Raw genomic sequence first — 288,358 nt, forward strand, 5'->3', positions numbered from 1 at the left:
GAGGGTCATGAGGTATGAGACTAAAGACACAGGTGTCTATCTGCTAGACGCTTTACTCTGCTTTTGTCAATGTAAAAAAAAAAATGCGTAACCTTATAATCTCACTAGCACAGAAGGGATATTAATACTACTAAAAACAACTAAGTTTACATGTCCCCTCCCAGCAGACATAACCTACTTCTGGGGAACAGGAAGCAGGTGGTACTTATCTTTGAATCCCTGGGGCTAGCACAATTCTACCAAGGAACCTGCATTTTGGAGATTTTATCATGCACTCAGCCCACAAGAATGGCACTATACTCAGGGTCTTAAGTTAATCCACAAAACCTGTTGAATACCCCTATGTACTGTACAGCTCATAATTTATAAATGAAAACTCTGTAATCAGGGTTGCTTTATTCTTCATATTGAGGATCTGAAATGTTCTACAGTAATCCTAATTTTAAAAAGTCCTCTTTAGCCCTGGCTGGTGTAGCTCAATGGACTGAGCACGGGCCTGTGAAGCAAAGAACTGCCAATTTGATTCCCAGTCAGGGCACACGCCTGGGTTGCAGGCCAGGTCCCCAATAGGGGACACATGAGAGGCAACTACACATTGATGTTTCTCTCTTTCTCCCTCACTTCTTTTCTCTCTAAAATAAAATCTTTAAAAAAAGTCCTCTTTACACTTCTGTTCTAGGGATGCTCTAATACTCTAAAATATGAGACAAAGCAGCCTTAGAATTCTGCACAAAGAGCATTCTATTGACTTATCAGTCAGGGTCCTGGCCAAAAAATTCATTCACCCCCATATGGTTTACATGGGGAGACTTTAACAAAGGAACAATTACTAGACAGGATTAAAGGGGAGGTGGAGGGAACAATACTGAGGTAGTAATATTGACACACAGAAACAAGAGCAATACCAGCAGCTGCCATTACTCACACAGCTAAGAAGGGAACAGAAATATCACCCAAATCCAGTAAGAGCTGCGAGTACCCTGCGAAGCAATAGCAGTGATAGGTCTTGCAAGGATGCAGCCACTTTCAGAGACAAAGAGTAAAATCTGAAAGAAAACGATTCCTTCTCCCCACATCCTGCTGGTGCCTCCCGAGTTAAACCACAGGAAGCCAGTCCACAAGGAGCTGGGAAGCAGTCAAAGGGATGCCCCATGGCACCCAAGTAGGCAAAGAATGGATCCTGGCTTGAGGAGAGCTAAAAGGTGAGTAACCAACACACACATTCTCCTTCAAAAAACAACAAAAAACCCTAAGTTTACTAGAACAGATTTAAAATTCCTGAGCATGAGACAATTTTCTATGCCATAAATGTTATGTACATTGCAACTCTTATTTCCAAAAGTCTTGCGCAAATAACATTGCTTCCACATTTGCCATTCAGACCTTACAAAAAACTCCATCCCAAGACTGATAGGAATTAGAGGAACCTAGTTTAGAACTTCGAAAACTAAAGATTTTTAAATTTGTTAACTTGGAATATTCTACAACCATGACAATAAAATCTGTAAGTGCTTCAAAAGATATGAATTCAAAGACAAAAAGAGACATGGGTGTATTGTTGACTGTAACAACTGAACTCCCATGTTTCTACTGGTGTTCTTTTTAAGATCTTTAGAGGAAAAAATGTGCCCAAGAATGCTTTTAGATTAAAATGCTACTGTAGGCCATCTGGTCCCTCAGGAGAGATGTTTAAACACACCTCTCCCACTGAAACCTCTGCAGATTTTTTTGACACGCTCATCTGCTTCACCTGCCCTGTGGGGTGTAAACTAGCGTTATCATGTATGATAAAGTACTTAAAAAATCACGCAGCAAACAGTACCGCTATTAATATTCCTAAAAGTAAAAATATAAAGTATAAAATCAGTATTACTCTCTCTAATGATCTCAGCATACTTCTCTTTTATGTGAATGCTGGAAGACAAAAGCTAGCATCACAAGAAAACCAATTTTTTTCCAGTTTTAATAGCTTCTACAAAACAGTAATAAAATGTTGAAACAAACTTTTAGAAAGAAAAAAAAAAGGTTGGTTAATTCAGTGTTTCTTTGAAATCCTTTTGTTGTTCCTTGGGAATAAAATGTCTTTCCATGATACACAGAGATGGATACCCAGTAAAAACCTACTACCTACTTCTGGGCTTTCTCATTTTATTTCTTGTGCATTCTGCTATATACTGCTGTATAAACAACCTCCGAATCTAAAATGACCATTAAACTCAGTACACACTTACACCCATTATCATTCTCTCTCTAGAATCCATTTGCTTAAAACAAAAACCCTAGCAACAACAATGCTGAAGTCTTAAAAAAGCCCACCTTCTTTAAAAGAGCATTACCTTATAAAGCGTTAGAGGTAATTCATGCAGCTTGCAACAACCAGCATCAAACCTATAACTCTTTCAAACAAAGTAACAGAAACCATTTTTAAGTTTTTCCCATGTAAGCTTTTCCACGTAAAGAGGTAGTAAAGATTGCACAAAATTAAATGAGTACTAAAGACTATGGTACTTTCAGTAAATAAAAATAAATGGTTAGTTACTAAAGGTTATGTATAATTGAGAACCAAAACATTAGTGTATGTTTACCACATATGACTTGGACTTGTATTAACCAAGATAACTATTTCATAACTCAGTAGTTAAGCTGAAGCAACTCTAGTGAATGTACAATCATTCATATCCATTAAGTTATAAGAAGCAAGAAATCACTGAGAGAGGTAACAACTAAGTAACTGTTCAAATTTTTATTTTGGTGCACAGTATGAGAAATGGACTTTTAAATCAATGAAATTTTATGGGAAATGAACAGCAAATAAATTAGACCCATGTTAAAGTAAAAGGTCAGCTAAATGTCCAAACTTAACGACATAAGAATCACTGATAAACTTTGATTCCACAGTCATCTTTAAGAAGTCAAAGTCTTCTGAACAACTTTACTATGAACTGGTCCAGCGCATTTAACAGCATACAGGAATGCTTAACAAGGGTGGTGGTCAGGTACACGTTTCCTGCAAGGATTACACAACACAAACTTAAGAAAGAAGTCAATGGTGAAAATGAAAAGCATGATTGTAATCAAAAGTTTACATTAAATACAAACACAGCTGGAATCCTAATTTTAAGACCATTATAACCCAATTTTCTATCTATCCGTTTCTACCTCCTAACATCCCTCAATTACCATTTTATTAAGAGGACATTACAAAAATCTGTGGAATATGAAAGTCTGTATTAATCTAGCAAGTTCTCAACTTCTTGTCCAAATGACTTACTTAACAAATGTTATTTTTGAGAAAACGACAACGTATTTTTCAGGAAATGGTTAATTCATGGTTTCAACTACTATGTATTAAGGAATTTTACTAAATTAGTCAAGGACAGTTACTCTTAACCAGCAGTTGTACAAAGGCTTTGGGGCCTTTGAAAATGAAACTCTCTGTATGATCATTCTAACTGAAGAAAACAAATGTGAACAGGTAAGGTGCTTATGGGGTCCAGTAACTCGCCAATAGTACTTCTTGCATCTTAGCCATTAAACTTTTATTCTCTGCTAACCACATACTGAATGGCTCAGGAAGGTGGCATGGTGTGGGTACTAGTGCAATTTTTTTACTTAATGCCTTGTCAAGGAGCAAGGGCTTGAGAAACTCTGTTTCTAGTGGTAAGCACAATGGTTAAAAGAAGCAGAAAAGATTACAAACAGACCCAAGGAGTACAGCATACTGGAATCATATAGAGATAAACCCTTCCAACCATGGTGGCTAGTGGGAGTCTGACTAAAGGATGCTGAAAGGTGTCACTAGGAAAAGTTATCAAGCAGCTGTCAAAGGGTTCCCTGGGTGTTACTAATTAGCATGAAAAGTCCACACCCCATATATCAGAATTTGATATATTTAATAGACGCTTAAACCTCTAAAACAGTGTTACCAGATCAAGTTAGGTATTAAGTGTGTGTGTTTCAAAGGTGGTTGAGGGTGCTGAATTACTGTGAAAATTTATGAGAGTGAATGTGGTTATGTGACCTTGATCCCAACTCAGAAAAGTTAAATTATAGAATTGTTTCCTTTTGCTATCGCTCTGCTTAAAGACAAAAGAAAACATAACTGTCCTTAATCTTTAGTGGAACTACTTCCAAAAACCCTTTGTCAATTCCTCCTTCTCTAATTTTCCATTTCAAAACATGGAAAACCAGTAAGGAAGTCCTCTTCATTACCCTATCCTGCCAATACCAAAAGCAGAGAATCTCTAGATTTTTCAGCCGGCTCCTCTTTCCACTACATATCACAGTGGATTTAAATAGCATTTCATCAGTTCTCTCTACATCCAAATCACTATTTTCCACTATTTACTTCCCCTAATACAGTTATTAGGATAGCTACCACTCACAGAAACCAATGAAATGAGTACTGCAGGGTTCTGCACAAAAAAGGTCCTCTCTGACTCAGTGCATTTCAGGTGCCATTTCCTAGTAGCATTCCTATCTCCCTCCTGTTACTACAGATGAACTCCCTGTGCTCCTGTCTAAAACCAACTCCTGCTCTTGTTCTCTGATCAACCAATTTTTTTAAAAAGATTTTATTTATTTTTAGAGAAAGGGGAAGGGAGGGGAGAGAAAATGAAGGAGAGAAACATCAGCATGTAGTTGCCTGTCATGCAGCCCCTACTGGGGACCTGGCCTGCAACCCAGGCACACACACTGACTGGGAATCAAACCCTTTGGTTAGCAGGCCGGTGCTCAAGCCACTGAGCCACACCCTTTAAAGGGTCATTTAACCATTTTTATGCGAATGAGAATTCTTTTAAAAAGAATTTAGAATTTTAGAAAAACTACTGGTATAAGAACATGTAAAGAACTGTGCTAATTACATGCTTAAGAATGTCAGTAAGCCCTGGCTGGTGTAGCTCAGTGGATCAAGTGCAGGCTGCGAACCAAAGGGTGTACTAGGAAAGGTATGGAAAGGTATACCAGGACAGAAAACAACTGGAGCTGACCCATCATGGGAAAAAGACCTCAGTTTTGACTACGACACACCCCTGCCCAAAAGCTCTCTGGTTTGTGACCATTCCAAGCCTGGCTCTTTATGAGTCCTTTCAATCTTAAGAGCTAGTCCATGTCACCATACCCTGCTCCCCGGTAAGCTTTTCTGGCTTAAATCTAAGAGTTGTGATAACTTGTTTTAAAATAACTTGCATAATACTTTTATCTACACAAAAATGCCTACACTTTCTATCAATTACCATTATATACAGTTACCTATTTTTTTTTTGTTTTCATGTTAGTAGCTTATTCTTTCTAAGAAATGTTTTCCAGTGCTATAATATACCTTGGTGCTGCTTTAATAATGTTGTCCACACGAAGAATCACCTCCGCCGCTTCAGCCGCACTCAGAAGAACTTGTCGCTTTACTTGGAAACTTTCTGTTATACCCAATATTGCCATATTGCCAATAGTACCTTCCTTCATATCTGAAAAGAAAAAGTATTTACTAAATAAACTACAGCTTTAACAAATATCAAAATATCACTAATGACTTAAATGAAATTAATCCTCTCATGAAAAATAAAATTACAACACCAAATTACTCAATTCTATCACTTAAGAAAAATCTTTAAAAAATCAAAACACCAACTACTGATTATTTGTATTAATGGAGAACTATGTCAAATAATGAAAAATTTATACAAAACATAGATCACCTACCTTAATCTACTTACATATGTAAAATTACTACAAAAAACTGTTCATCATTAAGTACCATGAAATCTTAACTGGATGAGAAGATTTAAACATCACCTATTTTTCTTCCTGTGAGAATCCTACTTCATCTTCCTACAGATCTTATTCATCAACTCCCTCTTGTCCAGTGACAGGATTATCTATCCTCTAAGATGATTCCTATAAGGTCCTGGATTGTTTGTTGGGATATTTTTCAATCTGAACTAAGTTTGCCTTTTTGGCCACATTTTTGTCTATGTACCAGAGATCTGCATTCAAGAATGTCTCAGAAGTAGTTTATCATGAGACTGGCAGTTAATGCAGCTTATAAGAGATACAGTCAGGTTTGCCTTTATTTTGGAATATAAGTACTGCTTATGTACTTTAATTCTATAAACATAATATAACAAATTAGTTATAAATCTTCAAACTAGATGTATACCCTTTATGGAATAACTAAGTTTGGCAGTGTTGAGAATAAGAAGTAAAATATTTTCCTAGAATACTTACAAAAGAGCCAAAGGAGTCTTTTTATGGTTATCATGCAAACTCATTAACAAAAAAAGGTAAAGAACTTTGTAAGGCGTTACTCTTAACAATCACAAGGCCCCAGCTGACTCCTTACCGAGTCCAGCAGTCACGTCGCCTTCGCTGTGGGCAGCTCGGAGCTGTGCCACCAGATCGGCACTGTCATAGCCTGCGTTGTCAGCTATTATAGTTGGCAACTAGGAAGTGAAGAAGACAGTTACTATCTATGCTAGTAAAATTCAATGATGCCTAACTAGGACAGCGTTTAAAAATCACATATCTGAAAACATTGTAAAATCTTATTTTTAATTACAGCTCATAAAGAAGATAAACTCCAGAATCAAATTTAAAGGTGGTGTGATCCTTCTCTTTTTCTTAAGACCAAGAAAAAAAAATTTTTTCTGCCCAAGTTAGAAAAATATATCCACTTAAAAACCATCAACACCAACAAAATTTAAGTTCACACCTCTTCTTTTAACTTACCATTCTCAGTGCTTTAGCGTAAGACTCCATTGCAACAGCTTCTTTACCTGGTGTTTTACTGGCAAGCTGTGTCACAGCATGAGCCATCAGCATCTCAGAGCAGCCTGTGGATTAAAAATCCAATAAAATATCATTATGCTTAGCTGTCTCAAAGACAGTGACTTCCCTCAGATATGTCAAGTATTTTAAAATTAAGTGCAGAAGCAATAATGGTTTTTTTAATGGTTTCTATAAGAACCATTAACACCGCCTACAATTTATACTGTACTTTAAGAAAATAAACAAAATGTTTTACCTCCTCCATAAACTGTTCTAGAATCTTTCACAGTTTGGGCAAGAACACAAAGAGCATCATGCAAAGATCTTTCTGCTTCATCTAAAATTTGTTGAGTGGCACCACGAAGAACAATTGTGCAAGCTTCACCTAATGTTAAAAAATAATATTCTTATGTCACAGTGAGCATTTAATTATAGAACATAAAAATTTGCCTCCTATCATTTATATAGGTGTTAGTTATATCACTTTGTTTTGAAAGCTGACATGTCTTCCACTGTTATACATTCTCTTTGCTGACCATTCATATTCATAATTCTAAGTTATCTAAAAAACAACTATGTTGAAAATGCACTGTTCACAAAGGTAAGATTAACATAAGGGTGATCTCAAAACAGATCAAAATTAACATGTTATCATGCTCCACAAGAATTACGACATATTATATTCTAGTAACTATGTAACTGTTTCTTTCACTTCAACAGAGCCTAGCAAGGACTTAGGATCCTAAACCAAGATCTACATAATCACTCACCAAGGGCTACCCCAGAAAAGTGAATGAGCTTGTCCTCTCCAATCATTACTTCCTCAATAAGCTTGCAACTTCCAAGCTTCACTAGTTCTGGGTGGTCAAAGGTAGAGGCAATTTCACCACCTATGAACATAAATATAATTAAATGCATTAACAGGTTTAAAATTTGCTTTTGAACAAGCAGTAATTAACAGATAAAAAGTTTTTAAGTTGCCTTGGCTGGTGTGGCTCAGTGGATTGAGCACGGGCCTGTGAAGCAGAGGGTTGCCAGCTCGATTTCCAGTCGGGGCACATGCCTGGGTTGCAGGCCAGGTCCCCAGTAGGAGATACATGAGAGGCAACCACACATTGATGTTTCTCTCCCACTTTCTCCTTCCCTTCCCCTCTCTCTAAAAATGAATAAATAAAATATTTAAAATTTTTTTTCAGTTGATTATATGCGAAGCACTCTTTGAAACACCTCTTATGAAACTACATTATTATCCCACTTAGAAGTAACAAAATAGAGACAAAAGATGTTTAGTTTCTTATCCATGGTTACACAACTTGAACAAATAAGGTGAAGGTGAGATTCAAATCCAAGCAGTCTGGCTTCAGACCTGTGTAGACATTGTATACTACTACCCCCTAAAGGTTAAATGGAAACTTTTTTAAAAACATATTTTGTTGATTATGCTATTACAGTTATTCCATTTTTCCCTCTTCACTACCCACCACACCCCCGCTTTAGTTCATGTCCATGGGTCATATTGTCTTCTACTTTTCCTATACTATTCTTACCTTCCCCATATTTTTTATCTATCTATGCTACTTATTCTCTGTACCTTCCCCCCTCTCCCCCCTCCCACTCCCCCTGTGGATAACCCTCCATGTGATCTCCATTTCTGTGATTCTGTTCCTGTTCTAGTTGTTTGCTTAGCTTGCTTTTGTTTTTGGTACGATTACTAATGATTAAGTTTGCTGTCATTGTACTGTTCATATTTTTTATCTTCTTTTTCTGAGATAAATCCCTTTAACATTTCATACAATAAGCACTCAGTGATGATGAACTCCTTTTAACTTGACCTTATCTGAGAAGCACTTTATCTGTCCTTCCATTCTAAATGAAGGCTTTGTTGGAGAGAGAAATCTTGATGTAGGTCCTTGCCTTTCGTGACTTGGAATACTTCTTTCCAGCCCCTTCTTGCCTGTAAGGTCTTTTTTGAGAAATCAGCCGAGAGTCTCATGGGAACTCCTTTGTAGGTAACTGACTCCTTTTCTCTTGCTCCTTCTAGGATTCTCTCCTTCATTTTAATCTTGGCTAATATAATTATGATGTACCTTGCTGTGTTCCCCCTTGGATCCAGCCTCTATGGGACTCTGAGCTTCCTGGACTTCCTGGAAGTCTATTCCCTTTGCCAGATTGGGGAAGTTCTCCTTTATTTGTTCAAATAACTTTCCACTTGTTTCTCTTCCTCTTCTCCTTCTGGTACCCCTTTAATTCGGCCGTTGGAATGTTTAAAGATGTCCTGGAGGTTCCTAAGCCTTTCCTCATTTTTTTCAATTCGTTTCTTCATTCTTTTCTGTTTGGTTGTTTCTTTCTTCCTTCTGGTCCACACTGTCATTTGAATCCCAGTTTTCTTCCCATCACTATTGGTTCCCTGTGCACTTTCCTTTATTTCACTTAGCATAGCCTTCATTTTCTCATCTAATTTGCGACCAAATTCAACCAATTCTGTGTTTTGAACTGTGCATCTGACAGGCTAGCTATCTCTTCAACGCTTAGTTGTGTTTTTTCTGAAGCTTTGATCTGTACTTTCATTTGGGCCCCTCCTTTTCTTATCTTGATGTGCGTGTTACGTAGTGAGGGGCAAACCCCTAGGTGTTCACCAGAGTAGGGCAACCACATCACTGTGTTCTGACACTGTATGTTGGGGAGGATTCCAAGAAGGAACAACAGCATTTGCTCCACTCTCTGCCAGATTTCAGTCACTTCCCCTACTTCCCACAAGCAAATGGGGCCCTTCTGGCACTAATTTCCAGGTGGGTGGTTTGTGTATGTTCTAGGGCCCTGTAGATCTTTCCAACAAATTCTCCTGTGAGGCTTGGAGTTTCTCCCACTGCCTCACCCCCCACAGGTGTTTTCAATCAATGGTTTGAGGCTTTATTTCCCCACGCTGGGGCCCTGGACTGCACAGTACATCCAGCTCCCCAGTTGTTTCTCCCAGTTTATCTGCAAGTGAATATGGAACCCAGTCCTCAATCCACTGCCTTGCCGGTCTGCCAGCTGCAGCCTTGCAGGCAGTCCTCTCTGCCTGGATGCCTGTTTCTACCCCTCCTACCGGTCTGGATGAATGTCTTCTTTAACTCCTTGGTTGTCCGGCTTCCACAAAGTTTGATTTACTGTCAGTTCTGGTTGTTCTCTATTTAAATTGCTGTTGTCCTTCATTTGGTTGTGCGAGGAGGCACAGTGTGTCTACGTATGCCTCCATCTTTGCTGGAAGCTCCCTAAATGAAACTTTAACATTTACTTTCAAGTCTACATTTAAATACGGATTCTCTTCTGAATCCAGTCTAGAAAATCGGTACCCTTATGACCCAATTTCCCAGAGAAAAATGAAAATACTTAATTAGTCCTATTATGTCAACACATGTATGAACTTTTGGAACAGCTTAATGGGCACTGGTATCTGCTAATTATGACAATAACTGAAATGTCAGAAAGACCTAGACCCTTTTAAGACCTAGAAAGGGGAAATATATACTGAGAATTTCCCAGAGCAAACTTAGTTGAAGTGTCAAAAAAGTAAATTCATTTTATTCCTTATGTTGTATTTCTATCCCTATGTTCCCCTCTTCCATGCTATAAACTGAAAGGGCTAACCATTTCCCTTCCTGGATCCTAATTAAGCACATTAGATTTCCATTTTTAAATCCTTTTCTCTAGCTCATCAACCTCTCTTTTAATAAAGTAGAATACCTCTTCATCTTGTTGATGTATCTGCTGAATAACTGATGCTTTATACGTACGTCTACTTTACAATTTATAAAAAGAAGCCTGGTCTTCCCAACTCTACTAACTTAAATTGATAATCTAAATGGCTGTAATCCTTTTTGGTTGGCAAATTCCTGAGACTTTGTTTTCTAGATAAAAAGACCCTATTAGTGTTTGGGACATCATATCCCAAAAATGAGACTAATTTGGCCTTTGAGTATTTTCACTTATCCTACACTCACTCATCTCTATCTGCTTACAAGGTATTTCTTGATATCTGCAAAAACCCATTTCATATACTATGAATTCATATAAGCCACCATGAGGTCAACCTCAGTTGGTACACTTGGTACAGTAAATTTTCTTCTGAGTATATGTGGCAATTTCATGTATCACTAATTTATCCCATGAATGTGCTATCATTCACATTTCTTATGCCTAATTTTGTTGCATTAAAGGAGTTACATAAACATGAACATCTTAAGTTTTATCACCTTAAACATCAAGAGTGCAACGGCTTTTAAAGAACTTTAACTACACCAGGCAAACCCATTCAAAGTAATTAATGAAATGAAAATGTGTATTTTTAGGTGAGATTATGCTTCTCAGATTATTAAAAATGGCTTAAGAATTCTGAGATGAGACCTGGCTAGTGTAGCTCAGTGGATTGAGCGCGGCCCTGCAAACCACACAATTGCGGTTCAATTCCCAGTCAGGGCACATGCCTGGGTTGCTGGCCAGTTCCCAGCAGGGGACACAGGAGAGGCAACCATACATTGATATTTCTCTCCTTCCCTTCCTCTCCAAAGAAATAAATAAAATCTTTAAAAAAAAGAATTCTGAGATGTGACCAATTCTACTCTACATTAATTAGTATCCTTTTATTTCTTTGAACACTCAGGGCAGTTCCAAACCAAAGTCACCATACCCAGTGGCTTTCCACCCTAAACCCCACTCTCCTTCATTCTTATTGCCAGGTCCCCAACCAACTTTCCAACCTACTCCTTTATTTTCCGGGACCTAAAAGTTAAGAGAATAAAAGTTTTTAATGCTTAGTTCTTCCAGGGTTACTTAGAGGTTACTTTAAAAACCATTATCACAAACAGAAAGTTAACAAGTTGCACTCTGTATCACTTTGATTTAGATACACCTTACCTGTAAACACCATTTCTTTCTTTTTTAAAAAAAAATATGTTATTTACTTATTTTTAGAGAGAGGGGACAGGAAGGAGAAAGAGTGGGAGAGAAACATCAATGTGCGGTTGCCTCTCGTGTATCCCCTACTGGGGACCTGGCCTGCAACCCAGGCATGTGCCGACTGGGAATCGAACCAGCGACCCTTCGCTTCACAGGCCCATGCTCGATTCACTGAGCTACACCAGCCAGGGTTGTAAACATCATTTCTATTGCACACAACTGGAATTACATCACTCATAACTCTTCTAAAGGGTGGATGCTGGAGAATACCAATTTTTCATCATACATTGCCAAACTGTTTCACACTTATTTTAATACTTACTACTTTCAAAAAATTTCAAAACTTAATGAAAGCAATGTTTAAGTACTTGACCCACTCTCTGTCACATGGTGAAGTGTTTAGTAAAGATTTCTATCATAACTGTACTATTATATATGGCACAAAGCATTAAACTACTCAGCATTAGAAATAAGTAAGGCATTTACTAGATAAAGACATTAAGATTCTTTAAGCTCTGGTTCATACACTTTATGTTTAGGACTGTGGCCCTATGGGTTTTTGAAAAATAACATAGTACATATCTTTAAAATAACACAACAAAAAGCCATCTATACCAATAGTAAACCTAGCATATAATTTAGCATATTAAATATAATGTAACTGCCCTGGCTAGTGTGGCTCAGTAGATTGAGCACTGGCCTGCGAACCGAAGTTGCCAGTGCAATTCCCAGTGAGGGCTCATGCCTGGGTTGCAGGCCAGGTCCCAAGTTGGAGGTGTGTAAGAGGCAACTGAGAGATGCTTCTCTCCCTCTCTTTCTCCTTCCCTTCCCCTCTAAAAATATATAGTCTTCATAAAAAACAAAAATAATGTAACTAAACTAAAGAGGGCCAAAAAGTATATACCAGATTTCAGACTAACTCAAAGGGATTTCTTTGTACTCTCAGCAATGTGTTACATACAGTTAACCCTTGAACAACATGAATTTGAATTCCATGGTTCTACTTATAAGTGAGCGTGAAAAGCTGAACCCGTGCAGTTCAAACCTATGTTATTCAAGGGTCACCTTCTTCATTGCAATTGGGTGGGAAGGGCTGACTAAGTTTTTGCAAAGTCAAAAGTTACATACAGATTTTCAACTGCCTAAGGCTGGGAGATGGCATCTCTAACTCACCCCGCACCTTTCAAAGAGTCAACTGTACTAAAACTCAATAAATCCAAGAGTGATTTTTATGCTTGTTAGAAATTAATGACCTTTCCCCATACCTGTGACAAGAGCCAGGCGTTCCACACCTGCAAAATCTGCATGCTCAATGGCCATAACACCAGCAGCACCAAAGAGCTGTTCAGGATAATTATAAATTAATTGCCTATAAATAAAATACACAAATACACTGTTACATCACAAAATAAAATACCACAGACTAACAAAAATAAAACCATGGCATGGGGAGGGACAGAAAAAATTTTACCTCAACAGTTATCAATGAAATGTAAATCAGAACAAGATACAATTTCTTAAATATACAATAATTTATAAACTATAACACTAGTGCATCTACGTTAGTATTACAAACAGGTTTTGAAAAATATTGCTACTGGTATAAACCAGAAAGCAATTCAACAGCAATGTATCAAAACTGCAATACTCATATGCTTTAATTCTCCTACTGATAATCTACAGCAAGAAAATTAGATATTAAAACATATAATGAAGATATTTGTAAGAATTTTTATATAGAGTATAATTTTTGCCAGTGACCCCAATGTCCACTACAAGAGTAATATGTGTATAAATGACAATTTAAAATTTATTAAAAAGTTTGCAATTTTAAGTAACAGCAAGTACTGTTAGATTTAAAAAGTAAATTACAAGTTTACGGCATATGATCACAACTAAGTGAATAACAAACTAGACCACCACGCACAGAAGTCAACTTAAAGGAAAGAATTCCTGAGGTAAGTAACCTAGATTGCTTCTTCTTTATAGTTTTTCATGTTCCAAAATAAGCATGTTACTTTTACAACAGAAGTAAAAACATTTGTTTAAAAGTTTGTTAAGTTAAAAAGAAAACTGTAATTTTATAATACACTGCTAGGCAAAATGTGTGTTATCAGATTCACAGATCACACAGAAATTTACAAACTTACTTTTCAAAAGCCAACAAATATTTGGCCTAAACCAATTATTTTTCCTCAAACATCATCTCTCAAAGTTAACTAAGACTATTTCACTGAACTATGCTGTTCCCCTTGATGTTTTCCTCATTCAAAACAATCCATAAAAGCCTTAAATACTAGTAATTAAGAATATATGAGCCCTGGCTGGTGTGGCTCAGTGGGCTGAGTGCTGACTTGTCAACCAAAGGGCCCCTGGTTCAATTCCCAGTCAAGCAAGGCACATGCCTGGGTTGCGGGCTGGGACCCCAGTAGGGGGTGTGCAAAAGACATCCACTCACTGATGTTTCTATCCCTCTCCTTTCCCCTCTAAGAATATATAAATAAAATCAATCTTAAAAAGAATACATGAAAATGGTTTATGTATATTTTTCATACAAATTAAAAGCCTTAAAATTTTTTATTTTTATCTCTTTATTGTTTTATTTCTATGCTATTAGCTTCCTGCTACTCCAAACTCCCATTATTTAATACAAAATTAACTCTCCTCCAAATATACGTGTATATTACAGTCAAAACAAGAAACTGCCAAACCAAAAAACTATTACTGTTAACAGACAAAGGTTTAAGTGTGGTCACAAAATATAACTTAAATCATTATAATGCAAATGACTTACTATATAATTATATTTATATTTGAAAAAATAAAACAGCTCCTAAATAAATCACTAAATATAAGGTATTTCCGTAAGTCTTTTTAGAAAAAAATCCTTTCTTAGATCGTTACAAACAAGGTTAGCACAAGCACACAGACCTGTTAATAAAGCAATTTATCCCATGCTTAAGAATACGTTCAACTTTCTCTTTCATTTTTTCCTTTTCTGCATGTTCTATTTCTGCTACCTTTGCTGTAGAATCAACTCTTACACGAGAACCAAATATCTAAGAAAGGGGAAAGCAGAAAAACAGCATCATATTAATTACTCTTCAGAGTCCCATAGCATATGCAAACATTTTTATGTAAATACACCAAAAAATGTTTGCTTGTGTGTATATATTCATATATATATATATATATATATATATATGAATATATATATTCTAAGTTTTTTGGTGTAACTGATTCCCCACCCAAGTTTACAGCAGCTAGCAATAAAAGTTTCAAGAAATGTAAGCATACCTTTATTTTGTCTGTATCCATACCAGTATTTGCAATAAGAATTTTAGCATTTTCAATTCGCTTTGGTTGATTCACTCCAATTTTTTTATCCAACAGAAAGCCTACAATATGAGGAGAGTATTGTATTAAACATTTCAGAGTCAAGTTAGTAACTCTTACGAAGTTGTCTGCTTTATCAAATTATTGGGTTGGAGCCCTGGCTGGTGTAGCTCAGTGGATTGAGCACGGGCCTGCGAAGCAGACGATTGTGGTTCAATTCCCAGTCAGGGCACATGCCTGGGTTGCAGGCCAGTTCCCAGTGGGGGACACATGAGAGACAACCATACATTGATAATTCTTCTCCCTCCCTCCTTCCCTTCCCCTCTAAAAATAAATGAATAAAATCTTTAAAAAAATTATTGGGTTGGCCAATGAGTCTGTTTAGTCTTTTCCATAAAATAAGACACATTTTTCATTTTCACTAACAACTACTGATTTGCATATTTTGAGTATGTTGGCTATCTCCCATATAGCACAGTGTTGACTGTTCTCAATTAATGTCTTGATTTGATTGCTACCCACTTCTACTGGTCTACCCGACCAAGGAGCATCATCCAGTAAAACATCGCCAGCATGAAACTTTGAAAAGCACTTTTGACACATTCAATCAGTCATAGCACCTTCTCCATACACTGCATAAATCTTTTTTTGCACTTGTTACATTTTTACCTTTCTTAAATTCACTAATCTTGATTTTTTTAATGCACACTGATATGACAGCTGTCACAATGCAATCTAACAAAACTGTTTTGCATGAAGTTAAAGGCAACTGAGTGCTACTAGAACCATTTTACAGGAAAAAAAAAAACAACTTTTTGGCCAACCCAATACTCTCAAAGAATACACTTAAGTCTAATTTAAGACTTTAATGCTTAGACCTCGTCTAAGCTCCTAGAGAGACCCTATAAAGCATTCCACTAGAACAGTGATTATAAAAATCATTTTAGCAGGTCATTTTAAAATTATACGAAACAGAAAAACTTAAGAGCACAGCACAAATACCTAGAGTAAACACAGTATTTTGAAACTTTTATCTCAGATATACAGCATACTATATACATAGGAATGTGGGTTACAATGTAAAGGTATTAAGTCTGCTATCATTAGCTTAAAACCAATACAAGAGAAAACAAGCCGTGAAGATGTGAATACACAGGGAATTGACTGAAGTTACTGAACTATAAAGAACTGAGGCTGGTGATCAAATGAAAAAGCCATGGTCAACGGAGTAGGACAAACCTGGCCCCAATTATCCCTCTGCTGCACACAGGTGACACATGGTAGCAACCTGGGAAAACTTATTCAACCTTAGTTACTCATTTGTAAAACAGGAATACAACCAGTGACACAGATATTAGTCACCAGCCTACGGCCCTATTGATTTAGAACTATCATTTGAGCACCGTATTGCCTCTCCAGGATTCTTTTAGATGCATATGTAACTTTTATTAAGCCATTATCATCTTGGGTTTCCTACTCTAGTAAGCTGAACCTAACTCTCACTCACTGGGTCAGTATCATAAGGGATGAGATTTTAAGTAAAATTCCAATTACAATGCCTGGCACAGAGCAGATATTTAAAGAAAGACAGCTATCCTTGTTTTATCTTTTCCTACCAACAGACCCTACTGAAAATGCTATAGCATTTAATATAGCAGATAATTGAAAATGACAAAAAATGAATGCAATGTAAACTTTTGTCCTTAAAGATAGGTTTTTCTGGCTATGTAAAGTATTACTAGTCCTGACTAGTTAAAAATAGGATTCACACAGTATTTACCACCCCTCAACATCACATCAGAGCCTGTTTGCCCACATTCAACATATATACATGCCTTCATCTAAATAGGAATCCGCCAGGCTTCCTCCTAGTTTCTTGATGACATGAATTGCCTCCAGATTACCAGAGCCTTTCAATCTGAGAACAGCTTCCACAGCTAACTTAGTAAAATGATCTTTGTGATGAGTAAGAAGTTTTGAGGATAATGTTGTTCCCGCAATGTTCATTAAATCTTGGCGAAATTTAACTTCATCAGAACTAAAAAACAATCAAATAGGAAAACTCATGAGTTTCTTAAAATGAAATGCTTAAACTTACTTCTTTGTTGGTATCAACCCTATTTTACTCTTCAAAATTTATTCAGATATTCACATGTCAATAGATACTTTCACCCCATCCAGTGAAGACTCATGGGATAAGAATTAAACCTCACCATTAAATTTGCATTGTAAATAAGCAATGCAAATTTAAGGGGAATATTTTCCACACCACCAAACTGGCAAACTATAACGAAGAAACACAAGTGCACAAAAGCATACAAAACGCTGTCAAGAGCATGAGGAAAACTGGCACAGTTACACAAGTATTAGAAGTGTAAATTAGTAAATTTTTTTTCTGGAGGATGACAAATCTTTGAGCCCAGCAACACTTCTTGAAACACTTTTGGGGGGTAACAAGTTTGTCACAACATAAAGCTAAACACTGTCAAAATACAAACTCCAACTCTAGATAGGTAAATTATACTACATACCTCAACAATTGACACCATACCTCAATTAAAAATACTGTAGAGAATAAGCCCTGGTTATTCTCAGTGGACTATAAGCCCTCAGTGGACTGATTGCAGGCTGCGAACCAAGGGGTCACGGGTTCAATTTCCAGTTACGGCACATGCCTGGGTTGCGGGCCAGGCCCCCAGTGGGGGCCACGTGAGCAACAAACATGCACTATTTCTCTCCCTGTCTTTTTCCCTCCCTTCCCCTCTTTCTAAAAATAAAATAAAATCTAAAAAAAATGTATTGTAGAGAATAAAAAAATACCAGAGAATATTAACACCCAGAAATGTGGCTATTATTAAATTACATTAAAGAGGCTAATAACCCGCTACATAATGCTATTTGTTTTACTTATTGTGAATATCTAGGCAAAAGATGAAAACCCAAACTTTAACTTAGTGGCTATCTCTGGGGGGTAACATGGGGTTTTATGTTGGGGCAAGATGAGGTAGGAGTACATTTTTGTATGTTTTCGTATTCTCTAGGCTTTGTAGTTGAGCATACTTAACAAAGAATGTCAAATGTCTATAATACCATTTTGGCATACTGACCCGTGATCGACTGCAGAATTCAACAGAGCCTGTCTTGCTGCCTTTGTGGCTTCTCTCCAACCTGCAATGATGGTCTGTGGATGAATCTTTTTTGCAATTAAAGATTCTGCTTCCTATAAATAAAGAGTGGAAAATATGTGTCAATAGTAAAAATGTAGGAAGAAATAGGTTATTTCTGACATTCAAAACCACAGTAGTAAAAAACAATTAATAAAATAAAGCCCAACTTGTTCAGATAGTCTTACCCTTAGTAATTCCGCTGCTAAAACAGTAACAGAAGTAGTGCCATCACCAACCTCATCATCCTGAACCCTTGACATATCTAAAAAAAACAAGGTGATTATTAACTCACATATTTGATTCTGCCTTTTAAGTTACTTCTCTGTAGCTTACCTAATCCTCCAAATATACCCACCACCAATCCAAATCTCACCTATCTGGTTTCCTCACATGACAAATTCTTTTGAATTTTTTGGTACAAAATGCAATGCTTTTACCATAAATAATTAATTACACAGCATTCCAGAATCCTGTATTTTAATAATGACAATAATTTGAAACAGTTAATCAAAAGTACAGTTAGTCAACATAACCTATTTAAAATGTGTTTCAAAGTTAACAAAACAGTATAATCTTCAGACTCACCAACTAAAACTTTAGCTGCTGGATTGTCAACACCAATGTTTTTCAGAATAGTTGCACCATCGTTGGTCACCATAAGAGAGGCATCTCGACCACTGCTTAACAGAATTTTGTCCTAAAAGGAATGTATTTGGCTGAAGACATAAGTATATCTTTAACACATGGTCAATCAATACCCTCACATACTGCTAATGGGTACATATTCTGGATGGCTATTTGGCAGAATCCATTACAATTTTTTCAATGTGTACACCCACAAGCAAGCCTTGATATCTACCGTGGTGAAAACACTAGAAAATCAAGGGATACACAAACAAGGTTATTTCGGCTCTGTAATAGCCAAAACAATAGAAACAAATTAAGTGTCACCCAATATAGTTACAAATACAAACTATAAAATAATCGAGATGCTGAATACTATTTGACACTTAAAGAGGGAAGATTTCAACAAAGTACACTACAGAAAAACCACATAAGTAGTATCTATGATAAAAAAAAGCATATCTTACGAGTATAGAAGAAAACACATAATACTAATATGAATAAACATTCACATAAGTGAACAAAGATGCTGGGAAGATTTACATCCTTAATGGTAACAGCAGTTGTCCCTGGGGAGGTAAGTGGCATGGAATGAGACTTCAGCCATAGGGGTATTGCTTTGATTTTTAGTAAAATTCAGTTAAGTTTCGAAAGATTTAAGAGCATCAAAAAAAAAAAAACCCTATCATTTACTATGTCAATTTCAACTAAAGACTCTAAAACAGTATCAAAACGTTAAGAATTCCGTTTTTCTTACCATGCCCTTGGGTCCCAAAGTGCTCTTCACCAAGTCTCCAATAGCAATGGCACCAACAAAGGAAGACTGGAGTAAAAACCAAAGGGATTTTCAAAATCAATTCTAGTCTTAAAACTGTAAAAGTATAACTGGATCTTTAAAAGAAAGAGAACAAGGTTTACCAGACGAGCTGTCTCTGCCCTCTCTTCATCAGCTCCAGCCTTGAAGATGTTGACAGGTGCAAGGGAAAGGGAGGCCTAAAAAGGAAAATCAAGTAGTTTGAATGCCGATATTCTTTTTAAGATGTTTTAAATTTCATTTTTATTTTTCGATTAGCATTCACATTCCATATTATTTTATATTAGTTTCAGGTGTCCAGCATAGTTGCTGGACATTTCTTTAATTTAGAAAATGATCCCCAGGATAAGCCTAGTAACCACCTGAATGCCAATGTTCCTCAATACAAGTACTTAGATGCCTTCCATTAGACTTGCAAGTAGGTAGGTAAAAAACTGATTTACAAAACAGTGTACTTTTTCAAACAAAGCTCTCCATCATCCGGGCATTCATTTGAGGAGGAGGGAGAGACTTCTAAAGCTGTATAAGGAAGGAGACCTTGCGTTTTGGATCTATAGGTGCTCCAGAAATAAAAATCATACACTGAAGAGGCTGACTGTTAGAAATAGCAAGACTGAAGTTGATTTTTATCTAAGGATAAGGCAGACAAGGTTTGCAGGTCACTGCGGGACAAACGCCAAGCACACGAGCGAACGGAGCGGCCTAGCTGCCACCCGACCGCGCCTTCCCCGCCGCCCCAAACTCCGCCCCGAGGAAGGCGGGGCCTGCCTCGCCGACCCGCCCGGGGCACTAGAAATTTCTCCGCTTGGGGTGAGTCCCGGGCCTTGGAGTTCTGGGACTGTGGAGAGGCCATGTCAGAGCCAGACGGTGGCCTGGAGGCCCACCCTTCCCCCTGCCCCTCCCGGAGGGCTTCACCGGCGGGCAGGGCGCAGGCCGCACGCGCAGCCGGCACCATGTGCGGCGGCCGTGGGGAATAGACACAAGGAGCCAGCTGCGCTGGAAGCACAAAAGGGGGCAGCGGAGCAGCAGGACACAGCGGGGTATGGCGGGGCAGGGCTAGTGGGGCCGGGCTAGTGGGACCAGGCTCACCATGATTCCGACGAGTTGGCCACTCACACTACTCTCTCACGCTCGCGGCCGGAAATCAGAGGAAAGAGAAGCCGGATGTGACGCCACAGCTCTACTTCAGGGGGCGGGGCCTCGGCTGGAGCGCTGGTCCAGCCTAGCGCCGCCCGCAGGGCGAGAGGTGGTATCCACTAGGGTAGTAAACGCAGATTTTCTGTCTGGAGGGATGGGGTCTCGGTTCACGCCCCGCCCCCTGTGGCACCAAAGGCTCGGGACCGAAAAGGGGAGGGTTTTGCGTGGGGCTGGGCGGATTGGGAGTAGGAGCCCCGAAGAATAAAAGACGCTGCGCCGAGAGCGGGGACGGCTTGCGCTAATAACGGAGTTGCTGCTGGCACATTTTTTCTAAAATTTACTACTAAAAAACTTATCCCTGGCTTGTGTGGCCCCACGGTTTCAGCGCAGGGTCTGCGAGCCCGAGGTTCGCAGGTTTGACTCCCGGTCAGGGCACATTCGGCGAGGTCCCTAGTTGATCGTGTGTGAAAAGCAACTGATTCGACGTTTCCCTTTTTCCCTCCATTCCCCTCTCAAAAGAAGTAAGTAAAACCTTTTAAAAATTTGTCTTAAAGTGCCACATACACTCAGATTAAAGAGTTATATACTAATAATGAAGGATATAATTCACCGACCTCATCACTTATTTCCCAAGAATCTACCACCCTCAACTTTTTCAACTATGTTTTGTGGTCATTATTCATCATGTTTCTAAATAATATTTTTATTGCTATTTTGATTTTAAAATTATCTGAGTATTAGAGAAAGACTTTCATTCCTTTTGTTGAATTTTAAAATGCTTCTTATAATTGTATGTTGACTGTCCGGGACAGCATCCAATGATGGAAAGAAACATCTACTTTTATCTTTGCCCTGCTTGCTCCTTCAGGAGGTTTGCATTTCACGCATCCCTCTCCTCCCCCATTAATAGAGTGAGTGACTAATGTACTCTCACTCAATGTCTTGGTAGAGGTCGAGATCAATTCCGAAACGCTTCAGTTTATCAAAAGCAGTTGTCTGCTTTCTCTAAACTGACCCCTGTGGGCCGTTAGGTGCTTAAAAAAAATCTAGCCCTCACTGTGTAACTAAGTTGGTTAGAGCTTCATCCCACACACCAAGCAAGGTTGTAGGTTCCATCCCCATTCCAGTACCTACAGGAATCAACCAATAAGCACATAAATTAAGTGGAACAACAAATCTCTGTGTCTCAATCTCCCTCTCCCTTCCTTTTCCTCTCTACGATCAATTAAAAATATAAAATAAAGCCCCGGGTGATGTGGTTCAGTGGATGTAGTCCTGGTCTTCGAACCAAAAGCTCACTGGTTCATTCTCAGCCAGGGCAGATGAGTTGCTGCTGGCCAGGTCCCCAGCTTGGGGGGCTCCTGAGAGGCAACTTATACCAATGTGTGTATCTCTCACACATCAATGTTTCTCTTCTCTCCCTTCCCCTCTCTCTAAAAATAAACAAAATCTTTAAATATATATATATATATATATATATATATATATATATATAGTAAAAATCTATTTGTTTTCTACCATCTACCAGTAAGCATCCTTTTCTCCTTTTGACAAACATCAGTTAGCAAGCTTGTGGATTTTTGGCATTTGTTAACATCGTTGGATGTTTTCCATTTTTGTTTCTGCCCTTTAGGTACACTCTAAAAGGGTTAGTTTACACCAGGGATTGACAAACTATGGGGAGCCAAATCCCACCTGCCTATTTAATAATACATTAAAATTATATGGAACATATTTTGGTGTCCATAGCTTGGCTGGAACATAAGCATACCCATTCATTTTTGATACTGGGCAATACAGTACCGTTATAGAATGGCAGAGTTGAGTAGTTGTGACAGACTGTATAACCCATAAAGCCTAACATATTTATAATCTGAACCTTTATAGAAAACATTTGCTGACCCTGGTTTACACTATTCCCAAGGCCCATCAGGATAAGGGATGTTCAGACTGGGCAAATTATTATTTTAAATGTACCCAAAATTGTGTGTTCATGGAAAAATTTGCTCTTCTTTCAAGAAATGCCCTTTGACAGGTATATGCCAAATCACACACTAACAAGGCATCAAATCTTTTGGTGTTGACTAAGTCACACTGGAAGAAGGAGAGTTTTCTTGGGCCACACATAAAATACACAAACACAATGAAAACAAAAAACTCATAATGTTGTAAGTAAATTTATAGTTTTGTGTTGGGCCGCATTCAGAGCTATCCTGGGCTGCAGGTTGGACACCCGAGACTACAATGAGAAGTCACAATAACAAGAAGCTAAGATACCTCACAAAACAAGTTTTTATTGTGGTCAAATCACGTACCTAGAAATATGTCCTCTCACAGGCAAGCCTGAGACAGGGTGATGGAGAAACCAACCCTGCTTCCCCGCCGCGCTTTGAAGTGGAAAGAACAACCAGAAGCTTTTGGATGGGCTTTGGGAGGCAGGCCCTGCCACCTGTGGAGCTGAGGCCTGACCCAGCCAGGAGGAGACAGCGGAGAGGACTCTAAGCTTTCGTTGCAATTTTTGATTGTTCTCACTTTCCTTCCTCCTTTGGTGTCACCCTCATATTTCAGGTTATTTTTTAAACCTGAGGCTATGGTTTTTTTGTTTTTCAAAGAGAGCGCAAATGAGGGATGGAGGAACAGAGAAAAACATCCATGTGAGAGAGAAACATCAATTGGTTGCCTCCCATTCAGGCCCTGACCAGAGCAAACCCACAAACCAGGTACGTGTCCTGAGTGGAAATCAAACCTGCAAACTTTTGGGGGTACTGGACAATGCACCAACCAACCGAGCCACCTGGCCAGGGCTGTGTCCCAGGGTTAAATTGCTCAGAGTCTGGAACCAGGCTGGGTGTGTTTGGATTTCAACTCTTCCATTTACTAGTTTTGTCATTTGGAATGGGTTCCATAGGCCCAACCACCTTGATCTACAGCAAAGAGAGAAATAACAAAATTTGACTTAAGCCACAAAGTTTTAGGGTGGTTTGGTGGACAGCAACAAATAAACTAAATACGAAACCATGCCTTTGAATAGGCATTTATACAGTTTTGCTTCCATTTCTTTAAGAGCCTTTTCATCAGTCTATTTATTTTTTAAAATATATTTTATTGATTATGCCATTACAGTTGTCCCATTCCCCCCTTCACTCCCCTCCACCTGGGACACCCCTCCCCCACCATTCTCCCCTTTCGTTCGTGTCCACGTGTCACAAGTTCTTTAGATTCTACATTTCCCATACTACTCTTGCCCTCCCCCCTATTTTCTACCTACAATCTATGCTACTTATTCTCTGTACCTTCTCCCCTGTTGCTAACCCTCCATGTGATCTCCATTTCTATGGTTCCGTTCCCAATCTAGCTGTCCTCTTAGTTTGCTTTTGTTTTAGGTGTGGTTGTTAATAACTTCATCAGTCTATTTAAATGTCGTGTTATCACTGATGTTGCTGTCAGTTCTTTCTAAACTATTGTTTCTCCATTGTTTAAAATCCTTCAAATTCTCTAACCTCATTTAAACAAAAATGCTTTAGCATTCTATAGGACCTGATGTCTGTCATTTTCCCCTTCTTCCCACCCTGCTTTTGCATCCCATGCTCTTCTCATGGAACCCCTTCCCACCTTTGAACATTACATCTTTCCATACCTCTGTACCTTTGCATATGCTACTCCTCCCCCTCAAGACATCCTCTCCCTTCCTCTAGTCACCAAACACCTCAGGGATTACCTCCTCCAAGCTTTTCTCAAAACCCCTGTTCTCAGGCCAAGATAGATGCCCTTTCTTTTTTTTGTACCTTTATCACACTGCTTCTACGAAGAACTGACAAATGTCAGTTCTCCTAAGCTATATAGCTATCATTCATTCTAGAGATATCAGAGAGAAGTTAATTCATCATTTCCACTTTATTTGTGAGGGCTCAGTCCTCTGGGGGGAGAAAGGGCGTTGCCCCATTAGAAGGCTATTCTAAACTACAGATATTTTTAGGACAAGGACTGGTATCTTTATTACTAGCATAGGGCCTAGCTCATGCGCATTCATTAAATAAGAACAAGTGAATAGCTACTGGTTTCTAAGGAATTCAAAGAAAAAATACAGAAATAATTTTAAAAGGTTCTTAATTTCTGAGAGCAAAGGCCTGTTTTCTAAGACTTGGTCTCCGCCACATCTTGGCCAATTATGTGTTCCACAGATGTCTGGCACATAGTAAGCTCCCATTTATTTATGGACTTGTCTTTCCCCTTTTTTCCCCTTTTTTAAGTGATTTGAAGGGTGGGGGGAAACAGAAAAGAAGGGCAAGGGAGAGAAAGAGAAACACTGACTCATTGTTCCACTTACTTATGCATTCATTGGATGATTCTTTTTTTTAAAAGACTTTATTTATTTATCTTTAGAGGGGAAGGGAAGGAGAGAGGGAAAGAAACATCAATGTATAGTTGCCTCCCGTGAGTCCCCCGCTGGGAACTGGCCTGCAACCCAGGCACGTGCCCTGACTGGGAATCAAACCACAATCCTTTGCTTCGTAGACCCGCAGTCAATCCACTGAGCTACACCAGCCAGGCTCATTGGATGATTCTTGTATGTGCCCTGACCAGGGATGGAACTTGCAACCTTGGCAAATCTGGACAAAGCTCCAATCAACTGAGCTACCTGGCCATGGCTCCCTTTCATGGCTCAAATGTTCTCCACCTTGAGCTGTATCCAAATAGGCTTTGCAATGTCACTCAGTGGCTAAAAACAGGTTTGGAGACCCAGAGCTGAGAACCACCAGTTTGAATGACCACAGAGATAAAACTGTGAGTCTGTCATATACTTAAAACTTCATTTTTACTTTGATGAAACATAGTCCTTAACCCATTATACATTCACTTGAAATGGAGGCAGTGATATGAGACTGAGAAATAAAACCTCCTATTGTAGCTTCAAGAAATGTATAAAATATAAATACAGTAAAACTATAAATAGGTATCCAACCGAACTTTTATTGGGGTTTTATTGCAATCTACTTTCAGCAATAAGGGGAAAGGAACCATAAAAAGTCCGACCAGATTTTATTCAACAAAGCAGTTTTTCATGAATGCTTAAGGTCAGTGTATATAGTCAGCTCAGCTTCCAGTATCAACTTGAGTACCTCATCATAGAAATTTAGGCCAGAATGACAACAGTAAGCCATCACAAAATCCCAAATCATCTAAGATTAAACCATATTGTACATATAAAGTATACTAAATACTTTGTAATAAATAAGGATTTAAAAAGTGTTGCTTAGCCCTTGTTGAACTAAATTCAATTATTAGCATATTCTTTAAGTACTCCAGTTAATAAAGGTTTGATTGTACTTCAAGAACTATGACTTTTCCAAAGATAAAAAAATTAGTTCTTGTTATGACAAAAATTAAGCTTAAAAGCACATTCACACTTGTTCTTAAAAGCATGTCTACATCATATGAGATAACTTCTCGTGCCTGGAGACATGGTTCATATGGCAAAAAGTCATATGCAAAGAACTAGAGGGCAATCCTCCCATGTCCACATCCTCCAAAAAGCCACACTTGGCCTCAGTGTAAAAGCTATACTTTATTGCCATGCTACAAAATGTATGAAGTTGGCACTGATAGAAAGAAACAGAGAACAAAGGGTGGGGAAGGAGAGTGGACAAAAGATGTTGTTACATATACAACAAGGTTTCCATCAACAGTGGTAAATTTTGCCAATATGAAAAATGCAAACCAAATTTAAAATGCTGATATGAAACAGCATTAAAATACATTTTATGCATAGTACAGTATCACGTCTTTTACTAGAGAAATGTGGAATGTTTATAAAAGAAATTAACCACAGGGGGTAAAATTCATATTTCATATACAATTTGGCAATGGTAGTCCCACTGTTAGACAATTTTTATAAAAGAAAAATTAAAAATCTAATAAGCTACCTTTATACAAAGTTGCTATATTTATGCCTTTATGTAGGAAAAAAACATTTATAATGCAAATTAGGACATACAATAATCTTACAATATTATACAATGTAATGAAAATAAAAACATTAACACAAAATCTGTCCTTTATAAAATGTGTATTTTGCATTTACTAATGCAAATGTGGCACACCGGTGACTACTGCACTATTAATACCAGTCCATCATAGAATTGCAGTTGTAATGATGTTACAAAAGAATTGTATTATACCCCCCCAAAATGAAGAAGTAGGAATGGGGAATAGGGATGTAAAGAACAGGAAAGAGAGATACGGTGCTGGTTTGGGCAGAGTATCATGTGGTATGTCATAAAATAGTTGTTAATTTTTCAAACCAAAAACATTTTCTATACATTTTGGAATTTCGTACCAATGCCTTTATTCAAATTTGGCAAACAATAGGGAAAAGGTAATTAGTACCATATACCTCACATATCAGAAATATGAATGAGATGCCAATACATCAGTTACTTCTGAATGTTGTCTCCGATGGTATGTCTATTTCAAGGAGATATATATATATGTATATATGTCCATATACATATATATTTACACATACACACTACACATTGCACAGAACACTTGGGCATTATGGGTTCGGAACAGCACAGGAGAAAGTGGGAAGTACTTTTTAGCTTGTTAAAACTTTTACCATGAGGCAAAACTATGGTGGCACATTATTGGGAAACTATGAAAACATAAGGCCCCTGTCCCATTTTTAATAGAACATTACTGAGGTACATTTTTATATGTTGTGCCACAGATTCCTCTGGGAGGGGTTGATAAACACTAGCTTGACTTACAACATTGAACTGTGGGGTCAACATCAATATCTATAAAAACAAAGATTGCTTGGCAAATCTTCGTACGTCCCAAATGTGATCTATTCTGTATATACTGAGAAGTGAAAAGCTTTTTGCTGAGTCTTCAAGAGTAAAGTGCATATCTCATCACTCCACAGCAGCAGTAAATAAAAGGAACTATTTGCCAATCTTCCTGGAAGGAGAAAAGGCACCATATTTTCAGTTTTAAAAGAAGATGAAACTGGGAAATAAAACACACTAAGAAAAACAGAGTCAATACCCATATCAGTTTCCAACCCTGGTCTGGGATAAAAGCTGTTTTGATCTATATGGATAAAAGGGGATTCTGTTTGGGAAAATATATGAACAATGACTAGAGTTCCAAAACTGAAAAGTGGGATCACATGGTCTATCAACAGAACAGAATATCTAAAATCAGGTCTGCCTCAGAAAATCTGAAACATATGGCCACAACTGTATCCCAATAAAATACCGCATTCTAAAATGCACCTGCTAATGGGTACATTCTTCCAGGATGGAGCTTAACGCCCACAACTAGACTACTGCAAAGGACAAGGCGTGCTCTACATTACTTTTTATTAAATAGGATCACAGGCGATTTCCGGAGACATCTAGAAATTAACACCAGTTGTATGTATACATCTTCCTAATATAGTACCTAAAATCAAATTCTTAGCAGACAAATTGGTCCCATTTCTGTTTTTAAAGCATACAGTATTTAAAGCATAAACTGCAGTGATTATATTGGAGTTACCTAAAAAATATAAAAACTAATTAGAATCTGGAAGGAAAAATACAAAGGATTAGAAAAAGAAAATAAAGTATCCAACCTCCAAAATGAATAAATAGGTGAGCCCTTCTATTTGGAGGTTAATGTTCTGTCTTGACTGCTTATTTCAGATAAAACCATGTGTACTAAATCCATCACAATTCATATTCCACATTACAAAAATCACATAAATTTGGCACGATTAGCAATCTACTCAGAAGAAAACATAAATGCAACAATATATTAAAAGTGGAAACTGCACACCTACACCACTGCTCTCTTTTTAGAGAACAGTGAACACTTTAGTAAGCACCAAGTTCACAAAAAAAAGAAGAAATTCTGCTATGCACATAAACCAATGGCACTGAAAATAATAGACACCTTTAATAATTTATTTTCTTTATAATGGTCCCATTCTATTATTTTGCTAACCCATCCACTGTCCTAGAATTGGTTATTTATTGAACAGGCTGGATGCTACATGACTGAAACTTTCATGCTAACTTAACCTTAGTTACATCTGGTAGATCCAGATCATAATCTCAAATTTCCTCAAATTTAGAGAAAACGGTAAAATATTTTGCAAGGTTACCTAACCTTCTTTTCACTCTACCTTCTCTTGTCTTCTCTAGTATTTAGGAAACTGGAACAGTCTTGATTTTCCAAAAGTTGGACATATGACCTCTTGTCAGTTTACACAAGCTTCAATTCATTTTAAATCCTAAATTAAAACATAATCTCATTGCTACAAGACTTCCACTGTACCTGCTATGCTGGCAATAATCTTAACATTCCACTGAAACCAGGGGTAATCAAAGATCCATCTGCGATCGGAAGGACAGCAGAGCGGAGGAGCACTGCAGGGGGCAGAGTGCAATCGCAGCCGTGCGACCTGCGGGAATCACTGCTAAAGTGCTGGGGAGGGCGCCCACAGAGAAGACACAGTACCTTTAGGGAACTCTGTATGTTAGAAATAGCTTCCTTTTTTTCCCCCTCAGCTGCTAAAGAGATCACCTATGGACACAAGTAAAATTTAAAACCAGGAGAATGTTTTTATCAACTTGAAAAGTAAACAGCATATAAATAAATACTGGACAAGGGCAACCCTGTTACAGAATAACAGTAAGTTCCAAATGAACCTTCAAAACCACAATTTGACAAAAATGCCACTACACAATAAACACATAATCCACTTTTAAAACTATATACACACTCAAACATTTTAAATTGGAAAAGACAGTAAGCAACAAAATGAGACATCCCAAACACCAAAGGAAAAAACTGAAGGTAAATGGCAATCTAATGGCACACACGCCTCCATAAATGATGTGACCATCAATAATCCATAGGTGAGACTCTTTCAAGAGATCATGGTTGAGATTTTCAAATGTTTTGGGGTAAAGTGACCTGAGACCAATTCTTGAGCCCATCGTAATTCTGACTCAGACATCTGGGCATGCCCTTCCAATAAAAACATGAGATGAATAAACAGAAAATCTTGTCTTTTTCCTGCCTTTCAACACACCAACAGCGACCATATTCAAACACAGGACTTTCTAGCAAGCTGAAGGCCAAGGAACTAACTGGTGTATAAGGAGTGTGGTACTTCTATTTCCTTTGCATATGGTTTGGCTCAAGTCAAAAAGCCTACAATTAATAAAGGATTCCTCATGTTACATGCTAGATGCCACATACCATGAACAGTGAATCTACAAATATTACTTTCAAAGCCTAGAGTTTATCTGTTAGCAACGTACATTATCAAGAGGCTTTATAAAACGTTTTAAATGCCAACCACGACTTAGGCATGAATGATATGCCAAAGTCCAGAATATTGATAGAAATCAACCAGCATGTCACTCACTTCAACTCTCATTTTAAATAGGCACTGTGAAAATGGGAGTGCTGCTGTACAGTAATGAGTAGTATATAATGAAATTAGTGTTTTTTAATGAGTACCTGCTCTACATTAATTCCCTTTAAAGAAGCACATGAAATATTTAAAAAAATGTTTTTATCAGTCTATAAAAGGAGTTAGTGTTTAGAAAAGAAAATGAAGTACTTGCATCTTCATTTTTAAAAAAATTCACAAAGGTGCAAACAATGTAATGCTTTCCAGGCTCACATGGGCAAATCAGTACTATTATGTCTAGTTTTCCTAGATGTACCATCATCTCGTGGTAGTGCTTTCTGCAAATTTGACATAGCAGCAGTTTTCTCAATGTCTATCACAGCATACAGCTCTGTGCGCCTGGTCGGGGTCTGCGGAAGAGGAGTTGTAGGCGTTTTTGGAGTCTGAGGGTTGTCGGAGTCACTGCCACCTTCCAAGTCAACCTGTATGTAATTGAGCTGCCTGTGTTCTAAACTTGGGCGTCTGATATCAAAGTTAAAGACTGTCGGTATACAGTCCCGACGCCTTGAATATTCTATTTTGTGAGCACTTGCTGGCACTGTTACATTCTCTGTATTTACATAGTTATGCATTGGATCTAGATTATTATGGTAGCCATTTAGAGATGGGGTCTTTGGTCCTAAATTGTCATCTTCATCCCTACTTAGCTTGCGGGCTTCCCAAACAGGAGGCAAAGATGGTAAATTTTCATAGTTTAATAATGCAGTTCTTCTCTGAGCTGAGTTGTTGATATTCTGGGTATCTGAGGTACTGGTGGATGTCAGACGACCTCTCCTGACCCCTGAGGCACTAGGGATAGATAACCCATTTATATTTTCATATACCAGTTTGTTAACAGAGGGTGCATCTCTTCGTTCGTCACTGTCATATCCAGTGTCCCATTCTGTGTTATTTGCACCACCTCCACTGACTTGATCTCTTCCAATTTTCTCTAGTTTCTCTTTTTCCATTAATTGTTTTTGAACAGGAGTTGGTCCTAAGACAAATCTGACTACTTCAGGTTCAAGAAGAACCTGAGGGTCCCTGTCCTCAATACTACTAGGTTCTTCTTTTGGAGTGTTGCTTTCAGCATTAGAAATCCTTGTCTCCAATGGGACATGCACACTTGCGCAATTTTTCCGCTCTTCTTGCACACCTGTAGTGTTGACATAGGTATGTACCTAAAACAAAAGAGTGAAGTGAATCAGTAATCTGCTTAAAAAATGAAAATAAAACCAAAGAAGCCTGACCACATCTGCTAATTTTATTGATTAGCTAGCTTTCTCCCTAAACATACTTTTGCTTTGAAGTGTTTGCACCTGTGTTTTTACTAATAAAAAGATGTTGAGGGAGGATGAGGGAAGGTATAGAAATGTAGCTTCCTAATTTGATAAAAGAATAACTACTCTGCCCTGACCAGTGTGGCTCAGTTGGTTGAGCGTCGTCCCACAAAACAAAAGGTCACTGGTTCGATTTCCAGTTAAGGCATATGCCTGGGTCAGGGAGCATATGAGAGGCAAAAGATGTTTCACTTTCACATCGATCTTTCTTTCCTTCCCTTCTCCTCTCTCTAAAAATAAATAAATAAAATCTTTAAAAAAAATTTTTAAAAAGAAAGCCTACTCTAATATGCAACATTATACTTGATAGTGAAACACAAAAAGCCTTCTGTTAAAAAAAAATCAGGGGCAAATAGGGATTATAATTTTGGTATTGTTCTAGAAATGCTCATGAATATATTAATCCATGACTCAGAAATAAATAAATATTAAAAAGGAAGATAAAATTTGTCATTATTTACAGATGATCTGACTGTGTAAAGAAATAAACCCTACTAGATTTAATAAGAATTCTGTAAAATTCACAGATATCAAATAAATACTACCTACTAAAAAATAATCACTAAAGTCATAATGAAAAGCTCAATGGTATTTTGGACAACAATACAAAAAGCATTTAGAGGTCTATATATAAAATATGAAAAACTCAAATAAAATGCAAAATTGAGTGAAATGTAATTACAGTAGGTAATAAAAGAACTCATGTACTATGTAAAGAATACAAAGAATTTTAAAACAACAAAAATGTCTTAATGATAATGACCGTGGGATTTACAATAGATAAGTACACAGCTAATTGATTCATACACAAGGTTTAACCAGATACTTCATTCCTCAAAAGAAAGCAGAATAGTCAGGAATATTACATAATTCTATAAAAACACCAACAATGAAATCTACCTTCCTGCTAGTGGTCCACTAATTATAAACTATAATATAATCAGTACCATAAATTCTGAATTGACTGGAAGTTATTACAATGGGGACTGGCCACTAGTCATGGCTGTCTTTACCTACAGACACTCCTGTCCTGAACCCACAAACTACTGCAATGCTAAGTTTCCCTCAGCACCTGGACAGGCACAGATTTCAGCGTAGATCAGTAAATATACACTATTTGCTCTGATTCTTCATTACAAAAATCATACAGAAAAAGTGAAAGCTAAATTCAAACTGAAATCTGCACCTCCACACTTTACTCCACACAAGCCATTATCCTGTTAGACAGTGTAGCACATGCTTACCTGCTCCTCAGCCACAAGCAAAGGATGTGTAGATTCTTCACCTACTGAAGGCAGGCGTGCACTTCCCACAGAAGGATGTCTGCTTGAAGGGTGGGATGAAGCATCTCCAAATGAGGGATATCGGGGATATCCATTAGGTAAGTTCTGAGCAGCAAACCCTGGAGCTGAGTTTTTGTTTGTTTATTGGTTTAAGAAGAAAAGCAGGATACAGAGGTAGGGAAGAGAGAATAAAAATGAGTAAGAATCCAACCTGCACCAGCAGAACTAAGGAGTTTCTGGGAAGACAGCAGACACCAGAGCACAAATGGCACACCCTTCACACCAACTTTTAATTCACACTTTAGATAACATGAAACATTTAATGTTATCATATTTAAAATATTAAACATGTTTATAATTATAGCTAACAGCTTTTAAAAACTGACAACCGTTATATTTGGGTCAGCCAATGGTGATTTCTAATATTTACAGACTAAATATCCATAGTCTATGGTTTATAAAAACAAGAAGGAAATCAAAATACAAGAAGGAAAACAGATACTTACTGGTAGGTGTTCGAGGTGTTCTGGGGACTTCCAATTCTGTCTGATGGTTATTCCTTTCAACAACTGGCTCTTCCACCACATTTATACTATTACTTTGCATAATCTCTTGCAACATGTTAAATAACTCTTCTGCACGGGCACACTTAAAGGCAAAGATTCCTATAAATATAAATCAAAAGGGAACAAAGATTACATCTTTTAAAATGATACAGGAGCACCTGTGAAAGAATAAAATTGTAAAATAAGCATTCTGTATAACAAAAGCAAGAAGGGTGTTTTAAATAAATACCTGATAAATTAATGATATTCCCTGTTTCAAAACATAAAACCAAAAGAAAGTTCACAGAATAGTTTCCATATGTCTCAGGGAGATAGATGGCTCAAAATAAGGCAGATGAAAACAAGATTCGCACTTACTTCAATCCGATTTTAACAGCAGGGGGCGCCCAACTCACCATTACCAAGGTGATACTACACCATTTGATAGGCCTGGCTTTGTCACTGTGTTTAGTTATTATAATTCTGTAAGGCAGGGATTATCATTCACCTCTGATGGAGAAAAAAATTTGATGCTTGACAGAGGTAATTTGCTCAAGGACTTTCAAACTGTATGTTTGACTCCAAAAATTAGGATCTTTTCCCAGCAAGTTATATCAGTAAAAATACAGTCAATTTACTGTGACTAATTATTTACTGAAAATGTTAAAGCTGATATGGGTCAAAATTCTATATACAGAGAATGTGCTTAATAAATGCTTGCTGAACAAATGCATAGGTTATTATATCTGTTTTCTTAAGGCATTTATTTGGGTAATTTTTTTTCTAAACATTCTATATAGAATAACAGAAAGAATAGTATTTCAAATGTGACAAAGTTTATAGAAAAAAATTAAAGACTCTACCTACCTTGTCCCGTTTGACACCGTCGACCACTTTCAAAAGAAAAGAGATTGGAGTCATAGCCATAGCGTCGCAGGCAGAGGTAGTGCCACTTTACCGAGTCACGTTTGCGAGTGTACAAAATCAGCTCTGTGTCTGTAAGTTCCATTATGCCAGAACCCAACTCATTCCCATCATCGTCCACATTAATGACCTAAAAAAAAGAAAGTTTAACTAGTGCTAGCCTAACACTTCAACTCAATAGTCATACCCATACTTCACCAATTGCGGATTGATTCAGTTACTCACTCTTTTAATTAGTTCATTTGTCAACCAATGTGTGTGCAGGGCTATGTAGCAATATAATGCACAGTTCATATCAGCAAGGAATTCACATTCCCACTGGGGAGATAAGTTCATGTTAAAATAAGGCCTTTTACTACTAAATTTCAGAAAATGGCCAGAGACCATAAAGAACAGGTATCGCTTAGGGAGACTCACTATATCCCTGTAACCAGGCAAAGTATTTTACACGTATTTTTCCCATTTAATCCTAATAACACTCCTAAACTAGGTAATACTGTTTTCTCCATCCTACAAAATTGAAAATAAAGACTTAGTGATAATGTAACCTGTCCACAGTCACAAAGCTATGAAGCAATGAGGTGGTAATCTGCACCCAAGTTTGCATGATCCAGAGACCATGATTCATAGCAGACTCAGCAAGACTACAAGAGACAAAATAGCTGTGGATGAGTAAGAAATGGAGCGGTTAGCCTCTAGGTAACAGAACACCACAAGTTTTAGAATGATGAAAGAGGAAGATTAATTTGATGTCGACTGAAGGATGGATCACAGTGGTGACTCAAGGTAGAGTCCAGTTAAGAAATTATCCAGGCATGAACCAATGACTGGAGGTGGAATCGATGACTAAAGAGGAACACATAAAATGGCATTTTAAACAAAATGATACCAGAACAGTATTTCTGGTATCACAGGACCAAAGGGAAAGAAAAAGAATATTCCACATTTGTCAGCAAGAAAATATCATCCTCATTTATTAAAATAAAAAAAGGAAGAATGAATAAAAAAGGGAGTAAAATGGTCTGGGGGTACAAGTGAAAAGCTATATTAAGTAAAAGAATGTCCAGGTGGGCAGTAAGAGTAATTCAAGCAGCTGTACTGACCTTAAACTTGTTCCGATGGTTATCTGGGACAGTGTCTTTACCTGGACAGCTACAACAGCTACCCATGGCTTCTTTCAGAAGACCATGTGAGCACTACATGAAAGATAATTTGGAAAAAATTATTAGACATAGGATATAAACATCATAACATAAAAAAGGTTTTAGAAATCATCTAACACAAACTCTGCATTATTTTGATGAGGAAAATTAAGCCCAAGAAAGTACATGGCTGGAGACAGACTTCATGCAACTAACTGGTGAATTTTACTCAGAGACAATGATGATAATTTTCTGAAGTAGACATCACAGAAATCTCAGATTTCCAGTTTAATTTGCAAAGGTCTGCTTATTTTAAAATTATCTTAAAAAGCAAGTCAATTTAAGGTCTCACATGTAGCACTATTAAAGTCATTCATGGAATTAACCTCTTATGGCTTATGAGGAATTTCACCTCTCTCTTTTAATAAATTTCCATAGGGATGCTAGACTTCTGGCTTGACAGGTTTCTTTACTCTTCATTGTAGTATCTTTTATGTAGTCCACCCGGCAAGAGTTCATTGGTAAATAAGACACAAAAACAAACTCGGAATATTTCACTAAGAGAGAAAAAATATTCAAATTTCAAGCAATCTCTTAAAAGAAAATATTGGTAAAACTGAGCGTATCTATCTAATTTTGCTTCCCCGCAGATTACAGGTGACATCTTAACTTCTCAAGAACACACCAAATGAACAAAGGAAAAATTTTAAATGTCACTCTTTCCCAAACAAGGGAAAATGTTAGTTTTTCCCAAACAAGGGGAAGAGAATGAATGTGACAATATTTGAAGAGGAGGGGGGAGCACAAGAAGCTTTTAAACATTGAAAGCATAAATCTGATTAAAACCTGGTTAAAATTCTTCAGTGGCTCTTCACTATATTCAGGGGAAAATTCAAAGCTTGTCTGTTTGCCACGAGGCTCTTCCCAGTCTGGTTCCTGTCTACAGGTCTGAACTCCTCCTTCTCTCTGCTCCAAGCCCTACCCAGGCACATTCAGCAGCTTCCCCAGAGCATCTTGTTCTCTCACACCCTTCCACACTGCCCTGCTTCTGCTTTCCTCTCTCAAGATTCAATCCAAGTGTGTTCAGGAAGCCTTCTCTGACTCCAACCAACTGGGTGACTTATACCTCTTCTGTCACAGCGCCCTGGGATTCCCATATCACAGCATCTTTCAAATTGATTACTTTAGCAGAAACTGTGGTACACTGTCTGTTTACTTATCTCCTTCCCTCCACTATGGGCTCCTTTCCAGCAGGCATGAACCTTATTCATTTTTGCACTGCCCACACTGAACACAACACCCAGCATACAGTAGGTGCTCTAAGTCTCTTGTAAGTTGAATGAACTGTAGTAGGCAAAGGTAAAGAATGGCTGACAGGTACAATTATTTTTATTTTATTTTATTTACTTATCTTTAGTAAGGAAGGGAAGGGGAGAAGGAGAGAAACATCAATGTGCAGTTGCTTCTCATGCGTTCCCTGCTGGGAGCTGGCCCCCCCGGAGAACTAGCCTGCAACCCAGGCATGTGCCCTGACTGGGAATCGAACCTCGATCCTGTGGTTCGCAGGCCCGTGCTCAGTCCACTGAGCTACACCAGCCAGGGCCAGGTACAATTATTAAGATAAAAAAGTATGCTAGTGTATATCAAAAAAAGTAAAAAATAAAATAGTAAAATTAACTAAGACTCATTTTACTATTTTGCTCTAATATGCCACCTAAATATCACGGCACAGAAATGATTAAGTCACACTATGTACCTCTGAAGAATCGTGAGTCTAAAGGGAAAGATAGATATATAAATAGATAATACATTATGATAAACTTTATGTTAGAATATGAGGAGCCCTGACTGGTGTAGCTCAGTGGATTGAGCACGGGCCTGTGAAGTAAAGGGTCGCCAGTTTGATTCCCAGTCAGGGCACATGCCTGGGTTGCAAGCCAGGTCCCCAGTAGGGGACACATGAGAGGCACATTGATGTTTTTCTCCCACTCCTTCTCCTTCCCTTCCCCTCTCTCTAAAAAAGAAATAAGTAAAATATTTTTTTAAAAAAGAACATGAGGAAAGTTCTGTGGGTACAGAAAATGGAGTTAAAAAGTACAGAAAACTTTGTGAGTTACGCAGGGCAGGGAGGCACCATTTAAGCTGGTACTTAAAAAGGAGAGCAGAAACAGTGTACTAGGCAACAAGTACAAATGACTACTTGAGAAGGATAAAAGAGAAATGTCATGAAAGGTCATGAAGGTCATAAAAAGTCACAAAGGTCATGAAAGGCTGGTTGCACTGCATTCAGGAGAAAGTAAGGTGTCCAGGACAACCAGAGTTGTGGGTAAGCTGCAACCCAAGCAGGGGCCAAACCAGAAAGCATCCTGAACAAGGGAAGGGGATGAGACACCAGCAACATGAAGCTGGCCTGTGTCCAGTGTCCTCAGTCAAATGGAAGTGACTCTGTCATGGTATTTACTTATTCTACTGTAATATTTATGTCTTACCACCTACCTCACTGTGATCTTCCTGAGAATAAGAGCCTTGTCTTCCTAATTTTCTAGGGTACTAAGTGTACTGCTTGCATAGCAGATAGTCCATAATGCTTAATTTTGAAAAATTAATAAATGAAGCTCTGGCTGGTGTAACTCAGTGGATTGAACGCAGGCCTGCGAACCAGAGTATTGCAGTTGGATTCCCAGCCAGGGCACATGCCTGGGTTGCAGGCCAGTTCCCAGCAGGGGACGCACGAGAGGCAACCATACATTATTTCTCTCCCTCTCTCCTTCCCTTCCCTTCTAAAAGATAAATAAATAAATAATTTTAAAAATTAATAAATGCTTAATAAATTATAGAATGAGAGAGAGACAAAAACTATTTTAAAACTTTTTAAAGATTTTATTTATTTATTGTTAGAAAAGGGGGCAGAGAGGGAGAGAAACATCGATGTGCAAGAGAGGCATGGATTGGCTGACTCTCACATGACCCCAAATGGGGATCTGGCCCTCAATCCAAGCATGTGCTCTGACCAGGAATCGAACCAGTGAACTTTTGGTTCACAGGCGAGCACTCAATCCACTGAGTAACTCCATCCAGGGCTAAAACTTTGTAAAGTACAAGGATAATTGATAAAAACAAACAAGCAAGCAAAGTTTCTTGAAATTACATATTTCTCTTCCCCACCGATCTCCTCATGAATATACAGAGCTAAAAGATTATTACAGTGCAGCTTTGGCTTCAAAAGATGGGACTTCAAAGGTATACTTTAAAACTATTTCTCAAAAGGAGTAGAAAAATCATTCTTCTACTTTCCATCTTCACAGGCCACCTAAGGCAGCCTGACCGTGTTGGCAAGGATACATGAATGGTGGTGCAACCTACTTGGGGACTCTGGACATTGAGTGTTTCAGTACAAGCGTAATTAATGAAAGCCTACCATGTGATACAAAAGCTTTGTAGGACTTCATTATAAATACATCTGCAGCATAAATGTAAGTCAAAGTTTAGCTCAGAAGAAGGGAAACCAGTTAGAGATTACTTTAAAAAAGAAATATGCTAGAGACCTAAAACCAGAACAGCAACACTGGGGATAGAGATGAAAAGATGAATTTAAGAAACATTTACGAAAACAAGTCAGCGGCACTGAGTGGCTGGCTAGGTACAAGGGAAGCCAGAGGCAGTTACCAGGGTAGGAGGTGAAGGGTGCTGGCTCCGCTGCCTGAGAGGAAAAACCAGTGTTTTCAATTGGAAGTAATGGTGATTAATTCAGCTTTAGACATGCTAAACTGAGATTCTAGAGAATAAGATGGAGATACGCAATAGTGAATTAAGTACATGAGTATGAGTTGAAGAAGGTAAAATATTGGAACACGTGGTATTTAAAGCTACAAAACAACCCTGGCTGGTGTGGCTCAGTGGATTGAAGGCCAGACTAGGAACCAAAGGATCACTGGTTCAATTCCCAGTCAGGGCACATGCCTGGGTTGCAGGCCAGGTCCCCAGGAGGGGATGTACGAGAGACAACCACACACTGATGTTTCTCTCCCTCTCTTTCTCCCTCCCTTCCCCTCTCTAAAAATAAATAAATAAATAAAATCTTTTTTTTAAGATACAAAACAGAAGACCCTGCTCAAGGACAGTATAAAAAGTGGTCCAAGGTTGAAATCCTGAGTTATATAAATACATAAGCACTGAGTAGAGAGAAGCAAGTAAAGAAAAATAAAAAGATCAAAACAGTACAAATTTAGAAAAAACAGTATCAGGAGAGAGAGATCCATCCTTAGAGCAGCAGAGGCAGAAGCCAAACTGCACCGAGCAGATGAAAGATAAGGAAGTTGCCCCCAGAGAACGGAAACTCCTCTTTCTAGAACACCCTGAAAAAGTAGAGTATAGCGCTAGGATATGAACAGACAGGGTTTCAGAAGAAAATATGATGCTTGAGTTACTTACTGTTTTAAGATGACACTCATGCAGGTTTGTAATCAGTAAGTCAGAAAAGGTTTTAAAATATAGGAAAAAAACACAGAAAAGAGAAAGGGAACAAAGCATTGATCGAGGAAGAGAGAAAGACTAAAGATGAGTTCCAGGGTCCAGACTGAGACATCGGACCAGAGGAAGAGAAATGCCTCATCCTCTGAGGGGAAAGGGAAGAAAACAAGGATGTATGGAGCACAGTGGAGAAGCCGAAGAAGATCAACATCTGTCATCCTCAATTTCCTTTGCAAAATAGAAAGCAAGTGTGCAGAATGAAGAGAATGAAAGGATTATTCGCTGAGGAGCTGCCAAGACAGACTGCAGGATTATTAAGGAGGCTGTGCTGAGAGCTCAGAGAGGCTGCAAAGCTATGCAGTTTGTCTAGCTGTGCTCAGCAGTCCGGAGGGGAGAAAGTTCAACAACCCCGGATCAGAGGGTAAGAGGACGAGAAAATTAAAGGATATGGACAATACCGAGGGGTAGGGGGTTGGGGAGAGCTTCTGAAGTGATGGATCATCCTGTCTGGTCAGAAAAGAAGAAGGCTGACACAATGGGAGAAAATGCAGGCAAAAAAGAACAGGAGGCTTCAGTGGGGTTGAAGAAAAGGCTTATGAGCAAGAAACTAAATTAGCTGAAACAATAGGCACTTGTGTTCAATTTTCAACATAAAAGAGGACTTTTTTAAAATGTGTAGTTTTCGTCCGTATCTCTAGCTCCTCTTCCTGATCCACTAATTCCTAGGCAAGAAGAAAGGCAAGATATTAGATATTCTTAACTTATGACCACCAGACTAATATTTGGGGACCACATCTGAGTTATGTAAGACCTAATAGTGCGCACTATTACTATAAACACTTCATGAGAAACCATGTGACATCATCATCTCATGATGCCAAGTTCATAATTCAGCATAAACACAAATAGACTTATGTTCCCTTAAGAAAGCAACTAAAGAAATTAACTAGGGTACATTCAAGAACAAAAGGGAGGAACAGTTTGGGAGGATCAATATTGCAACAGTTTGTTGAATATTTTAAATTAGTAAACACTATCATAGTTGAATTAAAGCCATTTGCCCTTATCTTTTGAGGGTGGAAGGTGAGAGCAAATCAACAGGCAAAATGATTGCATTCAAGAAAACAGTATTAAGTAAGAGACTGACATTAATATAGTCTTAGTAGGAAATTTTAACCCCCACTGACATCAATGGATAGATTTTCCAGACAAAAACTCAACAAGAAAACAGCAACCTTAAATGACACATTAGACCAGATTTTTTAATTGATAATTTTTGAGCATTTCACCCCAAGGCAGCAAGGTATATATTCATTCTTTTCAAGTGCACACAGAACACTTTCTAAAATAGACATGTTAGGACACAAAACAAATCTCAAGAAATTAGATGGAGATCATATCAAGCATCTTCTCCAACCACAATGGCATAAAACTGGAAATCAATTACAAGAAAAAAACTCATAAACACACACACAAACACATGGTGGCGAAATAACATGTCATTAAAGAATGAATGGCCTAAAAATGAAAGTGAGGAAAAAATCAAGTTACCCTGAGACAAATGAAAATAAACACACAACTACCTAAATTCTGTGGGACATAGAAAAAGCAGTCCTAAGAGAGAAATTCATAGCAATACAGGACTACCTCAAGAAGCAAGAAAAATCTAAATAAACAATCTAACCTTATACCTAACAACTAGAAAAAGGACAAAAAAGCCCAAAGTGAGTAGAAAGAAGAAAGTAATAAAGATCAGAGTGGAAATAAACAAAATAGAGACTAAAAAACAGTACAAAAGATCAATGAAACCAAGAGTAGATTCTTTGAAAAGGTAAACAAGATTGATACACCTTTAACCAGACTCATCAAGAAAAAAAGAGAGAGGACCCAAATGAATAAAGTCAGAAATGAAAGAAGTAACAACTGAAACCACAAAGAAACACAAAGAAATATAAGAAAATATTACAAACTAATTGGACAATCTGGAAAAAATAAACTCCTAGAAATATACAATTGTTCAAAATTGAATCAAGAAAAATCAGAAAATTGGAACACAGCAATTACAACTTAATGATATCAAAGCCGTAATCAAAAAACCCCCAGCAAACACAAGTCCTGGAGACTGGAGGCCTTCACAGGAGAATTTTACCAAATACTAAAAAAAGAACTAACGCCATTCATTCTCAAACTATTCCAAGAATTTCAAGAGGAGGGAAGACTCCCAAGCTCATTTTGTGAGTCCTGCATTATCCTAATTCCAAAACCAGATAAAGACACTACAAAGAAAGAAAATCATAGGCCAATATCCCTGATGAATACAGATGCAAATAACCTCAACAAAGTACTAGCAAACCTATTCCAGCAATACACAAAAAAGATCCCACACCATGAGAAGAGTGGAATTTCTTCCGGGGATATAAGGTTGGAATACTACCTGCCAATCAATTAATGTGGTACACCACACAAACAAAATAAAGGATAAAAACCACATGTTGATATCAATAGATGCAGAAAAAAGCATTTGAACAAAATTCAGTACTGATTAATGGTAAAAATCTCTCTGCAAAGTGGGAGTAGAAAGAACATACCTCAATGCATTAAAAGCCATATATAACATACAACCAACATCAGACTCAATGTGGATAAACTAAAAGCATTTCTGTTAAGGTAGAAAACAAGACAAGGATACCTGCTTTCACCACTCTTACTGAACACAGCACTGGAAACCCCTGTCACAGCAATTAGACACAAAGAAATAAATGACATCCAAAATGAAAAGGAAGTAGAACTGTCATTACTGGCAGATGACATGATATTGTATATACAGAACTCTTAAAGATTCCACCAAACTACTAGAACTGATAAATGAATTCAGAAAAGTAGCAGGATATAAAATTAATATTCAGAAATTGGTTGCATTTTTATATACCAATAATAATAAACTATTAAAAAGTGAAACTAAAAAGAAATTCCATTTACATTGTATCAATAGTCAATAATACCTAGGAATACATTTAAACAAGGAGGTAAAAGACATGTATTTGAAAAATTATAAGACACTGAAGAAAGAATCTAAAGACACAAATAAATGGAAGCATATACCATGTTCTTGCATAGAAAGGATTAACATCATTAAAATGTCCGTACCACCCAAAACAATCTATATACATTGAGCAAAATTCCTCAAAATAACACGGAATTAGGACCAATAATTTGGAAATTTATCTAGAACCACAAAAAAAAAAAAAAAACCCTGAAAAGCCTCTGCACTACTGAGAAAGAACATATTTGAAGGTATCATACTACCTAATATCAAACTATGCAAGGTCATAGTAATCAAAACAGCATGGCACTGGCATAAACACAGACATATAGAGCACTGGAACACAATAGAAAGTCCAGAAATAGCCCAGACTGGAGTGGCTCAGTTCATTGGGTGTCGTCTTGCAAACGGAAAGGTCGCCAGTTCAATTCCGGGTCAGAGCACATGCCTAGGTTGCAGGATCAGTTCCCAGTCCAGATACAAGAGGCAACTGATTGATATTTCTCTCCCTCTCTTTGTCTCTCCTTTTCCCTCTCTCTAAAAATGCATAAATAAAATATTTTAAAAAAATAACTCCCAGAAATAAACCCACGACTGTATTGTCAATTAATATTTGACAAAGGAAGGAAAAACATACAATGGGGTAAAGATAGTCTATTCAATAAATGGTGCTGAGTAATCAGACAGATATGTGAAAAAAATGAAACCTTACACCATATACAAAAATAAACTCAAAATGGATTAAAAACTTCAATGTAAGACTTAAAGCCATAAAAATTCTAGAAGAAATTCTATAGGAAGTAAAATTTCAAACACTTCTCTTAGCAACATTTTTTCCAATACATCTTCTTAGGCAAGGGAAACAGAAGAAAAAATAAATGGGACTACATCAAACTAGTTTTTGCACAGCAAAGGGAACTATTAACAAAACTAAAAAGACAACCCATTACATTGGAGAACATAATACATCTCACTAAGGGGCTATATCCAAAATAATAGCATGTCTTCTTTGATGACTTACTCAAACTACTCAACAACAAAAAATCAAACAATCCAGTTAAAAAATGGGCAGAGGAATGAAGAGACATGTCTACAAAGAGGACATACAGATGGTCAATAGACATATGAAAAGATGCTTAACATCACTAATGGTCAGAGAAATGCATATGAAAACCACAATGAGATGTCACCTCACACCTGTCAGAATGGCTATCATCAGAAAAGAAAAAAAAAAGGAATGGCTATCATGAATAAATTAACAAACAACAGGTGCTAATGAGGATGTGTAGAGAAGGGAACCCTTGTGCCTGGGAATGCAGACTAGTAATGCCATTATGGAAAACAGTATACAGCTTTCTCAAAAAACTAAAAATGGAACTGCCTTCTGACCCAGTGATTCCAATTCTGGGGTTTTATCCAAACCTCAGAACCTACCTAAGTTAGTGATTTAGGTTTAGGATAAAAGAAAAAAAAAGTGATTTAGGTTTAGGATAAACCTAAAAAAGGTTTAAGCTCAAACAGTATTTATCTTTTTGTGCTTGCTCATACAGTTATAAGCTCATACAGTATTTATCTTTTTGTGCTTGCTTTATTTAACTCAGCTTAACGTCCTTATAGAGTTCATTTATGTTGTAGCACATGTCAGAATTTTTCCTTTTCAAGGCTGAATTATATTTCATTATATATACACACACACACACACACACACACACACACACACACACACATATATATATACATACACACACACACCAAATTTTGCTTGTCTCTTCATCTATTGAACATTCATCCACCTTTTAGCTACTGTGAATAATGTTTAGGATAAACCTAAACCCAAAGATTTATCCTAAACCTAAATCACTAACACAAAAGAATGTATGCACCCCATGTTCACTGCAGCATTACTTATGGTAGCCAAGGTATGTAAGCAACTCAAGTGTCCATCAACAGACAAGTCAGTTTTAAAAAGCTGTGGTATGTATATACAATGAAATATTAGCCATAAAAAAGAATGAAATCTTACCATTTGTAACAGCAAGGATGGATCTAGAGGGTATTATGCTCAGTGAAATAAGTCAATCAGAGAAAGACAAATATTATTTGATTCACTTATACATAGAATCTAAAGACCAAAATAAACAAACAAAATTGAAACAGACTCACAGACACAGACAGTGGACTAGTGATTGCCAGAGGGGAGAGAGGGGCTGGGGGAAAGAAGTGAAGGAGCGAAGAAGCACAGATTGGTAGTTACAAAACAGTCATGGGGATGTAAAGTACAGCACAGGGAATACAGTAGATAATATTGTAATAACTAGGTATGGTGCCAGTTGGGTACTGGAAATATCAGGAGGAACACTTTATAAAGTCTATGATTGTCTAACCAATATGCTGTACACTTGAAACTAATATAAAATAATATTGAGTGTGAACTGCTATTGAAAAATTAAAATTAAAGAATATTATCAAAATCTCTTACTTAAAAAATATAATTTGTGGACTTAACAATTTTTTTTGAAGGTAAAATTCAACTTACCTAGATCTGGCCATTAATATTCTTAGCCTCTGCAGCATCAGGAGTTTAATCATACTTCAAAATACCATGTTTTCTTTGTTTCATGACTTAACCTAAAAAAAAATTATGAGAATTTTACTTCTTTTAAAATAATAATTGTCCTTATGAGACTTCTAGCAGCACTGTTAGTTGAAATTATCTATTTAAACTCCATTGTCTAAAATTTGATTAAAAATTATTTATTAAAAATTAATGATATGTAGATGTTATTATTAACATGGCCTTTTCAACAGAAAGAATAAAAATGCAATAGTGAGTTCTATGGTGTTTGGATAGCAGCACCTTTAGAAGCCAGTGATCGTGATTTCTCCACTACAGCTATGGCTTCCCTATACTTCTCCTCAGCCACAAAATGGGAAGCTAGACTAAATCACCCAAGATTCCCTTCCAGCTCTAAAAGCTGTTTTAGCCAGTGTCAGGCTAAATTTCCACCTTCTGTCACTTTTCCTAAACCTCACCATCACCCCCCCCACAAAGAGCCAACTCTCTGTAGAATGTCCCCTCTGTATCTCCCTATTCTGTAAGACCCCCCCCCCCCCACCGCCCGAGCCAAAAAGGGAGCCAGTCATCACTGAACAGTCCACATGAACAAACATGCCATAGACTCACAGGACAATCCACTCGTAAGTTATAGCAATTGGTACAATCTAAAGTTTCAAGAGATTTCAATATACTTTTGAAAACTTTCTGGTCCATTTATTCATATTTTACAGCACAGAAAAAAAAATTAAACTCCCTCAAACATGGGCACTAAAATTTACTGCTACACTACGTGAGGCATTATGTTAGAGGTTTAGTGAACAGTCTCACTTTAATCTATATATTAATTAGAGTTAACAAGTATGACTGATATCCAAAATGAATTTCCAAAGCCATGAACCCATACTCAAACATTTCAAACCTGTATATAAAATCAGCAGCTTAGCAGTTGTTCGCTCATTCCCCTCATAAGGTGCTGCTACACCCCACATTAGGGCGGGCAGCCACCCAGTGCCTCTTCCTTAGCACACCCTTTTCTCCAGGAACTAAACACACATTGTGCTTTGTCTCTGGCTTGTAAAACTGTCCAGTTAATTCTACTATAACTCATTGCTTTCATACAAATACAGATTCTACTTGTCCATCTCTCTAAGGTTAGCCAATCGACTCAGAAAACCTCTTCCTCTCTTTATTCACTCCACTTAGAAGCATCCCATGAGCTCCATCCTGAAGTGACTTTAATCACAGTCAATACAATGAAAGAGATGAGAGTGATCTGTCTATACCACTCTACCAAGTAAAAGTCCTAATTCTTGAAATGAAACATTAAATTAAAGAATCACTGTACCAATCTATAAGCCCTTGAAAATATTAAAAAGCCTCCACTAGAATCTCTGCAAACTTTTATTCTGCCCCACCATCAGGCCTCTTTTTTTCCCTTTGTCCAATTTTTTTATTGTGGTATAATGCACACAACAGAAAATTTGCCATCTTCCCACTTTTAAGTTATATATTTCAGTACTGTAAATAGATTCAGTATCGTTGTGCAACCAACATCCAAAACTACTTCATCTTGCAGAACTTAAACTCTACCCATTAAAAAACTCACTTCCCCTCTTCCCAGATCCTGGCAACCACAGTTCTACTTTGTTTGCATAAGTGGTATGCTCTGGGTACCCTCATGTGAGTGAGCTCATACAGTATTTATCTTTTTGTGCTTGCTTTATTTAACTTAGCTTAACATCCTTATAGAGTTCATTTGTGTTGTAGCACATGTCAGAATTTTTCCTTTTCAAGGCTGAATTATATTTCATTATATATATATATATATATATATATATATATATACACACACACACATATATATATACACACACACACCAAATTTTGCTTGTCTATTCATCTATTGAACATTCATCCACCTTTTAGCTACTGTGAATAATGTTACAAACAGATATACAAAGTATGTCTTGGAGACTCTTTTCAATTCTCTTGGATATAGACTCAGTAGTAGTATTGATTCTGGGTATCTAGTTCTATTATGAGACCATATGGTAACTCTACTGACAATATTCTGAGAAACCATCATACTGATTTTGGCAGTGACTACACAATTTCCATTTTCACCAGCAATGTACAAGGGTTCCAATTTCTTGCTAACTTTGTTTCTGTTTCTGGTATCAGCCATACTAACAGGTGTGAGGTGGTATCTCATTGTAGTTTTGATTTGCATTTCCTAATGATTACTGATGTTTAGCATCTTTACATGTGCTTATTAGCCATTTGCTTATCTTCTCTAAAGAAGTGCCTATTCAAGACCGTGGCTCATTTTTGAACCAGGTTGTTTTTCTGTGGTTAAATTTTAGAAGTTCTTTATATACACTGACCATTTGCCTTATTCAAATTAATAATTTGCAAGTATTTTCTCCCATTCTGTGGGTTGCACTCTTCACTCTATTAATAGTGTCTTTTTAAATTTTTCATTTTTATTGATTTTAGAGAGAAAGGGAGAGAGAGAAACATCGATTTGATGGTCTACTTACTTATGCATTCATTGGTACATTCTCAGATGTGCTCTGATCAGGGATCCAACCACAACCTTGGTGAATAGGGCAATGCTCTAACCAACTGAGCCACCTCTCTTGATATATATATTTTTTTGTTTTTGAGAAAGTCCAATCTGTCTCCTTGTGCCTTTGTTGCTTGTGTTTTTTAGTGTCATTTACAAGATAGCAGGCTAAATCCAATTTTGTGAAGGTTTTGTCCTGTATTATCTCCTAAGAACTTTATTGTTTTATGCCTGATATTTATGTCTTTGAATCACTTTGAGTTAATTTTCCCATATGGTGCTAAGTGTCAAAGTTCATTCTTTTGCATGTGGACAATCAGTTTTCTCAGCACCATTTTTTAAAAAGACTGCCCTTTCCCCATTCAATTTTCTTCACATCCTTGTCATAACTTAATTTGACCATGAGGGTTTTGGCCATTTATTATTTCTGGGTTCTCCCTTCTTTATGCCAGCATCACACAGTTTTGATTGTTGTAGCTTTGTAGTAAGTTTTGAAATCAGAAGTTTATGTTGTCCAGTTTTGTTCTTCTTTTTCAAGATTGTTTTGGCTATCTGGAGTTCCTTTAGATTCCATATTAATTTTAGGATGGGTTTTTCTATATATATATATATTTTTTTTTTAAATCATTGGGCTTTTGTTAGGAATTGCACTGAATCTGTACATCTCTTTGGACAGCATTTCAACATTATTACACCTTTTAATCCTTCTAATGAACAGTGTTTTATTTTTAATTTCTTCTAGCAACATTTTATAGTTTCCATTTGTATAAGTCTTTTATCTCCTTGGTTTATGTAATTCCTCAGTATATTATTCTTTTTTATGTTGCTGTATATAAAATGGTTTCTGTAATTTCCTTCTCAGATTGTTCACTGCATATGGAAATACAACTAATTTTTGCATATCGAATTTGTATCCTGATTTCCTGATGAATTCATTTATTGGCTTTAAGCACTTTTTTGTACTTAAAGGGGATCTTCAGGGTATTCTAAATATAAGACCTTATCATCTGCAAACAAAGATTCTTTTACTTACTCCTTTCCAGTTTAGATGCCTTCTATTTCTTTTTCTTGCCTAATTGCTCTGGCTAGAACATCCAGGGCTATGTTGAATAAAAGTGGTCAAAGTGGGTATCCCTGTCTTCTTCCTGATCTAAGAGGAAAAGCTTTCAGTCCTGCACAATTGAGTACGATGTTCACTGTAGATTTTCATGTATGGCTTTTATAATGTCAAGGTAGTTTCCTTCTACTTTTAGCTTTTTAGTGTTTTTATGATGAAAAAGTATTAAATTTTGTCAAATGTTTTTCTGCACCAATTGAGATAATAATGAGTTTTTTTAATCTTCCTTTTGTTAATGTGGTTTATTATACTGACTGGCTTTTGAGTGTTATACATCCTTGTATTCTGAGAACAAATCGTACTTTGTCATGGTGTATAATGCTTTTAATGTGTGACTGAATTCATTCAGTTTGTCAGTATTTCGTTGAGGATTTGTGAATCAGTGTTCATAAGAAATACTGGTCTGTAGTTTTCTCGTACTGTCTTTGTCTCACTTTGGTATCAGGGTAATGCTGACTTTACAGAATGAATTAGAAAGTGTCCCCTCATCTTCAATATTTTGGGAAAGTCTGAAGATTGATATTAGTTCTTTAAATGTTTGGCAGAATTCATCAATGAAGCCAGGGCTTTTCTTGTCAGGAGATTTTCGATTACTGATTCAATCTCTTTACTAGTTATAGGTCTACTCAGATTTTCTAATTCTTTGTGATTCAGTCTTGGTATGCTTGGTGTTTCTAGGAATTTTTATTTATTATCTAGGTTATTTAATTTGTTGGTGTATAATTGTTCACAGTTATATAATCCTTTTTATTTTGGCAGAATCATTAGCAATATCCCACTTTCATTTCTCATTTAAGTAATTTGAGTCTTCCCTCTCTTTTTCATAATTCATCTAGCCAAAATCTGCCAGCTTTGTTGAATTTTTCAAAGAACCAACTTCTGGCTGCATAGATTCCCCCTGTGATCTCATGTTTGATACACTGGTTGTTTAAAAGTGCGTTATTTAACATTCACAATTTTGTGAATTTTCTAGTTTTTCTTCTGTTGTTGATTTCTAACTTCATCCCCTTACAGCTGGATATAAGATACTTTGTATTTGTAAGATGGCTACCTTTTAAAGGCTATGAACTTAATTCGTGGCCTAACATATGGTCTGTCCTGGAAAATGTCTCATGTGTACTGAAAAAATGTTTATGCTGTCACTGCTGGGTAGAGTGTTCTGTCTGGTTAGCCATCTATTATTGTGAGTAGAGTATTAAAGTCTCCAACTATTATTATAGAACTATTTCTCCCTTTACTTGTCATTTTTAGCTTTGTATATTTTGATGACCTGTCATTAGGCACATGAATATTTATACTTGTTCTATTTTCTTGCTCTACCAAATAGTTTATAAATATTCTGTATAATGTTCATCATCTCATAACTTTTTAGAAGTCTTTCTTGTCTTATATTAATATAGTCACCCTTTTCCTCTCTTGGTTACTTTTTGCACATATCTTTTTCTATATTTTTCCTTTCAATCTACTAGTGTCTAGTTCTCAAGTGAATCTTTTGTAGACAGCATATAGGCAAATCAGGTATTTATACATTCTGCAAATCGGTCTTCTGATTGGAGAATTTAATATATCTACATTTAAAGTAATTACTATAAGGAAGGACTTATTTGTTGTTTTGCTATTTGTCTTCTGTAAGCTTCCTTAAGCTTTTTTGTCTTTCATTTCCTCTTGTGTATTTTCTATAGCTATTTTCTTTGTGGTTACCATGGGGATTACATTTCACATTCTGGAGTTATAACAGTCCAATTTGAATTTATACCGGCTTAATATCATTAACATACAAAAACTGCATCTTTATAGCTTTGCCCTCACTCCTTCCAATTTTTGATGTCACAAAACTACACCTTTATACAGAGTATCCCAAAACAAAGAATTTTTTTAAAATATCTGTCTCTTAAATTATATAGAAAAGAAATAGTGAAAAACTACAGTTTAAATACTAGCTTTTAGATAAGTTAGTTTTTCTTCAAATGTATTAGTCTCTTAAATGCTAAATCAGAGAACAAAAAATGCAGTTACAAATCTTTGTTATAATAGTACTAGCATTTAAAATTCCCTTGTATTTACCTTTAGAAGCTTTTACTTCTCCACAGGGCTTCAGGTTACTGTCTAATGTCCTTCTGTTTTATCTTGCAGGCTTCTCTTTCTTAGGGAGTGCATTTCTTACAGGGCAGATCTGGTGGTAATAAACTCCCATTGCTCTTGTTAATCTGGGAATGTCTTTATTTCTCCCTCATTTTTGAAGGACAGTTTTTCAAATATAGGATTGTTTGGTTGACAGGTGTTTTATTGGTGGTTGTTACTGGTTGTTGGGTTTTTCCCCCAGTCTTTTAACATTTTCAATGTATATGTCCATTGCCATCTAGCCTCCAAAATTTTTGATGAGCAATTTGGTACTAATCTTACTAAGGACCCCTTGTATGTACAATACAACGATAATTTGCTTCTCTCTTGCTGCTTTCCAGATTCCTGCCTTTGGCTTCTGGGAATTGGACTATAATGTGTCTTGGTGTCTATCTCTTTGGGTGTACCTGAAGTACAATGAGCTCCTTGGATGTTTATACTCACGTGTCTCATCAAATACTCTCTCTGCCCCTTTCTCTCTGTTCCCCTTCTAGTACTCCCACAATATGTATGTTAGTTTACTCGAAGATGTCCCACAGATCCCTTAGGCTCTGTCCATTTTTCTTCAATCTGTTTTCTTTCTGTTTCTCAGCCTTGATAATTTCTGTTGTCCTAGCTTCAACTTTGTTGATTCTCTGTTCTGCCTGCTTATAACGGACTTTGAATCCTTTTACCAATTTTTAAATTTTAATTATTGTACTTTTCAAATCCAGAGTTTCTATTTGGTTCCTTTTTATGTTTTCTATCTCTTTGTTGATATTTCCTTTATTTATACATCATTTTCTTGACTTTTCCACATCTTCCTTTAGTCTCTATCTTTAAGACAGTTGTTTTAAAGTCTTTGTGTAATATATCTGCCATCGAGTCTTTTTCAGGAGCACTTTATACTGATTTCCCCCCTTCGAATGAGCTATACTTTTTTATTTCTAAGCATGTTTTGTGATTTTTTTTTATTGTTTAAAACTGGACATATGACTCTAATAATGGTGTAAGTGCTGAACTCAAGAGTTTCCCCTTTCCCCAATGTTCGCTGTATTATTTTAGTTTTATTTTTTTTACTGTTGTAGGCTGTCTCTGTTCCAGCCGTTAGTCTGAGGTACAAACCTAGAGTGTTCTCAGGTCTCTTCTGAGCCTTTTGACAGTTGCGCCTTCTAAATTTTCCTTTATATGCAATTGTTTCTGAATGTGAGTCTTTTTATTTCAGACTCCCCAAAAGGGGAAAAGGAGAAAAATGAATGAGGCAGGGGGGGTGGTAGCCCTTTAAATATCCTAGAAATCATTTCAGCTGAAGGGGAAGGTGCTTGCAAAATGGGGAGGTGCAACATCAATGGTTGCCCACCTCTTCCACTACACCTCTGTTACCAAAAGTAGCAATCAGTGATCCAAGAACAGATCCCTGATATTTGGAGAAGAGGGTCCTTTTGTCCTCTCATGGATCCTACAGGCTGTGTGTAAGATGTCCAGGGGTGATAGTACATGCTACTGTGTTAAAAGCTGAAACTGACTAAAATTAGGTGCAATTTTACATCTAAGCCTTTTCTCCTAGAAGCTGCAAATAAATGTTCAATAACCACAGAGCTATAAAATAATCATATCAGATTCTGGCAGTGCAATTGCTATCTAGGTGGACAGATACATATCCTGATGCTTCATACTGCATTGTCTTCCCAGAGTCCTCTCCGGACCTCTTTGTGAGGATCAATATATATTGTTTTATTGTTTTAAATACCTTGATTATTGACACTGCCAAAGTATTGTGGAGTTTTTGCTTGTTTTTAGGTGCAACTATCTAGCACATTAGTTGTAACTGGGATTAAAAGAGTGTATCTGCCTTATTTAAAAGGACAGTTTCTCAGAACAGGGGGACAGAGGGGACAGGGGAGGGAATTTCAGGGGAAAGGGGGGAAGGATTTACAAGAACTAGTATAAAGGACACATGGACAACAACTAAGGGGGGCAGAAATAGAAGGGAGATGGGGAGCACTGCGGGGGGGGGGGCTGGGATGGGAGTAAAAGACAGAAAACTGTACTTGAACAATAATTAAATTTTAAAATTTTTTTAAAAAATAAAAGGACAGTTTCTACAAGAAAACACGTTTGGGTTTCCAAATAACTGATACACCACAATACTTCTGGAATGAACACAACGCAGTGGACTGCATGTGTCCTGCCCTGCTTTTGGAACACAGATACCTTATATACTCTCCATGACTGCTTAACTCACTGCAGTTTCTTCCCACTAGGAGAAGGCTTAGAACCAAAAGGTGACCGGGAAATAGCGAAAGGGAAAAGGTAGCAATAGCTTCTAAATGGAACTATGATCCTATTGTAATTGTAACATGGGTGTTTTTCTATAAAATAGTTAACATATAGCAGCATTTACTATTTTATACTCAAGAATATGATTTTAATAATCAAGAAGCTAAAAATTATATGAAATACTATCTACTAGCACCTTATTTTTTCAACAGTAACCTGATTTTAAAGCTTTAACTGTGTGACAGACACACATTTATTTGGATTATCTCAATCCATGCAGTCACCCTAGGAGGTAGGCACTACCATTATTTCCATGTTCCAAATGAGGAAACCAAGCCTTGAAGAGATTAGGTAGCTTTTCCAAGGTCAACAGCTGATAAGAGGAAGAGGCAGAATTAAATCTAGATCTGACTCTTAATAATTAATACATGTAAAAAGCTTTAAATAGCACCTAGCACATAGTAAGTACTTAGTAAACATTAGCTATTGAACTAATAATGATGATTTATCTTAAAACAATGTTCTATGCCTTTGGCAGTTGGTCAACCTTTCCATCCCTCATGTCTTCATTTATAAAATTAGGACACCCATTTCACCTAAGTGTTGTGAAAACAACAAAATAATTTTGGGCTATGATGACATTTAGAAAAATGTACAGTGTTTAAAAAGACAAGGTATTATTATATTATCACTATCAGTAAAATCTGTCTCTTGAATCACAAAGAATTCTTTTGCACTATAAGCACAGATTCCTAAAACTTAAGCACCATCTTCATAACAAGAGCTACATTAATAAATTTAGTAAAACTATCCTAAATTATTCCAATATGATTCTTGCAGACCGACAAGCAAAGAGAACACTGAACTCTATTCATAAGTGTGATTATAAATTTGGTGCTCAGAAAGGTATATTTGCTCTTTCAGTTCACTAGCACTAAGGGTGAATTTGGCCCATACCACAGAAGTTCTGTTCAAATATAGCCAGGACAGAATATCTATAGTTAGAAGTTTAGTAATATAACTCTAAATTTTGGGCATAGCCAACTGCCATATTTAATTACATTAAAAAAATCAAGAGAATGACATTCAAAAACCTGATCTTTGTGTCAGTGGTCTTGCCGTGTTATTCATAAACTATTGAGTATGTCTTTTTTTATTGATACACATTAGTTTTCAGATTATTTGAAACACTGCTAAGGATTTTTCATTGTATTTATGTTATTCTAAAGAAAAATAATTTTTAAGAAAAGCTAAGGAGGGAGATTTCTCTGTATATTCTGCTAGTCATCCAAACCAGAGACATTCTGGAAAGGTAAGGACACCTGCAACCTGCATAGTTTCCCTGTTAGCTGATAATTTCGAGAACAAATGTACACACAAAACCAAAAAAGCATCTAACTACTTTTATGCATCTATCTATAAATATGATTGCATTTGAATAGTACTAAATAAATTTTTCTTTCTGTAGGTTTTTTATTCTACTAAGGACAATATTTGTGAACCAGTTCACAATTCATAACCCTTTATTCACATCACACTTCTTTAACTCTCCAAAAACAAAAACAACAAAAAATCAATTACATTACTTACAAATCACTTCAATATCTGGTACTTTATTTTCTGGAAACTCTTTGTCTAATCTAAATTCCTTGTACTGTAATTTAAACGAGACTCCTCTCATGTCTGTTTTCTCTGTAAAAGACAAGTTAAAACCAGGATGATCAACAGAGATTAATCACATGCACACATGTATTTAAACTGCCATCAATCATTTTCCCATGGATAAATCTAAAATATTAATAAAGTGACAATTCTTTATTTCAGACATAGTTGTTGAAATAACAAAAAGGCTACTTAGAGATAAAATGATTTGTAAAAGCTATGAATATTAAGGAGAGGATAAGAAATTAGTTCATTCATTTATTCATCTACACATTGAAGCACTGAACAAGTATTTTCTGAGCACTAACTCTGTTTGCCAGGCACTGAGTTAAATACTAGAAATAAAGATACACATTCCTTGATTCCAAGGAGCTTACTCTTTAGTGAAGGAGGCAGTCAAGAAAATCAACACATGGCACAGTTGCTGACCCAGGCACTAGTGCTATCACAACACTCAACTCGGAGCAGAAAAAGTGACAAGAGAGGCTTCCTGGGAGAGGTGACCTCTAAGCCAAGTCCTGAAAGAGAGACTGGAGTTTGCTAGGGCAAGGGCAATCCAGATCAAGAAGACTGCATGGAAACACACAAAAGTGTGAAAGAACATGGCCCGTTCCAGAAGCAGTAAGTACTTCCTTATAACTGAAATGTAGGTAATGCATGGGAGAACATTAGGAGATGGGCCAGGAGGTAGGTCCATACCATTTCATGAAGAGCCAGTTTGCACTACTGACGGCAGTTCACATTTTCCTTTATAATCTTAAAGACACCACTAATGTCCTACCAAATGCTTTCTCATAGAGGCAGAAAATCTAGAGTACACACAAAAACGTCCAACACCTAATGGTGTTTGATTACCTATGTTGACCAAAGTATGACATAATACTAACAGCATCCATCTATAACACTCTCCCAATAGCCCCTGCACCTGCAGTACCACTACAGAATGATGACATAAACCCAGATATCCCTTCCAGACCTGGAGAAAGTCATCCACTTTAACTTCATATTTCACATTGAATTTGACAAAGTCATTTTCAATTACGCATTTTGACGTTTAGAAACAGAAATAAAAGATTCAGTATCTGTATCATGTCTAGCTATTTAAAAGATCCTCACTGGAGGATATGCTCATTGATTTTAGAGAGGAAGGGAGGCAGGCGGGAAAGGGAGAGGGAGAGGGGAAGTGAGAGAGGGAGAGAGAGAAACATCAATTAATTGCCTCCTTAACAAGCCCCCTGCCAGGCATGGGACCTGCAACCCTGTTTTTTTTTTGGGGGGGGGNGATTCAGTATCTGTATCATGTCTAGCTATTTAAAAGATCCTCACTGGAGGATATGCTCATTGATTTTAGAGAGGAAGGGAGGCAGGCGGGAAAGGGAGAGGGGAAGTGAGAGAGGGAGAGAGAGAAACATCAATTAATTGCCTCCTTAACAAGCCCCCTGCCAGGCATGGGACCTGCAACCCTGTTTTTTTTTTGGGGGGGGGTATGGGACAACACTCCAACCAACTGGGCCACCTGGACAGGGCTGTATCTGTATCTTTAAATACCATCTATCGATCTATTAATGTGCAACTATGTGTACTTGGTTGTTTGTACTGTTACCAGTGTTTGCACTGTTAAAATGGTACTAAAATGGCTTGCTAAAACGAAAGAAAGCTAAAATGGAAAATTATATAAAATACATCTCTGCCTTAATTCAATCCTAGAGTCATCTATAGCCTTGGAACATACTTATACCCAGAAACCCTGGTGATGAAATTTACACAATTAAGTCAGCATGCCCATAATCTCTGCCCCAAGATATAAAAAATACACCTACAGATGTGTGAACCCAGCAGATGAGTCACCCCGCCTTAGCTAATTCAATAATGTAATCAGTGCCAATGGCAAAGTTCCCAGAACCTTCAATCACAGAAAAAAAAAATCATCAGCCTTGGGAACTCTCAAAGAAACTCTTATTTCAGTGCTTTATGTTGCAGTCTAAAAGTATTACAAGGAAATCAAATACTATCCTCCAGCAACATCAAAGTGATGAACATTCTGTGTGACAGATCATGGAGCTCTTGCCGCTAACTGCACAGACTGCACCCCAATGAGAGAAGTGACTGTCTAAGACAGCAGAAGAAAGTACAGGAGTTCTCCAGAAAGCACTGATCATTGATTCTGAAAACTGCGATGAATACATTTGGTCTTACAAGGACAGTGCATTCAATTTTCTGTAAGTACTGTATGTCAGAATCCCATTTGTATCTGACTCAGTTATTATTTCTGTATATTAATTCATATAATTGTGTCAAATTAACAAATGATTACTTAACCCTCATAATAAATCTCTAGTTTATAAATTTACTATTAGACACTAGTTCACTGGCAAGGACTGAATACTAAGGTAGTATTTAACTTTGAGCTTTTACTAAACTGAACAACAGTCAACCCCAAGAATGAATTTTACAGTATTTTCTTTAGTATGCTACCTCACAGTTCTCAGGAAACAGTTGGCTTCATGGCTTTATTCTTTAAAACAACAAAGCACTAAATTCCAGTCACAGTGACTTTAAACTTCAACTTACTCAATAACAATCAACAAGACAATACAAGACAGGCAAGAAAATCTCTAGGCATCTTGACTTTTTATATAATATGCTTAACCTAGAACTAACTAAACAATTAAAGATAACAAAAAAGTTTAAAAGGGTGATTTTCAAAACCAAATATGCAAGTGTATAAGCAGAATATACCATAAATCTGCATTTCCAAATTCACGGTTATCATGCTCCTCACTAGACTCATATTAAAAGCCTAAACATTAACTGTTTGTTAATACACACAACCTACACAAAATAAGACAAATGCCAAGAAACTGTAACCCTCAAAACAAATTAATTCACAAAGAGCTCATCAGTTTCCACATTTCATTCAATTTAAAATGCTCTTACACATATTCTCAAAAAAGTACTGATTATTTATTTTCTACTTTTAGAGCAATGCATTAGCAATTGTTACAATCTAGCAAACTCACCTGATTCAAATATACCACTAATAAAAATGTTCAATGCATGTGTGTATTTTTTAACACTTCCTACCCTCACAAAATGCCTCCTCAAAAGTTAACCAGAAATATTTACATCAGAGTGCATCTCTCCCTTTAATGTACTTTTATGAGGCCACTAATAAGAATTGTTTAAAGAATATTCAATGACCAAAAAGATGTTCACGGTATGAAGTTAAACAGAAAAAAAAGGCCATGGTGCAATATGGTATTCTGAACTAGATCCTGGAACACAAAAGGAACCTTATGGAAAAACTGGCAAAATCCAAATACAGCCCATGGTTTACCTAGTAGTATCATACCACAGTTAATTTCTTAGTTTTGACAAATATATCACCATTGTGTATGGTTAACATTAGGTAATTAAGAATCTCTGTAGTAGCCTTCTACTTTTTCTATGACTCTAAAATTGTTCTGAAAAAAATTATTAAAAAAATTACTATTAGTGATCAGTACCAAATTTGAGAGGATTCTTATTAAAAAGAAAAATTGCCTTCACACTTATCTTTCTTCTACACAAAATACATAAATTCAGGGGAAAATTTATGTACACCAAAATTTTAGTACACCAAAACATACTAAAATGTTAAACACTGGTTCACTTGGTGATAATATGAAAGGCATTTTTCTACTTACATTTTCTATTGAGTGTGAATTGCTTTTTAATCAACAAGTTATTAGCTAAAGAATATACAAATCAGTATTTTATTAAAGGCCTCTTTAGAAAGAAATGCTATAAATGTCTAAGCAGACCCCAAAGGCATACTGCATACAAAACAGGTTAGGGCAGAGTGTGGCCAAGGGAAACTGCTGGGAGAATTTAAGTAGGCAAAACCTAATTAGTAAATTCTGGCAATCTGCCAACGCACAGAACTTAACATCCACTCTTAGGCTGAAGGTGCTTGCAGTCAGCAAAGTTATTCTCAGAATTCATATGTCTTAGGGGAATGTCCTGAAAGCCCCCCCCCAATGCTAAGAATTTATGGATTTACATAGGCTGGGTTTATTCCAAACAAAAATAATGCAGTTGGCCATCTGGTGCACAACTGCCCACTGAGAGCTTCTAGAAACAGTCCTCAGTGCCACACAGTCTGTTCTTTAAGTTTCTCTCCTCTACTTATGTCTTTCTTCTCTAACACCTTCTAACAACCTATACCCAAGTCCATAGATAGCCCTCAGGCCTAAAAACAGCACTCCAGTGCCACTGAACAACAGGGGTAGAAAGATCAGGGTCTAGACACCACTGGGATTACTACAGGCACAAATCCTATTTCAGGTGTTTGACAAGTATCAAAAAAAGTTCTTCTTTGTTGTTTCCCCCCCTGATATTTTCAGGACAAAATATGTTCTAGGAAACTTCATTAAGCCATGAGAGGGGAAAATTAATCAACAACAAATGTTCCCCAATCAAAATGAGAAAATAAAATACATTTTGTCCTTAAAAAAATGTGCCACCCTGGCTGGTGTAGCTTAGTGGATTGAACGAGGGCCTGCAAGCCGGAGGATCACGGTTTGATTCCCAGTTCAGGGCACGTGCCTGGGTTGCAGGCTAGTTCCCGGCAGGGAATGCACAAGAGGCAACTATACATTGGTTTTTCTCTCCCTCTCTCCTTCCCTCCCTGTCTAAAGATAAATAAATAAAATCTTTTTTTAAAAAGTACCAAAAATGGAATCAGACAGACTGTATTTTGATAAAGAATCTTTTCCAAGCTGTAATCTGGGTGATTTGTGTGTGTCATCAGGCTGTTTACTTCCAGTGAAATCAGGTTATGGGGCCAGTCTGGGCTTTACGTTGTTTTTTAAAAGCAGATTTTAATTCTTAGTTTGTTGGTTACCTTCATTCTCAGCTGTCAGTACAGCAGGTCCCAGAACTGTCACTTAATAAACATGCATGTGTGTTTTTGTTTGTTTTTATTTTTAGTTTACTCTTTTGACTCCTTATAGACTCTGTAATCAGATACCACAGCCTATTAAAATTAGTTGCAAAATAAAGCCCTATACTCAGAGACAACATACTCTATGTTAAAGACCATAATCTTTACTTTATGAGCTTCATAACGACAATTTTAATTTCTTTGCTTACTTTCCAGTTCTTGGCTGTGCTTAAGAAAATGGAGGCTTACCCAAATAGTAATCCACAGGTATGGAAGCCACTATATTATTGTTGTTATTATTTTGAATACTAATGGAGATATATATACTGTTTTTCATCAAAGCTGAGAAACAGCTGATTTTAAGGCTAATAGTTTATGGACCACTAAAGTATACAAGTAGCCAATTAAACTATGATGTGTCACTGACTGATACACCCAAATTTTTGTGAATAAAATTGGAAAATATCTCTTGGATCAATGAATACAGTCAAATAGTGCATAGTGGAAATATCAGGAGCTTCAGGGTTAGAGAGGTCTGAGTTCTTATCTAACCTTTCTGAATCTGAGTTTCCTCATAGGAAAGTTAAAAACACCACCACCATGTCCTACCTCCTATGGTTGTTAGGTTTGAAGGCTCTTGTAGGGATAACAGTGGGGAGTATCCTAACTACAGTAATGAAAAATGAAGATGAAGAGGATGGATTAGAGCAATATTTAGAAATCACTGGTATTAATAACAGCCAATATTAACTAGACTGGGAAGAAGAGCAGGAGTCAAGGAACATTTCCACAATCTCCTTTTAGGTGATGCACACTTTCTGAGCTAGGGGGACAGACGGACACAAGGTTTAGAGAAGCATATAAACTCAGTTTTGAATGTACTGTGGTACCTGTAAGATACACAGGTGAAAGTGGTCAACAGGCAAACTAAAATATAATTACAGAGGTGGGGCAAAGATCTGAGTTGGAGATATGGACCTGAGAGTCATCAGCTTACAGATAGATGCAAGGCACAGGACAAGATGCAATTGCCCAATGAGAAGAAAAGTAAAACCTACAGGAACTTGTAAACACCAACATTTAAAGGAACTACAGAGGAAGAGAAGCCCACAAAGGAAACTGAATGGGCACTGTCCAAGAAGCAGGAAGAAAATCCCCAGCAGTGTCACAGAAGCCTAAGGAACAGAGGGACTCAAAGCGAACCACATAAGGTGTCTAATTATTAAGGTAAGATTGCAGAAACAATACAAAGTTACTTTGGAGAAAAAAATATTGAGCATTAAAAAAGAGCAGGATTGAACAGTCAGCTGTCTTCAAATTTCTCTGTTTTATGGAATAACTTGACTTGCTTGTTCCTAAAACAGAAGTTGGACCAAACCATAGACATCTGTGACAATAAAACAGACATCTACCTATCTAACAAAGCACTGAGTTCCCCTTAAATGTTGAGTTCACTAGAGTCCACTACTGGTTAAGAAACTGGATGAGGAGACTTAGGCTTTATTTCAACTGGAGTAAATTTCAGGGACCAAACTAAATTTCAAAGACTTTGCATTAAAAAGAACAAAGGGAAAGACACAACCAAAAAGCTTTTAAATACTTAGAAATAGAAAGTAATAGTTGTATAAAGTTTTTAAAATTAGATTAAATTAAAACACATAAAAGAGAGACAGGATTTTTATAACCTTGTGGGTCTAAAGTAAAAAACTTAACTTGATTTAAAAACTTTTATGACTGATTTTAGCTATAAGACTTCTGTTCCATGTCATTAAAACCTACCCAGCTGAGTTTTTACAATATAACTTTTTACTACTAAAAAATTATGTTCTTTCTTTTCTTCATTTTAAAGTTCAGGTACATCAGTTTGTTTGCTTGCTTGTTTGTTTTTATGTTGTGTTTATTTGTTTACTTGGTTTTATGTTTGTTTTTGTTTTATGATAGTTTATAAAATTACTTGTAATGCTGGGTATTTTCCATTTGGTCTCCTCCAGAGCCTTCCTAGGAGCCTGACTTGCACGGGCACCAGCAGACCAGGCTGGCTATGGCTCCATCCCTTACTGAAGCTCCTTCACTGATGGATCCTACCAGACAACCCTCTCCTATACCTACAGCTCTTGCTGGTTCAGGTGATCACCCCCTCTCCTCAGTCCCTTTCAGACCAACTGAGGTGGTAACAGCTCCTACTGTTACTAGCTAGCCTGGTCATCACTGCTTGCCGGTTTCCTTTAACCTGCCTAAACTCTGTAAATGATCCCTTCATTAAATTATTTTCTATTAACACTGTTAGTTTTAAGACACTACTGTTTCTTGCCAGAACCCAGACTCATAACTGTTACTGATGTTTCCAATACAGGAATTATATATTGTACTTATAACCATTACAGAAAATACTGCATGAGAAAAGAGCCATGATCTTATTACATTTCTTGTCAAACTAAATTCTTAAGAATGAAAAATAAAAATTATCATCACAAAAATAGATAAAGAATTATTTGTAAACATTACTGAGATTAATATCTCAAAAACCTTCCAGTCACCCATTACACCTCACTCTCACATCCCATCTCTAATCTATAAATCCTTACAGATCTCTTAAAAATATAGCCCAGTTCACCAGCTGCTTACCATCCCCACCACTGCTTCTCAGGTTCAAGCTCCCGTCACTCCTTTTCTGAACTGTGCAACAGCCTTCTGACTGACTGAAGGCTCCGCCTCTGCTCCTGTCCTCCTCCGGCCTTTTCTCAACAGAGCAACCAGAGTAGTTAAAAAGTGTTACGGGACTGCACATATTTTTAGTGGTAAAAATCATGACTGTTAGAAACATGGTCAAATGAACACATGTCAAAGATATTATTTAACTCATTAATTAATGAGGGAACCATTAAGATGCTACAACTAGTTCAAAAGGAGAGTTCCAAGAACCACACCTATATAGAGAATAAGGAATTCTGAAATGAATTTACAAATAGATGCAAAACAGTTCTTATTCACAGGGCAATAATCAATTGCATTCCACTGGACACAATTTATTTGCACTTCTATGGATGTGACTCATGTGCCTTTTTAAGCTTTCTACAAATTACAAAACTGCAAGATTAACTCAAAGAAAATGGGGCAGAGATAAATTCAATGGATGAACAAGACAGAACACCTACTCATCATTTTTTGCCCATTTCAAAGTAATTCATAATTTTTCCTGACAAAATCTTGTATAGCACCCCATTTCCCTGAAAGTAAAAATCAAAGACTTTTTAGTGGCCTGGCCTACAAGGTCCTAAATACTTTGTATTGCTTGCCCTTCCTTCCTGCTCCACTACTAATGTCATGTATTAATACTTTACAACTCTTCCCCTCTGCACTCTATTTCAGCCATACTGGCTTCCCCTGCTGTTTCTGAATACACTAAAGCATGATTCTACCTCAGATCCTTCGCAACCATTGTTCTCTGTGGAACACTCTTCTGCCAGGTACCCACAGAGCTTGCACCCTCACTTGTGCCAGGTCTTTTTGTTCACAAATCGATTTATTAGAGGACTCCCCTGACTGCCTATAGGAAACAGGCAGACCCCCAACTTGTAACAGCACTCCTTTTCTTCATATGCTACTCTATTATTTTCCAAATGACTTATTACCAACTGACACATTGTATACTGACTTTACTTTTGAGTCCCTGTCTCTCTACCCCATAGCCACCAAATGTAAACTTCATTGAGGCAAAGACTCTGGCTTCTTCACTGCTATATCCCTAGAGCCTAGAGTGCCAAAAACATTAAATGCTCAGTAAGTTTCAGTTAAATGAATAAATACTCTAATATTAGATAGTACTTCAAAACAGCAGCATACTTATTGATAACTCTTGTCCCTGAACTTCTATTATGCAAAAACTTAACAATAAAACTACAACCAAATAATCTTACATTATTACTAACTTACTTAATAGTTACTGATTACTTTAAGAAATGTAGCTTAAAATCATCACTTAGATTTACCTGAACATTGACAGCTATTTCATGTAAAACGCTTTGAAATTTAGCATGTAGTATAGCAAACTTTTCTTAGAAACAATGCTCATAAGCACTGTGGCTGCAGAAGTGTTCAAATACTGAATATTCACAAGACTTAGCAGCCACCAGATGTCCTCCTTCTCATAGGACATAAATTCTAAGGCTGTCATTCGAATTGCAGTTATTATAGCAGATGTGATGTCTAAGGATTCTACCTAGGCAAGTCAGTTGCCGAAGTCATTTTCGAACCTGTATCACTCCCTCCAAGATGGGTCACTCTTTTAAGTTCCTGCAGTCTTAAAATGAGCCTAGGTGAAGATGAGGAACTCTAGGGCTGAGACTATTGTTTGTGTTGAATTTCTGATGTCAACCCTTCCCCTAAGTTCTTCTCATTCTTAACCTTAAAAGGTGCCTAGTATTAACTAGTATTTTCTTTGAAAATCACTTGAATTACCTGCCCTATGCCATTCCAACACCAACACCTTTGGTTTAATCACTTGGCATTTCTTTGGTATTTGGAACTAAAGAATAAAATAAACATTCAACTGAAACAGAATGAAGAAACAAGAACTCAAAAAAAAAAATAAAAAAGAAATAGACTTCCAGGAAGTCCAGGAAGCCCAGAGAGTCCAATGAAGTTGGACCCAAAGAACACACACCCAGGCACATCATCATTGAGTTACCCAAGATTAAAGACAAAAAGAGAATCTTAAAAGCAGTAAGAGATAAGGGGACAGTCACCTATAAAGGAGTTCCCATCAGACTGTCAGCTGATTTCTCAAAAGAAACCTTCCAGGCAAGAAGGGGCTGGAAGGAAGTATTTGAAGGTATGAAAGGACCTACATCCGAGATTACTATATCCATAGGGAACCCTGGTGCACTGCTGGTGAGAATGCAGACTGATGCAGCCACTATGGAACACAATATGGAATTTTCTCAAAAAACTAAAAGTGGAACTGCCTTTTGACCCAGCAATTCCACTGCTAGGATTATACCCTAAGAGCCCTGAACCATCAATCCAAAAGAACCTGGGCACCCCAATGTTCATAGCAGCACAATTTACAGTAGCCAAGTACTGAAAGCAACCTAAGTGCCCATCAGCAAATGAGTGGATCAAAAAACTATGGTACATTTACCCAATGGAATTCTACACAGCAGAGAGAAAGAAGGAGTTTATACCCTTTGCAACAGCATGGATGGAACTGGAGAGCATTATGCTAAGTGAAATAAGCCAGGTGGTGAGGGAAATACCATATGATCTCACCTTTAACTGCAACATAATCAACAAAAGAAAAAAGCAAACAAAATATAACCAGAGTCACTGAAATTAAGAACAATCTAACAACAGCCAGAGGGGAAGGGGGAGGGGACAATGGAGAGAAGGGTTTTCAGGAACTACTATAAAGGACACATGGACAAAACCAAGGGGGAGAGTGGAGGCAAGGATGGGAGGTGAGTTGGCTGGGATTGGGGGGATGGGTGGGGAGAAAATGCAGACAACTATAATTGAACAACAATAAAGTAATTTTTTTAAAAAAGCCTCTATCCAGCACAGCTATCATTTAGAATGGAAGGGCAGATAAAGTACTTCCCAGATAAGGTCAAGTTGAAGGAGTTCATCATCACCAAGCCCTTATTATATAAAATGTTAAAAGAAAAGGATTTCTTTATCTAAGAAAAGGAAGATAAAAAATATTAACAGTAAAATGACAACAAACTCACAACAATCAACAAATAAACCTAAAAAATTAAAAGAAAGAAAAACAATGAAAACAAAAACTAAGCAAACAGCCAGAACAGGAACAGAATCAGAGAAATGAACATCACACAGAGGGTTTTCAGTGGGGAGGGGGAAGGGAGGAATGGGGGGAAAAGGTACAGGGAAGAAACATAATTGGTAGGCATTAAATAGATGGGGAGAGGTAAAAAATGGTATAGGGGGGTGTGGGATGGGATGGGAGTAATAGAAAGAAAACTGTACTTGAAAAATAATTAAATAAAAAAATTGAAGAAAAAAAATGGTATAGGAAACAGAGAACTCAAAGAACTTATATGTACAACCCTATGGACATGAACTAAGGTGGGGGGAATGCTGGAGGGCTGGAGGGTGCAGTGTGGGGGGGATAAAGGGAGAAAAATTGGGAAAACTGTAATAGCATAATCAATAAAATATACTTGTAAAAAATGTAATGAATGATATTAAAAATGAAAATAAAACAAACAGAACTAAAACAATACCTAAAGCAAAAACAAACCTCAAACAAAATGAGTACTCTCAAATTAAATCCTCTTAAAAAGGGACTGGGATATTAGCGCGAATGACAAAAAATAAAAAAAAAATTTAAAATAAAACTTACATACTTATAATTAAGTGTACATGTCTAAACAATTCATGGGACAAATAAGAATTACTTTTAAAATAAAGCCAAGAATATTCTGTACCAAAATGTGTGGGAAGCCAGCCAAGATGATACTTAGATGCAAATTAAAAGACTAAGAATTCAAATTTAAAAGTTCTTTTACAAGGACAGCATAAAAACCCTAAAAATTCTGAGGAAGCAGAAATAAATAGCAGGACTTAAAAAGACAAAAAACATTCACAACACAGATGATCAATGGAGTCAACAGTTCATTCTCTGAGAGAGTGATCAAAATGGTAAACCCCTGGAAAAACTAATCAAGCTAAAGAAAAAAACGAACTACAAAAGGGAACCATCATTACAAATGCTGTAGAGATTAAACTAATAAGAGGATATTACAATTTTACTGTAATAGGTTTCTACATTTGAAAATTTTTCAGAACATACATCCTATTAAAAACAACTCTCACTTTCTAGTTCAAAACCTATCACAAACCTACCGTCATGAAACATCAAATTGCCAAGCGTGGTACTGGCATAGGACATACAGATCCAACAGAACAAAACTGAGAATTCAGAAACACACCCACAGATTTATAGTCAACTGATTTTCAATAGAGTGCCTGGACAACTAATTCAATACGGAAAGAATGGTCTCTTCAACAAATGGTGCCGGGGAGACTTCCGCCAAGATGGAGGCCTAGGTGGAAACACTGTTCTCCCACAACCAAGTTTGAATACAACAAAGGTTTGGTAAACAAAGATGCAGCCAAAGAACAGAAAATTGAACTATATGGAAGTCCAACAACAACGAACCGTTCGACTGGGACAGGTCAGAGGGGTGGAGTCAGCAGCGGAGCAGGGTCGGGCAGGAAAGATCCCCAGACCCAGGTGCGCAGGCAGCCAGAGTAGCAGCGGGTGGCAGCGCGGACCCAGTGAGGGTGCGGGGCAGGCTGACCACGGTCACACATTTGTGCGCAGATAGGCCAAAAGAGGAATGGGCAATGAGGCGGACCTCGCAGGCCCCAGCGGGCGAACCCAGTGAGTGCGCAAAGCGGCTGGCTGACTGCGGTAGCACATTTGCGTGCAGTGGGACAGATCAAGAGCGCAGGCGCGCGCGCAGGGCCGGCAGCGGAAGACGGCAGACCGGATAGCCATTGCTTTCCTTTGACCCCGCCCCCACATACAGCATCACAACCCAGCAACTGAGTTGCCCCTGGGAGCCCTGGTGAACACCTAGGGCTCTGCTCTCATACGTAACAGGCAGGAACAGTCCAAAATATGGTTCAAGAACTCAAAGCCCCAGAGCCAATAACTCTAAGCAACCAGGAAATAGCGAACCTCTCAGATGCACAGTTCAAGACACTGGTGATCAGGATGCTCACAGAACTGGTTGATTATAGTCACAAATCAAAGGAACATATGAAGGCTAAACTAAGTGAAATGAAGGGAAAGGTACAGGAAACCAATAGTGATGGAAAGGAAACTGGGACTCAAATCAATGGAGTGGACCAGAAAAGAGTAAAGAAACAAGAATTCAAAAAAATGAGGAGAGGCTTAGGAATCTCCAGGACATCTTTAAACGTTCCAACATCCAAATTATAGGAGTACCAGAAGGGGGAAAGAAACAGCCACGAGTGGAAAACTTGTTTGAACAAATAATAAAGGAGAACTTCCCCAGTCTGGCAAAGGACACAGACTTCCAGGAAATCCAGGAAGCTCAGAGAGTCCCAAAGAAGTTGGACCCAAGAAGGAACACACCAAGGCACATCATAATTACATTGCCCAAGATTAAATGAAGGAGAGAATCCTAGAAGCAGCAAGAGATAAGGACACAGTCACCTACAAAGGAGTTCCCATCAGACTGTCAGCGGATTTTTCAAAAGAGACCTTACAGGCAAGAAGGGGCTGGAAAGAAGTATTCCAAGTCATGAAATCCAAGACCTACAACCAAGATTGCTCTATCCAGCAGTTTTCATTTAGAATGGAAGGACAGATAAAGGGTTTCTCAGGTAAGGTCAAGTTGAAGGAGTTCATCATCACCAAGCCCTTATTATATGAAATGTTAAAGGGACTTGTCTAAGAAAAAGATAAAAATCATGTACACTAAAATGACAGCAAACTCACAATTACTAACAACCACACCTAAAATAAAAACAAATTAAGGAAACAACTAGAACAGGAACAGAACCACAGAAATGGAGATCACATGGAGGGTTAGCAACTGGGGAGTTGGAGGAGGAGAAGGGGGCAGAAGGTACAGAAAATAGGGTGAGGGCAAGAATAGTAGGGGAAATAGAGAATCTAAAGAACTTGAGACACATGGTCATAAACTAAAGGGGAGAATGGTGGGGGGGTGTGCAGGTAAAAGGGGAATGAAGAGGGGAATAGAACAACTGTAATGGTATAATAAAATATATTTAAAAAAACAAACAAATGGTGCCGGGACAACTAGATTTCCAATAGAAAAAAATAAAATGTGACCTCTACTCTATACTCTATAAAAAAATTAACTCAAAATGGTTCAAAGACCTAAATGTAAGCACTAAAACCATAAAATTTTCAGAGGAAAACATGTATCTTCATGACCTTAAATTAGGCAAACGTTTCTTTGTTATGATACCAAATTATAAGAAAAAAATAAAAGAAATATACAAACTGGACTTCATCAAAATAAGAAACAGTTGTGCCCTGACCAGCAAACAGAAGGCCAAGGTTCAATTCCCATCAGGGCACAAGCTTGGGATGCAAGTTTGGCCTTAGGTGGGGGTGTGTACGAAAGGCAACCCATCAACGCCTCTCTCTCACATCAATGTTTCTCTCCCTCTCTCCCTCCTTCCCCAATTCCTAAAAATAAATAAATAAAATCTTTTTAAAAAAAAGAAACATTTGTGCTTCAAAGGACACTATCAAAAAAGTAAAAAAGACAATCCAAAGTATGGGAGATAATATTTGGAAACCATGTATCTAAAAAGAGTTTAGTACCCAGAACATAAAGAACTCTCACAACTCAACAATAAAAGGACAAATAACCCAATTTTTAAATGGGTAGATCTGAATACACATTTCTCTGAAGAAGATATACAAATAACTACTAAGTACATGAAAAGACGGTCACTCTGGCCAGGTGACTCAGTTGGTCAGAGCCTCGCCCAGTGCACCAAAAAAGGCTGTAGGTTTGATGTCCAGTCAGGGCACATACCTAGGTTGTGGGTTCAATCCCCAGTAGGGATGCTTACCAGAGGCAACCAATGTTCCCCTTTCACGCTGATATGTCACGCTCTTCCTCTCTCTCTCCCTCTCCCTTCCTTAATAAACATACACTCAGGTGAGGATTAAAAATGAAAAGATAATATCATCAGTCATTACGGAAATACAAATCAAATCCACATATTCCACCTCATGCCCAGTAGAATGGCTATAATAAAAAAGATAGCAGCCCCGGCTGGGTGGCTTAGTTCATTGGAGCATGGTCCCAAACACCAAAAAGGTATGGTTCAATTCCCAGTCTGGGCACACAGAGGAGGCAACTGATATTTTGCCCTCACATCAATGTCTTTCTCTTTCTCTCTCTCCCTCTCCCTTTAAAATCGATAAACATACTCTCAGGTGAGGATTCAAAAACAAACGTAATCAACATCACTAGTCCTTAGGGAAATGCAAATTAAATCCACATATTCCGCCTCACAGCCACCCACTGGGATAACTATAATCAAAAAGATAACAGCAGCCCTGGTTGGGGAGCTGGTTGGTTGAAGCAGTTTCTTACACCAAAAGGTTACGGGTTCAATTCCCAGTCAGGACAAAGATATCAGTTTCAGAGTTGCAACCCTGGTGGGGTGCATATGAGAGGCAATCAACAGCAGTTTCTCTCTCACATCAAAGTTTTTTTCCCCTCTCCTTCCCTCCCTCCCTCCCCACTTCTTCTCTCTCTCAAATCAATGAAAATTGGGCTTCTGGTCAAGATGGCAATGAAGGCAGGCATGGCTTGCCTCTTCACACAACCACATCAAAATTACAACTAAAATGTGGAACAACTGTCATTCAGCAACATCAGAAATAGAGTTGAATGGAAATCTCACAACATCCATCCAGACCGGTAGGAGGGGCACAGATGCAGAACAGGCTGCTCTGACACCCATGTGGATAAAAATTTGTGAGGGATATCTTAGAATTGAGGAGTCCTGGCCCCATGCCAGGCCCCCCAGCCCAGAATTCCAAAACAAATTATGCCAGAAAGATAAGTGCCCCCAACTTCTGGCTGCAAGAACCAGCAGTGATTGAGTAAGTGGAGGAGGCTGATAGAGACCTAAGCAGTTCCTCTTCAGGACTCACCTACTCAGACCCACTCTCTCTGGGCTCCAGCAATGGGGTGGCTACTTGAAGGGCCCCAGTGGTATACAGGGAGAGACTGAAGTGCCTGGCATATGGGAGAGCAAAGGCCATTGTTCCTCTTTGCCTGGGAATCTCCAAGCCCAGCACAAGTAGCAGCCATCTCTGATTGCACCTCAGATTGTTCAGGGTGTCCAGAAAAAAAAACACAGGTTGGGGCTGACTCTGGTGGGCACCATCTGGGAAACCCCAGGGCCAGCACACCCAGTGGACAGCTACAGACCACATCAGAGCACCACCACCCTGCCCCTGCACAACTGATCCCCCACAGAGGGCAGAGGTTGGTGGTCAGTGGTCAGAGGCAGTCCTTGCAGCTGACTGGCCTGGGTAAATCCCTTCCATTAATCTGCCAATAGCAACCAAGGCTCAACTACAAGTGGAGGGTGTACTCAGCCCATACAAAGGGCTCACCTTGAGTACGCAGCTTGGGTGATAGGGGAGGCTGTGCCACTGGACCTTATGAGACACCTACTACATTAGGCCATACTACCAAGACAGGGAGTCAAAGAAGCTCTACCTAACATAGAAACAAACACAGGGAGGCTGCCAAAATAAGCAAAAAAAATGGCCCAAATGAAAGAACAGATCAAAACTCCAGGAGAAGAGCTAAACAAAATGGATAAGCAATTTATCAGATGCAGAGTTTAAAACACTGTTTATAAGGATGCTCAAAGAACTTACTGAGGACCTCAACATCATAAAAAAGACCCAGTCAGAAACTAAGGATACACTAATTGAAATAAAAAACAATTTACAGGGAAACAACAGTACAGTAAATGAAGCCAAGAACCAAAGCAATGACTTGGAACATAAGATAGCAAAAAAACAACCATACAGAACAAGAAGAAAAAAAGAATAAAAAAAATGAGGGTAGTATAAACAGCCTCTGGGATAGCTTCAAATGATCCAACATTCGCCTCATAGGGATGCCAGAAAAAGAGAAAAAGCAAGACATTGGAAAGCTATATGAAAAGACAGTGAAAGAAAACTTCCCTGATTTAGTGAAAGAAATAGACATGCAAGTCCAGGAAGCATAGAGTTCCAAATAAGATAGATGTAAGAGGACCACACCAAGACACATCATAACTGAAATGCCAAAGGCTAAAAATAGAGAGAAGATTGAAAGCAGAAAGAGAAAAGCAGAGAGTTACCTACAGGGTAGTTCCCAGAAGACTTCCAGCTCATTTTTCAAAAGAAACTTTGAAGGCTAGAGGGGACTGGCAAGAAATATTCAAAATGATGAAAACCAATAACCTACAACCTAGATTACTCTACTGAACAAAGCTATCAATAGAACTGAAGGACAGATAAAGTACTTCGCAGACAAGGTAAAGCTAAAGGAGTTGATCATCACCAAACCATTATTATATGAAATGTTAAAGGGACTTATTTAAGAAAAAGAAGATCAAAACTATGAACATTAAAATGGCAATAAATACATAACTATCAACAATTAAATCTAAAAAACAAACTAAGCAAATAAGCAGTACAGAAACAGAATCATAGATATGGAGATCTTTGGGATGGCGGCCAGTGGGAAGGGGAATTTGGGGGATAGGAGAAAGGTAAAGGGATTAAGAAGTAGAAATTGGTAGCTATAGAATAGGCAGGGGGATGTTAAGAGCAAGTATAGGAAATGGAGAAGCCAAAGAACTAGTATGCATGACCCACGGACATGAACCAAGGAGAATGATTGTCAGAGGGAATGGTGGGTGCTGGGTAGAGAGGGGGCAATGGGAGAAAAGTTGGGACAACTGTAATAGCATAACCAAAAATATTTTTAAAATAAAACAATTTCTAGCAGATTTAAGAAAAATGTGAAAGGGAAAAATCATTAAGATTTTAGTTGAGAATGCCATCAGAAGTTATTAAGGTATACATGAGAAATGACAAATAAGGAACTGAATTCAAAGATGAAATTATTTCAATCTTTTAATTTCCCTCCATATTTTACACACTAATCAGAGCAATCATGTCAAAGGAAGCAGACTATCTGATTTAAAAAATAATAGGATGCTAATGTAATACAGAGCCTCCAGTGTTCCAACTACTTCACATCCTAAATATAATATACATTTATGCCCTCACTTAAGATCAGCACATTATTAAAGGCATCTGTTAACAAGAATTAAAAAAAAATACCTAATGGCTCAATAAGTGTCTGTATCAATGTCTGTCTTGATATCTCATCTTAAATATTAGCAATGATGCCCATGGTAAAATCTAAGTGGTGCTTCAGACAAGTGGGGCATTGGTTTGAACCTTCTCATTGCTCCTTGAATCACATTTTTCACTAAAGGCAGAACCTCTCTTTGGATGCTTCAGGGAAGAAATACCTAATGTATTAAGATCAGATCTCCTTTGGAAAGAGTAAGAATTATTTAAAAAACAAAACACAGACTGAAGGACTTTCAAATAATTCTGAAATTTAAAGTGCCAAGAAAATAAGCATAATAAAGGAATACATCATTCCATTGGGAAACTATTAACTATACATATCATTAAACATATAGCTATAAAACAACATATAAAAATATATACATGACTGGAATGGATGAGTTAGAAAAATAATGATCCCAAAATAATTTTTAATAATATGAAATGTGTCCATCAAGCAAAATAAATTAATTTCCATTTCATCCACCACCAAAACACCCTCCCCCCTTCTCCAAAAACACACACATTAATATAGAGTAGGTATTTCAATACGAACTGTAAGCATCTGGCTCACATGAAAAACAAAACGATTTTAACCACACAAGTTCCAGCACTCAGACTTGGAGTTTCTACGTGCTGCCCACACAGCACTTTGCGAGCATGTGATTCGGAGGAATGATGCGCAATCACACCACATTCCTTCCCTCAGCTCACACATCAAGAACTTGCCCTCTCAGCTGCATTCTTCTCCAAACAGCCATGGTCACCTTAGCAACCCTATGCTCCTAATATGGACAGCTGGTCCATTTAAAGTCAGCCCTTCTTGGCAGGGAAAATGCTTGTTCTTCAAATTAGGGGAGAAAGAAGAGGTTTTCCTTTCAATACACATTACAGGGGTTGATTCAACTTGATCAGCACTTTTGTTCTGTGGCAGTAAGCTGGGTCAAATTTCAACCTATTCTGAGTTTGGATTTTTTGGTGTTTTGTTTTGTTTTTTATCTAAAGCAAATGGCTAAAAATAAAATAAAGGCAGCTCATATGGAATTCTAAGGAAGAGCAGAACATGAAAAAAAAGATATTTGCAATAACTGTATTCTTTTATAAAATGATAAAGCTATCCACACTGTTCAAAGTTCAAATTCACTTAAATTGAACTGTAACATCTGAAGCCTTCATATGTAGTAAGAAGTCAGAAGACCTGTCTTTTTAAAAATATTTTTATTTAATTATTGTTCAAGTACAGTTTTCTGAAGAAATCTGTCTTTTTAAACATCATAGCCTAAAACTGAACAACAAAAACACTGCTAAACTTCAAAGTCCTATAACTTCAATCTACTCAATACACTGTGAGTCAACAGACTGATCCCACCACCTACAGGTAAAATTTCACAATCTTCCCAAAGCCTCAAATGTATATTAGGTATTGAAACCAAATGGCTAGTATATCTGAGAATTCTCCAGACCTACAATAACCTAGAATAGCACTGGATTACTGAAAACCAATCTTGATCTTATGCTTATACCATGAAAGCTGGGCCTGAAACAAATTAGGTCTCTTGGGATAAAAGATATAGGTTTATAATGAAGTTTACCTAATTTTTGTACTATGGATGAGTAATTAGGGGAGGGGAGGGTGGAGAACTGCCATGTTCTAAAATATGAGATCACATTCCAGACCCACAAAGGGATTCTATACTCCCATCCATCAAAATGAGACACCTAATCTTTAAGGAAAGTATATATGCATGCTGGAAACTAAAAGGCACCTTAAATTTATGGCCTTCATTGTAAATGGGAAACATTTAAGAAATAATTTTCTATATAATTGGGGTACACAAAATCTGTATTAATTTAATAAATGTTTAATTAAAAATGAAACATTTTTAAACCTTAAAGTTTAAAACTTAAACTTCGAGGTTTAAACTTAAAAGTTTGAACCTTAAAGTTAAGTAAGTACCACCTACATTATTCATTGGTTATATTTTTGTTTGTATGTGTGCTTTTTAAACTTCTCAGAGAGTAAGTTTCTTCCTGGTTAGAAACATTTCTTTCAGGTTGAAATTATCCTAATAATTGTATGCTCTATACAGAACAAAGTTGATGAGGTAGCAGTATAGATTAGTACAAAGAACCTAAAGCTAATTCCACTACTGCTTTCATCATTTGTAAAATGAGAATACCATCTGTTTTACTTGATTCAGTCAGGCAGGAGGAGCAGAGACATGGCAACACAGAGGAGGCAGTCCCACATCCATAGGTAGTGGATAAAGATGAGGAGGTATACCTCAAGAGTGAAGGATCTGAGCTGCATGCCAGGCCCCCCAAACCAGGTTTCCAGTACCAGGAAGGTAAGTCCTGATAACTCTGGGCTATAGAAAACAATGGGGGTTGGGACAACAGAAGAAACTGCAGGATTCTCAGGCCTCTCCCCTTAAAGGGTCCGAATGGACTTAGGACTTACAGAGACTCACTCCCTCTGGGCTCCACCACTGGGACAACAGCTGGAAAGGCACCAGTGGCATATGGGGAGAAACTGAAGTGTCTGGCATCAGAGCGAGTGCCAGGGGACAACTCCCTCCGAGGCAAAACTCCTGAGGCCAGGCAGCAATCGATGTTCCTTTTCTGAGCCCTCCCTTACACAGAGCCACAGAGTGGTGACATCATATCTGAGACTGTATCAACCTGGGTCACAGTGGTTGCCCTGCTCAGGTGATTACCCAAGGTTCTGCCCCATCCAACTTAACGGTGCACTTTTCTATACTAGGCCATGCCACTAAGACAGGGAGTCAAAGCAGTTCTATCAAATACATAGAAACAAACAGAGGGAGGCTGCAAAAATGAGGAAACAAAGAAACATGGCCCAAATGGGAGAAGAAAAAAAGAACACAACTCCAGAAAAAAAATTAAACAAAATAGAGATAAGCAATCTAACAGATGCAGAGTTCAAAACACTGCTTATTAGGATGCTCAGAGAACTCACTGGGTACTTCAACAGCATAAAAAAGACCAGGAAGAAACAAAGTTTATGCTTCAGTAAAATTTTTTAAAAATTGACAGAGAGAATCATCAGTGGAGTGGATAAAGCCAAGAATCAAATCAATGGCTTGGAATACAAGGAAGAAAAAAATCAATCAGAACAGCAAGAAAAGAAACAAAACAATGAAGATGGAGTAAGGAGCCTCTGAGACAACTTCAAGTGTACCATCAGTCAAATCATAGGGGTGCCAGGAGTAGGAGAAAAAGAGCAAGAAATTGAAAACTTATTTGAAAAAGTCCAGGAAGAGCCCAAAACAATATGAACAGAAGAATGACCACACCAAGATACATCAAAATTAAAATGTCAAAGGTTAAAGATAAAGAGAGAAGCTTAAAAGCTGCAAGAGAAAAGCACATAGTTGCCTACAATGGAATTCCTATAAGGCTGTTAATTTCCCAAAAGAAGTTTTGCAGGCCAGAAGGGACTGGAAAGAAGTATTCTAAGTGATAAAAAGCAAGGACCTACAACCTATATTACTCTACTCAGCAAAGCTATCATTTGGAATGGAAGGGCAAGTAAAGTGCTTCCCAGACAAGGTAAAACTAAAGGAGTTCATCATCACCAAGCCTTTATCATATGAAATGTTAAAGGGACTTAAGAAACAGAAGTCAAAACTATGAACATTAAAATGGCAATAAATTCACAACTATCAACAACTGAATCTAAAAACAAAGCAAACAAGCAGAACAGAAACAGAATCATAGATATGGAGATCATTTGGAATGGCACCATTTGAGAAGAGGGAGGGGAAAATGGGGAAAAAGGTATGAGGATTAAGAAGTACAATTGGTAGGTACAGAATAGGCAGGAGGATGTTAAGAACAGTATACGAAATGGAGAAGCCAAAGAATTTATATGCATGACCCATGGATGAGGGGGGGGGGGGAATTACCAGAGGGAATGGGGATAGTGGGTAGAGGGATAAAGGGGGAAAATCTGAACTATAATAGCAAAATCAACAAAATACACTAAAATAAAAATAAAACCATCAGTACTAATGAAAAAGTTTAAAAAAATAAAAACATCCCATTATTTAAAATAAAAGTAAATAAAAAAGATAAATAAAGCAAGACCCTAAAAGAGATACTCAGCAAAGTCACTAAGGCAATGTCCACTGAGACAGAAGGTAGATGGGTCCCAGTGGAAGAAGAGAACCTTTCAGAGAATAAATAAAAACCCACTCCTACTGACACCAGGAATAAAATCTGACTGCGAAAAGCAGTGTTTGAGTTTCAAAGGTGAATCACACCCTTTTATCCTAACTTCATATAAGATGAACCTGTGTTTCTAGCAAATTCTGAGGCAGTCAAGGTCTGCAAACAAATTTTTGACAATCTTGCAATAATCAACAAAAGATCTCAATATGGGAAAGGAATTTTTAAAAATCAAGAAAATGTTAGCCTGTTTTCAACTATATTTGTTTTATTTCTATACCAGTAATTTCTTACCTTGTAGAATTCTCTTCTGAGAAAAATAGATGCAATTTTGTTCCTAAAAAATTTCAGATAGAAAAGTTGAAATGTTAGTTTCAAAACAAAGTCTGTTGAAAACGAAAAGTTATAAAATGCTAACATGGTACATACGAAGTCTTGTAACATTTGATATTACCAAATCTTAAGGAAGAGACAGTAAGTCTTTAATAATAAAAGTACTTTATTATTTTTATAAAAATAGTATTTTTATCACTACAAAAATACTCATAATAATCAAATCATTTTTGCTAGATATACAATGTGTAGCTCATTATTCTAAAACACTGTTAATTGATTGGGCTTTACTCTAGTCAAGATTTGATATTTTGAAGGGTACTTTTTAGGCATAACCTACATGCCGTAAAATTCATCCTTCCAATGCATAACAATTCAGTAATTTTTGCTATACTGACAGAGTTGTAGAACCTTCTCTACCATCTAACTCCAAAAAACTGTCATCCAATAAGGAACCCTGTACTGAAGCAAACATTTTTCTGCCAAAGAGGACTATTTGAAACAATTTTTTAAAATTTATAAGAAGCATATTCTCTATAACACAATGATCAAAATTATGTTTTCTTTTAAATGTGTAGAACAGAGACTGGTAGAGAAAACAAATATTGAAAAATTGTAAGAGTAGCTGTATTAGTAACTGACTCTTTTTCAAATATTCCCTCTAAATCTATGATTTTACAGTATTACCTTTATTTTTTCTTAAAAAGTATAGCACAAACATACATTTTCTGGACCTATATGTTAGAATTTGTACTATAATCAACAGTAAAAGAAAAAATGCATATATACATTTTAACAATGTCCACTATGCTTTTTTACTGTTTTTCAAAGTAGATAAAATAAGTATAAAGTTAAAGAAAATGTTGGCCACACTTACTAATCTGGTTGAAAAGCCACAGCTGCATTTTACTTTACGACAGATTGGCTGTTTCATCACTTTGCATCTGGGCATCTACTTCCTAATGGTCATTTCTGAAATAAAGATGTGGTAATTAAGTATATTACAATAAAAACATGAAATTTTTAATGACAATTACCTAAATTTTGGTGACTACAGGAAACTATCATGAGAGTTCTTGAGCAACTTTCCAATACAGAACATTGGCAGGACTGAGGGTAAGTTGGGATGGACGGAGTACAGGCTACGGTCCCACTGGCCCAGAACTCAATAGTTAAGTTACAAGTGCTGAGTATGAAAATCCATAACCTCCTCAGTCCTTGATCCCTTTCACCCACCAGGGTCTTGCAATTGTTAAAATGCCATTTACAGATTGGAAAAAGGAAAAAAGAAAAGATGTAGAAGATAAGCACTAAAACTGCACACTTGAAAAAAAGAAATGAACAGCTTACTTGTATCTGTTTGTCTATTTTCCTTCTCACATCTATAAAGTAAGCTCCAGAGATTTCTGTCAGATTTAATTAATGATATTTTTCAAGCACCTAAGACAATGACTACCATGCATTAAGTGCTCAATAAATATTTAGTGAAAGAACGAATAAACCGATGGATGATTTAACATTAACTGATAACAAATGTAACCTGACAGTATCTCAAAATGGCAAAGTGTCAAAAGGCCATAGCTTCCACACAGACACCATTGATGCTAATGCCAACTACATTATCTTTATTGCTTTTTTCCCCAATAAACAAAGCCCCTAGTTAAAAGACAATCAAGACAGAATCCCAACCTTCAAGGAACAGAACAAAGGCATATATGTCACTTCCTAACTTTGTGAGTGCAACTTCTGGGAAAGACTCCTAGAAAAAGAATTGCTAGATAGGCAATTTTGCTAAATATTGCCAAATGGTGTGAGTGAGGGTTTTTTTCTTTTATAAATATGTGTGTTCTTTGAAGTGCTGGTTGTGAAGAGAGCTAAGAACATAAGAGAAAATCTTTCATGAGGAGTGACAGGATAACAAGTCTCAGAAATACCCCTCACAGAACCCAGGAGTTCCCTATTTTCAATCCCGTAGCTCAATCAGTATCCCGCAAAACGCTACTCTTTTTGTAAAAAGTTGGGGGAATACAAATACTAACACAGACTTGCCTCTTTTTCCTTTCAAAAAGAAGCAATGGGAAGGATAAACTGAAACCATTTTTAAAGGGTTATCTCCAGAGATAAGAGAAAACAGAGGAGAAGGCACAGAAATGGAAGACTTCTCAGAATATACTTCATAGTTTTTACTTTGAAGACATATTTTAAGAGCAAATGAACATCAATGATACTGACATTCTGAGTATCAAAAAAATGACTACCATTGACTGAAACATAACATAAAAATTCATCTTTGGAAATTGCTAGGGCACTAACAACTGAGAATTGATAAAGGAGAAATATCATCTGGAAATCAATAAAGGGGAATAATCAAGCATTTATCCTGGCTTTCTTTGTGAAAAATGCCTCAGGGTAATATAGCAGTCAATAAATGAAAGCTCTTTTTTATAGGATTCCTAACATAAACATAGAAGTAATGATAGAATTAGGAAATCACCATTTTGTAACTCCTAATGAAATAATAGATATTTAAAAGTCATCAATTATTGTTAAAACCATTAGGTAAAAAAGGCTGACGGGAAACTTTTAATGGATAAGCCAGTTGACAAAGCTTGAACCCAGTGATTAATCTTAACAGCATTAAAAATGCGTCAACCAGCCCTGGCTGGTGTGGCTCAGTGAACTGAGTGCTGGCCTGTGAACCAAAGGGTCCTGGGTCAGTTCCCAGCCCAGGCACATGCCTGGGTTACAGGCCAGGTCCCCAGTTGGGGGTGTGCAAGAGTCAACCACACACTGATGTTTGTCTCTCTCTTTCTCCCTCCTTTCCCTGCTCTCTAAATATAAATAAGTAAAATACTTTTTATTTTAATTGCTGTTCAAGTGCAGTTTTCTGCCTTTTACTCCCATCCCAGTATAAAATTTTTTTTAATGTGTCAACCAGATACGTGTAGAAATATTCATGACCATCCATTAAATGTTCATCCTGGAAGCTCCAGTTTCAAATGATATCCACAATATTACCTACCACCTAGTCCTACCACCTTGTTTCTCATCTGCATTACAATAGTTTCCTATCTGATCTCCCAACCTCTCTTTCCTTTGCTCACCTCAAAAAACCAGTCAGATTAGTCCTTTTCAAAAAGAAAGTCAGATCATTCTTCTGCTCAAAACCTTTTGAGTCTACCTCATTGATCTAAAAGGCAAAGTCCTCACAAAGGCATAGGATCATGATCTGGTATTTCCCTTCCCCATCTCTGTAACCTCATTTCCCACCATTCTCCCTCTTGTTCACTCCATTCTAGCCACATTGGTTTCTTTCCTACCCTTAAACACATCAGGCATGTTCTCAGGGCCTCAGGATTTGTTTTCCCCTCTGCCAATCATACCAGTTAACTCTCTGGCTTATGCCTCCTCCACCTCCCTTAGGATTCCATTTTTACAAGTTATATTATCAAACAGATATGCCTTGGTACCTTAGGCAAGCCCAAAACCTCTGCCTCAAATTTTCTTATCTGGGAGAGAATATGATAGGAGAAATCAAGTCATAAATTTTCGAGATGACAATTATTTAAAACACAAAAGCCATCAATTTTCATATCTTTGTGTCTAAACACCTATAGAACTATACTGTCCTTTTCAAGAGTTTCTAGATTCCACGATTCCAACTTCAAAGAATTAATGAAGACAGAGCTACCATATTGTGGGGGTTTTGTTCTTGTAATCATCTATATTATAACACTAGAAAAGAGAGGGTTAAAGACTTGAATTAAATGGGTCCCATTAAAAAACAACTAGCAAAATAAATGGCATTCCCTTTCCTCCCACTCCTTTCAGGATTTCTGTTAGGGAATACATGTTAAAGTTCCAAGTAATCTCAGGACAAGTTTACTTTCAAATGTATCTGTTACCTTCAGGCACCATGACCCCCCAGAAAGAACTCACTAACTCTGTAACGTGACTAGACAAGCTATGACATGGCTGAGATGTTTGAACTTAATTATTTTTCTTTAAGTAAACAAACTCCCCTTGGGTTAAGGCCTACTCATTTTAAACACCCTATGGCTGGCAAGCTTCAGAGTCTTAAGAGAAGAGATAGCCAGGAGACAGAGAAAACAGCAAGTATGACTCAGTGATCACATTTAATAGTCTCTGAAGATCAAAACAAAGATACCACTTCTGGCAAGAGTTCTCTAGAATTGCCCCCAAACTGACTTATCCACATACCTTTCATGTGAACAATTTATTTTCACTTAGTTTAAGGTTCACAAAGCATTTATTATGTGCCTATCAGACCTTCGGTACAAAAATAAACCAAGAATACAATGAAAACAATCAGCAGGGGTTCTAAGAGCTGAATGATGAAATGCAATGTTAAAATCTGCTTGTTTGGGATGAGGACTCCTTGAGTATATTTTGCAGAAATGCCCCTGCTTACTTGGAAATCACACTTTAACAAGTCCTATCACTTGAAACAAGGCTAGTGAATTTAAAGTAACCTTTACTGAGCCAACTTCTGTGTGCCAGATATTTATACTAAGTTCACAATTCTCAGAGCTTCCCTATGACAAAGCACATACATTGGTTAAAGATCGTGTCCAAACCAGAAAGAGATAGCACCATGATGCAAAATCTCAGTTTCTTTTTCACTATTACAATCTGCAGTAAACTGGAATAAAATTATTAGTCACAGTATCACATTTGCTCCATAGGAGTAACATAGAACCCAGGCTGCTCTTCTAAGAAATTTGTTCCATTCTTCCAAAGTTTGCTTTAGATAAAAAGGTAAAGAGGGAAGGTTTACTCTTATACACTAATAAGAAAACTGTGGCATTAAGGAATAAATCAGAAGAATATGCTACATTTAGGTCTAAGTGAACTGAGTAAGAGCAAGCTAGGCTAGCACAACTTACTAATTAGTACTCATTCATGATTAATCTAATTACCTCTAAGTGTTGGCTATTTCATTACACATTGAGAAGTTAGGAAAGAAATGATAAGATTCAAGAGAGTAGGAACGTAATTATTCATCAAAATAGTTTCTGTACTTTTTCTGGATGTTTGAAATACTTCTTTCTCTCTTTACAACAGATGTAGATAAATACACATATTAAAGTATTCCATCAGTTTATTAAAATTTACAGTAATATTGATCTGACTGGTGTGGCTCAGTCAGATCAATATCATCCATTCCACAAACAGAAAGGTCACTGGTTCAGTTCCTGGTCTCGGCACATGCCCCGGTTGTGGGCCAACAGTTGGAGGCCATGCAAGAGGCAACAGTTGGAGGCTGTGCAAGATCCATGTTTCTCTTGTACAGCTGTGTCTCTCGCCCTATCTTTCTGTCTCCCTTCCCCTCTCTCTAAAAATAATCTTTTTTAAATTTACAGCAAAACTACTATTTCTGATTATTAATTTTTCCTTTCTGGAAAATTATTTCACGTGGAATTCTCTAGTTCCTGACAGTACAGAATAACACTTATTGGTGTCAGTTCTTTACACTCAACAGAATTGGATTTTTAACATGTCATTATCAGAAAATATTTTGTAGGAATATTTTCTTTCTAAATTGTAAGCTTATTGGTTATTATGAAATGCATGCACTGCCTATCACACAGTAAAAGTAACATCCTAATTATTAAAAAATGGGTAGGGGGCAATTATTTAACTATCAAGACACATACTACCGAGGAAATGTGGCCTTGTTAAACTAAAGAGATCCTCATATACTTGGAGAAAGTGAAAATTCCTTGGAAGAAATTATACCCAATGACTAAAAACATGCCATTTAAACAACTTACTGTTTTATAGAGGAGAGACTCAAGAAATTGATTGTTTAAAGTTTCTCAAAGGCCTAAATACATATATATACACTAGCCTTCTAAGTAAAAGTATCCCCAGGTATTTGAAAGTTTGTGTTACACTACTTCAATTTTACAAAAGACCTGTATGACTATAGTAAGTCCTCACTTAACACTGTGGACAGGTTCTCGGAACTGTGGCAAAATGACGTATTTCAAAACCAACTTTAATAAAGGCTAATTCATATAAATAAGAGTTAAAAGTTCCTATAGCATCTCCTCAATGTTATAACAAAATGATGCTGAATGAAAAACAATATCATTCAAGGACCTGTTGTGTTTTACTAACTGCAAGAAATTGAAGAGGTTTTTCACCTTTACAATACAAAGTTAGCTAAAGCAAAAATAGTGTTCAACATCTATTCTGCAGTGAGCTGTCACAGAGGCAGTGTGTACCCCACACAGCCAGAGTGGCACCACCAAGCTCCTTGCCTGCATCCACCATTCCTACTACTTACACTCAGAAAGAATGAAAGCTGCTGGAGTTACTCCTGGTTCTGCTAGTAGCAAAGCAGTCTCTTTTAGTCTATTCAGAAATGGATAAAATGGAAAATCTGACTAAGAGTACTGATGGGTGTACAAAGCATAGTGTGTATTTATATCATTCCTGCTTTTACTATATGTCAGTGTCATTTTAGCTCTATGCATTATTTGGTATGATTCAGTAGGGTATTTTGTGGGTCTGGGAACACTCAAAATTTTTTTCATATACATTAATGGTAATTTGCTTCTTCGCTTTACACCTTTTCAGTTTACAAAAAATTTTTTAATCAATTTTAGAGAGTGGGAAGAAGGAAGAGAGAAACATCAATTTGTTATTCCATTTATTTATGCATTGATTAGTTGATTTTTGTATGTGCCCTGACTGGGGGATCAAACCCACAACCTTGGAGTATTAGGACGATCCTCTAACCAACTGAGCTACCTGGCCAGGGCTCAACTACAAAGGTTTTAAAGGAATACTACTTTCAGATAGTAGGGAAACCTGCACTTGATTACGTCCTAGGAATTTTCAGTGAAAAGTAACTCTTATCAAAAAATCTCCCTCTCAATTTTAATTCATTGCACTGATGGTTAAGAATGGAGAGAGACTTCCAGTCAAGATGGAGGCATAGGTAGACCTCCTTGTTCAACCACAAAAAGAATTACAACTAAATCTAAAAACAACCCACAAAATTGTCAGAAAATTGAACTGTACGGAAGTCCAACAACCAAGGATTTAAAGAAGCCACCTTCATCCAGATGGGTAGGAGGGCCAGAACAGACATAGGTGGTCCCACATTCACCTGTGGTATATAAAAATCAGGAGGGATATCTTAGGAGCGAGGGATCCCAACCCCAGGCCAGACCACACAGCCCAGGGTTCCTGCACCAGGACAGATAAATCCCTGGAAGCTCTGGCTGTAAAAACCAGTGGGGGCTGGGGTGGTGGCAGGGTCTGCCAGATTTTCAGGAAACTTTGCTTAAAGGGCTTACAAAAAGGCTTACAAGTGGGTGGGACGAAAACCCACCCACTCTGGGATTCAGCAGCAGGGCAACAGCTGGAAGAGCCAGGTGAACTGACAGAGTGGGTGAAGTCTCTGGAAACAGGGCAAAGGTCAGGCAAACTTCCAAAAGCCCAGCAGTGGCATAATCCCCTTTCTGAGCACTGCCCCCACACAGCCACAAAGCAGTGAAGCTGGTGATTACCTAAGGCTCCATTCCATACAACTTACAGGTGCTTTTTCTGCATTAGACCACGCTACTAAGAAAAGGAGTCAAAGCAGCACTACCTAATACACAGAAACAAACACAGGGAGGCTGCCAAATCAAGGAGACAAAGAAATTTGGCCCAAATGAAAGAACAGATCAAAACCCCACAAAAAGAACTAAATGAAATGGAGATAGCCAACCTATCAGATGCAGAGTTCAAAATACTGGTGATCAGGATGCTCAGAGAACTCACTGAGTATAGCAACAACATAACAGAAGTAATGAAGGTTACATTAAGTGAAATAAAGAAAATTCTAGCCCCAGCTGGTGTAGCTCAGTGGATTGAGCGTGGGCCTGTGAACCACACGATCGTGGTTCGATTCCCAGTCAGGGCACATGTCTGGGTTGCAGGCCAGTTCCCAGCAGGGGACTCACAAGAGGCAACCATACATTGGTATTTCTCTCCTTCTCTCCTTCCCTTCCTTCCTCTCTAAAGATAAATAAATAAAATCTTAAAAAAAAAGAAAATTCTACAGGGAACCAACAGAGAGGGGATGGAGGCCAGGAGGCCAAGACTGGGACAACTGTACTAGCATAATCAATAAAATATACCTAAAAGAAAAGAATGATGAAAAGAAGGAGAGGGACAGGAGGACATACTTTCCCAGGAGGACATGCTTTCCCAGGACACCAAATATAAATAATATAACCTTATTTTTTTAAACAAAACTGTAGGATTTTGTTGTTTCTTTCTCAACAACAAAACACTTTTGTGTGTCACCACTAAGACTAAATAATATATAGTTTTGAAATCAATATTGGGGTATCAAACAAGGAATGACCAATGTCTTCAAGTAGAATTTGTGCCTCATAAAAGAACTTTCAGTAAATCTATATCCCAAATACTCAATACAGGCTGTAACTGTTTTGTCTGAACTACAGCTATAAAATTGTTTCACCTAACATCCACAAAGCTTTCAAAATATTTTATTTATTTATTTTTAGTGAGAGGGGAAAGGAGAAAGAGAGAGAGCATCAAGGTGTGAGAGAAACATCACATCGGTTGCCTCTCCTGTACCCCGAACCGGGAACCGAGCCTGCAACCCAGGCATGTACCTGACCGGGAGCCAAACCGGCAACCTTTAGGTCACTAGGATGGCATTCAATACACTGAGCCATACCACGCAGGGCAAATCCACAAAACTTTTAATTACAGTAGTCAAATAATTCAAAGGAATTCAGTGGCCCTCCATAACTTGCATCTCCTTCATTATACATAAAGAACTAACTTAATATTCTACATTTTAATAGTATATAGGAAAAGAAATGCTAAGAAGGAGGGTGAAAAAAGCAAACATCACAAATGGGCCATATTAGAAATAACAGAGCAGATTTTTAAAGTAGGAAAAAATAAACTTGTGAAATCATTTTATGTTTTACAGGTGAAAAAGTGAAGCATTTTATAAGCAAGGAAAGAACTGAAGTTCACATTAGAAGTGGCATTTTTCCCAAAAGTATTTTTTCCAATAAATCTACAAGTACTGTAACTTAATACATAAAACGAATTGCAATGTTTAAGAATTTGAATGAACACATGAATTCTGACTATTTAAGTTAAGGAAAACAGGAAATGGCCTGTGAGTCTTTTAAGAATGACAGAATTCCAAAATTAACCTGTTTTCTTGGATGTAGCTCTTTAGTACAGTCTGGGCTAGATGGATCACTGCTCTGGCCCAGCATGGCATTTCTTCTGTAGATGACTAATTAAATTAATTCATCATTAGCTAATGTCCATAAAGAAAAGAAACTGTGTATATGCCAACACCCCTGTTTTCAAGTTGGTAGCTTAATAAAAAGACTGTTGACCATCTGAAGATTGCTGGTCCACTAAAACAGTTCATAAAAAAGGCATAACTCTCAAAAAAAAACGTCCAGTCAAGATGGAGGCACAGGTATACATGCCTTCTTCCTCATACAATTATAGAAAAAATTACAACTATACTACGAAACAAATATCACCCAGAACTGTAACAAAATCGAGCTAGTAGAAGTCCTACAACCAAGGTTTTAAAGAAGTCACATTCATACAGATGGGTATGAGGGGTGGGGATGCAAAGTGCGGAGAAGTGCAAAGACACAGAACAGGTGGTCCCACACCCAAGTTGTGGTAAATAAAAATCAGAAGGGATACCTCAGGAGTGAGGGATCCAGCCCCAGACCGGAACACGCAGCCCAGGGTACCAGCTCGAGGAGGCTGAGACCCTATAACTTCTGGCTGTAAAAACCAGTTGGGGTTTGGGGTGGTGAAGAAACTGCGGGACTCACAGGAGCGTCCTCTTAACGGGCCCAAAACAGACTTGAGAATTACAGACCCACTCCTTCTGGGATTCAGCACCAGGCGCAACAGCTGGTAAGGCACAAGTGATTCACGGGGAGAAAGTGAAGTGACCGGCAGAAGAGTGAGTGCTAGGAGACAGCTTCCCCCTGGGCAAAGGTCCAGAGACCAGGCAGCAGCATTGTTCCCTTTCTGAGCCCTCCCCGACACAGAGCCACAGAGCAGTGACACAGGTTGTCCCATCCTGGCAATTACCCAAGGCTTCACCCTATATAATTTACAGGTGCTCTTCTCTACAATAGGTCATGCTACTAAGGGAGTCAAAGCAGCTCTCCCTAATACATAGAAACAATCATAGGGAGGCTGCAAAAATGAGGAGACAAAGACATATGGCTCAATTGAAAAAAACATAACAAAACTCCAGAGAAAGAACTAAACAAAATTGAGATAAGCAATCTATCAGATGCAGAGTTCAAAACACTGGTTATCAGGATGCTCCAGGAACTCATTGGGTACTTCAACAGCTTAAAAAAGACCCAGGCAGAAATAAAGGTTACATTAAGTGAAATAAAGTAAAATCTACAGGAACCAACAGTGGAGGGAATGAAGCCAAGAATCAAATCAACAATTTGGAACATAAGGAAGAAAAAAACATTCAATTAGAACAGCAAGAAAAAAAATTCAAAAAAATGAGAATAGGATAAGGAGCCTCTGGGACATCTTCAAACGTACCAATATTCAAATTATAGGGGTGCCAGGAGAAGAGAAAAAGCAAGAAATTGAAAGTTTATTTGAAAACAAAATGAAAGAAAGCTTCCCTAATTTGGAGAAGGAAATAGACGTACAAGTCCAGGAAGCACAGAGAGTCCCAAAGAAGATGGACCCAAATCCCACACCAAGACACATCATAGTTAAAATGCCAAAGGTTAAAGATAAAGAATCTTAAAAGCAGGGGCCCTGGCTGGTGTAGCTCAGTGGATTGAGCATGGGCCTGCGAACCAGATGATCTCGGTTCGATTCCCAGTCAGGGCACATTGCCTGGGTTGCAGGCAGGTTCCCTGCAGGCCAACTCCCAGCAGGGGACGCACGAAAGGCAACCATACATTGATGTTTCTCTCCCTCTCCTTCCCCTCTAAAGATAAATAAATAAATAAAATCTTGCAAAAGAAAAGGCAGAGAGTTACCCACAGAGGAGTTCCCATAAGACTGTCAGCTGATTTCTCAAAAGAAACTTTTGCAGACTAGAAAGGATTGGCAAGAAATATTCAAAGGCATGAAAAGCAAAGACCTACAACCAAGATCGCTCTACCCAGGAAAACTACCATTTAGAATTGAAGCACAGATAAAAAGCTTTCCCAGACAAGTAAAAGCTAAAGGAGTTCATCATCACCAAACCAATATTATATGAATTGTTACAGGGTCTTCTTTAAGAAGAAGAAAACAAACATGAACAAGAAAATGGCAATAAATTCACAACTATCAACAACTGAATCTAAAAAACAAACTAAGCAAACAAGCAGAACAGAAACAGAATGATATATATGGAAATAATTTGGAGGGTTATGAGCTGGGAGGGGAAAGGGGATGATGAATGGGGGGAAAAGTGCAGTGATTAAGATCTAGGAAAAGATCAGGTAGGGAGGTAAGGACAAAAAGCATAGTATATTCAGTATTAAAAATGTAATACACAAAAAATCTATTTTAATTTCATTGATATTTACTGTGTATCAAGTATTTCTCTAGCACTCAATCCACATTTAGACAGTCTACAAGAGTACATGTGTAAAACGGCACTTGATCTACTTACTCGAACAAAAATTATAGCTGCCCATTTAGTCCCAAAGGCAGAAGTGAATAAAATAGCATTATTATAAAATGCAGCTTTGGTACTGTAAGAAAATCTGCAGTGCAAACAGACTTGTACTAAAGGAATAATTAAGAAATTTGTGAAGAAATACTCCAATGTGGCTGACATCACAGTAACTATGTGAGTTTGTCCTTATGATTTCCCCACCAAAACCAAGTTGTATTATGTCCCAAGTTAAAGAAGAGCTTCTGTTTATCACTCCTATATATCACAATTTTTTAATATTTCAAATAGAAGTTCCTAAGTCAATTTAAAATACAAACTGGTACAGAGGCTTAAAACTTACTGTTTGTTTACTCTAGAGATAGTATTAATTCTAACTTTTAAAATTTTCCTAAAGCAGAGGGTCAGTTTCATCGTTTTTCAACCATTACAAATAACAATGGGTAAAAAGAACACCACTCAGTAGGACGCGTTCCCATTTCTTCAATATATATTTGTCTGCCTCTGCCTTTCCCTCTTGTGTTTGCAAGCGTGTGATATTTCTACCTCCTCACCTTGGTCTGGGGCACTCACTCTGTGGCCCTCTCCTTCTTGTTGACCTCTTTCAACACTCAATAACTAGCCTCCAAACACTGATATTGAGAGAGGATTTTATCAGGCTGTAGAGTGTGGCAAGTAAATTATAGTAAGTTACATAATGAGAAAAAGAATCAGAAATTATTCAATTAGTTAAAAATAGGTAAAATTAAAGTCACAAATTTTCAACTTCATTTAAAATGCCTAAATACATACACATACCATACATAAGACTTTAATAAACGTAGTAGAGTCAACTTAACAGATTTATTTACAGGATTTTGAGCTAAATATATCAGGGGAAAAATTAATACAGTTTAAATACAGAGGTTATGGGCAAAGTCTTTGGAATCATTGCTCTGAGTTTGTGTCCCAGCTCTGCACTGACTATGATCTGGAGTAGGTTACTTACTCTCTCTTGGCCCATTAGCTTATGTCTGATGTTGTAGAGATAATGTATCATAATGCTTGTAAGACACTTAGCATAATACCTAGCACACAGTGAAGGCTCAACACATATTACATCTAAAATAGCAGATGCGGTGACCACTTTCATTCTGTCTAGCATCTTAACTTACCCTTCTTAAGTTCGAGAAATTCCTCATTTTATGATTTCAGAAGGGCAAATAGTTCTCCACATCTTAAATTTAAGAACTTCCCCTCACCTTATAGTTTCAAAAGGTCAAACACTTTTCCACATGTCCTATACATGGGCTCTGCCAAACACACATGCCCAGCCTAGACTAGAAATGGGCAACCAGTGAGTGGGGAAAGTGGAGACCAGAAGGAACTCTCTCTCACTACTAGTGGAATAATTGCAGCCAGGTCAAGTCCAGGGCAGAGGTGACAGCATTTAGAGTCATCCAGAGTTAGTGTCACTGGGACAGGCTATGGCGTCTCTCTGTCTCTAGTTGATGACGGATTCCTCATGGGAATCACTGTGCAATGTGGTCTGAGGCACTATTTCCGGCTGCTTAGTCCTAAATCTGGTTCTCTAACCCTTGCAACAATTTGATGAACTATTGAGCTCCACCTAATATCCTTTTAAAATACATGATATTTTTGAATTGGTTTTTACTGCCACCAAGAATTCTGACATATCAGGTAGGGGTAATCTTTATTCTCACCTGCACCACTGTCACAGGGAAAAAATATTATTTTTAATTTCTCCAAAGAAACACAAAAGTCTTATTCATGTTCAACCAATGGGTTTACCCTGTGAAGTCTCGGAAAACTTGTTTTTATAAATTTTGAATCACTTTCCTAGTTTAGAATGTGAGAAATGTCTAATCAATTTTAAAGTTATTTCAAAGGAACAAAGTAAAAGAGAAGAGATGACACTGGGAAACACCTATGCCCAGGGAGTAGCTACCGCTGAAGTAAGAGGAATTACTCCAACATGCCTATAACGACTCTCCACAACTTTCTTCCCAGCAGGGGCTTTTCACCTGAGGTTCTACAACCAAGGAATTCCCCCTGCCTCTTGAGGATCATTTTGAGGCAAAAAAAAAAAAAAAAAAAGGTAATTATTAACAAAAAGACTTAAATTTTCCTCTTTTGCTTTAACAAATAACTCAGAAAAGAATCCATATAACAAGACTATTCAATTTTCTGTTAAAACAGTACACAGCAAGTCCGTGCCTCATTACCGCAGGCTGATTTTTCAGTTACGTAAAACACACTCCTCTACCTCCGCTAGATTTCTCTGCAGTGCTATTTTATAGTTCAGCATTGCTTTTTTCCACTACCTAGAATGTTAAAGCTCAAGTCCATTAATACTTATTTATTTATATGAATTTATCAATAGAAATGTGATACAAAGTTTATGGGGACAGTGAAACTGGAGCATTAAATGTGTTCTTTTCTAAATCTCAGGAGCAAGTAGTCACCGTGTAGAGTTGAAAGTATGTTTTAATGAATAAAAGAAGAATCTAAACAAAACCGAACATACCTTTTTAAAAAAAAAAAAAAAGAAAAGATAGTCTCTTCAGATTAAAATTTAAAGGAAAAAAAATCAAGCACTAGAAATGTATACTGATGTCTAATATCCACCTAACATTAAAAATATAGTTAAAAAAACAAAACGAATTTTGACAGAGATTGTGTAGGAAAAACATCCACAGGATTTTAGGGTTCCTGAAATCATGCATTAGAGGTATGCTGTAAGACAGGCAGTTCAGGCCTTGAGAGTCAGCAACCTACCTAAGGAGCCTATCTTCCGATTTCTAGGTGATATCATCAAAACATCTTCAGCTCATTCTTCAAATTAAGCCAAAATAAAGTTAATTGAACACTGTGATATTAATTCTTGCATTTAAAATAACCAAAAAATTGTAAACTCAAGGCAAGTGATTCAAAATCCAACAGTTAATATAAATAAAAATCTGAATTATGTTAATTTATAAATACTGTGGACTTATCAATATAGATAGAATCTTCAAAAAAAAGTAAAACTTCTTAAGGTGTTCATAAATTCATGTCTATGTAATTCCCAAAATGTGTTAAAAAGTAAAATCATTTTTGCCTGTATGCTATTGGCTCTTTAATTAATCACCAGTTATAATTTATTGCTTGTTATTTACTGCATGTACTTAGAACATAACTTATACCTAAAAACCATCGATTTAAATGTATGCCATTTAACAACAAGAAGAATTCTGGTCCTAATCTATCTGCCCTAAAGGGACATAATCCCTTACGGAAAAGTTCCTTTGCATCTGGTTACCTTATGCTAAACACAGGAGCTTTCTACCAAGGGGAGAAGAAAAGGTTCACACAAAATCTAATCTTTAAATGATGCACGGCCAAGTCAGCCTTACAAATGAGCTATATCTGCATTTTATAAGAAGCCTATAAGCAGCAGGGCTAAGAAGGACCTAAGGCTAACTCTGGATTAGTACCTTATTATAAAGAGTAATTTATGCTATGAAACAACAGTAACAGCCAAAACCTTAAAAAAAAAAAAAAAGGGACCTAATGACTACTATCAAAATAAGGTATAAGTACAAAAAGTACACAAAACCCAAAAGAGAACAGTGAGAAACTATGTGTATAAAGAGGCAAAAGAAGGTCTACAGCAAGTGCAATTCCAAGGCTGCTATTGGAGTGCTACTATTTCCTTCAACACTGGCCACACAGATAACATGGGACAGTTCTATGGAGCTTGGCAGAGAGAGGCATCAGCAACATCTAGAATAGTGTCACAAAACAATGGGAGTTGTCAGACCAAACAAAAGACTCCCACATTCCTGGTTCGGACTGACTAGAGGAAGGGTATGGAGAAAAATTAAGGAGGGAATAGGTATAAGAAAAAACAGTAACAGGAGAGCCTCAAATATTTACTGAGCTATTTCTTATTCTACAGTTCTAGATGACACATGCTCTTGCATTTAATCCTAATGAAAAACTTTATAACTACTTATTATGCCCATTTTATGTATAGAAAAAAACTGAGGTTTACAGAATTTTAGAGAGAGTGGTGCACCTGGGGCTCTAACAAGGACATGAGCCCTTTGCCATTCCTTTCACGGAATTCAGCAACTGACCTACCTTTTCTCCATCCACCACTGTAAATCCACCAGAACAGATCTTTAATAAAAATACATTTTAATTCTTTAAGTAATAACATGTTTCTAACTGAAAGTCTAGAAAAATATAATGAATGTACTAAAATTTACTTCTTTTTATTGCTTTCATAATTAATATTTTAATGAACACCTTGTATATATAAATCTCTGTGCACATTTTCATTCCCTTTTTAAAGTACTATAAATGGAATTCTGGGTCAAAGTGTTGTGACTACATTCTGCCAGAACATCTGATTTTAATATTACTAAAATGATGAAGGGATGATGGTTCCTTGAAAGAAACAATCATGCCTTATTTTCCCTTTTTTCATATATGTATATATGTTCTTTGGTTATTCTATTCCGAATGCTGTACTTTACAGCCCCATGACTACTCTGTAACTACCAATTTGTACTTCTTAATCTCTTCCCCATTTTCACCCACCCCCCAGATCCTCTCCCATTTGGAAGCCATCTAAACATTCTCTGTATCTATGATTATGTTTCTGTTCTGCTTATTTTTTTTTAGAGTCAATTATTGATAGATATGTATTTGTTGTCATTTTATTGTTCATAGTTCTGATGTTGTCCTTCTTAAAGAAGACCTTTTCATACTTCAATAATACTGGTTAGCTGGTGATAAACTCCTTTAGCTGTTTCTTGTCTGGGAAGCACTTGATCTGCCCTTCCATTCTAAATGACAGCTTTGCTGGATACAGTAATCTTGGTTGTAGGTCCTTGCTTTTCATCATTTTGAATACTTCTTGCCAGTACCTTCTTGCCTGCAAAGTTTCTTTTGAGAAATCAGCTGACAGTCTTATAGGAGCTCTCTTGTGGTAACTAACCACTTTCCTCTTGCTACCTTTAAGCTTCTCTCTTTATCCTTAACATTTGGCATTTTATTTATTTATTTATTTATTTTGGCATTTTAATTATGATGTGACTTGGTGTGGGCCTCTTTGGGTTCATCTTGTTTGGGACTCAGTGCTTCCGGAACTTATGTCTATTATCCTCGCCAAGTTAGAGAAGTTTTCTGTCATTTTTTCAAATAGGTTTCCAATTTCTTGCTCTCTCTCCTCCTCCCAGCACATCCATGATGCAAATGTTGGAACACTTGAAGTTGTGCCAGAGACTCCTTATACTATCTTCATTTGGGGGGGATTTTCTTTCTTCTTGCTCTTCTGTTTGCTTGTTTTTTGCTTACTTATGTTCCAAATTGCTGATCTGATTCTCAGCTTTATCCATTCTTCTGTTGATTCCCTGTTAATTGTTCTTTATTTCCATTAGTATATTCTTCATTTCCAACCAGATCTTTTTTATGCTGTTCAGGTCCTCACTAAGTCCCTTGAGCATCTTTATAACCAGCATTTTGAACTCTGCATCTAGTAGATTGCTTGTCTCCATTTTGTTTAGTTCTTTTTTGGAATTTTGTTCTGTTGTTGTATTTGGGCCATATTTCATTTCCTCATTTTGGCAGCTTCCCTATGTTTGTTCCTATGTATTAGGTAGAGCTGCTACACCTTTCAGACTTGATATGAGTGGCCTAATGTAGTAGGTGTCCTATAGGGTCCAGTGACACAGCCTCCCCTACCCAAGCTGAGTCCCCAAGGTGCACCCACCTGGAAGGCTGTATAACTTTCTCTTGTAGTTGAGCCTTGAATGCTGTTGGCACATCTAAGGTCAGTCACCTCCTCTGTTCTGCCTGGGGTCATACACAATAAGCTACAAAGCGATCTGCAGATGGCTGCCACTTGTACTGGGCTTGGTGGTGCACAGGAGAGGCCTTGTTGTGTACCATCTGCTGCTAGTGCTGGGCCTTGGACAACTTAGCCAGAGGTATGGGGCTTACTGAAGCCAACTATTGCTTGTTTGAGAGAATTTAAGAAAATCTGAGGCATGGGCCAAGACAAGCCATTCATATGGAAAAGCCACTGGAAACAGCTTGGGTAGGCCTGAAAGTTGGGGCAAGGCCTCAGGGAACCACCAGGGTGGGATAAACAGCATGAGCCAGGTTGATGGAGTCTCAGATATGGTACCCACCTGTCAGCTCTGTCACAGGTTCTGTGGGGGTTGGGCTTAGAAAAGAAACAATGGCCTCTGCCAGCACTTCTGTCTGGGAAAAAGCTGCCCCTAGCTCTCACCCTGATGCCAGACAATCCAGTTCCTCCCTATATGTCTCCAATACCTTTCAATCTACTGCCCCAGCACTGGAGCTCAGAGGGAGTGAATCCGTGTAAGTTTGTGTGTGGGCCTTTTAAGTGTAAGTTTGTGTATGGGCCTTTTAAGACGAACTGCCTGGGATTCCAGTAGTTTCTGTCTTCCAAAGCTTCACTCCCTGCTTGTTTTTTCCAGCCAGAAGTTATGAAGACTTATCTTCCTGGAACTGGAACCCTGTGTGAGGCTGGGACCCCTTGCTCCTGAGATATGCCTCCTAATTTGTATCCACTACACGTGGGTGTGGGAACCAATCTATTACATATCTCTGTCCCTCCTACCAGTCTCCATGTGGTTTCATCTTTAATTCCATAATTGTAGGACTTCAGCTTAATCTTGGACAGTTCTGACTGCTGGCTGTTCTATACTTTAGCTGTAATTTTGATGTAGTTGTGTGCAAGGAGGCAAGCCATATTTACCTATGCCACCATCTTGACCTTAAGTTAAATATTTTAATAATAGCTATATTTGTGTTCACCAGGGCAGGGTAACCCACATTGCCGTGTTGTGATGCTGTATGTGGGGAGGGGTCAAGAAGGAACAACAGCACTTGCTCTGCTCTCTCCCAGATTTAAGTCACTTCCCCTGCTACCCGAAAGCAAAGTGGACCCTTCTGGTGCTGATTCCCATGTGGGCGGGTTTGTGTACATTCTAGGATCCTGTGGGTCTCTCCAATGAACTCTCCTGTGAGGCTGGGAGTCTCTCCCAGCACCTCAGCCCCCACAGGTGTTTTCAATCAATGGTTTGATGCTTTATTTCCCCACACTGGGACCCCAGGTTTCGAGGACTGTCTTACTCCCCAGGTGTTCCTCCCGCTCCACCAGCAGCAGCCTTGCCGGTCTCCCAGCCGCCCCTCACCCACCCTGGTCCTCCACTGGCTCTTTGCTGAGACCCCTCTCCACCCGGCCACCCATCTCCACCCCTCCTACTGGTCTGGACGAATGTGTCTACTTTAATTCCTTGGTTGTTGGGCTTCCATACAGTTCAATTTTCCGTTAGTGCTGGTTATTTTTTGTTTTTAAATAGCTGTTGTCCTTCTTTCGGCTGTGCGAGGAGGCACAGTGTGTCTACCTAACCTCCATGTAAGTCCCACTTGCTAGTTTTTTGAACCTAGACATTCTGGCCCCACCCCAACTCACTACACAAAACTAACTCCCAGTAACAAGCAAAAAGCATTTAACAGTTTCTGGTACAGCTTTCAGTAGACATTGGTGATGAAGGGCCGAGAAAATTCAATCGTAAATTATTCATTTAGTAAATAATTATTTATTATGTATTGTGGACCAAAAACTATCAGAATGTTCTCCAACTGTTCAGAAACACTAGGCCCAAGAAAGAAAGATCAAGACAGACCATACAATGTAGATATCCAGTGTAGACAGATCTAATGCAACAGAATCAAACAGACTTGTTCACGGATGTCATGGCACAAAAGGAGCAATGACCTCCGCCTAGGGCACTCAGAGAAGTTGCACAGAGAAGGAAATACTTCAACTGTACCTTGAATAACAAACTCTTACAGAAGTTTCTAGGTAACAGTCAATCTCCCCAAATTACTTCCCATGGAAAGGCCAGGTTCTCACTGCTATGAAAACTGATGTAATAGCACAGAATATGTCTGGAAACAGTGGCACCATCTTAGGTTGCTAGTGGGAGAGGGGAAGGGACTACAGGGTTACAATAGGTTTCAGGATTCAAACCCCTGCCAATACAATGGGAACCAGTAGGAACCCATCTAGCAAGCCTAATTTTATAGCCAAAATAGCTATACAACTGCCATCATTTGTCTGGCATACCTGTATCTAAATTCCTAATTTAAAAAAATTAAAAAATGATATGAAATGTAGGGGAAAGCAGGCCCCCAGTTAAGCATAACTAACTGATTCTTTCCTGATATGTCACCTTAAAAAGTTAGTTTTTTAGAAGTATAAAATCCATAAGGATACAGAGAATGGGGAAAGACACAACAGCAAGTGATACAAGTGAACAATGTTTGGGAAGCCAGAAAGAAAGAAAAGTGACAATCAACCTAACAAGACAAAGAAAGCTGAAACCTAAACCTGACATGAAGAAGACATCAAGAAGCAAGGTGACAGCCAGAAAGTAGAATATGTCATAGTGGCAAGGGCTGGGGGAAATAGGCAGTTGGAGTTTAATAGATACAGAGTTTCAGTTTGGGACGATGTGAAAGTTCTGGAGACTGATGATAGTGAGTAGTGGTTACACGGCAGTGTGAATCTATTTAATGCCACTGAATTGTACACTTTAAAATGGTTACAATGGTTAACTTTATGTTATGTATATTTAACGGTATTGCCACTTTTTTTTTAAGCAGCAGCAGCAAGCTGACCCATCCTAGGGAGATTTGGGTACAAGAAGCATGATGAAGACAAAAATGCAGGAAGAGTCTGGAAACCAGGTGACTGGCCGAAAGTTCATTTTAGTGGTCTTATGTGATAACCAATATCATGCTCATATCTGATGAAAGTCTAGAGATGCACCTCTAAAGAGAGTGGACCAGAGACCCTCATCTTAGGAACACAAATCACAAATGAAAGAAAACTTTAAAAAAAATGCCGTAATAAAAAACAGGAAGAATTATGTGAAAGTCTGCACTCTAAACAGGATCCAGAAGGCATGCAAATAAAAAATGGATTACCTGATTGTGTCTTAGATTTGTCAGAGACGTACAAATGAATTAATCATCAGCAAAAAGTACACCAAAATTTAAACTCGACTAATTATTTAGGAAAACAATGAGCTGGTTAAAAAATGCAATCATAGTGAATTTTGTGACTCGGCTATAAAAAATTGTATAGCCATAATTTAATAGTAAATAAAGAATGTAATCCCAAATCTGGTATCCCTTAAAAAGAAGATGAGAGAAAGGGAATCATGTGTAAACATTTGCAGGTGGTACAGAGATTAAGGTTACTTAATCCTCCATTTTTTTAGAAGGAAGTCAGGATCTTCTGTCTAAAATGAAAAGCTAACAAATAGAACTAAGAAAAATAAAGGCACTAATCAGAGCAAAGGGCTAAAAAAAATTGAAGCTGAATGCCTCTAAAGATTGGAAATTGGAGGTAGGAAAAGAAAAGATGTGTAACTGCTGTTTTTATAAGCCTTGAAATATTATGTGACTTTAATACTACATATGCCCAAACATTTTTTTCCTTTTTATTTTTAATCCTCACCTAAGGATATTTTTCCATTGCTTTTAGAGAGAGGAAACAGGGAGAGAGTAAGAGAAACAGAGAAACATCGATGTGAGAAATATTGACAGGTTGCCTCTGTAGGCTCCCTACTGAGGAACTGAACCCACAACCCAGGTATGCGCCCTGATCAGGAATCAAATCTGCAACCTTTCAGTGTATAGAACAACACTCCTGGCGACTCAGTCACACCGCCCAGGGCCAAATATTTTATTCTTAAAATAAACACAAATTTAAAGAGGTAAAGCAGATTTTTGTCCTGATGTTAGAAAGCTCTAAAATTTGCCCTGCTTGGTGTGCCTCAGTGGGTTGAGCATCATCCTGCAGACCAAAAGATCGTCGGTTCAATTCCCGGCTAGGGCACATGCCTGGGTGTGAGCCAAGTCCCCGGCTGGGGACATGCAAGAGGCAATCAATCAATATTTCTCTCTCACATCAACATTTCGCTCCCTCTCTTTCTCCCCTTCATTCCCTCTCTCTAAAAATAAATCTTTTTTAAAAAGATCTAAAATTATCTAAATTGAGTATATACCATTTTTTCCAAACTGTTATATTGGTTTTTGTTAACTAGAAGTTTCAGTAGTATTGAGGTCAATAGTACTATTTTTTTCTAATCCTCACTCAAAGATAAGTTTTTTTATTGATTTTTGGGGGGCGAGAAAGAGGAGGAAGGGGAGTGGGGGAGAGAGAGGTGAGAAACATCGACAGACTGCCTGCACCCCAACTGATTGAACTTGCAACCTAGGTATATGTCCGACCAAAAATTGAACCCACAACCTCTTGGAGTACAGGACGACACTTCAACCAACTGAACCACCCGGCCACAGCCTAACTACTTTTCTTACAATTCAATTCATGAATTGATACAGTATGCAGTTCAAAGGAGAATACTTTGGGCATGTAGCAATTCTAAAGCCTGACTGTTTAAAAACCACTCCATAAGCACAGTATTTTGTTTACTCCTTTCCTTCTAAGAACATGAGTTTAGATATATTCATATAAAAGCTTATATTATTTGTAACTCTTGGGTCAAACCCAAATTATGACATTTTGAGTGACTTGCATTTGTAAGTACCAGTGATGGTAGAGTTGAACTTACTACAGTTTAAATGTCAAACTATACAAATGGACAAACTGAAAGGCCACTTCTTGGAAAAATACAAAATACAAAATACACAAAAGAAAACAGGAAATAATCTTATCTGCGAGAACTATAGCAACCTGCAACTTTTTAAAAGTCACATTCTTGTGGCAAAATTCACCAACTAAATATAATCTAACATATTTCTTCTACAGTCAAATCCAAGAACCTCATTCCAGGAAAAAAACAAATAAACTTCAAAGTACAAGATTAAAAAAACATGAGCAACTACATCAGAATCTATTGAAATTTTTTAAAAATTAATGTTCTTTTCATATAAAAACTATGAGAATTAGGCCCTGGTTGGGTAGCTCAGTTGGTTAGAGCATCATCCTAATACACCAAGATTGCAGGTTCACTCCTTGGTCAGGGCACATATAAGAATCCCCCAATGAATGCATAATGAGTAGAACAACTCAATGTTTCTCTCTCTCTCCCAAATAAAAACAAAAAAACAAAACTATGAGGCTTAGGTTTTTCAGCAGTACCAATCAATGCACTGTGCTCATATACAAAATAAGTTATTCAATTTCACGTGTCAACTATGTAACAAATTTACAAATTAAACAACTATTAAAAGGTTTAAGAGCATTAAAATTATATACGTTATTTTACACTGAACATCCACATAATGAAATGAGAAACAGAGTCAGAAATACAGCTACCAAAGAAAACCTTGAGTATTTAACACTAAGTTGCCCATGTGCCAGGGACCATGAGAAAGAAATGCAGAGGAGGAGACAAGCCCTGCACTCAGGGAGTCTGGGGTTCCAAAGTGCAAGGAGAAGGGGTCAAAAGCATGTGGTGGTAGGGATGCCAAAGTAAGGCATGAAGAACCACGAACAATATAAAACCATGAAATGACTGAGTACTAAACTGTACAATATAAATGATAATTATAAATGTAGATCAAAGGTAGTTATTAGTGGGCTAAAAGAGGAGGTAGTCATTGATCTGGTGCACCTCAAAGAATGAGAAAAGCATCTGAAGGAATAAGAGAGAAAGATCAAAGCCATTCTCACCCTCTAGATTTTGCTGTATACTTAAAATTTTTTCATAATGAAATTCAGGGGCAAATCTATGTAAAATCAAAAAAAGAAAGATAACCTGAAAGATAATACCGGCCCAGAAAAGAAAAAATAAATGAAGCAGTAAACAGAGTTCCCCTAAACTTCAAAAAATGAAAAACAAAGAAAACAATGAACCATATATCTTGTGTATCAATAAGTGTTCACATTATTTTAATTAGCCTCATTCCATTATCTGAAGAATAAAAGAGTAAAAGCTTTACAATCCTATTTCCACAATAAAAGAGAGACAAAAAAGTTTTGTTTAGCAAAAAACTATGTTAAGGACAGCTAAGATTTCCTAATTCCCAGTCCTATAATCCATCCATTATTTTACACACTACTCATTAAGTATTTTGCACTGGACTTACTTCATTATCAACTCAATCTCCCATAAAAACCAAAACACTGGGATGCTACAGCTAGTTTTAAAATGTCCATTTAAAGTATGCTGCAACACATAAGAGCCGAGTGAATCTCATGCATTCAAACCACAAAATTTTTATGACCAGACTATGTGGTCTTTCCAGTAAATTGAGATGCTACTATTTCAGTGTGTCCCCTAGCCAACAGGCCACTCTAATGGTCAGAAGGAGAGAGGATGATGCTCAGGCAAATTTCAAAGCTAGTCATAGTCAAAACTCTTTAGTGTATTGTCTAAATTACTTTGGTTGAATAATAACCGCATAGAGACTGAAATGCAAAGAAATACATACTTAATATATCTAAATGAAATAAAATAATCACATTCATGAATTGCACTAGTAATTATGCTCAATTAATCAAAAACTTATAAACTTTCTTAGGGATTACAAGTAAATTACTTTTAACACCTAAATTTTTCCCTTCTCTAAATCAATAAGATCTTACTAGTTTTTCCACATTTACAGATGGGTATCTATGTTTATTAGTCTATGCCAAACCAGATTAAGACTCACAATCAACTAGAAAACACTCGTTGGTCCAGCATCTAGGAACAATGATATTCTCTCTCACTTCCTTCTGTTTTCCCACACCCAAAGGCATGAGAGAGTCTCATGCTCTCCCATTACACCCGCAGCTGAAAACTCCCCTGAACAGTAGTAACCAAGAGTTCCCTCCCACTTCCACAAGATCCAATACTGAATTAACTGATCCCAGTTACATGGTATGCAGAAGGATGTAACAAAGTTCCTTCCAATATTTTTATGCGTCTACATGTGGTTGATAGGAGCAGGGAGTTTTGAACGGAGGCACAGAAGAGCCAAAGAGAACCTTCAGCCCTATAAAGCGGCTGTGGCAGAGTACAAAAAGCAGGGCACCTGGAGTGGGAGAGCAGTCTCAATCCCAACTCTGTGACTTTCTTAGCTCAGTGACCTCCGCCTAACATTTCAACTTGCCATGTTCAGCCTCCAAAAGCACACCTAGGAAACTACCTTAACTTAGCAGTCTTTGATACTAGTCATGCTCTTGTTCTTTTGGGGTACATTTTATCGTTACGCTATTATAGTTGTCCCAGTATTTCCCCTCTCTCCTGCATCTACATGGTACCCCACTTCTCCCCAGCAATCCTCCCCCTGCCCTAGTTCATGTCCATGGGTTGTGCACTTGAGTTGTTTGGCTTCTCCACTTCCTATACTGTTCTTTACATTCCCCTATCTATTTTGTACCTACCAATTATGTTTCTTAATCCGTGCACCATTTCCTCCAATCTCCTGGTTCAGTCTCCCCACTGATAACCCTTCAAACGATCTCCATATATCATTCTGGTTTTGTTCTATTGTTTGCTTAGTTTGTTTTTATTTTTTAGATTCAGTTGTTGATAGTTGTGAGTTTGTCATTTTACTGTTCATACTTTTGATCTTCTTTTTCTTAAGTAAGTCCCTTTAAGATTTCATATAAGGGCTTGGTGATGAACTCCTTTAGCTTTACCTTGTCTGGGAAACACTTTATCTGCCCTTCCATTCTAAATGACAGCTTTGCAGGATAGAGTAATCTTGGTTGTAAGTCCTTGCTTTTCATCACTTTGAATACCTCTTGCTAGTCCTTTCTTGCCTGCAAAGTTTCTTTTGAGAAATCAGCTGACAGTCTTATGGGCACTCCTTTGTAAGTAACTCTGCTTTTCTGTCGCTGCTTTTAAGCTTCTCTCTTTATCTTTAACCTTTGACATTTTAATTATCAGGTGTCTTGGTGTGGGCCTCTTTGGGTTCATCTTGTTTTGGGCTCTCTGTGCTTCCTGGACTTGTATGTCTATTTCCTTCACCAAATTAGGGAAATTTTCTTTCACTATTTTTTCAAATAAGTTTTCAATTTCTTTCTCTTCCTCTTCTCCTTCTGATATCCCTATGATTCAGAAGTTGGCACATTTAGAGATGTCCCAGAGTCTCCTTATTCTCTCATTTTTTTTAATTCTTATTTCTTCAGTCTTTTCTAGTTGTTTATTTCTTTCATATGTTCCAAGTCATTGATCTGAACTCTGGCTTTCCTTCGCTGGTTCCAAGTGGATTTATCTTTACTTCACTTAGTGTAGCGTTCATTTCTTCCTTTATGCTTTTGCCGTACTCAGTGAGTTCTCTGAGCATCCTGATCACCAGTATTTTGGACTCTGCATCTGATAGGTTGGGTATCTCCATTTCACTTAGTTCTTTTTCTAGGGTTTTGTTCTGTTCTTTCATTTGGATCATATTTCCTTGTCTCTTTGATTTGGCAGCCTCCCTGTGTTTCTTTCTGTGTATTTACCTGAGCTACTTTGACTCCCTGTCTTAGCGTGCCTGTTAAGTTGTATGAGGCAGAACCTTAGGTATTCACCCCGGAGAGGCAACCTGCTTCTACCCTTTGTGGCTCTGCATGTGGTAGAGGAGCAGGAGAGGTGACAATGCCACTTATCTGGCTGTGGAGGCTTGCTCAGCACTTGCCCTGTTTCCAGTCACTTCATCCCCTTCCTATATGTGACTGCCCCTCAAGCTCCTGCCCTGGTGGTGGTTCCCTAAGTAGGTGAATTTGCACATGTTTTAGGACCATAAGGGCCCTTTAAACACACTCTCCCAAGAAACCAGCAGTTTCTTCCCACTGCCCCAACCTCCATTGGTTTTTACAGCTATAAGTTAAAAGGCTCTATTTTCCTAGCACTGGAACCCTGGGCTGCGTGGTCTGGCCTGGGGCTGGGATCGTTCGCTCCCGAGGTGTCCCTCCAGATTTTTATCCACCACATGTGAATGTGGGACTGCCTGTTTCTCTGCCACTGCTGTCGCCTCACCACCATTGTTATACCGCATTCTCTCCACCCTAGCTCCCAGTGTCCGCCCCTGTAACCCATCTGGATGGATAGGGCTTTAACTCCTTGGCTGTTGGACTGCCACACAGTTTGATTTTCTGGCAGTTCTGGGTGTTTTTTTGTTTTGAGGTTAGTTATTTTCCTTCTTATGGTTGTGCAAGGAGGTAAAGTGTGTCTACCTGCATCTCCATCTTGACAGGAAGTCCAGCAGGGTTCTTAATCACTCTACCAAACAGCCATATAGTATTAATGGATAGACCATTATCTCTACTTATGTTCTTCAGGTATGTTATGTGATTTTAAATCTTCCTGATTATGTCTGTCTTGGATTAACATTTTTTATTATATTACCTGAGCCTATCCACGAGGAAATAACTATAGTGGTCATCAAAAACAAACCAGTAACTGGAGTCAGTGCTTTATCAATCACATTCAGAAAATCAATAATGAACAATAAATTTCACTAAAGTACTTCATTAGCCATTCAGGAATTTATTATTTTTCATTCTCTAAAAATGTATTGAATCCCATGCTCCCAGGCACACACACAACATGCACTGTTATGCATTAAAGTATCAGTGTGAAACAATGTATCAAACTAAATATTTATGTATCAAACTAAATATTTCAACCAACAAAATATGCCCTAATGGACAGTTAGCTACCATTAACTTTAGTTACATTTTACTGATAATCATTAAAAAATGCTACATAAATTTTGATTGCTCACCAAAAATCATATCACCCAATATTTTCCCTTCCTCCCACAAAATTTTATGAAATCATTGAATAAATATTAACATTTATTAGTCTCCTCAAATATATTTAAGTTACTAATAGTACTAGTATCTCATTAAAATTATTTTACCTAAAGAATACATATCAGTACTTTCCCAATTTACTAGCATTCTGAAATACTGAATAAATTAGAAAGAAGTCAATTGTAACTTTTTGAAAGATCTGGGATTAAACCAATATAGAACCCAGTTAAAACAACAAAATCAAATCTACTCTTTGGAGATATAGGACAAAAATGAGACTTCTGGAAACCTTATTAACATTAAGACAATAAACTAAACTTTGAAACAATTCCCAGAAGTGTTAATGCTAAAAGTGATTCTTCTCCTTGAAGAGAAATTTAGGCAAAAGAAGCATGTGTTAAAAGCCAACTCAAACAGTATTAAAGTGAAAATAAAAGACATCTGAAGACAACTTTACTGTCCCATAATTTTTTAAACCACTAGGAAAAAGATTTAAGCTTAAAGTAGTATAAAAACATTAATTAAAAAAATATGAAAATAAAAATAAGAGAAGAAAAATTAATGAAACACTTATGGCAGAGAAGGGAGAGTGGGACTCTAATTAACCAAAGATGAAAATAACAGAAAAAACATCAAGGAACTCATGTGCAGAAACTTTTTTGGAATTTGCATCAAAAATTAATCATACGGAGTAACCATAATAAAATGAGGTCCCATCTACTATGTTAAAGCATAAGGAGTTTGTATCATTTTTTCCATGCACACTCAGTGAAGACTTTTCCTCCACTATAAAAACACAAAAGGTTTTTGTTGGTGCAATTTACTACGCCTATTCTCAGCCCTAGGATATTTTTGTACCCAATCTCAAATTGAAAATGGGATGCTATCTGTCCTCAAAATGTCGAGTTATTGGCAGAAACAGAACTCCATGTCTAATAGAACTTTCATGCTTCACTACAAGTCTTTTAAGTGGTGTTCTTGTTTAGATTTAACTAAGACCACCTGCATTTTAAAATATAAATTAAAACTTATGGGACAGATTGTTCACTGACATAACCAATCTGAATGTTTCCAAAGAATGAAATACAGTCAGTACTTACTTATCCCTAAACCTTATCACTAAACAGATTAATTCATATTATATATACCCTTCATTTTATGGAATTAGTTTGCCAAGGTTAAGTACACAGTGAATCCTACTTTCCCACTACTGTAAAAGCAGAGAAATATCCCCACAGAAATAGACTCCCAAAATATTTAATGTACTTTCAAGAGTAATACAGATACTCAAGTCTCTGGGGTTTTTAAAAATATTTTATTTGTTTACTTTTAGAGAGAAGAAAGGGAGGGAGAAAGAGAGGGAGGGAAACATCAATGTGTGCTTGCCTCTCATGTGGCCCCCACTGGGGACCTGGCCTGTAACCCAGGCATGTGCCCTGACTGGGAATCAAACTGGCAACCACTTAGTTCACAGCCCGCACTCAATCCACTGAGCTACACTAGCCAGGGCTCAAGTCTCTTTTAACACATCACTTTTCTGCCCAAATTAATGACTTCTATGGCAGTAACCAACTTAACAATGGTACATTCCAAAAATGATTCGTTGGTTCGTTGCTTTGGAGTCATGAATGTCTTTTTGCTCCACAGAATCACCATTATAAATGGTGGTTAGGTGATACAGAACAGTACTGTACCACAGGTACGTTATAGGATATTGTGGCCTGGCAACCACCACTATGTATTTTATTATTTATATTTTGTCTCATTCATAAGTAGAGGGAGGGGATTATGGCTGAATCGTGGTACGTAACAATTTAGTGATTTTTTTTTAGTACTGCAATTTCTAAAAAAGTGTATTTAATTGAAAAAGTTTAATCTTAAATTGGGACCAGCCACCTAAATTCAGCTTGAAAATAAGGTATCAAAAAATGTGTTCTTAGATATTCTTTAAAATGGATTTTATAATGCAAAGAACAACAACGTTCTATTACAGGTAATTCACAGAAAATCATAGAATCATTTTATTGCCATAAATTCTAAGAACTTCTAAAATATGTTCAGATGTCAGGAACAAATTTTCTTCCCTTTTTTTATTTATTGATTTGAGAGAGAAAGAGGAAGAAAGGGAGGGAGGGAGGGAGGCAGAGAGAGAAAGAGAGAGACACTGACAGACAGACACTGATTTGTTGTTCCACGTATTTACGCATTCGTTGGTTGACTACTGTGTGTGCCCACAACCTTGGCCTACTGGGATGACACTCTAAACCACTGAGTACCCAGCCAGGGTCAAATTTTCATTTTAAGGATAACAAAAGATACAAGTAAACTATTAATACACTAATTTTCCCACTAACCCACCCACCAAAAGTGAAAAAAAATATATGACCAATGACCCTAACATATGACTATGCAAAACTATTCCTCAAAATTATCCTATCCCTATAAAGACATACAATCTAGTTTCCTCAAAGTAACATTAAAAGGGGGAGGGGAAAGCCTTCCTCTTTAGAGAAACTAATTGTGTGTCTGTGTCCATATATGGTGGTCTAATTCGTGTTTATAGGGCTGGATCATGTATTTCATGATTTCATGTATTGAATTTTTATTATTGAATTAACTAGTCCTACTAAGTCTCAATCATAAAAATAAGAACATGACCACAAGGATGTTCTAATAGTTAGTTATTTGAAAACCAGGAATGTACTTTCCTCACCATGCCACATGCCTTTTCCACACTTTCATTTACTCATTTCAGATAAAACTTGCAAACATATCAAGAAAGTATTTTATCAATTCCTACATGATGATCTATGTGAACTGCCTAAATGCAAATATATGAGAATCACCAGAATGCAGAAACTTCTTGGCATGTATTAATAGACAGTATAATGTACTGATATGCAAGCTTTCACAAACCTTTCCCTGCATTTTTAACAGCACCACAAATACCTTTTTGAAACTCCTACTTCCCCAAGACTTCTAGGACTTCATCGCTCTCTCCTGGTTTTTACTGGTCTCATTACCAGCGAGGCAACTGCCTCTCTTTTCACAGCAGGTTCCGCTTCCCCTAGCACACCTACGTGTTTCCCAAAGCATGGCATGTATGCCTTCAGGTGGCACATATATAATAATGAATCATGTCATGAGAAAATCAGCATGTCAAGCCCTCAAACTTTGTATTTCATTGTTTTTTTTAATTTAAACTGAGCAGACGGGCTCAGAAGTTAGCAGGCAACAGTATCTAGCTAAAATTCAACACCATTATTGTCATCACTTTAATTTTCCACTGCCAACTATTTAAAGCAAGTGATTTTAGTTTGCAATTTAAAGTACCACATAAAGTGTCTCTTTAAGATAAACATATTCAAGTAAAAGAGTCATTTAAACAAAGATTCTGCATTTTGGAGTGGTCCTCAAAGAACAGATGTGTCAAAAACACTGCTCTGACCCAAACTGTGCCTGGTTTTGAACTCAGTTCTTTCTCCACATTTTCTCACTTCTGTGATAAACCCAAATTCTTGGCTAAGCTCCAGATTTCAATACAGTACCAGCACATGTAATTCAGCACCTCCAAATGAAACCCATTCTCTTCTGGATCACCTCACACCTCCACCACTTTCATCCTTACCATCAAAAGATAGTCAAATTCTCCTTTACCACTACTCGCACACTGAAAACCTAGGCATTATCTTTGACTCATCCCTCTCCATTCCCTAATTTATTTATTTATTTGTATAGTATTCTAGCAGTTACTAATTCATTAATTCCACCATTCATTCATTCCACAAACACCTGTTGTGTTCCTGCTGCATATGAATAAAACTGTGTCATTCTAGAAAGCCATTTCTTTAAAAACTTCATAATCTATGAGAAAAGATAGATAGCCTTACAGATCCTTTCTCCAAAAATGGAGGTGTAGGCGGGAACAGGAGGATGTAAAATGGGACAAGTATCCTAATTCCAGGCTCTCATTGTGGCTGACTGGTCTCTAAAGTGACCTTCGTGAAGGTTGTTGTCCAATACATTAAAAATACCTTATATACAGTGTGGCCAGAATAATATTTCTGAAAAGTTACCTTTACTAAATTACTCTTCTATTTGACAGTCTTTAATGGCTCTCTATTGTCTACAGTAAGAATTGACTACTCTTACAGCTTTTCAAGGACTTCTATAATCTACCTACAATTCTATGAGTATAAAAAATTTTAAATAGTATTAGCACAACTCAAATATTAGTATTTTATCAGAAAGTTAAATATAAGTCAAAACTACTTAAGATTTAAAAATTTGGCATTCTGTTAAGAATCCTCTTGGGCCCTGTTTGTTGATACTCCTAAAATTCAGGTTTTTATTACTCCATTTTTTAAAGACTCCATTGTAGAGCACTAGATAAAGAACCCAGGTTGTGTCAAGCTACTGTCTAGCTAATCAAAAGGTATTAACAAATCTATCCATACAAGTATTACTTCTATTGAAACAGAGACATGGGAAAATAATTAACGGGATTTCTTGGTATAAAGTTAATATTAGCAGGTAAGTGCCAGGCTTCCGGGCACAAAATAAAATAAACTGAGTATGTTCAACATATAGTTTTTGCTCTAAGTTCTCATTAGTCTGAAGCAATTGCTATTCTTGTTCTACAACATATCACCTAAGGGTTCTTGGTTCTGTAGTATTTAGGAGGTCTTTACTTGGTGCCTATAAATGCCATTTCCTTTTAGTCACTTTACCCAGTAGTATGTGTTTTTGGATTACAAAGACAAATGGCACAGAAAGTTCCTGCTCACTAATGCTCTTCAGCTCCCAGGGAACATCCCAGTGCCTAGGGTATTTAATGAATCAAAATCTAGAAGCGACAGGCTGATATGGAGAACCAGATATTGTGAGGATTAAATGCCAGGTCAGCACTTAAAGACCCTGGGAGTGACTCCTTAAATTTTGTGTCCTAGGTGCCTCCTTGTTTCACCCTAGTCCTGGCCCGAAGTAGAACCACAGATACTGCTAAACATCCTATAATGCATAGGACAGTCTCCCATGACAATTATCTGGCCCAAAATGTCACTAGTGCTAAAGTTAAGAAATCCTGGTAATAAAAGAACACTAAGTGAGAAAGAATCCCAGCTCTGTAACTTATTAGCTAAGAGCCTTCAGCAAATCATATAACCTCTAGAAGATAGTTTCCTTTTATATAATGGATAACATGCTTATGTTGAAAGATTTAGGAGGAAAACTGATACAGAAGCCTTTAGTCACTCTACAAATGTTAGTTTCTATTCTTCAGAGTAAGTACAAAAATCTTCTCTATCAGAGGTAGAGAGCTCTGGCTCTACCAAGACCATTTCCAAATATAAAAGACACATGGTACTACAATTTATTTACTGTCTGAATCTCCCATCAAAGTCTAAACAACTTGAAGTCCTTACCTTATCGGACTTTGTATCCTCAGCCTCTACAACAAAGTAAGTATTAGGTGTCTTTTAAATGGGCAAATAAGCTCTTAGTGTCTACCCACAACATCAAAGCAATTCATTGCATTGCAACACATCATGGAGAAATATCAAAGAATGTACAAAGAACAATTTTGTCCTGGAGAAATTTTAAAATAGTAAGAGATGCCTAACAACAAAACAAAATTACAGATTTAACACAAGGAGACACTCAAAAACAGATCATGGTTTTATGGGTAAAGCTCACATAACTAGCTGAGGTCACAAATGAATACCAATGAGATGCATACAAAAGTCAGAATTAAACAGATTTAATCAGAGGAGGCCTGTTTTTATTAGTATAATCCTTTAGAGTACATGCAGCTATTATCTTACAAAGGCAATGAAACAGTGCACTTAAAGAACAAACATCAAAATGACAAGTGCTATCATTTGTCATGTTAGCAATACTCAGCTAAATTTCATAATTTGGATGATGATAGCATATTTTAAGAGGCTGAAGGCCATTTTAAGCAATTTTTTAAACTACATTAGATTTTAATGGAAGCTTATCAAATTCCTGACATCCACAATCCATCTTAATTATCTTAAATGGCCTGAGACAGAATAAGACCAAAAGGAATGATGCCCAAATGTCTGAATATTTTGCTGAAAGGCTGAGCTCAAGCATATCCAAAGTGTGTTAGAAGCAACTTTTTAAATGCATAAATATAACAATTATTTTTAAACCAACAATTTTAGAAAAATAGTAGTTGCTAGCTAAAGCTTATATAAATATGACACTAAGTTTGCAAATGTCAGCAGAGTTTTAAGATCCCTTTCTAAAGTAATAGTCTGTTTTGCTTGGTATCTTAATTTGCCTTTAGTTTTGAAACTAAACTTGCCAACACTATTCCTCTCAAAACCTCAGGAATTCCATTACTAGTTTTAAGCTAAATTAAAGGAAAAGAGACGTATTCACCCCATGGCAGAAGTATGCACAGTGTTTGTTGATGCTCATAAATAGACTGAGAAATTTAGACATGTCTGAAGGACAGCGGCTGCACAGTCAACTCTGTTCTGCTCTGCCATGAGACTGAATAGAAAGAGAATTATTGCTACTACTTCAAGTGAGACCAGCAGAGAAAGCTTTAAACCAACGAGGATATAACAGAACATTCTCTTTGAGTCAAAGCCTCTGCGTATGTTTCACTTCAGGTAAGAATGGTTAGAGTACCCTTAAAAATATTCACATGAAGCCAAGATTTTACTGTCCTCTCCTCCAAAAAACAATGCTTAAAATGCCCTCAACACTGCCCACCCACCTGCCTACAAAAACTTTTTTTAAGAAGAACAAACTATAAAAGCTTAACACATAGATAGATGGTTGGTTGTCTTATCACTCAAAATCCTCTCTTCCATTCCATGTCCCTATTCTCAGACTCAATAAACCTTCCTGATGGTTACAGACACTCACTCTTCATCTCTTCTCCACTACCCTCAACAAGCCCGAATTCATCTCAACTCACCTGAATTCCAGGTGTCAGGATCCTATGGATGGGACTAATAAAAAAAGAAAGTTACCATGACAGAAAAGAAAGGAAAATCCCATCTTTCCCATTTTCCTGCTCCCTCCTTTATCCTTCCCTAACCCTGCAGAGTAGCAACAGCAGAAGGAATAAACCACCTTAAGTTCATTCAATTGCCTTTTCTCACTTGCTACCCCACTAACTCAGTTCACTGCTCCTTCTAGGCATTCTGCTCCTTGGACTGATCACCCTACACAACTCTACTCAACTCTACTTCCTGCCTCAGGTAATGGAAGTCGCAACCAAGGTCCTAGATTTTGGGGAGACGCAGTTCCCCAAGACAGGGATGCAGCAGGATGAACTGAGTTTCCGCCAGTGATACAAACAGTGGTTCAAATACAATGCAATATGATGGGTTACATCATTTTTACTGCCTGAACTAGTAAGCTAAACACCTTTCTTAGGTGATTTATTGGAAAAATAGGCTCCTAATTCCAAATTCCCCTTTTTAAGTCCTGATTTTCCCTTATCCTTAGCCAAAGTCCTTTTTAAACAATTCACTTACAAGACAGAACGTACCTATATAAAAGTAAAATTCAGTAACTACTAGTAATCAAACAAATACACTTTTGACAAAGTGAACAAGTGAGTATGAGTAGTTTGTACAACATGAGTGACCCATCCTTGCAACCACATAATGAATAAAAAATAAATCTAATACAACTACTGAGTCATTAAAAAGAATGAAACCTCAACCATTTGTGACAGCATGGATGGACCTAGAAGGTATTCTACTAAGTCAGTCAGTCAGAGAAAGATAAATAGCATCTAATTTCACTTTTATGTGAAATCTAGACAACAAAACAAATGAACAAACAAAACTGAAATAGACTCAGATACAGAGAACAGACCGATGGTTGCCAGAGGGGAGGAAACTTGGGGGACTGAGTGAAAAAACTGAAGAGATTAAGAAGTACAAATTGGCAGTTACAAAACAGTGATGGGGATGTAAAATGCAGCATAGGGAATATTGTCAACAATATTGTAATAACTATGTATGGTGTCAGGTAGGTACTAGAAATACCAGGGGAAACATTTAAAAATATATCATTGTCTAACCACTATTCTGTACACCTGAAACTAATACATAACACTACTGAATTTAAACTGTAATTGAAAAATAAAATAAATTCAGTTATAAACAGCATAAAACTGGCGATCATACTTTTACAAAAGTACCTTAGAAAACTAATATCTAAATTGAGAAATAAATACACCAAGAAAAACAATCTGGCAATATCTACCAAAATTGTAAATGCGTGTATCTGCTGGCACAGAAACTCCACCTCTAAAATTTAAAGTACTGCTATCTTTGCACAGATGTGAAATATGTATACAATACTTGTTGCCTCATTATTTATAAAAGCAAAAGCTAAGAAACAAGCTTAATTTATAGTACAATCAATACAATGAATACTACGCAACCAATAAAAAGAGTGGATATGGTTATAAATGTAGGAAGAAAATTTGGTACCAAGAGCAAATGCCTCAGGGGAGGGGACCTAGTAGACAAGAGACTAGAGACTTGCTTTCCACAATAAACCTATCTGTACCTTTAAATTTTGGGCCATGTAAACATATTACCCTTTTGTCAAAAGTAAATTAAAAATTGCTTAAAGAATTTAGACCATTTTCTCCAATCCTATGATACATCCATCATACATAATTTTACTATCCTCATCTACAGGCAACATTCATTAAGACTGAGAATCTAAGCTACTAGAGCTTACCAATAACCAATATACTATAGTAGAGGGCTCATTGCCTCCTTAATAAAAAGACTATGGCAACTTTGCACCAATCAAAACTAAGTATAATAGGTGAAAAAATAGATGAAAAATTTGTCTTACCCAAAGCAACCCTTATTATGGAAATAAAATTGGATGTAATCTAATTTGATCAGCACTCTAAAAACCATGCTTCATCAAAAGTAAAAAACTAGCTGAAATTTCCGGTTAGGGTCTAGATCTCAATGGCTACAAGCACCAGAAATACAAAGAACCTAAGAAGTACCAAAACCATTTGAATCCAAAAGGCAGTTCACAATAAGAGAAGGGGGGGGGGGGGGGACGACTAAGTGTCAAACTCCAAAACAACCATTTTAAGATATCATTTTTCTAACAGAGTTTTCCTTTTTAGTTCTTAAATTCCAAAATTGAACATAATTGTCCTTCAGTAATTAAAACTCAAGAAACTGAATGAAATAATTCAAATTCTTTTTCAAGCTAATTTTGAAATGTTGCTATTTAATGAGATTTTTGGTTTTGCTACTTAGATAAAGAAATTAATATAACAGCGGCTAATACTAAGCTGGTCCCCCTCTTCTTCCTCTGATTCAAAAGTATTGCAATCTGTTTGATTATAAAACCAGAAAAAAGAAATCTTGAAGAGGAGGAAAACATAACATGGTAACATTTGGGAAGAGAATCACATTTATTTTATAAAAAAAAACAAAACATCATTTCCCTGACTCTCATTATCAACATTATGACTTGGCCATGTAAGCACACTGCTATATCACTATGAACAAATTTTAATTTTAAAAACTTAATAATAATGTGTTTAAAGAAAAATGTCAAACTATACAGCCCCAAAGTTTGTTGTCATAATCAACTACAGTCTCATGCAGTCAGTAAATGAAAGAGGCTAGCTGGCATGTCAAAAAATCAGTCCACTCCTTTGCGAGATTCAAACACTCAGACTAATGCCAAAAAGCAAACAAGCAAATAAAACCCAACCTCATGAAGTAAACCTACACTTAAAAAAGCAGGAGGTAAAAACTGCCTCAGAATTAGTATTACATATCTTGACCTTTCCAAAAAAAAAAAAACAACAAGAATATTATCAACTGGTAATTTTCCTTTTTTGTCTATATTATTTTATATTTACATATTTATGGCTCAAGAGTGTCTGAGGTACTTGATACTCAAAGAGTAATGCTAATCATAATATCAATTATAATCATATCAAAGTCAGGGATTAACAACTACACACATGCATATTTAATATCCCATCTGTGGTTTCCAATCTTGAGCGCAGGAGCACTAAGACAAAAACTTAAGAGTTCTTTTCAAGATTTAAAAATAGCCAAATAGCCTCACGAACTGTATGAAAGAATGCTTTGTACACCAAGATAACCAAATTTCATTTTGAGGGCTGAAATTAAAACTTAATGTAGTAATAGAAATTCTCTCATAGTGATTAAAAGCTCCCATTGTAGTTATAGTCATCAACAATAAAAAGAGAAAACCCAATGAATAATTATGCAATAAACATTTTATTTTGTAGAACAACAACTTTGGATTCTAACAACTGAAAAGTAGTGGTAATAGTGTAGTATAGGTTTTTTAATGTTCTAAAATGCAAAATGCAAACTAAAAATACATACCAAACTATACATATCAATAAAACATTTAAGTTTATCAGGAAAAGGTTTGTTGTGTGTTCTGGGTGACGACAGAAAGATACTTATGAAATATACATACACACACACAATATACACATATATTTATATAGAGAGTATATATATGTGTACCCACACACACTTTTTTGTAGATCCTAAGGGCTCAACTGATGCTTCAAGAAATAAGTAATGATGAAAGAAGAGAGGACTCATCAGATCCCAGCTATGAAGGAAATTAAACAGGAAGAAGAGTCTACATCTGTGTTCTCCAAACTCCATTTTTCCTCCTTACACTCTTATTTCACAACTACCTCAGCAGTACGACTCTGCAAAATCTTAGCTACGGTTCTCACCTATACATATGTAATATAAAATAAAACAAATTGTAAACCGAATTTTCACCTTGGAATGTACTCGCATCTTTTACATTGCATTAGCGCTAAAGAAATACTAAGGAGCAAAATGAAATTAGGACCCAAAATGTGGAATAATTTCAAGAACTACCCCAAACATGACCTGAAGACCGGTATACTTAATGAATATTCATCAAGAATACTTAATGACCAGGTATAAATCAGGCAACATCTAGGCATCTAGCACCTGCACAGCAAGTAAGGGAACATGCTATGCATGAACCTACAAACATCTAAATACAAACCCCAGGGCTCCATTACATCTTACCTGTCTGACCTTGGGAATGTTACTTAACTCTCTGAAGACTCAGTTTTCTCATCTATAAAACGGAAATAAGAACAATAATTTAGTAGAAACTCTTTTAACAGACTTCTACTATATCGACTTCTAGAAATAAAGCTCTTCAATCCCTCCATAAATCACTCCCTGAGGCCTACCCCAGGCTGGTCACTCGGACCTAGTAGGGTCTTCCAATTAGGCAGACCACTTTCTTACACACATCCCCACCCTTCTGCTCTCACCAAATGAGCTGGACGCTTAACAAGAGCCAGCTGTTTGTTCCCACACCAGTTTATGCCAACTGTACTTGTTATTGTAATTATGTAATCTAAGATTATGTAAACTGATGAAGTATGAGTGTGAAAGGGGTTGTTTCTCTGAAATTCTGTTCAAAGTTCAAAAAGACTCAAAGACTAATTATTTTTTTAAAGTTATTATGGAATTAAGTATATGTAAGAGCTCTAAAAGAATAGAGAAAAAAAGCCTAAAACTATAAAATTTTTAACACACTGAAAGTGCCTCTTAATTCTCTCTTTCCTAAGAAAGATACTTACCAGATAATGCTTCATGGGTATGGATTGTTCTAAAAAGACCATCCAGAGCTCTTATCAAAGGACTATCCACAAAGAAACCTTGACCTTATGGGGGGGGGGGGGGGGGGGGGGGGGGANGGGGCGGCGGAGATGGTGAAATAATGTATACCCAAGTTAAAATTCAAAATACATTTTTGGTGAATCCCTGCTAACCAACTTTTCAACAGCACATATACCTTCTCAACATCACATATGAGATCTTCATATGTAGCTACAACAAAAATGTATAGGAATATTCTGGGTTTTTTAATTTTATTTATTTATTTTTAGAGAGGGGGGAGGGAGAAAAAAAGGGAGAGAAACATCGATGTGCAATTGGTTGCCTCTCACACTCTCCCAGTTGGAGATGGGGGGCCCACAACCCAGGGATGTGCCCTGACCGGGAATCAAACTGGTAACCTTTCAGTTTGCAGACTAGCACTCAATCTACCGAGCCACACAGCCAGGACTGGAATATTGTAAAGACTAAAGTATTTAAGCATAATGCTTGGCATTTAGTAATATTGAATTAAAAACTTCTGCTTTACTTTAAGGGTTTTGTTATTACCCTGACAGTCTACTGCTCTGAGAATATATATATAGAAAAGTAAAAGATACACACTCTCTTTATTACTCTGTTATTTTGTATTCACATATATTATTTATACTTCATACATCCTTAGCCATATAACTTCTGGGGTAGCCATTAAAAAAGCGAAGACAGCCAATACTCCCAAGAGCCCCAGGAGAGAGTGTAGTCACCCAGGGTTACATTCAACTATAAGGAAACATTACGGTATTGCATTCACATGTCAGCATGAGCTGACATGAACACAGGAAAAAATGAGTAAGGTGTGGTGTGGTAACAGTGGACAGAGCAGCAGCTCTCTGAAGAGGGAACAGACATGGGAAAAGGTCAAGGATCCAAACTGAGAAAAGTAACTAGAAGACAATGGCAGAGGCCAGGGAGAGAGGCAATGCAAAAACTGGCAATCATTTTGTAGGCAACAAACCTGTAAGCTAAAGAGGTTCCAGGTACGGTAAGAGGATGGAACTGGTGAGTCAACCTATTGCTCAGAAATGTTGAACACTGACTGGTACAGATATTAAAGTGCTTTTCCAACTTTTAAAATCACATTTTAAAAGTTCATGTCATTTTGACATTACAATCAATTTTACCCTTCATAGAAAACTGTTACATAAAGAAATGCACTCTAAAATTAGAACAATGAAGTACCTTCTTCACCTGTTAAGTTGGGAGAGGAACTACAGTAACACTAATATCCACTCTAACAAGGAGACGGTGAAATAGTACTAATAGTACCACCCTTTAGAGAAACAATTTGACCAAATGTTTCAAGACTAAGAAACCCTCATATCCTTTAGCTCAGTATCACACATCTGGGAACTGCCCCAGGAAATAACAAAAAATATGAAGAAATCTGTATGCTCAAAGGTTTTTTCAACCAACATTTCTTATAAAAGCAAAAATTATGATGGTGACAGAGAACACACTTAATATTTTAAGTTTAAAAAAGCAGCCTACTATAACAATGACATAAAACTTCATATGGAAAAGGCTGTAGTAAACAAACTCCAAAATGATTACTGTATTAGGGTGGTAGATTCGAAATACATTTTTTCAATCATTTAACCATTTTTAAATGTTTTACTTTTAGAATTAAAACAAATTATATTTTTAAATATGCATCTCAAAAGGTTACATACAGGATGATTTCATTCAGATAACATTATAAAAATGACAAAACTAGTGGTAGGTGTGTGTGAATGCACAGAGGTAACAACAGGAAGTTTTTATCTTGATTGTGGTAGTGTTTACACAAAACTATACATGGAATAATATTTCACAGAACTACACACCCACACCCACAGAAATGAAGGTTTAAAATCTGTATGTGGTCTACAGTTTAGTGAACAGTAATGTACTGATATCAATTTCCTGGTTTTCATATTGTATTTCATTTCACATTTCATAAAATGTCGCCATTGAGAAAACTGAGTGAAGTGGATGTAAGACCCTACTATTTTTGCAACATCCTGAGTCTTTACCTCAAAAGCCAAAAAAATACAATAAAAAATAAACATGTGCCTGCATGTATAATATTAAGCTTTGTTTTGAGGGAGTGGGAGATATGGGAATGTAAAAATTACCACGCAATACATAGGGTGGGGCAAAAGCAGGTTTACAGCTGTTTGTATGGAAAATAATACAATAATTAAGGGTCACCATCACCATGTTTTCTGGGGCACCCGTGTCTGGACGTTTTATCCTTGGCAGGGCTGGCCGACCGGCTTTATGGTGGAGGCGTGGAGTTGGTGGCCACAGCCTCTGGCCTGGGATGAACCACACTCTCGGGGGAAGCAGAGGAACCAAGCACCAGCTGTGGCCAGTACAGTGGTAGCAACTGGAATGACAAGTGCTGATGCAGGGTTTGCAGGCCACTATGTTTTGCAAAGCCATGAAGCATATGGAACCTCAAGTCAAACAAGTTTTTCAAAGTCCACCAAAATTTGCCTTTAGAGGTAGCTATTACAGAGGTGGGTTTGAACCCAAAATGACAGAATAGGAAGCAGCATTAATACTAGGTCCCTACTGCCAATAAAGGAAAAATAAGAGATACCCGTTGACAAAAGTAAGCTCTTAAATCACCCAGACAAGGGAGGATCTTCATACATAGCAGACAAAACCAATGAAGCTAAAGGTTTACTAGAAGGTCAAACTAAAAAAAAATGATGTAAATGCATAATGAATTTTAAGTTCTTATTACTTATGTATACCAGTACCAGCTTTTTATAATACAAAAAGCTACGAATTTTAAAAACAATTTAGCACAAATAAAGTCAAAGCCTTGGTATAAGTTTCTTAAATCTGAGGATTTTAAATAAGATTATAAAATATGTGGAGATTCATGCTCAATAATTATGGATAAATACATACCATTTGAATAGAAAATACAATAGTTAATAAATAATAAATGAATAAACTCTGTATTTTGCATACTCACAACCGTAAACCTACTTTTGCCCCAACTTGTATAACTTCCAAAACACTACCACCCACTATTCACCAAACCTCACAGGAAGCAAATGGCAGTTTTCAGATTGAACATAATTTACTTAGGTCAGGTTTGATTACAAGGCTTCAACTGAAATGAAAGTATCGATCAATTTTCAGAATTAAATTAGTTTAATTCTAAAACTTAAATAAAGATTTAAAGCTTAACTAACCAGTTTTGAAACTATACTTATATAACCAATTAAGCAATACCCCCAGAATTTTCTCCCTTGCCACAAAAGTTTCAAGAAGTATAAATAAAATTTTTCTTACATATATTCAACTTAAATACATAAGTGACTAATACAAAGGATGTAACAGTTTATTGCCTCTGGATTGTGCTACATGACAGTAATGACATGTACCTTAATCTATCGTTTTAACCTCAAAGACTACACTGTTCTTAATATCCAGGAGCTCCCAATAACTATTACTGAATCCATTAGTCAATGGATGAATTCATGTTCCAACTAAGACTCAATGCCCATGTTCCTCCAGCTTTAACTGAGAATCAGGATAGAAAGTAAGAGACAAGAGAAAAAAAGAGGTAAATTTGGATAGGGTCCAACTTCTACCAATTCACCAGGTCAAAAGATGATATTGAACCAACATTACACCCTAGTATCAATGCAAAAGTTGACCTGAGGAAAAACCTTAAATCATTTCCTTTGATCACCCAAATCTTAAAGACACATCTAGAAAAAGAACTGAGTTAGTATCAGAAAATCTGCCTCACAAATCATTATCACATAATGCTCTCAAGAAAGGCAAATTTTTTTCCTCTGTGCAAATCCATCAACTTTTTGATCTGAAAAATCTTAGCTTGTTATGCAAAGCATCAGAAACACCTTCCACATGAGCTTTAAGCTCTGAGCAACAACATATATCATATATACTTGTTATATATTATGAATATATTCATATATAAATATATAATATATAAATAATGCAATTATACTAGGACTACCACCACTTAAGACATTTAAGTCAAACAGCAACTCATGCCTATGTTGTTTATTCATTCAACAGTCAGTGACAATATAACAGTGAACAAGACACAGATCATGTCCAAGTTATGGTCTATCTAGTAACTAAAGGTGACTGAGTATAGCAAGTAAAAAGAATCTTAAGAAAACCAGGGTTTGAATTTCAATGCCTCCTCTTACTAGCTATGTCTCTGCATCTTAGTTTCCAGAACTATAAAAAGTACTACTGTTATAAAGATTAAAACTGTAAAATATAAAAATGGCTGGCAAAACAGAAGACACTATACGAATGTAAGGTATATATATTACTGTACCTAGCTTTTCATTAAGAAAAAACAAAACACTAGGATACCACTCTGCATATTGCTTACTAGTTACAAGGGGAAGAAATCAGTAACTATACAGTGAATAAACCAGGTAGCATCTTGACCTACATTAAAATCATTAATAAGGGGCAAGTGGACATTATGTATATTCAGATGTGATATCCTGAGAGGAATACATCACTCTTGTAGTGGTCTGACTGAAGATAAAGAGCCTGATTCAAATCAGACCAAATCAGACAAACCCAAATTGAAAAACTTTTATAAAATAACTGACCAGTATTCTTCAATTAAAGACAAAGGAAAGCTAAGAAATTCTTCCCAATTAAAGGAGAGTAAAAAGAAATGACAACCAAATACATGATCAAACTGAAAGAACTGGAATATAAAGTGTAGATTCAAGTATCAATGTTAAATTTCTGGAATTTGATAAGGGCACTATAATTACATAGGAGAATATCCTAATTCTTAGGAAATGTACCCTGAGGTGGTATTATGAGGCAAGAAAGCATACAACATACTCACTTTTCAATGGTTCACAAAAATACATAATGATGTGTATATATGCCAAAAGAAAAATATAGCACAATATTAAAAATTGGTGAATATGTATAAAAGGTATACAAGAATCTACTGTATCATTTTTGCAACTTTTCTGTAAGTCTAAAATTATTTCAAAATAAAAAGTTTAACCTCCAGGGGTTTACTTGTAAGCTCTAAGCTATACAATTTTAAAGTGCTATTAAAAATTATTCTGCAAGCTGTGGCTGGTATAGCTCAGTTGGTTGGAGCATCATCTCCAAAATCAAGGGTTTGTGGGTTCTATTCTCAGTCAGGGCACATATCCAGGTTGGGCCCACACCCGTCAGGGTGTGCATGAAAGGCAACTGTGTGTGAAAGGCAACAGAATGATGATCTTCTCCCATCAATGTTTTTCTCTCTCTCTCTCCCCATCCCTTCCCCTCTAAAATCAGTAAGCATATCTTCTGGTGAGGAATTTTTAAAATCACTGCAAAATTAATACAGAAAGAGTTCTAAGAAACTTCATAGTTATTATATTAACAAACATGAAAGTATGGCACATGAGCAAGAGCCAGCAAAAACAAACAGCAAAATCGTATCTGCAAAGATACTGGAATAATCAGATACGATATATAAAATAAATATATTTAATAGGTTTTTAGGAAAATCTCAAGAACATGATCAAGAAAAGCAATAAGACTACAAAAAAGGATAATCTTAAAAAGGAACTAAATGAAACTTCTACAAATAAGAAAAAATAGTACATGGAATTTTGTATAACTCAATGAACATGCTACAACATAGATAATAAATCTTTAAGACATCATGCTAAGTGAAATAAGTCCAACACAAAAGAAAAAATATTTTATGACCCACTTATATGAGGTACCTAAAATAGTCAAATTCACAGAGACAAAGTAAAATACAGGGTCTAGCACAAATAATGTCCCTGTTTTATTGCAAAATCATAAGCATGTAATTCTGTAACATAACAATATCACACTCAAGTACATCGTATGACACTTTAGGTGAAATATTCAAATTAAAATTAGAAATTATTACGCCCACATTATTACTCTACCAAACGCACTCAAGCAGGCCTCACTCCTGCCAGACCCTGTGGTTGTTGCCAGGGGCTGGTGACAGGGGGAGTAGAGAATTATTAAAGACAAATGGGGAGGAGTATAAAGGGCTTCAAAGATCCTGGTGGTGTTCGATTTTCTAAGCTAATTAGTGGTACATGGTAGTTCATTTTATAATTACTTAAATTGTACATTTATTATACTGTATGCTTTTGCAATGAAAGTATATTTTAAATATCAACATAAAAGGAAAAAAATCAAATTACCACTGATCACTCCCTAAAAAATCTATACTACTTCACAAAACTTGAACTTGAAACAGTAAGAAGATACACTGTTTCATTACACAAACACTTATCTTTGCCTACATTTGAACTGAGGGGTGGCATGAAGATTTCTAACCCTCTTCTCCCTCTTGACTTCCTAACCCAAGAGAGCTCAGTCAGTAGTCACTAGCCGCATGTGGCTATCCACATTCAAACTAATAAAAATTAAATACTATTTAAAATGTAGTCCCTGTGTACCATTAGACACATTTTCAGTGTTCAATATATGACGATCACTATGTTGAATTGCACAGATACAGAACATTCAATAACTGCAGAACGTTCTGTTAGTGCTGCTAATTTTGTAACACTAGAAATATATTGATAATTAAATAATCTTAAAAATAAAAGAACATCTTAAAATTCATTAAATGTCCTTTTAAAGTCATTTTCTTTTTCTGAAACTACTGCTCCTAGTAAGTTTTAAAAGTTTGCTGTTTGTTAAATATATAAAGTGTTAGGAATTGTTCAATATTCCACCAAAACCACCAGAACAAAGAAATTTTTAACAAGCCAAAATTAAATACTGGGTTGGCCAAAAAATCCATTTAGTTTTTTTCCATAAACAAAAGACACATTTTCAATTTCACCAATAACTTTATTGATTTGGATCTTTTGGGTATGTCACCTATCTCCCACTATTTACTGGCTTCTAGTGAGTAGAGACCAGGATGCTGCTAAACATCTTCCAACGCGTAAGACAGCCCCACAGCAAAGAATTATATGGCCAAAATGTCCATACTACCAAGAAACTTCGCAAACCACTTCTGACATGTTTAATCAGTCACAGCACCTTCTCCATACACCTGCACAAATCTTTTTTTTGCATTTCAGTAGTGATTTTACCTTTCCTGAAATAATAAAGCGAAATAATAAAGATACACTGAAAATGTTGTGTATCTTCTTCCACCCTCAGTATTAAAATGGCTACACAAAAATTCACCAATTTTGATGTTCTTTTTAAATGCACATTGATATGATGGCTGTCACAATACAATCTAACAATACCATTTTGAATGTAGTTAAAGACAACTAAGCACTACTAGAGCCACTAAGGAAAAAACTAAAACTGTTTTGCCAACCCAGTATGTAAGCACAGTGTTACTAAACTGAATACAAGCCATATCACAGGAACACAACACTCACAGGATGAACATCATCCCTTTTTGGGGAGTACCAATTTTAGTTGACAGTACTTTAAAACACTGTTTACATACATAGAAAATCACAAAATGCAAAATGCTTATGAATATTTAAAATAAAAGCCTATAGGCATTGTGAAATGTCCTACTCATGTCACTGCAGAACCAGCTCAAACTGGTCCTATCCTGTTTCTAACAAGACCCAGAACCAATAAAGCTTAAACCTTTTTAAAGTTTAAACCTTGTTTAAACCTTGGATACACCACTTGTGAACACCACTCAGGAGAAAAACCTGTGGAACCCCTAACTGCCCCTCCCTCCGTACCCTCTCTTTCCAGAGCAAAGAACTCAGACGTGACCAGAAGCTGAACGCAGAACCTTTTCCAAAGCTAAGGAAGATCTGGTGTTGAAAACCCTTAAATTTTGCCCCAAACCCTGGATGGAGGAGACAGATCTGGGCCTTGCCCTCCAGTCTTCTTGCCAGCTGACCTCACAATATAAGCTTTTTCTCTTATCAGAAGCAGGTGTCATAGTATTGGCTTATGCTCATGGGGCAGCAAGCCCTTGCTAGGTAACAGAGCAAAACTGTATTCCTACCTTCTGAGCATACCATTCATTTCAGCCATTAGTAGAACTTTATGGAAAAAATTTAAGCACTGTTAAAAACTTAAGCTTTGTTAAAATAAATGAATTCTGTATAATTATTTTTATTTACCAGAATCAGTATTATACAACTAAACTCTATAAAACAATAACATCCTTAATATTTAAAGCAGCAAACCTTCAGTTTTCGTGAAAACTAAAGGACAAGAGGCCTAAGCTATTTCAACCTAACATGAACATTTTGTTTCAGGAAGTCTAACATACATTTCTATATATTTCTATAGCATTCCCAATAGAGTTTAAAATTTATTATTTAAAATTACTAACCAAAAACACTCAAAGGAAACAAATGTCAAGCCTTAATTTAACAGTCATTTATGCAAGCTTTGCACCTTTAGTTACCCCCACACACATTCTAAGTGAACCAGGGAGTCAATAAGCTTCTCATGTAGACAACTGAATGCAGTTTCAATAAGCGCTTATGCTAATAATTGGTTTGTATCCCCAGGAGGACTTCTGTGGCTCCACTTACATAACCGATTACGCAAAGTGCTGAACTATTCTTTCTCTAGGAAACATTTTGAATACTGATATTTGTACAAGGTTTACTTGCTATGCTAAATAAAAAAGCTTTTCTTGCTGCAGCTTCAAGGATCTTTCCTGCAGAAGAGGTGAAGAGGAAAGCCAGTTTCTACTACTCCACTGTGTCAAAGGCGAGGTTTTTATCTTGTTGGCTGATCAACAGAGCAATGACTTACAGCAAGCACCCTCAGGCAGCCCCCACAGTTCGCCAATTTCCTCCTGGGACTCTGGTAGGGAAACACAGCCTTAAACAAGTAATTTCGAGAAACCTGTTTGAACTCAATTTAAAACAATCTGAACTGTCCCTTGAAATGTGCTATAAGTAATGTAAAACTTGACAAAGTTAAATTCAATGGCTGTGAGAATCCCAATACAGCCCCTGTAGGGAGTACAAGGGCAGACTGTACCACAAACCTAACTTGAATATGCATAAATATGTTGGATAAGCACTCTCCCCCAAAACCCTGGTTCTGTTTATACCAAGATGATCAGATTTCACAGAACCATAATCTTAAAAAGCACATAATAAATCAAAGGTGCCACTTTTATTTTGCCGAGGCCATTTAAAAAAGACAGTAACTACCAATTACCATCACAATTATTTCATAAAAGAATAGGCTTACACCAAAAATGATAAAAGATAATTTTAGAAAAATTATCCTTTAACTTCAATAGATTTGGCTTTAAAAAAAGCTAGCTCATTCTCATTTCACTTCAGACAAGTAAAAATGTTGTCATGGACTGACACCACTCTATAGTAGCATTTGGGAATCACAGGTCTAAGCAACTAACTCCCACTTGGAAAAAGAAAGCAACAGTAAAACATGCCCAAACAAAATATTAACCTATTCAATAATGAGGAAATACAGGCTTGGAGGGGTTTAGGGACTCTCCCAAGGTCACAGACCAAGAATTTGACACAGGTCTGTATAACTCCAGAGCCAGAGTTCCTAACCATTACAATGTTTCCTCTAATATTCTTCCAGTGCTATAAAGATAGGCCCTAATCCAGTCACCTTTGTGACCAATGACAACTGAGGAATTTCCAAGACAGCTGGCAGGAGTCAGAGGTGTACTCCCTAGCCATCATTCAGAATGAAGCTAAATGGAACTCCTGACCTTTGCCTCATTAATACCAGGCTCACTGCAACTAAGCCAACCAGCCCAGACAAAGCACACACAAAACCCCCTGCCTCCAACAACACTGACGCAGGATTCTTCCTTAAGACTGTCCCAAGTTTCTGTGATATAGTAAAAAATATTCCTAAAAAACAAAGTGAATGTATTAATTCCCAGAAGAAAATAAACACTTTCATGGTAACTCAGTCTAAAATTAATAAACTTGCCCTCAAAAAATTACAACGATTAGCCTCATTTTGCAAACTATTACAATCTTTTATACATTAATACACAGATTCCCACTCCTTAAATAGCTAAACAGAAAACCACACAAAATTCTATAAATTCATAGTTCTTTTTTTAATATTTTATTTATTTATCTTTAGAGGGGTAGGGAAGGAGAGAGGGAGAGAAATATCAATGTATGGTTGCCTCTCATGTGTCCCCTGCTGGGAACTGGCCTGCAACCCAGGCTTGTGCCCTGACTGGGAATTGAACCAGGATACTCTGGTTCGCAGGCCCGTGCTCAATCCACTGAGCTACACCAGCCAGGGCCAATTCATAGTTCTTAAATAGTTTCCAAATTAAAACAGATTTTATATATTATAAACAATGGCCAAAAAGTCCATTGTTTTTTCCGTACAATGACTCTAATGGTGCTTAGTTGTTTTTAATTTCATTCAAAACAATTTTGTTAAACTGTATTGTGACAGCTGTCATATCAGCATGCATTTTTTATCAAAACTGGTGAATTTTTGTGCAGCCATTTTAATAGTGAAGATGGAAGAAGATATACAACATTTTCGGTGTATTATACTTTATTATTTTAAGAAAGGTAAAATTGCAACTAAAACGCAAAAAAAGATTGGTGCAGCTGTATGGAGAAGGTGCTGCGATTGATCAAATGTGTCAAAAGTAGTGTCTCGGTTTCTCGGCACTATTGACATTTTGGCCAAATCATTATTTGCTGGGGGGCTGTCTACACACTGGAAGATATGCAGCAGCACCCCTGGCCTCTGCCCACTGGAAGCCAGTAAATAGCGGGAGACAACCGACATATTCAAAAGATCCAAATCAATAAAATTATTGGTGAATATGAAAAATGCGTCTTTGTTTTATGGAAAAAAAACTAAACAGACTTTTTGGCCAACCAAATATATATCATTATATAATGGTTAAAAGTATCTTATTCTATCCCTCTAAGATAATCAGGACCTAGAGAGAAAACTATTCATATTAATCAAAAGTACTGCCCTGGTTGCTGTGGCTCAGTGCACTGAGGGCTGGCCTGCTAACCAGAAGGTCACCAGTTCAATTCCCAATCAAGGGCACATGTCTGGTTTGCTGGGCCAGGTCTGCAGTTGGGGGCCTGCAAGAGACAATCAATGTATCTCTCACACATCGATGTTTCCCTTTCTCTCTCCTCCCTTCCCCTCTCTCTAAACATAAATAAAATCTTTTTTTAAAAATATGTATTACAGAGAGTTAGAAGAAAATATGTAATTAAATACCATTTTCTATGAAAGGCACTATTACTAGCCAGTAGTAATAGGAGGCATAAAAATTATCCTTGAATATTTAAAGATTCTTGATATCAAAACGAAAATTGAAAGTCATACATATAAATAAACGCAACACTGTATCAGAGATTTGCTTCCAAATCTTCACATATCACTTGCCAGCAAATGTCCAAAAGAAACAACCAAACAGCTCTTAAATAACCAAAGTCTGAGAGTCTAGACCAAACGAATGTGAAATAGTTTGTCCTCCCTGAAATAGGGCAATGATAGCATAGAATTCTTAATAGCAATAGCAAGAAAATTTCATTCCCAGTTGGATTTTCAATGATCAGACCCTTTCTAATCTGAATCTGCAACATGAAGGAGAGTACACAGATTACCAAGTTCTTTTCCCACTATATAAAATTATCTATATTGTCTTTTTCTTCTGTTTTAAATAGATGTCATCTAAAAGAATTTTTTCTTTCCTCTCTAAACTCCTTCTTGATTCTTTCATCTCCTTTTATAGATTCAACTAGTACATGTTTTGTATTATCACCTACACCCAGGTTTAATATATGCCTAGCACTACTGCACTCTCTCATGAACTACAAACCCACATTTAGAAAAGCCTCTGGGCATTTGCAGTGTTTGGCAAGCATATATAAAAACATATTCAACATATTCAAACTGATATATTATGCACACCCTTTCCCATATTTCTCGTAATCTTAAGTACCATCATCACCATCTTCCACACTTAAAATGAGTATGGCTTTGCCCTGATGGGTGCAGCTCAGCTGGCGGGACATCCTCCCACAAAGCAAAAGGTTGCCAGTTCCATCACGTCCCAGTCAGGGCTGAATGAGAGACAACTAATCAGTTTCTCTCTCTAGTAGATGTTCTCTCCCTCTCTCTCTCCTTCCCTTTCCCTCTCTCCAAAAATAAATAAACAAAAATATTTTTAAATAAACAAATCTAGCCTTCAGCTTCCACTTCCTCCAAACCTTCCCCAACAACCCCTCCTACTAAATCATCTCAATGCCACCATTGCACTACCCAGTGTTTACACTGCAGTCCACCCTTGAGCAACGTGGGGGTTAGGAGCATCAACAACCCCCTCAACAGTCAAAAATCCACACGTAACTTTTGACTCCCCCAAAACTTAACAGCCTACTGTCGACCAGAAGTCTTACCAACAACATAAACAGGTGATCAACATACAAGGTGGGGCAAAAGTAGGTTTACAGTTGTGTGTACACAAAACTCAGTTTATTCTTCTATTACTATTTATTGTATTATTTCCCACACAACTGTAAAATTGCTTTTGCCCCACCCTGTATATTTTATATGTTTTATGTATTACATGCTGTATTCTAACAATAAAGTAAGCAAGAGAAAATGTTATTAAGAAAAATTTACATTTATGGTACTATATGGATTTAATGAAAAAAATAAATCCACATATAAACTGCCCCATTCAGTTCCAACCCACGTTTTTCAAGGGTCAACTCTATACACTGAAAGTCAGCTTTATACAACAAAAAATTCTATACACTACACTGACCTTAGTAGTTTCTCATTACCTCCCAAATGTTGAACTAAATATAGCATTTAAACAAGTTCCAGCCCCAAATTAAATTTCAAACCTCACCTTTTAGTCCCCAAAATGAACTTGATATTCTAGGCAATCTGGTCCTCTAACTTTTCTCTCAGTACACCATGAACTGTTCTCTCCTCCACACTTGTGCCACATCATTCCCTTTATTTGAAAAGCCTTCTTCACCCACCTATTCCCAAAACCAAAATTTTTCTTTTAGAAAAAAGCCTTACCCTCTGCAATGTTGAACTTGGGTCACCCGTTTACTGGGAGATAACATGATACAGTGGAAACATACAGGCTTTGGCACCAGGTAGACCTAGATCCAAATTAGGGCTCAGTTATCTACTAGCTACATAGTCCCCAACTAGCAGAGCCTGGTGGTCACTTACTGGTCAATAAATAATAGCTTCAGACATAACTTCAGAAGTATTACTATACCTCCACCACTCTCCATAATTACCCCAGCTAAAAATGAACCCATTTCCCTTTCATGACCCAAACTTAAGGTCAAACCTAAATATTTACAGATATTTCTTTAAGCTGTAAACTTTTATGCAAATATCTTACATCCCCTTCTAGATTTCAAATTCCTCAAGACCAAAAACTTAATCATTGTATCCCACAAAGCCTATTAATGCTTTTCGTGAAGCACACACCACCTCCAATTAGAAAAACTGTTTAATATGTTTAAACAATATAATTCATCTCTTAACAATTTCTGACACACCATAGAAAATTAATGCCAAAACACAAATCTTAGTTGCTAGGGCTGTATCTGTATTTGCTCCCACATGTTTGTCTAACACAGCAAATGTTCAATATCAGTTGAATTGACCTGAACATAATTAACGATGCAAATATTCAGTATCTACTGAATTGACTTGAACACAATAAAATTTACAATGCCTAAGGGCAGCTGGTTTTTCCCAAGTATCTTTTTTAACTGTTATAATTCTTGAAATATGTCCCTTCAAAAGACATTAACTACCACCAGTACGGATCCATAACCATATCTAACTTGACTCCTTTTCCAGTTTCTCTCAATTACAATATTCCAACTGTATGCTTTAAACAATTAACCAAATGGCTAAGAATCTACAGTTTCTATCTGAATGTAAATGTCGAGCAACTAACTTTCCGCCCACAATCTTTTCCAGGAACTTAAAAATCATCCACCATTTGCCCAAAGATCAAAACCCCTGAAATAAATTTTCTTTTGCATAGGAGAGCTCACAAAACTTGTCACTTCAATCTATTTTTCCCTAATTCATATTACCTCCCCAGTCAGTGGGAGGAGAGAAAATGAGATAAGTACCAAAATAACTTCAGTATAAATCCTAACATATAAGTGGGGAAAGTGTCAGGTGCTTCACAGAGGTGATTTGTGTACACTTCACACTGCAAAAACACTGGTCATCTGCTGATAGTCATAAATTACAATAAATGCATTCTCTTATGATCATAATTGAAAAATTACTATTAAATGTAAAAAACCCTCATTTCCTACAAACCTTTCAGCGGCATTTATTACCTAAAATCTGTTCGTTAGAATGCATAGATTGCTTTCTCGCTCAGGAAATTCTCAACTTATCCAAGCTAAATACTTCATAAGTTAAAGAAAAAAACATTTAAAAAATCACCCCTGCCCACCCGTGTGAACGGTGTATAGCTGTTAACAGTATAAGAAGGAACCTCAGAAGTTACCAAAAACAACTCTTTAAAAGTGAAGGAAAATGACAGTTCCAAAAAAGGAGGTATAAAAACTTCAAGGAAGAGGAGGTGTAACAGTTCTCCCCTTTGCAATCCATTTGTGCAACAACTGCAGACTGAACTCATCATACACCGGTGACTTCAAATAGTCACAGAAATTAGGAATACAGATTAGAGAACAGCATCATATTTTACGTCTGCAAGAAAATAAAGGAAACTTATCTGAACAGATTCTCCTCAACTTGTTCGTTTTAAATGACTTTAACAATAGCTTGAGCTAGCTTTCCAGTCACTAAAGATTCTGGGAGGCACGCTGGTGCCACAGACCTATCCACAGCCGGTCCCAAGCGCAGTCCAAACCGATCCTGGGCAACCCATAGGCACGTCTGGACGAAAAGCTTTGCAAAAGATCCCAGGCTTCGACACACGCCTCGCCCCGCCCTGGGATTGAGGAGACAACACCTCTGGGACCCGGGCTAATTACGGAGCCCGAATGCTAACCTAGAGGACAAAACAGTCGGGAACCGGATCCCAAGATTGAGTCTGGTGTCCAGGTTCCCAGCCCTACCCAAGTCGGACGCAGAAAACCAAATCTGGGAGGCAGCGCGAAGAATTGAGGGAGCAGAAAAGAGAGGATCGGATGGACCGCGGCCCAGCCCATCCCCACTCTCCAGTCCCAACAGCAACAACAGCTCGGTGAACCCTCTCCCCGGCTCCGCCCCGCCCACCCCAAGGCCCAGCCGCCGGCTCCCCCCCGCCCGGGGAGTTCGGCTAAGACCGCGGCGGTCGACAACCCGCTTCCCGGAACCCCGACAGCCCAGCCCGCAGCTAGGAGTCCGCAGCCCGTAGCGGGCAGCTGGGGCCCGAGAGCGCCAATCCCGACACGGACCACAGCCGTCCCAGGCTGTTCCCCACACCACTCACCGTCGGCCCGGGCGCTGGGAGGGGTCAGGGCGCGGGTCGGCGGGCGCGGGCCCCCGGGTTCCGATCCGGGAAGGAACCCCTACTCGGAGGCGATCGAGCCTCCGCTGCTGTGCCTACAGGCCTCTCTCTGGCCCGATCCTTGGAAAAGCACTTCCGGGGGAGCGGGAGTGGGACGGGTTTTGGCACCGGAACTGCTCACAGGCTGGAGCCGCCGGGGCCTCCCGGGCGGGGCGGGGCCTTTCCCTCCCGGCGCCTGCAAATCCGACCCCGAACTCCCCGAGAACACTTTCTGCCCCGTGACACCTCTGTTCCCCAGGCTACTGCTACCCTTCGGGTTGTTCCATTCCAGCCAGCTAATTTTACGTAGGACACCGATGCTCGGAAAATTTAGGTGGCAGGGGTCCACAGCAGACACCCGGCCTCTCCTCTCTCCACTACTTACTCCAGTCTGCCTCCTTTGAAAATAGTAATTGTTCACTTTTACTGAAGGCTTACAACCCGTTAGGCGCCCTATTAAGCGCTTCAGGTGCTTAACTCAGTTAATGAATCCCCAAGCCCCTTAAGATTGGCACTATTATGTACACCTTGCAGAAGAAGAAAGAAGTCAGAGATGTCAAACGCAATACCATAAACGTTGGCTCTTGACTTTAACTTGTGTGTAAAAATCTCATCTACGCCTAAGTTTTTAAATTCTTTAAGTGCAAGGACCAAATTACGTTTCTATATTCCATTATCACTTGGAACTTCAACAGAGGCCAAGAAACTAGGTCCTGTTACTTTTACTTATTGCCTGGGTCCTATTACTTTTTTTCACCCCAGGCGAGTTGCTTGACCTCTCTAAACTAAGCCTCAGTTTCCTCAATTGTAATATCTGATATGTGTATGTCTCCGTGTGTGTACACATATATAATCATCTCTGAATTGTAGGAATTTAAAGTGAAAATGTGTGATAAACACTTCAGTGTAGCCAGTACCAACACAGGACTGAATAAAAGCACGATTCTCATTATCTCATCATCAGTAGGAACAATTTCTCTTCGTGGAGTCATTCTGACAGGGAGTAATTTGGAAAACTTTGGATTGGCAATAAACCACAGAAAAAGGTTAATTACGGAATAAAAGAAGAGTAGAGATTTTTGCAATGGGAAAAATGAAGGTAGGTGAGCCAAAGAATGTCCTGTGGCCAGCCTGGTTACTTGCGACACTGAGCCAAGATGGTATGAGGACCCACAGTCAGCTGCCAGACATGGAATGAAGGGGGAAAAAAGGGATTCCTCCACTACAAAATCAAGAAGGCATCAAACATCTGAGGCAGATTTTGTATCTCAAGCCAGATACAGGGGAAATAAAGCCTCTTAGCATGCATAGTATCTGCAAAACAAATTTACAAGCATCTGTGGGGGAGGAAGATTTTTTTTCATTTTCTACTTTAAAAGGCAGGGGAAATGGAAATGGTTTACAACCCATTATTATGAATTTAAGATACAAACTATGCCTTTGCTATTGGCTTTATTTACAGCGGTGTCTTGTTTATTTTATTTTCGTGATCATAGAAGTGTTTGTAAATATTTTCCTAATACCCAAATTTAAGCAGCCTTTCATGCCTCGGGGTATAAAGGAATAAAAAACAGAGCCTGGGTTGGTAGAACTCACTAACTTCTCTTTCCACCAAGAGTTTAGAGGAAGAGTGAGAGGAATCCTGAATCACAGACATTCTTAGGCTTCCTGGGAGACACAGAAGTGCTTGAGGGTTGTCACTGAACCTGGTCATCTAACTAGTAAATGGTACAATCGGGATCTGAATGTGGGACTGTCTCCTCAGAAGCTTTCACCACTATACCAGTGACTCTCCGACTTGAGGGTGCCTCGGAATCTTCTGGAGGTCTTGGTAAAACACCGATTGCCGGCTCCAACCCCAGAATTATAGTTAATCATGCTAGTGCTTCTCTGAGGTCTAGTCCCTGGGCTACCAGCATCACTATCATCTGTGAATTTGTTACAAAGGCAGATAATTAGGCCCCACTCCAGACCTGTGAATCAGAAACTCTGGGGTGGGGCCCAGATCTGTGTTTTAAACAGGCCTTCCGGGTGACTCTGGTACATTCTCAAGGTTTAGAACCATTACACTTTATCTACTCTCTGTCTTCCACGTATTCCTCTTTTTTTTCTAATTGCCTTCTGCAGGAATAATTCTACAGAAGCAACAGTTCTTCCCATTGAATTAAATGCTGTATTGAAGCATTTTTATTCATGTTTTGCTCTCAGTGGGAGATGAGGCTAGAAAAAATTAGCGTTAATGTGGGATTCTTTTTTTATTACTTTAAATTTGTACTGAAATTTAACCAGATAACCCTGTGTTGGGGGGTAGAACTACTCTTATTTGAGAACTATTCTGTGCCAGGGCTTTATATGCATTTTCTAAATTAATCTTCACTACACTACTATGAAGTTGTATGGCCTTAATTTTACAGAAGAGAAAAACAGATACTTAGATGAAATAATTGACTTAAGGCCACATTTTTATTAAGGGGCAGAAATCAGGGTTGTTCAAACAAAGATCCCTCTAATTCCAAAACTCATGATCTTTTCACTTCATGGCAGAAGCTTGGAGAACCAAATTCTTGTGCGGGCTGAACCACCCCAACTATGCAACACTGAGTAAGTGATTTAATCTCTATTTCCATTCCTCCATCTATAACTAGTGTTATCATAAATCACCCCCTCCCACACTGGCATGTTAGAACAAATGAGGAAATGAAAGTGTAAGCGCTTTGAACTTTTTAGAGAAAACCAGTTAAAAGGCTAATTATTGTAGTACTGTAGCCGAGTGTTGCTATGTGAGCCTGAGCATTGCACCTTCCCTGGTTATCTACTAATTCATGCAGAAGAGGTGTGAAGGCTCTACTTGATGCCAACAGAACAGTTGTTCAACTTCTTTTGTCAGTAAAAGAAGATGATAAATGATTGTATGTGTCACTCTTCCAAATTACAGGGAGTCCGTCACCAGGTCCATAGTCTCCAGTTTTCGCCAAATGGGGGACCCGTCTTCATCCTCAAGCTGTTTCCTCTAAACCCCTGTCTCTTCCCATTACAGGCACCTCTCCATCCTCCTGCCTCTACCCACTAGGTAAAGACTTAAAACTCCTGTTATTATTTTTGTCCCTCTTACTTTATTATGTAAAGAATTTAGCTCTCAATCCTCCTCTCAGGCCAGACTCCAGGCCTGTGTTTATTGCCAGAACCGCCCAATTGCACAATTCCAGGGGGCACTGTTCACAAAGAATACAACCTGAATGGGGCTCAAGGGGATGCCAATCACAGAGGCTACAATAGGAATGGTCCCTCAACTGTGCAAGGCTGTGGCTCTTTCTATGCATAGCTCCCCCAAAATCCATTAAGGTGTTTTGTTAAACAAAAGAGCCATCTACTTGGGTACCACCATTTGCCAAGCTTTCAAATAATGACGTTCTTTGTTTTTAGCTTTTTTAAAATAGTGTGCCTGATCAAATACTTAAACCACCAGCAGATGTGGTATTTTTCACTCTCTCCCATATCATTATTGCCTGTCTCCCCACTAGACTGGTGAGTTTTGTGAAGACTGTCATGTTTTGTCTTCCCTACCCTGTCTCCAGACCTTGGCACGAATGCTTAGAAAGCATTTGCTGCTATGAATAACAGTACGGAGTACTCCTATGTAGGTACTGGTATAATTGGCAGAGATTTGACAAATGGCCCCCGAGTGTGTTGTTTCACCCACAGAGTTTCATACCAAAAAATATATTAAGGCAAAATCTGAAATTGAGAAATGTCACATTAAAAAAGTCAACTCAGTTTCTGGAGTCCCTTGAAAATTTAAACACTGGCCAACAGGGCATGCGTCCCAAAAGGCACCAGTGTCTTTAGCTCAGATGCAGCAGTTTTATTTTTTTATTTCTTAATTGATTTTTTTTTTAGAGAGAGGAAGGGAAAGAGAAACATTCATCGATAAGTGCCCTGACCCAGGATCGAACTCACATTCTGGGTATGTGCCCTGATTGGGAATCTGACCCACAACCTTTTAGGTGTGCTAGATGATGCTCCAACCAACTGGCCCACATCTGCCTGGGCCCTTGGTTGATTTTTTTTAAGTCCTCTCCCAAGGATACATGGATATATTCATTGATTTGAGAAAGAGATAGAGACAGAAAGTCAGAGGCAGAGACAAAGGTAGAGACAGAGACATCGACTGGATGCCTCCCATACATACCCTGACCAGGACTGAACCTGCAACCTAGGGACATGCCCTGAGGGGAGATCAAACACACAAAACCTCGGTGTTTACAGATGATGTTCCAACCAACTGAACTACCTGGCCAGGGTTCAAGTGCAGCCATTAACTCAGGCTATACAGTGAGTTGGTCTCTCTTGCCTGTGAAATCTTCACGGTAAACACTGAGTTTGGAACCACTGATGTGTGCAATCACATGATGTTTTCAAGAAACAAGTATAAAATTTTGCCTTATGGATTTTACACATGCTGATAACTATTTATTCCAAAGTATTCTCAAGTAATTTTACACTTTTTCTGGGGTATAAAATTGTGTGGTACCACGTTGTACCATTTCTAAATAAGTTAGGCAAGTGCAGACATCTAATTATTCCAATATAAATACCGCTACTACCAACATTTTAATGAAGTTATAGCTGGTATTATTTGTCAACTGCCTTGGAAATAGAAAGGGCAAATAATAGCAAGCACTTGAATAAATGTCTTAATAACAGACCTCGTGGAGTGTGGTAGTCTTTTTATCTTCTTCCTGACGGAGAAACATAAGCAAAGATAGTTCGGGTAATTAACAAGTCATGTAGTCAGGATTAGAACCCAGGTAGTCTGTCTCTCCAGGCATGGTTTTAACCACTAAACTAATATTTATTGAGCCTTTCTTATGTGCTACAGTCATGACTGCCTTCCAGAAAGAAAGAAACTCTGAAAGAAACTACCAGAGGTATGGAAGAGTGTATGTGTTTCTTCCAGGTCTTTTATAGGGGGCTGCGATAAACCAAACAGGCCTTTCTCATCTCTCTCCCCCTCCCACCCCATGTCATGCTGATGTGCTTATAGGCTTCCGTTTTGAGGTGTACAAACTGCCGGACATCTAAGACTTTCTCTAATCCCAATACAATTCTTGAACAAAGTTTGTATTTATTGAAAGTTACTGTGAAGAGTCCTATGTATATGGTGAACAAAAGGCATCCTTTAAAGACAAAGGAAGCAATTTGAAGCAATATAATATTGACGCTGAAAACCAGTATCTGTAGTTAAATTGTGCTAGTGTGGAGAAATGGGAGACAAGCAAGGCTGAGCTGGAGCAAAAGTGTCACATGACCTAAGTGTGGTGAAAGCTCAAAATAGAGAGCTAAAAGGAAATGGTCATCAATTTTTAGCGTATTTCACATTTAATTTTTAATTAATGAAATATTGAGAGAAATATCGGAACTGACACCTTCCTTTAAAAGTTTTATTTATTTTTTTCTTTTTTTTAATATATTTTATTGATTATACCATTACAGTTGTTCTATTCCCCCCCTTCATTCCCCTCCACCCGCACACTCCCTCCCCCACTATTCTCCCCCCCCCTTAGTTTATAACCACGTGTCTCAATTTCTTTAGGTTCTATATTTCCCCCACTATTCTCACCCTCCCCCCTATCTATTTTCTACCTACCATCTATGCTATTTTCTGTGCCTTCTCCCCCATTCTCCTCCTCCCACCCCCCTGTTTCTAACCCTCCATGTGTTCTTCATTTCTATGGTTCCACTCCTGATCTAGCTGTCCTCTTGGTTTGCTTTTGTTTTAGGTGTGGTTGTTAATAACTGTGTGTTTGCTGTCCTTTCACTGTTAATATTTTTCATCATCTCTTTCTTATATAAGTCCCTTTAGCATTTCATATAATAAGGGCTTGGTGATGATGAACTCCTTGAACTTGACCTTATCTGAGAAGCACTTTATCTGTCCTTCCATTCTAAATGAAAGTTTTGCTGGATAAAGCAATCTTGGCTGTAGGTCTTTGGATTTCATGACTTGGAATACTTCTTTCCAGCCCCTTCTTGCCTGTAAGGTCTCTTTTGAGAAATCCGCTGACAGTCTGATGGGTACTCCTTTGTAGGTGACTGTCCCCTTATCCCTTGCTGCTTCTAGGATTCTCTCCTTCATTTTAGTCTTGGCTAATGTAATTATGATGTGCCTTGGTGTGTTCCTTCTTGGGTCCAACTTCTTTGGCACTCTCTGAGCTTCCTGGATTTCCTGGAAGTCTATTTCCTTTGCCAGACTGGGGAAGTTCTCCTTTATTATTTGTTCAAATACGTTTTCCACTCGTGGCTGTTTCTTTCCCCCTTCTGGTACCCCTATAATCCGGATGTTGGAACGTTTAAAGATGTCCTGGAGGTTCCTAAGCCTCTCCTCATTTTTTTGAATTCTCATTTCTTCATTCCTTTCTGGTGGGATGTTTTGTTCTTCCTTCTGGTCCATTCCATTGATTTGAGTCCCAGTTTCCTTTCCATCACTATTGGTTTCCTGTGCATCTCCCTTCATTTCAATTAGTTTAGCCTTCATATGTTCCTCCAATTTGTGACTGTACTCTACCAATTCTGTGAGCATCCTGATAAATAGTGTCTTAAATTGGGCTTCTGAGAGCCTGGCAATCTGTTGGTCGCTTAGAGTTATTGGCTCTGGGACTTTGAGTTCTTGCACCATCTTTTGGGTTGTTCGTGCCTGTTAAGTAGCCGGATCGGAGCCCTAGGTTTTCACCAGAGCAGGGCAACTCAGTCGCTGGGTTGTGACGTTGTATGTGGGGGCGGGGTCAAAGAGGGACAGTGGCTCCCTCTGCCGCCTGCTGCTGCGACCCCCACCAGCACCACAGCCACCACCGTCACCAGGCCCACGTGCCTTGTTCCACGGCACACGAGTGTGCCACCGCTGTCAGCCCTCCACCACTGGGTTCGCCCCCTGGGGCCTGCGTGGTCCGTCTCACTGCACATGAATGTGCGACCTTGGTCCGCACCCCAACTAGTTCTGGGCTGCCTGCGCTCCTAGGTCTGTCCTGCCTGACCCAGCTCCGCTGCTGGCTCCACCTCTTACCGTCCTCGTTGAACGGTTCGTAGCTGTCGGACTTCCGTATAATTCCATTTTCTGGTCTCTGGGTGTGTGTTAGTTCTCCAAAACTTTTGTTGTATCCAAACTTGGTTGTAGGAGAAGGCACAGTGTTTCCACCTATGCCTCCATCTTGGCGGAAGTCTAAAAGTTTTAAAATATTAAACTTTTGTTGTTGTCCAGATGAGCTGTTACTCTGAGCCTCTGAAATCTAAGAGGATGCATTTCACCTTCACTCCATATTATTAAGATGTGGCTCATCTTATTCTGCCTCAGTTTCTCTTTCTGCAAAATATGCATGATTAAGTGCATCTTATATGGTAGAGATATTCTGAGTCATAGGTAATAAATGATCATAAAGCACAGTTCTTTGAAGTATAAAGCACTGCATAATTACTAAATACTATAATAATCATCCTCGTAATAATAGTAATTTTCAACCAACACATCCACAAGATCCAGATGCCTTTACTCAGCTCCCAATTAGACAAAAGTGTATATGCCAACTATGAAATAAAATAAAAGTCTTAAACCCCAGACTAGTTCCACTCCCTTCTTCTTTCCTGTGCAGAATATGAAGCCAGTCTGCCAGAGACACTGGCCGTTCCATCACTTGCCAGCAATGTGATCCAGCTCGCACAAGACTGTTAGACCTCTCCAGCCTCTTTTCCTTCAGCTGTAAAATGACAGTGATAATAAGCCCCACCTCACAGGAGTTTTGTGACAGCTCAACAGATTAATACACCCAGAGCTCGGTACCAGTGCCTGGCAGCCTGTAAGAGCTCAATGAATGTTGGCGGTCATGGTGACTAGCAACAGCATGTGAAAGAACCCACCTACGGGGTAGCTATCTAACCCTGTTATTGGATTAAAGAGAAAGAAAAATCAGTATACTCGATTTGGAGCATAACTTGAGCTTCCCTACAGTTATGTCAACATTTATCAAGTATAAACATTTTAATATTAAATTTGAATAGAGAAAGAAAAGGTGAAGTATTTTACTTTCCCAGTGTGGTTTTTTTTGTTTGTGTTCAATAATTGTGCATCAAACAAATGATTATATTTTAGTTATATATGTTTAGGAAAAAATAGTAAAATGGAAAGCTCCACCTCATTCGTTCCTGCTGTGTTCCTTTCTACACCTTTTTCTATGATTTGCACTCACATAAATGAAAGAGGATTACTCAATAGGTAGATGAAGTGTGTACTTAAGGTATCAGCAAACCAGGACAAAAAACATTTTATAGAGAATTAGATGTTTTTACAAATGCATAGACACAAAGTCAGAATTTTATGTTGGGACTTCCTTATGCTTATTTAATTTTAACATGGTTTTATTTATTTTTATATTTATTTGAGAGAGAGAGAGAGGAGGGGGGAAGAGAGAGAAAAACATCAATTTGTTGTTCCATTTAGTTATGCGTTTACTGATTGATCTTGTATATGCCCTGATCAGAGATCGAACCTGCAACCCTGGTGTATTAGGACGATGCTCTGACCAATTCAGCTACCTGGCCAGGGCTATAACTTTAACATGGTTTTAATCTTAAAGTAAATAATGGGATATTATTTCATACACAAAAGCTCTTCAGCGCTCAGGATCTTCCTGAAGATCTTAATCCAACCTTACTTCATAAGGATATATACACCTATATTTTTAGAACATAAATATAATCATATTGTTTTGCAACTTGCTTTATTTGTGTGAGTGATTTTAAACATAGTGGTATTTACTTAGCAGTAATCTGTATGAGAAGGAACTTTCACCATACCTGCCATTTTACTCCACTAAGAACTAGCCCTGTATAAGGCTCCTACTAGAACAATTTGAGTTTCAAAAGCTTCCTTTCCTGGTAAAGCAAATTTCATTTTCCACCACATTTTCAAGCTAATGTAGCACAATCCTTTGCGTAATCTCCACAGAACGTATGATGGAGAGAAATTCTGCCCACCAGGAGCTTTCTAAATGGTGACTATGGAGAGATGCCAAGAAAATTGAACAGTGCCAAATGCAAAACCCTCAAGTTGCTCCCTACACCAACAGAAATCCATTTGGGAGCTAGATTTCACTGAGGCAGGAAAGCATTTTACCTACAGAGGTGGAGTGCATATGGAGATTAGACTTGGGAGCCAGGGAGTCAGGAAGAAAAGTAAAGCTACATTGTGTTTCAGGGGACAGCGTCCCCTGAACAGAAGACCAGTGACCCTTTGTGAAGGAAGAAAGAATGCTTAAGCAATACTTCATAACTATATGGTTTTTAAAGTATTTCCTTCATAATAATTAACTGCTGAAATTGTATTCTTAGTCTTTCAGTAAGCCCAATGTATTTAGAAGATGCAAACATATATGTAAAGAAAATCCATAGTTTGTATGCATGTGTGTAAATACACACATACACAGATATTTGTTACACACTTACTGTGAACAAGACACGGTGGCTCGGTGACTACCAAGACAGTATATTTAGAGCTCTGTACCAGCATCTGGCATTGCGATACAACCCTTTTTTAATCTCCACAGCGTGTGACTCTAAGTCACAGAACCTGTCCTTTAAGAAATGAAAATGTCAGTTGGGGAGATAATTTATGAACTCACAGAAAAAGAACTATAAGAATGCAAAGCATCCTGTGGTTGATGCTGAGTGAATAATAGAGTCATGAGTATTTGGGGACCTCTTCCAGGACTCACGCATGGTCTTAGGACCAAGGAAGAGGCAGAACCTGAACAGTGTCTTCAAGGATTTGTAGAGATTACCTAGAGGAGGAAAATTAAGAGAATCCTAGCTTTCAAAAAAGTATAGAAGTAGGAAAATACAGGGAACATCCAGAAGACAATGAGCAGATCCTTTTAACTGAAACAGAGTTTGGGACTTTAGTCTGAAGGGTCTTCACTGCCAAATTAAGGTATCTGGTCAGTACCCTTTCAGGCACTAAAGAATCAAAGCTGGTTTTCTGCCTCTGAAGCAACATAATTAAAGTACACTTTTAGAAAAACTATAGTTCATGAAGAAAATTTGCAAAACACATCAAAGCATAAAAGAGGAAAGTCACCCGGAAACCTACCCCCCGGAAATGTTACACTTCTGACGGGTAACATAGAATCAATTCTGGCTGTGTGTGTATATGTGAGTGTGCGTGGTTGTGCATAGACTGGGATTGTGCTTTATTCACTCAACATTATTTTGCAAATATCTTCTTATTAAGAATAATAATTTATTTCATTCTATAAATGTAATATATTGTACTTAACCAATTTTCATTTTCTATCCAGGCACAAATGACTGAAGTCAGTCCAAGGTTAACTTAAGCAGTGTGTGGAGTAGATCGGAGTGAGGATAAACTAACAGAGAGCAGGAGGAACAGTTACAAGAAGCTAGTGGTAGAGGACTGCCTAAGTAAATTAGGGCACATTCACACAGAACAGAATAGTTTCTGTTATATTGCATATAACAATTATTTCCAAAAATGATGCTGCTCCCTCTGTACTAAAAGGGAATAGATTCCCAGATATATTTTCTCTTCTCCCCAATCTCTCAAATTTGGGGTGCTCCAAAGTTAGTCCTTTGCCTTTTCTTCCAACTACATTTCTTCCCTTGGTGATCTCTCCCAGGCCCAAAGATTTAAATATTGTCTACATGCTAAACACTTGATGATGCACTGTGGAAAGGGTCTTTTATATGCAGAGGTAGATACAAGTTGTGTGGGAAAGAATTCAAACTTGTAATTAAAAAAAAAAACCCTGTGCCGCTTCCAGGCTGTGCAGTAGGAGAATTACAAACACAAAATGTGGGCGTCCTGCTCTGTGAGGGGTCCTGGGAAGTGAGGGGCCTTGAAGCTGGGTGTAGCCTACGGCTCAAGCAAGGGCATGGAGACAGGAGCAGAAAGATGCAAAGAAATCGGTAAGGGGACATGTCTGTTTAAAAGTCAGGGGATGGGTTGGGTGGGGGGAAAATCACCAAATTTGAACAATTTGCTCTTTGACCTCTATTCATTCTGACATTTGTAGTATAATAGTGTGAAAGCATCCCTTGATTGGGTTTCTGAAAAATAGTACATACACAATGCATTGTAAGCAGGGAGAGGGAGAAAGTCTCTGTGGGCTAATTAACAAAATATGCTTCTGCCCTGGCCAGGCAGCCTAGTTGATTAGACCGTCATCCTAATATGCCAAGGTTGCAGGTTCCATCCCTGGTCAGGGCACACAAAAGAAGCAACCAATGAATGCAGAAATAAGTGGAACAATTTATTTGTTCCCTCTCTCCCTCCCTCTCAGATCAATAACTTTTGAAAAAATTTTAAATACTCCTGAAACAGAAAGCAGAGGCACATGACTCTTCATTTCCAGTACGTTTTCCATGTTACAGTTTCTCTCATTGTTTCTCTTACAAGCTCTGTGGCGTTTCACCAGGTAACATTCTCCTTTAAAATTTGCAAAGCATTCTTTCTTTCCATATGGAAAAGGCCTGGCCACTTTGACGTGACTGTAATTTGCCCCCCATTATACGAGTACAAACATGTAAAAATATTTATACATCTCTCCAATCTATAGAAAACTGTTTTGGGGTCATGAAAACAGTCTCTTTACAGACGGAGAGAATGTGAGAGAAATGCCCTCAGTGTGCTGCGGCTGAGAACCTTAATGCCTGCCCAGCACTGTGCCTCCTCTCATAACAGGGGATGCTCTGCTGAATGAGCCCTTGTATGTCAAGATTCAAAAAGTTCTTGTTTGCTCTGGTTGAACAAAGCTCTCACAGACAGTGGGATCTGCAGGGTAGCCACCAAGTGTGTTAAACCAATGTTCCCTCCACCGCATTGCTGAATAGTTTATCGTAATGGCAGTTCTCACCTTCATGTATAGAGGCCGGTGTTCGCCTGGCCCTCCGTGCTGCACAGAGCTCCCACTGACTTCAAAGGAAATGACATAGAACAGAACCCCATGGTGTAAGGAGAAACAAGCAGCATCTGATCAGAATCAGGCCATATTTTTTTTCATTCTCTCTGTATAACTGGCTAAATTCATACACAGAATATCTAAAGGCCACCTTTCACTTCAGCAGTTTATTAATTGTCAGGCGTACATGCGCTTATTAGGGAGCTCGACACTGAACTGCTTTTTATGTAGAAGGAAAAGGGAGGGGGTTGTGTTGTAGAGAAATCCATCCCAACCCCACGTTTTTCTTGGTCTACAGGATACCCAAGAGACCAAAGTGATTAGGTTAGCTTAGTGGCTCAGTTTACTTAAAACTGGCCTTGAGACAACAGGGAGGAGAAAAAAAAAGAGGAAAGGGAGAAGAGAAGAGAGAAAGAGAAAAAAGAAAACGTAAGTTATGTTTATTAAATCTCTAGAGAGGGGAGATCTCTTTCTAAGCTTAAAAGCAAGGAAAGGAATCACTAAAGTAAACATTAGTAAATTTAACTAAAAAATGCAAACTTCTATGTGTCAACAATTAAAATAAGTTTGATTTAAGTGACAAGTAAAAAGCTGGAAAAAATATTGATGACGGCTTTGACAGGTAAAGGATTACTATTTTTTAGAATTTTCTACAGATTGCTGCCTGTTACCTGATCTGAGTACTCGAGGTGCACCCACTGTGTGGGCTGTGTACACCCTCCTTTTGTAGTTGAGCCTTGATTGCTGTTGGCACAGCCAAGGTCAGCCACTGCCTCTGTTCTGTCTGGGGTCACACAGCATAACCTACAAAGCAGTCTTCAGATGGCTGCTACTTGTGCTGGGCTTGGAGGTGCCCAGGAGAGGCCAAGCCGTGTACCAAGGTTGGCTGCTGCTAGTGCTGGCCTGGAGCAACTTAGCAAGAGGTGTAGGACTTGCTGAAGGCCTGTGCTGCTTGTCTGAAAGAATTTAGGAAAATCTGAAGCATGGGCCCAAGCAAGCCATTCACATGGAAAAGCCATTAGAAACAGCTTGGGTGGGGCTGAAAGTTGAGTGGGACAGGGTCTCAGGGAATCGCCAGAGCAGGGCATACTGTGTGAGCCAGGTGGATGGCTCTCAGATATGGCACATTCCTCTGGCTCTGTGGGGGGGGGTTCAAAAAAAGGAACAATGGTCTCTGCCAACAGTTCTGTCTGGGAGAAAGCCACCCAGCTCTTGCCTCAATGCCAGACGCTTATGTTCCTTTCTGTATGCCTTTAATGCCTTTCAACCTGCTGCCCCAGCAATGCGACTCAGAGGAAATGAGACTGAATAAATCCGTGCAGGGGTCCCTTAAGAGGAAGTGGCTGGGACTCCAGAAGTTTCAGTCTTCCATAGCCTCAATCACTGCTGGTTTTTATGGCCCAAAGTTATGGAGACATATCTTCTTGGCACTGGAACCTGGGTTTGGGAATCTGGTGTGGGCCTGGGACCCCTCACTCCTGAGAGATCCTTCCTGATATTTAGCCCCCACACATGGGTGTCGGACTAGTCCATTTTGTGTCTCTGCCCCTCCTACCAATCTTGATATGGTTTCTTCTTTAATTCTGTTGTTCTGAATGATGATTGTTCTGTAGTTTAGTTATAATTTTGATGTAGTTATGTAAGGAGGTGAGACTTGTTTACTTATGCCACCATCTCGACCAGCAGTCCATGGATCTTACTTGATAAATTTTTATTAAATTCAAAAAATATTTGTAGAAACCTATAATATTATGTGTTAGCTACTAGGGACTTAGAAGTAGAACACATAATTCCTTCAAATGGTTTATAATCTAGAAGGGACGTAAATAGGGAAGAATATAAGAAATTGCAATTCTGTACAAATTTTGTTATAATGGGGAAAGTATCATATAGGAGAATTTCCTAATCTGGGCTCAAGGAAGATCACAAAAAGCTCATTTGAAAATGTGACGTCATCATGAAACCTGTGGGATAGATGACTGAGTCATCAAAGATAGAGTGGGGTAGGACGGAGGCAAAGAAGTGCATGTTCCTGGAAATGTGATGGAGTGTGTCATATTCAGGAAGCTAAACAACTGGTGAATGAACAGTAGAGATGAAGGTGAGGAGAATTAATGGCAACGGATGAAGCTATAGAAAGCTAATATAGTGCCCAAACCTCATTAAACAGTTTGTACTTCACCCCGAGAGAATGGGATTGTCACTGGAAGGTTTTATGCAGGGAGTAACATGATCAGTTTTGTGTTACACAAAAGTCTTTTTGTCTTCAGAGCGTATAAGGGACTGAGGAACAAGAGTTAAGAGGTTATGACAGCAAGCTAGATGAAAGGTGACAGGATGATAGTGACCTAAACTAGGGCAGTAACAATGGGAATAAAAAGAGTAAGACATATTTGAAAGCTATTTAAAAGGTAGTAGTGGCACCCTGGCTGGTGTAGCTCAGTGGATTGAGCACAGGCCTCTAAACCAAAGGGTTGCCAGTTCGATTCCCAGTCAAGGCACATGCCTGGCTTTCAGGCCAGGTCCCTAGTAGGGGGCATGTAAGAGGAAACCACACACTTCTGTTTCTCTCTGTTTGTCCTTCCCAGCCCCTCTCTCTAAAAATAAATAAAGCCTTTTAAAAAATAAAAAGTATATCACAATAAATAATGTGATAAATGTGGGAACAAATGGTTAGCTATTTGGAGTAGAGTTAGATCCTTAATTCGAAACTACATCACCATAAACTCCAAATCAATTAAAGACTTAAGTGTTTTTCAGAAATAAAATTATAGCTCTGCCTGGTGTGGCTCAGTGGATTGAGCACTGGCCTGCAATCAGGGTGGGCGGGGACTCTGGTTCAATTCCTAATCAGGGCACATGCCTAGGTTGTGGGCCAGGTTCCCTGGTATGAGGAGCACGACAGGCAACCACAACTACACGTTGGTGTTTCTCTCCCTCTCTTTCTCCCTCACTTCCCTGTCGTCTAAAAATAAACGAATAAATAAAGAGAATAAAAAATAAAATTATAAAACTATGAAAAGATTTCTGGTTAAGATGACATTTAGATATACCCCATCTCTTCCAGATCTAAGTTCACCACTTATGATAGGCTAGAATACAAAGCTGATGCCAATGCTGTCCCTGGGGTTACAACAGTATATAGAGCTATGGACTGGAGGAGGTAGAGAAACTAAGGCAACTGGGAACTGAACAAAGTTGAGCGCTGCTTCAGTGATTAGATCTGTAACATCCCTGAAATCCCAAGGCAATGATCAGAACTTTGAAATGCCACTGTAGCACATGCTTTTGAATGGAAGGAACTGAGTCTGAGCAAAGGTAGCCACAAAACAGATAGATAAAGAGGAGTGAGTACAGGCAATGAGGGAAGGAAATAAGCAAACAAATGAAAAACCTCTTACTCAAAATGAGTCTAAATGATAAAACAGGAACACAAGGCTATGAGAATAAAGTATATAAGCAATTGATACATGAATTCACTACAACTTAAATTAATTTTATAGAGTAGTTTGACAATTATTTTACAATAAATATTTTGGGATGTGAAAGACATAAAAGAAAATGAATAAGAATTTATGAAGAAATGAGCACAAATAAAATAAAAAACAACTAGACAAAAAGATGCAACTAGAGGCTATGAGAATCTACAAATTTTTATAGCCATTAAAAACTTAATAGTTGAAGAGTGAATTTACTAAAATGAAAAAATGTGCTGAAAGATATTTCTAAAATACAGCAGTGAGCCAAAGAAATTATATATATGTAATTTCCTCTTTCATATATCCAGAAAAAGTCCAGCCATTATTAATATAATAAGAACAGTTGGCACAATATTGATATAACCTGGTAGCCAAGGAGAATGGACTGGAATGCACTTGTGGGAACAGTGATGACTTCGTTGTCCTAGTCAGTGGGGGTGGTAGACGTTGTTGAGTGAGCATGTGCACTGTGTGGCTGTCACATTCAAAATGACTGAGCCAATACAGCAACAAGTCTGCATTAGATTTTGCTTTAATCTTGAACATTCCTCTGCGGAAACTATTCGGATGATTCAGAAGGCTACAGCTATGGGCAAATCTTGACTGGCAGCTACATCATGACCACACGTCTGCTCATGCATCATATCTCATGCAGAGGTTTTTGGCAAAACATCAAATCACCCAGATTTTGGTGCCCTGCGACTTCTGGCTTTTCCCAAAACTAAAAACACTTTTGAAAGGGAACAAATTTCAGCCATCATGAAATTCAAAAAAATACAATGGGGCAACTGATGGTGACTGGGAGAACTATGTGAGGTCTCAAGTTGCCTACTTTGAAGGGGACTGAGGCATCATTGTCCTAAGTACAATGTTTCTTGTATCTTGTATCTTCTTCAGTAAATGTCTCTATTTTTCATAATACATGGCTGAATAACTGATAGACAGATAAACATATATATATTTCATTCATACACACGCATACACACACACACACAAAATCATGGAAAACAGATTAAAAGGCTCCAGCCCACATTCAATAAAAGTTCCAGATGAATAGAGGGAATTGTGGGGAAACAATATTTGAAGAAATAATAACCAGGTAAGTGCATAATTGAAACATACACACATATATATACATACACACTGAATACCACATAGGATAAATCACTATAAATATGCAACTGCATACATTCTAATAAAGTGAAAATCATCTGAGATAAAGAGTTAATTTCAAAAGCTATTAGAGAAATGAATATGATTGTGGTAACAGTATAAGAAACAGTGAACTGCATAAGGGGTGCTTCAGTAATTAGATTATATTAAAAAATTGTTTTCTATTTCATACCATACGTGAAAATAAACTTCAGAAGAATTAAAAAACTTAAATATGAACAGCAAATTTATAACACTTTTAGGAGAAAATATTAAGAGAATATATTTATAACCTTGGGGTAGGAAAGGTGTTGGGAACCCCCCTGCCTGATTTCAGAAGCTGTAACCACCCGACCCCCCCATGGCTAAGGCTGAGTGAGAGACTTTGGGATCAACAGCCATTAAGGAGACAAAGCTTATCTTCCTTGTGGGGGCACCACCTCTGCCTCCCTTTACTTCACCCCACTTAGCCCTAAGCAGGTGACTGGTTAGCCAATGACAGATAAGATTCCTCAAGAGAAGGATGGCCTAAGACAGGCATGGTCACAAAGAGGCCCTCAGCAAAGGACTTGAAGGACTATAGAAAAAGGGGGTGATGGACCCTTGCCCCTCAGCTTTGACATAGCCTGAGTTCTCATTCTGTCTGCAAGAAGTCTCCTAATCTCTTGGCTGCCTTACTTCCTCTGCTCAACCTAAGCCTGAAACAATGACAGAGGTGAGTGCAGCCCTGTGCTGAAAAGGGCAGGTTCTCTGGGGCAATCGGGCCTAAGAAACAATATATAGACTTCCGGCCAAGATGGAGGTGTAAGTGGAAATACTGTACCTCCTCACACAACCAAATTTAAGGACAACAAAGATATAGAAACAAAAACACTAACCAGAACAGACAGAAGATTGAACTGTACCAAAGTCCAACAAAAACAAGCCGTTCATCCAGACGGGTAAGAGGAGCGGAGTCGGCGGCCAGTGGAGAGGGGTCCTAGCAGGAAAAGGCGGTGGTTGGCAAACTCGGATGCAGGGAGGAAACTAGCAAACCTAACAAGGCACACAAGGCAGTTGGCTAAGGGCAGACACACATTCACACAGAGATGAACCAGGCAAAAAAAAAAGGGCAGTGAGACAAACTGTGCAACCCAGGGCCCCAGGAACAGGAAATAAAGCCTAAAAGTACCAATTGGAAAAACTTACAGGGGTTGAAGTGCTGGGAGTGGCTCCCAGCCTCACAGAAAAGTTTGTGGGAGAGACCCACAGGGTCCTGGAGCATACGCAAACCCACCCACTTGGGAACCAGCACCAGAAGTGCCCAATTGGCTTGTGGGAAGTAGCAGAGGGGACTGATATCTGAGAGAGAATGGAGCATGTGCCATTGTTCCTTCTCTGACTCTGCCCCACATACAGTGTCACAACCCAGCCATTGGATTTCCCTCGCATAGTGAACACCTAAGGCTCCAGCACTCATATGTAACAGGTGCAACCTGACCAAAGATGGATCAATCAGAAGAACAAATCAAAGCCCCAGAGACAATACTTTTAAGCGACAAAGAGATAGCTAGCCTATCAGACGCACAGTTCAAAATACTGGTGATCAGGGTGCTCACAGAACTGGTTGATTTTGGTCATAAATTAGATGAGAAAATGAAGGCTATGCTAAGTGAAATGAAGAAAAATGTTCAGGGAACCAATAGTGATGGGAAGGAAACTGGGACTCAAATCAAGGGAGTGGACCAGAAGGAAGAAAGAAACAACCAAACAGAAAAGAAAGAAGAAACAAGAATTCAAAAAAATGAGGCTTACAAACCTCCAGGACATCTTTAAATGTTCCAACATCCAAATTATAGGGGTACCAGAAGGGGAAGAGGAACAGTCACACGTGAAAAACTTATTTAAACAAATAATAAAGGAGAACTTCCCCAGTCTGGCAAAGGAAATAGACTTCCAGGAAATCCAGGAAGCTCAGAGAGTCCCAAAGAAATTGGACCCAAGGAGGAACACACCAAGACACATCATAATTACATTAGCCAAGATTAAAATGAAGGAGAGAATCCTAGAAGCAGCAAGAGAAAAGGAGACAGTCACCTACAAAGGAGTTCCCATCAGACTGTCAGCAGATTTCTCAAAAGAGACCTTACAGGCAAGAAGGGGCTGGAAAGAAGTATTCCAAGTCATGAAATGCAAGGACCTACATCCAAGATTGCTCTATTCAGCAAAGCTTTCATTTAGAATGGAAGGACAGATAAAGTGCTTCTCAGATAAGGTCAAGTTCAAGGAGTTCATCATCAACAAGCCCTTACTATATGAAATGTTAAAGGGACTTATCTAAGAAAAAGAAGATAAAAATATGAACAGTGAAAGGACAGCAAACTCATAGTTATTAACAACCACACCTAAAACAAAAGCAAACTAAGTGGACAGCTAGATCAGGAGCAGAACCACAGAAATGGAGATCACATGGAGGGTTAGCAACAGGGGAGCGGCAGGGGGAGAATGGGGGAGAAAGTACAGAGAATAAGTAGCATAGACAGTGGGGAGAAAATAGACAGGGGAGAGATAAGAGTAGTATGGGAAATGTAGAAGCTAAAGAACTTATGACACATGGACATGAACTAAAGGGGGGCAATGTGGGTGGGAGGAAGTGTGCAGGATGGAGGGAAATGAAGGGGGGAAACGGGACAACTGTAATGGCATAATTAATAAAATACATTAAAAAAAGAAAGAATGCATAAAATCCTGTGAAACCTACTTTGCTAATATCCTCAAATTTAAATAAGGGTCCAAGCATGAAAGGCGTTTGTTTCCCCAAAGTTTTATGGCCCTTTGGCTATCTGACTTTGACACAGAATAAGCCCTCATAGTTCTTTGAGTGTTACCTGTTGTTTGATCATTACTGCCTGACAATGATCGATGAGCTTTACATGTACACCCTGTGTTCCTTTGCAAATAAACCCAATAAAAGCCCATTGAGGAACAGGCTCCTGGCCCTTCTCCTTTGAGAGATGGGCCATGTTTCCTCCACAAGCAGATCATGTCTTGTTAGACTTATTCTCATTTGTGGTGGCCAGGGGGACCCTGTGTGGGTGGAGCCCCCCCCCCAGAAAGGATTTCTTAATTAAAAAACAAATGAGAATCATAAAAGAGGAATAAACTTTTCAAATTTAAGAAGCAAGACATTCTGTTCAAGATAGTGGCATAGGTAAATACAGCTCACCTCCTTGCAAAACTACATCAAAACTACAACTAACATATAAAACAGCCAAGCCCCAGAAGCACCAGAAAGCGAGTTGAATGGAAGTCTGACAACTATGTAATTAAAGATACCACATCCATCCAGACTGGCAGGAGAGGTGCAGACATGGAATAAGCTGGTCCCACATTCACAAGTGCTAGATAAAAACTCCAGAGGGATATCTCAGGAGCGAGGAGTCCCAGCCCCACTATAGACCCCCAGCCCAGGGTTCCAGTGCCAGGAAAATGAGTCCCCACAACTTCTGCCAGCAAAACCAGTGGGCATTGAGTCGGTGGAAGATACTTCTGGAGTCCAAAGCATTCCCCTTAAATAACCCCCACACAAACTTACTCAGACTCATTCCCTCTAAACTCCAGCACTAGGGTAGCAGCTTGAAAGGCACCAGTGGCTTACAGGGAAGAACTGAAGTGTCTGGCATCAAGGTGGGAGCTGGGGGACAGTTTACTCACAGATGGAAAAGCAGGAAGAGGCCATTGTCCCTTTTTTGAGCCTTCCCCACATAGATTGACAGAGCCAGCAGGCGGGTGCCATATCTGAGACACTATTAACCTGGGCAGGTTTGACCTGCCTCGAAGGTTCCCTGAGACTCCATCCCACCCAACCTGCAGGCCCACCCAAACTGTTAACCTTGCCTCTTCCCTATGAATAGCTGGTCTTGGCTCATGCCTCACAAAGTCCTAAATCCTATCAAATAAGCAATAGCTAGCCTCAATAAGTCCCCAGCCACCAGCCCCTATAATTCTTACTAAGTGGCCCAAACCTGGTACTAGCTGCAGTCAGTTTAAATTCAGAGCTTGGCTTTGCCTGGGAATCTCCAAGCCCAGCACAAGTAGCAGCCACCTCAGATTGCTTTATAACTTATGCAGGCTGGTCCCAGGCATAACACAGGTGGTAGCTGATCTTGACCTGCACCACCCAGGAAACCCCAGAGCCTGGGCACCCAGTGGACAGTTACAGACCACATCAGAGCATCATCCCCCTACCCCTGCACAGCTGATCCTCCATGGAGAGTGGCAGCGAGTCCTTGCAGCTGACGGGCCTGGACAAATACCTCTCAACAGCAATCAAAGCTCAAATACAAGAGAAGGTATACTCAGCTCCCACAAAAGGTGCACATCAAATACCCAGCTTGGGCGATCTGGGAGATTGTGCCATGGGACCTTACAGGACACCTACTGCATTAGGCTACACTGCCAAGATAGGGAATCATAGAAGCTCTACCTTATACATAGAAACAAACATGGGGAGGCTGCCAAAATAAACAGACAAAGAAACATGGTCCAAATGAAAGAACAGATCAAAACTTCAGAAAAAGAGCTAAACAACATGGATGCAGAGTTCAAAACATTGGTTATAAGGATTTTCAAGGTACTCGGTGAGGACCTCAAAAGCATATAAAAGATCAAGCCAGAAATGAAAGATACTAATTGAAATAAAGAACAATTTACAGGGAATCCATAGTAGAGTGGATAAAGCTGAGAATCGAACCAATGATCTGGAATATAGGAAGCAAAAAACAAGCAATCAGAACAACAAGAAGAAAAAATAATTTGAAAAAATAAGGATAGTGTATGGGGCCTCTGAAGACAACTTTCAGCATACCAACATTTGCATCATGGGGGTACCAAAAGGAGAAGAGAAAGAGCATGAAATTGGAAATCTTTTTGAAAATATAATGACAGAAAATGTCTCTCACTTGGTGAAGGAAATAGACATGCAAGTCCAGGAAGCACAGAGTTCCAAACAAGATGGAAGCAAAGAGGTCCACTCCAAGACACATCACAATTAAAATGCCAAAGGCTAAATACAAAGAAGGAATCTTAAAAGCAGTAAGAGAAAAGAAGTTAGTTACCTACAAGAAGCCTCCATAAAACTGTCAGCTGATTTCTCAAAAGAAACTACAGGCTAGAAGAGATTGGCAAGAAATATTCAAAGTCATGAAAAACAGGGACCTACAGTCAAGATTGCTTTACCCAGCACAGCTACCATTTAGAACTGAAGAGCAAATAAAGAGCTTCCCAGACAAGAATAAACTAGAGGAGTTCATCATCACCAAACCATTATTATATGAAAGGTTAAAGGGACTTATTTAAGAAAAGGAGGATCAAAACTATGAACAATAGCCCTGGTTGGTGTGGCACAGTGGATTGAGTGCTGGCCTGAGAACCGAAGAGTCGCTGGTTCGATTCCCATTCGGGGTGCATGCCTGGGTTGCGTTCCAGGTCCCCAGTAGGGGGTGTGTGAAGGGCAACCACACATTGATGTTTCCCTCCCTTTCTCCTTTCTTTTCCCTCTTTCTAAAAATAAATAAAATCTTTTAAAACAAAATGTATGAACAATAAAATGGCAATAAATACATATCTATCAACAATTGAATCTAAATAACAAACTAAGCAAACAGGAAGAACAGAGAGAATCATAGATACTGAGAGTGTTCTGATGGTTGTCAGATGGGATGGGCGTGTGGGGGGATGGATGAAGAGGTGAAGGGATTAAGAAGGACAAATCGGTAGTTCCACAATAGTCATGGGGATGTGAAGTACAGGGTCCAGCACAAATAACACCCCTTTTTAAAATAAAAAATCTTGTATTACCAAATCAAAAGCATGTAATTCTGTAACATAACAATATCACACTCAAGCACACCATATGACATTTTAGGTGAAATGTTCAAATTAAAACGATAAATTACTATACCCATATATTACCCTACCAACCACACTCAAGCAGGCGTTACTTCTGCCTGACCCTGCATAGTATGGGGAATGCCAAAAAACTTTTACAGATGACCTATGGATATGAACAATGGTGTGGGGATTGCCTGAGGGACTGGGGGGTGTTGGGTTGAGGGGCACAAACTGGGAAGAATTGGGACAACTGTAATAGCATAATCAATAAAATATAATAAAAAGAAGTGAAATTTCTATTCATTAAAAGACATCATAAAAAAGTGACATGACAATCTATAAACTTCCCTTTGCAACGAAAGAAGATATTATAATGGCATACGTTATACCACTGGACCTAGACAAGGGGTAGGTGTCCTTCTTACACCTCTGGTTGTAAACTTCTCATTCTTTCTTAAAACTCTCTATTTTGATTAACATGTTATCTGACTACACCACCACTTTGCTCCTTGTTATACCCATCCTCCTATCCTGAGATCTTTGTTTCCTTGAAGATTTTAGCTGGCACTTCACTGTCATTCCAATACTATTCTCATCATAATTCTTGGTGATTTCAATATCCACTTAGTGGGATGGTCCTTTCAATAGCTTAGCTTCCAAAGTTTTGGGGCCTTTTCTTCAATAACATTGTGTTCCATCTCAGCCACTCAGTACATGGTCATGTCTCTAAACCTGTACTTTCTGATATGGTAGATATTAGCTTCCTTTTGCTTTTAAATTAAAACTTATTAAAATTAAATACAATTTAAATTTTATTTCTTTTCTTTCTTTTATTTTTAATGATTTTATTTATCTATTTTTAAAGAGAGTGGGGAAGGAGGAAGAAAGATAGGGAGAGAAACATCAATGCACAAGAGATACATCCATCAGTTGCCTGTCACATACCCACAACTGAGGACCTGGCCTGCAACCCAGGCATGTGCCCTGACTGGGAATCGAACCAGTGACCTCTTGGCTCACAGGCCGGCAGTCAGTCCACTGCGCCACACCAGCCAGGGCTAAATTTGATTTCTTTGTTGGCCCATTGCCAGTGATCAGTTGCACTAGTGTCAACCACAATGGATAGTGGATATGGAACATTCCCACTGGATAGTGCTGCTCTGGATCTTGTTATTACCCATAACTGTAACTCCTCCATGTCAATATTAAGCATCAGACTCTAAGACTTTTTAAGCTTAATTCCTCACACCAACAATTTGTCAAATTTACCTAGATAATCTACTGATTCTTCTACAGTTCTATTGTCCCCAACCTGTGTCATGCTCTACTTCCATAATTATGGAACTTGAATTTCATAATTAACCATTATGGACCATCCCTTGCAGACCTCTTAAACTACCTTGTCCCTCTTGCTCTTTTCCTTTTAACTTGACAAATTCTGGTTAAATCTGACTTTCTGACTGTTTGTCACCTAGAAAAATTCAGTTTTCCTCTTGACTCTGCACCCACACCACTGCAGTGGATTGTGGTTGGAAAAGAGGAAACAGGCAACTGTCACTAACCTCAGGTAGGTTATGCCACCTACTGATCATTATTGTTCCCTCGTGCATTTTATATCCCATTCTTCTAGACTACTCACACTTTCTTCTGACTTTCAAACCTCTGACAACCTCTCCCTATTCTCCCTCTCAGTTGGTGACTTGTGTAGCATTTTGCTGAAAAATAGGAGAAAGCAGAAAAGAATTTTCACATGCTAACACTACCATATCTACTCACCCATTGCACTTGTGTCTGTAAGCTCTGCCTTGTCACCTGTTACTATAAATGGATTGTCTATGATCTAATGAAGACCAGTCCTCCACTTTACACTAGTTCCCATCCCTGGTAGCCTGTTCATGGGCTTTAGTATACAGCAATCTTCTACGTTCTCTCTGGCATTACCAGTGTTTCCCTCTCTACCGAATCTTTTCTACTATTATAAAACCACAGTTTTATTTCTTCCTTCTGAAAAAAAAGACACTCCTATTGACCTCACTTTTCCCTCCAGTTACCCCTCCATTTCCTTCCTTCACCTTTTAGCAAGTGTTTGAAAGTCTGCCTATACCCACTTTCTCTGTTTTCTCTTCTCCCTGTCTCCCTTGAATCCACATTGACCAAGGTTTTGCCCTGTACCATGTCTTCTATTCTCTTGTCGAGATTACCAAAGATTTCTCCATGGCTAAACCTAATGGTCAGTGTCCATCCTCATCTTGCTTGACGTATTAGCAACATGTGACATGGTTGATCCCTCCTAGCTTCCTGAGATGTTTTGCTTGACTTCTAACCTACCTTACTATTTGTCCTTCTCAGTCTCTTTTGTTGGTTTTTCCCTATCTCCCTGACCTCTGAACATTGAAATATCTCAGTCTTTGGATTTCTTCTCTTCAATGTCTAAATCCATTTTGTGGTAGATTACCTGATGGTTTACAACCATTTGCTTCCTCTCTTCTATGAGAATTATACATCCACAGCCTTTGGATTTGTCTTGAGATGCTTCTTCCGTCACAGTATACATCCTTGTCCTATTGCAGGGCTGGACTATGTGGCTTTCTTTGGTCAGACGAATGAAATGTTAGCCTGTGGTATAGTCACATGCAAGGAGAAACTTCAAGTTGGATTGCATTGTTTAGTTTGACCTCTTGTTTCTGCCATCTGCTGCAAGTAGGGCATGTACCAGGCAGTGACTGTTTCTTCAGCCTAGGCCCAACATTTGAAATACTTGAATCAGACACATAGGCAACCCACAGCCTAAAGCAGAGCTCTAATCAACCTGTTGCCTGTCATATGTTTGTAACAAGGGCAAGAAATAAATGTTTGTTGCTGTAATCCACTAAGATTTTGGGGTTGTTATATCAATGATCTTGACTAGTCCTGGCTGGTGTGTCTCGCTGGACTGAGTGCTGGCCTGTGAACCAAAGGGTCACTGGTTGAATTCCCAGTCAGGGCACATGCCTGGCTTGCAAGCCAGGTTCCCCAGTGCAGGGCGTGGGGGAAGCATCCACACACTGATGTTGCTCTCTTTCTCCTTCTCCCTCCCTTCCCCTCTGTCTAAAAATAAATAAATAAAATCTTTAAAAAATAAAATTATGAGAAAATTTAAAAAAAACAATGTTGATGAATAAAATAGCCTTTAAATGCTCCTGAATGCCAGTTGCCAACTGGGTGCCTCCACTTGAATATCTAAAAAGCAACTCCAACTCAACGGGTCCAACGATGAGCTCTTGATCTTCTCTACAAATCTGGTCTTGAATTTCTCCCTTACAGACTGATGGGAACTCTGAACTTCTAGGATAAAAATTGTACAGTCACACCTGATTTCTTACTTTTGCTTATATTTCTTACAGATCATATTAATTCTACTTTCAAAATAAACCTAGATTCTGAAAACTTCTCACTCCCTTCACTGGTGCCACTTTGGCCCAAGCCATTATTATTTTTACCTATTTCCTGTTATATCCATACCAATTCCACCAATGGGTTGGTCACCTTTGTTTTCTCCACCCACAGTCTCAGCTCCTCAACAGAGAAAGTTCTTCTAGAGTAGGAAAACAAAGATTAATTAGCAACTAACCAACAAATACCACCTGACCTCAGCTAGGTCACAGTTACTCACAAATTATCTTTCCATTTTCTCTAATCACTTTTAACCACTTCAGTATCACCTTAGTGCATTCGGCCATTATCTCTTATCTGGATTAACTTTTTTTGAGGAATACAAATTTTAGTTTTCACTTTAAAATTTTTACAAATTTTATTGTGTCATATACTATAGAAAAGTAACAGTTACCAGTGGACTAAAAAATTGTATTTTGGGACATCTCTATTCATTTTACTATCATAAGCCTATTTTGTTACCTAAACAGCAACAATAGTTACAATTACAGAACTGCTCAACTTTAAAATGTAATAAGTGTGTTATGATGGAGGCTAATACATAATATAAACAAAGAGCAAGTGCCCAAACATAGTCTTATATTCTATATTATTCTTTATTCCACAGTTAGAAGCATGGGTTAGAATCTGCCCAAGAATGACATCATTGAATATTTGACTAAGTAGGTCAAGCCAGCAAGCATTTCAAATCATTTTCCAAAATCTTACTTAATTTAGTTCTGCAAGGACCTGGATTATTTTTAATCTTATTTAATTTAGTTCTGCAAGGACCAGGTTACTCATGCCTTTGCCCACTGTAGTGGGTCTTTTAAAACAGTAAGTCAGATTGTGTCACTCCTTTGCTCAATTTTTTCTTTCCCTCAAATGGTTTCCCACCTCACTGGGAGTAAAAGTCAAGTCCTTATAATGATGTAAAACATCCTTTACGTTCTACACAGACACCATTCCCAACATGTTGCTCAAATATTGTCTCTTAGGACTCATTTTTCTCATTCAGCTTTGGCCACACTGGATTCCTTGCTATTCCTTAAACACACCGTTTATGCCTCATCTGCAAGGTCTTTGCATTTGTCATTCTCTCCAAGATGCTCTTCAACCAAGTATCTCTATGGCCTGTTTCCTTATCTGCTTCAGGGTCTTACTCAAATGTCACCTTCTCAGTGAGGCCTTTCTTGACCACCTTATTTTATTTTATTTAAAAAGATTTTATTTATTTATAGAGAGAGGAGAAGGGAGGGAGGAAGAAAGGGAGAGAAACACTGATCTGTTGCTTCTCACATGCCCCTAACCAGGGACCTGCACCACAATCCAGGCATGTGCCCTAACCAAGAATCCAACCTGTGACCTTCTGGTTTACAGGACGACGCTCAACCCACTGAGACACACCAGTCAGGGCTTGACCACCCTATTTTAAATCGCAACCCTTCCCCAGGACTCCTTATCCCCCTCCCCTGCTTTATTTCTGTCTTTGATAGCTATCGACTTCAGATGATTTGATTCATAATTTTTTATTTTATTATGGTGCAAAAGTAATATGCATTCGGTAGAAACTGTACTTCAAAACTATACGGTGGGGTGATTTTGTCCAATTATAAGCTAATGTAAGTTTTCTGAACATGTTTAAGGTAAACTAGGCTAAGCTATGATATTCGGTAGGTTAGGAGCCCTACTCTAAGTCAAAGAGCATCCCTATAGCATTTATCACAGAGTACATAAAATGTAACATACCGTAACCTTTGCTTATTTATTGTGTTCATTGTTTCTTTTCCCGTATTAGAATTTAAGTTCTATAAACTATGAGTTTGGGGGGGGGCTGTCTTGTTCACTGCTGTATTCCACTGAGCATTTTAAGTTCTCAATAAATATATGTTGAGAGAATCAGTATAACTAAGAAAGTATAACATATATTATATCTATATTTATGTTTCTTTTAAAATGGAAGGAAACATGTGAAAGAAAACATACAAACAACCTACTGAAAAGTGAACCAAGGATATGGACAATGATTTCACAGAAGACACACATAATCAATACATCTAAGAGACTTAACCTCACTAATAATCAGTGAATGCCACAAAATGGGATATCTTTTCATAAGCATCAGACTGGCGACAATTTTAAAAGTCTGACAATACCAAACATTGGCGAGGATGTAGAGCACTGGGAACTCACACACACTACAACTTTGGAGATTTAAAATATCTTGTCAACACTAGAAAGACACATACTCTTCACCCAGCAACTCCAGTCCCAGATATAAATCCAAGAAATGGTTGTTAACATGTCTTTTTACAAAAGGCATGTAAGAGAACATCCATGTCAACCTTATTAATAATAGTCTCAAACTAGAAACTCAAATGTCCATTAACAGTAGAATAAACACATAAATTTGGTAGATGCATACAATGGACTATTTTACAGTGATAAAAATGTGTAAACACTAGAATCAAACAAAATGTGAAAACTATCTGAAACTACCTAAAGCCCAAAGGGCAAGGGCAGCTGGAAGATGTAGTGCTCTGTGACACAACACAGAGAAGGGCAAGTGTGAGAGATGGTTCTGAAAGCAGATAGGAACTTGATAGGCACACGAGTGCAGCTTCTCTTGCTAGTGAGAGGGAAGGACCTATGGTCCAGTCCCCATTTCCATACAACCCAGAATGACTACCTGGTGTCATTTTTGAATTATCCTGTCATTCTACAATATTTCCTTTTCCACTCTTTACCACTCTAGCCACCCACTTCATTAATCAAACACTCTTTCATTCATCAAATAGTGTGCTGGATGCTATAGAGGACAAAAAGAAGTGTAAGATGTGACCTCCATCCCTGGGAATTTGGAATCTACTTTCAATGACCATACTTAGTGATGACAAAGTGTCACATTCATTTGTTTGTTTAAAAAATAAAACAAGCAGACTCCTGCTAAGATGGGGGCATAGGTGGAAACACTGTGCCTTCTCCCACAACCAGGTTTAAATACAACAAAGGTTTAGGAAACAAAGACGCAGCCAAAGAACAGAAAACTGAACTATACAGAAGTCTGACAACAACGAACCATTCAACTGGGACTGGTAAGAGGGGCAGAGCCAACAGCGAAGCAGGGTCGGGCAGGAAGGATCCCCCAACCCAGGCGACCCAGGCGATCCAGGCACGCAAGCAGAGGGGACTGCCACTGATTTCCTTTGACCCTGCCCCCACATACAGCATCACAACCCAGCAACTGAGTTGCCCCACCCTGGTGAACACCTAGAGCTCCACTCCTCATACATAACAGTCCAAAATATGGCTCAAGAAGAACTCAAAGCCCCAGAGCCCATAACTCCAAGCAAAAAAGAAACAGTGAACCTCTCAGATGCACAGTTCAAAATACTGGTGATCAGGATGCTCACAGAACTGGTTGATTATAGTCACAAATCAAAGGAACATATGAAGGCTAAACTAACTGAAATGAAGGGAAATGCACAGGAAACCAATAGTGATGGAAAGGAAACTGGGACTCAAATCAAGGGAGTGGACCAGAAGGAAGAAAGAAACATCCAACCAGAAAAGTATGAAGAAACAAGAATTCAAAAACATGAGGAGAGGCTTAGGAACCTCCAGGACATCTTTAAACGTTCCAACATCTGAATTATAGGGGTATCAGAAGGGGAAAAGAAACAGCCACACATGGAAAACTTATTTGAACAAATAATAAAGAAGAACTTCCCCAGTCTGGCAAAGGACATAGACTTCCAGGAAATCCAGGAAGCTCAGAGAGTCCCAAAGAAGTTGGACCCAAGAAGGAACACACCAAGGCACATCATAATTACATTAGCCAAGATTAAAATGAAGGAGAGAATCCTAGAAGCAGCAAGAGATAAGGGGACAGTCACCTACAAAGGAGTACCCATCAGACTGTCAGCTGATTTCTCAAAAGAGACCTTACAGGCAAGAAGGGGCTGGAAAGAAGTATTCCAAGTCATGAAATCCAAAGACCTACAGCCAAGATTGCTTTATCCAGCAAAACTTTCATTTAGAATGGAAGGACAGATAAAGTGCTTCTCAGACAAGGTCAAATTCAAGGAGTTCATCATCAACAAGCGCTTATTATATGAAATGTTAAAGGGATTTATCTAAGAAAAAGAAGATGAAAAATATGAACAGTGAAAGGACAACAAACTCACAGTTATTAACAACTACACCTAAAACAAAAGCAAACCAAGAGGACAGCTGGATCAGGAGCGGAACCATAGAAATGAAGACCACATGGAGGGTTAGCAACAGGGGAGTGGGAGGAGGAGAAGAGGGGAGAAGGTACAGAAAATAGCATAGCCAGTAAGTAGAAAATAGATAAGGGGGAGGGCAAGAACAGTAGGGGAAATATAGAATCTAATGAACTTGAGACACGTGGTCATAAACTAAAGGGGGGGAATGGTGGGGGAGGGGCTGTGCAGGGTAGAGGAGAATGAAGGGGGGAATAGAACAACAACTGTAATGGTATAATCAATAAAATATATTTTAAAAAATAAAACAAGCAATATCATAAAGTAGTGTACTAAGTATCTTGGGAACTCATGCCAGAAGGGGATTGCTTCTGACTCAGGTAGACAAGATTTCTAGGAGAAAGTAGAATTCAGCTGTATTTGAGAAGGTGGCTAAGGTTTCTTTGGCACCCATGGAGAAAGCTCATGAATAACTCATGATGATAGAGAGCTTAATAGGTTAGGCAAAGGGCATCCAGTAGAGGTAGACTGAAACACAGAAGTGCAGGGGAAAATAGAGAGAAAAGGGGAAGTAGGAGTTTGAGACTATGTTGCAGAATCTTGAAAGGGATGCTAAGTAGTTTTAACTTCTCTTAATAGGTTTCGATTTGGGAATAATTTGGTCAAAACTGGTAGTGGCAATGCACATTATCTCAGAAAGGGGTGTCTGGAAGCATATCTATTTATTAAGAAAAAGAAATTATGTTAACTGCTTCATATGCATTATTTCATTTAACCCTCACTATAAGTCTATGAGATAGGTCTTATTAACCTAATTGTTTAGGATAGAAAACTGATTATCAGAGAGTTCATTTCATAAAGTCATACCAGAGAGAAATGCTATAGCCATGTCTCAAATCCAGGTCTTTTTTACTCTGAAGACTGTACTTGAACTCTCTGGTATATTGCCTCTACTATAATACTGCCAATTGGATTCTATCCATCTCCAGGGAGGAGATGCTGTGCATCTGACCTAAGAGGAGCACTACTTCAGGAAGGCTAAAGTAATTACTTCAGAAAGCAATAAATGAATGCATCAACAAGTAAAACAAATCTCTCTCTTTTTAAAATCTTCTCTCTCTTTATAAAATCAAATTTTAAAAAAAGAATATTTACTATCTAGAGAGGTTGAACCAGAAAGACTCTGGATCCAGAGACCCATAAGGATTCAGTAAAAGTCTATATATTGAACAATGAGGTCCCTTTTATACCAACTCTAGACAGTGGCTGCCAGGCATATAGAACCTCATCTTCAGGCTGAAGATTAAGGCATTCACCTCTGGAGCTGCTGACTTCCCAGGAGAAAAGTGTTTGTGGAGAGAGAGCAAGAAAACATCCAGAGCCCTGCTGAATCAACCTGCCTGTGCAAAGAGGTTCTAACCAATTTTTTTATGGCCTCACCTACTGGGTGGGGGGCAGTACCCCTAGTACCACAAGTAATGCAGTTGGGTTTCCCACATTTGGGGAGATGCCAAGGGTGAGCACACACAGAGTGGAATGGATAAGCCTCGCCCTCAGAAAACCACCTTCAGAAATTTGGTATCTCCCCTGCCAGGTAAGTGTATTACCTGACTCCACCAAAGGTCACCAGGTATTCAAGGAAAGATTCTAATGCAAAATATAGGGAATCCCCAAACGTTTGAAAAATAAGTTAATAAGAAAGTAGAGAAAGTACACAGAGCAGAAAAAAAAGCATAAATGTTATCATTAATATTCATATAAAAATTAAAAAATATTAAATCTTTGAAACAAGAATAAGGAAACATTCAGAGAACTATAAAAATTTGTAAATATTAAGAATGAGATAGCAAAAATACAAAATTCAATATAAGGGTTGAAAGGTAATGTTGAAAATATTATAAAAGAATATAAAAGAGGAAAGAAACAATAATAAAATCTGAACACCAGCAGAGGAAATTTAACATCTAACTAAAAGGAGTTTCAAAAACAAAGCAGAGAAAAATTAAGAGTAAAAATCAAATATTTAGAGAAAATTCACAAGAATTAATTACCATGAAATCCTAAAAGATCCTAGAGAGTAAAACAGATCACGTAGGAGGAGGAACAGAATGGTATTAGGTTTCTCACAGCAATACTAAAAGCTAGAAGATAAAAGAAGAGTGAATCCTGAGCCCTGGCTGGTGTAGCTCAGTGGATTGAGCGTGGGCCTGTGAACTAAAGGATCGTGGTTCAATTCCCAGTCAGGGCACATGCCTGGGTTGCAGGCCAGTTCCCAGCAGGGGACGCACGAGAGGCTACCATACATTGATATTTCTCTCCCTCTCTCCTTCCCTTCGCCTCTAAAGATAAATAAATAAAATCTTAAAGAAAAAAAAGAAGAGTGAATCCTAAATTGTCAGCAAAGTGGATTTCCAATCTAGAATTCTAAATGAACATTCAATCATGTATAAGGATAGAATAAAAACATTTCAGATATGCAAGATCTCAAGAAGTTTACCTCCAGGCACCACCTCTGAGGAAAATATTGGAGAAAGCATTTCCCCAAAACAGTGGAAGAAACCAGGAAAAAGGTGTAGAAGAAATCCAGGAAAAGAGGATCCTACGTAGGAGAGAGAAGTCCCAGGTGGCCAGTTGTGCAGCAGGGCTGGAAAGCAGGATGAAGATCTCCAGAAAGTGGGGGGGGGGGGGGACCTGAAATTGATCAATTACCAATTGAATTTAACTGTATTAAGAAAAGTTTTACAACCCTGGGGAGAGGAAAAAGGTAAATTACGGCAAGTACATAGAAAACAAAGCAAACACAAAACAAGGCAATTATTATCATAATGATTCTTATGTAAAAGGAAGTATGATCATAATACACTATATGTATCAACAATGAACAATTTTTTGCACAAGCATAACAATGTAAACATTGAGTGAATGAAAACTCCTATATTGGAACAGTGGAGGTACAGAGAAAGATGACTTTAGCTTTATGCTGGCTGAGTTTAAGTCATGCCTGATGGGACTTGAGGTGGAAATATCAACAATCTATAGAATGTCAAGCTAGAGATACCCATTCTTGGAGAAATCTGCCTGAGCTGTTGAAGTAGGTAAGATTATTACAGGGGAGGAGCATTATAGAGACCAAGCTGAAGACTGAAAATAGAACCTGGAAACTCTTTAGGGTCAAAAGAATAAAAGCCTTTCATAAAGATGTAAATAAGTAGAGGAAGAAGTACTTAAAATAAGAAACTTCATGAAAGACAGGGCAAAAGAAATTCTCAAAAAGTATATACTAGTATAAAATGTTTCTGAAGGCTATAGGAAGATGAGCAAAGGCTCTTGGCTTTATTTTGTTAAATATTTTATTTATTTATCTTTAAAAGGGAAGGGAAGGAGAGAAGTATCAATGTATGGTTGCCTCTCATGTGTCCCCTGCTGGGAACTGGCCTGCAACCCAGGCATGTACCCTGACTGGGAATCGAATCCACTGAGCTCAATCCCGCGCTCAATCCACTGAGCTATGCCAGCCAGGGCCTATTTTTACTTTTTTAACATGGTAAGGAAAATTATGTTTAGAACTGGCCAGCTCAACTCAGTTTAGATGATCCCTGTTTTGTTGGCAAGTTCCAAAGCATTATAGTCAGGTGCCAGTATAACATAACACCCTCCTCTCTCCATCAGTCCTGATGATGGTGTTGACCTTGGCCACTTCAATGTCATAGAGTTTTTTCACTGGCTGGTTGATCTGGTGTTAACTGACCTCAACATCCATAATAAACACAAATATGTTGTCTTCTATCTTCATGGCTGACTCAGTGGTCAAGGTGTCCTTGATGATGGCATAGTGGTCAAGCTTATTTCTCTTGAGGGAGCTCTTCCAAGAATATTTGAGCTGTTTGCTCAGCTGCACAGTCTGGGGCTATTGGAAAGTAGATAATATTCATCTTGCTTTGGATCTATCTCTTTGTGGCCGTGGACACTTTTCAGCACTACCTTCTTGGTCTTCGAAGCCTTTGCTTTGGCTTCAGCCTAGGGAGGGTAAGGAGCAAGAACTTCCCTCTTTGCTTTCAGTGCCATCTTCATGAGAAGCCAAAGGCTTTTAATGATTAAAAAAGTCACTAATGATCTTCTACAGAAAAGTTTTATTCTAGTGGGGGAGGAAGAAGAATCAGGGAATGGAGTATGAGGTAGCAATACGACAGTCTTAAAAATTTTGGCATTACATGGTGCCAAAGTATCACTTCATGGATTATTTGCTGATTGAAAGTAAAAAAAAGTCAACTATAATGCAATAAGAATACATAAAAATAAAATGGGTGAAATTTTTTAAAAAGAGAAAAAAAGTAACGATTACCAGTGAGATCTGGCTGTTGCTTCAACTCAGTAATCAATATTAGCATTACTAAAAGTGAGGCAAATCTAAAATGTGATGCAATAAAAAGTATATAGCATTAACTATGAATATTTCTGACAAGAAATGTTTGATTTAAATTGAAGTCTACTGGTTTTCAATAAATAAGGGATAGAAGAACATGTGAAATGACAGCAAAAAAAGAAAAAAGAAACAATCAGACAAATCCAGAGGTGAGACATTAGTTAGACAATGGGTTCAGTTCAACAATTCAATTCCATAAATAAGAGAAAAGGGAGCCCTGGCTGGGTAGTTCATTTGGTTAGAGCATTGTCCCAATGCACCAAGGTTGTGAGTTTGATCCCCAGTCAGGGCACGTATAAGAATCAACCAATGAATGCATCAATACGTAGGACAACAAATTGATGTTTTTCTCTCTGTCTCACTCTCTCTCTCTCTCTCAAATCAATAAATTTTTTAAATTTTTTTAAAAAGAGGATAGGGAGCATTGTTGAAATTAAAAGTGAATTAAGCTAAGCCATACAACTCCCTGAGAAACACATGGTCTTGAATTGAATTCTGATTTGAAAAAACAACCATAAAACATATTTTTGTGTCCCCTGGAAAAATGTGAATATAGTTTGTTCCATAATATGAAGGCATTAGAATAAGTTCTATTAACTGTGATAATGATATTTTTTAAAAGATGCATTCTAAAGTATTTAGGGGTTAAAAGTCTTTATGTCTACAACTTTATTTAAAATGCTTCAGGAAAACAAATATGATGCAATTATTACAAATTGTCAAATCTACATGCAAGTATATTGGTATCTATTATGCCAATATATTTCAAATATACTTTTCTGTATATTTGAAATGATAATAAAATTAAATATACAGTGGTAGAAAGAAAATGATGAAGTAATAGCCTGAGGTGGAAATTGAGCCAAGGTCACGTTTACTGTGAACATGAGCTGAAAGGAGGTAATATGGAGAGAGAGGGAGGAACTGATGAACAAAGTCAAAGAAGTGGGGTAGGATGGAGGATAAGGACAGGTGAAGAGTTGAGATCCAAAAAGACTGACCAGTGTCCATCTCTGAGATAGAGGGGCAAAAAATAATGAGTAAAGAGATGAGAGCATTCAAAGTGGAGATAGCCAAACTGGGAAGTGGCCTTTGAGTGGAAGAAGGCTCAGGGTAGATCAAGAATAGTGAAGGTGGGTTTGAGGGCTTGAAGAGAATGAGAATGTTCTGAAAATGCTGCTGGGTAAATTCTGCAGGAATGCAGTGTGGAGGAGAGCTGTGCAGATGAAGTTAGAGAGCATACATTTATAGTAGAGCCAATCAGCATGACTGGGTGATCTCCTTCAGGGATGCCCAAAAGGACGGAAATGGAAGAAAACCAAAGAATGCTAGGTTTTCCCTAGAGTGGAAGAAGAAATGGGGGCAATCCCACAAATTAAATGAGTGGCTATGGTGTTTCTAGGTTTTCAATAAGACCATACATAACTAGCCACACTTGGCTGTGTAACATAAAACACTAAGTGTTGCTTACAGCTGGCTTCGGGGAAGCCTGGAAGGGCATTAATAGATTAGAACAAAAAAACGCTGAAAGGGATAGGAAGTCATGTTTGCTGTGAAGGAAGGCATAATAGGAGTGAAGGTGGAGAACAAGTAGAATAAGTAGTCAAGACACAAAGCACGTGCACATGTACAAGACCAAGAATCACACAGGGAGAAAGTTTGGAGAATGTAAAATTTCACGTGGTGCTGAGGTCCTAGGTATGGCCATACAGATGTGTAACTGAAGTGAAACTAGTTATCCAAGTTCTTAGATGGAAAACGAACACGGATGTAGTAGAGTCTTCTCTAACAAGAGTGTCCAAACTTTTGGTGTCTCTGGGACACACAGGAAGAAGAGTTGTCTTGGGCCACACATTAAATACACAAACACTAACAAAAACTGATGAACAAAGAAAAAAAGGTTTTAAGTAAATTTATGATTTTGTGTTGGGTCACATACATGGCCATCCTGGCCACATGCGGCCCATGAACCACAGGTTGGAGATCCTGATACACAGTCTCTAAGATAGCCTCCAATGATCCCCAGACCTGTTACTCACACCCTTGTATGACCCCCTCCCCTGAGAGCAGACTGGACCTTGTGACTTGCCTCTAACAGATAAGTAAGGTACAAATGATGGGCTGTCACTTCTGAGATTATGTTACAGAAAGAGTCTAGCTTCCATCTTGTTTGGTCAATTGTTTGCTCTATGAAGTCAGCTGCCATATTGTAAGATGCCCAATGGACAAACCAATCAGGCAGGAATTGAGAAAGGTCTCTGGCCATCAGCCAATGAGAACCTGAGGCCCTCAGTACAACAGCCCAAGAGGACCTGAGGCCTGTAAACAACCACGTGAGTGAACTCAGAGTGGCTACCCCCCAACCCAGCCTTAGTTGGCTGCAGCCTCAGCTGACATCTTGATTGCAGCCTTGTGAGAGACCCTGAGCCAGAGGATCCAGATAAGTGTTGCCCAGATTCCTGAGGCACAGAAACTGTGAAATATAAGTTTTTGTTGTTCTAAGCTGGTAAGTTGGGGTGATTTCATAGATAACTCATGTAGTGGATGTTGGTGTCTCGAGAATAACAGGAGACAAGATAGAGAGGAAAATCATGAGCAGGAGCAGTGGTTTGTAAAAGATTGAAAGCTTCTGCACCTTTAATGTGCATACAAATCACTTTGGGATCTTAGAAATCTGATTTTGATTCAGTAGTTCTGGGGCCTGAAGCTCTGCATTTCTAACGAGTTCCAGATCATGCTACGGGGCTGGCCATTTCAGAGGCAGAGATCTCAAGTGCCTTGAGGATTAGCAGAGGTTGGCAGAGAAAGTGGGTAGAGGGTGATTAGGAGAATCCAAAGCAATATGCTTTTGGAGGGGGTCAAATTGTTCACTAAAACAAAGAGGCAGGCTAAAGTGTACATGAGCCAGGGCCTGAAGTGAGGCCGGAGAATAATACAGATGGATCAGATTAGCAGATCGGTGTGGGTGAAGATGTAAAGCATTGAGTGTTGTCTATAGCTGGCTCTTGTAGGTTCTCCATCATATCATGTTTGGACAGGTCTCTCATGGTTAAGGGACAGAGTTCTCTCTTTTCTCTCTCTCTCTCTCTCTCAATTGCTCTTAATATCTATCTACATCCATTTAATATTTAGGAAAGGTCATTACAGTACATGGATAAATAAGTTCCTTCCTTACTTCATCATTCATGCATACATACATGCATTCATTCTGTAACCCTGCACTGAGTATTTATTATATGCTGGGAACTGAGGAAACAAAAGTGTTTAAGAGGGTCCTTGCCCCAGTTATTAAAATAGCAGGGGCAACAGGTATATTGATAAGTAGCAGACTACAAGGTGATTGCTGCTATAATAGAGGTATAAAAGGTATGGTGGCCTGGCCAGATGAGTGATCAATTCTCCTCAAAGGCTCAGGGCTCAGAGAAGTTCCACAGAGTAGGTGAGGTGTGAGCCAGGAGAAACTGACATTGGAAGGGAATCGGGAACTTTTAGGTAGGTCAATTTGTAAATAAATCTTTCCCTGACCCCGACCTTGTACCAATAACTTATGCTTACCCAGCAACAGAGTTCGAATTTTTGTTTTCCTCCCTGGGAAGAGAACTTGCAAACTGGCCAACACAAATACATTTCTCATTGTAAATGATTAAATTGATTTTCTGATACAAATCAGACTCACATGAGTTTGGGATGCACGAGCCAGTTTTTCTTGGGCCCGATCAAGCCAGGACGAGCCAAGACTGAGGATCCAGATTTACAAAGACGGAAACCCCCGGGGAAATCTAGAAGGGCTCCTAACCATCCACCTATTCCTCATCTCCACAAAGCGAAAACAGTAGATGTGAAGAGGACTCAATTACTGATTGCATTGTTTACTGAAAAGTACATAAGGCACAGTACCTTACGATTTAGGAGGAGGGGAGAAGCATGAAAGAAAACTAGGAAAAGACCTAATGAACATTTGAAGAGATGCTAAAGTTCAGGTACTTCAACCATCTGCCGGCATTAATAGGGAGGCTTCGGCACCGTGCTTTTATGGCTTTAACAACGACAAATACAGTACAAAGAAGAGAATTTGGTGAACTGCTCCTGAGGCCTGTTTGAAACTGTACATAAGGTCAGTTTGACATCACACACTAATGTTCTGCTTGATCGAGTCTGACCAGTTTTTCTCTTAATTAACAGGGCAACTCTTTCCTGCTCTGTGACTCCTCACTGGCCTTGAACTGCAGCGGCAGCAATAATCAGTGTAACTACACGCCCAGTGCGCATGTGCGTGTATGAACACACCAAGCAAAGCCGCCGTCGGCTGCCATGCTGCCCAACTCCGCTCTGACTTGACTTGACCCAGACACTGCATCCCAACCCGAACCTGTCACTGTGTGCTTAGCCCACCCTGATGCACTGGGGTCTTAAAGTTTTAAGCTCCATGTCCAGCTTACTCTTCACAGTAGAAATTCCTATGTGAGTGGCCCCAGAAGAAAGGCCCAAAGGTATTATTTTCCACATTTAAATTTTTATGTCACACTTAAACAGAAGATCAAATTTATACACAACACCAAACATTGTATCACTTTTTGTTACTGTCTAAGCTTTATCAGCATATATGTGCATATTTTTACAGAGTTGAACCAGGGCATTCATTACCCTGTTTTTTTGTGTGTTTTTTTAAAGATTTTATTTATTTATTTATTTATCTTTAGAGAGGAAGGAGAGAGGGAGAGAAACATCAATGTATGGTTGCCTTTCGTGCGTCCCCTGCTGGGAGTTGGCCTGCAGAGAACCAGCCTGCAACCCAGGTATGTGCCCTGACTGGGAATCAAACCGCGATCCTCCGGTTCGCAGGCCTGCGCTCAATCCACTGAGCTATACCAGCCAGGGCTCATTACCCTGTTTATTATATTTATTCCATGTTTACTTCCCTGAGACACACACATTTAGTTAGACATACATCCATGCCTCAGTGTAGACCAGATTCTTATTATTCAAAGTAGGTGCAGGGTGTTCAGTGTATTGATAGAGTAGGGTTTGCTTAGCCCGCTGTTTATCATTGGGATTGGGGTTGTTTCCTGTTTTTTAATATCATGAATAAAGCTGTTACCTATATCCTTGTACAAATTGCTCTTTTTCCTTTTAGGTTATTAACTTGGAACGCATTTCCCCAAGGGAGAAAGAATAAGCCAATGGGTGGACAGTGAGGAAGCGCTGAAGGATTACGAGCAGGGAGAGGACATGATCAGATTTTCACCTCACAAGGCCTGTCCAGAGAGGACAATGCCCATCACAGGGACGTCAGGAACCGTAGAGGAGGTCGACAAGGTGCAAGAACAATAAAGAAATTATGCTGATACAGATTATTATCACTCAGAATTTTGTCAAGAAGTCTAACTATCCAAGTCTAATCAGTGTTCATTGACAATCATCAATCAATTTAATCACAAGCTCAAAGCATTTTTCTCAGGTTCTTCTTTTATCTTTGCATGCTAAAGATAATGCAGAGCCAAAAGGAGCAGTGAATTTCAATGAATAACCATTAAAAGCAGACCTATTCTTGATCCTGTGGGCTGTTTCTGGAACCCAGGCCTACCTTGGAAGCATGGACGTGGCCCGCTCTGAAGCTTGACTATTTCTGTGACCTGAAAAGAAGACACTATCTAGTCTAGACACTGGCTTAAGGGCCAGCTCACATTCCTCTTTCTCTCTTGTCATTTTATCCACTGTAATCCTCTTATTACATTGAAACACTGTTTTTGCTTCTCTCTCTACTCTGAAGTGCTCAAAATGTCCTGGCTTTACCATCTCTGGGCTCTATGTTCTCCTCTGGAGATTGAGGAGCTGATCTTGATGGTCTCTTCCAGCCTTTGCAGCTTGGACCTCAGGGCTTCTATGGTTCTGTTCTCTCTCTCTCTCTGGATGGCAAAGACCAGTCTGGCTCCCACCCAGGGTCTTGTTGCTTCAATTTCCCTAATCACCGGTTCTTTAGGGAAATCTTTGTCAAGGTGTGGCATCGGAATCACCTCAGGCATGCTAAAATGCAGATTCCTAGGCTCCAGGCCTGCTTATTCAGAATCTCAGGGGTTAAGCCCTAGAAGCTGCTTTATAAAAGACAAACATGTATTCGATACATATGGTCCTGGACCAAACTGTGAAACTCGCCTTCAAGTAACCTCCCCCTGCAAATTCCTTCATTTTTCACCTTCCCAGTAGTTACTTCTTATTCTTCAAGGTTCTGCTTCTAAAACAGGTCTAAACAGTCACATCAAAGACAGTAAGTTCACGTGATAGGACTGGCAGGCATCAGAGAGTTAAGTGCACAAGGAAGACCTTTTCAACCCCATTGATTCTCTGTTCTGGTATGCCATTGACTCATCTATTGCCATTAAGGCGGACATTAAATGTTGCATTAGATGACTGCCATAGGGCAGGGAGAACTTGATTTTAAAGAGGGAGAGGAAGGGAGGGAAAGAGAAAGAGAGAAACATTCATTTGTTGTTCCACTTATTTATGCATTCATTGATTCATTCTTGTATGTGCCATGACCAGGGATCGAACCTTCAATCTGGTTGCATCAGGACGATGCTCTAACCAGCTGAGCTACCTAGCCAAGACCTAAATACATATGTTGAATTACAATCCTCAGTACTTTAGAATGTGGCCATATTTGGAAATAGGGTTATTTACAGATGTGAATACTTAAATAAGATGGGGTTATGAAGTGGGCTGAGCCTCTAATCTAATCTGACTGGTGTCTTTATATAAATGGAAAATTTAGGAAAAAATAGACATGCATGCAGGTAGAACACCACATAAACACAAAGGCAGAGATCAAGGTGACACATCTACAGGTTAAGAAACAGCCAAGATTGCCCTGACCAGTGTGGCTCAGTTGGCTGGGCATCGTTCCACAAAACAAAAGGTCACCAGTTATATTCATGGTCAGGGCACATGCTTGGGTTGTAGGTTCAATCCCTGATCAGAGCAACTTTGAGAGGCAACCAATCAGTGATTCTCTCACACACCAATATTTCTCTCTCTCTCTTTCTCCCTCCCTACCCCTCTCTCTAAAAATAAATAAAATCTTTGTAAGAGAAAGGAACTAACAGCAAAGATTCCCAGAGAACCACCAGATGCTAAGAGAGAAGCATGGAACAGATTCTCTCTCTCAGCTTCTGAAGGAACCAACCCTGCCAACATCTTGATGTCACTCTCTAGCTTCCAGAACTGTTAAGACAATGAATTTCTGTTGTTCGGCCACTCAGTCTGCAGTACTTCATTAAGGCAGCTCTAGCAAATGAACGCAGGGACCTTGGGCACCGTCGTGGCTGGTCACGGAGACCTTAGACTGTCCCTAACTACTCTGACGTGCACTGTGCCGTCCCATCAGAAAAACAGAAACTGTGTTTCTTGGGAGATGAGTGTTGACTGATGTTTGTGTGAAAGCGCCTGGGATATAATGACTTTTAATGAGATTGTTATTCACCAAATGGCCAACAGCAAACTGCTTTGGGAAAGACCATGAAGAATTCCTTGGTAACCAAGAATTACTCTTCATTATATATAAATACAGGCGCCAGGTTGTAGGTGCCTTCAGTTATCCAAAATGTGCCATTAGTAGAGATGAGCTCCCAGTGCTCTTGCCCAAAGCCAGTCCCTCTGCGTGTATGCTGGGTGTGTCCCCTCTCACCTAGCCGAGGGCATCACTTTAGCATTCTCCGCTTGCTGAAATTTTCTGTTTTCTGCTCCCGTCGACATACAAACATGCTGTTATTTCTTCTCCCCAGCTTAAAAAAAGAAAAAGACCTTCTCCAATCCTACTTCATCTTTGAATTTCCCTTCACTTCTCTCCTTTGCAACAAAACTTCCCAAAAGAGGTGTTAAAACCCTTCTCTTCACTGTCATTTTTCACTTTTAGTAAACTTTATTTTAGACATTTAGAAATGTGCACAAATTCTAAGCTCTCAGTTAATGTTCACCAGGTGAATAATCCTGGTAACCAGCACTCAGGTCAAGACTCAGAGTGTTGTTGTATGGTGTGTTTGAAAGTTGCTAGGAGAGTAGATCTTAAAAATTCTCATCACAAAAAAAAAATCTTATAACTCTGGTGATGGATGTTAACTGGGCAAAAAAGAAATTGAATATCATCAGCACCCTATCAGCTCACCTCCTGACCCCTCCCAACCACTAACGCCAGGGTAACCACCATTCTAACTGCTAGCACCATAGATTAGTTTTCCTGTTTTTGAACTTCATACAGTAGAGTCATAGAGTATACACTCTTTGCATCTGGCTTCTTTCCCTCAGTATTATATTTGTGAGATTAGGCCATGTTGTTATGAATAGCAATAGTTCACTCATTCTGATTGCTCCAGTCCAGGGTTGGCAGATTTTTCTGTAAAGGACCAGGTAGTAAATACCTGGCTTTGCAGACCATAAGGACTTTAGCACAATTACTCAATTCTGCTACCGTAGCCCACGAAAGCAGCCACAGACAACACTTAAACAAATGGTTGTGGCTATGTCCTGGTGAAACTATAAAAATAGGGCCTGTGCCAGATTTGACTCTTATACTATAGTTTGCTTACCCCTGCTTAGTCTATAATATTCCACTGAATTAATATGCTATAATTTATTAATTCATTCTAGTGTTAATGGACATTTGTGTTATTTCTAAGTTTTGCTTATCCTCCTTCATACCTCTCCTCTTTTTGTACTTTTAAATCAACTTTATTGAAATGTAATTTATATACATAGTAAATAAAATGTACCCATTCACACGTAAATCTATTTCAATTTGTATTTTTCACACCACTCAACAAAACATTTGTTAGCAAAATCCCCAATCATCTTCATGCTGATAAATTCAATGCTCAATGCTCAATGCTCAGTCCTCATCTCACTTGAGTTCTTGGCAGCATTAGACACAGTTGGTACCTAACTCCTCCCTGACACACTGTCTTCATTTAGTTTTCCGAACTGAGCATTTAGGTTTCCCTCCCACCTCTGACCACTCTATCTTATCTCCTTTGCTGAATCCTTTTTTCTCCCAACTGCTGATGTTGGAAGGCTGAACGGCTCTGTCCTTAGACCTCCTCTTTATCTACATTCACTTCCTTGATGATCTCATCCAGTCTTTGGCTTTAAATACTGTCTTTATTCAAATGACCCCTCTACTCACATCTCCAGCCCAAACTTTATGCCCGAACTCCAGCCTCATATGTCCAAAAACCTGGTCGTGGTCGTCCAATTCGTCCGTCTCCCCTTTTACTCACCACATCTTATTTATAGCAGCTCCAACAGACTCTGCCCTCAAATTCTACCCCCAATTTGACTCACTGACTACTTTTTACCACCCCTACTACTCCAATCCTGTCTACGCCAGCATTGTCTCCTCTTGATCATTGTGACTGCATTCTACCTGGTGTCCCTGTTCCCACTCTAGCTCTCGTACGGTCAGCTCTCAGCACAGCAGTCAGAGTGATCTGGTTGTAATGTAAAACAGAACATGTCACTCCTCTGCTCAAAATTCGCTAATGGAGCCCCTTCTCCTTCTGAGTACAAGTCCTACTATGTGTAAAAGTAGACGTCCCAACAGTGGCCTACCAGGTCCCACACCATCAGATCCTTTTCACCTCTTCCCGCTTTCCACAGTCCACCTTCCCCCTCCCACTGCGCTAGCCACCTGGGCCTCCTGCTCCTCTTCAGACATACCAGGCACAGTCCTGCCTTGCTCTTGCCTTTGCCTGGTAAGCCCTTTCCCTAGATGTCTGTTTGGCTGATCCTCTCAACTCCTTCAAGTCTTTGCTCAAATGTCACCTTCTCAATGGGGCCCACCCTAACTATTCTTATTGGGGGGGCAACCAGCCCCCAACACATTCAGTCCCTCCATTCTGCTCTACTTCGTTCTTTTCCCGTAACACTTACAGTTTCCTAGCACACTATATAACTTACTTATTATGTCTAATCATCTGCTCCCCATACTAGAGTATAAATTCTTTGAGGGCATGAATCTTTGTTTTGCTCACTGGTGTATTCCAATCTCCAAGAACAATGCCGGTCACATAGTAAGGAATCAATAAATATTTGTTCACTGAATGAATGAATGAAACATTAAGAAAATAGGGATTTGTACTTCTCTTTAAAAAAGCATTAGTCTTGTTTTTTGGTGCAAATTCTCATCCTGGATCGAAAGCTAAAGGATTCATCTGTCAAGTTCCCAGCAAGTGGTTTGGCAGTTATATCTACTACAAGCAGGTCCTCTTAGGTCGATAGACACCTGAGGCTATTTATTTTATTGCTGAAAGCTTGGTGTGAGAGCATTTTGGTCCAGTTTACGAAAACAGCAGTGTTCTAACCAGCGGCTCCAATAAATCTTACACATTCTCGAGCCCATAAGTCCTGGCCTCTTGCCTCTCTACACATCCATTCATCCAACTAAGAAGAACCTCTTGTTGGAGCACACAGGGGCACTTGATTAGTGAGAGTGACGGACAGAGCCCGATCTTCTTCCCTTTCTGCCCTGGGGACAAAACTGCAGCCCGGGCAGCTCTTTGCTCGGGACGTGCAGAATGTGACAAGAAAGACTTTGCATCTTTCCCCATCTACCAAATGGCTTGCCCACTGTCCAAAAACAGACCAAGTTAATACATGGAGCCATACACTAATACAGTCTTATTCCAAGGAAAGCTGTATTTTTTTCTAGGACTGAGAGCACCATAAGGCTATCAAAGTCCATAGAGACTAGTAGGCTGAGAGATGGTTCATTCAAAACAGTATAAAATGATCTGATTCTGTATCTATTTTGACATAATTTCCATTATAGTACTTTTCAAATTTTCACTACATTTTGTAGTTGTTTATTTACAAAAATCTATAGTGGTTAAGGTGTGAAGTCTGAAGCCAGACTTTATGGGTTGAGTCCCAACATCAACACTTATTAATTGTATGAACTTGGACAAGCTATTCAACCTCTCTGTGCCTTAATTGTCTAGACTGTTAAATGAGTTAGTAATAGTACTTATCTCATGAGATCATTATAAGGATAAGTGAATATATATATATATATACACATGTATATGTATATACACACAACTTAGCACAATGCCTGGCACATAGGAAGTATGAATATATACATAAATATATGTAATATAATTATATATTTATATATGTTCATATATATGTATATGTATGTGTATATATACCTTTACATTTATGTGGTTAAAAGTACTTTATGTCTTGGCAAAGTGAGAAAAATAATCTAAGATTTTCTTTCATTCTGACCCTTGCATTGGAATCATGGATAAGACAGTTGCTTGTCTAGTAAGGATTCTAATAAGATGCTAAGGAGAAAAAATAATTTTGACGATGTGCACACACTCCCAGAAGGCCTTTTTCCTTCGAGCAGAGCTGAGCCAGTCCCGTGAAACAAGCTTTCTAGCAGACACTCTGGAAGACCACAGAGGACCAGGGATTTCGTGTGACAGCACTAGGGTGGATAGGAGGTAATGGCAAAGTTTAGAACAAACTTTAATAAAATGTTTACTAAACCTCTGTGGTCATCATATTCATACATACTCTAGCCTTTATTAGTTAGATCCTTGCAGGGATGTCCAAACTTTTGGTGTCTCTGGGCCACACTGGAAGAAGGATTGTCTTGGGCCACACATTAAATACATTGGGACACATAATCACAAAAAATCTCATAATGTTTTCAGTAAATTTACGATTTTATGTTGGGCCACATTCATAGCCATCCTGAGCCTCATGTGGCCTGTGCACTGCAGGTTGGACAGCCCTGCTTTAAGGTTTGCTAAATCTTATGGACTAAATTGACTAAATTGTGTGCCTCTCCTCCCAAATTCATATGTTCAAGCCCTAGCCCCCAACATGAGTATGCTTTTTAAATTTTATTTTATTTTTGACAGAGGGGAAGGGAGAAAAGAAGAGAAAGAGAGAAAAATCCATGTGTGGTTGCCTCTTGCACACCCCCCTCCCTGGGGACTTGGGCCACAACCCAGGCACGTGCCCTGACTGGCAATCGAACCGGCGACCCTTTGGTTCTCAGGCCAGTGCTCAATCCGCTGAGCGACACCAGCCAGAGCTGTGATTGTATTTTGATATAGGACTTTAAAGAGGTAATTAAAGTTAAATGAGGTCATAAGGTTGGAGTTCTAATCCAATAGGACTGGTGGCCTTATAGGAAAAGGAACAGAGATCTCTCTTTCTCTCTGCATGCACACACTAAGCAAAGGCCAAATAAGGACAGCAAGAAGGCAGCCATCTGCAAGCCAGAGAGAACTCTTATCAGGAAAACTGGCTGACACCTGGATCTCTGGATTTTCCAGTCCCTAGAAGTGTGAGAAATAAATTTCTGTTGTTAAAGCAAGCCAGCCAATAATGCTGTTATGGCAGACTGAGCAGACTAAGACAGGTTGAAACAGGAAGTGTACCCACATGATCCTTAGTAACAGGGGTTTATTGCTAGGATTCATGGGGGTAGAACAGATGTCCTCTGTCCTCACCTGGGCAGTCATTTTTTTCATTTACTTATTTTTAATTGATTTTTAGAGAGGGAGGGGAAGGAGAGGGAGAGAGAGACATTGATTTGTTGTTCCATCTATTTATGCCCTCATTGGTTGATTCTTGTATGTGCCCTGACCAGGGATCAAACCCACAACCTTGGTGCATTGTACTGAGTGGAGATTCTAGCAAACCAAGCTACTCCATCAGGGCTGGGCAGCCATTCTTGATCACAGAGCTTCCCAGACCAGGATGTCAGTAGGCTTGCGGAGAAATAAAACAAAGGCTCAACATGGACTGGGATATTGCCTACTCTTTGTTTATTTAGTAGCTATACTTCCTGGCTGGTTTGAGTTGATTCATTACTGTCTAATGCACAGTGTCCCTATTGGACAGTTTGACATCAAGCTCCTTTTGGCCTTCTTCTGACTAGCCCATTGCCAGGGGACTTTGGCTCCCACTGAGTGTGGCTGGAGTAGTTAGATTCCACGTGGCTAGAAATACAACTTTATGCAGAACAAACCACTAGAGGCTTGTTTCTCAAGAGGGGCCTGTGGCTTGAAGCTAGAAGGCACTTAATAGCTTCAAGAATTTCTCCTCTCTGCAGAGTCCAGCCCTTTCCATGACAACAAGTTCAAAAGCAGCAAGTTTGAAGTAAATTGTCCTATAGTACTCTTTTCAGTTTCCTAGAGCTGCTGTAATGAAGTGTCACAGACTGGATAGCTTAAAACCACATAAATTTATTCTCTCATTGTTCTGGAGGCTAGAAGTGAAAACCAAGGTGTCGGCAGAGCCATGCGCCCTCTGAAGGACCTAGGGAACAGGCAGTCCCCAGCCTGTGGCAGCAAAACTCCAATTTCTGCCCACCTTTGTCTTCATGTGGCCTTCTTTGGATTTCTTGTCTTCTCCTATTCTTATAAGAACATCAGTAATTGGATTAAACCCACTGCAATCCAGCATAATCTCATTTTAAATAATTAAACCTGCATAGACCCTACTCTCAAAAAAGGTCACACTCTGAGGTTCTGGGTAGAATGATGTGGGGGACACTGTGCAACCTACTATATTGCTTTAGTTAAGACTCTTTAGATGAGAATTACAGAACAACCCTTGAGCCATATTATGCAAAAATAAATTATATAGAACAGAGGAGTGTTTCACAGATTCCCAAGGCAGTAAAGCAGTCAGTCCTCAGGCAGAGGAACCTGCAACTGCACAGTTATCAGAAGTATTGGTCTTCTTCTTCTTCTTCTTCTTTTACATTTTATTTATTTACTTTTAGAGAAACAAATAAAGGGGGGAAAGGGGGGGAGAGAGGGAGACAAACATGAATGTGAGAGTGAAACATCAGTCAGTTGCCTCTTCTATGTGCTCTGACTGGGGAGGAACCTGCAACCCCTGCATGTGCCCTGAGCAGGAATGGCACCGGCGACCTTTTGCTTTGTGGAATGACACCTGACCAACGGAACCGCACCAGTCATGGCTCGCTCTTCTTATCTCACTCTTGCTCTGCCTGGCTTTCTGTGCATTTCCATGCCTTCAGCAGGTAGAAGATGACCACTCATTGCTCCAGAGTTTACATTTCTATTCAATGACCAGTTCAAACTGGACAATCTCATTCTGAGTTCTAAATTCTCAAGAGAGAAAATCTCATTGGCCCATTCAAAATCCAGAGCTCAATTCTGGTCCAGTCAGTTGTGGATAGTTGGTTATAGTGAAATAGTAAAACGTCAGGGGGAGTGGAGTCATTCCTGTGGACAGGAAGGCAACTTTCAGAAGGATGAGTCATTGTAGGCTGGGTAAACACTCACAAAATTCTTGCCTTGGTTGGTGTGGCTCAGTGGATTGAGTGCTGGCACGTGAACCAAAAGGTTGCTGTTTTGATTCCCAGTTAAGGCGCGTGCCTGGGTTGTGGGCCAGGTCTTAAGTTGGGGATGTGTGAGAGACAACGGATTGATATATTTTTGATATGTCCTTTCACATCAATGTTTCTCTCCCTCTCTTTTTCCCTTCACCTTTCTCTAAAAATAAATAAATAGAAATTTTAAAAAATACCCACAAGAGGTCTAAAACACATTTTAGAGCAGTTAGCAGCATACCAAGCATTTTCATGCACACCCTATTTGGTGTGTGCCAGTTCACCCAGAGTAGGCATAGCCCATTGTAGGGATGCAGAGACAGACGCTGAGAGGTGACATGACTGACCCGCAGTGGTGGTCAGTGTCAGAGACCAGACACAACATTCTGCCTTCTGACTCTTGGCCTGCCTTTCGCCTGGCCACGCCATGCAGCCTACAGTTCCTTCTCCATTCTAATCCCCTCGACACCATCATTCTCCCAGAACGTTTTCACTAGGATTTGGCATACTAATAGGAAAAGAAAAATCTTTTTCCTCTGAACACTTAAACGCAAATCCCTCTTCATGTGCATTTGATAGTTTCCTTCTCACTGAGTCTGGAATCTAATCAATTCTTGTGTTGGGGGAAATTGGGCTAATTGGCGTTACGTCTCTGCAATCCTTTCATTCATTGTTCCTATTGTTTCTGAGACTTGTTTCCCACAGTCACTGGTTCAGCTCCTCTTCTCATTTTTCCCTCACTGGATTCCCCAGTCCTCTGACCTCTGACTGAAAGATTTGTCTCCTGTTTGATGAAACTCCATTAGTCACCCTGGCCTTAGTTCCCTTCAACTTTCTGCCTCTATCTTATATTCATCTTCTTTCCATTGTGTAGGGGGGAAATCATTCCTCTTCTCTTTAGAAATCAAAGTTTTCTCTCCTAAAGCTTCCTATAGCCATTAATCTTACATAACTTCCTCTTTTTATAAATCAAATCTCTTCGGGCTTTTGTCTCAGAGGAGGCTAAGGTGCAATTTTTGTGTGTCATCTGAATCTGGATTCATCCAATATCAGTCTCCTCAACCATGCAGTTGAAGTTCAACCCCAAGGAGATCAAAGTCACATACCTGAGGTGCACTGGTGGGGAAGGTGGTGCCACGTCTGGCTAGGTCCTCAAGATTGGCTCCCTAGATTAGCCCCCTGAGCCCATCCCCTAAAAAGGTTGGTGATGACATTGCCAAAGCAACCAGAGATTGGAAGGGTCTGAGGGTGACAGTGAAATTGACCATTCAGAGCAGACAGGCCCAAATTGAGGTAGTGCCTTCTGCCTCTGCCCTGATCATCAAAGCCCTCAAGGAACAAATGTGGCACCCATCAATCTTCAACCAGAGGATACTCTGGAACCATTACAGATACCCTGGTGACTTCCCAGTCTGTGGGTTGCAATGTTGATGGCTGACACCCTCATGAAATCATAGATGACATCAACAGTGGTGCAGTGAATGCCCAGCTGGTCAAGAACTACAAAGGGAGGACTTCTGGCCAAGATGGAGGTGGACACACTGTGCCTCCTTGAACAACCAAAAGGAGGACAACAACAAATTTAAAACAAAAAAATTACCAGAATTGCCAGAAAAATAAAACTGTGGGAAGTCCCACAACCAGGGAGTTAAAGAAACATTCATTCAGACTGGTGGGAGAAGCAGAGAGGGGCAGCTGGGGCAGAGAGGAATCAGGGCAGGGTGGTAGCTGGAGGACCAGGTAGTCCCACATTTGAATGTGGATAAACTGGGAGGAACAACTGGGAAGCAAGTGAGACTGCACAACCCAGGGTTCTAGCTGGGAAACAAAGCCTCAAAACCTCTGACTGAAAAAAATCTGTGGGGGTTGCAACAGCAGGAGAAAATCCCAGCCTCATAGGAGAGTTCACTGAAGAGACTCACAGGGTCCTAGAATGTACACAAACCCACCCACCTGAAAATCAACACCAGGTGGGCCCAATTTGCTTGTGAGTAATGGGTGAAGTAACTGAAGATCAGCCGAGAGCTCAGCAAGTGGCATTGTTCCCTCTCAGATTCCTCCCCCACCACAGCGCTATAATGCAGCAACCTGGGTTGCCCCACTTGGCAAATACCTAAGGTTCCACCTCTTACAGGTGCACTGAGACAAAAAAATATGGCCCAATTGAAAGAACAGATCAAAGCTCCAAAAATAGAACTAAGTGATGAAAGGATAGCCAACCTATCAAATGCAGTGTTCAAAACACTGGTAATAAGGATGCTCATAGAAATGGCTGAATATGATAGAAAAAATAGAGGAAGAAGTGAAGGTTATACAAAATGAAATTAAAAAATATATGCAGGGAACCAACAGTGAAGATAAGGAAACTGGGACTCAAATCAATGATTTAGAGCAGAAGGAAGAAATAAACATTCAACCAGAACAGAATAAAGAAACAAGAATTCGAAAAAATGAGGAGAGGCTTAGGAACCTCTAAGGCAACTTTAAAGATTCCAACCTCCAAATCATAGGGGTGCCAGAAGGAGAAGAGGAAGACCAAGAAATTGAAAACTTATTTGAAAACATAAGGAAGGAGAACTTTCCCAATCTGGCAAAGGAAATAGACTTCCAGGAAGTCCAGGAAGCCCAGAGAGTTTTATAGAAGTTGGACCCAAGGAAGCACACACCAAGACACATCATAATTACATTACCCAATATGAAATAGAAGGAGAGAATCTAAAAATCAGCAAGAGAAACTGAGACACTTACCTACAAAGGAGTTCCCATGATTCTGTCAGTTGATTTCTCAAAAGAAACCTCAGAAGCAACAGGGGACTAGAAACTATTCAAAGTCATGAAAGGCAAGGACCTACATCCAAGATAGCTCCATCCAGCAAAGCTATCATCTAGAATGGATGGGCATATAAAGTGCTTCCCAGATAAGGTCAAGTTAAAGAAGTTCATTATCACCAAGACCTTATTATATGAAATGTTAAAGGGATTTATCTAAGAAAAAAGAAGTTGATCAAAACTATGAACAGTAAAATGACAACAAACTGACAACTATCAACAACCAAACCTAAAAAAACAAAACCAAAATGAACTAAACAAACAACTAGAACAGGAACAGAACCACAGAAATGGAGATCACATGGAGGGTTATCAGCAGGGAGCAGGGAAGGGTCAACAATGGGGAAAAAGGTACAGGGAACAAGTGCTGGAGAGGTTGTGGGGAAAAGGGGACCCTAGTTCACTGTTGGTGGGATTGCAGACTGGTACAACCACTATGGAAAACAGTATGGAATTTTCTAAGAAAACTAAAAATGGACGTGCCTTTTGACCCAGCAATTCCACTGTTAGGAGTATATCCTAAGAACCCTGAAACACCAATCCAAAAGAACCTCTGCACCCTGATGTTCATAGCAGCACAATTTACCATAGCCAAGAGTTGAAAGCAACCTAGATGCCCATCACTAAATGAATGAATAAAAAAACTATGGTACATTTACACAATGGAATTCTATGCTGCAGAAAGGAAGAAGGAGCTCCTACCCTTTGCTACATCATGGATGGAACTGGAAAGCATTATGCTGAGCAAAATAAGCCAGGTGAAAGACAAAATACCATATGGTATCACCGTTAACAGGAATCTAAACAACAAAACAAGCAAGCAAGCAAAATATGACCAAAGACACTGAAATACGGAACAGGCTGACAGGGTCCAGAGGGGAGAGGGGAGAGAATCATAGGGGAAAAGGGGATGGACTCACATGAATAAGTATAAAGGACACATGGACAATAATTAAGGTGGGGGGCGGAAATGGGAGAGTGGTGGGGAGCACTGGGGGGGCAGGGCTGGGAATATAAGACAGAAAACTGTACTTGAACAAGAATTAAATAGAAAGAAACAAAACAAATAAATAAAGATTAGATCATTCTTTCTAAGTTGCCTCCTTCTCTTTAGCTTTCACTTTTAGGTTTTCTTTTTTTATTCTCTTAATAGCAAAAGCAACCCAAGCCTTTGACAGTTCTTGCTGCCCCTTCCTGTCTTTGCAGCCATACTGATCTTCAATACAGTCTTTGCCCACTACTTTCTTTTTGTCCTCCTCATTCCTTCCCCTTTTTCAATCTGCTGTCCTTCTCTACCACTTTGCTGAAAATTTTTAAAAAATATTTTTTTATTTATCTCCTCACTTTGTTCATGTTTTCATTTAATTAGTCATGCACAGTTATAGCTGCTTTAACATTCTTGTCTGCTAATTCTATCCACCTCTAACATTTCTGTTTTCTTTGAGTAATTTTTCTTCTGGCTGCAGGTTATGTTTCTGCTTCTTGGCATATTTAGTGTTTGGCTTTTTATTATTATTATTATTGCATGCTAGATACAGTGGGTTTTACATTGTTGAGTATCTAGATTTTGTTGTCTTCTTTTAAAGATTGCCGTGTTTTGTTTTGGCAGGCAGTAAAAGTGCTTGATCCTTTTGGGCTTGGTTTTAAGACTTTTCAGGGCAGACATAAAGTAACCTTTATTCTAGGAGTAGTTCAGCAACACTGCTAAAGCTTGGCCCTTTTAGAGTGTGGATGGAAAAAGGGTTCTACAGAAAGTAACATCACTGGGCGATCTGATCATAAATTCCTAACTGGGCAGGTCATGGTGAGTGGTCACACCCCCCATAGTAAAAGGGTTATCTCTGCCTTAAGCAGGCCCTGTCCTTTGTTCCTGTGCCTCTAGGGTAACACACCTCTCAAATGCCTCTTTCAGACCCCTCAGAGGCCACCCTCAAGAGAGCACAAAATCTTCACTGTGCTGTAATCTGATCCCTGCCTTGCCTTCTCCTACCTTCATGTAATACTTTGTAGTCCCCTCTTTAATGTACAATGTGTAAAAGAAGCTGCAAACCTGCCATTCTAAGAAGCATTATTCTCAGTCTGTGGAGATCTCGTTTCCAGGTGTATCCACTGTTGGGCTCAGATAAATTTTTATAAACATTCTCTACAGGTTAGGATGTTCTTACATCAACAAGGGTCTCTATAGAAGGTTCCTAGTTATCAACGGGGATAGCTCTCCGGCAGGGCAGAACCTGAGCAATCTCAGCTCTGGGTAAGACCAGGAACCGTTCAGTTCACAGCTCCCCAGCCTCTCTCTGTCCACACTGTGGAGTTCCACTGCATTCAGCAAAACCTCAAAAGGAGCTCATGCAGATTTTTTGGGCTCTTCTCTCAGGTACCTTCCTCCTCTCTGTGAGGCCGCTCTACAACTTCAAGCAGCTTCAGCTCTCAGAGCTCAAATCTTCATCTCCTGGACCCAGTAAGACCACTGCGTGTCACATGGGGTCCCCTTCCCTGCTTCGTGGCAGGCATGAGTCTCCAGGCAGAAAGCCAGGATGACCCCAGGGCCACCTTCTCTCAGAGATCACAGTTCCACAGGACTTATCTAAAATCTGAAAATACTTGTTCCATATATTTTGTCCAGTTTTCCAGTTGTGTACAGTGAATCCCAGTTCCAGTTTTCCCAGTATGGCCAGAAGAGAGAGTCTGAAACTGTCCTCCCAAAGAACACCAGTGACTGTTTCCAAGTAAATCCAAAGGCTTTTCCTTATTCCTCTTGTTCTTGGGACGACGTTTGGATCACTGTCTTTTTTCCCCTTTATTTTTATTGTTGACACCTATTACAGATGTCCCAATTCCCACCCCCTGCTTTGTCCACGGCCACCCAGCCCCGCTGCCCCCCTTCCCTCTGGTCATCACCACATTGTTGTTGGTGTCTGTGTGTTATTTGTAGACTCTCATTTGTTCTTTGGCTAATCCGTTCACCTTCTTCCCACAGTCCCTCCCATCCCCATAGACGGATCACTGTCTTCTTAAAACTCTCCTCTGCAAACATCAACCTTTGATGTTTGGTAATGGTAAGGTCATGGTAAGGTATCTCCCTTACCATTCATTCTCTATTTATTATTATCTTTTCTTCTCCGGAAGGCCTTAGTGATCAGGAAAGTTCAGTTATAAAGCAGGTCATAGTTAATGCTGACAATTTCCAGTTTGGTCAGGGAATATAGTTGCAGGAACCCAAACCATGGTCTCTAGTCAAAATCCTTATGATTAGCATTTGACAAACATTTGTTAATTGATTGATTGATTGGGGGTGCACTGTACCCTTATCCATTAGGATGGTTGAGAGTTGGCTGTTTAACAGGTACATATTTCAATATGAATGCTACAATATTTTCCAATCTCATTTAGGATTTAGGAGAGTTCTGAAGATTCTTCTATTCTCAAGAAACTATGGTTGAATAATCTGAAATTAAATTGATCAAGAATGTAATCTTTGCCAGATTTATTATATATTCTTTTTTCTTTTTCTCTTCTCTTCCTCCTCCTATTTCTTCTTCTTCTTCTTCTTCTTCTTCTTCTTCTTCTTCTTCTTCTTCTTCTTCTTCTTCTTCTTCTTCCTCCTCCTCCTCCTCCTCCTCCTCCTCTTCGTCCTCCTCCTCCTCCCCCCCCTTCTTATTCACCTCTTTATCAGAATTTTTTTCTTGACAGCTCCCTTACAACTTGTACAGCTCCCCTGCTGGTCCTTCCCAGAACAGGCTCAGTATGTATTCCTTTTTTTCTTTTCAGTTTGTCCATGTGCTTCTATTCTGGGTAGTTTAGCAATATGCTAAAATGTTCTGACTTTGTTTCTTATATCTTGGACAAGATTATGTAGGCCAAAATCTTTAATGTAAATTAATGTTTTTTTATTGATTTGACAGAGAGAGAGAAACATTGATTTGTTGTTCTATTTATTTGTGCATTCATTGGTTGATTCTTGTAATGTGTCCTGACTGGGGATTGAACTCACAACCTTAGCATATCTGGACAATGCTCGACCAACTAAACTACCTGGTCAGGGCCTCCTTGGGGACACTTCTATTAATTATATATAATTTCAACATGTATTCAACATAAAACAAATTTAACTACATCAAAAAAGATGTCTGTGATAAATAAAATAATGATTAATAAATACTACAGTGTTCTGCATTGGTCAAAAGAAAATAACTCAGATGTTCTGATCACTGGCTATAGCTTTTACTGATATTAGAGGATACTAAGACAACCAAACATCAAGCAAAGGGTAATTGTGTATCTTTCAATTATTCTTCCAACTCTCTTTCAAGAAACTTGTCAACACAGGCTTGATGACTTGAGAAATAGTATCACTTTAAAGGAATCCTTATCAAGCTCAAACTGGCAACTAAGTATTCACACTCAAGGACAATTAAATATTTGCTTATCCTAGGAGTTAATTTACTGCCTTTGAGACCTCATTTCACCTCCTTTAGAGCATTTAAAAATGGACAGGCTGATTTTTAAGAAATGCCACTCATGAGTAATGGTTTACTTAAACAAACAAAAAAAAAGCTTTTAAAAATCCTGTGCTGTTTTGGCATCCCTGGCTGCCATGTTTGAAGAAAAATTTAAACTGAAGTGTCATCCACAGATAGTCAATGAGAAAATCGATGTTGAATCATAGCTGTGTTCTTGGTCTTAGCCTAGAACACAAAGGTTGAGACAAGGGTATATGCCAATGTTACTGGAGAGAAAGAGATACAATTTCAGGGCAGCAAGAGAGAGTAAAGAGAAAATCAGTCAGGGTGGAGAAATAGCAAATACAAAGTGGTGCATAAGAGAATTGGCTACGGCGTCATGAGAAAACAGTGAGTGTCTTGGTCAGGCCATACGAAATCATATGCACAGAGTGGTCCATCAGGGAGAAAGTGGGAGGAGTTAATGTGCTGATCCCTTTTTGCCTTCTGTCTCTCTTTGGCCAAAGTAGACACCCCACAGGGTGAGGACTCCCTTGCATGCCTGGACTTGTAATGCAGGACCTCTCCAGGCAGCCAGTGTGCTGCCTGCAAGTGGCCGGAGGAGACAAACTCCATGAATCAGGTTGAGCTGGCTTCACACTCTTGGCTGCACTGAAGCTCCCACTGTATGTGGGCGACCGAGGCCGGGCCTGAGAGGGTCCTTACACCAGGGCATGGAAACACCATCAGGGCTCTCCATTTAGCAACCAGCTTGGAGGCCAGTGAGGCAAATCTTGGGAAATACACAAAATAGGTCCAATATTCTTTGCATTGTTATTCAGGACCTCTATCTAAAAATGCCACTTAAAACACATTTTTTGAGCATCAATTATTTGTCAGCCTTTGTTTCAGGGGCACACAGATAAAGAAAATAAGACCCCTGGCCTCCTAATTAACTATAATTTAACATAATAAATGCCAAGACACTGGGATTTCAAATGAAAGAAATGAATTCTCTTTGGGAGAAAGCAAGGAAAGCTATGAAGACAGCACAGGGAGGAGCAAGGCAGCTTCCCTAATCCAGGTGAGATGCAGGGAAGGGAAGGATAAAGACTGGTGAGAGAGGAGAAAGATTAACCTGAGTATGCATCTCCTAAGCACAGATAGAACACTCTGCCTGAGTATGGTCCTTCCAGCCGTTTAGGAACTCTTGCTCTATAAACTTTCTACTGTGGTAGCTACTATAAGGCAGTGTGGCAATTAACAAAAAGTCCAGCTAATCATGATCATCTTGGTGAAGTTCAGGACACACCACCCCAGAGTGGTGTTGGAAACAGAACAGTGTCACCATGCGTTGGTTTGCAATGTGGGTGAAATCCCAAAGTGGCCCCTTACAGGGAGGGCAAGGAGAGATTGAAGAGTGAGGCTGGCCCTCCAGATAGGTAGGTGGCAGACTTAAGAAGCAAGGGAACCCACGTACGAGGATGTTCTTTGGCCACTGCAGGAGGAGTAGATTGTCACATCCACCAGAATGCCAGAATGTTAAAAGTTTACATAGAGGCTTTAATGAGCTCAGTCACACACAGGCCAGATGGTCTCAACCAACCACACGTTACTCTCTCAAGGTTGAATCCTTGAAAGGGCTCTGGAAATGGAAACAGTGGGCAGAACGAACATTCCAAGGACAGCAAGGGTGAGGAGCCTCCCAGTGCTTGGTTGGATCCAGTTAGAGGGGCAGCTGGCAGTCACATCCTCTCAGTGACCTCCTCCGACACCAAGACCCAGGGTCTTTCTTCTGCTCTGCCATTTTCAACGTGTTGGCTTTCATCCTTAGACTTACTGCCTCGTAATCTCAGAATGATTGCCGTGGCTCCAAACATTACCTCTTCATAGAGCAACAAGCAGAAAGAGAGGAAGGAAAGGGACAATAGAGGTTTTTGCCTCAAGCATTTCTTCTTTATCAGAGAACTCTTTCCCAGAAGCTCCTTGTAGGTGTCCTTTCATACCCCACCGGTTTAAGTAGGTCACACACCCCAACCCTAGATAAATTCGTGGATAAAGGGATTAGGATTGCCATAATTAGTTTAAAACAATCAAGATGTATCCTCTGTGGCTAGGTACAAAACTGCACATGAAAATCGGCCTCCTCCTTGATCTTGCTTCCAGCCACTGCACTCTTTCTACCAAACAAGGTGATGATGTCACTGTCATGCTTGGAATTCCTCTGTGGCTTTTCCTTGTCCACAGGGCGAACCCAAAGTCTATGACCATTAACGCTTCCTCGTGTTAACTCTTCAACCTCATCTCCTGAGCACCAAGGGCACTCCATTTCAGACACCCGGAAGGAAGGAGCTGAAATTCCAAGAACAAGCCATGTTGGTTGTCGCCTCTTGTGTTTTGTATGTATTTCCTCTTCTGACTTGTCCCCACTTTCTTCACAGTAACTACAACTGAGCTTCCAACTGCAGTCTTAAATGCCCCCTCCTCAGAAAGACTTCCAAGTGTGTTTCTCCTCTTTTTTTCAATAGGACCCTGTTTATACCTTTTTTAGGACATTTACAGGCTTGTGATAATTACTTATTTCTTCATCTAGTCCTTTCACCGGACTGGAAATCCCCAGGGCCTAGTTAGTGCTTAGAATGCAGAAGCCACATCAAAATATTGGTTAAGTGGAAAGTCCCGATAGATGTTTTCTATCAATATTAACCAGGTCTTTATTTGTTGAATTTGTCACTGATTAAATCTGACCCTGGGGACTGTTGCAAACACTACCCGGCCTCCCATGGCCCAAGTGCAGCCTTTGCCTCCCTCATCATCAGCGTGTAACCTCCAGACCTTCTTAGAGTTTGTTGATGACATTAAGTTCTTAGTCCTTAATCTTCCCTCACTTACCTCAACCCTCATGGCCAATATTGAACACCTCTCTGTTTCTCACTGTCTTCATCTCTCTCATCTAAAAAGAAAAAAAATCTCCCTTCTCCCTAAAAATCTCATACCTTCTGCCCCCTCTTCGAACCTCTGCCCCCTAGAATATCGAATCTTCCCTTTGACACCTGCTAGCACTTGGGCCTCTAAAACGCCCGTCAGACTGGTTACCCTTGCACTCCCTTTAATCTCAGGAGAGTCCTATTCTATCACCCATGGCTTCACACCTAGCAGAGGTTGCTGGATATGGTGCCCCAAATACCAGTCACAGCCTATAAGATTGTTTTACTTGACTCTTTCAGTGTTTTTAAATGAGGAAATTTCACTTAAAATAAGGATTTCAGTTGGTCTCTGTGAAGGTCTGAGAGCTGGGCCGCACTTCCCGCATGGCAACAGCAGTCAGGGCACAGCTGCTCCCGGTGGGTGGAATGTGATCACCTGGTCATCGCAGTCTCCTCCGACCCACTGTGCCCATGTGTTACCTGTCTGGTCCTTGTAAGCGTTTAAGTTTGTAGTTCCCTGAGAGATTTTTGGTTATGTCCCGATCTTTCAACTGGAAGTACCCTCTTGTCACCAGTGATTCTCCAGTTATGAGATACACACACTTGCTCCACCCTCATTGTCCTTGAACTTTCTGCGTCTCTCTATCACCTCTCAAGCACCTTTTGTTCCTGGCCCTCTTAGATCCCTAATGCCGATTTTCCTGGCTCTTTTCTTCCTGCCTCCCTGGGTGAAATCTTTCCCCAAGTTTTGGTCCTGGAATTTTCTACCTAGGGCCCACTCATTTCTATGGGCTCATAAAATCATGTGGCTTTTGTCATCCATCCCTTTATGTGAGGAATAACCAAATTTCTCTGCCACTTCTGCATGTTATTTTCACATATCTCCAGCGATCTGTTGGAAATACTCTCCAGGATGTGTTTCTAGTGCCTGAGATTTTATACATCTGAAATACAGCTCCTCATCTGGCCTCTCGCCCCCTCCTCCTGACCAGCCCAGGTCTCTCAAAGTAGTTCATTGTTGATGGGGTTCTCACAGTGACTCAGGCTGCAAATCACTTTCCCTCTTTCCTTGAACTTACAAAGCATGTCTTCAGGCCCTCAGAACTCCTGGCCTCCCAACTGGCCCTGCTGCCTCCTGCCACCCCCTGCCCCCCCCCCCCAGTCCAAATCTCATTTTTTGCATCCTGGCAAAAACCATCTTCTAAGACACTGTTGTGATCCTGTCTTTCTACTGCTCCACATGCAATTTAGTTGGGATTCTCATCATGTTCTTCTCAACAATCCCGTTACATTTAATCCTCAAAGTGATGCCAGTCCATCTACCCACAATATTCTTGGTGCATCAGAGACTTTTAGTAGTTCTCTACCATTTGAAGAAGGAAATTAAAAACTTACGACCCTCAGTCATCTAGGCTCACCCAGGTTTCCAACCTTATCTTCCACTGCTTCCACCTAATATCATAAGTTCAGATTCACTAGACAACTTAAGTTACCGCATGCTTTCTCCCTTTGCTGATGCAGGTCCACTGTTTGGAAGGTCCTCCCAGCATCCTTCAGGGCCCATCTCAAATGTTTCATTGATAATGCCACCTGCACATGCAATCTTATATTGTATTTATGGCCAGGTCCTCTCTGGCCCCACCATATGCCATGCTCCTTGAGAGTAGGCACTGACTCCTTCCCCATCTCTTATCCCATCAGAGGGCCCAGCATGTGGCACCCTTTCGGTCAACAAACATTGAGACAAGCCCTCTACAATGGCAGACAATGAGGCAGGTGCTGTCATACAAAGACAGATGTGGCACAGCCCCTGCCCTGATGGAGTTCTCACCTGAACGGTGAGCATGACACGTGAACACGTGACTACAAAGTACGATGAGCACAGTGGAGGTGTATGCAGAGTAAAGGAGAATTTCCCCGGGGAGGGTGACTGAGAACGGGAATGTGAGGCCTCAGAGGATGTGACATTCAAATTGGGCACTAAAGGAAGGATGCTCAGAGAGATGAGTGAGAGAAATGATCGAAGTGAAACTTAAGTCAGCCATATTTACAACTTTGGCAGTTAGAACGGCGGTAAGGTAGCAAGGCTGAAGGGTTAGACTAGACGTACGTTTTGCTTTGGTATTAAACAGATAAAAGAGAGTTAACTGTTACACAGGGACGGATGCTACCAAGAAAAGTATGGGGAAGGGGACCAAACAAAGTTGCTCTAAGTCGTGGTTGTGGACTCCCTCCAACACGTACATCGCGTTGTTGACAGGCGTTCTACACCAGCAGTCACTTACTACTGACACTGTAGAAAGGCAGAGACCAAGCTGGCAATCAAGATTTGGTACAGATCACAAAACAAGCTGCAGGCACCTTAGGCAAACTGCAAGCATGGTTCTGCAGTCCCAAACCCGCTCAGATGTGGGAGCTTTCCTGTCCTCTGAACCTCACTTGACCGGCGTTATCTCCTGCCAAGGCTGAAGCCACGGCTCAGGTGCCTGCCCTGATACCAGACAATCCCCAGGATCTTCCCTTACCAGAAGAATGACCTTTGATTTCTTTCTAGAGTACACATCTTTATTTGACTAAGGTTTTTTAAAAAGCCAGAAACTCAAGGTGCCCAGCTAGCTCAGGCGGTAGAGCATGAGACTCTTAAAAAGCCAGAAACTTTAAGTATAACTGATTTCCTTTGATCATTTGATCATCTTAACTGAAATCTCTTTCTACATGAGAAAAGATTCTCCATCAGCAGTTTTTTTTTTAAGGGACATCTGGCTTCAAAATCCTTCATTGCTTTTTTTTTATATTATAAAAATATTAAGTCAAGCATTTCTGGAGAGGCATGCAACAAAAATGCCAACATCAAAAGAACTCCTGCTGATTTCCACTGGGACTGTTTCCACAATACCAAGTGGCTGCTGTTGTTTTTACAGAAACACTAATAAACAAAGTCTTAGAAACCTATCACATGGATAGTAATAAAAAATCAATATTGCTCCATTTTAAAGCTTTAAAACATCACGGAATTACTAGTAGAGAACACAAATAATTTGACTTGAAAAGCAAAGGATTTACAGTCACAGGAGGTTCGGTCTCCCACCCACGCAGCCTTTATGCATTAGCAGTTTGTCATTCTCTCTCCTCTGCTCAGAAGCTTGAAAGTTATTCAGCCAAGATCTTGATAATCTAGCCCTCACCATCCATCTCCATCCAAGGCATTCTTATCATCGAAATTAAGCGCTGGATGTCGGTTATCACACACTGACCTAAGTGGAAAGTGGAGCCATAGATGCCCTGTGATTTCCAGGCCAGACCCTGGTGAAGCCGGCCCGGGTCGTCCAGTGCTGGTGGGAGGATTGCAAGGAGGTAGACAGGAATGTGACTCACTGTGTGTCTTGGGCTGCCCTTTGAACCAAGTCAATGGAAATGTTTTTTCACTGCGATAAGTGCCCCCACAGACTGATAAGTGCGTTTGGAAATCTTCATTCTGATAAACCTCACTAGGTCACTGTGTTGTCTCTGAGCTAGGGGTCTTTCCCCGGGCCCATCGCTTTGCAATTGCAAAACTCCAGTTTTCCAGCTAGAGGACTGTCAACGTAAAAATCAGGAGAACTTCTCTCTCTTGCTATTGCTTGCTAGATAACATATTAAACACAGTGGACGGCTGAAAAGCCTCTAAGCTGTTTGTTGTTGCTATTTTATGGGCTAGAGAACGTTTGATTAACCAGGTCAAATCCCTCCTACCTGTTTGCTCTTTGAAGCCCTGTATACCGGTGAGTTTGTGGGGGCGACTGAAACGGAATTGAAGCTGGGGTGCAACTGCGTTCTCCACTCTCCTTCCCCTGAGGTGGGACTGAGGGCCCTGGTGGAGCCAGGACTGGAGGCTCCGCTGCCTCTGGCTCCTGAGGCTGTGTAATGGCTGTGTTCTCACAGAAGTGCTGACAGAACATGACAAATAGAAAACAGATGTGAACTGACCTTCCACAAATGTATTTCAAGGCTTCTTAATCTTTGCAGGAATCCTTCAGAGTGAGAGATGCCACCTTCAGGCAGTGACGCACATGACATTTAAAGAAGGGCTGCTGTTCCCATCCGGCACCCCGGCAGCCGCTTTTCAGACACCTTTTGCCGCAGAATCCCTCTCACAGGTGGTCACCTCCCCGCACACCTGCTCTCCCATCTGTCCCTGCCCCCCCCCGCCTCCCCCCCCCACACACACAGATGGTCCTGGGTTTCACAGCTGTACCACTTTTTACACGCATTGAGACCACATCTCTCCTACTTCGGGGTCCATGCTGGCTTTGAAATTATTACTGTCACTAGGCCCATTAACTAGCTCCCCTTTGTGACACTAAAGGTAGGTTTGGAATCAAACGGAGTACGCTGGAACTTTGCCCATTTAACAACTTAAGTTAGGAACACTGGAAGACAGGGGTACAAAGGCTGACAGGGAAACCAAGTTCGCGTGTTTCCCCCTTACCGCCTTCTGGGTCCCTGACTCTGAGGGCAAAGTCCTGCTCCTTGGGCGGGCGAGTGCCGGCCAGCACCGCGCGGGACTCCCTGGCTCGAACTGCTCTGCTCTGTGGACACCTGTCTGCATCCTGCAAGAATGTGGATGGGATTTCCTGAGGTTTTTCCCTCTCCGTGCCTACAATGCTTTGTAGAAGACTTTATTCCTTGCCTAGTTGTTGGTATCTCACAAAACCATTGATGGCAACATTTCCCCTGAGAAAGAAAGCCATGTAAGTGCAAGGCCGTACAAACTCATTTCCAATGCCACTGATGGGCAATCAACTACATCACCGTGGTTAATCCCAAATCCGCCTGGCTTCAAAGTCTAGGCAATTGTCTGGCCGGGTAGTTCAGTTGGTTAGAGCATTGTCCCAATACAGCAAAGTTGTCAGTTGGATCCCCAATCCAGGCACATACAAGAATCACCAATGAATACAGAAATAAGTGGGACAACAGATTGAATCTCTCTCTCTCAAAGTCAATAAATAAAAACTTTAAAACATTTTTTTAAAGTCTACAAACTTATCAGTGGGTCGAGCGAGCTCCTGCACTGGAAGTCCAGGGGATTCTCTGCACAAGAAGTCAGTGCATTCTCTTACTCCCAGACATCGTATGCCAAGAAATTCCCACCTCATTTTGAAGTCGATTAAGTAGAAAGTCTTGGGCAGAAGTGGATAGAATTTAGGGAATGCAAATGTTTGAATCTTTTTTCTATTCCCATTCCACCTAATCATTTGTCCAATTTATGGGATAATAAAAAATATACTCCTTATCAGAACATGCCATTGTTGTTCAGATATATGAGGTTTACAAATAAATGGAAACTATCAAATAAGCAATTTGTATGCATTAACTCAGTGGAGTGTGGTGATGAGCTGCACACTCATCCTCACAGCATGCCAATTTCACAGAGTTGGTAAATGAATTTCATAGATGTGCAATAACTCCTATGTTCTTGAAAAGCTAAGTGAGGGCAGAGCAGGAATCAGGCTTCTCAGTAACGGAGGCCAGCGTCTGAGGAAATGTGGGCAGGGGACTTGCTTTGAAGGAGTGTTTGCATCGCTAGCTCATTGCTCTGCGGAGCACATTTCTCTGGGCCAGATCGAAGGATGCATGGGGATCAGGAGCCTTCGGCCTGGCCATGGCAAACTACTTCTCGGGCTGCCGTTGCTTCTTTGACTCCAAGATCCACTCTCTTTCCGTCGATGTGTTTGCAACATGAGATCTCAGGAAGAAAAATTTAAAGACAAATACGTAGTTAATAGATTATTGATCTGTAGATTTGTAACTCAAAGTTCTATTCTCCAAGTCTTTTCTGGTACATTCTCAATCACCACGGTCACCATTTCTTGAACACTTGGGATCCAACAACATTGTGGGGTTTATCTGTCTTTTTAGTCTTTCCAAGGTCGTGCTTTCTCACTTCTAGGTCTGTCTTTGCACAGGTCCTTCCTGTTCGTCAGCACTCCCCCTCCACCCCTGCTTTCTTCTGTACCTACACCCTACCTTCTGGGGGCGAACTCCTGTCAAGTTTCAGCTGCAGTGTTACCTCCCCCTCCCACACTCGCATAGCATCCTATTATAACCCCAACACACCCACTTTTTTAAGGGAGGCACTGTGGAGCCCAACCCTGTGCACTTGAATATGACTTTGCCTGATAGTGCAAGGTTGAGCTACGTACTAAGCCTCTCCATTTTATTTATTTGTTTTTAGAGAGAGAGGAAGGGAGGAAGAAAGAGTGAAAGAAACATCTATGTGGAAGAGAAACATCGATCAGTCATCTCTTGTGAGTGCCTTGACCAAAGACCAAAAAGGAAACCCAGGCGTGTGCCCCAACCGGGAATCAAACCAACCACACTTCGCTTTGCGGATGACACCCAGCCAACTGAGTTATGCCAGTCAGGGTTAACCCTCTCCATTTTTTACTTTCCTCACCTTCCAATAGGGACCATAGTGGCACCTGAGCTTTGAGGCAGGTCCAGGATCACTGAGAGAACACGTTTCCAGCGTAGAGCTGACTGCTCTTGCAGCAAGCCCCCAACTCATGTCAGCCATTACCATCAATGGTTTACAGTAATAGGGGAGGGGTGTCACTAGGCGGTCACCACCGCATCCCTGCACATTGCACAGGCCTCTAAATGTTTGCTCAATAAATAAATCTCCAGTTGCACAAACAGAGCATGTCCACAGCTCCTGATTCCAACTGCCATTATCTCCAGTCGGGATGCTGAAATAGGTCCCGAGCAGTGTTCCTGCTCTGTCCTCGCTCTCCTGCAGTCCAGCCAGAGGGATCTTTTCCAAACTTGAGTCAGATCATCTTGCTTTTCGAGTTTCACCCTTCACTTGGAATAACAGCTGAAGTCCTTGAAAGAGTCACCAAGATTCTACATAGCTTAGCTCCCTGTTGCCCACCTGGCCTCACCTTCTGCTGCCTCCTCTTGCTTACTCAGCTTGAGCCGCACTGGCCTCTTGGATGGTCCTCAAACAGACCAGGCAGGCTTCTGCTCCAGGGAGTCTACCCCGCCTGGTCCTTCTGCATGGACCACCCTTCTCAGCACTGAGTGTGAACTGACTCCATCCCCTCCTTCACGTTTTGCTCTAATCCCACCTTCTCAATCACACCTCCATAAATTACCTTGTTTAAAATTGTAGCCTCACCACAAGGAAAGGAGAAGAAAGGGAAGAGAAGGGAAGGGAAGGGGAGGGGTGTGTTTATGGCATAGATGGTGCTGATGGCCTCACTGATGTATATGCATCTCCAAACTCATCAAGTCGTAGACATTAAATGTGTACAGCTTGTTGTATGTTGGTCATACCTCAATAATGTGGCTTTTTAAAAAAAGCAAAATACAGAATTGCAACCTTGTCTGTGCTTACCTTCAACAATCCAATCCTGCTTACACTCTTTGATTTCGTTCATTTAATTCATTCCAATTTAACATTTCCTTTAACTTATTTATCATGTTTACTGTTTCTTCTCTGACTCTCTTTGAGAATGCTAGCTCCACAAGTGCAGGGACCCTTGTTTATTCATGGATATATTCCCAGTGCTTAGAGCACTGCCTAGCTCACACCAGGCCCTGAATAACTATTCTCTAACACGCGGTTACAATGCATGTGAATGTACAGCTATAGGTGGTTTCAGTGGATAGTCACCAGTCAGGTTAGCAGCGGGGCCAATGTGTGTAGGCAAGAAAAGCAAACACTTCTTCATTTGCAGTTTTGACATAATGCCCTAGACAGATTTCAACTAAATGGATCTTCTCAACTGAAGGGGTGATGGTCATACAAAGCCCCATCTCTGTGCAGCCTCTAGTCTCTGGCAGTTTGTAGGCTCCACAGCTGGGTGTGGCCCCGAGCGAGCGCCCCTGATGGGATGTGCTGATTAGCTGTCAGACGTGCCCGAGCAGCTGGGAGACAGCAGCTCGTCAGCTCAGGTCTCTCCGTGGGGAAAGGGTTTCTCTTTAGCAGCTGTACTGGAAGCCCTCTCGGGCTGTCTCCAGCCTCCCGCAACTCAGAAAGCATTCTCCCTCATGGTCTCTTTTGTCAATCTTGTCCCTTACCGATTACAAAAACAAAGCAATCATTTCTGAATTTATGATTATAATGGCCCTTTGGATAGAATATTTCAATCCCATTTCAACTAAGTCTGCGGTACACACAATAATTTCTGTCTACCTTGTGCGACACATAAATTGTAACAGGAATATGTTACTGGGCAGACATCACAGGGCAGTCCATTGGACTCAAAATAAGAAGCTTTAACAGAGCAACACAATAGAAAATGTGAAATTTCCTAGTCATTGGAGATGATTTATATGAAATGTCCAGAAAAGGCAAATCTACGGGGACAGAGAGAAAACGAGTTAGTTGCTTAGGGTGGGAGTGGGGACAGGGTTTCTGCTGGGGGGGTGGAAATACTCTCATATTAGACGGTGCACCTCTGTCAATCAAGTAAAAAAGCATTGAAGTATGAAGTAAAACGGGTGCATTGAATGGTGTGTGTACTAGTTCACTAGGGCTGCCGTGACAAAGTACCACAGGTTAGAGAGAGCTTGAACTACAGAAATGCATTTTCTCAAGTTCTGGAGGGTGGAAATCTGAGGTCAAGATGCAGGCAGGGGCACCCCCCATGTGGGCTGTCGGGGGCGGGGGGCACCCAGCCCCTTTCCTGGGCTGATATTAGAGGTAGTCATCTTCCCCCATGATCCTCACATCGCCTTCCCTCGGTACAGGTGTGTGTCCAAGCGTCCTCTTCTTATAAGGACACCAGTCGGATTGCATTAGGGCCCACCCAGATCACCTAATTTTAATTTAATTACATCTTTAAAGGCCTTATCTTTAGATACAGTTCCAGTCTGAGATATCAAGAGTTAGGACTTCATCATATGAAATTTGGGGGTGACACTGTTAATCCCATAACAATATGTAAATTATATTGCAATGAAGCTGTTTAAAAATAACATACTAATTGAACACTTCCTAGGTGCTAGGTTCAAGGACAGTAGACAACGGAGCTACGAAGGAGACAATTTGAACCAGAGATTCCAACTCCAGAGCCTGTACTCTTAATCCTTATGCTAACAGTCAGCTCTTCATTTATTCACGTTTTAAAAGTCCTAACCTGAGGATATGTGTATTGGTTTTAAACACTTTATTTATTTATTTCTAGAGAAAAGGGAAGGGAGAAAGAAAGAGAGGGAGAGAAATATCAATGCAAGAGAGAAACATTGATTGATCGCTTCTCATAAGAGCAGAGACTGGGGACCGAACCTGCAACCTAAGCATGTGCCTTGACCAGGAACTGAACCAGTGACCTTTCACTTTCTGGGAAGACACTCAACCAATTGAGCCACAGGGCCGTGTATTGACTTTAGACAGAGAGAAAGAGAGAGAGTGAGACAGACAGACATCCATGTGAGAAACATCAATTGGTCACCTCCCATGAGGGACCCTACCAATGGTCAAAACCCCAACCTAGGTATGTGCTCTGCCCAGGAATTGCACCTGCAACCTTTTGGTGTTTGGGATGATGCTCCCGTCACCTGCCGCCCCTGCCAGGGCAGTCCTCTAACTTCTTTAGCGGAAGATTTTTAAGCCAGCCCTGTCCATTGTTCTTGTGCATCCAGGTTAACATGCCTTTGATTGATCTGAGAGAGAGATTGATTGCTGTTCCACTTATTTATACATTCATTGGTTGATTCTCATATGTTCCCTGACCAGGGATCCGACGGCAACCTTGGTGTATCCAGGCAACACTCTAACCAACTGAGTACTCAGCCAGGGCAACAAGCCTTTGAAATGCCAGAACGCTGCCTGGAGGAGTACCTACCCTTCACAATGCACACAATCTTGTAACCCAATCCCTACCTTTCTCCAACTCTTCTGTAATATTGACATACTTACTTTCCCTCCTTAATTTCAAATGCTTAAATGAAACCTCAAATTGTCACTTCACAGAGCATTTGAGATTTTCCTTCCCTGAAATTATCATCAGTTTTGGCTCAAAAAATTTTTACAAAAATTTTGTTTAGGTTTGGGCATTTCTTACATCAACAATGCTACACACACACGCACACACACACACACACACGGAGGTATAATTGACATACATTTTATTAGCTCTGTGTGTCCAAGTAATGATTTGATACTTGCATACTCTGCAAAATAATTATAAGTCTAGTCACTGCACCCTAACAAAAAGAGTTACAAAAATTTTTTTTAGGTGTGTGTGATGAGAAATTTCAAGATCTATTCTCTTGGCAATCTTCACATTATAATAAGTGAAAAAAGCAAAAATTAAACCAGTTACATGACAGTTCACATAAAAAAAACTACCAGTAAGTATATGAAAAACACTCAGTCTTATTCAGAATTTAAAGAAATTCTGAAACTAATGAAATAGCCCTGGTTGGTGTGGCTCAGTGGATAGAGCGCAGGCCTGCGAATCAAAAGCTTACGAGTTCGATTCCCAGTCAGGGCATGTGCCTGGGTTGCAGGCCAGGTCCCCAGTAGGGGGTGTATGAGAGGCAGCCACACAGTGGTGTTTCTCTCTCTTTCTCCTTCCCTTCCCCTCTCTACAAATAAATAAACAAAATCTTTAAAAACAAAACCCAGTAATTGTTTAAAGAAAACATTGAAATATTTTTCACCTACGACACTGTCAAAGTTAGCCAGAGGGCAAGGAAGCAGACACTATAATACATATGGTTTTGAGTATAAATTGACATAAACTTTGAGCATACACTTGGCAATATCATTAAAATTAAAAAATACATACCTCCTTCTTTGACCTAGCAATATTATTTCTAACCATTTTACTACAGGACAATTTTTACTTTGGCCCATAGATGTTGCACATGTACATGCAAAGACGTTCATCACAGCACTAAAGAACTCGGGAACAAGTTAAATCCTCACCAATAGCTAAGTAATTAAATAAATGATGGAACAGTCACACACTGAAACACAGGCAGCCCTTAAAGTAAGTAAATGATGTAGCTCTCTAGGTGCTTTTTGACAAAGATATTTACATGTTCCAGCCAAGAACACAAAACTCGTGTTAGAACCACAGTACAAAAGTGTGGGGGCAAACTATCTTATCCCTAGAAGGTGGTGGTGATTCAGGGACAGGCAGCCCTTCATGCAAGGCATAGGCAGGAGGGGTGTTGGGAAGGTAGAGTCAAAACTACTCTGCTGAAGGCTACTCTGCTTCTTTTGGGGTATCATCTTCAATCTGTCTCTGTAGACCAACTTCCTATTCTTCTCCAAGAATATATCTGCACCAGCCCTAGTTAAAGCACCAGTAATGGCGGAATATAATCCCAGGAGATAAACTGATCCAGATTTTGGGTTAAGCATTGACAAAGGGCCACAGGACTCAGGCCGGTGAGTGGGGACAACATGGGAAACTGGACTGGTGCTGATGCCATCGACCAAGGTAGGAATTTATGACAGGGAGATTGAAATGGAAGATGATAACTGAAGTTTTGGACATGTTCAACGGAGATGCCCACAGAGCATCCAAATATATTGTTGAGGAGGTAAATGAAGAGAGTCCAAAGTTTAGCATGGGAATTTCGACTAGAAATCTAAGCTTGGGGCAATAAAAACAGAACTTTGAAACCATAGGTAAGAAGAAAAATAGTGCTGATTCAAGCGAGAAATCTAGAGAATAAAAAAAACTGCAGGATAAACAGAGGGAAATAAAAGCTTAAAAGAGACTGAGAAAAACTGGCCAAAAGGACAGGTTAGGGAAAGAAAAAAAACCATGAAGAGAGGAGAAAGAAATTTTCAAGGACAAGAAAGTAGTCACTTTTGTTAGATAAGATAAACCCTGAAAACTGCCCAGTTGGATATTGTCCCAAGGTCTCAGATGATCTGGGTATGAGAGTGAAGGAAGAAACCAAATTGCAATGAGTTGAGGAGGTTATGACATAAACTTCTCAGGGTTTAATGCTTTTGTGGCCAATCAGGGAACAGACTTGATGAGATTAAACGGAAGAAATAAGTCAGGTGTTTGTGCTTTAAGATTCCTCTGCAAATCTCTTTTGAATAGAGTAGCCTCGACTAACTCTGTCAGCTCCAGACATTTACAAAGGCCCAGGCCGACAGGTTTTCCTCCTAAGTCACAGAGCAAACCTAGAGCGCCCTCTTGAGGCCGTCAATCTTTGGGTATTACTAGCCCAGGAAACCCGAGAAGGATCAGCAAACTGTATGGTCCTGGGCCTGTGTCTGGCCCTCAACCTGGTTTTATGTGGCCTGTGAACCAAAGATTTCCTTTTTACATTTTCCATTGTTTATAAAAATAAAATAAAGGGAAATATTTTGTGATGTGAAAATCGTGACATTCAAATTTCAGTTTTATTAAATAAATACATAACACAGTGCTCATTTGTTTAGGAATGGCTGCTTTCAGGCTACAGTAGTGGAGTCGAGGAGCAGTGACAGAGAATGTACAGCTCACAACGCCTAAAACATACACTGCCTGGCTCTTTTCAGAAAATGTCTGTCCTAGAAGATTGGCCAGGGCAGTCCTGAGACTTTGGAGGTTTTTTCAATTAATTAATTCATTAAGAGAGAGGGAGGGTGGAAGAGAGAGAGAGAAACATCGATAGTTCCCTCTCCTATGTGCCCAGACCCACGACTGAACCTGAACCTGGTCAGGACCAGGAATTGAACTGGCAAACTTTCACCTGGTGGGATGGTGCCCAGCTAACTGAGCCACACCGGTCAGGGCTGGTTGTTTTCAAAGATATGAAAATAGCTTAGTTCTGGTCATCAAACCTCAGTAAAAACTTACTATAAATGTGTCTGATCTCTTAAAGTCTTCAGCATAGGAACAACTCAAGCATAAATAGACCCACACGAATGCCCCTATTTTAGGCCAAACCCAAGGCGTTTTCACCTTTGATATATTTATATTATTTGTGATATCTTGGGATACTGCTGGGCAAGACTCCGTGCCTAGCCCTGGAAAGGCTAGAGTAGATAGAGGAAAAGTCAAGACCACAACTTGACTAGTGCCTGGAATAGACCCAGGGCAGGTAGGGAAGCTCAGAGACAGAGAACAATGCAACGCCAGCTAACATTTCCTGAGCATTTCCCGGATGCTAGGCATGCCGAGTGATCAAGACGAACTAGACTGTATAAAGGACACGTGGACAAAAACGAAGGGGGGTGGAAATGGGAGGGAGGTGGGGAGCACTGGGTAGGGGGGCTGGGATGGGAGTAAAAGACAGAAAACTGTACTTGAATAATAATTAAATAAAAAATGCTTAAAAATTAAATTAAAAAGATTAGCTAGACTAACTCCCCCTCTTTCACCAGGAGTGAAGAGTCTGAAAAAAGGTAATAGGAATATAGGGTAACACCATAGTTTCCCAGCTGGACTCAGGAGATCGTGGATTCTAGTTTTCCCTTTTCAGGTGAGTGAACTACAGCACAAAACAGAAGCAGGCAAGATGCACTAGTAGTTCAGAGGAAGGTAAACTTGGAAGTGGGGAAAGGGACATTTGGAACTGGGAGGAAGGAAGTATGTTAACACCATCAAAAAAGATGGGAGAGTGCAGGGTATACTCAAAATTTAAGATTCTACAGGTTGAAATGGAGGGTGGGTATAAACTAATTTTTTAACTTACACATTTATTTTCCATTTGCCATGAAAATTCATCCAATTATGGCCCACAGGGGAGGTCTTCTTGGGTTTAATTGCACACTGACTTACAGCTCGACTGCAGCCCACACGTGGGTGCCCCCTGTGGCACACACAGGGAGCCCAGATGGCCATCAGGGCATCGGCAATTGCTCCTGGGAGCCCCTGTGGCCGTCCACTCAGCAGTGCCGTGTAGATTCAAGGGAGCCTCGCCTCGCTCCCTACAGGAACCGGGGTGTCTTGTAACAACTTCATAGGGACAGATAGCTTCCAGTGTTTCTACAAGAGACACACCCGTTACTAGAGCCACGGCATTTAGGGAAGTCCAAGGCTGTGACTCCCCACCAGGGACGCATAGTTCTCTGTCACTACAGTGTAGTTCACCAAACTGGAGTGCCCTCTCCCAGGTGCTGTGCTGCCTGGCAGCATGGTCAACGCACTGTTCTTGTCAAGTTGTCTGCAACAGAGAACCAGGAAGTTAACCAAGGTTCAGACTTTCATGCACAAAGGGAAGAGGCTTTGTTAGCTCTTTGCACATCTTCCCCAACACCCACTGCAAAATCTGTGTTTTCATCAAAAGTAACTCCTGTTAATAACTTTTCCAAGAATTAACATTAAATTGTATACATATTGGTAAGGGCTTAGTTTATCTCCAACTTTTCACTATTACAAACAAGCAAAGGACATTCTTATATATATATGAGAATGTTTCCTAGCAGTGCAATTATTTGGTTAAATGATAGGTTAATTTAAAGTGCTGCTAAGTAATATGAAATTGATGTTAATCTTAAATGCACACCAACGATGTATGAGTATCGACTGCCCTTCACTTTTTGTGTATTAGGAATCTTTAAGTGTTGTCTCTACACTGAATGAGAAATGGTCTTGCGTTAATTTGCATTTCCCTGATCACTAAGTTCACACATCACCACATTTATGGATCACCATTTGTATTTTTCTTCTGTGAATTACGTGACCATACTCTTTGCCCATTTTTTATTGACTTTTATATTGATCTGTGGGTGTTAAAGAGAAAAATCACAGGCCCCAAAGGGCATCACTTGTGCTAAAAGTCCCATGACCTAATTGCAGTTTCAACCTTCACCAGAAATGTCATCTCAATCAACCAGTCTGGAATGTTCTGGTCAACACCAATGAGGTCATCTGTCACACGGGCCCTCTTCATTCCCCTTTCCCACAGAAAAAAAAAGAGGCAATCTATGTGATAAAAACCCTGGCCTAGGTGATAAAAATACCTGCCAGAATGGCCATCATCAACAAATCAACAAACAAGTACTGGTGAGGATGGGGAGAAAGGGGAACCCTTGTACACTGTTGGTGGGAATGTAAATTGGTGCAGCCACTGTGGAAAGCAGTATGGAGATACCTCAAAAAATTAAAAATGAATCTGCCTTTTGACCCAGTGATCCCACGTCTGGGAGTATATCTGAAGAAACTCAAAACACTATCAAAAAACCATAAGCACCCCTATGTTCATTACAGCATTATTTAATCACCAACCATGGAAGTAGCTCGTGGTTGGTGAGTTTATCCACTCACTCCAGATGAGTGGATAAAACAACTATAAGAACATTTATACAATGGAATACTACTTCACTGAAAAAAGAAAATTTTACCCTCTGTGACAGCATGGATGGACCTGGAGATGATTATGCTAAGTGAATAAGCCACTCAGAGAAAAACAAATAGCATTTGATTTCACTCATACGCGGAATTTAATGAACAAACTGAACTAACGAGGAAAATGGGGACAGACTCCCAGATGGAGAGCAGGATGACAGCTAGTGGCCAGGGAGGTGAGGGGGTGGAATTGAGCAAATAGGAAAAAGGACTAAAGGACATGGACAGAAGTATTGTGATTGCAGGGGGGAGGGGGGAATAAGGGGAATAGATTGTAATGGAAAAAATAGAACAAAAATATATTTAAAAAATAAAATTTATTCAACCAAATTCAACCAAAAACATAAAAATAAAATCTTTTGGGATAAAACTCAATAGTATTATAACCACTTTTAAAATACGCAGCTCAGTGTTCTTAGCAGTCACAGGACTGCACAGTCACTACCACCAATCCCAGAACATTTCATCCCCCACACGGAGACCCCCTTGGCCCATCCCCTGGGGTCAACTTTCTGTTCTGAGTTGCTTATTCTAGACAGTTCCTATAAATGGAACCACATAACATGTGGCTTTTGTGTCTGGCTTCTCACATTTGTTTTCCAGGTTCATTCATGTTGTAGCAGAATCTTCTTATTCCCATGGTATGACTATCCTACATTTATTCATTAGTTGATGGATATTTGGGTTGTATCTTTTTTGCTTATTATCCATAAGCCTGCCATAAACATTCATGGGCAGGTTTTTGTATAAAAATGTTTTCATTTCTCTTGGGTGCCCACATACAAGTGGAACTGCTAGGTCATTAGGGTAACTAAGCTTAGCTTTTTGAGGAATTGCCAAACCGTTTTTCCAAGTAGCTGTACCCATTTCACATTCCCAGCAGCAACAGATAAGGGGTCCAAGTGTACACATCCTCACCAATTATCATTTTAAAATTATAGCTATCCTGTGAGTGTGAAGTAGTATTTTATGATTCTGGTTTGCATTTTTCTAATGATTACTCATTGAGCATGTCCTCCTGTGTTTATTGGCCATCTGCATTTCTTTGGAAAAATGTCTATTTAATCCTTTGCCCATTTTTAAATTGGGGTGTCCTTTTATTTTTGAGTTGTAAGTAGTTTCTCTGCATAATCATGGGAGCGGATTTAGATTAAAGCCAACAAAGAAGAGCTGACAGAGGGTAAGACTGAGCCATGACGACAGATTTTGACGTCTTGTATTCACCGATGCGTAGATTCAGGAACGAGATTTTCCCCAGTAGTTTTTCTGACCCATCCCCAGGCCCCACCCTACACTGCAGGCACTGGGGTAAGAGAAAGAAAGCTGAATGATGCTGGCATAATTAGAAGTGCTATCCCCAACCTCCAGAGGGCCTCTGGCAGAAACTTCAGACCACTGAACTTTGCACAACCTCCATGCTTCTAAATGCCACAACTTAAAAAATAAAGCTACAGCCCTGGCTGGTATAGCTCAGTGGATTGAGTGCTGACCTGCAAACACAGGGGTCACCAGTTGGATTCCCAGACAGGAACATGCCTGGGTTACAGGGCAGGTCCCCAGTTTCGGGTATGTGAGAGATAACCACACATTGATGTTTCTCTCCCTCTCTTTCCCCCTTGCTTCCCCTCTAAAATAAAAATAAAATAAAACCTTTTAAAAATAAAATAAAATCTTTTCAAAAAATGGCATAGTTCAAAACTTTTAAAAAATAAAATAAAAAAATAAAGTGACTAAGTAAAAAGTGACCGACCCACCAGTGCAGATAAAGGTGTCTTGAAGTGCTCAAATGGCTAGTTGTAACTCTAGAGAATACAGAATCCCTGCATTACGCAAAGGCATGGTTGTATTTTTAGGACCTTGATAATTCCTGTTAATGTTACATGTTTTCCAAAATACTTTCCTATCTACTGTTGTCCCTAGGTTGCCAAGATGGTTCAGCCATCATGGCCTTAAACATTAAATACATTAAGTGTCTGAGTTATAGCAGGTGAGGCCAAAAGTGGACGGCTTGCCACGTGGATTTCAACAGGAGAGGCAGAGAAACACAAATCAGGGGGAGTGTGTGAAGCTGAGGCACAGGTGCTTCCTGTGTTTTTGGAACATGCAGGAGAGATTAAATTTTTCTATGTGAAAACCAATGACATTAGTAACAAGGCAGAACAATACTCAAGATACGATCTTTGCCATCAGAGTTTCTGTAGACTGCAACGGATGCCAGTTAGAGCTGTGTGATCACGACAGCATGAAGACACATGAACTGTAATGAGAGAGCTCCAGGTGCATCAAGGGGAAAGCAAGAAGCACATCACGAGGCAGGAACAGGATCAGTAAACTACATTTACTGAGATTTGCTGGGGGGGGGTACTGGCACCAAAGATACAAGAGAATCAGGATGAAGAATGGTAAGAAGTTAAGAAATTAAATATACATATTAATCTTACCACTAATTCTGACTACCAGGGAAGTACAAAATGGAAGTTATAATTTATAATGCATTTTTGATGCCCCTCAAAAGGATAAGCTATACATACGATGTAATCAAAAATTTTCAATTGTGCTTAACATCATAGAATTACCCTAAAATGGGTTGATAAAAATGCCTACTCAGCTTCCATGTTTATTTTAGACATATATTTTACATTACACACTGCTTAAAAAGCACAGCTCCTCTGACCCGGTAGCTGAGAAATCTGCGCCAACAGCTACGAGTGCAGATCCTCTAGGAGGCGCTTGCGGTCCATCCCTCCTCTGAAGTCCGCCTTATTTTCAGTTTAGCTTCCCGTCCGGTTCTCTTCAGAACTGTTCATATCTCTTTTGTCTGGTCGTCTTCTTCGAGTTTCCTGATTTCATTTTTTAAACAATTTATAGTTTCACGGCTTGCTTTTAACCTCTCCTTAAGCTCTGCAATTTCAAAGCTTGTTTTTTTCTTCGCAGCTTCTAATTTTTCTCTGGTTTTCACTTCAAGCTCTGCAACTAAAAAAAACAACAACATACTTTTATTGGATAATTTCATTTTTCTTAAATGCCTAAGATATGTCATAGAGTAATAAATAAAACATTTCCTGAGGTCAATATTTCCAAGAAAAAAATGTGGACAATTTAAGACATATAACATAAAACATAGGGGTGTGGGTAAGAAAACCTGAATGCCCAAGAGAGGATTTCAGATGTTTCTGTAATAATGAAATTATGGCCACTAATATTTTTTAAATTATTTATTTATCTTTAGAGGGGAAGGGAAGGAGAGAGGGAGAGAAATATCAATGTGTGGTTGCCTCTCCTGTGTCGAGCTGGCCTGCAACCCAGGCATGTGCCCTGACTGGGAATCGAACCGTGATTGTCCTGGTTCGCAGGCCCACACTTAATCCACTGAGCTACACCAGCCAGGTAGCCACTAATATTTTAATTCATCATTAGGATTTTATAACATAATACCTTTGTTTTTCCCCATATACATGTTAATTTAGAAATAACAAGCCATACAATCCAAAAGACATTCAGCTAATGAGAACACTAAATATATGGTGTTCTAATTTACGATAGCCAAGAGTTGGAAGCAGCCTAGATGCCCATCGGTAAATGACTGGATCAAAAAACTATGGTACATTTACACAATGGAATTCTATGCTGCAGAAAGGAAGAAGGAACTACTACCCTTTGCAACATCATGGATGGAACTGGAAAGCATTATGCTGAGCGAAATAAGCCAGGCGGTGAAAGACAAATATCATATGATCTCACCATTAACAGGAATCTAAACAAACCAAACAAGCAAGCAAAATACAACCAATGACACTCAAATATGGAACGGGCTGTCAGGGCCCAGAGGGGAGAGGGGAGAGAATCATAGGGGAAAAGGGAATGGACTCACATGAACAAGTATAAAAGACACATGGACAATAACTAAGGGTGGGGGGTGGAAAGGGGAGGGAGGCGGGGAGCATGGGGTGGGGGGCGGGCAGGGTTGGGATTATAAGACAGAAACCTGTACTTGAACAAGAATTAAATAAAAATTATATTAAAAATAAATAAATAAATAAATAAATAAATATATGGTGTTCTTAAATTTATGTACAGGTAAAATTTACATAATCAAAATACCACTGGTAAAACAAATTTGCATCTTTTTTTTTTTCAAAAAAGAGTAATAACTGTCTAGGTTTGAATTCCAGCTCCATCATTTATTAGCTGTGCCACTCTGGATAAGTTATTAATTATCTGTCCTAATTTCTTCATTTTTAAAAATGGAAATTATAATAGCAAACACCTCAATATTATTTGTTGAAGAAATTTTAAATGAATTCACGTACATGAAGTGACCAGAATACAATCTGGTACAAAAAAGCAATATTAACTACTATTATGACAGAGGAACATTAAATGACATCCAAGACATTCTAGGTGGCTATATAACCAACTGCTAAAGAAAATGTCACTACTGCGAAATAAAATTCATCTATTTAAATATTCCACTCTGTGTAGCATTATGTTTTACAAAGAGAAAAGCCGACTTTCACCCAACATCTCCACCTTGTGGACATTTCAGGTAATTGCTGCTGATGGACATTGAAAGCATAGATGTACTTGCTTTAAGCATAGCGTAAAATGATCCCTAATTGGAAGCAGCATGGTTTGGTGAAGGAAAAAAATAAAACCCCTTTGAAATCAGAAAGGCTTGAGTTCAAATGCACCCTCAGCCCCCAATCAGCCGAACGATGACATCTCTAAGTCTCCCTCAATCTCATCTTTCTATGTCATATGGTTAAAACTCTAAATTTCTCAGAGGATTTATGAAGATTAAGCAATACAGTTGGCCTTGTATCCATGAGTTCTGTGCCTGTAGATCAAAAGTATTGGGGGAAAAATGTAATATAATTGCTAATGTGTACTATGCAGTTAAGCCTAGATCACCACATCTGCACTGAACATGCACAGACTTTTTCTTGTTATTCCCTAAACAATACAGTTTAAATTTACACACATTTACATTATATTCGGAGTTATAAATAATCTAGAGATGACTTAAAGTGTACAGGAGAATATGCACAGGCTATATGAAAACACTACACCATTTTACATATGGAACACATGCATTAGAGGATTATTGTATCCTCAGGGTGTACCGGAACCAATCCCCAAGGAACAGCAAGGGAACAACAAAATCAGATGTCTTTCTTTTAATGTAATTTCTTCTAACATCTCAAATTTTAAAACTCTACCTTAGCCAGGCCAGTCATTTTCTAATTTTTTTAAATAACAGGCTGACTGATTTAAAAAAAGAAAAAAACTATTTAACTACTTTTAATTAAACTGGAAGTTGTTTTGGTAAATGCTATGAAACAATAATCTAAATCAAGTTTTGCTCTTAAAAGCTTATCAACTGTAACAGTACCACTTTTGGAATTACCTTTTTTTTCCTTATTGATTTGATATTGTTAAAAAAATAAACAAAATTCAAAACTTGCAATTTACTGCTAAAAAGTTCCCAAAGTTATATAGCTCCAAACAAGCTTTAACGCATACAAATACATTTATAGAAAGGTACTTTCATAAAACACGTTGTGTCTACTTGTTACACATACATGAATTATTTGTTAGTTTTGTTGAAAACACCAAAACGTGGTCATTCGACTTTTAAAAGAGAACTTTTCTCTGAGTTGGGCACACTTTATGGTGTGGGAGAAACAAGATCTACGGAGAGCAAATGACCATTAACACATTAAAATACCTTAGAGTGGCAAGATGGCAGCGGAGTAGGAGAGTTTATCTTGCACCACCTCCCAGAATCAAGGTGAAAATAAAAATGAAGAGGGGGAATACCCATCTGAAATGAACAACTGAGGACTGCCTGAGGAAGCGATACTTAACCAAGGACAAACAGAAAACACCTCTTGACTAGTGGACAGCGCAGGGACCCCAATGGGGCCAGTACCACTTTCATGGGCAGCAGCTGAGAGAGCTTCCCCTAGAGGCGAGTTAGGCACAGACATCAGACGGGGTTCCCACGCACAGAGAGCCAGGGTTGGAGCCCACCCACGCAGCATCCAGCCACGAAAAGCCACAGGGTTTTTTGCACACGAGAGAGAGAGACCCTACTAGAGACAAAGCCACATTTTCTTTTTACTTTCTTTTGTTCTCAGGGGCCAACGCACAGGTTTCTCACTCCTGGCCATTCATTCACCTTGGCTCAGGGGAAGGGAAGACATCACAGTATGCAGTCCTACCAGGGGAGTCTGGAGTGCGAGGCTTGGGGGACAGGCGTGGGGAGTGGCTGCTGCGCTCCTGGTGCTGGGCTTTCACACCATAACACAGCAGCCATTTTGCTTGAGGAAAGCAAGCCCCTCCCAGAGAAAAAACAACGACCCCAGCCTGTGGAAAAACTGCTCTCCCCAGGCTTCTAGCCTATCCTCTGCAATCCCACTTGTCACTGCCTTTGAAATCCTGCTTGCCCACCCAGCAACTTTTTTACTTTCCCCAACCTGCAACAACATAGGCGGACTCAGGAGTGTTAAGAGATTGGCCTTAGGGCTCAGCCTTTCCATATACCTTCCTGGGAACCAGACTGGCACCTCCCACAGGAGAGCCTAAGAACGCCATCAGCTTCTGGGCTCTGAGGAGCCCATCTGCTACCCTAGTAAGAGCTTCGACCTGCTGAGTTCAGGGAAGTAGTCCCGGACAGACTCAGACTTCCCAGAAGCCAAACAGTACCTTCCACAGGAGATCCAGAGGTCACATCCTCCTAACTCCACTAGGAGCCCTCCCAGAAACAGAGGTCAGCAGCTAGACTAACGGAAGGACCACAGGCAGAGGTGGGGAAGTGGTACCTACAGTGCTTCTGGTCATGAGTTGACCCACCCTGGACCTTGTGATGATAAAAAGCAAGCAGTGAAGAACTGGGAGGATCAGCCTGAAGCAGCCAAGCCGGAAGGAGACAGCCACAAACTATGGACAGCATGTAGTTTCGAACAGGCTGCCTAGAGCTAGATGGGGACAGTATCTGACATTGGCTTACACCATCGTCAGAACCCCAGAGGCATATCCAGAAGGAGAAGGCAGCAGGCAAGCACTCAACTCTGCTGAGATGAATTCCGCCTCAATCGTTTTCAATATTTGTGTTTTTTCTTTTGCAAAGCTTTTCAACATTTTTCTTTTTCTTCAATTCTGTTCCTATTTTTCACTATTTTTAATTTTAAATCCCACATTTTACTCTATTAAATCCCTTTCTTACTTTATTTTGCCTTCTTCCTTCCCTTTATTTTCATTTTAAAAATTTTCCCCTTTCTTTGCCATGATTCTATTCCTTACTCTTATTATTTCTCCTCCCTCTAGCCTCTCAATATCTCTTTATTTCCTTTAGTCATCTCATATATTTTCTTTCCTATAATATTCTTATTCTATTACCACCTTTATTAATCTTTGCTCATTTGTTGTTGATATTGCTTGTTGTTATCGGGGGTATTTTTGCTGGTGTGAGATTTGTTTTCTGTGTCATGTTGTGTTGTTCTGTTGGCACCTGTACATAAGCACACAAGACATGGTGGAGGTTGAGACTCTTAGCCAACCAGAGGGGAGAATACACCAACAAAGAAGCCAACAATTAAAACAAATACGCCAGGAAAGCCCACATAAACTGCATAAGAGGCATCCCTAAAACCTCCAAGTCAGGAGATGAAGGAAAATGCACCATTGAGTCCCACAGGACTCCTACCGCAGAGAACCACCCCATGAAGTCAGGGAGTCAAAGCATATCTAATATGTAGAAGCAAACAAAAAGAGACACCTAAAATACGGAGACAAAGACACCACCCTCATTTCAAAGAGAAAGGAGGAATCCCCAGAAAAAGAGCTAAATGAAATTGAAGCAAGCAATTTATCAGATATAGAGTTCAAAGTAATGGTTTTAAGGACGCTCAAGGAACTTAATGAAAACTACAAGGAACTTTATGGGAGCTACAAGGAACTTGGTGGGAACTATATCAGAATAAAAAGGGACATAGAAACTGAGTAAGAACTAGGTGGAAATGAAGAATACACCAGAAGGAATTAAAAGCAGGCTAGAGGAAGCAGAGGATTGAATAAGCAAGTTGGAAGACAAAAGTAGGAAAAAACCATTCAGTCAGAGCAACAATATGAGAAAAAACTCAAAAAGTACTAGGAAAGGTGAAGGGAGCTTTGGGACAACATGAAATGTAACAATATCGCATCACAGGGATACCAGAAGAAGAAAGGGAGCAAGAGAGAGAAGATTTGCTTTAAAAAATGAGAGAAAAGTTCCCTAATTTGATGAAGGAAAAAGTCATGCAAGTTCAGGAAGCATAAAAGTCCCAACCAAAATGAACTCAAAGACACCAACTGTAAAGCACATCACAATTAAAAGGCAAAACTTAAAGACAGAGAGAGAATCTTAAAGGGAGCAGGGAGAAAAAGCTAGTAGCATACACAGAGCTCCAATAAGGCTATCAGCCAATTTCTCAACAAAAACACTATAGGCCAGAAGAGACTGGCACGAAATATTCCAAGGAATGAAAAGCAAAGACCTGCAACCAAGACTAGTCTGTCCAGGAAGGTTCTCATTTAGAATGGGGAGTACACCAGACAAAGGCTAAAAGAGCACATCTCCACCAAACCAGCATTACAAGAGACTGCTAAAGGGACTGCTTTAAGAAGAAATAGAGAACGCAGGTAAAAAGGGAAAAAATGGCAATGAATAAGTACCTATCAATGATAACCTTAAATGTAAATGGATTAAATGTTCCAATCAAAAGACATAGAGTAGCTGGAGGGATAAGATAACACAATCCCCATATATGCTACCTACAAGAGATCCATCTCAGAACAAAGATTGACATAGGTTGAAATTGAAGGAATGGAAAAACTATTCCATGCAAATGGACATGAAAAAAACCCTTATATCGAACAAAATAGACTTTAAAACAAAGGCAATAACAAGAAACAAAGACGGTCACTACATAACAGTTAAGGGAGCGGTCCAACAAGAGAATGTAATGCTTGTAAACATATATGCACCTGATATAAGAGCACCTAAATATATACAGAAAAATCGTGGAGGACTTTAAGAAAGTGATTGACAGTAATAAAGTCATTGTAAGGGATTTTAACACCCCACTGTTAACAATGGACAGAACTTTCAAACAAAAAATCAACAAGACTATTGCAGCATTAAATGATACTCGAAACTAAATGGACTTAATTGACATATACAGAACATTTCACCCCAAAGACGCAAAATATACATTCTTCTCAAATGCACATGGATTATTTTCAAAGGCAGACAACACTGTAGCACACATAACAAACCTTAACAAATTCAAGAAAAGTGAAGTCATATCAAGCTTTTTCTCAGATCACTTTGGCCTGAAATTAGAAACCAACCTCAAGAAAAAAACTCAAAAACATTCAAATACATGAAGAATAAATAACATGTTATTAAATAATGAGTGGGTTAACAATGGCATCAAGAAAGAAATCAAAAAGCAGCTCAAAACAAATGAAAATGAATACACAACCCAAAGCCTATGGGACACAGTGAAAGCAGTCCTGAGAGGGAAGTTCACAGTGTTAAAGGTCTACCTAGAGAATACAGAAAAATCACAAGTAAACAGCCTAACCCTATATCTAAAAGAACTAGAGGAACACAATAAACAAAGCCCAGAGTGAGTAGAAGGAAGGAAATAATCAAAATCAGGAGCAGAATTCAATGACATAGAGACTAAAAAAAATTTTAAATCTCAATGAATCCCAGAGCTGGTTCTTTGAAAAGACAAATAAAATTGACAAACCTTTAACCGGACTCATTAAAAAAAAAAGAGTGAAGACCCAAATAAATAAAATCAGAAATGAAAGAGAAGTAACAACTGCTACCACAGAAATTCCACAAATTTATATGGAACCAAAAAACCCCCCAAATAACCTCAGCAAACTTGAGGAAGAAGAACAAAGTCAGAAGAATCACAATACCTGATATCAAACTATATTACAAGGCCACTGTAACCAAAACACTATGGTACTGGCATAAGAACAGACACATATATCAATGGAACAGAGCAGAGAGCTCAGAAGTAAACCCATGTCTCTATGGCCAACTGATATTTGACAAAGGGGGAAGAAGTATACAATGCAGTAAAAACAGTGTTGGGAAAACTGGACTAGTACATGCAAAAAAGGAAACTATACCACCAGCTTAAACTGTATACCAGAATAAACTCAAAATGGATAAAAGACTTAAATACAAGTCATGATACCATAAAGATCCTTGCAGAAAAGAGAGGTGGTAAAAATCTCAAATATCTTACATAGCAATATTTTGCTGATATATTTCCTAGGGCAAGGAAATAAAGAAAAAATAAACAAATGGGTCAAATTATAAAGCTTCAGCATGGCTAACAAAACCATCAACAAAATGAAAAGGGAACTGACTGTATGGGAGAATATATTTGCCAATGATACATAGCATGACGGCTTAATCTCCAAAATATATCAAGAACTCATATCACTCAACACCAGGAAGACAAACAATCCAATTAAAAAATGAGCAAAGGTATAGCTCAGTGGATTGAGCATGGGCCTGCAAACCAAACAACTGCGGTTCGATTCCCAGTCAGGGCACATGCCTGGATTGCAAACCAGTTCCCAGCAGGGGATGCATGAAAGGCAACCATACATTCATATTTCTCTCCTTTTCTCCTTCCCTTCCCCTCTAAAGATAAATAAATAAAATCTTTTAAAAAATGAGCAAAGGACACTGAATAGACACTTCTTCAAGGAGGACATACAGAGGCCCATAGACATATGGAAAAAAATGCTCCACATTACCAGCCATCAGAGAGATGTAAATTAAAACCACAATGAGATATCACTTCATACCTGCCAAAATGGCTATCATTAATAAATCAGCAAACAAATGCCGGCAAGCATTTGGAGAAAAGGGAACCCTAGTACACTGCTGGTGGGAATGCAGACTGGTGCAGCCACTGTAGAAAACAGTATGGAATTTCCTCAAAAAATAAAAAATAGGGCTACCTTTTGACCCAGCAATCCCACTGCTGGGATTATACCCTAAGATTCCCAAAACACCAATTCAAAAAAAATTTATGACCCCTATGTTCAGAGTAGCACTATTTACAATAGCCAAGCGTTGGAAACAGCCTCAGTGCCCATCAGCAGATGAGTGGATTAAAAAACTGTGGTACATTTACACAGTAGAATACTATGCAGCAGAATAAAATAAGGAATTCCTACCTTTCTAACAGCACAGATGGAACTGGAAATTATTATGCCAAGTGAAATAAGCCAGTCAATGAAAGATAAATACCATGAGTTCACTTATAAGAGGATCTAATGAACAAAATAAACTAATAAGCAAAAGAGAACCAGAGGCATTGAATCACAGAATAGACTGACAGCTGTGAGAGGGGAGGGGAAAAATGGGGACAGTTTGAAAGAAAGTACAGGGATTAGTCAGAGAACATATATGCAGGACCCCTGGACGGGGACAACGGTGTGGGGATGGACTATGGAAGTAGGGGGATGGGCTGGGAAGTGGGAAGAAGGGGTAAAAATTGGGATTAATGTTAACAGAATAGAACATTATTAAAAATACCATATTAGGTGCTTTTTTACCTTTTCAAAGTAATCATATACATATCTGTTTTATGTTCATTATAAAGTAAGCAAATGTAGAAAGTGAAGCATAAATATTTTAAATATGATTTTAAACCTGAAATGACTATCAAGTGGAAAAATTAAAACTAGTATTCAGATCTTTTAACTTCTAGTCATAGGTTTCATAAAAATGTAACACTACTATAACGAATAGTGGTTAAACAGCAACTGCTTTCTTCCCTGTACTCATCCCCTAACTGTTCTTTTACTGGATCACTTCTTTCAGCCTATAAATATACTGGTTTACTTCCCCTGAAAACACTGCCCTCACCCTATATCCTGCTTCTCCTACCACTGCAAGTGTCTCCAGTTTCTCTCTTGATTCACTTCAACTATCTTCTGTATTTACTTTTCTCCTTCAACTGCTCCTATTAAGGTAATCAAGGACCTCTACCTTGCTATAGCCTATTTCTTGACCCTCATCTAACTTGACCTCTCAGAAATACTGGACATGGCTGAATATTTCTTGATATACTTTCTACACTTGGCTGTAAAACATTACAGGCATCTGGTTTTTCTTCCTCCATACTTGTTGTTTTTCTCATTTCCTTTGCTAATAATCACCTCCTTAAATCTCTTAAATGTTGCAGTGATCATGGCTTAGTCCTTGGACCTCTTTTCTATTTCACTCACTCCTCTGATGATATCATTGGGTCTCACAAATTATAAATCCATCTATTTATTGCCTTCTAAATTTTTGTCTTCAGTCTCTCCTTGAATACTAGACTTTTGGGTACAGTTGCCTTCTCAATGTAACCACTTAGATGTCTTAGAGCCAACATGTCCAAAATTGTATTAACTGTCCCCTCCCAGACTTCCCCCATCCCTATAGAAAGCAATGACAATTTTTGGGTTTCTTAGGCCCAAAACCTTAAGAGTCATTCTTGGCTGTTCTTCTTTTTATTCAAACCATCAGCAAATCCTACTGTATCTATCTTCAAAATAGATCCAGAATCTGACCCTTCCTCACCCACCATTCTGTCACATCTAGGTTATCGTAACAGCCTCTCTGCTTCTTCCTTTTCTGCCTTACAGTCGATTCTCAACACAGTGGCCAGGCTGATTGATCTTTTAATGTTAGTCCTATATTTTCATTCTTTGGCTCAAAACCCACAAATGACTCTACATGTCCTTCATCCCCCTTAAAGTCTTCACAGTTATCCACAAATTTCCACATGATCTGGTCCCCTATTAATTAACTTCTCTGGCCTCACCTCTGACTTCCTGTCCCCTTTTTTACTTTACTCCAGTCTCACTGGCCTCCTTGCTGTTTCTGACACGCTCCTACCTCAGGGCTTTTCTCCCTCTACAGATAAAATGCTTCTCTCAGCTCCACTCCAAGGATCACATTCTTTACTCCTTTAGGTATTCGCTCAAATGCTACAACCTCAGGAAGCCTTCTGTGACCTGATTTTAAAAACTGCCTATCATCTCCTCCCACCAAAGGTGTTTCTTCCCTTGCTTCACTTGTCTCCGTGCCATCCAATCACTATATTACACTTTATAAAATCTGTCTTCCTCCCACTAGAATGTGAGCTCCATGAGAGCAGGCCTTTTTATCTGGTTTGGACACTGCTCTATCCTCAGAACCTTGAACAATGCTCAGCATATAACTGGTAATGAATACCTGTGAGACGGGATGCAAAAAAACAAAACAATTATCTTCTGGAGGGCAGACCCCTTACAGTACAGGCTTCCCCTACTAGGTGAGTGTTCTAGGAATCCATCTGTATCAATGTACCAGCTGATGCTGTGGCGAGAGGCTGAGTTCAGCTTCTGTGACTATTTTGGGAGACTCTTTCAATGTGTTTACCCATTTCATGATGGGTGATTTATGAGTGTACCTGCTCACCTCATGCTGAATGTCCAGCAGGTTTTGACCAAAAATGGTATGAGCCCCCCAGCCCCAGTCTCCCTATTCACCTGATCACACCCTGAGTGACTTTATTTTTGTTCCGCAGAAGAAAAAAGTTCTCAAAGGGAAACGTGCTGATGTGGAAGAGGTAAAACAAAAACACAGCAGAAGCACTAAAAGGCATCAAAATCAACATGTCCCAAAGCTGTTCTGAGCAGTGGAAAAGTCTTGATAGGTGTATTCATCAAATGGAGAGTACTTTGAAGGTGACTGAAGTTTAAATATGTAAGAATAAATACACACTTTTTATAAATAAATTCCATTTTTTGGAGGGGTCCCCCCCTTGTCCTGTGGGCAAATGAACAGTGACATAAATGTTAACACAGGATGGCAAATAACTGTCATCTTGAGTGGCAACTGCAAGCGATGGGCAACAGCTGCATGGAGTGATGGGCAGGGTATTCTGGGGCACTGCTGGGTTGGAAGGAAATACACTGTGACTGAAATCAATGTGGCATTCTGACATTTTCCACCTCAGTATTAATCTGAAATTATATAAAATATGTAATTTTATATATTGAAAAAAAACAAGATCACAGAACACAGAAGTGTAATTAGAGAATAAAAGACAAACGGTATTTCAAAGACTGAGAAGCTTTTCACCTTTTGAAAGTAGGCCTACTTTGGGAACAATTTATAATACCCTTCTTACATGTTCTATAGCGATGCACATCTTACTTTTTTAACTCCTGAAAAATTTATGTATATACAGCATTAGAAAAAATTTCAAAGTTACTAATCAATCATTTCATCATCATACAACACATTATTTTTCAGTATTAATTATGAACTCATGGCACTTACATTCTGTTTCATGCTTATAGGCTCCTAATGTTAGCTGACGAGACGTTGTTAGTAACTGCTGCATCATTGCAGTTGGGTCTTGAAATATCTAATGGAATAAAATGGAAAAAGGCCCAATAACTTCAAAGTTCTACAATTCAGAATGCTTTTAAAGGTCTTATTATAAAATCTCCTTACCATTTCATCATAAAACTCTGAAACCACTGTCTTTTTTCCCAGCATTGCATTGGTGTCCGATTGAAACAGCTTTAACAAATGATACAGGGTCACCTATGAGATAAAATCAGACGTAACACATCTGTGCAATGGTAACCTTCATCACGGTGAAACAATGTCATTTCTATAACTGAATTAGAGACTGGAATTAGTAAACATTCCAAATTCATGACCTTGTCTCAATTGCAATTTTCTGTGGTGAATCACTCAAACTCTGTATACTTTCACCTTCCTATTAGGTATCACCATCCATTTACTCTAAACATGATTTTTTTTTAAATAAGAGAAAGTTTATTTAGAAAGACACAGAGGTAGAAGTGAACTTCAGGAATTAAAGAGCTCAGGGAACAAGTTACAGAAGCAAAAGAAGGGCCCCTGGAGCTCGGAAGAGGGAGACACACAGAAAACGCACCAGGGGGAGGTGGGCAGGAAAAGGCATGGGCACAGTCTGTAGAGGGACGGGTAAACATGGATGGTTTGAAGAAGGTAAGTAGGAGTCCGTTACAAAGCGTGTGTCTAGAGAGTAACTATATATAAAAATAACATAAGATACAGCTATGTAAATTAAACTGGGAAATCACTAAAACATAAGTCTTTTTTTAAAAAAAAGACAAATTCTTTTACCAACACAAGTGAAATTAGATTATGAGACAGTTTTACTTTGAAGATTAAAGTTTACAAATATACTATGAGAGAAAAGGTTTGATACTTTAAAATGTTCAGTGAGGATAAGATAATTTATTTTTTGATCTATAAGATTATTATATAAGTAAAAGTCAAAGATAATTCACTTTGGCAAGAGCAATATGTCTTCAAAATACTTAAAAACAGGTGCAGCAAGATATCAAGGGAAAAGTTATGTGACACGATGTGTGATTACTTCAGTGAAATAAAGCTCAGTTGGCAGCCCTGGCTGGTATGGCTCAGTGGATCAAGCGCTGGCATGAAAACCAATGGCTACTGGTTCGATTCCCAGTCAGGGTACATCCCAGACCTGGGTTGCAGGCCAGGTCCCCGGCTGGGGGCATGTGAAAGGCAACCAGTCAATGTATCTCTCACACATGGCTGCTTTTCTCGCTCTCCTTCTCCCTTCCTTTCCATCTCTAAAAATAAAGAAAATCTTAAAAAAAAAAAAGAAAATCCAACTGGGAAAACATCAGAGTTCATGTTGGAGAAACTAATTCAGAGGCCTCAAAAAATGTCCCAAAACTTAGCAAAAATCATTCCAAAGACCACGCATCAACCACAGGCCATATTTCAAGCAGATAATTCAACAAATTCATGAAATAGACAGAAAGCAGATGAGACTACACAATGGATACTCTAGAACAGAGAAATCCACAACCTGAAAACAAGGAGGAGAACTGCATCATGGGTAGGAGCCAGTGCTCCCAGTACAGCCCCAGAGAGGTTCCAAGCTCAGTTGGCAGGTGTAGAAATCAAGAATGCTGTCGCTGGCTCAGCCTGTTCTTCTTCCTTCCATCTCCTTTGCTCAAAGACAAGAGGGCATATCCTTCTATGGAATCTAGAGTTTTTCACCCAAACAATCAAGTATTAAGTAGAAATAAAGTTATTTTCAGAGAGTAATGGCTCTGAAAGTTTATTTCTCAGGCATCCTTTCTGAAGAAATTCCTCCAGTAAAATGAAAACAACAACAACAACAACAACAACCCTGAAATGATAAAGAAAAAGGGTCACCTGTCATCATTAGGAGTTGACAAGCACTGCTTAAAATCAAAAAATTCAAATTCAGAGATTTAAATATATGAGATGCATGGGAATTATTTCTAGAGAAACAGAAAACAGTAACTATGGTTTTCCTGGGAAAAGGGCCAGATATGGGGGAAAAGTAGATGTTATGGGTTGAGTTATGTCCCCCCAAAAGATGCTGAAGTCCTAACCCTCAGTGCCTGTGGATGTTACCTTACCTGGAAATAGGGCCTTTGCAAATGTAATCAAATTAAGATGAAGTCCTTAGGGTGTGCCCTGATCCAATATGACTAGTGTCCTCATAAGAGGAGACACAGAGAAAGGCCATGTGACAATAAAGATGGAGAATGAAGTTATGCTGCCACAAAATGGGGAAGCCTGGGGCTACTGGGAACTAGGAAAGGCAAGAAAGAATCCTCCCCTAGTGGCTCTGGAGAGAGCATGTCCAACACATTGATTTTGAACTTGTAGCTTCTAGAACTGTGAGAATAAATTTTTGTTGTCTAGCCACTCAGTTTGTGGTACTTTGTTATGGCAGCCCAAGGAAACTAATACAGTAGACTTATACTTTTTATTTTTAAAGACTTTTAAAAAAAATCATGTGCATGTTTGCCCTGGCTGGTGTGGCTCAGTTGGTTGGGGCATTGTCCAATAAAGCTGAAGACCATAGGTTCAACTCCCAGTTAGGGCACATGTCTAGGTTGTGGGTTAGGTCCCTTGGCAGGGCACGTTCAGGAGACAATGGATCGACATTTATCTATCTCCCTTCCTCTGTCTGGAATCAATGAACATATCACCCGCTGAGGATTAAAAAAAAAGGCATGTGCATATTTGACTTTTATAATTAAGAAAAATGAAAAACTACATCATAAAACTGTCCCTCCCCTAAATTTATTAGACTACCAGAGGCATTCATGCATATATAGGCGATGAAAAATTTCAGGACAGATGCCTCCAACTTTGAGCTGTTTGCGGATTGTTAGAGCAATGAAAATGCCTATACTTGCTACAGAGATAGTGTAATGGAGTGGTCAGGCCAGATCCTGGGAGAAGGCAGCGGGTGGTGAGAAAACCCCAAGGCAGAATTGAAGACTGAAGCCCTCCCTTCCAAGGGAGGGGCCGCCAGAGAATGAATATTGCCCAGGGCAACTATAAACTAAAGCAACTTTCATCAGCCTGGCCCTGCCTGTGTGTGTGGCTGCTGGCAACCAAGCAGTTCAGGACCCAGTAGAAGGAAGCTCATACAGAGCATGCATGGTTCAAGACTTCTGTCCCCTTGTGCAAAATGGCAGCCAGAAGAGGGAGAAAGGCAAATATGGCAAATATTAACACACATGGTTAAAAAGCCAGGGTGCATCACACAGGGATTTCTGGGCTGAGTCTTTAAAATAGAATGTACCTAGACGCATCCTCTCTTTCTCCTCCCTGGTGAGCCTGGCTGGCCACAGGGAGCCTGGATTCCTGAGACCAGAGGGTTCCCTGGAGATGTCCTGACCGCGCTCGAAGGCCCCGAACTTCTCCCACACAGAAAGTGGCAGCACTAGCTGAACCATGACGGGGAACCTGCCAAGCCACCTGGATAATCCTGCTGCAGTTAGCTGCATTTCATAAAGGACAGTACTTTCAGGAATGGGAAAAGGGACTCAGGGGCATTCTCGAACTGGCAGAGCGTGCCAGGGCTGTTTGTCTCTGGATATTTTAAAGAGGAAGGGGCCCTGAGGCAGAAACCTGCCATCATTCCAAAACTACGTAACCTTTAAATAAATGACCCCCTTCCTTTTCATCAGACTCCTGTCTCCAGGCAGCAAGCAATAGAACCTCACTGACTATTCTGGAACAGCACAAGGCTGTCCAGTAACAGTATTTCTAGGCATAAAAATCCAATTTTAGCATTTTGTTTTTACAAACAACCACTCTTTTTACAATGGCTTGGCCTATAATAGGTTATTAGATATCAGAAGTAAATCACAAGCTATCTATGTCTTTCTTTTACACTTTAAATAAAACTTCACATGACTTATTTTCTGCAAGAGCCAACTATTAAAAAATATAATGGTTTCATTTTACTAACAGTACACTACAGCAGTTTTGGGGGAATAAAATTCAGGCCCATGTAGGTCTACATGGAAACCTATTTAATAAATTAATCACTGCAGAAGTGTAAAAGGTCATATTGCCTTACTTTTCTAAGAGTGGACTTTGAGAGGCAGCTCATAATGAAATTACATGATATAAAGACTTCTTTCAGAAATGTCCTTCCCAACCGGGATAGGAGGGAATGACAGATGAAGAGACAGACAAGGCCACAGTTCTCAAAATAAAAATCAATTCAAAGCAATCCTAAAGAATTAAAAAGAGCTTCTGCTCTTATAACATTATCTTCTCTCTCAATACCATATTTTGCTGTGTATGTGCTCCTATGTGTAATGCACACCCACGTTTTTGGCCCAAACTTGTAAGAGAAAAATCTTTCATTTTAATTTTCAATTTAATCATTTATTTTTTCTATTTAGAAACAAAAATTATTGTATTCCAGGGTATTATTTTGCATACAGATATCATTACTGCTTTCTAGAGTTACACTTTTAACACATAAGCATAAATAAAAGAATTTAAAACATTTATATAGATAAAGAATTAGTACTATCCATGTATAATGCACATCCTTATTTTTCCCCTCAAAAACTGTGAGCATTATGCACAGCAAAATATGGTATCTGCTAAATTTGGTGTTCTATTCTCCCTTGCAGACTATTTTCATTAAGGATTTAACTCTGTGTCAAGACATTTGAATAATACCTGACAAATAATAAACATTTAAGAAGTTCTTGCCAAACAAAATGTAAAGGTTGTGAGAATATTCTAGAAAGACAGTAAGAATGGTATGAAACCTAGAACCTTTATCCCATGGAAAATATTTAAGTGAGCTACAGGACTTCCACCAAGATGGAGGCATAGGTGGAAACATTGTGCCTTCTCCCACAACCAAGTTTGAATACACCAAAGGTTTGGAGAACAAAGACACAGCCAAAGAACAGAAAATTGAATTATACGGAAGTCCGACTACAACGAACCGTTCAACCAGGACGGTAAGAGGGGCGGAGCCAGCAGCGGAGCAGGGTTGGACAGGAAAGATCCCCCGACCTAGGCGTGTAAGTGGCCTGGACCTAGTCAGAGTGTGGGGCAGACTGACCGTAGTCACACATTCTCGCACAGTGAGACGGACCACGCAGGCCCCAGGGGGCGAGGGCTGAGGGCGGTGGCACACTCGCGTGCAGTGGGACAAAACACGTGGGCCCTGGTGATGGTGGCAGCTGCCGCACCTGTGAGGGCCGAGGTGGGAGGCGGCAGATGGGACGCTATTGCTCCTCTTTGACCCTGCCCCCACATACAGCATCACAACCCAGCTATTGAGTTGCCCTGCTCTGGTGAACACCCAGGGCTCCGATCCTGCTACATAACAGGCACGAACAGCCCAAAAGATGGCGCAAGAAAAATTCAAAGTCCCAGAGCCGATAACTCTCAACGACCAAGAAATTGCCAGCCTCTCAGAAGCATAATTCAAGACACTGTTTATCAGGATGCTCACAGAACTGGTTGATTATAGTCACAAATTAGAGGAACATATGAAGGCTAAACTAATGGAAATGAAGGGAGATGTCCAGGAAACCAATAGTGATGGAAAGGAAACTGGGACTCAAATCAATGGAATGGACCAGAAGGAAGAACAAAACATCCAACCAGAAAGGAATGAAGAAATGAGAATTCAAAAAAATGAGGAGAGGCTTAGGAACCTCCAGGACATCTTTAAACGTTCCAACATCCAGACTATAGGGGTACCAGAAGGGGTAAAGAAAAAGCCACAAGTGGAAAACGTATTTGAACAAATAATAAAGGAGAACTTCCCCAGTCTGGCAAAGGAAATAGACTTCCAGGAAATCCAGGAAGCTCAGAGTCCCAAAGAAGTTGGACCCAAGAAGGAACACACCAAGGCACATCATAATTACATTAGCCAAGATTAAAATGAAGGAGAGAATCCTAGAAGCAGCAAGAGATAAGGGGATAGTCACCTACAAAGGAGTACCCATCAGACTGTCAGTGGATTTCTCAAAAGAGACCTTACAGGCAAGAAGGGGCTGGAAAGAAGTATTCCAAGTCATGAAATCCAAAGACCTACAGCCAAGATTGCTTTATCCAGCAAAACTTTCATTTAGAATGGAAGGACAGATAAAGTGCTTCTCAGATAGGGTCAAATTCAAGTTCATCATCACCAAGCCCTTATTATATGAAATGCTAAAGGGACTTATCTAAGAAAAAGAAGATGAAAAATATGAACAGTGAAAGGACAGCAAACTCACAGTTATTAACAACCACACCTAAAACAAAAGCAAACCAAAAGGACAGCTAGATCAGGAGTGGAACCATAGAAATGAAGAACACATGGAGGGTTAGCAACAGGGGAGTGGGAGGAGAAGGGGGGAGAAGGTACAGAAAATAGCATAGATGGTAGGTAGAAAATAGATAGGGGGGATGGCAAGAATAGTGGGGGAAATATAGAATCTAAAGAACTTGAGACACGTGGTTATAAACTAAGGGGGGAGAATGGTGGGGGAGGGAGTGTGCGGGTGGAGGGGAATGAAGGGGGTGAATAGAACAACTGTAATGGTATAATCAATAAAATATATTTTAAAAATGAGCTACAGATGTTTTATTTGGGAGAAAATAAAACTAATGTATAAATAGTTATCAATAAAAAGTTCGAAGAAGCTTAAAATAAAATAGAGCTTTCTTAAAACTAGAACTATCTCAAACCTGAACAGAATTGAGGTAGTTCACTTCTCTCTTCACTTAAGAGAGAAGTCAATATTCTCCATACTGAAGTGAAAAAACCCAGAGATTCTTATTTGAGAGATGGCCTATCGGAAGTCCTACAGTTCAGAGTATGGCCTACATCACTGGGTTCTAAATCTTACCACGAATTAAAATCACTTGGGGTGCTGGCCCCTCTCCATGTCTACTGAATCAGACTCTCCAGGGGATTAGGCCTATATTTGTTTGGATTTTTAAAAAACACCTCAGGTACATCTGATGCAGCCAGGTAGAGACTAAGTCTCTGAACCCCTGGCCCAGGTGATACTCAAGTCCTTTAAAAGCACATACAGTTATAAAAATGTAATCTGACAGCTGAAGTGTAAATATTTGGTGCTAAAGGAATGAGCCTGAATCTGTCAAGATGAAAATTAATGGTGATTACTGGTAAAAGACCTGAAACGAGTTAAATACCAGGCATACCAATGAGAAATCAGAGAGCCGTAACTGAGTTCTGACTCTATGGGTTAAAAATGAAAGAGGCATAGTGGTTTTAGTCAAAAGAAAGTGTAATTGAAAGAGCGTGGGGTCTAAATGCAAATACTTGGGTGCAAAACTAGCTCTGCCCCACTACCTGTGTTTCTGAGCCTGGGACTTGACCTCTGAGCCTTAGTGCCCTCAGATCTAAAATGAGGACATCTCCAACTTCACAAAGTTGCTAAGGAATCAAAGTGAAAGCTTTGAGGGACCTTTTACAATGTCAAGCAATAATCTGATAAGAAAAGATCAAATGATGAAAAAGTCAGTGATCACCAATAAGGACTCACAAATAAGATATAAAGTAAAGCTGCTAGTACTGATGGCAGCTTGAAAAAGCAGAAAGACGGCTTTTAGTGCTTTTAACCATAAAAAACTGGATACTCCCATTTCAGACAGCATATGACCTCAACCTATTTATTACTAATAACCAAATGAATTTAAAATTTTTGCTGTAATCATAAAATTTTCATGGTTCATTTCCAATACATGTTCACGTTGTATTCCTTATTTCTATATCGAAAAATATAAACTTTGGAAGGCACATCATTTAAAAATGAAAAATCTTAACTCATGGCAAGATACACCATACTATAAGTGTCAACATATAATAAATAAAAATGTCAACATATAATAAGCTCTTCATTAAGTATTGTTACATTTTCACAATTACTAAAAAGATTATTTTAGATTTACAAAGATTACCATTACTCACAGGTCTTTCATTAGGATCAATGAAAAATATTTTGATGATTATTTCGAATTCACCCCATCCTGTTTCAGTAATTTCATATGGAGGCTTAGTAACAACTGAAAAAGAGAAAGAATAAAATAATTATTAAGTATAAATTACTGATGCAGTTTCCTCTTTTTAAATTTGTATAAATAAAAAAACTATACTGTACCTCTTAAAGGATTGCCATAGCTTTCGTGTAATTTAAATTGAATTTTCTTCACATATGCTGACATATCCTAAAATATAGAGGAATTAATTGGTTCTGCCATCTACATATAAAAACTAGGAGGGAAATCCACTGAGCATGCATATCTAATTTTATAAAATACACTTCCCTTCAAGTATTATGGAATCCAATTTTCTAAAAAACATGCATTATACCTGGGAGGTTTGTTTTTTATTTTAAACAAGGAAGCCTGTGCTGAATTCTTTCATAATTAATAATATATAGAAATATACATATCAATTCACTTGTTTTGCAAATCATTTTTATATATTTATCTATAGATAATCCTCTAAATCAATTGATTTTTCCATAAAAACAATAGTACACTATCAATATTTTTTATAGAAATAACCATATAAACCAAAACAAATATAAGAACTAAGCAACTTCAAAGAACAAAACTTTGTTATGTAAAACTAAGGTCAACTAAACTAAGTGACCTAAAACTTAGTTGGATATAAAAACTCCTTTTCTTAATTTTATTTTGAAGCACATAAACATATTCATAAGCTCTGACACATAAAAGGGATTCTCCTAGAGGATGTGGCTTTTTCAAAAATACTTCATTAAAGAAAAATAGAAAAATGCAAAACAGAATAAAAGAGGCACTGAACAGTAATGTTTATTAATCTTTTTTTTGCCTTCAGGAATTTTTTATTACCTACATATATAATTTTGGATTTTATTTATTTTTTACATATGTATTTCTAAATTACAATCACACTGTAATGATTTACTAATATCGGCTTTCATTACTTAACATTATATTGTGAACATTTTTTTGAGGCAGATTTTTTAAAGTATCTTTGAAGACTCTTTTGGAAATACTTCATTCATTTTTTTTCTACAAACGTGTGTGACTACCAATATTGAGTACCAGATGCTATAATGGTAACTAATAATGGGTCTTGCCCTCAGGATCTCTATGTGGATTAAGGGGCAGCCAAGAACAGCATTTCAGTGTAATCTGTGTTATAAAAGCAAGAGGTACAAGACTGTAGGAGGGACACCTAACATAGCAGTCTACAGATCAAGAAAGTAGTTCTAAAGAAAATACACTTGAACTAAGACTAAGGGAGCAGTAAGAACGGAGTGGGTGGGAAGGAATGAGAATGAGGGGGTTTAAGAGTGCTTCTTTGGGAACTGACAGTAATTTAGTACTGGTAGAATGTAGGGTGTAAGGGAATGATGAGGCAAACCCAAATAAGCTGTATGCTTCAGAGACAGGATAAGGAAAGACCATGGCATGCCTTCTAAAACATGGTATTTTTTTTCTCTATTTTTATTTTGACACTATTGCAGATGTCCTCATTTCCATCCACTTTGACCCCTCCTCTTAGCTTCTACTCCCCCCTTCCCTCAGGCCATCACCACACTATTGTCTGTGTCCATGGGTTATACATATATGTTCTTTGGCTAATCTCTTCACCTCCTTTCACCCAGTCCTCATAAGATAGTTTTAACTTTATTAGGGCAACAGATAGTCACTAAAGGTTTGTTTGTTTTTTTAAATAACAGCTTTATTGAGATATTCACATACCATACAAGCCACCCATTTAAAATGTACCATTCAATGATTTTTAGTAGATTCAGAGTTGTACAACCATCACCATAATCATTTTCAAAACATTTTTAATCATACAATACGTGGCCTTTGTGTCTGGCCTCTTTTCCCATAATGTTTTAAATTTCTACATGTGGTAGTAGCATGCAGAACACTTTATTTCATTTTATTACCTAATAGTAGTTCGCTGTATGGATATACCACATTTTGTTTATTCATTCATCAGCTGAGAGACATGTGAGCTGTTTCCATTCCTTTGGGTACTACGAACATTCATAGAGAAGTCTGTGTGTGAACTTTGAAGGGTTTAAATAGAGGAACCATTTATTCACTCAGTAAATATCTCTTGAAGACCTACTATGTACTGGCTATATTCCAGGCATTAGAGATTCAGTAACAAAACAACATGACCAGCTGTCAGGTTATACCTAACAGTTTTGTCTTCCATCTTTTCTTACGGTCTTATTACCAAATTACCGCTTAAAAATTACTATATTCCACTGTGTATAATGCACACTGTTTTTTGCCCAAATTTTTGAGGGAAAAATAAGGATACCCATTATACATGGGAATTAGCACTAAAGCATGTATGCACATTATACTTGGCAAAATACTGTAACTACTATTCCTGAAACATCTGAGTAAACACTAGGCTAATTTAAGCCATGGTGATTAGAAGATGTGCAGTATTTATAGCATAATTCTTGTTAGTGTAACTTAATATTAACTAGAAAACATTTTTGGAAAATTGATTTCTACTGAACAATTACATTAAGATGACAGCTTCTCACTTCAATTCTTTCAAATTTGGGGGCATAACATTTCTAGTAAGGACCAACTTTACAATCAAAAGTCACTACAAAATAACGTTACAATTTATCCTCAAGCAAAACAAACTATATCTTCAAAAAAGTTATAGGAAAAAAAACAATGTATACCTCATTTCTGTATGGTTTCACATATACTGTCCACTGGTGGGTATGGCCGTCCTCTTCTCTTTTCTTTCCAAAATATCGAGCAACATTGCCATAAACTATTGGTTTAACGATAGTAACCCCCTTAAAGAAAAATAATTTAAACACCAATTAATATTGTATCATTACCCAAACAAAGAGAATAAGAGTTCTTAGCCCTGGCTGGTATAGCTCAGTGGGTTGAGCGCGGGCATGCGAACCATAGGATCGCGGTTCGATTCCCAGTCAGGGCACATGCTTGGGTTGCAGACTGGTTCCCTGCAGGCCAACTCCCAGCAGGGGATGCACGAAAGGCAACCATACATTGATGTTTCTCTCCCTCTCCTTCCCCTCTAAAGATAAATAAATAACAATTTAAAAAAAAAGAGTTCTGAAAGTCTGTTTTAAGAAATGGCAGGCACGTAACGGACTCACTTCAGAACAGAAGATACACAGACTGAAAGTAAAGGGAACTCATGACAATGGAAACAAAAAAAGCTGGGCAACAATACTAGTATCAGACAAAGTAGACTTTAAAACAAGGTCTACATAACAAGAGACAGAGAAGGACCCAGCAATTCTACCTCTGGGTATTTACTTGAGGAAATCAAAAACTCTAATATGAAAAAGAGATATGTCTCCATGTGTTCACTGCAGCATTATTAAAAACAGCCAAGATATGGAAGCAACCTAAGTGCCCATCAATAGATGAATGGAATATTATTCCGCCATAAAAAAGAATGAAACCTTGTCACCTGCAATAACATGGATGGACGTCTGAGGGTACTTGCCAAGTGAAATCAGTCAGACAGAGGGAGACATATACCGTATGATTTCATCTATATGTGGAATCCCAAAACCAAAACAAACAAACAAAACAGAAAACAAAGTCAAAGACACAGAGAATATTTTGATGGTTGCCAGACTGCAGGGAGTATAGGGGAATTGGTCAAAGGGGGAAGGGTTTAAGAAATACAAACTACAAATTACAAAAGATGTATCAACAGTCACTGGGATGTAAAGTGCAGCACAGGGAATAGCATCAATAATACTGTACTATGTATGGTGTCAGAGGGACATGAGATTTATCAAGACGATCACTTCTCAGATATAAAAATGTCTAATTGCTCTGTCATACAACTGAAACTAATAAAACATTGTATGTCAACTCTAAGTGAAAAATAAAAAACCTGGTTTTGCTTATAATAGGGATTTCTCTCAATAAATCAACTTTAGAGAATTATCCTTTCATATTAATACAAATAACTAAATACCAGATTAATTACAATGTTCCCTCTTTGAAAATGTCTATTTAAAACATGTAAAGTACTTTGAGAGCTTTCCAGAAAAAAGACACGTAAGACTCTCTAATTACAAACTTTAAAGTGAAGCTCTGGAATAAAGATAGCCAACTTCGACTGCAATCATCTGACGGTAATGTCCTTTGTCACTAGTTTATAGGAGTGTTTTCCAAAGCACAGTACAAATATTAAAGGCAGCTTGGGAGAGGATTGTAAGTGGAATAAGGACAAAGATTTTCCATGTTATTATATGTAGGTTTACTTTAATCAGTATTAGAAAAGCCATAACTACAACTAGCAAATCAAACCCATAATTTCAAAAATATTAATGCTTAGGAATGGGCTTTTAAGAATTGAACTAGCTCTGGCTGGTGTAGCTCAGTGGATTGAGCGTGGGCCTGTGAACCACATGATTGCGGTTCGATTCCCAGTCAGGGCACAAGCCTGGGTTGCAGGCCAGTTCCCAGCAGGAGACTCACGAGAGGCAACCATACACTGATATTTCTCTCCTTCTCTCCTTCCCTCTAAAGATAAATAAGTAAAATCTTTAAAAAAAAGAATTGAACTAAATAAAAATGTTAAATATTACAAATGGATTTAGATCATGAATGCTGAAGTGGCACTTGGATGACTGACACTTGTTTAATACTGGCCGGTGGCCATGTTTGCTACATTTGTGTTCAATTCTGAGATGTACATACATGTTTCTCATCACATCTGGTGAGTGTAATGGCAGTGAGTATTGACAAATTTTGATGGAGAGGAAGAAAAATTCAAATGAAGACAAAATGCTGAATGTTGCACATGAACTTCAGACCAACTGTTCAATAGCAAGAATGTATCTGAAGGTCAAAGGGCAAGATATACCACATGTGATAAGTGCTATGCCAGTGTAATCAATACTAAGGAAAAGCAGAGAACAAGTAGAAAAACTTTTAAATGAAGGTGAATAATTAATAAATAAACCCAATACCTATTAGCCTAAAGTTAGTGTAGAAGGCAAAAGGTTTGTATGAGAACTTAAATAATCAAAGTGCTACTGACACTTTTGTAACAACCCAAATGGGGCCCCACATTCAAGGCCTTGGAATGAATGAGTACAAGGAGCACTGACTTGGTGAGCAGATCCCATATCTGCTATGGTGTGGTAGAAACTTGCAGAGTTCCTCAGTTATAAAAAGGGGGCTCATCTGTCAACAGACTTTCTACCTGGATAAAATTTACCTAAATTGCAAAAAGATGCCTGTAAGACCACATAACAATCACCAAGGAGAATACAACTCTAATTTTAAAGCTTTAGGTGACTAACTCACATCCAATTTTTGTGAAAAGCATTAAGACTACAAGCCTAATCCCCTCAAGTCACCTAGGATTTAGGCTTACAAACTTTTGGAGCCTAACATGACTACAAGCACTATGTATGGTATCAGAGGGATGTCAGAGGGATAAGTTCTGTACGTTTTCCAAAATGTCTTAACCCTCTGTTTGGTAGAACTTTCCTATCAGTCCAAAACCTTGCCTCCAAACCCAGGCAATGTATGTACGTCAATGAATTTTACCTGGCATCTTTTATCCTTATATTAAATTTCAGCTTTTGAAATTTTCGAAGAACTCTCACTTTATGTCACACTAAAGCACTATGTACGAGAGTTGCATACAGTGTATGATCAAAATTATGTGAAAACAATGACAGATAAAGAGTCTTTTAAAATCTATACTAACTAGATTGGTGCAAAAGTGGGTGATTCCTTTTTAAAGAAAAATTTCCTTTCTAGGATAAATAAAAATCATTAAGGGGTAAAAAAAAAATGGTGTTATATCGGGAACCGGTGGGTCCTGCCTTAAAAAAATTAATGTGCCGGGAGATGTGGGAAAGTGGGAGGGAAATGTGTCACCGCATCAAACATTATGTTAGGCTCCACGATAATAACTAATTAAAAACAAAAGAAGCTAATACTAGCTTCCCCAGGTGCCAGGCATGTTCTTTGCGTGCCTTGAGCAAATATATCCTGGCTGTAGCTTTGGGGCTTCGTAAACACCAAGAACTCGGGCAAGTTTTCTGACCTTTCTACCCACCCCCAGTTCTTCAGTTACTGCACTTGCGGGTAACAACTGCCTTAGGTGGCTGTAGGGACTGACTCTGAGAGGGAGGTAAAGCTTTCAGCCCTGAGCTCGGCACGCGGGAAGCGCTTAGTAAATATTTACTACTGTTCTTACCCTCACAATCAGGTGGGTGGCATCCCCTGCTTACAAGTGACCCGAGGTGCCAGCACCACGCCAGAATATCACAGCCCGCAGAATGGCTTGTTTCCTAGGCAACAATGTCCAGCGTTCCGCAAGACACTACTACGTTTGTTTTTTGGCGGGAATGGGAGGGAGGAGGTGACGCCGTGAAGTTGGGACCCAATGACTCGCTCTCCGCCTAGAAACCAGGGTTCAAACCCGGGGAGAGAAGGTGCGAGAGGAAAACACGCGGGCCCTCTCCCCGCCCCGCAGAGAGAGGTTGGGGCGAAACAGCCACTCCCGGACAGAAGACGCGGGCCGGGTACTGACCTTCACTCTCCCGCCGGAGTCAGGCCCAAATTCGGCCATTCTCTTGAACATATTGTCCTACGGAAGAAGCCGCCGCCGCCACCGCCAGGGAAAGAGACCGACGCCGGCGGGGTCGCCGCTCCCTTCAGAGGCCCCGCTCCTCCTGCGCGGGTCCGGGCGGAGAGTTTCTGGGCGAGGGAGAGCGACTCACACGCGCTCGCAGAGGGTAGGACCCGCCAACTACTCACAGGGGGCGGCTATCACAAGCCCATTCAGCCGGCGCGCGGGCCCAGAGCGGGACAGGAGGGGGCCAGAGACGCGGTGCGCAGGCGCGACGAGCACCCTGCGCAGGCGCGCGCGCTGCGAGCAGCGCCAAGGCGGGCCATTCGTTGCCTCGGTGTTTGGAAATTCTGGAGTGCCTTCTGTTCGTCTGCCATCAGCCCAGATGCCTTAGCTTCTTAAAGACTGAGAAAATGGCTCTTGGAGGCAATACCTTGTCATCGCCGAAGCATTCAAATTCTGAAATCAAGTTCCAGAATCTCGCCCACGAACAGCTTTTAGTTGTCTTCATTCAGACCTCACTGCTTGAACCGATATTCCTTATGTATCTCCTTCCTTTTCAGTACCCATCTGACACTATACAGTTACAATATTATTGACTATATTCCCTATACTGTACTTTACATCCCCAAGACTTTTTATAACTGGCGATTTGTACTGTATAATCAAATGGAATCTCCTTCCAGTTTAAAATCAATCCTTTAGTCTGTGTACCTGATCTTACTCTTTTTTGGCTTTTTTAAGGATTTTGCCCCATCAGCCACCCCCAATCCGCCCTATATCTTCAACTTTCTTGTTTTGGCTCTTTCCCACGAGGAGAGTTAAACAAGCTTAAATCTCACCTGTCAGAAGGGCTAGTATCAAGAAGTCAAAAAGCAAGTGTTAACAAGGATGTGGAGAAAATGAATTTTGCATACTGTTGGAGGGATTGTAAATTGGAAAACAATATGGAGACTCCTCAAAAAAATATTAACTACCTTCGGACCCAGCAATTCCATATCTAGATACTTATCTGAAGAAAACAAAAACATTCGTTTGAAAAGATATTTCACCCCATGTTCATTGCAGTATTATTTACAGATGAATGGATAAAGAAGATGTGATATATATGTGTGTGTGTGTGTGTATGATATATATTACTGATTAATGAAATCTTCCAATTTGCAACAACATGGATAGACCCAGAAGATATTATGCTGAGTAAAATAAGTCTAGCAGAGAAAGACAAATACTGTATGATTTCACTTATATGTGGAATCTAAAAATACAAAACAAACAAAACAGAACAACCTGATGGTTGCCAGGGGTGAGAGGGATAAGAGGTGGGGGACAGGTGGGAGAAAGGTGAAGGGGAACAAGAGATACAAACTTGTAGCTATAAGATAAGTCATGGGGATATAATGTACAACCCAGGGAATGTAGTCAGTAATATTGTAATAACTTTGTACAGTGAGCTGATAGTTACTAGACTTATTGTGGTGATCACATCTTAAACTATATGTGTTGAGTCACTATGTTGTGCACCTGTAAGTAATATAATATTTTATGGCAATGATAATGAAAATAAATTACTTAATTGAACTTTAAAATGGTAAAAAAATAAAATACATTTTTAAAATTTTGAATTTATTGGGGTTATACTGATTAATAAAATTATATAGGTTTGAGGTATACAATTCTTAATACATCATCTATATATCGTATTGTGTGTTCACCACCCCAAGTCATGTTTCTTTCCATCACAATTTATCTCCCTTTTATCCCCTGTTACTCTCTCCTTTCTCCCTCCACCCACCTTTCCAGCCAAATACATCTTTAATCCTGCGTATTTCTACCTCTGTATTGCCAAAGGCTCTCAACATTTCCCATCTGTTGCCATAGGCTCCGCAATCCATCACCTTCTGAATTTCACCCTCAGTGAAACCTCTCTGACCAGTTACTGACTTCTCTATCCTAAAATCCATTAGCCACGTCCCCTTAATTCACTTGACTTCGTGGCAGGATCTGACAGTGCTATCTATCCACTGCTACATTCTCTTAGTTCTACATTCATGGTGCTACATTCTCTTAGTTCTTCTCCTATTTACCTGGCAGCTGATTTCCAGGTGTCTAGTCACTCTATACTTCCATAGTGCCTAAGGGATTATAACACTTACCATGTTATATATTAATTATTTGTGAACTCCATAAAGACAATAACCATATCTTATTTATCTTATAATATCACTTTCAAACGGAAAGATCCTACCAAGCACCCAGAACAAAGATGAAGACAGGTCCACCTGAAAGCACATCATTGTGAACTTTTAGAACATTGGAAATAAAGGGAAGATCCCACATGCCTCCAGGTTATAAAGTCTCCAAGATCAGAATAGCTTCACATGACCCACTAGTAACATTGGAATCAGTTACTAGTGGATAATGTGGGTAATCAGTTACTAGTGGAATCAGGAAACTGCGTGCCACCTGAGAAGATGCAATGAGAAGAGCACAGCATGTCTCCTGTGCTGTTCCTGCCAAAGACCCATAACCTAATCTCATTAAGGGAGCAGTAGAAAAAACTTAGGACATTTTACAACATAACAGGCCTTTAGCCGTCAAAAGAGTGAAAGTCTTGCCCTGGCTGGTGTGGCTCAGTGGATCGAGCGCTGGCCTGTGAGCCAAAGGGTCGCCAATTGAATTCCTAGTCAGGGCACTTGCCTGGGTTGAAGGCCAGGTCCCCAGTGGGGGCCACATGAGAGGCAACCACATATTAATCTTTCTTCCCCTTCCCCTCTCTCTAAAAATAAATAAATAAAATTTTTTTAAAGTGTGAAAGTCTTAAAAATCAAGAAAAAAAAAACTGAAGAAATGATCCAGATTAAAGACAACTAAAAAAAAAAAAACAAAAAGCAAAAGAGAAACATGCCAACCAAATACAACACATAATTCTGAATTAGACCTTTTTATTGCAAAGTACTTATGGGGACAATGATGAAATTGAATGAGATCTGATGATGATTAGGTGGCAGTAATGTATCAACATTAAGTTCCTAATTCGGATGGTGTTTTGAGACTTTTAGGAATTACACCCTGAATGATTTGGGGCCACTGGACACTGTGTTGATAATTTACTCTCAAACTATTCAAAAAAATAAATAAAAGGACTCAGTACTGTGCTTGCACAGTTTAGGAAAGATTGAGATCATTTCAATGTCTTTGAAAAGTGGGAAAATGTTTTCTTTTCAAAGTTATATTTCAGCAAGAAGAAACAAATTAGAAAATAAGAAAAATATTAGTCTACCAAATGGTTAGAAGCTTGAGCCTTGGGACACACTCCCACAATTAGAAATTAAACGGCAGAGAAAGAGCCTGCCAGGGAGTGAGAAGGAGCAACCAGTGAGACAGGATGTAAACGAGGAGAAGTTAAAGGAGGAACAGTTTTCTAGAAACATGAAATGGTTCATTTTGCAGATGAATAGAGAACGGGTGGTCACTGACATTGGCCACAGGGAGCCATGAGAGAAGTCACGGAGTTGCAGTTTAGCACAGTGGGAACAACAGGCAGATTAAGAAGGGGTGAAAGAGACTGGAAGGTGAGGATATGGAATTGGGGAGGGGAGACATTGCACTCCAGAGGGGTTGCTGTAAACGGAGCAGAGAATGGTGTAGCAGTGGAGGGTTGTGCAGGGTCAATGGAAAGTTCTTTGTAATGGGGGTCACTGGGACAGTTTGGACAATGACAGGGGTGACTCAGCAAAGAGCGAGAAACTCAGGATGCAGGACACACTCAGACTAACTCGAGGGCCCTGAGAGGGATGCGATGGAGATTGCATGTGGAGATGCTGCCATTGGCAGGACCTGAAGCCTTGCTCCCAGTAACAGCAGGGAAGGAAGGAAGAGTGGACCTAGGGGAAGGTGTTGTTCCAGTTTACAGGAGGGGAGTTAGCAGGCTTTAAACCCAGATTTTCCCAGAGATCCTCTAAACTTGCCCATCTGATATCAGATGACTTAAATAATGTATCTGTTTACCTGGAATGTGAATGTAGTTACTTCTCTTTGCCAAATCGACTGTCTTAAGTAGGTATTGCTGTGAATCCATAAGGGCTGCAACTACTACCTTCAAATGCAGGGGTTTTTGTCTTTCCTAAAAACTTTGGTAGGAACGGCTTCAAATACTTTGTAGTTCGTAAGTGCTTGACACATTCTTACCACTTTGACCTGAGGAAGGTCTACATCACCACCGTATTTATTCTGAATTGGGTGAGAAAAAATGACATCTACAGCGTCCGAACCAACAAACTAGTCTTTTTGTCTTTTTAAATGGTGCCTTCTTTTTTTCACCTCCACTTGTGTTCGAAGGNAGTTAAAGGAGGAACAGTTTTCTAGAAACATGAAATGGTTCACTTTGCAGATGAATGGAGACGGGTGGTCACTGACATTGGCCACAGGGAGCCATGAGAGAAGTCACGGAGTTGCAGTTTAGCACAGTGGGAACAACAGGCGGATTAAGAAAGGGTGAAAGAGACTGGGAGGTGAGGGCGTGGAATTGGGGAGGGGAGACATTGCACTCCAGAGGGGTTGCTGTAAACGGAGCAGAGAATGGTGTAGCAGTGGAGGGTTGTGCAGGGTCAATGAAAGTTCTTTGTGATGGGGGTCACTGGGGCAGTTTGGACAACGACAGGGGTGACTCGGCAAAGAGCGAGAAACTCAGCATGCAGGACACACTCAGACTAACTCGAGGGCCCTGAGAGGGATGCGATGGAGATTGCATGTGGAGACGCTGCCATTGGCAGGACCTGAAGCCTTCCTCCCAGTAACAGCAGGGAAGGAAGGAAGAGTGGACCTAGGGGAAGGTGTTCTTCCAGTTTACAGGAGGGGAGTTAGCAGGCTTTAAACTCAGATTTTCCCAGAGATCCTCTAAACTTGCCCATCTGATATCAGATGACTTAAATAATGTATCTGTTTACCTGGAGGCCCTGGCTGGCGTAGCTCAGTGGATTGAGCGCGGGCCTGCGAACCAGACACGATCGCGGTTCGATTCCCAGTCAGGGCACATGCCTGGGTTGCAAACCGGTTCCTTGCAGGCTAACTACCAGCAGGGGATGCACAAAAAGGCAACCATACATTGATGTTTCTCTCCCTCTCTCCTTCCCCTCTAAAAATAAATAAATAAATAAATCTTTAAAAAAAAATAATGTATCTGTTTACCTGGAATGTGAATGTAGTTACTTCTCTTTGCCAAATCGACTGTCTTAAGTAGGTATTGCTGTGAATCCATAAGGGCTGCAACTACTACCTTCAAATGCAGGGGTTTTTGTCTTTCCTAAAAACTTTGGTAGGAACGGCTTCAAATACTTTGTAGTTCGTAAGTGCTTGACACATTCTTACCACTTTGACCTGAGGAAGGTCTACATCACCACCGTATTTATTCTGAATTGGGTGAGAAAAAATGACATCTACAGCGTCCGAACCAACAAACTAGTCTTTTTGTCTTTTTAAATGGTGCCTTCGTTTTTTCACCTCCACTTGTGTTCGAAGGGTGTTTATCAGGCTGCTCCATGCATCTGTGGCTCCAGGTGGGTTCTGGGACACACCCAAACCAGGAGGCCTCTGTGCCGGCTGTGCAGAGCGGGGAGGTTCCGAGTGGTTGCTTTCTCCCATGCGGTGGCCATGGCCAGAGCCCCCAAGGTGCCACCTTCTCAGAATGAGCGGCCAGAGGGGAAACAAAGGGAGGAAGGTGGAGGGATACGTGTCCCACCCACTGACTCAGCAGTCCTTGAAATTTTCTGTATCTTTTCCATTATCTGGGAAAGAAAACCTTTGAGACTGTGCTTTCATCCCAGGGCCTCAAAGGCCTGGAAGGGCTCATAGGGCCCAAAGGAAGAAGCCCATTAATACCTTTGGGTATTTCTGCCCTGACTTGGAAAGCTAGCACTACCTTTACCTGGCAGTCAGTATGCAGCCACTTCACCCCATGCCCTGCCAACTATATATATATATATATATATATATATATATATCCTTAGAACAAAGGACTTGGGCTTGGCACTCTTGACTCTCTGGCTGCCTGGCCAGGGTACATGAGGCCTCTGGCCATGTGCACATTGCCGTACCACCCTGGCACTTGCCACCCCGACCTTTGGCCACCATTACCTTTGCCACCCTTACCCTGCTTTACCTGCCTTTCAGCCTTGCACCCCACCTTAGCAAGGCTCATTCTCTTCCATGTGGACCGATCATCAATAAACCCTGCTTGCAGGCTAATTGGCTTCCCAATCTTAAATTCTTTACTGCATTGGCAAGAAGAACCAAATGTCTGGGAGTTTCTCCCGTAGCAGTATTACCCATTATGGTGACAAGGAGGGGAGACTTTTGTATGAGATTGCTTCTATTCTCTCACAGGACAGGGGACTGGCCCTGTGTGGGTCTGCCTAACGCCAACTGTAGTGCGTGGGTCTTTGACTTCATGTAGGAAAGATTTCACAAGAGTCCCTTGTTTCACACAGGTGACTGTGAGGATGCATTTATTAAAGGTAGGGACAGTGAAACTAGGGAGGGCTTAGCATAGAGGAAGCGACGGGAGAGCCTAGGCTGGGCTGCCTTGGCTCACTGGGAAGTCAGAGAAAAGGGGGCTCTGGGGACAGGCTCAGGGGATTAGCCTGGGCCAAGTAGCCAGTGGCCCCACTGCCTTAGAGTTTAGGAGATGAATGCCTGTGGGGAAACAAGGTAAGGGGAATGGGGAGAAGGGAAAGGCAATGGCACAGGCTGCTCCCTAAAGGAAGAACACAGAGAGCATGCCCTGTGTCCTTTGTCTTGAGGCTTTCATCTCTCTCTTGCAGGCAGAAACCTTAGGGGAGTTTTCAGGGGAGGATTTCAGTAGAATATTCATTTTTCCAGGTGCGGCCTTCCAAGGTCATGGTCTCCTCTGACTGGTCAGCGGCAGCACAGGGCATCTTTAGTCATTGCAGTTGGTCCTGGTGTCACCCACCTGGATTTGCTGATTTTCTGGGCCTGAAGCTAGAATACCACTAAGTCCAGGGAGGTGACCACCTGCACCTGGCTGTAAGTTGCTCGGCCATTATGTTCAGCTCTCTGTCTGTTTCCCTATGCCACTTGCCAAGGAATTTTCCTAGCTTCTCACTATCCTGTCTCAATATGAGGCCGATGCTGAGAGCAGAGATGAGTAGAAGGTGAGTGGTTGGATGTGTGTCAGGGCTTTGAAGAGAGGGAAGGAAAGTAAAACAGTAATAGCTATTTTGGAGAGTGGGGACACTGACAGTGAAGGACCGCAGGGAAGTGACTCATATGGCCCGGCGGACTTCAGGGCCCCATGGGACTTGTGGTTGTGAATTTGAAGTGAGATATGTCAGCATGCTTATGGATTTCTTCCCAGCAATATCCAGCTGTTTGGGTACAGATGAGGATATAAGGAAATATTAAGGGGTCCAAGTCGTTTATTTCTATTATATATTTTTCTTCAGAGACACTAGAGGGTTCTAAACAAAGACAGACAAGGTATGAGTTGCAAAGACTTTATTGATAATGCTTTTTTTTACATGATAATCTCACACTGGTGATTGATTAGCAATTACTTAAATGCTTGCAAACTCATCTGCCTCCAGTTTAGTCATAATACTTGAATCTAAGCTTATAAAATTAAGAAACAGGAACAGTATATCTAATCCTTCTTCAAATTCCTTCATGATTAGCAAGATGCATAAAAGAGTACTTTAAAAGGCTAAAATAGATGGATATACAAACTGAGTTCATTTTTAAAGCTGAATAAATGCAACATTTCTAAGAAAACATTTAAACCAAAGGTCATGCTTTATGAAAACAAAACTCTTGATTCAGGCTGTCTTCATTTTGAGGCATTTGGCACTCTGCTCTTTGTAAATTATATATTGTGCAACCAAGAATGGTTATTTATCGTTTGCTAGTTGGGGAGGCGACCAAACAGATGAAGACATCAAATGCCTACACAACTGAGATTTTGCATAAGATCAGTGTGTTTTAAGACAGTCTTTTGCTACATATTTTTCAAATATTGAGGCATACCTATATCATTCAAGATGAAGTCTGGGTCATTTTTTTGATTGAGAACTGAACATACTGGAGAGGTATTTGATAATCAAGAGTTTAGATAAATTTTCACCAGCATTAGTTCTATTAGCAAACCAAGAGGTGTTGTAGGCTCACTACCCCATTATAAACACATTGGGAAACATTAGCCTCTTAGAAGAAAGATTGCATTTTGCTCCTGCTTCTGTAAAAACATGATTTGTTTGGAAGGACAGTAATGTCAACTTTCACTCAACTACTCTCCTAATACGAAAAAGAGACGAGATGAGCTGCAGAAGGACAATGCCAGTTACACGCCACAGCCCCGAACGTACTGAGAGACATCTTGGTTCTGGCAACGATTTCTCCAGGCCACCCTGTGGGGAAAGGCAAAGCAATCAGCGATCAGGTTAAAGCATGTCCTTAGGGTAATACCCACACACCTCATGCTTTGAGAGAACAAAACATTTTATCAATGTATGAAATACAGACTACTGATAGATGCAGATGTTGCTATACTCAGTGGAGCAATGCACACCAAATACTTCCCTTCTCCCAGAGCCCTCGCGAACGCGTGGAATGCCGAACCCAACAGGCATGGGCATTCCCTGACAGCAACTGCAAAGTGCATTCCACATTTATCTCACTCCCAAAATTTTCAAAATATCAGAAGGAACTGGTAGAACGTAGAGAATCTTAAGAATTCTAGAAATCCCCTAAAATTAATTGAGAAGTAAAAGGAAAAGATTCTGAACTAGTTGGAAGTTTTTGCGTCTAAGTGACACTTTGTTTATTTAGCATTAAGTCTAAAGCTACGACTTTCAGTTCTCAGCAGCAGACCGTGGCCTTCAAAAATCTTCTCTGGATTCTCTCCTAACAGTAGGGTGAAATAGCTTTTTCCCCTTAAATGCTTAAAACGTACCAGGCTCTGATGCCTTGTGGATCCCTGACAACCCTCTTTGCACATTGTACAGCTTGACTGATGTTGTCTTGCAGCAAAGCTGAAAAAGAGGTGGTGAGGAATGAAAACAAGTTTCACAGAAATGTCATTATAAGTTTTATTCCCTTACGCTGAAGAATGGACACTATAATTATTTTTCATGCATCTATGTATCTGTGAATGTTGGGGGGAAATGTTTTCTTCATTCTGTCCCATTTGGCATGACCTAAACCATTCTGTTTCTCATTTACCAAAGTCATTGGAAGCTCTGGAATTATTAACCAATGTGATGCATTCCTTTGTAATAGGCACTGTAAAAAATAAAATAAAAAAAGAGGAACCAACCTCACAATTTTTTAATGAGCAATTCTACTACTAGAAATTTCCCCTAAAGCAACAATAAAAAGTGCACCCGAAGGCATGCTCATAAGGCATTTCTTTCATTGTGATTAATAAAAGCAGAACATGGAAACAGCCTGAGTGCTTAGCAGTAAGGGTTGAATCAATAAAGTAGAGATTAAGCCTGGTTAGGTGGGATATGATATTTAAATATTTATTTCATCACCGGGATGTGCTGAGCACTTGAAATGTGGCTAGTCCAAATTGAGTGTTACAAACTTAGACTACAAACTGGATTTAAAAGACCTATTATGAACATGAATTAATAATTTTAAATTATGTTAAAATGATCATATTTTAATCTAGTGGGATAAATAAAATACATTATTAAAATAAAAAATAAAAAATGAATTAGAGACTATTTATACAATGGAATTCTATTCATCCTTTTAAAATAATAAAGATTGGTACTTGTTAAAATAGAAATAATTGCGTATGAAAGAGCTAACTGTAAAACAGCATATACAGTCCCGTTCATTCTCATTAAAACACACATTGCTTGCCTGTTTGTGGATATACATGTGTGTGATACAGCTTTATATTCATATGCATGATTGATACTTATGCCAGAAGAATATATACCAAGTTACAAGTGGTCATATATCTTTTGGCTGTGAGAATTTTTATTCAGTGACCACAGAAATATTTTTAAATAAATTAACTGGCTGCAAAAGAATATTCTAAGAATAACCTTCTCTGTGAGGAATTTTTAACATTTAAAAATTTAACATCAATTTTACAATACTGCTCCAATATTTTATGCACTAAAGATTCCACAGATTATTTATTTTTGTAAGTTTAATAGAACATTTGTTTCACCCCATTAAACAAATTAGTTCATTACCTTGTTAGATATGACAATGATTATATAGGCACTGTATTTTTTTGGAGATGAAAGCTAAAGAATTTAGGAATGAAGTATCATGTTTCTAATTTACTTTAAAATCACTCAGCAAAAAAATATGTACATATGTACACATAAATAAATATGGCAAAATGTTAACAACTGTTAAAGTATGTGATGGGCATGTAACATTTTATTACACAAATTTCTCTAATTGTCTCTATATTTAGAATATTTCATATTTAAAAAGCAAAAACAACTTTTTAAAAAAGGACCACACAACCAAATTATCCCTAAACATCCCCAAATAAGTGTGGGTCATTCCAGGACTCTTGTGTAGGAGAAAATAGAAAACTTTTATGATACCAGCTCCTTAATTTCTGACTTAGGAAATTATGAGGAGGATAATAAAGAGTTTCTAGAGGTTGAGATAGGGTTTTTCTAGGTCTCTGATGAATTTTTCAAAACCTTTCCATTTGTATTGAGTCTGTCTTGTCAGTGTAACCTGCCGGGTCCCGGGGCACCGCTCAAATGAGATTCTGTCTTACCACTGCAGGATATGCCACAGGCGTTCACTGCTTGCGGGGTTTTGCCGTCATTGCACCAATAGCGGCTATTGATCTGAAATATCCCGTAATCGGTACTTCGGCTTCCAGGATTGTAGTTTGTAGCTCGTGTGTTGTAGCTGCTTTCCCATTTGGCCAAGCACACCCCTGAAAAGAGCTGATTTTTAGTAACAAATAGCAACATCACATGACATACTGCATACAATAATCTCATTTATATGGCTGATTTCTTTTTTACTAATGGCTTTATTAGTATAAACATGTAGAACAGAAAGACTATTTCATCTGTCCATCCATCCATCCATCCATCCATATATACATCAGACTATTTACTCATTCATTCAAAAATAGTTATTAAGGGGAAATGTCTGAATTCAACCTAAAAATACAGTGATTACATTGTCAAGTATGGTCTAAAATATAAAGTAGCTTTTACACAGGTGCCTGTTGGATTGTATGAAAGAAAATGAAAACAGTTAATCAACTAGAGTGAGTAAGAATAATAAAATGTCATTTCATGCTGCATTTCAGGGATCCTTCTTTAAACAGTGACTGAAGGGAAATAGGTTCCTACTGCCTCTGTGTTGAGAGTTCAACATAATTTTTTTAAAACTGCTATTAAAAGCCCCGGGTCATGCAGGGGAATTAAAAAAAAGAAAAATGCTGCATTACTCTAGACTGATAGAACCCAAGTTCCACACAAAAAATGGCTGGAATCAAGTACCAAAGACTTGACAGAGATTCCTCAGGTGCTCAGATGCATCAGTCAGCCTCCAAGTGCCACTGAGTCTGAGGCACTCAGACTGAGGCACTCACTAAATTTCAGTTAATTTAATGGTACTCTAAAGGTCCAATGGGCTGTGGTTTTTTAGAACAGCACAGAATTTTGCACCTCCCCACCCATGCCCTCATTCCTTTATCAGTGTATCTGATTCTAAAGGAACAAGTTTATATTTTTAACCATTTTAAGACCACAAACCCTCAAAGAAAAATTTTTTAGAGTCCATTTGCTCAAAACCCCTTTTTTATTATTCATCCTCTATTAGAATCTGTTCCACACCTGGCTGACTACTTGGACATCTGAAAAAGAGTTAACTTACAGTTGCCCAGGCTGACTCCCCTGTAGCCATCCATTCCAAGTCTTTTTAGAGTTCTGGCCAGCTCGCACCTTTCAAAGACCTTGCCCTGGACGGTGACAGAAAGCAGGACAAGTCCCAGAACAAGGAGAGCCTTCATGTTGACTGGAAAGCTAGACCCCTAGCCTGGCCAGCGTAGCCTGGCCCCAGTATTTAACGTCTTAACTTCCTTCTTCTCCTAATGGTTTGGAGGTTCCGCCCTCTGAGATACGTGGAAAACAGGAATCAGTTTTTGGTTCAATGACTTTAAAAGGTTAAGAGAATGAACCTACAGGAAAATGAAGAAATTAGATTGTTTAAAGACCTGGCTCAGGAAGAATTGGTATTAGCTCTGTTTCCCAAACAGGAACTTCCTCTTATTATCATTTAAGCAACTAGAAAGAAAAGAAAAACAAATGAATTACTTTATACAACTGAAAATGAGCTCTGATCTTTGATTAACACTCATTTCATGAAATTGTTCTGTGTACACTATGTTGTCTAATCTTTTTCACTTGACATTATTTTATATATTCTTTGCACAAAAGAATATGCCACACTGTCTGTCATTTTAATAGGTATATAGCCCAACACCATGTTGTTCAGCCAGATTTCTAGTCTAACTTTTTTTTTGTTACTGTGATAAATTTTTTTGTTTATAAATAAGCCCCATGTGAACAACATTCCTAACTCCTTTTCAACAATGACTTACCTCAGATTTTCACATTAGAACATAGGGGTCATCATAATGTAGAAGAGCATTATAATCAAACCTACAGAATAGCAGAATATGCCCCTTTACCATAAGCAATATGTTGAGCTGAAGGCAACTGAGTTCTTCATATCTATGAAAATCTCTCTGTGCTATTGCCTGAGAGCAGATCATAAATCCATACAGCAATTAACCACCTACAATCCTAGATGCTTATCCACCCAAGGCAGTACTGAGGGTGCCACATAACAAACTTTACTGACTAGCCACCATTTTCCATTAGCCCCCCATAAATTTAGTGCCCATGGTTTGCTGCACTTTGAAGTCTGAGACTCATTTCCTCTATCTTGTCATTTCTCTAAAAATGGATTGTTCTTGGTGAAGATGCTGTGTAAGTCCAAGTTTTAGTCACACCTTTGAATATATATATGAGATGTGCATATTAACAGACATATCTGTGAACTTCCAGTCAAGATCGAGGCGTAGGCAGATGTGGCTCACCTCTTCACAAAACCAAGTCAAAATTACAACTAAAATATAGAACAATCATCACTCAGGGACATCAGAAATTGAGCTGAATGGAAGTCTGACAACTATGGAGTTAAAGACACCACATCCATCCAGACTTGCAGGAGGGGCACAGACAAAGGACAGGCTGGTCCCACACCCACGTGAATAAAAACTTGGGAGGGATATCTTGGATCAAGGAGTCCCATCCCACACGAGGCCCCCTGTCCTTGGATTCCAGTGCCAGGATGATAAGTCCCCACAACTTCTGGCTGCAAAAACCAACAGGGATTGAATCAGGGAAAGAAACTGCTGGAGCCCCTAGCAGTTCCTCTTAAAAAACCCACGCACAGACTTACCTACTCAGACTCCCTCCCTCTGAGCTCCAGCACCAGCGTAGCAACTTAAAGGCATACAGGGAGAAATTGAAATGTCTGGCATCAAGGCAAGCAGAGGCCATTTTCCCTTTGCTAAACCCTCCCCCCACAGAGCCAGTAAATTGGTCCCATATCTGAAATTCCAACAACCTGGCTAACACTGTTTGACCTGCCTTGGAGATTCCCACAAGCTCTGCCCTACCCGACCTATGGGCCCACCCCAGGTGCTTTTCAATATGAATGGCTGGTCTTGGCTCCTAAATCCTATCAAGCAAGCAGCAGCTGGCTTCAGTGAGCCCTAGTGGCAGCCAGATTAGAATCACAGCTTGGCTTCATCTAGGAATCTCCAAGCCCAGCACAAGTAGTAGCCATCTCAAATTGCTTTACAGCTGATGCAGGGTGCCCCAGGCAAAACACAAGAAACCCCAGGGCCAGCCCATCCAGTGGACAGCTGTAGACCACAGCAGAGCACCACTACCCTGTCCCTGCACAGCGGATCCTCCAGGGATGGCAGAGGCTGGTGGCCAGTGATCATAGCCATCACTGCAGCTGACTAGCCTGGGTAAACCATTCCCATTCATCTGCCAATAGCAGCCAAGGCTCAACTACAAGAGGAGGGTGTACTCAGCCCACACAAAGGATGCAACTCGAGTACTCAGCTTGAGTGATAGGGGAGGCTGTTCCACTGGAACCTATGGGACACCTACTATGTTAGGCCATGCTACCAAGACAGGGAGTCATAGCAGCTCTACCTAATACATAGAAGCAAACACAGGGAGGCTGCCAAAATGAGGAGACAAAGAAAAGTGGCCCAAATGAAAGAACAGATCAAAACTCCAGAGAAAGAGCTAAACTAAATGGAGATAAGGATGCTCAAGGAAATTAGGGAGGAATTCAGAAGCATAAAAAAGATCTAGTCAAAAACAAAGGGTACACCAATTGAAATAAAGAACAATTTACATGGAAACAACTGAAGAGTGGATAAAGCCAGGAATTAAATCAATGATTCGGAACATAAGGAACCAAAAAACAACCAATCAGAACAAGAGGAAGAAAAAAGAATCCAAAAAAATGAGGATAATATGAATAGCCTCTGGGACAAATTCAAGAAGTCCAACATTTGTATCGCAAGGGTGCCAGAAAAAGAAGAGAAAGGGCAAGAAATTGGAAATCTATTTGAAAAAATAGTGAAAGAAAACTACCCTAATTTGGTGAAGAAAATAGACGTGCAAGCCCAGGAAGCACAGAGAGTCCCAATTATGAAGGATGCAAAGAGGCCCACTCCGAGACACATCATAAGTAAAAGGATAAAGGTTAAAGACAAAGAGAGACTCTTAAAAGCAGCAAGAAAAAAGAAGTTAGTTATCAGATGGTTGCCAGATGGGAGGCAAGGGAGCAAAGGGGAGAAATGGTGAAGAAATGGATTAAGAAGTAGAAATAGGTAGTTACAGAATAGCCGTGGGGATGTAAAATATAGTCTAGGAAATAGAGTAGCCAAAGAACTTATACACCTGACCCAATGGTGTGGGGATTGCTTGAGAGAGTGGAGCATGCTGGGTGAAGGGGGGTAAAGGGGGGAAAATCAGGACAACTATAATAGCATAATAAAAAAGCATAAGTAAAAATAAAAATAAAATAAACATGTTTGTTTTCTCTTGCTAATCTATCTTTTGTTACAGAGACCCAGCTGAAACCCTGAAAGAGTAGAAGGGGAGAGATTCTTTTCCTCCTGTACAGTGTCTGGCGATGAGGATGGGGCAGTAAAAGACTGGAATACCCTATCGTCTCTAGAGACTGCAGGTGAGACGGGGGGTAACTGACGACAGACGGCAGACGGTAATGAGCCCTCCCCATGTCAGTGTCCCACGTCTGATGTCAAGAGAGGAGGATAAGGATTTCTCCTGGTTCCCCCCTTTCCAAATGTATAATGGCAGGAGAAAAACATTTGTAAAAATAGATCTTGAGTTGTGACTCTTGTAAATTTGGTTTTGGGTACCCATAAGTTATTGATTCTTAGTCTGCCAGAAATAGTTGTGTTTTCTTTCGTCTCTGTCTTTTGCGTCATTTTTCGTGAGGATAAAAGTCATAAGGTGCGCATCTCCGTTTGTCTTATTTCATGTGCAAAAAACCTGGCTTTGTAACCAGTGAGAATATTCTCTGGTTTCTACCACTTGGGGGGAGGGTCTTAGATGATCGAGTTTGCACAGGGCAGATAACTAGCTGGCCAGGAGCCTAAGACATGTGTCAAGCAGCATTCTCCTTGTCCGACCATGCCAACTCCCAGGGGCATTTGTCTTAATAAAGAGTCCCAGTATATAAGGGTCCATTGTCATCTCTACTTTTGTTCCTTTGTTTGTGCTGGAAGGATTCCCATCTCTCCATCACCTTTCTGCACACAGATTAATGGATCTGTGATTAAAGTGTGTCACCTTGTGAGAGAAAGAAGTTCCTTTACCACCTGTGACAATGAGGTCTTTGCTTTCTTAGGCTGTCTTTGGAGTGGCCCTGCATATTGAGAAGGCTGCATCTTTTACATACTCTTTGGAGACAGCTCTTGTGTCCATGCTTAAGCCATAAAAAGGCTTATTGGCAAGCCATCACAATTGAAATGTGTATGTCTTTGAATATTTGTTCTTCCACATCTAAAAGTAGGGAGTTCCCTCAAAAAATTAAAAACGGAACTGCCTTTTGACTCAGTGATTCCACTTCTGCAAAAATACCCTAAGAAATCTGAACCATTAATCCAAAAGAATGTATGCACCCTATGTTCATTGCAGTGTTATTTACAATAGCCACAATCTGGAAACAGCCTAAGTGCCCATCAGTAGATGAGTGGATGGAAAAACTATGGTGCATTCACACAATGGAATACTACACAGCCATACAATGAAAAAGGAATCTTACTTTTCGTGACAGCATGGATGGACCTGGAGATTATTATGCCAAGGGAAGTAAGCCAGTCAGAGAAAACCAAATACCATATGATCTCACTTATATGTGGAATCTAATGAACAAAATAAATTGATACACAAACCGGAAATGAAGGCGTAGAAGCATGGAACAGACTGGCAGCTGTTAGAGGGGAGGAGGATTGGGGGAACTGGATGAAAGAAGATGAAGGCGTTAACTAAAAGCACAGAGAGCAGAGTGGTGGTAGCTGGAGGGAAAGGGGTGAGGGGCAGGCAGAGACAGGCAGAAGGGGGAAATGGAGGCAGAATGAGACCTTGCTTGGGGCAACGTGTGCACAACGCTGTGTGCAGACACAACGCAGTGTGCAGATGATGTTTTGTTGAGTTGTACACCTGGAACCAGCAAGGTTTTGTGAACCAATGTCACCTTAATAAATTCAATTAAAAAAGAAAAGGGATATGTCTCCACAAGTTATGAAATGATGTATTTATGAATTTGCTGATCTACTACACAGTGTTAGGACGTGGCAGGCAGTCGACAATCGCTCAGTTCTTAGCTTTAATTTGAAATTAAGCTTACTAAAGGTTAAGAATTCTAAACTATATTTGAATGAAGCTACTAGAAATAATAAGAGTAAAGGAAAAAAACTGTATGCCAAGTGTATAGTTTTTAATGTATGTCAGCATGGCAGAGAAAAAAACCTTATGTTTAACTTTTAAGTTCTTTGTTTTTGTGATTTTTACAAGGAAAGTAAGATGAGTTTTGGGTAGCAAAAAGGTTTGTAGTATGAGGATGCATTTTTTGTTAAGGGAAAAAGGAAGTAATTTTGTCCTAATTTAGAGGTTATTTTACATTAGGAAAAAAAGGATAAAAGATACAACCTAAATAGGTATAGAAAGTGGGAAGGCAGAGAGAGAGAGGTGAGGGGAGAAAAAAAGGTAGGGATTCTTACATTGCGTAGTCAAGCTGGTAAAAATTGAATTGTTACTATAAAAGTTTTTAAAATAACCTTTAATAGCAATAGTGTGCCTGGACAAAACCAGAATTTAATTTTCTCTCTCTGATAAAAGGACTAAGTTTTCTTGGATTATTGTAAAGATTTTCCTTTACCTGATAAATAACTTGCCTGGGAAACCAGACTCTGTCTTATGGGGATAATGCCCTGTGTTTCATGTTATTTATTGGGTCTTGGATGCCTTAAGAAAATCGAGTCTTCTCAGTATTCAAAGGGAAAAGGTTTTTTTCCTCAAGTGTGTTACTTCTTGCATTTGCCTTTGAAGTCTTTGTCATTTGGTTAAATTATAACTAAGTATAGTTTTATAATAACCTGTGATCCTGTTTAATCAGTGTTCAAACCTTTTGACATTGTTTTACAACTTCCCCAAAATCAAATTCTACATAAAGTCTTCTTGACCTTGAACTGACTTTCAGATTTTATAAAAGGCCTCCGGCAAAGATGTTCTCTGTCCTTATAAACAATGTTGAACTGCCCTGGCTGGTGTGGCTCAGTGGAGCGAGTGCTGGCCTGCGAACCAAAGGGCTGCCAGTTCCGTTCCCAGGCAGGGCACTGGCCTGGGCTGCGGGCCAGGTCCCCAGTTGGGAGCATGTGAGAGGCAGCCGCAGATCAGTGTTTCTCACCCTCTCTTTCTCCCTCATTTCCCCTCTCTCTGAAAATAAATAAATAAAATCTTTTAAAAAATGTTAAACTAATCAAGTTTATTTGATATGTTAAATTATATGGCAAACACTGTCAAACAAAAGTGATATTTAACAGTTCCTTGGGTTATCTTTGTATGGGTGTATGTTACACACTAAAAGTGTTCCAGAAATTGTGTAAAATTTCTAGAAATCAGGTATGTCCGTGTATACTGCTGTCTGCTATAATTCCGGTTATCATCTTACAACGCTGTATGTCACAGAAATCACCAAAAAAAGGTTTTTTGACAATTGCATTTATTTATTTATTTTTTAAATATAATTTTTATTTAATTCTTGTTCAAGTACAGGTTTCTGTCTTATATTCCCAACCCTGCCCGCCCCCCACCCCATGACAATTGCATTTAAATGAACTCTCATCAGGTCTTTAATCACACCATTCTAAGCCTGTGGTCCTAATCTTTCTCACCTAACACCCAACATCCGAGGTACTCCCTGTTGAACTTTTCTAGCTATTTCTTCCAGTAGTTACCACCATATATCTCAGAAGCATGTTTATTCTACTCTTTCTTGATTTTCAGTCACAGACATTTTCTTTTTATTTCCACCAAGGAAGATGAAAATTTAGCTGCCTCTCAATTCCTCTGCCATTGTTGTTACTCCCTATAAGCAAGTAGTCACACTCACAGATGAATATAATATGACAGCATAATTTGGTTGTTCCCATTCTTAAGTTCCTTGTTTTTTCTTGGTACTTGTAATTGCCTTGTTTTTCTGTTTGCTCAGCTGTCCACATACTCACTCATGTATTAACTATTACCCAGAGTCTCAGCCAGAGTGGTCAGAGCCCCCACATAGGTTCAGACATTCCGGGCCACCTCCAAGTTAGGGTTCCCCATGGAGTTCACACACCGGGAGCCCCGTTCCCCCTTGCTGCAGTCTGGATTGGTTGCTCTTGACCTGTAGCACAGCTGTCAATGTTGGACAACACTTCTCTCTTCATCTGGGTAATTTCCTTCAGGTCCCTCCTGTATTAGAACCCTGTTTCCTTTCCTATTTGCTCTTTTTAAAAAGTGGGACACGTCCTTTAGGGGTTTGCTGATCAAGGATGCAAAGAGGCACAGCTTTTCTGCCCTGCCATATCTTTTTCTTCTCTCCTCTCACACTTGACTCTTTGACTGGATAAAGGATTCTAGGTTGAATATCATTGTCCTTAAATCTTAAATTTTCTCTTTATCCCTGGTGCTCTGAAATTTTATGATGATATGCATTGCTATGAATTTTTACTCCATGCCATTGTACCAGGCTCTTGGTGGTCTTTTTAATCTGGAAATCTGTGTCCTTCAGTTTTGTGAATTTATTTTATATTTCCTTTTCCTCTGTAATTCCTTTTAAAAATTCCCATTAATTGACTGTTGGATTGCTTTAATATCTAATTCTCTCACTTTTCTCTCCTGTTTTTTTTATCTTTTTATTCTATTTCTGGGAATATATCTCAAATTTATTTCAACTCTTCTAGTAAATGTTTAGGTCACCTCAGGGGCTCCTTTTCCATTCTCTGATTATTTCTTTATTAGAGCATTCTGGATTGTTCTGTGGATATGATGTTTTATCACTTTCCTGAGATACTCATAATAGTTTATATTTATTTTGTTTAGCTCCCATGTGTTTTGAGTTCCTGATCTCTAAGTATATACTTTGAGCTGTTGTTCATATTGTGGCTCTTATCAAATATCTGGTGATCTTTGCTGATTGTGTATGTTTAAGAGTTAAGCGTTAAGCAGCTGAGTGGAAAATCTGGGAGCTTAAGTGGATCTCACCACCAGCAACTCTAGGAGACTAGCCATTTCACTGTGTGCCTCACATATTGGTATGTGCCGGCCCTTTCTCCAGGTTCACACATTTATCTAAGAAAGGGATCATACCAGCTCCTGCCTGGGAGGTAATGTTGGCACCTCCCAGGTAATGAGAAATCAAGGAGCTCAGTAGGGGCAGGTTGAGAGCCAGGTGACTGGCTTGCTGCTCCAGAATTTACTTACCTCCTGGCTTTCATTATGTCATTGTGTCCTCCTGCCTTTAGCTGTGGCTGTGTCCCAAGTCCAGGATCTTTCTGGCTCATCCTCCCACAGAGAGCACTCCCATCCTTCTTCAGGGATTTGGCAAGGAGCAGTGATCTGGTGTCCCAGCCAGCAGCAGAAGTCTGGGAGTGTGACAACTCTCTATGTGCACTTCTCACCAGTAATGCTGTTTATAGCATTGCTCTGCAGCTCTGCCTTCAGAATTGGTCACTACTCTGTTCTAGGTTCTTACTGATTTTTCCTTCTGCGGACACTCAGTGTCATCTCTCTCCATTGCTGTTACTTACTCCTCCACCCCCTTCCATATTACAACATTTTGGCATTTCTCATCTATTGCTATTTTGTCTTCTTTTCCTTTGCCCCTGTGATTTGTACCTTTAAAAACTTGTTTTGTGGCTATCTTATTGGGATTTGGGGAGGGAGCAAACATCAACCTATGTGTCCACCCCACCACATTTAACAGAGGTCCTATAGCACATTCTTCAGAATATCTTAAACTCTGGATTTTTTTTTCTTTTAAGGATGGTTTAGTTTGGGTGATTAGTCAAAATTCTGAGAGATTGTTGGTCAAATTCCCTTTTCCAATCCTGAGTCCCTGATACACCATATTAATTATTTTTCTCTAACACGGGAAACAAATAAGAAGAAGAAATTATGACTATTGTCTATTATAATGCAACAAAATAATCTGGATGTATAAACACCTTTCCCCAAAAGATAAAATGCATCTATTGTAACAAATAAAACAGACAGTACATACAAAACTTCTGGGGAAAGAAATCTCTGTGTCAAAATCATGCTTTCTTGTTCTTTTACTTTTAGAAGTGCAACATCTTTTGAGTTCTGCCAGCATAGATTTTTAAATTGCACAGCATCCTCTGACAACCATTCTTAAAGGTAGCATGTAGTTGACAATACATGTTTAGGTATTGCAGGAGAATAAATAATCTTTTGTTCTTAAAAAAATTATTTTCTAGAACATCCAGACTTTTTAATACATTAAACAAAAAGTCATTTAAAAGTTATAAAAAAACCTTCATCAGTTCATGTAGCCTTGTGTAATTAATTCTTATTCTGCTATATAAAAAGTAACCCAAGAGAATATCTCAGTACAATGCTGTTTTGGTAGAATTGTTTTTATTTCATAATTTTCTTTTTTAAAGACTGAAATAAGCTCTTATAAGAATAGCATTATAGTTCTAGTCTTGTGGAATAAAACACAAGTTGCCAAGCTCCTGGAACACTAGTCTCATGCAGGCTTTTGTCCGGGAGACCAAGTTCGTTGCAGGGGGGAGGATTAATTGGGGGGAGGTTCACTGAGGCCGTGGTATTGAGGAAGCGAATTTGGCTTAGATCTGGGATGGCAGATCTTTGAACTTCCTGGTTCAAAGGGTGTCAGGCCTTGCATCCCACTTCCATGTGGGGTCAAAACCCATGGCAAGGGGTCTCTTGGAGGGCATGTAGCTGCTGGGAAAATTGAACAGTCACTGCTCTGCCTTAGGACTCCCCGAATCTCAGAAAAGGAGCGTCCTGCCTTTGAATGAATTGCAGCAGCTTGGGCGGTGACCCCTGTATGAACAGCTCAGGCGTGACCATGATGGACCGAAGCTCTAAGGTCTTCCTCGAGTTTTCTGGACTTTGTAGCTCCTGGGCAGCTCCACGTGTGCTAAAACAGGGTCAGCTAAAGAAGCTGAAAAAGACTCCTTGCCTCACCACTTGGGGAATTAGGGCTTAGAGTCGAATTCTGTTTGATTTAGAAAAATAAAGCCAAGTGATGTTTCTTGTGACCATTTATAGTGTAGCAAACTCGTACCTACTCCATTGCTCATCTAGACTATTTGATTTAGACTTGCCTGTTCTCATTAGAATGTGGTTGGAGGGGATGAAGGAGGGGGTGTCTGGAGCCCTAGAGATGAAACTGCTTTCCTGAAATGACTCTCTGGTTCCATGATTTGGGTCACCACTAACCCCGGAGGTAAGCCTAGGTGTTTTGGTTTTCAGTGACCCAGACAATTGGGACAACCTCTCCATCTTCATCGTCTTGTTTCACTATGATTCATGCCATCGCTGTTTTGGTGGTTGTTTCAGCAATCCTGGTTTCTCTATTAGTATGAAATCATTAAAATCTCTTTGTGTTAGTTTATGAGGAATATGAAACACTGTACAAAACAAAGTAGGCTTCAAAATTAACAAACACTGGCCAATTAAAGCTGTATTGGTGGAAAGAGGTGTGGGCATGGGTTTTGTCAAAGAACAGAAATAATCACTTGCCAGTGAGGTGGTTCCCTTTTTTTTAGGTTTCAAACATACTTTCTTTCTTCAATCATGCCATATTTTAATGGGCATACAGTGCTTTCACTCGGCATCAATTAGGAGTTGATTTTGACACAATTCATTATTACACCAGCTGGGATGATTACTGATCTCCCCACTCCTTTAGGGTGACTCTGTCAGTAGGGCACAGGTTCGGTTCTATTCCAATTTGTGTTGCTATACATGCCCATGTAACAACACAGAAAGCCACCCTCATAGCTAATAGAGTGTTGCCATATTTGTCACGGAAAGCAGGTGTTTGTTTCTGGTGGATCTGCCTCGTCGTTACTTGCTGAACTGGGAAACAACGTAGTGTGCATTTGGCCAATGGAAACATCGTGAAGCTGAAGACAGAACTGCAGCAACTGCAGCTGCTGGTTTGTTGGAGCTTCATGTCAAGTACCCTTGGAAAGAACCCCCATTTCCTTGAACCCTTTAAGAACCTTGGGAGACCATGGTCAGGGCAGCTGCGCTGGTCCTGTCCCTGTAGAGTTTGGCTCAGGGATGCAGAGAACCAGCATCATCTCTGCCGTGGCAGCGTGGCTCCCAGGAGACTATCCAGAGGTGAGCGAGTTGGGAGGGTGGCAGTCAAGGGTAGAGGCAAACAACACCTTCCTGCCTTCCAGGGGCTGAGAGGTTAAGGTGAAGTAATTTCTCACCCAACTAGTGGAGCTGCTGCCCTTCACTGAGCTGTGTAACAGCCTAGGACCAGCGGTCCTAGCAGCTGCTCCCTGCAGGTCCGCCAGAGGCAGCGTGACTTCCTGGAGGGACATTTCCTGCCTGAGGAGCAAGGTTCGACCCCAATCCGAAAGTGCAGTTTTGACGGCCCCTTGAGTGCATGGGATGCTGGTGGAGGGTAAATAATTTGGGTTTGCCTAGTCCAGACTAGTGTATTTTTTCCCCAAGCATTAGTGATCACTTTCTTTTCTTTCAGCTCTCAATATCCCTGTAATTTAAACTCCTGCTCTTTGCAAAATAGCAAGATAATTTCTTTCCTGGGTGTCCTGACACCATCCAAACTCCAGAAGTCATCTAATGTGCACTTAACTTACTGTATGGTCTTGCTGCTGTTGTCTTTTGAGTCAGATAACTAACCGGTTCATACCTAGAGGAAATAATACAAGTTAACATGCACCAGAGGAATGATTTCTACTGTAGTGCCAATCAGTACTGTGCTACTGAGTCTCTAGCAAGAGGTACACATACTGTGTTTGAAGCCCATCACTCAACCACTGAGCCTGATGAATAGCACCAGCCTAATAAAATGTGCATGCACTTTCCCACCAGTTACACAGATTTTACCCTGCCTGCCACTTCCATGCACTCACCTTCTTCTCTGCCTTAACTCCTGCTGTCTCCTCAGTCTGCTGCACAGAACTGAGAGAAGTGCTAGGATGCCTGGTAAAAACTGGCAAGAGGAATGAGGTTGCAGGGCTGAGAGAGCAGTGTGATTTGAGATGTAATCCTCAAGAAAATAGGCAACTATTCCTAAGTAAAAAACTGGAGAGTAACAGGATTAAAAGCTTTAAAAAAATCACCCTAGCCCTGGCTGGTGTAGTTCAGTTGGTTGGAGCCTCGTTCCATAAAACACAAGGCTGTGGGTTTGATTTCCAATCAGGGCACATGGGTAGGTTGTCGGGGTTCGGTTCCCAGTCAGGGCATGTATGAGAAGGCAACCGCTCTCCAAAATCAATAAGGATGTCCTCCGGTGAGGATTAAAAAATAAAAAAGAATCATCCTAGATTGCAGATTGGATTTAGGGACTGCAAGTAATCCAGACAGCAGGTGATGGTGTGGTGTGGAGAACCCTGGGGTCCAAGAGATATTTAGGAGGTTTGACTCATCAATATTGGTGATCACCCAGAGATAAAGGAAAAAGGAAAGGTAAATCATACTAGTTTTGTTTATTGAATGCTTACAAAGTGTCAGTCACTTGATAAACATTACCTATAATTCTTACAGGGGTGTTACAGGTAGGTATTATTTCCATTTACAGATGGAAAAAAATACGTGCCCCAGAGAAGAAAAGTTACTTGCCCAAAGAAATATAACCAGTGAGCGGGGGAGCTGGAGTTCAGGTTCAGGCCCATAGTGGGGTCTCTTCTGTGCACTCGCTACATTAGCTCCTAAAAATTGAAGTGAAAGGGCAGAAACTCTATTGACAACGCTGTAACTTCTTTGTCTACCTCTTGTCTGAATTTATTTCCTGATGTAGTTGTGCAACCCCTTTTGTATATATTTTATTTCAAAAGTGTGAGTTCTCTCTAGGAGGTTGCTCTAACACCAGGCAAGCTGTTGAACAATTGGAAACTATTTTAAAAATCAGTATGTTTGGTGTGTGAGCAAGCAATAAAATAATTCTGGGTGGCTTTGATTTCTTTATGAATACTTTCTGAACTTACTTACTTCCGTTATCTTTAAGCTTCCAGGGTCAGTAGAACTTTGGCTGGATCTCACATCCCCTTTTCATGTTCAAAACAAAATGTTTTTCATCCCACTTTGGTCAGGTTACAAAAATCCTTTCTCAATTTACACAATAATTGGACATTCGACATTGAGAAATGATAATGAAATAACTAACTGACTTTTCAAATGTGATGAAATGCAACTTTGTTTGCAAATAGATGGAAATGTTCCTGTTTTGATTTCCTCTTTGCAAAGGAGTTTTCTGATTTCATTTCTTTATGAAGTAAGAGCTCTGGGTGTGTTCTCTACGCTCTTTTCATTTGTGCCAATCCAACTGCATGTTCGTTGCACTTCTTTTCATTGAACTAGAAATCAGTGATTTTAATCTTTAAATTACCTCTGATAATGTCACAAAATGTTGGAGGAAAGACAAAATTGTTGAAAATAAAGGAATAAGATCATCTACGCAGGTTGTATTTTCTCCCTCTCAACAACAGAAACTTTATTGCTACCCCTGACAATATGATAATATGCTTAACCTCTCATTAACAATGATTTATACACACACATTTCATTGCAGTTGATGCTATTCTCCCTGTTGTCATCACTCCAAGCTGTTGGGGATGCAGCCGTACTATCTTCTCCCCTCCCCACCCTCCCCCGCACCCTCCCCACCCCACCTCAAGTCAGTATTGGAGCTTTGTAAGGTGGCTGATTGCTGGTACAGGAACGGAAGGGTCTAGTTCCAACTCAAACAGGGTCTGAGCTCACAAACACAGCGCCCCTCACACACAGGACTAACAAGGACCTGACCCAAAGATGATGGGGGCTGGTGTCAGTTTCACACACATGCATTTTGGAAAATAGTTTCCTTACAGCTGATTCAAAATGATTTTCATTTAAAGAGAAAATTAGACTGGTAAACTGACCACTTAAAAAAATGAATGGATGTTCCAACATCTAGCAAGTAAAGATATTTTCAAGTTTTTAAAAAAGTGTGTTATATTCTACAATAGAAAATTCACATGCACACACAAGTACTAATTTTGGAGATAAAATAAACCTAAACACTTAAAATATCTTCCTCATGTAAGAAATTCAATCACACTTCAAGATATCCTGTGTGTCCTGTAGTGCACGGCATTTGGTGTGGACCTGAGTTTCACGGTGGGACTACTGACGTGGCCTTCTGAGTGGCCGCCTTACCCCCAGTTTCTCTCTCCTCCGACCTCTTCTGCACCCACAGCATGCAGCCCTGAACTCAGGGCACTCAGTGATTATAATGCACATATGTCAATTGCATGATGACTTGATTGCCAGCCATTGTGGTTTACTGTGACAATGTCCTTATATTCATCATTATGAGCTTTTTGAGGGCTGATATGCCTTTCAAGAAACTCCTATACTTTCTGAGTGAGGAACACACTGACATGTATGATGTAGACCTTCAAAAAATTGATAAATTCATGGTATAAAAAGATTCATTTCACCTACAATTAAGGTGTTACTCTCCTGAGCGCTTGTGTTAAAATAAGATTCTGCCCTGGCTGTTGTGGCTCAGTGGATTGAGCACCGGCCTGTGAACCAAAGGGTTGCTGGTTCGGTTCCTAGTCAGGGCACATGCCTGGGTTGTGGACCAGGTAAAGTCCCCGGGCGGGGGCGGGGGCGGCACATGAGAGGCCACCACACATTGATGTTTCTCTCTCTTTCTTTCCCCCCCCCTTCCAGTCTGTCTAAATAAATAAAATCTTAAAAAAAAAAGATTCTGACATTACAAATGACACAAGAAATCTCCACAAAGTTACATGTAGAAAACAACCACAATTGTGGAAGGATGTGTTTCTCAAACATTAGAGAACAATTACAAATGACAGCCTAGAGTTTTGTGTTTTTTTTTTAAAGATTTCATGTATTTATCTTTAGAGGGGAAGGGAAGGAGAGAGGGAGAGAACTATCCATGTATGGTTGCCTCTTGTGCATCCCCTCCTGGGAACTGGCCTGCAACCCAGGCATGGGCCCTGGCTGGGACTCGAACTGTGGTTGTTTGGTTTGCAGGCCAGTGCTCAATCCACTGAGCTGTACCAGCCAGGGCGATAGCCTAGAATTTTAAACAGAGAGAGGATAATTTTCTACTGAAAGTTAACTTGGACCTCTAGAATAAATTAGATATAAGGTCACATGTTCAAGACACAGGATTCCTCGTGCTAATGTAGGTAAAAAAATTTTTTTTGGTATAACTTAATACTTCATTTATAATTAGGGGAAATCTTTTTTACTTCAATTGCCAAGAAATTATCTATGAGTAATTGTATCATGGAAGAAGGTCTTGTGTAACAACTAGCTATAAAGCTTAGGAATTTGTCCATTAATCAATGCAATAAATAATACAAGTTGATTGAATATCTTCTATGTAAGACACACTGTATTAACACTGAGGATGATCCTAAGGTGAAAAAGCATAATTGTTTTCCTCTGCAAGACCTGCAAACCAGCCCTCGCCGATGTTGTTCAGTGGATTGAGCACAGACCTGTGAACCAAAGGGTCACTGGTTTGATTCCCAGTCAGGGCACATGCCTGGGTTGCAGGTTCAGTCCCCCAGTTGGGGACACACAAGAGTCAACCACACATTGATGTTTCTCTCCCTCTCTTTCTCTCTTCCTGTCCCTCTCTCTCTAAAAATAAATAAATAAAATATTTTTTAAAAAAGACCTGCAAACCAACAACTACCACCCAGTATAATAGCTGTGTTGATGCTGGTGTGTAAAAAGTGCTGATGGCATGTGCAGGGAACCTGAAGCCTGTGGGGAGGAGACAATATAGTTTCCACAGCACTTCAACTGAGTGAGAAGAAAATAGGATTTTGGTCAGTGGGCAGTTGGGGTAGGAGACTTGCAGTAGAAACTTCCAGTGCTCTAGCTCATGTCTGCTCTTCTTTCCTTTCAGGTACAGGGGAGGATTATATTTCCCCACTCCCTTGTCATCAGGTGCAGCCATGCAACTAACTGATCAATGAGCTATGGGCAAAAATGACTTGTTTCACTTCCAAGCTGAAGCATTTAATTGCTGGTACAAAACCCTCTGGTGCCCTTTGTCTGCTTTGGCAAGTGGTAAAGTTGGGCGTGTCAGCAGGGGCAGACCCCTGATGGTGGAACCTCTATGAGCCTGGGTGCCTGAGAGACCGTGCAGGAGACCACCTGCTGAAGCATGACAGACAGACATCGTGCATGGGCGAGGATGAAACCACGTGTCAAGCCACAGAAATTTGGGGATTGTTTTATTCCAGTATTTCATATAGAGGTAAAATATATTTTAAAATAAAAGAAAGGGAGAATAGACAAATCTCCTGTGTAAAAGAATTGCATGTAATTTATGTAGACACTGCCCTCAAGGAAATGGAGTATAACACCCTACTCCTTAAGTGTGGGCTGTGCCCAGAGACTTCCTCCCAAAGAGTGAGCATTGAAGGTGCAGGGAGACTAATTTTATAGTGGGAAAATCTAACAAACACTACCTCAGCCATTCGAGCAAGGTCAGTATCAACGGTGATAAGTTGTGGTGATAGTATGTATCCTAGATATGATGTGATAAAAATGGAATTTACCTCTGTGGTCCTCCTCCCCAAAACATAGCCCTGGTCTGATCATGAGAAAACTCCCAAGGGGTTGTTCTTCAAAGTACCTGATTACTCCTCCTCAGGACTGTCAAAGTCATCATAAATAAGAAAAGTATGAGAAACTTATAGTCCAGAGGAGCTAAAAAAATTAAAAAGATAAAATAGCTAAATACAATATGATGCCATAGATAGGATCTTGGAAGAGAAAGAGGATATTTGGTTTAAAACTAAGGAAATCAGCCCTGGCTGGTGTGGCTCAGTGGATTGAGTGTGGGCCTGCAAATCAAAGGATCGCAGTTCGATTCCCAGTCAGGGCACATGCCTGGGTTGCAGGCCAGTTCCCAGCAGGGGACTCACGAGAGGCAACCACACGTTGATATTTCCCTCCCTCTCTCCTTCCCTTCCCCTCTAAAGATAAATAAATAAAAAATAACCTAAGGAAATCTGAGTAAAGTATGAACTTTAGTTAGTAATAACATATTAATATTGGTTCACTAATTGTCACAAATGCACTACACTGATGTAAGATGTTAATAACAGGGGAAAGTGGGGACGGGGCATACCAAAACTATCTGTACTATCTTTGCAAGTTTATGTAAATCTCAAATTATTATAAAATTAAAATTTGTTGTTGTTGTTTTTTAAAGGAGGTATAAGAGAGAACATGATACGCTCTGGAAGTTCCTCCTGAAGAGGAGATCGGAAATTTAGAGTTTGCTTAGATAGGTAAAAGGCCTTCTACGCCATTCAAAGGAGATTCCATTTTTAAATTGTGTAGCCGACTGAGGGAGCCTTAGAAGATCTGTGGATGGGCTTCAGGGACGTTGCAAAACCTCTGAATTTAGGTAAAATCATATTGCATGAAAGTGTGCACGTGTGTTTTTCTCTGAGGGAAGTCAAAGCTATATTACTCATTTGTTTTTAAAAGGCAAAGTACCTAAAATATGTTAATAACCATGCTGAAGGCAATGAAGAATGTTTTTAAAAGGCAAAGTACCTAAAATATGTTAATAACCATGCTGAAGGCAATGAAGAAACTCTGAAATAGACTGAGCAAGAGAAACAACACAATTATATTTCTGCGTAGTACAGTCCAAAGTGATTGTGTATGTGTTCAGAGAGGGAAGGCAGGAATTAACGGCAAAATGCCGATAAAGACGATGATCTTCAAACTCTTTTGATTATGGTCCACCTTGCAGGGGGAGGAAATGTCCCCACACCTTGCCATACCCTGCCTTTGCCCCTCTTCTGAGGAAACAGTCCTGAGTCATTTCAATGAAATGTCTTTTTTCAAAAACCTAAGTTTGGTGGGATTATTTATACATCTATTTTAGCATTAGAGTTGTGAATAATTAAGATTTGAAAAAAATGTATGTAGGTCTTTAAGGATAGCTATAAACCTAAAGTACTGTAGTATGAGTCCACATTTATGGGAAGTTGGAATTAAAAAACAAAAAAACAGGAACTGAGCACCATGGCCCTGATAACAGCATGTTTTATGAAAACTAGGGTAATTCCAACAGCCTGTGTACAGTAACATTGCGTTCAGCCAGACTTCTTTGTAGAATGAGATTATTGTCTAGTTTTTATTTATTAATAAAAAATGTCAGTAACTTTGAACAACTCACTTAAGTGGTTATTCATACTTAATTTTTTGTTGCATATACAAATGAATATATACAGAATTGTTCGTTAGCCCATAAAGATGAAAAAACTTTCACTTTTGATCAATTCATGGTTTCTTAGGAGAAAAACATTCTTTGAGAAATTGCCATTAAAACCTACAAGAGAAATAATGAGTCTGGCATAGAAGAATGCAGGAGATACACAAGAGGAGGAGACAGATAAAAGATATCAGGGGATTAGAATCAGCAGGATTTTTTTGGATTGCTTGGATGGGTTGAAATAAGGTAAAGGGGGAAAGCTAGCTTGATTTGGGGGTCTCTGGTGGGCCCATTATGAGGCATGCGGGATGGTGGATAAACCTGGAGCACAGGGTAGCTAGGAGACAGGTGGTGAGTCAAATCTGGAATATGTTGTGTTTGAGACCTCAAGCGACTATGCCACCCGTGTGGGCAGATGAATCTTGAGATCCTTCCGCTCAGAAAAGAGGGTCTGGGCTGGAGCTGTAAGTTCCTATAGGAAAGTGAGGCATTCATATCATAGTTTGATTTCTCTAACATTTACAACAATAAATAGAAATTACAATTTAAAAAATTCCATTATATGTCTTGAAATAAATATAGACAGCCAGGATTAAGGAAGGGAGAAGTCAGACCAATTAAGAATCCCCGAGATCCTGCTGGAGCAACCATGTATGTGATTAGAAATTCTTTTTTTTAACCCGCAGCCAAGGATATGTTTCTTGATTTTACAGAGACATAGGAAGGGAAAGAGGGAAAGAGAGAGACCCCAACTGGGGATTGAACCCACAACCTCAGTATGTACCCTAACCAGGAATGGAACTAGCAACATTTGGGTGTGTGGGATGATGCTCCAACCAAATAAGCCATCCAGCCACGGCTGATTAGAAATTCTTGGTGAATGAAGTTTCCACTGCCTAATTTCTTGAAATTGTGTTCTATACATCTTTCTTTCTCCTTATCAATCTTTCACTCTTTAAATCATGGAATTTGAATATCCATTTACTTTTGTTGCTGCTGCTGCTGTTTTACCTTTCACTGATGTATAGCTTACATTTAATAATGTTCACAAATATTAAGTTTCCAGCTGAACACCTGCTTACATATTTCTGTGTAGTCAGCACAGAGATCAACATACAGAATATATCCAGCACCCCACAAGGTTCACTATGCCCCCTTCCATTCAACATTTCCCAAAAGGTAGCCACTATTTAATCCATATTCCCATTAGTTTTTCCTTTCTCAGCTTTGTAAAAACGGAATCAAAGAGTGTATTTTCTTCATGTGTGGCTCATCTCTTACCACATTATGTCTTCGAGATTCATTTATGCATTGCCATTTTGTAAAGGTGGTTCTTTTTTTTTTGGTGTAGTAGTACTTTGTATAAATATATCACAATTTATCCATTCTATTAGTGGTGAGTTTTTCATTTTTTGTAAATAATATGAATGAAACTGCTACGAACATTCTTGCACGTGTGTTTGGTAGACTTATGCACTCACCTCTCTAAAGTATTATCCGAGAAACGGGGTTGTTGGGTCACAGGGTAAGCATTGGTTTAGCTTTGGTAGATGCTGCTAGTTTCCCAAAGTTGTTGCGTATATTTATTTTTTAAAATATATTTTATTGATTATACCATTACAGTTGTTCTATTCCCCCTTCATTCCCCTCCACTCTGCACACCCCCTCCCCCACCATTCCCCCCTTTAGTTTATAACTACGTGTCTCAAGTTCTTTAGATTCTATATTTCCCATACTATTCTTGCCCTCCCCCCTGTCTATTTTCTACCTACCATCTATGCTACTCATTCTCTGTACCTTCTCCCGCCTTCTCCTCCTCCCACTCCCCTGTTGCTAACCCTCCATGTGATCTCCATTTCTATGGTTTCTCTCCTGATCTAGCTATCTGCTTAGTTTGCTTTTGTTTTAGGTGTGGTTGTTAATAACTGTGAGTTTGCTGTCCTTTCACTGTTCATATTAGTAGTGATAGAAAGGAAACTGGGACTCAAATCAATGGAGTGGATCGTTGCGTATATTTAGACTCCCACCAGAAATGATGAAAGGTTCCCATTTCTCCATACTCTTGCATTTGCCTGTTGCTAGTGATTAACAATTTGGAACATTTCTTCACATGCTCATTTGCCATCGGTATACGTTCTTTCATTAAGTGTGTGCTGAAATCTTTTGTCCTTTTTAAAAAATGAATTGTTTTCTCATTGCTGTGTTTTGAGAGTTCTTTATGTATTCTAGATACAAGTCCTTTATCAGATATTTGCTTTGTATCTGATGTTGTCTCCTCATCTGTGATCCGTGGCTTGTCTTTCAGTCTCTTAACATCATCTTTTGAAGAATAGCAGTTTTTAATTTTCATAAAGTCCAATGTATCAATTTGTTCTTTTATTGTGTTTTTGTTGTTCTATCTAAGGTCCAAAGACTTCCTCCTGGGTTTTTCCCCCAGACAATTTATAGTTTTAGGTTTCATATTTAAGTTTATGATCAACTTGTTAATTTTTATATGTGGTGAAATGTATAAATCCAAACTGACCCTGGCTAGTGTAGCCCAGTGGATTGAGTGCTGGCCTGCGAACCAAAGGGTCTCTGGTTTGATTCCCCATCAGAGCACGTGCCTGGGTTGCGGGTCAGGTCCCCAGTTGGGGACATGTGAGAGGCAACTGATCAGTTGTATCTCTTGCACCCTGATGTTTCTCTTTTTCCCTCCCTTCCCCTTTCTAAAAGTAAATAAATAAAATGTTGAAAAAATATATTTAAAAAAATCCAAACTGATTTTTTTGCATATGGATACATACACACAAATATATATACATATGTACAAAATATATACACACACACAATTTAAGCTTACTAAATAACCAGAGATAGCCCTGACTGGTGTGGCTCAGTGGATTGAATGTCAGCCTGTGAACCAAAGGGTCACTGGTTCTATTCTCAGCCAGGGCACATGACTGGGGTATGAGCCAGGTTTCCAGTGGTGGTGTGTGTGTGAGAGGAAACTGATGGATGTATCTCTCTTTCTCATTCCCTTCCCCTCTCTCTAAAAATAAATAAATAAAATCATTTAAAAAATAACCAGAGATAAAACTGTAATCTCAAAGAAAATAGCAGACTTCTTCCTGGGTGGAGATCACCACTAAAGACCATTTCCAGATGCATCTCCTCTTCCCTGTCAGGCTTTTGGAAGCCCACTTGATATGTGGTTGAGCTACACCTGGCTATGTTGTACTTTTGGTTTGGTTCAGTCCACCACTGGCTTCAAATGCTACAAAAATGAGATTGGGACCTTTCCTTCAGCAGACCCTGATTCCTGAGAACTAGAAAGATCCTAGAGACCCACTGAGGCTTCAGAGCCCTGTCACCAGTTTTCAGAACTATGAGGGATGACCCTGCTTTATAGACAGGCTACCAGGTTATCAGGCTTCTGGGGAGCTTTCTTTGCTCTTCAGTCTAGCTTCCTTCTTCTGTGCTCGGAGGTCTCTTTCAGCATTGCTGCCCATCCTCTGGCCTTTGCAGGGCAGCTGCCCTTCCCTGCATGAAGGTTCAGACTGCCTCAGAGGGGCATCCCTCTCCTCCTCCCACTATTCTGCCTGCTACCCCAAGTAAGTTAGGAGAGTGTGTAGATGGATGCAGACTTGCTCTGTGGCTGGATGTTGTTGGAATTTTAATCTGTCACATTGGCCCATATGTGGCCATTAAATGTTGACTAAAATTTAGCCAATTTTTTCTTATGCCTATCTTCAGTGGCTTCTTCTTCTTCCTGTTGCTCCAATGATGAGAGCAGCTGTGGGCACTTTCTGTCCTAGAAAGGGCTCATTATTTTGCATATTTCCTTGTATTTCTTTTCTTTCTATGTTCCTTTGTGTCTTCAATTATCTAAAGCACTTTTTAAAACCATGGCTGGCTTGGCTCTGGCCAGGTAGTGCAGTTGGTTAGAGTGTCATCCCAATATGCCAAGGTTGCAGGTTTGATCCCCAGTCAGGGCACATATAGAAATCAACCAATTAATGAATAAATAAGTGAAACAACAAATCAATCTCTCTCTCTCTCTCTAAATCAGTGAATAAAAATTTTAAAAAAACTACATCTGGCTTAACATGAGATTGACAGTCTTTCCTATCTTTCTACAATTAAATGAGAAGCAGAATTGAGATTTGTTTTCAATTTGAGAATTGTGGCTTAACAAATAAAACCATTACCATTAAATGGGTAACTAAGGTTCTGAGAGGGGAAGTTATTTGCCAAGGTGAAGAAATGAGGGAGATGTGGTCTTAACTTGAGCTGTCCTAAAAAAAAAATACCATAAACTAGATGGTATAAACAAAAGAAAATTACTGTCTTATAGTCCTGAAGGCTGGAGTTCCCGGACCAGAATGTCAGCATGATCAAGTTCTGGTGGGAGCTGGCTTCCTGGCTTACAGATGGCTGCCTTCTCACTGTGTCCTCTCATGCAGAGAGAGCTCTGATGTCTTTTAGTCTCCTGGTAAGGGTGCCAGTTTTGTTAGATCCGGGCCACACCCTTAGGACCTTAACCTCAATCACCTAAAGTCTCTGGCTCCAAATAGTGTCACATTGATTTCAACATATATATTTGGAGGAGACACAATTCAGTCCACTTTAGGAGACTAAATGAATTATAACTGGAAGCAATCCTTTCAGGGTGAGGTCTGAGAAGGTAAATATAGGGTCAAGGGACTCAGGGTCGTTATAGTTTTAAAAACATGGGCTTTAAAGTTGAAAAATTTTGAGTTTTTTCTGGCTGTGCACTAAGACTGTGGATTTTGTGAATGGCCTTGACTTCACTGAGCCTCATGTTCTGGAAGATGTGAGTTTCACAGGATGACACATGAAAAGTACCTACCTGTCTCTAATGAACCTGCGGGATTTTTATTTATGGAGGTGACTGAATGACACAGAAAAAGCTAATGTCACTGAAAAAGATTTCATTCTTAGAATTCCCAAGAGGATGGGCACGTCATGCCAGGCCGGGCCGCATAAGGAAGTCCCCTTGTCGGTCAGGAGGCAGGACTGGGAGAAAGCATGGCTCAGAGATGTTCCTGTGACAGCCATGGGGAGAAGGGGATGAGGCAGAGTAAACGGCTTGGACTGACTAGTTTGAATCAGTTCAGTGGGCTCTGGGACATAGGGGTTGTCTCCAGTTTTTTGGTACCTGGCCCTGTGGGGATTTAGGGCAGGAAAAATTCTGACTTGGGGTGTGAGAGTTTGATAAAGGAGGTGGTTGGGAGTGTGGGCTCTGGATTGGTGAGTTTGCACACAAAAGGCAAGTTATCTACTCCTATCTAGAGGTGTTAGCTAGCCCCAAGATATCAAACAGCCGTAAAATGCAGAATATAAAAAACATGATGAACGCATCATCCTAGTTTTGGGCACATTAGCACAGGCGCCGTGAGTGCTGGCTGCTTTCACGGTGTCTCCTGTCCTTGTCAACCCTTCTCTCACCTCAGCAGCTTCTGAAAGATGATTCCATTTCTTTTCTTTCCCCTTGTGTGATCCAGACCTTGGTTTCTCTCTGTCATAGCCACATGCTGATGCTTCCTGCCTGGGGAAGGCTGACAGCCCCATTAAGAGGGGGCTCTTCTACAGTCTTGTGGAAGTTGGCGGTGGGGCAAGATTAGGAAATAAAAGTAGTTTGGAAGGCCAGCTTCGTTTGGGGGGAAAACATGCCTGTTCTGGGATCTGGAGGAGAGGGAGTCTCAGTCTGAAGCCTCATGGGAGGTCAGCCACGAGTCACCCTACATCAGCATTCTGGTCACAGAGAAGACAAACAGAAAATCTATTTTCCCTGACTGAGTCCCTCACCTCCTTCAGCAGCAGTTTCTGGGTTGGTGAAAAGGACAGTCTATTGGCCTGTCCTAAAGAAGGACTGAGGCTTAGCAACAGTGCCAACAGCTATGATAAACAGGTCATTGTCTTGAGTTGTCTGGGCTGTTGAGATTCAGGATGAAGTGAGAATAGGACAGGTTCTCTGAACTGATAAGTATCCTTGGATTCTTTGAACTTCAAAGAAAGTGGGGCTTATAGAAAATAAGTCTTAACTGGGGAAGCACCTTTGAATGACAAAGCAGGAAGGACACTAAGTAGTGGATAAATATTTTCCTTTACAACCTCAATCTACCATGAAAACATCATCCATGGTTGAATTAGCCCCATCAGAATCCACAGTTCCTTGAAATGATATAAATTTGGCTCTAGGTGCCTCATATTTATTTGTCTAAATAACCTCCCAAAGAAGGAGGAGGAGGAAGAGAAGGGAGGACAAGAAGGAGAAGAATAGGGAGAAAAAGAATAGAAGGAGGAGGAGGAAGAAAGAGGAGAAGGAAGAGAAGGTGGAGGGGAAGAAGGAGGAGGAGGAGGGAAGGAAGGAGGGAAAGAAGGAAGAAAGAAAGAAAAAAGAAAGAGAGAAAGAAACTACACTAATATCTATGATCCTGGCCAGTTATTCATTCCCCATGAAGCTCAGCTCCCTCCTCTATAGAATGAGAGAACTCATTTTTACTTTGTAGTTTTATTGAAACCATATGATGAAGATTCTGGCAAATTTTGAATAGTCAAGAAATGATAGCTTCTCTCTTCCCCTCCCCAGTTTGCTCTCCTCTCTAAATAATAAAAACGAGTTATTATAAAGTAACCAGAATAATTAAATTGGTATAGACTGAATTTACAGTGTGCTAAAGACATTTTAAGTGCTTATGTGTATGATTTCATGGTTCTGTCAATATAATAGACTCAAGAAAATTTCAGACTTTTAAAACATCACATGCCAAGAAGAGGCTGGAAAGAAGTATTCCAAGTCATGAAATTCAAAGACCCAAACCAAGATTGCTCTATCCAGCAAAACTTTCATTTAGAATGGAAGGGCAGATAAAGTGCTTCTCAGATAGGGTCAAATTCAAGGAGTTCATCATCACCAAGCTTTTATTATATGAAATGTTAAAGGGACTTATCTAAGAAAAAGAAGATAAAAATATGAACAGTGAAAGGACAGCAAACTCACAGTTATTAACAACCACACCTAAACAAAAGTAAACTAAGCAGACAGCTAGATCAGGAGTGGAACCATAGAAATGAAGAACACATGGAGGGTTAGCAACAGGGGAGTGGGAGGAGGATAAGGGGGGAGAAGGTGCAGAGAATAAGTAGCATAGACAGTAGGTAGAAAATAGACAGGGGGAGGGCAAGAATAGTATGGGAAATATAGAATCTAAAGTACTTGTGACACATGGACATGAACTAAAGGGGGGATTGGGGGAGGGGGTGTGCAGGGTGGAGGGGAATGAAGGGGAGGAAATGGGAGAACTGTAATGGCATAATCAATAAAATATATTTTAAAAAATAAATAAAAGTAAAACATCACATGCCATAGCAGTTTCATACAAGACTCTCTTGACTGTCTGAATGAACCACAAATCCACATAGACAACATAAGATGGGAAGATTCTTTATCATAGTTTACTCAATCTTCTACTAGGATAAGAATGAGATAAATTAGAAAATTTGTTAACTTCATCACAACTAATTACTAGTTTATTTTAGAAATTTTTGAGAAAAAAATAAACAGCAAAATGATACCAGTTGGAAAGACCAATATTAAACTTGATGACAGTAACCAGTACTAATGTCAAAGGAGAGAAAAGACACAGAGATTAATAGAATGCAATAAAGAGCCCAGAAATAGCCCCACATAAATATGCTCAGAATTTTTTTTACATAAATGCAAAAGCAATTCATTAGAAGAGGGACAGCCATTTCAATAAATGGTGCTGGAATAATTGGACATCCATTGGAAAAAAAATGAACCTAAACCTCACACTTTACATAAAAAATATAAAAAATGGATCATGAACTTAAAGTTAAACTATAAAAGTAAAACTATAAAACCTGAAGAATAGGAGAAAGTCTTTGAGACCTATAACTAAGAGTTCTTAGACTTGACATCAGAAGCATAATTCATAAGAGGAAAAATAAATAGACCACATCAGAGCACCACCACCCTGCCCCTGCACAGCTGATCCTCCACAGAGGGCAGAGGTTGGTGGTCAGTGGTCACAGCCAGTCCTTGCAGCTGACTGGCCTGGGTAAATCCCTCCCAATGATCTGCCAACAGCAATCAAGCCTCAAAAGATGAGTATAGTCAGTTCACACAAAGGGTGCAATTGAAGTACCCACTTAGGTGATAGCGAAGTCTGTGCTACTGGACTCTACAGGACACCTACTACATGAGGCCACATGACCAAGACACAGAGTCACAGCAGCTCTACCTAATACATTGAAACAGAGAGTTCCGGCCAAGATGGAGGCATAGGTAGAAATGCTTTGCTTCCTCGAACAACCAAAAGGAGAATAACAACCAATCTAACATCAATAAACAACCAAAAGTGCCAGAAAATTAAACTGCATGGAACTCTGACAACCAAGGAATTAAAGCAAAAATCAACCAGAACAACCAGATTGGTGTGCCAAGACAAACAAATATGGCTCAAACAAAAGAACAGAGGAAAACCTCAGAAAGAGAACTAAGTGCTGAGGAGATGGCCAACTTATCTGATGGAGAATTTAAAGCCCTGGTCATCAAAATGCTCACAGATCTGATTGAGCTTGGTTGAAAAATGAAAAAACAAATGACAGATACCCAAAGTGAAATAAAGCAAAATATTCAAGGAACCAACAGTGACAGGAAGGAAACCAGGACTCAAAGCAACAATTTGGAACAAAAGGAAAAATAAACATCCAACTGGAACAAAATTAACAAGTAACAAGAATTCAAAAAAAATGAAGAGAGGCTTAGGAACCTCTGGGACAAATTTAAATGTTCCAATATCTGAATTATAGGGGTGCCAGAAGGAGAAGAACAAGAGCAAGAAATTGAAAACTTATTTGAACAGATAATGAAGGAGAGCTTCCCCAATCTGGCAAAGGAAATAGACTTCCAGGAAGTCCAGGAAGTCCAGAGAGTCCCAAAGAAGTTGGACCCAAAGAGCAACATGCCAAGGCACATCATTATTAAGTTACCCAAGATTAAAGATAAAGAGAGAATTTTAAAAGCAGCCCGAGAAAAGGAGACTCCTTTTCTTACAAAGGAGACTCCTTTACCTACAAAGGAGTCCCCATAAGACTATGAGCTGATTTCTCAAAAGAAACCTTACAGGTAAGTGGTTGGAAAGAAGTATTTGAAGTCATGAAAGGCAAGAACCTACATCCAAGATTGCTCTATCCAGAAAAGCTTTTATGTAGAATGGAAGGGCAGATAATGTGCTTCCCAGACAAGGTCAAGTTAAAGGAGTTCATCATCACCAAGCCCTTATTATATGAAATGTTCAAGGGGCTTATCTAAGAAAAAGAAGATAAAAAATATGAACAGTAAAATGACAACAAACTCACAGCTATCAACAAATGAACTTAAAGGAAAGAAAAACAATGAAAACAAAAACTAAGTCATCAAACAGAACAGGAACAGAATCAGAGAAATGGAGGGATTTTAGTGGGGAGGAGAAAGAGAGGAACAGGGGGGAAAGGTACAGGGAATAAGAAGCGTAATTGGTAGGCATAAAATAGATGGGGAGAGATAAAAAATGGTATAGGAAACAGAGGACTCGAAGAACTTATACATACAACCCATGGACATGAACTAGGGGCAGGGAATGCTGGGGGGTTGCGGGGGCAGGGCAGAGTGGGGATAAAGGGGGAAAGAATTGGGAAAACTGTAATAGCATAATCAATAAAAATACTTAAAAAAGAAAATATTATGCTAAGTGAGAAAGATCAGTCCCAAAGGATCATATATTACATGATCATATTTATATAAAACATTGGGACTAAGGAAACACATAAAGACTGAAAGTAGATTAGTAGCTGCCTGGGGCTGGGCTAGAAGAGGTTAGAGGCTAAGTGGGTGGTAGTTAAAGGGCATCTGGTTTATTTTTAGGAGATGAAAATGTTCTAAAATTGACATTGATAGCAGATACATGTATCTGTGAATGTACTAAAAACCATTGACTTGCCTACTTCAAATGGATGAATTTTATAGTATGTGAACTACATCTCAAAAAAGGTGCCAAAAAAAGCAAGGGCAAACAAAAGCAAGGGCATTGTATACAGTAGGCTAATATTTGGGTACAAAAAAGATAGGGGAGAATTGATCAACTATTTCAGCCCCAAATGCTTATCTATGCATAATATGTCAGGGGGGACACAGGAAACTGAACATACTTATTGCCTTCAGGGAGGCAAACTGGTGTCTGAGGGGCATGTTTGGAAGAATCTTTACATTGTATTACCGTTTTGTACCTTTTAAATTTTATACTCTGTGAAGTTTTAACAGGCAGATTAACCACATTGCTAATAGAATTTAAACTTTGCAACCCCTCACTTGCATGGGTCCTTCATAAGGCCTTAGGAGGGGCCCTAATAAGGTTGACAAGGTCATATGTTTTTGTAAAATTTGCAAAAATGAGAAGTTAACTTCAAACAGCTAATCTTGCTGTTTCTTTTCACTTCAAATTCCCCTCCATTCACTTCTCTTTTTGTGCAATATGCAGGAGAGGGAGAAAGGGAACTTGGCTGTAATCATTTGGGGGAACATTGTTAAGGTAGACTCAAGAGAAATTTTCACTTTGGATTATGTGGATGGCTGTTGGGGATCACTCTGTGTGGTTTTGGAGATTGCAGCCCCACAAAAGCAGGTTCTGAAAGGGGCCAGTATGTCTCCCTGGAAAACCAGGTAACCCTGGTGGCAGACATGACCTGACTCCAACACTGAGGGTTCCGGTGGGAACCAGGCCTGGCAAATACATCGTATCCTTTGAAGCTTGCTCTGCTTTGTTTTGTATAGCCCTGGTGATAAAAACCAGATGTTCAAGTTCAAGGCATAAGGAGTAAACTCCTTGTCTCATGAAACACGTCTTAAAGACCATCTGGCATCAGCATGACTGACAGACCCTGACCTATGACAGATCCCTGTGTTCCTTCAATCGTTATCTATAGATAATACCTGTTTTTGTATGACTGTAGCCTTTTGACATAGATTGGTGCACTATGCATGTATGCTGTATACACCTACACATACCATTCCTGATAAAAGCCAATTGGGAGCAGGGCTCAGAGCATTTTCCACTAGAGGGAATCACCACCCCTTCCCACCAGAACAAGATTGTGTCCAGGATGACTTATTTCTCATCTGCCACAGAGGGGAGGAATTCTGCAGGATGGAGTTCCTCCCACAGACAGCGCAGTTAAATTATTGCTAGTAGACCTGGTGTTAGAAATGAATCCCAGAAATACTCTTATTATCCATTGTGCCAACTTATCTGGCTTTGTAGAAAAAAGGGGGAGGGATGGTAGTTGTATTGCACAATGAACACATCCTACCACACTCAGCACCATAAATACACGGGTATGGGACAAGGAACAAGGTTTGAAGTATGTAGGGTCACAAGACCATTTGGGGAAATTTTTCTAGTAGTCTGTGGATAAAATGTGAAGCAGAGGATGAGGTTCTCATCAGTGCATAGTCAAAATAGAAGACTTTTCCTGTACTTTCAAAAATTATTACATTTCATTACTTTCTGTCATTTATAAGTAATATACCCCCCAAAAGCAATTTTAATTCCATTTCTGAGACTCACAACAGTATTGGTCCTCACACCGTCCTTCACTGCTCATTCCAAAGTAGCACAGATCACAGATAACTGTCACAATAAATGTTTAGTAAACAAAACTGAAGTTTTAATATCATGGCACTGGAGTGTCAATGGAAGCAGCACAATATAAAGACATGATGACTTTATTTTATTTTCTTTATTTATTTTTAGAGAGAGGGGAAGGGAAGGATAAAGAAGAGAGAAATATGGATGTGAGAGAAGCATCGATCCATTGCCTCTCACACCTGGGTTGTGGGAACCTGGTCTGCAACCCAGGCACGAGCCCTGACCAGGAATTGAACCAGCGACCTTTCACTTTGCAGGATAATGCTCAACCAACTGAGCCACACTGGTCAGGGCAAGATATGATGACTTTAAACAGTTTAACTCATTTCGTGAAATGCAAGCAGTTTCCATGGATAGAATATAGGATGCAAAGGGTGCATAGCCAGAAAAGATATCGGAAGTGCAGGAGGGTGAGATGATAAAGGGTCGGGCTAAAGTTTCAATTTTGTTGTTCTTAGTTATGTATGAGTATCAGGAGTCCCATGAACCACTTTGAAACTCTGGGCATGTAATTTTTTCTAGGGAGAAACTCCATAATTTTGCAGTGAGTAACCGTGGAAGAGGCAGTTATAATCACTAAAAAACTTTTGTGTTGGTTTACTATATGCCAGGTTCTGTGCTTCTAATATGTGGAGGATAATTTGGGAAAAAGGCCAGCTGGGATATAGTCATGTGGGGCAATTTGTAGACTAGATTCAGATAATAACCTATCTTTGGCAGGAACACTATAGATCGGCTGTATCCTTCCCAATGCATCCAACCATGGTTTTCATTTGTCCTCTTACTGATGGTCTTGATATTTGATCACTTGATTAAGGTGGTGTCTACAAGCTATCTCCACTGCAAAATTAATGTTTCCCCTCAATAATTAGCAAGTACTTTGCTGGAAGACATTCAGAATGATGCAAATATCCCAATTAGTTACCAATTTACCCTCACTTTTTTAGGTTTTTTAATCTATATAAGCTCATGATTTGTATTTTTACAGTGTGCTAAAATCTTTTAACACTACTTTTTAAAAAGTTTATTTGAGAGAGACAGAGAAAGAGGGCAAGAGGGAGAGGAAAACATCGATTGTTATACCACCTGACCTTGGCATATGGGGACAACGCTCTAACCAACTGAGCTACTCGGCCAGGACCCTTTTTCGTTTGTTTTTTTAAGTTTTAAAAACTGTGGTAAAAAATTACTAGCATAACAGTTAACCTTCTAACCATTTTTAAGTATATGGTTCAGTAGTTAACTATATCCACATTGTTCTGTAACAGATCTCTAGAAGTTTTTCACATTGTATAACTAAAAAACTGAAACTCTATACCCATCAAAAACCAGCTCTCCTTTTCTCTCTCCCCCCAGCCCCTGACAACCACCATTTTACTTCCTGTTTCCATGATTTTGATGGGGGACTACTCTACATACCTCATATACATGGGACCAGACAGTATTTGTCCATTGTGATCACACTTATTTCACGCAGCATAATGTCCTCAATGTTCTATAGCATATGACAGGATTTCCTTCTTTCTTTAGATGGAATAATATTCCATATATATCTATATCATGCTTTATTTATTCATCTGTTGATGGACACTTTGGTTGCTTCCACATCTTGGATATTGTGAATAACGCTGCAATGAACATGGGTGTTTAAACATTTCTTTAAAATCTTGCCTTCATTTCTTTTAGATGTATACTTGAAATGGAGTTGTTAGATCATGTGGTAATCCTATTTCCATTTTTTCTTTTTTTATATTTTATTTATTTATTTTTAGAGAGAGGGACAGGGAGGATGAGAGGAAGAGAAACATTAATGTGTGGTTGCCTCTTGCATGCCCCCTACTGGGGACCTGGCCCACAATCCAGGCATGTGCCCTGACTGGGAATTGAACCTGCAACTCTTTGGTTCCCAGGCTGGCACTCAATCCACTCAGCCACAGCAGCCTGGGCCCTATTTCCAGTTTTTAAAGGAAGTTTTTTGCTGATTTCCATAGTGGCTGCATCATTGTATATTTCCACCAGTAGTGCACAAGGGTTCCAATTTCTGTACATCAACAATTGTTTTTAAATTAAAATTTTATAGTGGCCATTCTAATGGGTATGAAGTGATACCCTATTTTTCCTTTGATTTGCATTTTTCTAATGATTAGTGATATTTATTGAGCATCTTTTCATATTTTTGTTGGACATTTGTGTGTCTTCTTTGGAGAAATATGTATTCAGGACCTTTGCTCATTTTTTGATCAAGTTAATTGCTTTTTTTGTTATTGAGATGTTTGAGTTCTTTATATATCTGGATATTAATGCTTTATCAGATATATGATTTACAATTTTCTCCCATTCCATGGTTGTCTTTTTATTCTGTTGTTTCCTTTAATGTGCACAAGTTTATAGGTTCAGTGTGGTCCCATTAATCTATTACTGGTTTTGTAGCCCGTGCTTTTGGTATCATATCCAAATCATTGCCAAATCCAATGTCATCAAATTTTCTCCTATGTTTTCATGTAAAAGTTTTACCATTTTAGGTCTTCTATTTGGACCTTTCATCCATCTGGAGTTAAATTTTACATATTGTATAAGATAAAGGTCTAGGTTCATTCTCTTGCATGTGGATATTCTGTTTTCCCAACAGCATTTTTTGAAGACCACCCTTTCTCCATCGTGGACTAGGCACCTATGACAAAGATCATTTGACCACATATGTGAGGGCTCATTTCTGGACTTTCTAATCTGTTTCAGTGGTCTCTGCCTCTACTGTCACTTTTTTTGTTGTTGCCCAAATTGTCCCCAATCTGGCCAGGGGAGCAGCACCCATTCTAGTTGGCTTCTGGGTAATTTTGATGAGTTTCACCATTCTTTGGTGAACTTCCTTGCTTCCTGGCAGAAGATGTTCTGTTCTTTCACTGCCTGTGACAGTCTCAAAATCAGCCATTTCTCAAAGGAGTCCTGATTACTTTTAGTGAATAGGACATTTAGAAGCCAAGATCTGGATACCAGGTTTCCCTACTGATATTAAAATGTCACTGTTCCTAGGCCCTCTCAGTGAACAGAGGTAGGGAATATATTTATGTACATAAAACTCCAATCCAAAACCACAGGTTTCAGTCTAGTTTTCACCCTTTCTGTATTTTTAACTCTCTAGACGATGTGAAATCTATCTTCTATTTTCCTCTTCCCCGTTTAATCAGTTCCCTGTGTGTAACAAATCTCCCATCTCCACTGCTACCTGCTTACCCACACAGATACCTCCTCTCCTGCTTGGGCTTTGCCACCCACACCAGGCAGCCCCCCTGCATGAATGCCCTCCTCACACCCACTTATCACCTCTGACTCCCATGCTGGGTTACTCCCATACATAGATGACCCCTCACCCTACAGGCTGTGACAACCCACAATTAATTGGCTTTCCTCACCTCTCTCAGGTTCTGACTCCCATGCCAGGATGCAGCCATCATGGACCCCTCCTCATTCACCTTGGATAATAACACTCTACATGGTTGCTCCTCCACATGGACACTTGGGACCCTCACTCTGCCCTCCCCACACACACAACCCTTCCTCAGGCACCTTGCTCATTCCATGTGGGCTCTGACAGCCGATGTAAGGCTGCCCCCGTGTGGGCAGCCTCATCCCCTTGCTTGGGCTCTGACACCACACTGGGCCAGCGCCCTGCATGGATTCCCTCTTCACCCTGCCCAGGTGAGGCCAAATCAACCTCTTTTATTCTCTGAAAGGTTTTGTGTAATTGGTGTCACTTCTTCCTTGAAAGAATTCACTCGTTTTCTTTGTGGGAAGTATAAAATTCAATTTCTTTAACAGACTAAGGACTGCTCACTTCTGTTAGTTTTGGTAAGTTGGTTTTTGCCTTAGGAATGTTTCCAATGAATTTAAATGTTCAAGAGTATTAGCATAATTTGACTGTCAAATGTCCTTATTTTTTAAATTATGCAGCACTTATGTTAATTTCCTCCTTCAATTCCTGATACTGGTTAGTAGTACCTTCTCCTCAGTCTCTCTCTCTCTTTCTCAGTGTCATTAGGGTTTATCTACTTTATCATCTTTTCCAAGTACCAATTGTTGGCTGTGTTGACTATGTTCACTACTTCACTAATTTCTGTATTTATCTCCATAATTGTCTTTCTTCTATTTTTTCTAAAAAAAATGTTATCATTTTAGTATCTTATTGAGGTATTAATAGCTGCTTAGATTGGGGGAATAGTAAACTTTTCCTGTAAGGGGCCAGGTAGTAAATATTTTAGGCTTTGTTGCTCAGGGTTCTCTTCCACCTCCCATGAATTTGTATATGATCACTATCCTAGTCATTTTTAATATTTTATTTTTTTCATTAGGTGTTAAGTTAAAGAAGTACTTCAGAAAGAAGTATGGATAGAAGGGACTTTATATGATTCTAATACATAATACCTTATTGGGCCTACATTGTTATTATGCTGTTAGTAGTACAAAGCAGCCACAGACACACACACACAAGAATGAGTGTGGCTGTGTCCCAACACACCTTTATTTACAAAAGCAGGTACAAGGCTGGATTTGGCCTATGAGCCACGTCGCTGACCCCTGACTTAGATTGTTAGATCCCGTACACACCTGTCTCCATGGTCTGTTATTTCTCTTGGCTTTCATCCATATCTTGTCTTCTGGTAAGTCAGGTTATTTTGGAGTGGATGTTGGAATTGCACTTGATAAACTGTAGCTAGTTTAAAGTTTGAGATGATGTTATTCTTCCTCTAGATAACTTATTTTTTTCTTCTGACAGGCAGGTAGACTATTGTCACTTGTAGTCTCTTTAATCCAAAGAGGGAATGAGAATTTGATGCTGGATGAATACACATGAATTCCAAATTATAATTTGAGGTGTATACTTTTCCCTTGCAGCTCTCAACTCTAATTTTTGACCCTTCAGCTCCCTGAATCTGTTAAAAACTGGTTAGCTTCTAGACCTCTGGGCCTCTACTTTCATAATTGACAAGAGAGGTGGTCTTAAATGCCAAACTCATAACCCCTTTCCTAGATTTTAATACCACATTTCCGTATGCATTGCTTGCTTTCTGATATTTTCAGACAGATATACAGGGGTGGGCAAAAGTAAGTTACGCATACCACAACAGGACTCCACAAGTTGGCAGCAGAGTAGGTGGAAGCTATACTAACCTACTCCCAGGACCAAACTGGAATCACAACTAAGTTACAGAAAAATCATTCTGAACAACCAACTGAACTCTAGCTGGAGAGAAGCCTTCTAATCAAGGACTTATGGGAGAAAACACATCACCGCAACAACACTGGCAGGGATGGGGAAGGAGGCAAGAGATGGCTGGCTGGGCTCCCATGAGTGGCAGCTGAAGTGACAGAGCAATATTTCAGCAGCTGAGGAGTGTGGGGTCTAAATCCCAAGCTGGACTCCCCAGCCTAGAGCACCAGAATAGGGAAAGGGACCTAAGAAACACCCAACTGTGAAAAGCAGCAGGGTTTCTGTCCACCAGGGAGATATGGCTATAGACACAGAGAACCTCTTAAAGGGTCAACACACAAAATTTCGTTTGCAGCCACTTACCCTGAGCTCCAGCACAGGGAGGGCAGAGCAGACTAGAGACACATGAGGAGAGACTAAGGTTGGTGGCTCTGGGGAGAGAGCTGAAGTGTCAGCCACCAGGATCCCTGTGATGAATCAATCCCCACACTCCAGAAGCCATCTTTCTCAGGCAGAGCATTCTCCTCCAAGTGGTATCAGCCTGGGGGAAGCAATAGCCTCACCTGTGGGAATCCCTCTATCTCACCCTGTGGAGCTTAAGCCAGGATGCTGAGTACAGCAGGAAGCTATTTCAGTGATGAAGCCTGACAGCAAAGTTGTGTCTGTGAGGCTTCAGCTGACCTTCCCCTGGCCCTGGTCCTGGGAAAAGCTGGCCTTGGTGTGCAGCTTGGTTCTTTCTGCACACACCAAGGCCCAGCAGAGGGAGCCACGAGCTGTGGATTGCTGATACCTCCTAACAGGTTGCACAGGGCAACTCACATGACATGGTCTGCACCATGACGTGGTCTGCACCAGACTCTTTGTGGATCTACTTAATACATAGAAACAAACATCAAGATGCAAACCAAATGGGAAGACAAATAAACAGGCCCCAAATGAAAGAAGAAGAGAATTCCCCAGAAGAACTAAATGAAATGGAGGGAATACAGCATTACATAAAAAATATGATACACAATGATCATGTGGGACTTATTCTGGGAAGGCAAGGTTGGTACAGCATTCACAGATCAATAAATGTAATTCGCCACATAAACAAAATGAAGGATAAAACCACATGATTATATCAACAGATGCAGAAAAAGCATTTGATAAAATCCAACATCCTTTACAATAAAATACTCTCAGGAAAATGGGAATAGAGGGAACATATGTCAACATAATAAAGGCCATATATAACAAACACACTGCCAGCATCGTACTCAATGGGCAAAAACTACAAGCGTTCCCTTTAAGACTGGGAACAGGGCAGAGGTGCCCACTTTCACCTTTCCTAACCAACATAGTACTGGAAGTCCTCGTATAGCAATCAGACAAGAAGAAGAAATAAAAGTCACCCAAATTAGAAAGAAAGTAGTTAAACTGTATTTGCAGATGACAAGGCACTGTACATAGAGAACCCCAAAGATTAGAGAACCCCAAAGATTCTACCAAGAAACTACTAGAACCGATAAATGATTTCAGTAAAGTAGCAGATACAAAATTAATATCTAAAAATCAGTTGCATTTTATATGCCAATAATGAACTATCTGAAAGGGAAATTAAGAAAACAATCCCATTCACAATTGCTTCAAATAGAATAAAATACCTAGGAATAAACCTAACCATGGATGTAAAAGACCTATATTTAGAAAGTTGCAAGACACTGGAGAAAGAAATTAAAGAAGATACAAATAAGTGGAAACACATATCATGTTCACAGAGAGGAAGAACTAACATTATTAAAATATCCAGACTACCTAAAGTAATCTATAGATTCAGTGCAATTATTATCAAGATACCAATGACATATTTCACAGAACTAGAACAAATATTTCCAAAATTTCCATGGAGCCACAAAAGGCCCCAAATAGCAACAGTGATCTTCACACAGAAGAAGAATTTTTTAAAAAAAAATCACAATACTTAATATCAAACTATACTATAAGGCCATAATCATCAAAACAGCATAGTACTGGCATAAAAACAGGCACATCAATCAGTTGAACAATATAGAGAGCCCAGAAATAAACCCACACCTTTAAAGCCAATCAACATTTTACAAAGGAAGCAAGCACATACAATGAGCTAAAGATAGCTTATTCAATAAATGGTATTGGACAGACTCATGCAGAAAAATTAAATTAGACACTGCACAAGAATAAATTCAAAACTGATTAAAGACTTAAATGTTAGACCCAAGACCATAAAAATGCCAGAAGATAGTTAAGCAGTATAAAGTATAAATCTTGGACATTACCCGTAGCAATATTTTTTCTGATATATATCCTCAGGCAAGGGGAGCAAGAGGAAAAATAAACACACAGGATTATATCAAATTAGAAAGCTTTTGCACAGCAAAGGAAACCATCAACAAAATAAAAAGGCAACCTATTTAATGGGAGAACATATTTGCTGACACATCTGATAAGGTGTTAATATCCAAAATTTATAAAGAACTTATAAAACTCAACTCCAAAAAAATCCCCCAAAACAAAAACAAATAACCTAATTAAAAATGGGCAAAGGACCCCACAGACACTTCTCCAAAGAGGACATACACATGGCCAATAGACGTATGAAAAGATTCTCAGCATCACTAGTCATCAGAAAAATGCAAATTAAAACCATAAGGAGATAATGCCTCACACCTGTCGGGATGGCTATCATCTATAAATCAATAAACAAGTGCTGGTGAGGATATGGAAAAAGGGGAACACTTTTGCACTGTTGGTGGAAGTGCAGATTGGTGCAGGCACTGAAGAAAGCATTAATTACAGAATTTCCTCAGAAAAATTAAAAATTGAACTGTCTTATGACCCAGTGATTCTACTTCTGGGAGTTTTTTCAAAGAAACCCAAAACACTAATTCAAAGGAACATAAGCAATAGTATGTTCATTGCAGTGTTATTTACAATTGTCAAGATATGGAAGCATCCCAAGTGTCCATGTATAGATGAGTGAATAAAACAACTATGGTACATATACACAATGGAATACTATTCAGCCATAAATTTTTTTTACCCTTTCTGTGCACATTTACTTTTATTCGGTTTCTTCTCAAGGTGAAGAAATCTCTTTGTAAATGTCCTAGAGGAGTATAGTAGCTTTCTGTTCACCCTCTGCAAGTAAAAAGGGTGGATCATTCCACTACTGACATATGCAAAAAAAAATTTTTTTTACCCTTTGTGACAGAATTAATGGACCTAGAGAACATTATGTTAAGTGAAATGAACCAGTCAGAGAAATATAAGTAACATATTATTTCACCCACACATGGAATCTGATGAAGAAACTGAACTAACAAGCAAAATAGAGGCAGAGTCATAGATAGAGAGCAGATGACAACTCTAGGGGGTGGGGTGGGGTTAGAGGGTGGAGGGATGGAGAAAAAAGAAAAAATACTCGTGGACATGGACAACAGTGTGGAGACTGCAGGTGGAGGAGTGTATAAGGGGGTTAATGGCAATGGGAAAATGCAATTAAAATGTGACTATTAATAATAACACAATAAATAAATAAGAATAAACTGTGTTTTGCATACTCACAACTATAAACCTACTCTTGTCCACTCCTGTATTTCTCCAGCTTCTAAAATAGTATTCAATGAAAGAGTAAGCCCAAGACATCTATTCTTTCAATGCTAGAAACAGAACTCTTTGTACTAATCATTATTTTTTAGCCCAGAGTGGCCCTTTTCAATATATACATTGCTGCCTTCAGTTCAGGAAATTATGTTGATTTTCTCCTTAGAACTTCAATTGCTGGTATAAATGTTACCATTTTTGCCTGCCTTCCTCTTATTTCTGTCATTATGATATTCTTTCTTAAAGCACTAATTCTTAAACCTTAAAAAAAAACAATAAAAGACCCCAACACCACTCTGATATCATGGTGCTCCTTTCAGTTTTATTTCCATTTCTACAATGGTTTTGCTTTTTTCTTTTATTTCTTTCCTAAGTCAGTCATTTCATAGTTCATCTTCTGTTATCTGGCCATCTATATTCTTGCATTTTTGCATTGCTTTCTTCTACCATAGCAGTACAGTAGTCTCCCCTCATCTGTGGTTTCATTTATCAGGGTTTCAGTTATTCCAGTCAACTGTAATCTAAAAGTATTAAAGTTCCCCCCAAACTAGGGAAGGCTAAAGGAGTTCATCACCACCAAATCAGTATTAAAAGAAATGTTAAAGGGGCTTTCTTTCCCTTTAATTTTATATATTTTTTGCAGTCCTTGAAATTTATTTATTTTGAATTTTTTTAAATTACATTTCAATGATTATGCTATTAAGGTTGTCCTGATTTTCCTCCTTTGCCTTCAATTCACCCAGCAGCCCCCACTCCCTCAGGCAATCCCTACATCATTTTTTGTATCTCTGGATCATGCATGTAAGTTCCTCTCCACACCCTACACTGTATTTTCCATCCCCACAGCTATTCTGTAACTGTCTATTTGCACTTCTTTTTTGTTGTTAATTCAATTTTTAATTTATTCATATTTAGAAACAAAACCAATGATCATAGTCTAGGGTATTATTTTGCATACAGATATTATTTGCACTTCTTAATCTCCTCACCTCCTCACTCATCCCTCACACCCACCTTCCACCTGGCAACCATCAAAATGCTCTACAAACCCATAATTCTGTCTCTGTTCTTCTTCTTTAGTTCGATTTTTAGATCAAATTTTTGATAGATAATGTGTTTATCACTATTTAGTTACTCCAAGTTTTGATTTTCTTTTTCTCAAAAAGGGCCCTTTAACATTTCATATAACAATGGTTTCACGATTATAAACTCCTTTAGTTTTTTGTCTGGGAAGCTCTTCACCTGCCCTTCCATTCTAAATGACAGCTTTGCTGGTAAAGCAATCTTGGCTGTAGGTCCCTGCTTTTCAAGACTTTGAATATTTCTTGCTATTCCCCTCTAGCCTGCAAAGATTCTTTTGAGAAATCAGCTGACAGTGTTATGGGAACTCTCCTATAGGTAACTAAGTTGTTTTCTCTTGTTGCTTTTAAGATTCTCTCTTAGTCTTTTATTGTTGACATTTCAATTATGATGTGTCTTGGAGTGAGCCTCTGTGCATCCACCTTGCTAGGGACGGTCTCTGCTTCCTGGACTTATGTGTCTATTTCCTTCACCAAATTAGGTGAAGTTTTCTTTCATTATTTTTTTCAAATAGATTTCCATTTTTTTTGCTTTCTCTTCTTCTCACACCCCTATGATGTGAATGTTGAGCATCTTGAAGTTGTTCTAGAGGCTGCTTACACTATCCTTGTTTTGAAAATATTTTTTCTTCTCATTCTGATTGGTTGTTTTGCTTTTGCTTTTTTTAAAGATTTTATTTATCTTTAGAGGAGAAGGGAAGGAGAAAGGGAGAGAAATATCAATGTACGGTTGCCTCTCGTGTGTCCTCCCCTGGGAACTGGCCTGCAGCCCAGGCATGTGCCCTGACTGGGAATTGAACCGTGATCCTCTGGTTCAC

At 39.2% G+C, this 288,358-nt stretch overlaps 4 protein-coding genes, 1 long non-coding RNA gene, 1 other non-coding gene and 2 pseudogenes across 9 annotated transcripts; 3 read left to right on the forward strand and 5 right to left on the reverse strand.

The window, feature by feature from the left end:
* Positions 1 to 2,728: 2,728 nt before the first annotated feature.
* CCT2 (chaperonin containing TCP1 subunit 2) lies at positions 2,729 to 20,833 on the reverse strand. The gene is made up of 16 exons (XM_037049465.1): positions 20,734 to 20,833; positions 19,749 to 19,823; positions 19,588 to 19,653; positions 18,792 to 18,903; positions 18,392 to 18,468; positions 18,147 to 18,259; positions 16,875 to 17,077; positions 15,001 to 15,101; positions 14,635 to 14,762; positions 12,969 to 13,072; positions 7,536 to 7,655; positions 7,022 to 7,150; positions 6,727 to 6,830; positions 6,341 to 6,440; positions 5,324 to 5,465; positions 2,729 to 3,007 (listed from the first exon to the last, which is right to left on the reverse strand). Exons 1-16 carry the CDS (start codon positions 20,734 to 20,736, stop codon positions 2,977 to 2,979), a joined length of 1,608 nt encoding a protein of 535 aa, XP_036905360.1. The 5' UTR covers positions 20,737 to 20,833; the 3' UTR covers positions 2,729 to 2,976.
* Positions 20,834 to 25,732: 4,899 nt separating this feature from the next.
* Positions 25,733 to 132,427, reverse strand: FRS2 (fibroblast growth factor receptor substrate 2). Of its 4 annotated transcripts, XM_037049469.1 has the most exons (12): positions 132,285 to 132,427; positions 116,204 to 116,255; positions 78,500 to 78,594; positions 77,584 to 77,626; positions 55,190 to 55,291; positions 45,516 to 45,607; positions 35,879 to 36,023; positions 35,428 to 35,520; positions 34,268 to 34,454; positions 33,362 to 33,520; positions 32,817 to 32,980; positions 25,733 to 31,413 (listed from the first exon to the last, which is right to left on the reverse strand). In XM_037049469.1, the coding sequence occupies exons 8-12, from the start codon at positions 35,491 to 35,493 to the stop codon at positions 30,463 to 30,465; spliced, it is 1,527 nt and encodes a 508-aa protein (XP_036905364.1). In that variant the 5' UTR covers positions 35,494 to 35,520; positions 35,879 to 36,023; positions 45,516 to 45,607; positions 55,190 to 55,291; positions 77,584 to 77,626; positions 78,500 to 78,594; positions 116,204 to 116,255; positions 132,285 to 132,427; the 3' UTR covers positions 25,733 to 30,462. The 4 variants fall into 4 exon arrangements, with proteins under 4 accessions (XP_036905364.1, XP_036905361.1, XP_036905362.1 ...); XM_037049466.1 differs by lacking the exon at positions 35,879 to 36,023; XM_037049467.1 differs by lacking the exons at positions 35,879 to 36,023; positions 132,285 to 132,427 and adding an exon at positions 117,801 to 117,901.
* LOC118989359 (uncharacterized) lies at positions 36,767 to 37,110 on the forward strand. Its single transcript, XR_005066999.1, has 2 exons — positions 36,767 to 36,843; positions 37,073 to 37,110. It is a non-coding gene; the product is annotated as an uncharacterized LOC118989359 (long non-coding RNA).
* LOC118989358 (mitochondrial import inner membrane translocase subunit TIM14-like) lies at positions 118,833 to 119,686 on the forward strand (annotated as a pseudogene).
* Positions 132,428 to 163,890: 31,463 nt separating the features above from the next.
* LOC118989663 (uncharacterized) lies at positions 163,891 to 164,045 on the reverse strand (annotated as a pseudogene).
* Positions 164,046 to 209,048: 45,003 nt separating this feature from the next.
* On the reverse strand, positions 209,049 to 236,031 carry YEATS4 (YEATS domain containing 4). Its single transcript, XM_037049470.1, has 7 exons — positions 235,735 to 236,031; positions 231,866 to 231,985; positions 229,307 to 229,373; positions 229,117 to 229,211; positions 221,307 to 221,399; positions 221,130 to 221,217; positions 209,049 to 209,701 (listed from the first exon to the last, which is right to left on the reverse strand). Exons 1-7 carry the CDS (start codon positions 235,783 to 235,785, stop codon positions 209,532 to 209,534), a joined length of 684 nt encoding a protein of 227 aa, XP_036905365.1. The 5' UTR covers positions 235,786 to 236,031; the 3' UTR covers positions 209,049 to 209,531.
* Positions 236,032 to 243,273: 7,242 nt separating this feature from the next.
* Positions 243,274 to 247,872, reverse strand: LYZ (lysozyme). Its single transcript, XM_037049471.1, has 4 exons — positions 247,666 to 247,872; positions 246,548 to 246,712; positions 244,739 to 244,817; positions 243,274 to 244,193 (listed from the first exon to the last, which is right to left on the reverse strand). The coding sequence occupies exons 1-4, from the start codon at positions 247,799 to 247,801 to the stop codon at positions 244,127 to 244,129; spliced, it is 447 nt and encodes a 148-aa protein (XP_036905366.1). The 5' UTR covers positions 247,802 to 247,872; the 3' UTR covers positions 243,274 to 244,126.
* Positions 247,873 to 285,906: 38,034 nt separating this feature from the next.
* On the forward strand, positions 285,907 to 286,036 carry LOC118989690 (small Cajal body-specific RNA 24). The gene has a single exon (XR_005067064.1).
* Positions 286,037 to 288,358: the final 2,322 nt, after the last annotated feature.

The sequence above is a fragment of the Sturnira hondurensis genome, unplaced genomic scaffold (genome assembly GCF_014824575.4).
Source record: "Sturnira hondurensis isolate 20B ecotype Veracruz unplaced genomic scaffold, ASM1482457v3 Scaffold0006496, whole genome shotgun sequence".
Taxonomy (NCBI): Eukaryota; Metazoa; Chordata; class Mammalia; order Chiroptera; family Phyllostomidae; genus Sturnira; species Sturnira hondurensis.

Coding starts and splice junctions, on each gene's coding strand:
- LYZ (XM_037049471.1), bottom strand. CDS start 247,801: ATGAAGGCTCTCCTTGTTCTGGGACTTGTCCTGCTTTCTGTCACCGTC. Junction 244,818..246,547: donor CTGTGGCATATCCTGCAGTG/GTAAGACAGAAT, acceptor CCTCTTTTTCAG/CTTTGCTGCAAGACAACATC. Junction 244,194..244,738: donor CCACAAGGCATCAGAGCCTG/GTACGTTTTAAG, acceptor CTTTCCCCACAG/GGTGGCCTGGAGAAATCGTT.
- FRS2 (XM_037049468.1), bottom strand. CDS start 35,493: ATGGGTAGCTGTTGTAGCTGTCCAGGTAAAGACACTGTCCCAGATAAC. Junction 34,455..35,427: donor ACCATCGGAACAAGTTTAAG/GTCAGTACAGCT, acceptor TCTTTTTTTTAG/GTCATTAATGTGGACGATGA. Junction 33,521..34,267: donor ACGGTGTCAAACGGGACAAG/GTAGGTAGAGTC, acceptor TTATATTTATAG/GAATCTTTGCCTTTAAGTGT.
- CCT2 (XM_037049465.1), bottom strand. Junction 18,904..19,587: donor CTTTGGGACCCAAGGGCATG/GTAAGAAAAACG, acceptor CATTCCTTTTAG/GACAAAATTCTGTTAAGCAG. Junction 6,831..7,021: donor TAGAACAGTTTATGGAGGAG/GTAAAACATTTT, acceptor TTTAATCCACAG/GCTGCTCTGAGATGCTGATG.
- YEATS4 (XM_037049470.1), bottom strand. CDS start 235,785: ATGTTCAAGAGAATGGCCGAATTTGGGCCTGACTCCGGCGGGAGAGTG. Junction 229,212..229,306: donor CTATGGCAATCCTTTAAGAG/GTACAGTATAGT, acceptor TCTCTTTTTCAG/TTGTTACTAAGCCTCCATAT. Junction 209,702..221,129: donor CTATAAGCATGAAACAGAAT/GTAAGTGCCATG, acceptor TGTTTTTTTTAG/TTGCAGAGCTTGAAGTGAAA.